General features: G+C 38.2%; 2 protein-coding genes across 8 annotated transcripts; one reads left to right on the forward strand and one right to left on the reverse strand.

The window, feature by feature from the left end:
- The first annotated feature begins 11,098 nt into the window (after positions 1-11,098).
- On the forward strand, positions 11,099-189,127 carry TMEM117 (transmembrane protein 117). Of its 7 annotated transcripts, XM_038155839.1 has the most exons (9): positions 14,008-14,143; positions 21,683-21,832; positions 28,502-28,710; positions 37,619-37,751; positions 86,613-86,712; positions 125,148-125,245; positions 155,916-156,075; positions 182,360-182,489; positions 188,152-189,127. In XM_038155839.1, exons 4-9 carry the CDS (start codon positions 37,639-37,641, stop codon positions 188,787-188,789), a joined length of 1,239 nt encoding a protein of 412 aa, XP_038011767.1. In that variant the 5' UTR covers positions 14,008-14,143; positions 21,683-21,832; positions 28,502-28,710; positions 37,619-37,638; the 3' UTR covers positions 188,790-189,127. The 7 variants fall into 7 exon arrangements, with proteins under 7 accessions (XP_038011766.1, XP_038011772.1, XP_038011765.1 ...); XM_038155838.1 differs by lacking the exons at positions 21,683-21,832; positions 28,502-28,710 and adding an exon at positions 11,099-11,216 and having other exon boundaries at positions 13,839-14,143; XM_038155844.1 differs by lacking the exons at positions 21,683-21,832; positions 28,502-28,710; positions 188,152-189,127 and adding exons at positions 11,975-12,106; positions 184,428-184,673 and having other exon boundaries at positions 13,839-14,143.
- Positions 28,718-37,605, reverse strand: LOC119708882 (P2Y purinoceptor 1-like). Its single transcript, XM_038155845.1, has 2 exons — positions 35,854-37,605; positions 28,718-31,159 (listed from the first exon to the last, which is right to left on the reverse strand). Exons 1-2 carry the CDS (start codon positions 35,921-35,923, stop codon positions 30,138-30,140), a joined length of 1,092 nt encoding a protein of 363 aa, XP_038011773.1. The 5' UTR covers positions 35,924-37,605; the 3' UTR covers positions 28,718-30,137.
- Positions 189,128-217,619: the final 28,492 nt, after the last annotated feature.

Consider the following 217,619-nt stretch of genomic DNA (forward strand, 5'->3'; position numbering starts at 1 on the left):
TGGTTTTTCAGTCTTTTCTGTTCATTTTTCTCTTACCAGAGGTTCAACACACCATCTACATCTCAGACTTAGCGTACAAAGAAAAGGCACCAAAGTCATAAGACACACAGATTCAAGGTCTTTTGTACTTTATTTCTACCTTTCTACCAATAACTAATTATTTTTCTCTCCACGCAACATCTGCATTGCCATTCCTTCTAACCAATCCCCCTGTGCTCCCAATACTGCAGAAAATGGAGCAGATGAAGAACAAGAAGGAGATCAGACAACACCCAAAATCCTCCATCTTGTCTCCTATCTATCTCCATACTAAAAACCCAAACCTCTAAGTTTTTCACCCTGTGATAAACTATACTACTATCTATTTCACCCACTCAAAGATTCCAGTTCATCCGAAAGTCTTGGAACTTTTCTCCATGGACAGTTGTTAAAAGCACTGTTCCCCTGGGGGTCAGGACTTTTCAGAGCAGGCAGAGAAATATTCCCTGTGCCCTGGGTTCCAAGATCATGTAGTCAGCATTTTTAATCTGTGCTGTGGTCTAGATTAAGACTTCACAGACAAAATGTGCATGCTGTAGGCAGTGATGCTGATGATTCCTTCAGGTTCCTGGGAGTTAACAGATTTTATGGGGTGCTATTCAGCTAGGGAACACAAGAAGTGCTGTAAGAGAGCATATCAAATATCCAACCCAATGGACCAGACAAGAATTGAAGAGTAAGGCGTAATTGGTAATTACATGGTAATCCTTCCCTGGTTCACCTTCCAGCCTTCAGGATGCTGCAGCTCATGAATTTCTGAAATCAGCTGTGTTGATAAATGTGGGTGCCTGTGCTTTGTCAGATCCCTAGTTTAAAGAACATGTGGGATTTAGTGTCCTATTTGGGAAATGTGAAACAGCACTGTAACTGTTATGTGAACTGTGCTGTGTAATGCTAGTCCAGCAAATACAAAGTCACTGTGGAGACACGTCACCAGCTAATGAGCTGGGACTGGCAGCAGCTGAGCAAACAGAGGCTGCAGATTTTCTTTCTTCTAGCAAGGAGGCTGAAAGAAACAAGGAAAAGGGTACATGTGAAACCAGGAAATAAGAGACAGGTAGCACCTACCAGGTACTCAGTAGTTGGCTCTTGTTCCTCTATTGTAAGGCTCCAGGAGCACCAGGATTGTATAAAAATAAAGAAAGAAACTCTTGGAGAAGAGTTTTTTTAAGAGGAAAGGAGTACTAGACATGCAATCGAAGTGGCAACCAAAGATGTGGTACTATCACAATTATTTTACTTGATCCCAAGCTTGCCACAGGTTCTAATTTCTTGGGTTTTCCCTGTTTTGGCATTAGTGCTTGTAACAGATGGAGTTGCCTGAAAATGTATGAGGGAAAAAGAAGTTTTCCTTGATAGACAGATGTCCTGAAAACACCAATCAGTTCCTTGCCCCAGTTAGTCATGTGTCCCCAGGATCACTACTATTGTCACAAAGTGGTAACGATGATGTGTGGCTAAGAATGTGGAACTGTTTTTTTCCAGTGGAAATTTACACCTAGACTGGAAATATCAAAGTGGTATAACATTTGTCTCTATATTCAGATCGTCTTATTTGTCTGTCTGAGGTCATACTACTACAGCTTCCACCAGTCTGAGGGCTCTGAAGTGCAGGAATGTGATCCTAACATCAGTTTTATATGAAACAAGACTGGTACACATCGACATTTTATAGCACCTTTTTGGCAAAAAGACAAACTGAAAGTCAAATGTATTTTCTTTAAAATCTCAGTATCGCATATATTTTCCTATATTACAGTTTGATGTGTGACCAAGAAGAGATGTTGCATGGAAACTAAAACAAGCAAGTAGGGATTTTATATCTAATGGAGATACCTAAAGTTCTGAATTTTAGTGTCCTTCAGATTCTTACTAAACTGCTTTAAATCTTTAAACTCCTATCCAAATCATAAAGATCAAAGATGATATAAAAAAGCAGTAACTGAAGCCATATTACTATTTTCATTCAACTGGGGTGAAGACAGTCTTCCTGCCACCAAATAGGAACTTCGCTTAAATAAGACTTATATTAAAAAATGAGATCTTGTATTGGAAAAAAACCTCCAAGGCAAAAATGCAGTGCTATTTGCATTAATGTAAAACTTTCATCTGTAACTCAAGATAGAAAAAAAATTTCAAGTATCCATTTATTTTTTAGGAGACTGGGTATGTCTCACAGCAGCCTCTCCTTGTGTGTTTTCATGTCAGTTAGGACTACTCTACCTTCCACTCCATTTGATTTGCTAGCTTTTTCTCCAAGACAAAGAAAATATGCTTAGGACTGTTTCAGTTCCATTTGGATGGTCATACTGACAGCCCAGCACATGGTGACTGGAGAAAGACCCCTTTTAGAAAGCTACTGAGTCCTGGCAGAGAGCCACCAAACACAATGCAGTCTAGATTTAGAGTAGATCTCATCTGCCAAGATTGTTAATTACCTCCTGCAGGGGTGGCTTGTCTGGCCAGTAGTCATGTCTAAACATAGAGCAGTATTTGAAGTTTTCGTGATCTAATGAGCTGGTAGGTAGCTTTGAGTACTCTGGAAAGCAGTAATTTTCTCAAAGATTTCCTCACTCTAATGTTCCTGTTATTACAAATGTATAAAACAAAACCAAGGCATATACAATGATTAAGTGAAAATGCATATTACAAAAATTAGAGATTATGCTTCTATTTTTCCTAACATTATGTGGAGGATATAATAACCCTATTGAAATAATCAAGAATTCTCTCACTGACTTTGTTACAAACAGGATCTGCTAGTAGGAAGTATGTGAAATTCTTTTAGTGGCAGATGATCTAGGATGATAAAATGGTGCAGCACTAGCATGGATCCAGTAATTTTCCTAGTGAACTCAAAAGAGACATGCTGTGCAACATTCCTTTCATGCCCATTTCCACTTTCTTTTATTATTTACTTTAGATGAGTGCATTGAGTCATTGTAAAATAGTGTCAGCTCAAACATCAGCACTGTGCTGATTTGTGCAGTTGTTTATCTTGTTTTCCATTACTTCAGGGATGGCAGCTCCTCTCTTGACAAGGTACAGTTAGTACAAACTAGTTCCAGAGGAAGCAAATGCAGCTCTGGCCAAGGCATTGTTTGCACTTGGTGCTGAAGACAAAGTCCCAAGTCACTTCCTTTCTTAATCAGTGTTGCAGAGTCTCTGGGCCTTGCTGAGAGTTTTTACTTTGTAGCCTAGGAGGATCAATATTTCAGAGTTTTGGTCATTTATCTTATCTTTTGTTTGACATTTATCCTAGACTTTCAGAGCTCCCAGATTCCTGCCAGTTTCTTCATGGTATGTAACATGGTATGGCTGTGATGTAACAGATATAGAATATTTGGGGTTGGCAAGGACCCTTAAGGTCATCTAGTCCAACCTCCTGCAATGAGCAGAGACATTGTCAACTATATCAGGTTGCTCAGAGCACAATCCAACCCGACCTTGAATGGTATCAGGAGTGGTGCATCTACTGCCTCTCTGGATAACCTTTTCCAGTGTTTTACCACCCTCACTGTAGAAAATATCTGCCTTATACCTAGTTTGAATCGACTCTCTTTTAGTTGAAAACCATTATCCCTTTTCCTTTCACTACAGGCCTAAAAAGACTGTTCTCATCTTTCTTATAAACACCCTTTCAGTATTGAAAAACTGCAAGGAGAAATCTTCTCCACACCCCACTCTCAGCCTTTTCTCATAAGAAAGGTGTTCTATCCCTCAGATTATTTTTATGGACCTCCTCTGGACTGACTTCAACAGGTCCATGTCTTTCCTGTGCTGAGGACTCCAGAGATGGATGCAGTACTTCAGGTGGAATCTCATCAGAGCTGAGTAGGGGTAAAAATCACCTCCTTCAATCTGCTGGCCACACTACTTTTAGTGTAGCCCAGAGTACAGTTTGTTTTCTGGGCTGCAAGCAGACATTGCTGGCTCATTATCATTTCATTTTCATCCACCAGTACCCCAAAGTCCTTCTCAGCAGGACTCAATCCAGTAATCCCCCAGCCTTTATTGATTCCAGAGATTGCCCCAACACAGGTGCAGGACTTTTCACTTGACCTTACTGGACCTCATGAGTTTTGCATGGTCTCACTTCTTGAGCTTGTCCAGGTCCCTTTGGATGGCATCCCATCCCTCAGGCAAGTCAACTGCACCACTCAGCGTGTTGTCTGCAAACTTGCTGAGGGTGCACTCCGTCCCATTGTCTAGGTCACTGACTCAGAAGTAAGGAGTATGGGTCCTAATACAGATCCTTGAGGGACACCACTCATCACTGATCTCCATCCTAGCATTGAGACATTGACCACTACTGTCTGGATGCAGCAATACAACCAATTCCATATCCACCAAGTATCAGGTTCCTTCCAACAGCTCCTTGTATGTTTCTTAGTGCTGCTTTATGGTCTTATCGAAGTTTCCAAAGAAAATAAGAAAAGGTTCAAACTGTTGTTAGATAATTCCATGTTTTTATATAGGCATCATGAGGAGAGCTAAGACCTGAGGAATGTCTAAGCTGAGGTGAAAGAATGGGAAGACCCGGGACAAAGGATTCCTCCTACTCATGAGGTCCTACTTGCCGAAGAAGAATTCAGTAGAACAGGCTTTTCATCTGAGTCATGTAGAAGTGACACCCAATTTCTACCCATTAATTACTATATAGAAATAGTAGCAAGAAAACATGGGAAGTTTTATCCCAAAAGGGTTCCACAAGGCCAGTTAGTTTGTTGTGGAAAGCATTTCTGAGATGTAGCAGATAATTTCTGAGATGTTAGAGAATAAAAATGTAATACAGATCCTTATATGCAGTGCTTACTGTTTAAATAGACAGAAATGTGGAAGAAGGGTAGGAGAAAGAATTGCAGTGAAACCCAAAGTAGTTACATTGTTCCTTTTTAGCACTGTGACTTCTTTGCCTAGTTCAGTCTGCTCTGTAATTCTCCTTGCACTTAATTCCCAGCAGAATAAGACCCTCACAGGCACACACAAACTCAGATCTATGCTATGTCTCAGCATGAGCTGAAGGACTCCAGTAGTTCATGTTAGTTCCAAAAGATTCTACAGTGCACTCAGTGCTCTTGGAAATGGAAGGAAATTGAGGATGAAAAAACAAAGGATATTTTGACTCCACTGTGCATTCTTACTTGTTCTCTCAGGCAATTATTCCAAGTGTGTGTCCATTTTCAATAGATTTCCAGCTGCTAAATAAATTATTACATTTATAATTGAATTTTTTGCATAACTGTGCTTTTTCATAGTGCATTAGTGTGAGATAAAAATAACAGGCATTTACCACAGGCTGCTCTTTGGACATTGAAAAAAGTCTGTTTGCATAATAGATACTGCATATCCCTATAAAGGACAACAAAGAGCTTAAAAGAAAGGTCACAAAATCTGGTCTTCTCATCACTTCAAAACTAAAGATTGGGCAGCAAACCCTCAACTCTCTAGACACAGCAGTGTATATATGATTCCCTTACTAATTTTCTTCCAACTTTAATTAGCTTCCTGATATTTAGTATTGATACACAATTATTTTTAGTGAGGTTATAGTTCTGATTCAGCAAGTGCTACCATGTGGACAGTCATATTGAAGTTGTTAACAAGCGTAGGTCACTTCTATTCCTGTATTCAATCCACTGCTTGGACCAGCCATGCTTTGAGCAGGACACCTGAAGGGGTCTGCTTTGGCAGCATGAGATTTTCTCTTCATTTATATTGGTGCTATGGTTTGCCAAAGCCTCTATTGAGACAGCCACCAAAGCAGCCAGTGCCTCATAACATTCCCTGCACTGGCTGCATTTTCATTCCTCCCATTTTGGTCAGTTGTACATGACAATGCATGATCAGAGTCCTTTTATTGTAATAGATAGCATACACCAATTTCAGGTATGCAGAGATTTGAAAATAAAGTAATTTAATTGTTTGAATTATCATACTATGCTTGAGTGTAAAAGAATACTTCTGCCAAGTTGCAAAAAGTACTTCTCTCAAGATGCAAAATCTTTATGCCATGCTACACCTACTTTTGTTTTAACAGAAACAGGACCAAGATGCAGTGAATTAATATGACACAGTAAAAGCTTCAGATTTTTTATTTTACAGGGGCAATTCATTGTTGTACTGTAGTTGCACACACTAGAGTTGTTCATTGCACTTTAGAGGAGCATCATGAGGCACAGTATGTTGGAAACAGGACTTTTTTTGTCTTGTGGGTTTTTTTTTGTGACGTTAAGAAATTTCCCCTCATTATTTTTAATCAAATGTTTCTTTAGTATTGAATAAACCTCCAGACTGAACAACCCTAACTCTCTCAACCTGTCTTCACAGTAGAGGTTTTCCAGCCCTCTGATCATCTTCCTTGCCTTTCTCTGGACTCTCTGCAGCAGGTCTGTGTCCTTCTCACATTGGGGACTCCAGAGTAAGACCCAATAGTCCAGGTGGTCTCATGATAGTGGAGCAAAGGAGGGGAATCCCCTTCCTCACTCTGCTGCCCATGATACTTTCTATGTAGCCTAGGACACATTTGGCCTTCTGGGCTGCAAGTGCACGTGGCCAGGTCATGTTGAGCTTCTTGCCCACCAACACTTGTGTTTCTTTCCAGGGCTCCTCTCAATGCATTCTCTGCTCAGCCTGTACCTTTGCTTGGGATTGCCCTGATCCAGGTGCAGGACCTTGCACTTGGCCTTGTTGAACTTCATGAGGTTTGAACAGACCCACCTCTTCAGCCTGATAAGGTCCCTCTGGATGTCATCCCTTTCCTCCAGTGTACCAACAACAGCACACAGATTGGTATCCTTGGCAAACTTGCTGAGGTGCATTCAATCCCATGTCACCAACAAAGATGTTAAAGGTCTCCTGTCCCATTACTGACACCTGAGGGGTCCCTGGACATGGAGCCATTGAACTCAGCTCTTTGAATGCTACCGTCCAGCAAAGATGGTCCACATATCTAGGTTTCAGCAACATTAGAGCATATTTTTTCTCTGAAAGAACTTATGTTGCCACTTGCTATTTTTATGACCTTGTGTCTTCCAGCTTAGTTCTGTTTTTCTGAAGTCTTTATGTACCATTGCAACCAGCTTGCACAGTGTGGTTAAATAGAATCTGTGTAAGGCTGAACTCAGATTCCACTTTTTCTTAATTTGTGTTTTCTCTAAGTCTGTACATGCAACTATCAGAGAAGCTGCAAGCTGGCTATTCCTTTCTTTTTCTAGTGCAGAAGTCACATGCAGTTGTTTGCTGAAAGCATCCATATAGCCAGCAGGTGTACTTAAAAGGTGTTCAATGAGTGGTGTAAATTCACTTCATTCAGTTCTCCTTTAGTGATTTCATCTAGGCTAGGTGTATATTGCCTGTCTGTTTGAAACTGGTATGGGTTATCTGAAGTAGAATCATGCTTACTTGGAGTAAACTTGGTTTGGGTGAACAGAAGTAAGTACTCAATTCAAGTGTAAGGTTTGTCATTGGGCTATCATCTTCAAAATTGTCAGTACAGCTTCTGCTTCAATTTTGGTAAGCCCTATGTCATTTGACTCTAGGACTGAAGTTCTGCTTCTCCATAAATAAAAGGTCATGAAAAGTTCTGGTTCTTCTACTGCTTTTTTTGTTCCAAGTTCCACCAGTATTGTAAAGGTATCTGTATATTAAATATAGATAATAAATATCTATATATTAAATTCTGCTCAAAATTTTATTTTTGTGATTTAACCCATCAACGGCGATGAAACCATCCCTAACTTCTTCTTATTAATCTAAAACCCAGTGGACAAAGATCAAAAAGTACATATTGATCACCCATATCCCAAGATTCCACGAACATTTTTAGCTGGAGCATCACTTATATTTCTTAAAGTCTATATTCGAATGCTTTTTTCACTATTTTTTTGCTTTAACATGCGTGCACACATATGCATTCATATGTGGTTGTTTTTCTCCCTTTCATTCATTACAACATTAACTTTCTTCTAGTTCTGTGAATTTTCCTCAGCATTTCAGCAGTTAATAAGCAAACTTAATTATTAACATTGCTGTCAATCATGCCTTTCATTTATTTTTCTGATAACTCTTCAACCTGCCATTTAAAAATAAGTGTTTAATTTTAGTTCATGCATTTTACTATCCATTCATATTATTGATTTAATGGAAATTATTTCATGTTACATAATGTGAAAACACTGTTACTGTTTATGTTTTCCAAATATGCGGCAGAAACATTTCTGCTGTTCCACATTTTTTAAGACAATTCTACTTTTTCACATGTAATGTAAAGCAGTATTAGTGTTTGATATATCTTTGTCTCTGATTAACTTAACATTCTTCATTTCCACAAGATGTACCTATTTGCCTTTTCTTTCTTCTAAGTTCTTCAACTATTTAGTTCTTCAGTTACACACTAACTCTTGCCAGCTTTTGTGTGTTTTTTTCCTCCCCCATTTGCTTCATGTTTTATTGTGCTGCTTTCTCTTCTTTTAGAAGATAGTAAGAAATGAGTTGGGGATGAGATAAGGAGTAAGTTTGAAGAGGTATAGCTGAGACATATCGTCATTATCATGAGTGTGAAATTCCAAAGCAGGGAGTCTTTTGTTCCAAGGATGTTTTTACAGGTGTACTCGTTCTGGCCCAGAATTGACTATCTTCATAGCAGTGAAATTGTGCTGTTTTGTGTTTGTGACTAAAACAGTGTTGAAAACAGGCCAGTATTTGGGCTATTGCTCAGCAGTGCTTGTACAGGACCCGGCTGTCTCATTTTCCCATTCTGCCCACATTCCCATACCAGCAAGTAGGCATGAATTTGGGAGAGGACAGAGCTGGGACAGCTGACCCCATATAATCCATAACATCATGCCCACCAATAAAACAGGATGGAGGAAAAGGGTGAGATACAGAGTGTATTCAAAGCTGTTTATCAGAGACTGATGGTCTGCTTGTGGGCTTTGGAAAGTGGTTGCCTTAGCATATTTTTTTAATCCTTACTTATTACATTATATAATTCTCAATTTTTTTTCTTTACTAGTTAAACCATCTTTATGTTGTACTGGTTTTCTTTCTTTTTCTCCTATTCTCTCCCTTATTTCACTAGGGAAGGCGGCAAGGAGAAGTGAGCTAGCTATGTGGGAGCTTACTTGCTGGGCATGATCAACCCACAAAACCAGGATGGAAGAAAAATACATTAAGAACACAATCTCTGAGTAGTGGGGTTTTGAGGTTTGAGGGAATTAAGTACCTTGAATGAGAAGCATGCCGGGGAAGAGGCATTTGTGCATCCACAAATGAAAGAAGAAGCAGGACAGGATGAGAAAACTGTGACTGTTTAACCTTGAGAAGAGGAAGCTCGAGGTAGAGGATCTTATTGATGTGTCTAAAAGCCTGATAGGAGGAGTAAAGATGAAGACAGACACACTCCTTGTGATGTCCAGTGAGGGACAAGAGACAATGGGCACCAACTGAAATACGAGAAGTTTCATATAATTGATTACAAAAAGAGAACATTCCAGTTACAGACTATTGTGCTGAAGGCTGATTCCTCACATCTGAGTGTAAAATGACACTCAGACAAAAATTGATACTGTAATATCAATTAGTAGTATCAATATATGGTTAGTTCAATACTTACAGCTCTGCTGGAAGTTGGATGTAAAATGACAGCCTTTACACAAGTGCTATTTTGTAGTAGGAGTGTCGATAGATTAGTTTCATTCACAAGTATCAAAACTAGCATTTCAAGATGACTCATTGTCCTGATTCAGCCTGCTTTTTAGGTTCAACTTACTGGTTTTACTTCTGGCTTTTTCATTTGCTGACAGTTTTGTAGGTAAGAGTTTGTTTATATTCTTCTTTGCAGGCAGTCCCTGGCTTTCAGTGAGCAGGCCTGGTTAGTCTTGCCTATTGAGATTATTTGTTAATTGTTCCTATTCAGGTGTGTATTTTTTCAAGGAAATCTTGATTGCTTGGTTAAAAAGAAGAAATAGGAGCAGCCCATTCTTTTTTATATATGAGTGAAACACTACACTTTTAAAAATTATATCAGCTTCCTCTTTAAACAGCAAATGCAACATGAAATTTGGGGGAGATTTATGGAGCATTTACACATTTGGTTACTTTTTTAGAAAAGTAGATGATTTTCATTTTATTAACTTAGTGACTTCAAAAACTTGCTCACTATCTGAAAAAGTGACTTCAAAAACTTAGTGACTTCAAAAACTTTACTATCTGAAAAAAATGTTCATGGATGCTTTGTAGTAGCGTGGGTTTCAATCTGAGCTGAAGAGAATATTTTTTGGTGTGTAGGTGCATGAAGAGTATGATCTCTTTGTAGTGCATGCTGCCTCCTGCCTCCCTCTCTGTGGATTCTCATTAGCTGAACATAAGGAGACAGAGTTCTGCAAGCGTGGCAGCACACACAGAACTGTTGCATGAACAGGCAGTGCTTTTCACTGTATTTCTGTACTCTCACATTGCACATGATGATTTTTCTTTTTGAATTTTCTTTTTACTGTAAAGATAGCTTGGGGTGTGTTAGTGTGAAATACTGAATACTGCATCTTTCTACATAAAACTGAGGGTCTCAGACGATTCCACTGAGGAAGATAATGTGGTGATTATGTCAGACATCTTCAATAGCAGTTACATTTATTTACAAAAATACATAATACTGTATTGCCAGAAGTACAGAAGGGGTTCACAAGTCGTCTTCTGCTGCTTGTTCTGGTTGTGCTGGTCTTTTGCAAGGTGACTCTTCTAAAGACCCTTCCTCATTCCTCAGTGGATCTCAGCCACATTCCTGTCTACCTTGGCCTGAAGCAGCCAGATGTCTGATGCCAAATTTCAAATATCCACTCCAATGGAGCTACCTGGCTTTTCCCAAAAATATATTGTGTCTAGCAACTTCAAGTTTGTTTTATCTGTCTTCAGCAATGACCAGAACTAGTACATACTGCATTAAAACCCAGTCATAATGCAATGCTAAGAGCATCCTGTAAGCGTTTTCCTGGGATGTCAGCAATACCAGCACACTGGCACTAGGGACCACATCCCACATTAAAAGGCTTTGGTTGACAATTCGGCTGAAGTGCAACGTCAACAACTCTGGCAGGCAGCACAGGGGCATTTTGCCCGACACAGTGACCGTACAGACTGGGCGTGCACCCTGGAGCCTCAGCACAGCCCCTTCCCAAGTAAGTAAATTGGGTGCAGACCTCCTTCCCCTCCCAAATATGAGGGTTTTCATAGCTCGTCCTGAGTGATCTGGCTGCTATTGCCAGCCCTGTACTTTTGTTTTGGGATCATAAATATCCAGTTCTGACCGCCTGTTTCCCGTGTTTGTAAATTTGCATAATCCTGGAGTCTGACCGATGGGAATTGAGCGGTGCTCGGGTTTCGTTCACCTCGGCGGCTGGACAAGCCCCCGTGGCTCCCCGGCCGCCCTTTCCCGGGGTGAATAAAGACACCCGCGCAGGTTTCGGGTCCTTGCTGGCAGACTCCGCGGGAGGGGCGGGCACGGGCGCCGGGGGCGCCGGGACCCTGCCGCAGCGGCGCCGCCCGCTGCCGCCGCGGCTGCGGCACTGCCGGTGCCGCTCGCCCGCGTCCGGGAGCGGAGCGGAGCGGAGGAGAGCAGCAGCGCACCCGCCGCCGCCGCAGCCGCTGCCTCCCCGCGGCGGCCGGGGGGCGGGACGCCGCGGCAGCCAGCGCCGCTGTCAGCGCCCGAGGGGCTGGGGGGCCCTGCCGGCCGCGGGCAGCGGAGCGGGGCCGCCCGCCGCCGAGAGCCGCACCGCAGCAGCAGCAGCGGCACCGCCACCACCGCCACCGCCGCCACCGCCGCCACCGCGCCCGCGGCGCCGGATCTCCCGTCGCGGTGAGTGCGGCGGGCGGGCGGCCCGGGGCGGCGGCGCTGCGGGGGCCCGTGGCCCGGTGCCCGCGGGGCGGCGGCGGCCGCAGCCGCCGCGCCGGGGGAGGTGGCCGCGGTGCCCGGGTCTGTGCCGGAGGCAGGGGGATTCGGGGCCATTTAACAGGTTGCGACGGGCGTGTGGTCCGCGGCGCTCTTGGCAGCCGCGATTTTGGCGTTGAGGTAGGTAGGAGCAGGATTTTTGTTAGCAATTTGTCGCTGCTGCTGTTGCTAATATTGGCTTCCGAGGCTATAAAACGCTCCCTTAAGAAGCCGCGTCTTCAGCTGGGTGTTTGCTAACTCTCGGGTATCCGGCAGCTGTCAAAAATACCAGGAGGTGTAGTTGTTTTTCTCCGGCCCCATTCGGGCTTTAAGATGGCTCATGCACATAAGGAAATACCAAAACTTTTCTTAATGATAACAGAACGAAAGACGATCAAGAAATAGCTTTGGGCATCCTATTGGCTGTAAAGGCAGTTTAATCTCCCCGGAGTGGTATTTTCTTAGGCACCGACCCTTACTTTAAATCACTTTTTTCATAAAGTTTTTTGAAGGACTGACACTTCCTTGTGCCAACTTTTTAACTCTGTAATGTGGTATTATTTTCTTTTTCACATGTAATTTATGCATAATGGAATATTATTCCTTTCTTTTATTTACTGAATGCATTGTCTGAATCTGCCGAGAGGTTCTTTTATCCTTTTCATTTATTAGGTACAGGATTACTTGCAATTTTACTAATATCAGTTGGGTTATGGAGTTGAATAATTTTGGGACTAACTAAAGGGAGACATTGAAATTCATGCCATTTCTAAGTTTGCAAGTCCTAAGTTAGAAGTCCAGGAAGGGATGAGTAATTGATAGGGGTTGTTTTAGGTCTTTTGTGGACTGTTTTTTGTTTGTTTGGGTTTTTTTTTTGCTGCAGGGCATATGACATTTGCAAAAATTTGCCACTGTATCCTTGAAGGATCATGCTGTAATAAACAACCAGTATTACTAGACACATTTTTTTTCTTCCTACACACTGTGTCACTTGAATAATTTTGGTGTTCTGCAACACAAAGGCCTTGTATCTTTGTGCATACAAAGTGGTTGAAGAGGATGAAACAACTAATTGGTTGTGAATAAAAGAAAAAGAAATCAAATGGCAAACAACTAAAATGCTCCATGCTCACTTGCATTTTTCTATAGCAGTACTTAATAAGTATGCAGGTTTCAAAATACAGTCTTTGCATTCATACAGAACAGTCTGTTTTCAGGGTGTCTTATTTTATAAATAAAATATAGGTTTTGAAAATATAGGTGTGCTCCCTGAAGTCAATGAAAAGATTTGTACAGGCTTGCCTGTCTTGCAAGAATTAATTCTAGAAACATTTCCAAGATGTTTTTCTTTCATGTGAGCACACGTTTCTGATGTTTCTGGGTCATATGCTTTTAAGCTTTCAGTGGAAGACCTCTGGACTTATGGGTTGGTTCCATCCTTCTCCTACATGGAAAAGGTTTCCGTTTAGGCGTAGCATAAATTTTTGTGAAATCTGTGTTGTATTTTTTGTGTGGCTGGAAAGGCAGTCTGGGTTTTAGGTATCCTGCTATGTTCTTATATTCATTCTTTTCATGCCCCGTTAGGGAGGAGGCACATGAAGTCTAGTTGAGTCTGAAAACCTTGTGCTACAATATATATATATGTTTGGTTGTTGTTTTTACATTGGAATAGGGAGAAATTCAGTTTTTCCTGTGCCTGGATCTAACAATATCTTTTGATTGAAACTTTCATTTCATTTCTAGTCAAGCCTAAAGTGTTAAAAATTACTGATGACAAGGTTGCAATGATTTGATTTTGTAATGTGTGAGTCTGTCCTAAACTCTGAGAATTTGGAGTATATATAACATTATGCATTTGTGTTTTTACATACAGGCAAAACCCAGTTCTTCAGTATCTGAGGATGGATAAAGACTTCCGCTACTACTTCCAGCACCCGTGGTCTCGCTTAGTTGTGGCTTACTTAGTGATCTTCTTTAACTTCTTAATATTTGCTGAGGACCCAGTATCCCACAGCCAGACAGAAGCCAATGTTATTGTTGTTGGTAATTGTTTCTCCTTTGTAACAAATAAATACCCTGAAGGAGGAGGCTGGAGATTTTTGAAGGTGTTTCTGTGGCTCCTTGCCATTCTCACAGGACTGATAGCTGGGAAATTTCTCTTCCATCAGCGCTTGTTTGGTAAGTTAAAAGATGCATCCGCTGACTTCCTGGTAATGGCTTTCTGACTATTCTGCTTAGCTTTCTGCTCGTGGCAGTTCAGTAAACTTTGCTTTTAATTGCTTCTACTGTTTAGAGCTGTATAGAACTCAGTACATCAAAGCTTACACCATCATGGAAACTAAAGCCATAGCATAACTTCCAATGATTTCAGTCAAAAAAGGATAAAAATAGTGAAAGCTGACATGTTTTAGATCCTTGGAAGATCAGTAACTTTCAATTTTTCTGTGTAACAAATGCACTTCTTTGCACCTTCAGACAAGTTTTTAGGTTTTATTATGTAACTTTCTCAGCAATTTGAAGAAAAGGAATTCTTCCTTGGGGCAGCAGCTCTATGTGTCTTGTCAAAAGACACTTAAGTGGAAGCAGAGGCTCTTGTAAGTATTAGCAGAGCTGTGCTGAAGAGCTCCCATGTGAAAATTTGAATTCTAGAGAGATAGGACTTGTCTCTGTTTTAGTACAAGAGCAAATCAGTAAAATGGAAAGGCGGGAAATGGGGAAAAACATGACAGTAAATGTTTCCATACACAAGCTGTGACTTTACTGAGGAATGTACTGTACATGGACTAACTGAAAGGGATGAAATGGCCCTGGAATAAATTCTGAGGCTGAGAACTTAGATGTAAATATATAGAGATACAAAAATATCCATTGTCGTCTTAACTTATGTGTAGAGAATGTTGCATCTGAAGGCTCAAGGCTGTCTCTGTGTTCTAGAGATAACTAGAAATCTTCAGTAGGAAAGATTTCTTTGTTTCTGCCTGATACAGGGGTCTACTCTAGCCGGGTCTTATGAGCTCTTGGAGACCTATATCACACCTGAGATAGCTCAGCCACCTCAGATGGCATAAAATCAGCAGGATGGCTTCTGTGATAGTGTTGGAAACAGAAAAGTTTTAATAAAAAGCAAAATAACAAAGCTCTTTACAGAGAAAACCTGAGCCAGGTGCAGGAGGTTCTTGGTCCTGCTAAAACACCCCACAATTAGTTCCTTTTGTTATCTTCTTTTTCTAGTAAATTGCTTAGGTGGGACTTTTTGGCTTCTGTCTAATTGTCTATCCGTAAGTTTGAGGTGAAGTCCCCAAGGTCCTATGAGGTGTCTTTTTACCTAATTGAGGAGAGAAACTTCTGGGCTTTTTTCCTTTTTAAGGAGACAAAGGATAATTTGGTCACTCCGTCAACAGGGGGCACATTCCTACATCTGCCAGTTGCACTATTCTTTGAAACATCTGATTCTGGGTGTGTTGCTGCTGGTCTAGATGGACAACCCCCATATTCTTATACTGGTAGCGCGGCAGGATGGATGGTTACTGGAACACCTCAAAGCACATGAGCAATAGGCCATTTCCTTAGTCTGTCTCATTCTATTAAGATCAAGAGAATGCCACTATTGTTTCAATAAATCAAATGTAAAGCTGTTGTGTTGAGGAATGAACAAGCAAAGCCACAGTAAGTGACTTTTAATACAGACTTCTCTTGAAGCAGTTATTCTGAAAAATGATTAAGCATCATGAAGACTATTTGGCTATTTTACTATACTGTAATGGTAAATGTAAAATGTTCCCATAAAGAGGACATTTTACCTGGAACAAGGGCTACCACAAGAATGCTTTCAATTCTAGCTTTCCCAGTTGAGAAATTATTTTGTTAAACTAAAGATGTTTAAGGAAAAGTAAAGAAACTGATGATAAATTAAAAAAATAGCCCAATAGTGAGAGGATTGAGAGGATAAAGGGAAGATTGGAGAGTGACTTGCTCAAATTTGAAGGGCAGAACTTTTAGCTCAGCATATGTAATGCGAGGTCCAGTGCTTGGAAGTGGCAAATAGCCAGCATTTTTTTTTAATCTGAAAGGCTAGACAACCAGTGGAACAAGTTTTTATAGGATACAACCTCATCAAGACATGATTTTTTCTTTTTGAGAACACATTTTTCTTACTACAGAGTCATTATCTTCTGTCTAGGTAAGTTATTATGATAATTCCTTCTGGATTTAGAAGTGAATATCATATGCAGCTAAACATAAATTTTAAAACGGCTTGATTCAGTCTTGCTGCCAAACAGGAAAAGTCTGTCAGTGTCTGCTGCTTTGTGCCTTTGTGCAGTTGCTCAGTGAAACAGGATAGGGAACTTACCCATATTAGCATCACCCATCTTTTATTGCTGTCAGGATCACATGTCTGACCATAGTGATGTTTGTGGCAGCACTGAGATGGGGTCAGCATTGAGAGGAAACTAATGGGGAAGAAATTCCTAACCCTGAAGGCAGTGCTGGTTTGTGGATATTTCTGGTTGTGGTCTGGGCAAGCAGCAGGGGCGTAGGTGCAATGTGATTTGAGGCCAGCTGCTGCACATTGAGGTTCATGGCAATTTGATCCAATGTAGATCTGTCACAACCCCACCCTCCTAATGCCAGCCACATCACTTTGAGCCAGAGCTGCTGTTGATGTGACAGTGCAGCGAGCCAGCTCAGGCAGCCAAACTTGTGGAAAATCAGTTGCTCCTGCTATCATCTGCCACAGCTCCTTGAGCTGATGTGGTCACTGGGGTGCCAGTGCTGGTGAGGTGGCCAAGGCCAATACTTGCTATACTTGCAGCCAAGGTAGCTGGGGGCTGTGGCAGCCATACCTTGTGTTGGCTCGGGTGCTGTGGGGCTGCACCCACACACTGGCAGAGGAAATGTGCTGCTGCTTGTGATAATACACTGAGCAGATGGCAGGCAGTGGCACTGAAGAGCTGACTGTACTGCTGCTTGATGTGGCTGTGTAGCTGGTGTGGGTAGACATTGCTGTGATGAGAATGGGAGTTTACAGCTTCAGGTGTCTCTGTGTCCCCAGAGGTTTTTACAGCCCATGCTGAAATATTTTCTGGCTGTTATTTGCTACTACTTTAATGACTTCATTGCCTAGAAATTACTCCTTTTATTGAGATCCTCATTGAATATGTCCTCTGGATCTTCTGGCATCCAGCAGTTAATGAATTCACTCCTTTATTGTTTTTAATTTCTCTAGTCTATTTCTTTAAGTAGCTACTACTTTTGTAATTTTTATTTATTTAACTATTTTTTAAAAATGTATAATTGCTTAGGACCACTCTGGTTTTAAATCCTTGTTTGTATTTTTTTCTTCTCTGCTAAACTCTGTTTGCAGAGAAAATTGTGATTGCTTGTTTCTTGTGGCCTGTGTATAACTTCCTGCAGTCAGGAAACCAAATAGCACTAGTCAATCTTCCCTGTCAGGTCTTGGCTCACCATGCAGGCTGCAAATTGAAAATGAAAAGGATTAGTCTGCCCATCTCACTTTAAATGAAGAGGAAAGTATTTTCTTTCTCTATGCCCTTTCTGCTTTTTTATTCCTGGTCTTCGGTATTTCTTGCTGCTCAGTTTGCATAGGAATCAGAAAAATAGTGTAGCTAGAACTGTGTCATAATACAGTTTACCATCTGTGACAGTCACTGCCTGATAGCCATGACTGTCATGGACTAAAAAAATAAAAGAAATAGCACCTTATGTGTCTAAAAGTGGAAGAAGACAGGTACTGACAACCTGATTTAGGCTTCATCACTCTGGGTTTACAGAGAGATAAGGGAGAAAGTAAACTTTATTGATGAGAAGTAGAGATCTCAGCTGGAGGACATAGTGGAATGTTTTCTGTTGATAATATTTGTTGCAACCTTTGAGCAGGATCATCTTCAGGGAGTCCTTCAAGACACTCCTCATGACTTAAAACAAGATTAGAAAACAATTACTTTTCTTGTTCATCAGTCAAGAAATAGCTTATTTCATTTGATAAACATTTCCCATGATAAATACTTCCATGGAAAATAGCCCTTATCTAGTACATTCTTTATATATTCATGACATGTGGTCAGAACAAGTAGAATTTTAACATTGTCTTTTGGCTGTTATCCACTGTATTATTTTGATCCATCACTAAGCATATCTTCTGTTTGGTTAGGTATTGTGTTCTGCTGTGCTTTTAATTTTGCAATGGAAAGGGAAAGGTCATGGAAGAGTATTGGGAGTTTGGAGAAATAAAAAATAAAGATACATACCCTTGGTTTGTTTTTTTCTTTCTGTATGAAAGAATTACTTGAGATAAGGGAAAGTGGTAATTTCTTGATTAATTTTCTGCTTTATTTAAACCAAAGAGATTTTACAAACTGACCCATTTGATGGCATTATGCATTCAAAAAATGCATTCAAATCTTGACTTAAAAGAAATTCCTAAATATGCATTTGCCTGTTTTTCATATTGCTCTGTGGCATTGTATGGAAGATAGCACAGTGTTTAAGGTATAGAAAGTGTATGTTTTAATTGGCACCTGCTCAGCATATGCACATTTGCTCTTCTGTACTACTTCAGACCTAAATTCTGAGTTCGGTGGTTTTTTTTGTTTTCTTTTTTTTTTTTTTTTCCCAAAGTTCAGGCTGTGCATTTTGCATCAGTATAGATAAACATGATCTTTATAAATCATTATCACTGAGCCCAGCACAATAGCTATTCTAATCCATGCCCCTCCACTGTAAAAACTCTGTGTTAGGGACAATATTGGAGCTCTCTCTGGATAAAAGAATAAGCTTAGGGACCAGAAAGGTATTAAAACCTCAAAAAAACCTAGGAACTACACACGTAAAAATAAGTCTTCAATTTGAATAGACTTTTAGCAGTATGCATAAATGGGCAGTATACTTGGAAAATCTCTATTTTTTTCAGTCCAGCATTTTTGCTTTGACTGGTCCTTGCATGTACTAATCCTTAGCTTATGCTGCATATTAGATACATCAGTTTTTGAAAACTTACTACAAAATGTACATGTTTCTACTTGTCCATTTTTCTCATTTTAAAGATGTATTAAAATCTGAAGTCTGATTGCAGAGACTGTATTTGAATCAATTGCCAATAAGTGTTCTTAGATTTATACTTGTCAGATCCTTTCTAAATTGTGTGGATGGAAAAACTAAATACTTAATGTGTTATAAAAATTACAGAAAACAAGACATATATAGATAAATCTGTATTTCTTAAAATGGAAGAATCATAATACAGGGAGTAAATTAGAACTGTTGTATAAATGTTTAATTTAATGGGTTTCTCTCTTACAAATGTTCACAGTATGCAGTTTGTTTAAAATTAAATGATAATGTGAGCTTCGTAGACACTGGGATAAATGAATAAAGCACTCATTATAGGAATTGCACTGAACTGTGGGTGCACACAAATGTTGCAGATTTTTTAAAGGACGGTAGAGCCATGCTGAGAGCAATTTCATGATAGATGATTTCAAACAAAATTCCCACCAAGGCTATGTGATCTGAAAACATTACTCTTTTTGTCAAACATCTTATCTGGAAGGCTCTAAAAGATCATGCAAATGTCTTAAAAGCAGCGTCTTCAGTGTCTGCTTTTATGCTGAAATTTAAGGGGTGTATTAACTGAATGAAGATTGCAAGAGGAAATTAGGCAGACTGGGATTTAGTCAGGATGATGGTGCACTACATGGGAAAAGTGGATGTTTGTCAGGTAACAGGATAAATTCATACAATATTACATATATGATTAGTTAGTATCCTGATATATTGGGGGTCATGTCAGTGTACCACTGGGCAATGTTATTGCTGCTGGTGTTGGCATATCGCTTTCATAGTGGTGCTTATGAAATAGCTAGTGAGCCATGTGATCTGTTTTGCAAAATAAGCTTCCCATAGATTTGTTAAGATTTCTGCGTGCTCGTTCTTCAGTCAGATTGCTTCCCATTCTTGTTTGATGGTAGTGATAGGAACAGTTACACCACCATCTGTAGAAACAAGTGGTGTGCATATAGCAATACTTGCTATACTTGCATAAAATTCTAAGCTGATTGATAGAGCATGTTCTTTTCTGTTGTCAGCTCTGTGTCTTACATTACACTAAGGACTGTCACTTAAAACCCAGCAACTTTGTTCCTGCTCATTCTTTTCCATTGATGACTTCAGCCTGATAGAAAACAATGTGATAGCTGGTAAAAAATACTGTCTTCAAGAGCCTGTTCAGTATTTTAATAACAATGACCAAGTAAACACTGTTGAAGGTATTCAAGGTCTGCCTCATGGTCACTTCACCTCTTTTGTACCAGTAAAATGTTGAAGCAATACAATAAAATTATTTTGTTCCTACAAAATGTGTGCCAAGGGGCCAGTCTAACAGTTTGCTAATAATAACGCACAAATGACTGTGAGCAAGCATTTCTGAGAGCCAGAATCCTCAAATTAAAAAGAAAAAAAAAAATGGCAACATAAAAAGAAGAAGCTCTCAGCCAGCCTCTGAATGAGTTGCAGGCTCATCAGATTCCAGCTCTGGCAAGCTGACAGTAATTCAGATATCAGTTTATTTTAAACTTTATATCGTTCATGAGGGAGACCACAAGTGACCTTTTAAATATAAATGAAAAGCATGCAAGTGACCTCCTAATTTCTTCTCTTACTCTTATTTTTAGAAGAGCCATAACATTTCACTGCTTCCTCCTTTCACACTCAATGAGAAGACTGTTGTCTGCACTTAACCTTAGTTGTGGAATCAGTCTTTGGGTAGTAAATTATAGAGTTTAATTGGAGAGATACAGGCAATAGCTTCAAAAAGATTATTCTCTCTTGGATAGATTTGATTCTACTGGAGGTGCATACCCCACTCCCCAAGCAGTAGCGTGAGAGTGCAGGAAGAGCTACATGTGTCAGATTTTCCATAATGGGAAAGCTCTAGATAATATTTAGCATCCAGTGATTGAAAACTAAAAATAAGTTCACTGCTGTTTCATATTGATGTGTCAAATCTGTGTTTTGATCTTTTTGACATGAGTTCCAGATTTTTCTTTCTGTTTGAAGCCAGGAGTGATTTTGGAATGATGCCTGCCACTTATGGGAATGATGTGTCTCCATTCCCCAATTTCCAGAAATAGAAGTGAGCTTATTCTTAGTAGATGCATCCTGATGGACATAGTGCAGGTGCAGCCTAGTGCAGGGGCAAATTTCATGTATCATTATCCCATACAAGGAGGAGATGGAAAGGATATTAGTGTGGAACGTCACCTTGCCATGTGCCTGCTGAAGAGTCCCTAGGAGAACATGATTTCCTTGTGCACTTGCCTTATAAAGTTTTTTTTTAATATTGAAAAAAAAATTTTTTTTAATTCCGGAATGGAAAAAAAAAAACCAAAAACCTCAACCTATTCTGGTCCTTTAAAAACTTTGAATAAATTATCAGGATATAAGAACTATTTAGCAAATAATAGGTGTGGTGTATACATTTCTCATAGATATTTTACATATGACAAAAGTAAAAAGCATTTGTAAATGTCTTCACTAGCCAGACTGACTTTCAAGGAGGAAGGATCAGTAATTGTTCCTATGACATAGGTAGGGCAGAAATGCAGGGTTTCTAAATGTGATTGCTGAGACATGAGAGGCACATGCCCTAATTTCAGATGCTAGAAACCAGAATTTTCTGCATTCTTCTTTTTTCATCAGAAGGGGCAATGCCCCTTTCCCCATTGAGTAACTCGTGCCAGGAGTTGGCAGAAACAGCAGAAACTCTCCTGCTTTGAAGATTCACACTGTCCCTGGTGCCTTTATGTGGGAAAGGAGTCTCCCAGGAGCAGGCTGGACGTCTGAGTAGAGGTAGCAGCAGAGCCTTGAATTCAGCTTTCATCTGCACCACTGGGGTATGATCTTTCAAAGTGGCCAGCTGTGCAGAGCTTTTTAGGCTCACTTATGTACATGCTAAATAATATTTTCTATTTCTGTGACACTGATGTAATGTCTGTCTACTATGTACCACACTTTTGTTTAATAGTAAAGCAAAGCAGAAATTTGTGCAAGATTCAGGTAAAGTCAAACATGCTAAAAAAACAATGAAAAAATAATTAGGGCAGTGAGGGAGTAAAGAGATGAGGCAAGATGAAGAAAAACATTCCTAGAGAGCCACAGCAGCAACAATATTTAATTTTAACTTACTAAAGATTGAGAGACTGCAGTTTTACTTAACAAAACCTCACAAATATCCTAGCTCTTTTGCTGATAGATGTAAGTGACAAAAAATATGAATCTTAATTCACACCTTACAGTGTAATGTGCTAGAGGTACAGAAAAGGGAGAAGGAACTGAAAGCTAATATTTTATAAGGAATGTCTGTGGAGTTCCTCATGTGGGGAATTCAGGGCTTAGCATAACGTTCAATTTTGTGTCACTTTCCTGCAGCAAATAAAAAAAAAGTATTTACAAACAGTTTTCTCCATGCCTACCACTTTGCTTCATGTTATCCTTGATAAGTTACAGCTGAGATTACTTTGAAGTGGTTTGGGGCTTATATCCCATGAGCCTTATCTCTGTGGCAGCCAAAGGTGGAGCAATTTTTATCTAAATTAGAGGTCACTTTTGTATGACTTGTCCAAATTCAGAGAGAAAAACAGGAGAGCTACTCTCATGGGGATGCCTACAGATTCCCATCTCTTAGGCTGCAGGTAAAAAGTAAATTTCTCAGGAGGCTGTGTTTGTGCTTGCCTTGCTGGGCTCACGTGCTGCAGTGACCAGGGGCTCTGCAGAGGTAAGGGCCATGCTGCTGTGTCAAGGGCTGCCCCAGGCAGCCTGGGAGTACCAGAGCTTACCAGAATGCCATGCTGGCTCCCAAACTCAGTCACAACTTGGTTGAGACTCATATAAGGTTGTGTGTAAAAGATGAATCAGTGCATTAGAGTATATAACATTAGTGAATATTCCACTTGGAGTATTTTGCAGAATATTGTCCCTGTGGCTACAGAAATGGTTGACAACCCCAAAGCTCCACTCACTTTGTCTTACTACCCCTATGCCCTCCTAGCAGGAGATGGAGGATGCCAAATTACTAACTATTTCAAAAAACCTATTTTATAATGGCACCACCAAAACAAATGTTACAAAATGAGCTTTCATGTGTTAAAATCTTTGCAAGACTTATTTCAGTTTTGGGCTGAAGTTTCCAAATGCTGAAAAATTTCTTCAGAAAAAAAAGGTCAAGTTCCCTAATTTGATAAATCAGGAATATGTTTATAATGTTTATAGAGTCAAAAATTTAATAGCTATGTCTTCTTTTAACCACCTGAAAATCTGAGGTTTTGCACTTGACGTTTTTCACTCAATTGCAAAATTCAGAGAAATGTCATGAAAATCTAAGTATGAATATGTTTCATATAGTTAGCTTCCACCAATGCACAAATATCCTGCAATGACATGGTATTAAGCACTGGTTATTAATCTTAATTTGCTTTTCTAGAAATAGCAAATCATTCATTTGTATTATGTATACTATATAATTGTGTCCAAAAAGGATTATCTACTACATACTGATTGAAAGAGACCACAGACTAGACTAAACTGTCATAGCCACTATATTTAGTAATAATGTAGGAAAAACTGGATTTTCAATCATTTGATACCATGTTATTTGCAAAAGTAACCAGGAAAAACTATATATTACAAAAACTATGCTTGCTAGGAATACTCTGGCTGGAGAAACCATGTTATAATAATCAATGAAACTGAACAAAATAATATTTCTATGGCAAATTTCCTTTGGAGCTGGTGTATAATGAAGAAAAATTTTCATTACTAAGAAGGCAAAAGGGTGGGTGGCTTGCAAGTAGAACATACAAAAATACTCTTTCAAGGTAACTGTATAAAAAGCTAGCAAACTATTAGGTCAGCAAGGAGAAGGGGAGGAGCAGAAAATATTGTAATTGAAAAATATTTTAATTTTTTCCAATATATGTTTGGTTTTTTTCTCCTTTGTTTTTAAATGAATTATGAATTTAATAATAAAAATAGTGTACAGAAATATGCATTGCTATTCTTTATCTAGCATATTTAGCTCTCCGTATTTGGAGTGCTGTTTAACTAGCTGCCGTGTTCACTCGAGACCACTAGAAGGTGCTCCTCTGTTGAAAGATAATTATTTCTGTCTGAATTGCTGTTAAAAGCTAATTTTCCTCCAATAACTGTGGTTCTGGCCAATTGTTTACACAAACTGTAATTGCAGCCACTACCCCTGCTATAAACCAGCTGGACCTCGTCTGCTATAACCATTATCACAGCATGAAAAGAACAGATCTGTTATCACTCTCTCTGATAAATCAAAATCCCATCTGAGCAGGACTCTAGTTAGTTTGCTGGAGGTGAGGCATGGAAATTGTGGTGGAACTAACAAACCACGCATTTTGTAAAGTTAGGAATCACAGAATCATTTTGTGGAAAAAAACTTTTATGATAATTGAATCCAATCATACACCTAAAGCCACCAAAACCCATTCCTGGAGTAAGTTAGGGCAGAATGCATTCCTAATGACAGTTTGTACACTTGTCTGAGGGAGAGCTCAACATAAAAAGCAAACAAACAAACAAAAACCCCAAACAAACAAAAAACCCAAACAAAACTACCACAAACATACAGTCACTTGTTAGAAGTACAACTGCTAAATGTCAGATTGGTCCAAGTCTGGCAGAATAATAATCAAACTTGCTGTGGGAGATCTGTGCAGATTGCAGCACATACTAATTCTGACCTAGGACTGGATTCACTGATTGTATCCTTTTCTGGTGCTCAGACAGGTGTTGCTCTGGATGCATATACAGGTGCCAGTTGAGAATGTACAGCTTACAGCAAAGCAGATCTCACTGAGTCTGGAAAAGCTCAGGCCTGTGTGCATACCCCTGTACTCCACTGTGAGCTAGAGAGCATCTTTTTTTTGTCACTGGAATGTGCTTCCTTTTGGTCTCACAAAAGCAATTCTCCACTGTGAGCTAGAGAGCATCTTTTTTTTGTCACTGGAATGTGCTTCCTTTTGGTCTCACAAAAGCAATTCTCCACTTTGTTTTGCACTGGAAACACAGGCATGCTCAGTAACCCCTGGGGTACCTGTTTGTCCAGTGTGAGATCTAGTCACAGTCTCCATAATAGACAGCAAAGTTGCAAATATTTATTGAAGACAAAAATAAACCTGATGCTTAATCTGCTTTGTTTTCTGACTCAAAATTCTTTTTAAATGTTTATTTTAAGGGCCTGTGTAGTAGATACATTGTAAGCAATTCTATTTACTATTAAAAATAAGCTTGTGAATTGGATTCAGGAGAAAAGAACAAACAGTATAATAAAACCCTGATAATTTTGACAAGTTGTTGCAGAGCATCAGTAAACTGGTATTGAAGAACAAAGATTTCAGCACTTCCCTTCAGAGTTCAGCATCAGCATTATACAGGCTATAAATACTGCTATGTTTCTTTTATCTGGTATGAGGTTTGGATTCCAAAGAATTCAAAGAAGGAAAATGTAGTTTCTGGAGGCATGACATATATGGTGATAAAACATTTTGGCTCTAAAATTAAAAAAATAAGGAGGATCATGAAATTTCATACATAGGTATGGCAGTTAAAAATGATAAAAATTCTAAAAGAATAAAGAGTGCAAAAATTTACATATATATTATATATATTAATATATATATTAAATAAATATATACATATATTGAATACTTACACACCCTTTAACTTTTTTTAAATTATGCAGTGAGGCCATATAAAAAGAGAACTATTTTTTCCCCTTAGTTTTGTAACCTGGGATTGGGTCACATAGGATTAAAAAATTTACACCTCAGGAACAAATGCGTTAGCATTTTCTGTTGCTAATGCAGGGTTTTCAGTTACTTCCCCATTAAAAAATGTTCTAAAACATTACAGGAAATCAATATCTATTTTTACAGGTTTCCTTTTATTTGCATCAGCACAATTGTCTAAACCTAAGTAACAAAATCAGTAATAGTAAAGTCTAAAATTAAAATGATAGGCGAAATCTCTGTAATGGAAATTAGGAGGTGCAGAAAAATTCAGAATTAAGCCTGCCTGCACACTAATTCTGGCATAGCTTTAGGCCTTCCCAAATTATCTGCATTTTACAACTCTTCCAAATCAGCAGCCTGAAATATTTGTTCTAGGCAGTAGCAAAGACATGAATGTAAAGCAGAGATGTGGTGCCTTCAGGGCCCCCCTGCAATGTTTGATATGGCAGATGACACTGACCATCACCAGCCGGCTCTTTCTTGCCTTTGGGTAATCCATTAAGAAAAGAAAGCGTCAGCTCTTTCCTTGCAGCAGCAAAAGTCCATCCTCCACTTCTTGTTTTGGTATTAAAAGATGAATATGCATTCTTTTGAACAATTCTATTCTTTTCTTCTTTGAGAAACAGCAAGAAATCTTTAAAGGCTATGTGGCATTTCTGAAATGGCATTTCTTTCTCTAAGGAAGGCGGAGTGCTATGCATTTCACCTGTGTGCACTCACCTGCACTCTCTAGTTCAGATTAGGCCCTTGAGACCACCAAAACCATGTAAGACAGGCTGCACAAGAAGCCCAGTGGAAAGACATCTGGCTGCAGACATCAGTCTTCTGACCAGCATTGGCTGAACTGGTGGGAAACCCGAGATCCTCAGCTCCTTTGTCTTAGCACACAGTGTTCTGTGTGAGGACGTCAGTTCTCCAGATGGGTCAGTAGCTGAGACCTTGACTGTCACCTTTTGTGACATTAGGCTGCATTTTACCTTAGACTGCAGAAGCTGAGATCTGCAGTGCTCCCTGATTAAGGTTCACCTTTCCCAGCTGGAGGAAGTCCCATCTGTGCTGAGTCATGTGAAGTGGAAGAGACCGAGCTGCTAAGTGCCAAGCTGAAGTCCTGAAAAGAGAACTTGGGAGGGCTGTAGGTTTGATAGATCCCTGCAGGAGGCCAGCACATCCCATCATCTCTTGATTGCAGGCTCCAGGGAGACTTGGCCCCTCAGAGTCTTGGATATTTCTCTGAAGCAGGAGCAGAGAAGTTACATTTCTGTACAAGGCAGATGATGGACTTAGCCATATCACCAGCCTCTGCTGTGGTTCCTCCAGCTGTAGAATCAGTCTAGGCATATTTTTTCTCGTGTCTAAAGAGATTTGACTTCCACAGATTAAAGCAATGTACAATAGTGAAGTATTTTAGTAGCAATGTGGCATTAATATAATTTGTTATAGTTTTTTGCCAAGTGAGGTGATTCTGAGGCATGGCAAAGAAAAACTTTGATATTGGAATACACTCATTTATGTATATCAAAGAGAAAGCCAAACTTTAAGGAACATCTGAACATTTTTATTTTAAAAAGTAAGCTCCTGTCTTAATAACTAAACATTTCAGTAGGTTCTCTGTGAGATGAAAGTATTACGAAGAAAAATAGAGAATATAAAGATGCTTTCTGTAGCAACTTTGGGAAATTTGTAGCAAAATTTATCTCTTCAACTTAGAAATTTTTGGTGTAATGATTGTTGCTTACAAAACAATGCTGAATGTACAATAGTAAATGAGAAAGTTGTTTCTCTGACAATAGCTGAGCACGTACATAAAAGGTCAAATCTTTCAGGTCATGGTCTATCTTGTGTTCACTGAATGTGTTATGAACATGTTAGAATATCTAGATAAGGTACACAAAAGCTACCTAGACCTTGCAGTCTGTTTTGTAGGCTAATACTTTATTACCATATACTATAATGTGTTCAATCCCATAATAGTTGGGTATTTAACTGGATACCATGTCCTCAGATTTAATCCAAACAAAAATCAGTGAGAAACCAATATTGCAACATACTTGTCATAGTAGAAGATGTTTGCTTTGGCTCTTGGCTGTTTAGTTTATTGTTCACTTATTGTAGCGAAATGGAATAAACATATAATTTTATTTGTTTATGTCATTCTATCCAGGTAATATTATCATAAAACATTTTAGGACCATGTATTTCAGAGTAAAAATATAAGCAAGTAAATATGAACAGATGTCTTGTGCCTTTTAACTATTACTTTGCAGAAAACCTTTGGTTTCAATCAGAGCAACATGAGCATTAGATCAGCCTAGTTGAACAAAAATGCTTTAAAAAAGTGTTTAATTGATTATATAACCATTTATAATCAGGAAAACAAATGTCCAGAACCCTTATCACCTACTGGAGTATATTCACTGCTGAGTATCATGAGAAACAGAAATATCTTGGAGTGAGAGATGGAAGGATTTTTTTTTTAAGATTATGCAGTGCTTTTAGACTCAGCCCAGGACAAAGGCATGTTGTATGAGATGTCCAGGCTGGGAGAACAGAGGCACTGTGGAACAGATGTGTTTTGTACCAATGCCCTTATCTGCTTTTTTCCTTCTGTTCTTCATGATTTAGGGTTGGTTGAGACTAATCTTTCTAGAAGCATGAGGTTCTAACTTTTCTTTTTTTTTTCTCCTTTTTCTCTTATGTGTGTGAGCATCCTGGCACCTCTGTTATAGATGGCTTTCTTGATAGATAATTAATGAGCTTTATAGAACTTGTGGACACAGACAATGGAGGCAAACAGACATGGAGGCATATTTCCAATAGACAATTACATTTTTTAAAAATAATGTTTTTCTTTTAAAGTAAGAAAAATTGAAATATTAAGAAATATCAAAGGAAAGAAGCAGTACTGAGAATGAGGTAAGTACACAAAGGCATGCAATTTTTCTGTGGGATTTTGTGAGTGTAATAGTACATCCCAACCCTTGTAAAGTGGTTCAGATTATCAGAACCAGATTCTTTTCTTGTCAGAGTTACAGACTATTAAAAAAATTCTAGATTTTATATGTATATATTTAGTCAATACAATTGAAACAGAACAAGAGAGATTGAATACCCACGTGGAATAGAATAATTTTCTAATACATACAAGGAGAAAATGATATTAAAACTGTGGAAATTAAAGAATTAAGACTGTACAAAGTATATCAAAATCTATTTCGTCATCAGTAACTTTGAAAGTAAAGTTAATTTGCTCACTGATACATGGGCTTTCATAATTAAAAAGGTAATGTGTGGAACTTGGCACAAAAACAAGTCAGCAGGTGGCTGATTATTGGAACATGATTATTTTGCCCATACAGTGTGATGAAAGAACACACATTTAATGACTCTTGAAGGTGGATGTTTTGATGACTGTTGTGTTGGTTGAGTGACTAAAATGTATTGTAGTCTAATTATCTTGACTGTCCTGAAACTGTGAGCTAAGACCCCAAAGGAACAGGACAAGAAGCATTCTGTGTAGTGGCATCTCTTACCTTTCTTGCATTTCAGAGCTTTTCCAGTGCAGACTTCTCCCTGTTGAGGAGTTCAGAGTTCGTGGCAGAGCACAGGCTCCCCTGAAGCAGAGCACTAATAACAAACAACTGCAGTTGCCTGGGTTTGGAGGGAACCCCTGCTGCCTGGGAGAAGACTTAGCACTGCTCTCCAATCCATGCTTGTTTGTTTCATGAGCAGATTCACTGTGCTTCTGACTATCCTCAGGGACATTATCTTACTATTTATTTTTTGTTTGTTTGTTTTTGGAAATGTGCTGCACTTTCCTGGGTTAATGAGGTTCCACTGCCAGTGGAACTCTAGAGCAAGCAGCATTAAAATGAAGTACTTGTAGAAAGCCTCTCTGCAAATGCTCAAGCAGTTCAGCTGTAAGCATTCTGACAGTTATTAATTGCACAATCACAACCACGGCAGCACTTACGAACTGATGAAGAAATAATTAACAGAAACTATAAGGAGGCTCCTCAACACTGTCTGCTCTTAATCTTGCTGTTTTTTTCTCTCCCAGAATTAAAGGAGCTACTTAGAACTTTTCATTATTTTTTATTCCATATTGCATGTGCATACAGATAGAAGTATTATTTCACAATAAATTAGGGTATGACAACAATATTTAAAATGCCAATTCTGTAAAGCTAGGAGCTGCTAGTATTTCTTGTTTACTCTGCATTTCTGTGTATTCTTGCTTATTTGATAGGTACCTGTACAATATGGGAGACCAAATATGAGATGGGTCTCATGACACAAAGCCAGAGGAGCAGCTGGAGATGCAAGTCTTTGTGCACTGGTGTTTAAGTCATTGTTCTCAGGGACAGAGTGATGTCCCTTACCCTTCCTGTCAGACAACAGCAGTAATGGCATTTGGGGTGACATTTTATACTTTTAATTCTTTGATAGAACGTCTTATTTGCTATTGTAAAAATGATTGGGTCAAGGCAACTGTTGATGCTGCAGATGATCTCTGTGACTTTGAAAATGGCACTTAATGTGCCCATGTTCCCACAGGGTGGTTGACAATTAATTCTGTAGATTAGTATCACCATCATCATGACATGGTAAGGTATGAAAGAAACAGCAAACACAATCATAGCAGCTGAAATCAGTAACAGAGGCCTAACGAGTCTGTTCCTTCTTTGCTGACGTTTACTGAATTGCAGTAAAGCTTTGAGTGTCAACATATAGCATGTAAAGATGACTGTGGCTGGAATTAGGAATCTCAGACAAATTTTGGAGAGTGTGAATGGCACGGCAAATTTTAAAGGTTCTTCAGTGCTGTCCAGGTGATTTGTGATGCTGTGCTCTTTTCTAGCTGCAACTGTGTAGTAAATCTCAGGCCCCGATGCAATCACTATGAAGATCCATACACCAATGGTGCAAAACACTGCCTTTTCTTTGTCCCACCATGTTAATGAGCTGATGGGATGAACGGCACCTATGTATCTGTCAAAACTGATGAGTGTCAGGAAATACACACTTCCATAGATATTAATACTAAAAAATAGTCTTATGATCTGATGAAACGCTTGACTGAAATAGACAGCGAACTTCTGGATGTTATAATATACTGAAAAAGGTGCCATGAGAGTCCAAGTAAAGTCACACAGAGCCAAATTAAAGAGAAATATGGTATTGGTAGTCCATGTCTTCATGCAGTAAACATAGTGTCGTAGTGCAAGTATATTGCCCAGAAATCCTGTTAATAAAGTGAAAAGGCAAACCAGAACTAGCAAATAACAGTACCACTCCAGCTTAGGATTTCTGTTGCAAATGAAAATAAGGCATGTACCATTCATCATCTGTCCACGGAGTACACCTGAAGGGAAAAGAGAGACCAGCAGCCTTTAAAATAAAAATAGAGTTGGATACATTGCATTTAAAATTCAAAAATTAGAAGTTAAATTCAGTGTGTTTGAAGTGGCAAAAGAATTCAGAACACAGTATAATGTGTAAACTCCTTATATCTGAAAGAAATGTAAACTCCAAGTAGGTAACACAGCTTACTCTAAAACACCCACACAAGCAGATCTTCGTGAACTTATATAGGAAGCTTCAGGTACTTTCCTCTCTGCTATTTACTGTAGTGTACAATAGATGTGAGAAAAAAAGTGTGCACTGTCAAGTGAGGGCAGTGTCCCTTGGCCACTAATCTATCTTTGGAAAAAGCAGAGGAGCTGACAGAAGGACATTAATTGCCCATGCTCATTCCATCATTGCTTTGATTGCCTTGAGCATCCATATGGGGCCTAGGGGCAAATTTCATGTGGGCAACTGTGCACTGAGCTGTGACTGAAAACAGCATCAAAACAAATGAGGATGAAATTCTGCTTTTAGTGAAGGCCACAGAAACTTTTCAATCTAAAGTGCTAGACAAAGTGCTTTTCTTTATCTTTTTCTTTGATTTTCTTCTGTAAATATTTGTCCCAGGATTAAAAGATTGTGCTTTGGTAGGGTTAGAGAATATTCTTTTCATCTAACTTTATGGCCTACTTTGTATCGATTCCCATTATGAAATATGTGAAATATAGATCTGCAGTGTATTTTTCAAAGTAAGCTTTTACTGCTTATTAAGTCTTATGCTTAAATCTAATGATTTTTTTCTCTTAATAAAACCAAAGGCTGGAATATTCTGTCAGAATGAGCTGTCATCAATTGCAGTTTGTTATGTTTCTAGAAAATTTCGAAATGATGCCAAACTGTGAGGTCTGTCCAAGTAGAAGCTTTGTATGAGGATTATCCAAACTGCAGTTTGTAAATCAGAGTCCACTACAGTGCTTGCTAGGATGCAAGAATAAAATTTTCATCAGTGCAGGCCATACTTCGAGTGGAAGAAAGGACCTTTTCAGAATGATACTGATTCATTGAAAATTTTGAAACAACTTCAACCATTGAGTTGGCAATAGGGAGTTTTTTTCCTAACGTAATGCTTTGCTTCCATGTCAAGCTTAATACAGTAAGACTTTTCCAAAGGTATGTTCACATACATGGGTCAAACCATAACAAGCAGAAGTGCAGTGAAGACCTGCTAAATAAAGACTGCATTATTGTGCTTTGCAAATTTATAGTCCACTCAGTTACCTGACAAAAAGCTGGTTTAGACTGTACTCAACAAAATTAGGAGGGAAAATGGTTTCTCTAGAAGCTCAGCAACAAAGGCAGTTAAACGACTTTCCAGGAAATCACGTAGATAGAAAACCATCTGTTCTACTCACTGTGTATTTCACAGGTGGGGAGTGTTTGTTCTATAAATGTATTTTTTAAAGTATTGAAGCACTGGACTTTAACCTAAGGTAGCTATACTTTCCCTGCTCCTTAGCCTTTGTGAATATAAAAAATTACACAGACTGTGTAATTGTTTTCTTCTGACATTTATAAGATATCCCTGTAAATTCTTTAAAACGTGAAAGATAGTTAAGTAACGTTTTCTCATGATATGTTCAATTAAAAAAAAAAGTCAGTAGTTTGAATAGGTATAGAAATTTATGTTTTCCTAAAATCCTCTTGGCTAGAGGATTTGTATGTTCTTGGAATTAAATGACATTTCCTACCTCTCTGCCTTCCTTTTCAGTACTTGCAAATGGCAGTATAAATAAGTCCTAAACTGGCTACAAACAGTATGGCCATAGCTGCACCAGGGAATTGTAATGCCAGGTTCCCAATCTTGTTGAGCTTCTGGCCAAGGGCTATAGGTAGGTGTGAATGGAGGGAGGCAAACAGCTGTGCCACCTGCTCTGCTCTGCTCCAAGCTGGCTGGATAGAGTCTGGATGTGCAGCCTTGTAACTGTGTTAGGCAGTCACAGACTTGAAGGAGACAAAACTCCCTGTCTCCTTCGTCACCTTCAGTTTGCTGGGCTGCACTCAGGGCTCAGCTGTATGAAGTTGGTTTTGTAGCTGAAGGGGATGGAGCTGCCCAGCTGTGTAAGGTGCATTTGGAGCTCAGAGAGTCATTAGAAAAGATAACTATTTGTGTAGGCATTTCCCACATGTCTAACTTGGGAATTCCTGATTGAATTTTCTAAAATATTTTTGCTGTCTCCTGTTAACTCTTTGTATTGTAGTAGAGCTTAGAGATCTTAAATAAGACTTGGTTTTTGAAGCTGTGCTTTGCAACTGAAGTGAGTGACTTAGAGGGTGGACGCAGGGAAACAGGTGCAGAGATAAAAAGGACCTTTCCTGAGATAACTTAATAAGCAAGAGGTTATTGCCTGTTGCCTATTGTCAAATACAAGGGGTTTTACCCACCATTTTGTGCTATTCCAGGATATCCTGGTCTTCCATCAGAAGAATTTAAAGCCTTATACAATCACAGATGCAGTCTGACTGCATGCAGGAAGACAGGCAGCATGCCCTGCTCTATGCTGAAGCCATTGGAGCTACCCTGATGTCCAGAAGATATGTACTGTAATAATTTTCAGAAGTGACATTTTTTAATATCAGACAATAGCAAGTTTTCTGTCTACTGTCTTGGCACCAACAAAATAATTCCAGCTACAGGATATGGCTAGATTGTGTTCACAGTTTGAACACAAATTTTTGCATCTATATTTTTAGAAAACTTTATTTTTCTGAACATTACAGCATTCACTGCTAAGTCCATGTATTCTAAAGCAAAGCCAGCCAATACACAAAAATATGCATATTGTATTGTATTGGGGCAGAATGAGCAATAGCACCATGGCATTATAGTCTTGTTAGTACTGATTAAAATCAGACTTGCCAAACTTTGATGAAAGTATAATTGGTTTTCAAAGTTAAAAAAATACTTCCCATTCATTGAGGGTAATTTTTCAGTTGAACAGTTTCAGTCATAGATGAAGATGACCTGGAGCACTAAGTGGGCAGAAAGAGCAATCCCTTGATGGTGCACCCAGAATTGAAGGAATACATCTGATTCAATGAAGGCTTTGGTATTAGAATATTACAAATATGCCCAGGAAATGGTTGAAGTTTATGGTTTCCATTACTCATTATTAAGACAAGAAAGCATGCTAAATGCATGGGTAAGAACTTGCTGTTTCTCTTGTTTCTGCTTCTGCAGTTTAATGAGTGTAACTGTCTTATGGGCTGTGGATCTAGATACTGGGATAGGTTTTTAAAAGGTGACCTGTTTGACTCAATTTTTTTGTATCTTCCTATTGAGTTGTCTTTTCTCTTGGTCTGGAAAAAAAATTCTGGTTGGTTACTGCCTGGTTTGTTGCAGGACCTTAAACCCTGACATCTCTGCTAGCCTGTGTTCTCCTAGTACTGCTGATGTGCTCTCCAAAGCCTTGGAGCAGATAAAAAGACCTGTTTCCAGTAAGAAATTACATTTTGAGGAAACTTCTGGTGCACCTAGGAAACATTGTGATAGGGCAATCTTGATTTTTGTGTATAGTTAATTCACAGTTTATCACTGGGAGTCATTCATGTGGCATTTAACTTGCATTTGCAAAGGTCTCTTAGGCTTAACACATTTATTTGGGTTTTTTTAAGTATATAATGTTTTATGTATAAATATGTCCTAATAACCATGTCCTTCTTTGTCATACCTGTCAGAGTTTATTTTACATTTTTAACAAGTCCATAATAAGCAACTGATTTTCCCTGAAGTAAAAAAAAAACCAACCAAAAACAAAAAAAGAAAGTCAAGATGAGTCAAAAAGCTTATTTTGTGAAATATTATTCCTTATCTACTCTCTTTTCCCCTTGCTACTTTTTATTTGCTATTCTTTATAGTAAAAGCCCTAATTTTACATGAAGTGTTTTATTTTTCTGGAATTGCTCTGAGAATTTTGTTGACCTGTTTTGAGTTGTATTTTAATCTAGTACAAATCTATTCCAGTTACTAGATAGGCTTTCCAAATTTCTCACCATTCACACCTCATAATATTTCTGTTGTGTGTGTTTTCAAAGTGTAACCTTTTTGCTCATTTTATAAAAACAAAGCATTATACAGACTCCTAGTTTTTGTTATAAAAATAATAAGCATTATTTGCAATTTTTACTTTAACAACTTAGCTATTAGGCAACCATCTGATCACCCATTTTTATTTCAGCTGAATTGATGTGAAAGGACATATAAAGCAATGCGAGCATTATGTGGATCATTTAACTTATTTTAGTTTAAGTGCATTTAGCATGTTATACATACTGGTGTGGTGGGAACAATAAGTAACATGTGCAACATTTGTATGCAGCTAGGTAAGAAGATTGTGCTAATATTCAATTCCTTTCATTTATACATATCAGTGCTGTGATTAAAGTACTATTTCTTTCATTAAAAAATTATGTTGATAAACCCTGCTTGAGAGGTAATGAAGTCATATAGGGCAAACACAAGCTACAGTAGAAGGAAACTTAAAGTGGAAGAATTTGCTTACTGAAGACAGTATTTATGAAAATATTATTTTAAGACTATGATATTTATACATATTAGTAAGTATTAACAGTGTGTATTAACTAAATTGAAAAAAAACAACATTGCTTTGGAGAGTACAGGTGCAATGAATATTTATTAAATCTTTCTCTTACCTGTTTTAGAAAAGTTGGAGTTATCTGTTTTACAGAAGTCTAGATTCCAGGCTGTGTTCTTTCTCTCCATTAATCTGGACCTCCTGAAATCACAACTCTTATTTTGCAAGTACTGCTTATTATCCAAGGTGTTGGTAGCATTCCATATGCAATGGCAGCTGTTCAGAGAGCAGGTATCAAACTGCAAGGGAAATATCTTTTATCATTAAGCCCCTCCTCTCAGTAAGTCAGGATAATATGCCATTGCCATAGCAGCCTCTGCTTGCTCTTTAGGGAAGGACAGACTTATGGGACATCCTCAGTCTAGCCAGGCCTGGAGCTGTCATGGTTTCCAGCAGTGAAAATGTAGAAGAGTACATGGGCTTGGGGCATGTATATGTGTGTTTGCTCTTTCTTCATCTTTCTTCACAGAAACCTTGTTGCTGGTCTGTGGACCTGTGTTGCTCTTGTCCCATTGTAGCGCTTCATTCAGCCCCCCTATACCTACCTGTCACTTCTCCTGCCTCATGGTTCCCACATCATTCCAAAGTCTCAGCTTTTTCAAAGAACTCTCATCCTCCAGCTGCTTAATCCAGAGCTCACATCCTACCTCTTCAGCCCATAGCCCTTGTCTGCTCCAGGTCTTCAAGTCTTCCTCCCCTAAACCTGCATCTCCATCTTCAGCAGCAAATACCAGTCCTGGAATCTTCCTGTCTACCTGGATGAGCATTTCAAATTTTTTTTTATTTTCTCCCACTTTATAGCTTCCCGCTGTTTTCAGCCTAATCAATGCTAAATGTGGACTTGGTAGTTCAACAGCCAGCCGAGAGAAATTTTCTCCATCCCAGACCATTTCACATCTCAGTCTGCTATTTCACTTCTCTAGACATTTCCTGTCCAGCTCCTCATATGACTTCTGTTCTCCCCGTTTCACATCTTCAGCAAGGAGACTGCTCTGTCTCCTTGGTGGATGCTGTCCTTCCCCTTGCTGCTTGAATTATCCCTTGCCTTCCTTTACCCCCTCTTGGCTTCTGCTGTGGCACTCTCAGCCTTGCAAAAGCAAATTCCCATCTGTGCTGGTGAGGTTTTCAATAGTCTAAGCAATTAAAGGTAAGAGATGGCAGAGAAGAAAAGCTAGCCCAGGAAAAATATGCTTGCAGCAAAAATATCATAAAAGTTTCACCTAACACCAGTGGCAAGAGTAAGCAGAACTTGTTTTCCAGTGGCAAGACACACCAGTATTCTTTGATAAAAGATATTCTTTGCAGAATAAAGTATAATACCATATCATATGATTAAAGTGTTTAGGTCTAAGAAAAACATACAGTACACGATTCTACACAGAGTAAAAATTGATTACCAAGTTAAATTAGGAAAGCAAATAATATTTTTCAGTGGGCATACCTCAAATATTTCACATTGTCTTAGACATGAAAAAGGGAAATTATGTATGAATCAGTAACCTTTTTTAGCACTTAAAATGCATTGTTATGGCCTGTGGTCTTTCCTATCATCTCTTAAAAATACTGATATCAATGAGTTATTGTTGCAATTTTTCCCCCCTTTGGATTGCAAGTAATTTGTAATTTTGTAGCAATGTCTGTTCATGCTGAACTACAGAAGGGTAGTTCATCTGCATGATGCTAAGTGCCTTCTCCTCACGCACAGTGGAATAATTTGCTATAGGAAGAAATACAGTTTAGTAGTTCATTTTGGTTTTATTACCATGTAAACATGTATTTACTGACTGATTAAAATACTCCTTCTCGTAATTTTTGTACCATAGGTCAGTTGCTCCGTCTGAAAATGTTTCGAGAGGACCATGGGTCTTGGATGACGATGTTCTTCAGTACCATCCTCTTCCTCTTCATATTTTCTCACATTTATAACCTGTTCCTCATTATGGCGGGGAATATGAGGTAGGTTCCAGAGTTCATTTTTATCTCTTTTGCTCTAGAATACACTTCACTGTAAACTTTTTCATTCCTCAGCTTTCTGAATTTAGGTAGAATAGTAATTTAATTGATTAATTAGTTCAGAGGATTAAAGTATTAGTTATAAAAAACAGAGTCCTAGACTAATGTTAGCAACTGTTAAATCATAGTACTAATGAATATTATGTCTTTTTAAAAAAAAATAAATTAATTGTAGCTAAACAAATTTGATCTGAAGTTAGGGCTGAGTAGTAGTTTACAAGATTAACCATTACCATTGTGCCTGGGGAGGAAGTTAAGAGTTAAAAGTAATTAAAACATCTAAATTTGAGGAATCTCATGGATATTAAATGGGTAGTATAGTTCTGTTTTGGGTATGTACAATAATATTTGCTGATCCAATTTGCTTTGACTATTCCTAATTTTCTTCCCCATAAGGGGCTCTGACAGAGCAAAGTTGTGTTTGGCTGAGAGATGAACAGCCATCTATTATATATGGATTTATTTCAAATGGACCTCTTTGTATTAATTTTCTGTCTTAAGACCTGCTTTCTCCTATTATGTCAACACTTTCATGTGTCGATTTTCCTGAGAAAATCTATATTTGTACATATCTGATATGTAAAAAATGAGTTCATTGGACAAAAAACCCACAGCAATGTTGTTTATGAAAAGCTAGATAGCATCTAAAGACTTCCCAGCAAGGAATAAGAAATCCAAAGAACTTGGGAGTTGAAGAACAATGCAAGTAATTAAATTCCTTGTTCGTAGTAGAATATCAGAGCCATACCAACAGACGGATGATGAGTAATGGGCTGTGGTGTGGTGTGTTACAGATCTTGAGCATGTCAACAAAAATGTGCAGTGTTCAAAGTCCTGTAAACAATGTGACATAAAGCAAAAGGTGAGTAGGAGGCAGGCTGCCTGTCACTGAATGAGCATAAGCACAGACCAGCTGGGATCATCATGAGATTGTGACATGAAGACTGAATGTATTGGTTGGAGGCAAGCAGGTAAAGCTAAAGCAGCAGACTCATCGACTGTTTTATGAAACAATCACAGTAATGACGTGGTAAATACGAATACTCAATAACAGGTGGGCTAATTAGGATGAGGAGTCAGGGAGCACTGCAGGTTTCTGGCTTCCCTATTTACATAGTCATACTATTATTGGTATCATGTTAAGATTTATATTTGGTCTTTCTAATGTTCCATAAACTAAAACCAGCTAGCTTTTAGACAAAGCATTAAGAATCTTGAAAGCCTGACTCGTGTCTGGAAATCAGATTTCATTTGTCCATCCACATTCTTGCTTCCTGTCTCTTTTACAAGCTTCCATTAGCTGCTCTGAGGAGATTGTGTGGCCATCAGCACCCACATTAATGGAAACAGGCACAGCCAAGCACTAAAATAGCTGTGTCAGACAATGCACCCTCTTGCTTTCTGGGGGGTGAAGCCTCTCCTTTCCTGGAGCTGATGCCCCACCTCTGGATGTGTTGTGATTCTTCTGGGAGGTTCACCATAATGTGCTCATGGAATTGCATGGCTTTTTTCAAAGTGGGTTGAGGGCTCATTACAGGCATGTTGGCTCTCCATTCCAGCAAGAAAGTATCTGGAACAAACGGTTTCAGTCTCAAACAGCAGAACTTAAATCATCAGTAAAACGGAGCTCTTGGATCAGGCCTCTCAAAGCTAGGGTAGAACAGTGTGTAGCACTTTAGGAAAGAGTGTTTCTACAACAAACGCCATCAAACCCAACTGCTCCATGTTGCCCTAATGAAGTGTTTCAAGGAGTGCATTTTTTTTCCTGAGTAAATGTAATACTTATGAAAGCTATTTGCTTCATGGTTTGTACTTCTGTGCAAAAGAACAGCTCTATATCTTTGACCACAGTGCCTTGCTGAAATGATTGTCACCAGAGAGACTGGTTTCCAGGATGAAGGTCAGAGTTTGCCTGCATGAAGGTTATGGTGTTTATGGAGAGAAACTGACCTTTGAGCCTGTGGGCTCCTAGGAAACACAGGCATCCCAGATTACACATCATTCAATACAAGGGCTATGAAAGCCTTCCCGTCTACAAGACTAAGTGAAAAACATTCTTTTTTTCTGCCTTTTTTTTGTTTTCTCCTTGCAATGTCTCTGGATCACCTTTCCCTGGATTCTGGCACCAGAAGGATTCTGACAAGTTTCTTTATGTCAGATGTTTGGTCTCATCAATGAAAATCCCTTTCTGGCACACAAGTAGGAAAGTTATACATCCTGCATTATGCCAGCACGGATGACTCTACAGCAAAAGCCCTTTTGAGGGCTCAAGAAACCTGTGATTGAAAGCTCTGTCATATAACTATATCTAAAAAGGGTACCTTTACAGTTGCCAAAATTTGGTGGTTTTTTTAAAAAGTATTTTTAAAGACACTTCACATGTGTCTTAGTGCAGCAAACCTAAAAATGTGCAAATATATCCCTTAAAAATGTAGCAGGAGGGACTTGAATTTGCAGGGAAGAGCGCAAGCTGAATATTGTGTTCGGTTCTGGGCCCCTCACTACAAGACAGACATTGAGGTGCCAGAGCATGGCCAGAGAAGGACAATGAGGCTGGTGAAGGGAGTCATAACAGAAGTGGCTCAGGGTGCTGGAGTTTGTATAGCCTGGAATAAAGGAAACTTTGGGGAGACCCTGTCCCCATCTACAAAGACCTGGAAGGAAGCTGTAGTGAGGTGGGGTCTATCTCTTCTCTCAGGCATCTACTGGCAGGATGAGAGGGAATGGCCTCAAATTGTGCCAGGGTGTGTATTGGATATTAGGAAAAAAACCTCAAAAACTTCACAGAAAGGGTTGTTGAGCATTGGAGCAGACTGTCCAGGGAAGTGGTGGAATCATAGTCTCTGGAAGTGTTCAAAAGAGGTGTGGCTCTTGGAGAGAGGTTTTAGAGGTAAATACACCAGTTCTCAGTAAACAGTTGGATTTGATGACCATGGAGGCCTTTTCCAGCGTTAACAATTCTGTAATTATATGAACAAGTTGCTGGTGTTTGAATTACGTTGTCCAGCTGTCTGCTGGGTGAAAGCATGACTATTTGAAATAAAAATTTTGTGACTGATTGGAATGCGTCTTTTTAAATTTAAAGTCACTAATTTTTTTTTCAGTGATGTTTCCTTTTAGGTACTTTACAGTGTAGGGCGCTGATCCACTAAGGTCACTATTCTTGTAGTCAGAACTGAATATCTGGTGACTGAATATCTGACTATCTGTAGTCAGAACTGAGTATCTGTTATCAAAATACCATTGAATACTTTTTTAAAAAGTGAGTGACTTGGGTGTTCATTTATTATCTTAGGTCATTAGATTCTTGAAATAAAGCAGTGATTTTGAGCTGTGTAACAGATGAACAACATGGCTTATTTATTAAAGGCTGCATTTGAGACATAAATGAAAGGAGGAAACTTTTATTCTTCTGTATTAAAAAGTGTCTTGCGGCAAGGCCACGTGGTGGCAGCAAAGGGCACAGTTTAAGAAGCTAAATCCTCTGAAGGTATACAGGGATCCTCGCTATCAAACTTTTTTTCTGGGTTTTTCTGTGCCTCAAGCAAATTTAGAGTCCTTTATATATTGCTTATTTCTTTAAAGGAATTTAAGGTCTGAAAATGTCCAGGGATTGTCCTGTATTTTTGTCATTTGTATGTGACTTTTTTACCTTCGGCATACTGAAATATTCCAGGTCTGGACCTACTCACATGGAAGTTTTTCCAACTGCGTTGCTTTAAGTAGAGAATATATCACCAAAAGGAAACCCATTTTATTCTTTGGGAGCCTGCATCAGTAAATAATTCTTTGATGTTTAATGTTACAACACAGTGATATTGTAATGTCACTTTTTATATGACTTTCAAAAATCAAAGTTGTGACTGCCTATATCACAAATGTCAGCTGTCTCTTCTAGATGAAGAGATTTTCAATTGTCCAAAGGATGTTCTGGTGCATCGTTATTCAACACTGTAAAGTGTCATTGAAATAACAGACACAAACCCATTTTCTCTTCAGCTGCAAATTGTCACATCACTGTTGCAATGATACAAATTGTTGGGGTTGTCTTCTTTGAGTGTTGCATGTGTTAGGAGAGGGTTTGGTGTGAATTTATTACCTGTGCTGTCAAAAGGTTTTGGTTATTCTTACTAAGCACTAGGAGAGAGCACATATTTTTTGGTGTAGTTTTATCTTCTCTTACTGCTCATTTATTTTGCAGAAAAAATGTAAAATTTCAATACATTTTACATTAGTTGCAGAAAGTCCTTAGGAATAATAATGCAAATTTAATTAATTTTAGTTAAAGTGATTGAATGGATTTGGACCCAGTTACAATCTGCAGCTGACAAATACCTGTACAGGCATTTTGTTTGACAACCTGAAACAAGGGAACATTTCTATATTTAAAAGCCACAATAATAGCTTTCTAATAAATACTTTATACCCTTATCCAAATTAGTTACTGCTCCTTTTCCTTTTTCCCCAAGATACAGATTATTGTGTCCCTGGAAATGTGTACTTACTCAAAGCTTAAAAGCTCCATGTTGTTCAGGATTCTGTGCTTTAGTGTGTTTGATTGCTCATTAGAGTCAAGGATTAGTCATCATTAGCATAATTTTAGCACAAGGTTTAGGGACAGCAAAGATTTGGTCTGTTTTCCTAACCATGGTTACTATTCTACAGAGCTGTGAGGCTCACAGTGGATCTGCATTAGGCCTCCATTATACTTTCATAGCTCTGTCTACCTGGCCATATGTTTTGTGGGCTTTATGTTGATGTAGTCTCTGTGTATATTTGGTGTAGCTTCATATTTGTACTGTAGTCATGCTCAATATTTGGCAAAGATTATTAAAATAAAATTAAACTGTTAATACTGTGAGCTACAGAAAGTTCAAGCTTTTGGGAACTGCTGGAAGGAAAGGTTCTAAATCTGTAAGGCTTTTGTGCTGTTCTCAGACACTAATGCTTTGGGGCCATCATTCTTTCTCAAAATGTACATGGAAAACAGGAACTCCCTTAGAATATTTGTAGCTTCTAAACAGCAAAAGCTGTGACAGGTTTATATTATGTAAAAGAGGCAGGAAGTTTCTTATTTCTTATTTCTTATTTCTTATTTCTTATTTCTTATTTCTTATTTCTTATTTCTTATTTCTTATTTCTTATTTCTTATTTCTTATTTCTTATTTCTTATTGTATTATGCTTATACAAATTATGGGTGTAAAATATTGCTCTAAGAATGCAGTCTGTAAGAGGTTTACAAGTTAGCCTTTTTATTGCAGCTGTCATCCTATGACACAGGTGTCTAGTGAGGTCACAGCAGCAACAGAAACTGTATTTTCCAAGTCACTGTGGTTGGAAAGTGTCTTGAGCCAGGATTAGTACTTGAAAATCAAAGTAATTGAAAATTCCAAGCTAGTTCATGGTGTTTCAACCTTTATATCTAAACTTACTCCCAAAAAAATTTGCTTACTGGTGAAAAAGCTAAACTTACTTACTGGTCAAAAAGTACCTCTCCATGTGCTAAATCTGCCATATTGCTTCTGTCTCCTGTGAAGTAGACTTCATCAAACTTTTCCTTCTTCTAAGCCAGGAAATGGCAAAGAATAGAAAATGCTTAATTTAGGTGCAATTACAAGATGATGATTCTGAAAACCCAAACCTTTTAATGACCAAGAAACTCATTCCCCAAACCACACTCTCCGCAGAGAAAGGGCAAGGGAGGTCCTGCACATCACAAAACAGTTGGCATAGAATCGTCATAGATCCCAGGGAGGGTGGTATCCCAGGACACCAAAGAGCTCTCTTGTCCATAGAACTATCCCAGGACTACCTGCTGGTTGTTGGTATCACAGGCTGCCAAAACTCCTGTGCCATAATTGCCTCTCTCGTAACAGGTCAATCAGGGTGAGAGCAATGTTAATCACTTAGATTGAATGACTGAATTAATAGGAATTTGTGGAGAACACCAAACAGTGAGAAAAAAAAAAATCAAAGTCAAATTATTTTCCTGTAAACTCTTTCAGATAGCTTACAGGCAAAGGCCAAACCACAGAATCTCAAGTGGCACATACCAGTTTTGGAAGAAGTTCTTTGTCAAGATACAGGCAGAAGACGCAGCTTGGGAGTAAAGTACTTGTCATGTGGGCTGACTGAATTAGTCTCAGGTACTTGTAGATGTTTAGGTAAGAATTATAGTGTAGCACTGTTGTAAACCCTCCTTCCTCTAGGAGCTTTCTTTCTATTGCCCAGAATCAATGACTCTGGTTCCAAGTAAGAGATGCCAGGGGGAAGAACTGCAAGTTGTGAGCACAGCCAGACCTGTTAGCTATGAGCAGCAAGTACAGAGGGTGCTGGAGGCTGCAGTGGGAGAAGCATGGGAGAGACAAAGGCATGTCCAGCACCTGAGGGATCTTGCTCAAACCCAAGACAGAAGGACAAGTAATCCTGTGGCTGTGTCCTAGCTGTCCTGTGGTGCTGCCAGGGTGAGACTAATATGACTGTGGGAGTGTCTTAGGGCTTTATAGACTGATTCCCCTTTTCTCTTTTCAAATTAATATACTTTCGTGTGCTAGGGGTAAATGACTAGGTAAATTTATCACAGCCTGGTCTTGTTAAACCTTCTGCAAAAGTTAATTGATGGCACTATTATGAATTTTCTTATTTCATACCCTCTGCATTGAATTGACATGTAGACATTGAGAGTGTTTTCCCTTAACCACACTAACCTTGCTGCTGTGGCATTGCCCACTAGGATTATGTGAAAATGCTCTGCTCCAGCAGCTCTCTTCCCATTTCTGGTTCTATATAATTGATGCTGTGTTTGTTTCTCATTTTCTTTGCCCATGACACACACAGTTTGGGTCCCCTGAAGACTGCAAAATACTTTTCTCTAGCCCAGATGACTGAGTTCCAAAGAGAAAACAGTCTGGGGAACAAGTTAGTGTGTTGCCCTGCATTTGCAGCTCATGAGCTGAGGCCATATGTCTGTGGGTAATATCTCTGTGTAGAAGCTCCAAAGACGCCTCCTGAGGGAGGGAATAGTACCTTTGGAATGGTCTGAGTAAAGCCTAGTTTCTTCTTGTCTAGGCTATCATGTTTTCAGGTCATCTCACCTTGAACTCGAAAATCTGTAAAGCTGCAATCTGCACTTCTAAGAGGTTTTTCTTGTGCCAGGAAAACCTCAAATTGAGGTTTATCTTCTGCAAGACTTACTGCCAATTTCCTTTAGCTGAGGAGCTGTCCATTACTGTATTGTTTGCTTTTGGCTTACAGGAGGACATTGAGATAAACAGTGTTTCAAAAATAGAAATGTAATAATGAAAACTTCCATAAAAATCAGTTTTTTAAGAAGAAAAGTCTTCTTGACACTTTTTATCCTTCTTAGTTTTGGCTGAAAACTCTGAAGATACCAAGCACCTGGAATAGAAAATTCTGCAGCCCAGCTGCCGCCCTAGTGAGCCATTTGCTTGCTCTAGGTATATACTGCTGCTGTATTCTCTTTTTGTCATCAGAGCAGGGCTGGGGAGAAGAGCTCCCCTGTCCCCAGCATGCTGCCAGCAGCGAGGTGGTGGCAGCAGCAGATGGGGAGGCAGCCTGCTTCCCAGCCCTCGTAGGCTGATGGAGGGCAGGCTGCTGAGCATGAAAGCCATGGCAGGGAAGAGGAAGAATTGGAAAGTGCAGGAAGGAATTTTGCAGGTGTTTGGTCCCCCCTGGCAGCAGCAGCTGATGGGATTCAGACAGATTTGGCCCACGTGGTGCTTTCAGCTCCCACGGGTGACACAGGATGATGGGCTCTGCCCTTCTGACACTCCTAGCTACATCAACTGCCTTGTGTTTGCAGGGGACTGCTTGTGTGAATTAAATTGAGCATTTGAGGTAATTCTTGCCAGATTATGGCCCTAATGCCATAATGCCATAGTTAACCTCCTCTTGCTAGAGAGGGCAATTTGAAGTATCTGGTTTTTTCACTGTTTAGTAGTACAGGGGATAATGGAAGAAAATAGAAAACCAGGTTTGCTTTCTGAGAAAATATGACTTGAGCTTTTTAAAAACATTTAAGATTGCAGTCCCTCCCAAAAGTACATGCATTTGTATGACACATTTTATTGTCATCTTGAAAAATTACTGCACAGACATTTTTATATAAATGTCTGAATTTGGCAAGTAATAATGCATGTCTCCCTATTGCTTTATCTGATGGTGAAACCATCAATCATCCTAAAACCACAACTGTAACAAAAATAAGTAGTCAATTTTAAAAATATTTACCTGCACTTTTCAGCAATTGCCTGTTTTCTAGGTCTTCCTAAAGAGAATCTCTAAGTGTGATGTAAAAAAACAGTGCTTTAGTGATTAACTTGCATGGTTAATGCAGTTTTTTTTAAAACAGGATATCACTTGTGGGTAACACCTCTTCATTAATATGTTCATACCTCTACAAATCAGCAGACTAAGAAATGTGTTTGTACATAAGAAGTTATAAATATTTGATGCCAATTAAAAATGGACTACCTTTTTCCAAACTGGAAAATATGGGGTTTTGTATGAAAGTCTTCTGGGTTTTTTTCACCCAGGCTTATGAATTCTAACATTTTATTTGTAAAAGGGAAGCTTTTACAAAACGAACAGTTTTTGAGTTTCTAGAAAACCCTCAGGTATATTCCAGTGAGAGAAAAAACATTAAAAATATCCAATTGTTTTAATCTTCACGAATGACATGGACAGATTGGAAATAGTTACCAGACTGTAAAGGGAACAAATTAAGGTGGTAGAGCAATACTGTATCTCATTCCTGCTCCTTGCATTATTTTATCTGAAACTTACCTAAATTAATCTAGAATGAAACTAGCAATATTTTCATTATGGAATTTGACTTGAATCCTTAGTCTTCTCTTAGCAATACTCATAGTGTGGAGAAACCTTCATACTAGGCCCCCAGTAGGACAAAAGACAGTAAATTTGTGGAGGGAGGAGAAATTTTCAAGATAAAGAAAATTTAATCCACAAAAGTACTCAGTACATTAAAGGCTTTTTTGCTTTATTTGTTTTTTTCTAGTTGATGCCTCAGATTGCTGTTTTTTTCTCTCTATGAGTCTTTGTGCCAAATCTTGAGTTCTTTACTCAGAATACACACTAGATGATCCAGGAATTTTTTGTTTGCTAGTACCTGCAGCCCTCCACTTTCTTTTGCATGATAAGAAGAAATAGTGTCTTAGAATGTCTTCATGACATGTCTTAGAATGTTTTCAGTGTTTTTTCACAGCATTACACATTTGAAGCATTTCCCTACTACGGTTATCGTTTTATTTGCTGTGTAGTAACAGTGTACAAAGTTTTGAGGCAGGAATTATTCCCATCCTTTTTTTTTTTTTTTTTTTTTTTTTTGTGCCAGAACTGCTTATTCTGTGGTTTCAGCACCCAGAGGAACTTCACATTCAAATAAGTAGCCAAAGCACCAGTTACAGCGAATTGAAGCAGATATTTTCAATAAAACATTGAATACTTACTGTAAAAAAGTTAACAAGCAGTCTAAAATTCAAGAATTCAAAAATAATTTTGAATAATGTACAGATAACTACTTATGGTGGTACCAGATGGCAGAAAAAAATTGCTAAATTAAAGAGGTTTTTTTATAATTAATGTGCCAAAAGCTTTCTCCATGTTATCATTCTTCAAATAAATTTAGGGTTAAAGCTTCAAAATCAGTGTGAAAGTTTCTGTATTATTTAGACAAAATGCATTTTCATCCATTCTTGTCCATTCTGCAGTAATATTCTTTGAAAGAAGGAAAGGGCAGTATATTTTAGTGTGTCTGTGTTTGTGAATTGGTACCTGAATACACACACACACACACACACACACATATATATATATGTACATTGAGAGGAATTGTGATATATTGCTGCTTCTGAAAAAAATGAAAACATACTCTTTTAATTCTATAGGAATATATCTTTCCTTAAATTCATTACTGGCTGTAGTTATTTTAACCTTTTTTAAAAGTGTGTAAAACTTTTAACACAATTCACTGTTTTAAGAACAAATGAACTTAAAAATAGCTGAGAGCAAGAATTCTGAATTTGCATGCTGAAGTGTTACTTATCTAGGCATGCAAAAAAGTTAATGTAATTTAGGATACAAACATTTTCCAATGCAAAATTCTCCATGCAAAGATTTCTTACAGAAAATCTCTAAGTATAGGTTAGAAATGTTTTACCACTTACCAATGCTCACCCAGGAAAGCATAGGGTAGGAATTTATTTTTAGAGACATTTTTACTGTAAGAGAATCAGCATGACTGTGATGCAGAGCACTGCTGGTTGTAAAAATTATAATGAAACATTGAAAATGACACAGTTAGATAGAACCTATCTAAATGGAATCAACCTGTAAAATGAATTGTGGTAAAATGAATTTCGGTGGCACATGCTCTGAAAAGTAGAGTCAAGATGCACAATGGGTTCTGCTTCTTTCAGGTGACCCATTGTAATACCTCAAGTCTATCTAACACATAATGGTAACCAAGAACATAAATTGGTGCTAGGTAACAGCAGCATTTGACATGTACAATTAGTCCTACACAGATGAATAAATGAGAAGAGACTCAAAAGAACATTTTCTAGCCTTGAAATGCTAGGCTAAGAAAGCCTAAGCCTTGTGAGGCTGAGAAAGGGAATATTCCTTTAGTGCTCTGCCATAGCAGGAAGGTGACACCTTGCTCTGTATGATGTACAGTGAGGGACCTTGTAGAGGGCTTTTGTTTTTGTCCTAGAGGAGTGAAGGCTGATCCTGTGTGCACTCCCTTGGCCTCCCTGGGGGACAAGTCCACCCTGGAGCAGTGGCAGAAACCTGCAGTTGTGACTGTGACACCAGCTGTGTGTGACCTGCGTGTGCTGTGCTTCCTGGGCTTAGTACTGAGGCTTGCAAGACTGGCTTGGGACTAAGAAAAAACAACAACAACAAAGAAAAGCCTGACTAGAGACTTCAGAAACATATCACAAAAGCCTGGAATTTTCCAGGGCTGAAAATACTCTTCTTAACCTCTGGTCATTCGTAGCATCATGTAGCACTTGGGGTCACAAAGATATTTTCTAGTCTTTTTCAGAATGGTTTTTTCACATTTACCTACTCGAAGTATTCCAGGCTGAAACGATTTCCATATATGTGTACAATAAGGTGAATGGAATTAGGACAGGAAAAATGAAGAAAAAAACCCTCCTGCCAGTATGGGGAACCAAAATTCTATAAGCTGGAGCATAACAGCATCACAAGTCATCCACCTATGATCAGTTCTTGTGACTCAGAAACACTGCTCTTTTTAGATATTTCAGTTTTGGACTTTTATCAAGTAAGAACTGTCTACCTCCTCAAGGAACTGTAGAGTAAGTGTTCAGTTCTCATACTGATAGGGTTGAGGAAAACCTTGTTTTTAATCTATTGCTGAAAGCATCCTGTGTCCAAGGGACAGGGCTTACCCCCGGGTATTTCCACACAGTGGATGTTAAGATGTTAAGATCCAGGTTCTCATGGTTTTGTTTTGCCTTATGTTGCAGCTCCATAAATGCAACATAAGCATTACATTAGCAGAGTGCACACAGTGTCAGAGTATGTCTTGCATTTTGTAGCTCTGAACATTGCAAAGAATTGAATGCTCTCAGCTGATATTACTAGTTCCAGCTGTTTTTCATTTAAAATGAGAACAAAGTGAAAAAAGCTATTAAAAAATTGTTTACCACTCAGTTATTCTCAAGATTTATACATTAAAATTACAGTAGACTGGGGTAGAAATTTGAAATGGCTTTAGGACCTCTGTGATGCTCAACATAAATTTTCCAATTTCACCCCTTCTTCTCACTTTTCCTGGGAAAAGAAAGCCAAGGAAGGAATTTTGCTGTGTCAGACTGCAGGATTACAGAGGGACGAGGAGCACACTGCTGAAGATGATTAATTTCAAAATAGTTTAAATAAATCCTTATTTTGTGAAGGTCTGCAATTTCCTGGTGTTTTTTGAAACAAAAGTGACCATGATTAAAAAATTCCTGTATGTAAGTCATCTTGTCCATTGAAGGTTAAGAAAGAAGCAGGGTGCATCTTTGTTGCATAGAATAAAGTTGAAGAATTATTTAAGACACTGAGTATCTCGGGGTTTAGTATGATTTAAGAGGTCTGAAGTGGGCAAAGTGTAGTCGCAAGAGAAGGAAGAAGGAAGAGAATATCAAGTGTCCATAAGAGAGTGTTTCTGCAAGACACAGCCTTTGAAAGGTGATCCAGGTGCCTAAGCCAGCTGGATTAAAAAAATACATAATAAACTGCCTTTTACCTGTTTGCAGCTGACTGGTGTCATCTGAGAAGGGAGCCTTCATTCTTTTAACTTCCAGCCCACCTTTCCAGCTGTGCCCAAATGTGCTGCTCTTTACTGGTGCTTCAAATTCGAAACAAACACCATGGATTGCACACAGAAGTAAAAAGCAGGGAAAGGTTCTGAAAGGTTCCCATTCTTTCTGTTGAGGTTTTTTGGGTCCCAATGAAAATTTCTAATCAGTTTCTATTTTCTTCAGACTGGTTTCCTGATCTATAATTTTCAGGCCAGGAAATTCAATAAGAAAAATACATTTTGTTCATTGGATGTTAGAGAAAGGCTTTTTTGGGAGTGGGGTGGGTGGGTCATCATGATAAGGAAAACTGGGTAGATGGAGCACAGTTGTCAATATATATACCTCTCACACTGATGGTTCATGCAGAGATTTTTTGCTTCCATGAAAACTACACTGAAATTGTAAAATATGAATTAAGACAGCTAGAGGGCACTGTGGCTAAACATTTGTAATCCGCTGTTTAACAAGACCTGATTTGTTTGCCAGACATAAACTGTAAATTGAAATTAACAATAGGTTTAAAGTTACCCCTCATATCTTTTGTCATATGTAGAATGCATCAAAATTACTGTAAAAATGCTGTTTCTCTCTTTTATCCAATGAGCTTTTGAATGAAGGGACAAAAATATACAGAACTGAATATTATTGAAGTCCCACAAAAGAATATATTGACTATAAACTATATGGTTATTTACAGTACCATCTACACGTTTTCAGATGCTGAAATATTCTATCCATTACTCACATTTGTCTAATTGATAAATAATTTTTAAGGAAGTTGGTATCCATATATTATATTAAAATCTTTATGTATGTGAATAAGTGACAGATGAGATATTGCTACCTATGTCAAAAGTTGCTTCTCTGAGGAGGAATTCAGTGCAGTACATAAAATAGTGCTTTTTGAGTTTGTTTGGTCATTAGTCTGAATGTTTGGGAAACTAAGTAAAACAGTAATAATTTTCTGTAACCTGCTCAGTTCACTCACACAGAACTAGCAATATTTCAGCTGTGAGATGTATCTCTTGAAAATCTTAACAAAGAAAGGTTCCAGACTTTGACTTACTGAGAATGGCAACTTCTGAACACACAAAGCTGGATTTAGAGTCAGATTTGGTTGTATTGATTTCTTTGAGGAATGCCTTAGTTCTCCTGTGACCTCATTTAAACCAGCAGAACAACCTACTGTGAATTGGTTGTCATGTGAGTAAAGTACACCAAGCCTGTCCATAGCTAAACTGCAATGAATTAGTCATTCAGGTGCCAGGTAATCCACTCTAAATCACAAGCTAATCTCTGCTGCACAAGTGATACATGCACAGCTAATGGAGGAAATACGTAATCTTTACAAAATATGTTTTTAAATGCATACACAAAAGTGTATTGAAATGTGTAAGGCTGTGATGAAATATTTAAAATTAGTGATTCAGAGCACTAGCTTTTGCTTTCTGGATCAAAATGTTGAAAATCAAAGGATGTATAACATTATTTTTCACAGTTCCAGGGTTCTTGGCTTAGTACTTCATCAGGATGCAAAGTGGCTATGTATAAGGTTCATTAATGCAAAGTTTACATCTGATATGTCTGAATGTTTTTATCTACATAAATCACATACCAGTTAACTGCTGTTATTTAATTGCACCATCTATTTGATGGAATCATTTATTAATCCCACCTAATTGGGTGTGTGCTGGTAACTATTATCAGTTGTGCAGTTCAGCTGGGATTAGTTTCATGCTGGGTCTTTCAGCTGCACCATGACTCAACTCCTCTCTTTTGTCTCTGTTTTGTTCAGGGAGATGACAGTGTAGGTAACAGCTGAGCCAGTTATTGGTCTTGGGTTTATTGGTGACTTGAATGCATGCTTGAGGCAAAGATAAAGTGATTTCTGTCCTAAGGGAGTAAGTTTTTTCCTTTTCAGGCTGCTTATGGTTGAGCCTATTCCTGATTTGTGGATTTATTTTTTCCAGTGTCATTGAAAAATGTGTGTCTGCACCTTTACAGCAGCACTAAGTGTATCCTGTAGAAGATCTGAATTTCCAGTAGGCTTGCAAACATTAAATATCGATATTGAATTTCTGTCACCCTACCAATAGTTATTCAGCTTCTCTGGCTAGTGCAGAAAGTATGCTTTAAAAATGTTAATTGGAATCCACTGTGCTGACTTAAACAAATGGTTGCACTAAGTGTATTAATTCATGTTTGTTAAGATTTTATACCATATTAACCTTCAGTAGTTTTAATTGAAGCTGATTCTTATCAGTTTGGGGGTTCTTTACTTTAAATGAGAAAATATTATAATATACCACGAAAAATAAATGAATGTTAATTGAGTTAGGTATGAAAAAATCAGATTGACCTGCTCAAATCCTCAGATTACAGGGAAACTACCCTGCTAATTGATGAGAGGATAATTGATTCCTCTCATTAAAATCCAGAGTCTTAAGGTAAAAGTTAACTCTCTATATTAATGCTTTGTCAATTCTAAGCTATGTTTGAGGCAATTTAACATACAATGGATTGATTTTCTGTCTTGTACTTCCTCTGTCCAACAGGAAACTTATTTGGCTCCCCTCTGTCTTGTGGTATAAAGATAAAAACAAGAGTAACTCAGGTATTCAGTTCAGTGCAGATTTTAAATAAAAGTCCTTCTAGCAGTTCATTTTGCAAAACACGTATTTCATAAGTGTAATTTTGTATAATCCCAGAAGTCTACAAAAAATTGTTTTTCCTTTATTATTTAGGAAAATTAATGTGAACCAGGAGAGTTATTGCTCTGCAGCTATTTTTTGTGACTACTTAAACTGTGATTTCATGTATGTGTAATGAAACCTGAAAATTGCTTTTATTCTGATGATTTGATAATCTTTCAACCCAGCAAGCAGTTTTCATCTGTGTAATAATTCTGTGTCATTAGTGACAATGTACTTTACATCTAGGTATTATAAAACCAAATGTAGAGAAATACTTTCTCTTGCACTTATTCTTTCCCTGTATATATGTCATGGTCAAATAGGTGGTTTGAAAGGCAGGATGAATCCAAGTCTGATTTACACTGATAAAAGTCTTTCCCAGGTAAATGAAGACACACAGAGATTGATTGTCAGGCTATATTTTTAATATTAAAAATTTTAAAAGAGAATAGTGTGTATCCAGTTTCCTGTCCTGTGTGTAGGTGACATTTATGTGGGTATGAGTGTCCAGTCACAGAGTCCTCACTACTCTGCAGCCACTGATTCAGGTGAAAGCCCTCCCTTCACCCACTCCTGGGAAGGAGCCTGCTTCTCATTCCACTGAGCTTTGTCTGGGAAGATGTTATTTACCCCTTATCCAGTCCAACTGCCTGTGTATTGGGGGCTATTAGATATCACCTTGTTCTGGATATTATTGAGTTTGGCAGAGCTCAAATATCCTCCTCCAGAGCCTGTCCTCTGTTGTTAGCAGACACTAGGACTGAAAGATGTACTGAAAGAGAGGGTGTTTGGGGCACCTGGAACACTCAGTGTTTTGGTTGCTTCCACCAGTGCTTATCAAACAGTTGATGAATACTGGGATACACCTTGCACTGTTCAACTTCATTCCTGTATTTTGTTTCTTTTTAAGGCCAGAAGGACTTCTAGTTTAAACCTCTGCTGATGTCTGTAACAAAATTGCCGTTGTTTTGAAGGAGAGCGAGTGTCATCTGTGTCATGCTGTGTACCTTGCATGGCATGAGCTACTCCTGGAGCTACAGGAAGGAGTTGGAAGATAGGAAAATAATGAAACTTGTAGGTTCCATAGGTGAGTGCCTTGAGGCAAAGCACAGTAGTTGGCTTCCTGTAACTTGCTTTAATGGATTATAAACAGATACTGAAATTAGTGCAAGTCAAATGCCCTCAGTGCCCAGCAGCTGACTGTGTTGCAAGAGCATGGGAAGGAGATAGCAATAAGATTTGTGTAGGAGAGGCACAAAGCTCAGGGAGGATGTTTGAATCCCCTACACCGGCACTCCCCATGCCGGTAAAGAAATTTAGAGGTAGCAGTCACTTTTGGATTTAACGTATTCCTGTTCAATAGGGTTTTTTCACACAGAATTGTGTTTCTTTCATCCATGAGTTTCTCACAGTGTTCACTAAGGCCTTTTGAAGGTGTTTACAGTTATGGGTGATTATCTTGTTCCCTACTGCAGGCATTTGTTGTTCAATGGGAACTGTTTCTTTGTTTTGTTTATTTTTCCCCCCTGGTTTGCTGTACACAATATTTTTTTTTTTTTTTGCTGCATTATAATAATTAAAAGTGGCCTAAACTACTAAACTCATTAAAAATCCAATATCCTGACAGGTTCCAGATAGTTCTAAAATGGAAAGATATTATTTGGAGCATCTTAAAGGGGTCTGATGTTTTGATGTTTGTATTGCTTGGTGTCTGGAGAAGTGCCTGGAAAGGAGCAGAATGGCAAAGGAGTTATTCAGTGTAGCAAAAATGAAAGCTTACTGCAGGGATACAGAAGGATTTCACAATACTAAGTTAGTAGATGACAAAATAGTGTGTGACAAGCTCTTCCCTCTCAGTACACAGGGCTCAGAGCTAATATAGGTGGTTGTATAAAAACTGTCTGTGCAAAGGTGAGCAGAGGGCAAGGAAGAAAATGTAAAGAATTATTAGAAAAAGAGCAGAGAATTAGAAATTGCGTTCAGAACAAAACAGAAATTATTGGCCAAGTCCTCATACCACTAATGCTCCTGCATCTTGAATAATATACATGGTTCTGCTCCCCTTTCAGAAAATAGTACAAAATGCTCAAGAATGCATAAAGAAATGCAGCAAGGATGGTCAAAGGAACACCTTCTATATTACAAGCTGTGAAGTAGACTAAAGTCTATGAAATGGTCTATAAATTAATGGATGGCCAGAGAGAATGAACTAATTAAACTGTTTATCCTGCTATAAAATTTAAACTGTATCAAGTGATATCAAAAACATGCTGTGGAACGCATTGCCACAGAAAACTGCAGATGTCTGTGTAGATGCAAAAGCAATTAATACACTCATGGGACAAGAATATGCTAGACTTTCACACACAGTGTTATCACCTTTGTCAGAGAAAGTCCCTGAATTTCCTCCCATCTGGGAGTCTGTAATGGGGAAGTACCACCTACAGGGTTTCTCTGTTCTAATACTTTCCTTGGTCATCTTACAGGGGTGAAATACTGGGACAGACAGGTGTCTGGAAAAGTAGAGCCATTATTGTTATATCCTACAGCTTTGGTAGTGTGTGTCTCTCAAATGTTTGATCATAATAAAAGAGATATTTAAAGAATTGTCATGTTCGCATTAAGCAGTGTGTAAAAACACACAGAAGAATGTTACAGATCACATCTCCAATGTGCCCTTTCTACCATTCTCTGAACACAAAATTGGTGCTTTTTGAGGTTTCTTCTAAGTAATCTCATGAAGGATAGAAATTGTCTTCTAGATACCATCATGAAAGACGTCATGAAAAATCTCATGAAAGACAGAAATTGTCTTCCTGATACCGTAAGGAGTGATGACCTTAAAAATCTGGAAATGCTTTGGCACTGAAAGGAAATTCAGTAAGAAAGTGGAGAAAGTGTATACAGAGTTACAAATAGGAAAATTGGTTAAAAATGCTGGCCTGTTTTTATGGCCATCTGAGATTCTGGTTGTGTGTCTAATTCTATTTGGAATTCTGTTTCTGTGCTATTCTATTTGGAATAGCAGCTTTTGATTCAGTATATATTATTTAAGAGTTGCAGCAAGTACAGGCCTGGTGTATCAAACCTAACCAAATATCCATCAGAGATGGAATGAATATTTTGTCATTCTCACAATGCTGCTAAACATACAGTAAGGAACATATGCAAAATGTTTTATGTATACAAAGCTGCAAATGAGTGAGACTGTGAATTGCGAAAGTGTTATGTGAGAGAGATATCAAAGGTTGGCGAATGCTTCATAAAGATATTTCAGTTTTGTCAGCAAACTAATGAATTGACTTCTGTCAGATTGTTTACTACTCCTTTAGTATGAAAGCTTGTTCTTTCCTTTAAAAGACAAGGTAGTAAAAGAAACATGGAAAACATGTACTTAAGAAAGTGAAAACAGAAAGGTCTTTTGAAGGTTTTTTTTTGTGATACAGCAGAGATAACATTGTACATTTATTGTGGTACACTGTATATTCTAGTTCTGTCCAAATCCTCCTGTTAACAAATCTGTTCTAAAGACAAGGTTCTGGTTTCATTCAGTGTGTCTTCAGTTCATTCATTCACTCATACAGCACCTAACAGACTCTGGACTGAACATTTTCAAATGTTTTCTCTACAGTCGTAAATTATTAGCTAAATAAGCCATCACTACCCTGACCCTAATGAGTGACATCATATTATAAATATCCAAAGAAGGAAACATTGGAAACCTTGACAGGATAAATCAGCTCCTCTCAGTTCTCTGACACCCACACTCACACATGCGCGTGTTGCGGATCACATGAAACATTCAGATCCTTAAAGTAGTTCAGTATCCATCCTTATATTTGCAATTTTTATACTGTTTATCACCACAAGTGTACACATATTATGGTCTTGTTTTTCCAAATCCTGTAGGTAACACATTTTTGTTTCACGTCACTAGTATAATTTTGGTTTTGTTGTCAGACTGCTAAATGACAGTGAAGTGTCTGCAGTACACATAAAGCAGCATCTTGTAATAGACTGCAAGTCCCATGTGAGAGCTGAAGATGAATACATTTAAAGTTGCAGCAGCACAGCCTGAAAAATTGTCATCAATAATCTGATTGTGATGTGTGCACGTACTACTTTTTGACACGCCTGTATGCATGTTGATGTAAATCTTCCATGAAGCCTGGTGACAGTATCATGACCTGCAGTTAGCAGCTCCCCGTGTTTCTTAACTAAATGATATTACTTCACAGAAAGAATATCAACAGTTCTGCTCCTACTGGAGAACACATAGAAAATTTGAGGTCTTGAAAAGCAGAAGTTCAGTATTGCTAGTAATGTGTACCTGTGTTTTCAGAAACACATGCCTGAGACCCAAAGATTAACAGAGCAGGAATAGGATGCAGGAGAATAAATTAAATTTTGGCTACACTTGTATAATATAAACACAAAGGATTACTAAAATATTAGAGAAGTGCTGATGAAATTAAGGTGTTCTTTATTTTTGTTCATTTTACCAGAATGTCAGAAAGCTTTTTGACTGATACTCTTCTTTAAAAAATTGCAGGTTTAAGAACTTAGGTGCATGGGAGGCATCTCTCTTTTCCATTATAAATTCTACCAGTTTATGTCACATATAATTCATAGACTTTTGGAGCCAGGACATTTCCAATATTAATTATTTTAATACTAAAACATTGCTACCTTTGTTCTATTTTGGTATTTAACTTAATCTTTCCATCATTTTCCTATGGTACTTTCTTTTTGGCTGGATTAAAGAGCTCTCTGCTATAAATAATCTCCCATGTAAGTACTTGTATAGTGTAATCAAGTCCCCTTTTAACATTTGCTTTGATCAGATAGACACAAATTCTTAAGTCTGTCATTGTAAGGCAGGATTTACAGCCCTCACCATATGTTTTTTTTTTCTTTTTTGCTGGTGTTTTACTTCAGAGCATCAGAACCCAAAACAGCACTCTGAACATACACATGCTGTGCAGAAATACCAACATATTTACAAGGAGTACCATCCTTGAAGTCTTGATAGGGTATTCCTCAGCTTGTATTCCCAGGGATGTTGTTATCCATTGGCTGTAATACTGCACTGGGACCTTGTGTTTTGTTAGCAGTAATGATGCTCATAGCGTGTTTTTGCAGATGATATCCATCTTGTTTTACAGATTAGGACTATTTTATTAGATATTAAAATGTTATTTGAATGAACACGATGTAATGTGTAATGAATGAACACATCTGTAAATGATACAGATGAAATAATTGTGCCTCTGCTTTTCAGTGTAGCTCTGTGTCATCTGCAATTTTTTTAACAATAAACTTGTAGTGTTTTCAGGCCAATGACCAGACCCCACAACAAAATGTACATGACTGCATCTTATAATGCAAAATAATTTACTGCACATTCTTTTACATATCCCTTGTGAAAGATTGATTTGGTTTTGCATTCAGATGTGATCAGTTTAAAGGGCTGTATTCTCTTGCTGCCACACATGATGTATGGCTTTGCCTGATGGTTGCTGGTTGGTGGAGCTCTTGAATTAGAATTTTTGAGATGACTCACCTGCATGAGTATTTTGAGAATACTTAGCTACATGAAGTCTGCCATATGCTGAAATGGTCCTTTTCTGGTTGTTTGTGATAACAGGTAGAGTGAAATAGTGATTGGAAATAGTGAAATAGTGAGTCAAAAAGTCATTGGAAGCCTTTTCAAACTATGGATTGTGTTTTGTTTTGGTTCTGTTGGTTGTTTTGGGGTGTTTTTTTTTAGAACATTTTACTCAGCTGTTTATGCATAGAGTACCTTTTTAAAAGGAATCAAGACCATAGGCAATATTGTTGAGAAAGGTGCTGCCTTGGCTGCTCAAGAACTCACCTCTCCTCTTACTGAAATCAGTGGAGCTAAATAAACTTTTACCAGCTAAGTATCTGGCTCAGCTTCTGTAGTAAATTTTCTTTTCACTGGGTAAGCTGACAATCAGATGTTTTGAAGTCAAACTTTTGAGAGAAAAAAAAAATGTTGCTCTGGAGATATCTGTCTCTCCTTTATCCTTCTTCCTCCCACTACCTCCAAAAATACTCTACTTGCTCTCCCAGAGCGGGTGAAGTTTCAGGGAACCTGAGGAGGAAAGCAGAGCTGTCCTTTCCAAGGTGCCACACTGATGAAGACAGCCTTTTCCTGAGTGATGTACTCCACTTCTTTAGGCTCTCTATCTGTTTGTTTTTTCAAACTCAGATACCCTTATTGCAAAAAAAAAAAAAATTTTTTTTCTTCCCTGAAAAACCATTAAACTTGCTTTCAGACATGTATTTTTAGCAATTTGGAGTTAGGTACCTGGCAGCCCATGGTTGTGGATGAAGTTCTGCATGATGTCAGGCCAAACTCGCAGTGACAATTAAGCAATTTTACTGATACTGTTGTACTGATACTGGAAAAACTGTATTGGGGATTTTGTTTTCCTTTCAGTGGAATACCAGTGACTGCTAAAGACTGCAGGCATGAAGTACTTGTCTTATAAGAGTGTTTTCTCCTTGCTACTATCGGTGAAAATTTGAAGCTTTAAACATTTGTCTCATGCATTTCTGTGTGGGAGGTGTGATACTTTCAGTTTAATAAATGAGTCTTAGCTTGTTTACAATATATCAGAATTGACTGTAATTTGGACAGTGTGCATCTGTTCTGGAAAATGTCTAGTGTACTTACTTCATCATGGAGTGTGATTATGTTTAATTTGATTTCTCCTGCACAATGAAGCATAATTAATATTTAATTTGTAATCCTTCGGTAATACAGTATGAGGCTGCTGTCAATTAATTGGAAGCAATTAATTCATTAGCTAGAAATGATAGTATCACAGGAACAATGAGCATACATAGCTGGGCAGTGAAAATATCTGTGGGAGACCAACCAGTGTAGTTCAGGTCTCCAGGCCACAGATTTTCTTCAGTAGTAAGTGATTTGCTACAAAGAGATGTGCCCATACTGGTTTTAAAATCTTTTTTCTGCATTGTTAGCTCCTCCTTGGAGTCTGACTTTATTTGTGTGTGAGTTGCCATTTTTGTTGGAAATTTCCTTCAGACTGCTGAGCATTTGGTTTGGTTTGGCCACTGCCCTGCCTTTTAGGAGACAAGTACTTGAGGGGAGGTTCAGAGGAGGAGCAGAGACAGGCTGAGGTGCTGAGGGTTACTTGATATCTTGGTTATTTCAGGGAACCTTTTTTTTTTTTTTCCATTTCTGGCTAGAGGTGAGCTTTCCCACCTGAAAAATGGAAAAAGAGATTCAAAGAGGAGAAGGAGTAGAGCCTGAGAAACAGAGCTCTCTGCTACCACCTCCTAACTGTTAGGCAGGAAATTTGAATGGAGTATCCAGGTTACAGAGCTGCACACAGACCACACAAGGTACAATTTGCTCATCACCTAAAGAGAAGAAGGGATTTTAAATGTTTCTTATGCACTCAAATAGTTAAAGGATGACTCACCTGGTGCATTAAATCTAGCTGAATTCTTTAATATAGACATGATGGACTCTTTTCCTGTGGTCTGAATGCTCTTCTGAGACCACCTCAGGGCCACCAGTTCAATTCTCTGCTCCTTGTAAATATTGCAGAAAAAAAGAAATATCTGTTACTGTCTATAGGTGTTTCACATGAATAGCCTAATTATTGATGTGCTCTGGCCTGTGTTATCTTCACAGGACCACTTCAATTGGCACAGGCAAGAACTACTGTGATTGTCTTGTTCCTTACTGTTACCTATTTGATGGAGCCTTTCTTTCTGCTTCCCCACATCTGTTTGCATCTTCAGAAGAGCAGAGCTTAGGCTGGTCCTGCTGTGCTTATACATCATGGACTCAACATTGTATGGGTGGGATCTACCATTCCTGAGGAAATTCCTGGCCCTTATTGTGACACCCACTGTGAAAACTTACCTCCTAATTTAGTATATATTTTTTGACCTTGGGTACCAAAACTTTTTTCTGTTGAGAACCTACATCTATTCCAAAATACTTTTACCCAGTTTATCCTGTCAGGTCAATATTTGTCCTTGTTTGGAAAAGGAAAAGTCATGGAACATAACCTCTTCCACAGTTCAATAAAGTCAAAGTGACAAGAACAGGCTCTGTGCTAAGCTAGGACTAACTGCTGGCTTTCTCAAAAGGACAAGACTGGATTTGCTTCCAGCTAGTCAAGTGGGACCTGTGCAGCCTATATCTCTGTTAGCAAGTTGCTTAGCAAAACAGGATTGGATCTGTAAAGAAAAAGAGAGGTGCTGAGGACCAAGCATCCTTAACACGTGTGATTTGGGGGCTGTGAGGGGGCTCAGCCTGGCTCTAGTCTGGTGCTGGAGTGAGCAGCAGTGCCCCTGCAGGAGCATAGAAGGTGGGAGCCATGTAGAAAGCTGGGACCTCAGTAGTGGTCAGCCTTCTCTTTCAGTTTCAATTTTTTTCCAGTCAGTTCCTATATTCCTTACCACTGGGAGGCAGCTGATGTCTGGGATCCGAAACAGCACCATGCTGCACGGCAGCCTTGAAAACGATTTGCCTTGCGAACAAGCAGATGTTCTGTAGAGAGCTGTGAAACGGATCTGATCACATACAGTTAAAGCTCCAGCTTTGTTCTGTATTAGGATAAGTAAGGCAGCACGTTGCTTCCAGGCCATTAGGCTGGTTGCAATAATTTCCTTTTGTGCCATTTCTCTGAAGTTCTGTGGGTTACTGAAAGGAGATATCTGAAAGCTAGTGACTCTCTAGATGCAATACTGCAGAGAAGAATGTGGGCTGAACTGAGATAACTGAATTTTGATTCCTGTCTACTTACAATGTTTTTTGTCAAAGTATCTTTCTTTAATATATGCACCAAGTTATGATTTCCTGTTGATATTGTGTGCCAAAGACAATTACAAATTCAGAGGAACTGTATTATTCTGATGTTCTTCTGGGGAGAAAAAAATTTTTAGTTATTGGCATAATTTGCTACGGTTAAAATATGCACGGTGGTACCACAGCATGTTAAAAAAATGTTCTGAAACTGTCTGCACTTCAAACAAACAGTGGTTAGTTGCTCTGTGGAATTTTCCAGCACGTCCTTGGATGAAATTGTGTTGTACCAGGAGGAACATTAAGACATTAGTAAATTATTCGTCAGGTTTTCTGCCAGCATATACATAAATAAAACACTGTTCCTACATGTTTGTTTTCATTGGGACCCAGAAACAATAAAAAAGCTTCTGTGGTGATACTATTTTGTATAGCTTTCAGACCTATATTCTGGACCTATAGAGTGGTGCTTAAGCCTACTTAAGCCTATACTACTGACAGTAGTATGGGTTTTCTTAACGTGAATTTAGAATTCCACTTTTTTCAAACTACCTGCATTTTTTTGGTTACATTAAGTACTCTGGAAAATACTTACTTACTTTAAATTTAATTATATTGGCTATTTCCTAGATTTTGTGTTACGAGACAGATGTAATAGCACCCTCAGTTCATATTGTTTCTCCTTTTAAAATTTTGTAATTTATAATCCTCTTCTTATATGTCTTCTGCCGCTGTTTACTTTCTTTTCTCTTAAATGTTCAACTTAAGCCTCAAAAATGGCATCATGTTCAGTGGTATCCAGGAAGCAGAAGTGGGGACTAATTTGTTAAAAAAAAAAAAAAAAGAAGCAGGATGAGGACAGGTAGGACAATGGCCATCTTGAATTAATGACGTTATTGTACCTGCAAGATCAGCACCAGGTGAGATTTCAGTTTACAGTGAAGGAAGAATCCCATGAGGAAATGCATGTAAAATGGAATTTATTTTCTGGGACATAAAAAATAAAAATAAATAAAATAAAGAAAAGACCATAAAGGGAAATTCATAGACTGTAGATAGATTAATTCACTAAATTGTCCCAGTCTGCATTTTTCTTCCCTTTGTTATATCTACATGCAGGTAACTCCCTTAGAATTTATTATTGGTCCTTATGTATTAGAACAGCAATTTAGCTGGCACCAGATGCCTTGCAAAAGAAAGCTAAAATTCTGCTTACTGTCATTGAAAAAAGAATTGTTATTACACCCAGATAGCAATGAAGTGGAGCAAAGCAGAGCAAATGATTTTTTTTGTATATTTTCCCTATTGTATAATCTCCCCCATGTATCCTCTGTCTCATCATCACTAAAATGGAGTTATTAAATCTGCTGGACAACAGTGCTGTTTTGACCCAGGGAGGAATGCTCCCATTGAAAGCAGCACTTCAGAGAATATTTTGTTTGCTTTTCATTTCATGTACCCTCATTTTTAACTCTTCATATACAAAAGTCACATGAACTTGGAAATTTTGCTTCTTTTTAAAACATTTTACAAGTATTTGTCAATCAAATTAAAGGTCTGCCACTAAAATGTGACTTACTTGTTGTGGTTTGCATAGTGGCGATTTCTACCCCAAAAGCTTTTCCCCACCTGCTTATATCATCACAGAGTATTAATTTTAAAGAATTTGATCTTGATGCAGCTGAAACCATTTAAAGCAACATGAAACTTTAATGAACAAATTACTTGAACATGGTACAAGGCAGTGAAATTCAGGGGTAACACTGTACTGCTGTTGCCAGTTTGAAACTGAAATAAAGAAAACAGTTCAAAGAGTAGTAGAGTAAAAATACAGTATGGTCTTCTATGAAGCTGGTGATGAGTTCTGCTTAGACCAGGGTTGCTCTGTGCAAGCACATCAGATGACTGACTTTCAGAACAAAGTATTAATTTTGCAAGCTACATCCTCTCTTTAGAAGTTTTGCAGGCAGACTTTAGGGCTTTTTTCTATTTACTGCTCAGTAATGAAGGCTTTGAAAGGGACAGTCTGACTGAAAATACTGCCATTCCAAGGATATCCTCCTGCCTGTAGACCACTGAGAAAGAAAAGAAACAGCATCTGTCTGTGGCTTTATATATTCAGGAGAGGGAACAGGAGAAGGATAGAAATTTATATCTAATTGTGCACATTGTTGAGAATCTTACTCCTGCTTTATATACATAGAGTTTTGGCATCAGCAGCTGCAAAACAGAGTGAAGATAGAAAGCTTTTTGAGAAGCCACTTCAGACACTGAAAGCTAGGAGAGGGTAACTACGTGAGGCCAAGAGCGAAGAGAGGAGAAATGGAAATAGCAAAGTATAAATATTTCCAAATCGGGTTTCATGTAATAGCACTTCTTCACATGTCCTTGTGGATGTCCATGTTCAAAATACCTCATTTTCTGCTTTTACTTAGTTTCATTTTGACCACTGGAGTGGAAAAAACCCCAAGGTTAGGTCTGCTCATGTTTTCTTACTGATACTTTAGTAATGAGGCCTTACAGCAACTTCAAGTAATTCTAATCTCTTAATAAATAAATTTTGTAGTAATAAAAGTAATTCTCTTTAGCATTTATGTAATTTCTTTAAGCTTAAAAGGAGATGCACCATTTATGTAGCTATTTCATATATCAGCCACTAAATCTACTGCAGAAACTGTGGCAGAGAACTTGGGTGACATGTCTGTATTTACAAAAGTTACTGGTTTCAACAGTGGGTTGAAACTCTTGAACCACTCGTTTTCAGCATTCTTGCAGTATGTCATTAAAAATGTTTGCACATTGCCATTCCTGAAGTGTTCCCCAAATTTGTTCTGCATATGTGTCTGATTTCCCTGCGGCAGATTTTTCTTGACGTCTGCTGTCAAGACAACTGTAGCTAAACTGAGGTGGAAAATGCTGTGGCTCTTCAAGTGTGCTGCTTGACCAAAATCTGCTACTCCAGACAGGGAAAAAAAAGCAACCAACCAACCCTTATAAAATTGTATTACAGTTGGATAAAACTTTTAATTAAGAATTTTTTACAGAAACTGTATTTTCTGCTGAATTAAAATTTTCAAAAAGACACTATATTTTTTTAACGTTTAAGGAAAAATAGTTTAAAAATGGTGGCTTTTAAAAGGGTTTTCCATTCTGGCTTGCATAAATCTAGGTCATAAAGCACTGCGGTGCTTTATGGGATTATAGGAGGTATAGTTTGGATAACTCCTGTCTTCGTAATTCCTTGTCATCAATATAACTTTATGTTGTAGTGAATCTTCTCTGGTAGCAGGATAGTCCACAACGCAGCACAGAAGATATTTTTTCAAAACTAAAGTTTGGAACTGAGTTTTTAGATTTCATCTTCCATCAGAAAAATTTCTGATATCAATGTTTTGCCCCTATTTCAGGGAAAAATGAGCATTGAAATAATTAATTTATTAAAAAACTAGAAAATTGTCTTTCTTTGCCAGCTTAAACATGCATATAAAGTTAATTGACTAATTCATAAATTTTTCAAGCAGCTGTAGGAAGACTTGGCAGGGCATTCACTGGCTTGTTAAAAATAGGCACAACCAGGAAGCTGAGGTCAAGTTCCGGCCCTTAAGTACCGAGGAGGAGAACTAGTCATCATTAAGCTATAGACCATTTATAAAATCAGACTTTTAAGCTGCTGCCATATAGGTGATATGTATAATCTATTAGCAATCTCAGGCAAATACTTTTTACTAACCAATGACTAGAGAATGCAAAAACATCTTTACCATGAGACACTCTGACAAGTTCTTAGGGTGATAAAAAATCTATCTGCCATACCTGGCAGCAACAAAGGCTTAATAGTCTTAACCTGCTTCAAGCAATGCAAACAGTTCATTAACACTGTTGCTTGTATGAAGCATGTCTGTATTTAGTTTTTTGTTAGGTTTTTTGCTGTCAGTGACTCTAAAGCTAGACATGACCCAACAATGTGCACATGCACCCCAGAAAGCCAGTGGGATGCATGTGCACATCTTACTGTGGGCTGCATCAAAAGATGTGTGGCCCGCAGGTTGAGGGAGTTGATTCTGCTCCTTTACTCAATTCTCCTGCCATCCTATCTGGAATATTGTGTCCAGTTGTGAGGTTGCAGTAAAAGACAGACATGAACCTGTTAGAGCAGGTCTATGAAGAGTTACAAAGTTGATCAGAGGGCTGTGGCACCTCTCCTGTGAAGACAGGCTGAGAGAGTTGGGATTTTTCAGCCTGGAGTAGAGAAGGCTCCAGGGAGACCCTGTAGAAGCCCTTCAGTATTTGTGCCTATAATATGTTTGAAATAGCTCCACTGAAGCAGCATCATCAGCAAAGTATTGATGGTGGATCAAAAGAAAGATGGAGAGACTTTTTACCAAGGTCTTTAATGACAGGAGAAAGCTCAACACTTTTAAACTGAAAGTGATTGGATAGAAGGAGGAATTGTTTTTTGATGAGGGCTGTGAGACACTGGAACAGGTTGCCCAGAGAAGTTGTGCATATCCCATTATTAGAAGAGTTCAAGGTCAGGTTGGATGGAGGTTTGAGCCACCTGCTAGTGAAAGGTGTCCCTGCCCATGGCAGAGGGGTTGAAACCACATGATTTTTTAAGTCCCTTGCAGCCCAAAACATTCTGAGAGTCTCTGGTTCCCAAATGCGCAGCTGCATCTGATCTTTGGTGTGGCTTTGCTGTTTTTCATCGGATGGTGAAACCCAGGCTGTCATTTATTGGAGAATAAAAAATGTATTATGCTAAAGATACATAAATTATTTTCTGTCATTAGAATTACTTTGGAATTTATCAATTCCAAAAATATAAGCCATAACCTGAACTGTTCCGAGATTAACACATCAAGTTCCATATCCCATTAGGATGTAAAATTTGTCTAGAACTGTAACTTTGTCCTAGTATGTATGGAACCAATGTTTTTTTTTTTCTGTAGCCTTAGGATTAATTAAAAATGGCATCTGTTAAATTGCTCAACTACATTTGGTGGTTTTGTGAGTGAATATCTGTCTACAAGGAGTTAAAGTAAATTATTTCTATTTATGTCTGGAAGCTTGAAATGTTAGTGGGAATGTCAGCCCTTCTCATTTTGGCATTCTCTAGAGCAAGGCAAGTGATTTCAGCAGCACGATCTTATTTATCTCTTGTCAGCTCCGTGTGGTTTCTTTGGTCTGTCTGTGTCTGGGATATCAATTCATAACAGAATTATTTCCTCCTCAGCCAGGCATTTTTGCAGTGTCAGCATCTCCTGGTTCACACTCCAGTACTGTAATCCACAGTGTAAGCAGACCTAAGGCATGGTGGCATAAAGAGGAATAATAGAAAACTAAAAGACTGAGATGACAGAACTAAGCATGTAAATAAAAAATGTAAATAAAGATTCAGGAATTGGAATGTAAATAAAGGAATCAATATAATTTCCCCCACACTTGTGTTAATAACAGAGATTTGTACACAGTGCCAATTGCTGTAAAATGCAGTAAAAGAGGGAAAATTCAGTAAAATTACTGTTTTTATGTCTGCATGAGAAAGTATGTGTATTTAATTCCTAAATTGCAGTAAGAGTGCCCTTGAATGCTTTGCTGATAAGGATGTTTCAGCAGAGCATATTCAAATGAGTAATAGCCCCGAATTTGTAGATATTGCATTTCTTCATCTTGCAGCAATTTTCTTAAGTATCATTGTTTGAGCCTTCTATTATATGTTAAAGCCAGTATTTGGTGAAATCAATCTGTGTGCAGTACACCAACAAGCTAACGTGCACTATTAATGACCACCATCTATCTCATACTGAGATTCCTTTTCTTTACTGGATAATCTCTATCATTAATGTATCCTAATGAAACGAGATACAGGTAGGGTCAGCTCATCAGTGAATGTAAACTAGACCAGTCCAGTTGGCATCTGTTTACAGTATTTCATGGCCTTGTGCACAGTTTCAGAATTACCTACTGTAACATTAAATTACTGGTAGTCTTAGCTCTAGTTTGACTCATAAACTAACAGATAGCAGTAGTTCAATTAATACATTCAAATTTTTTTTGTATATAAATGAACGAAGTTTTATTTTGAAGCTGATAATTCCAAGTAGAACTACAGCTATACCTATGTATTTAATATTTTATTGGACAACTACTTTCAGTAGTGAATCAGTCAGGAACAGGATACTGCTTCATTTTGATATTTTGCTTACATGTCTACTTCATTAATTATTAATGTCCTGAATTCTACATTTTTTTAAATATTTACCTTTTCTGTTGGTCCAGATATAGGTAGTTTACTATTGGATTAATTAGATTAAAGCCTTTAGAATTGGACTTTAGAATGGTACTTGTGAATTTAGAAGCCCATATTCAACCTTAGCCCTTTTTGATGAAATTGGATTTGCTGCTTATTTGCAACTTACATGACCCTGAAAATATAAGGAGTCCACTTAAAGGAGAGCCAGCTGAGATGAAAGCATGAATTGTTTAAATATGTGAATCCGAGGAACTATGCTGCTCTCCTTAACTGCCTATCTGATCCAGTGTTTGTGACTTTTAGTTAAATTTGTCTTTTCTTCAAGCAAGTCTCTTCATGGAATTCTTGACATGAATACCTGGTATTACATTTTGCTTTGTTACAGTTGATAACATCTACTTAGACATTATTTCTGGTTTTCTATGTTCCTACCATGGGTATATATTGTGATTTGTTCTTAGTTTGTATTGTTTACCTATATGTGTAAGGAATTTTTATACTGAGAGTAGTCAGTCATCTGCCAAAGAAAATGTATGCAACTTTCCTTAGTAACTTTATATTCACTTTCTGAGAAGCCCTACATATATGACACAAAGTAGTGGAGATCTAGATCTGCAATGGTTGTAGTTTTGTAGCAGTTGTTTTAAAATACGTTTGTTTTTTTGTTTATTCAATTCTAGATTTGTTCACTTTTCCTATATGAATGCTGAGGGCACACTGCAGACTGTATCACCTAAGCTAGCTGAGAAATATCTGCTGTGTAGTGACTGATAAGAAAAGGCCTATGTTTCCCCAGAATTATTAGGTTACTTCCAAATAACTTGGTTTTACCAGAATACTGTGGTTCAGGAAACCATGCATCATTTAAGTACACGCCTTCTGATATAACTAGCTTTAGTGATATACCTGAAGGTAAGTGTTCTGTTATAGCTGACTATAGCAGCCAGCTTGCAGCACAATTTATTTCAAAACCAAAAAGTATATTTCAGTACCTCACTGCTAGTAAAATACCTAAGTTCTCACTTTCTCTCCAGGAGTCACATGAATGTAGGGGCCAGTTGTGTATTTCACTACTCCTTACATGATGTAATGCACTTCTTACATCCTTAATGCAACTTGTATTTAAATCTATTTTTTCATTGGATCACTGCTGCATATTTTGTCTCAGTACTTGTTCTGATTTGTAATTAATAAGCCCATGGAAATACTGTAGTTGCTGGAATATTGTTTACTTCAGTTATGTTATGGTTTTATTAAGACATTGAGTGTAGGCTTCTAAAAGGTTAGAACACAGTTAAAAAGATGGTTAGCTTAAAATTTCAAAGCATTGTAAAAATTGTTGAGTTCTGTAACCTGATAATACTAAGCAAGCACTGTAAAATTTGAACCTATTTGTAAGATTTCATTGACTTGAAACTGTTCAATCGATCTTCTGGATTTATTGACTATTACCAGTTTGGAAGTAAATAATTCTCAGTGGGACCTATTTCAAGGCTAGAATGGATCCAAGATAAAAGCCTTTGGACAGGGTATGCACATAAATCCCTAATCTTGTTGATCAGGTTATTTTAGGGAAGCCTAGCAGATTAGTAACATGATGCCTTTCAATTCCACTAATGAAATACTGCCAGAATAAATTAGTGAATATCATACTGATATTTTAGGCTATCTTATGGCCATGTAATGCAGTTGTTTAAAAACTCATTGCACAAACCATTTTTAGTGTAGTTGACATTAAATAGTAACCCATACAGTTACTATGTAACTCAACCTTTCCTGTTAACAGCAATATTGGTTTGGTGAAAAGCAGAATTTACAAAACTATTTTCCATCAAAGTTGCCTGTATGTGACCAAGGTTGCAGTCCTACTAACAAAAGAACAGTGTGAGTTCTGTACAGGATTGTCTTAAAAGAACTTACATTTTGAGATTTTGAGAAACATTAATTTTGATCATAACAGCCTTTCTGTCCAAAATGCTGTAACAAAAGCCTGTTTTGATTATGTCAGTCTAAAATGAGCTTAAATACCCCAGTGCAGAAGTGAGTAATTTATTTATTGCCTTTAATAATTTGTATTTATTAATGCAATGCAATATTTAGAATTATAAACAGAGTGAAAATGAACTGTAATCAATATCATTCAAGAAGATTGTAAAAAATATTGTCAGGAGGAGAGGAGGGAGCAGTGCAATTGAACAGAGGTGACTTGGTCTTGATTCCATAAAGAACATACATAAAGTCAGGCTCAGAATGCCTCACACACACTGATGTTAGAAGGTAAGTATGAACATTACTCAGGTAGTTTAGATTATAAAATATAATTCAGGTTAAATGTGTGCTTTCTTCATTTTTGGTTTAACTTTACAAATCCATCATAAGTGTGTATCTTCCTTAGATCACGATGTGAGTTGCCTTTATATTGCTCAAGACTGTAAGACTGCCAATTAAGACAGAAAGAGCTGGACATCCAGACACTAGTTAATGACCAACAAACATGTTTGTTTCTAGAACCCATAAACAAACAAAGTAAAAAGCCAAGGCTCTGAAAAACGGTGATAATGATATCTGCTATGTGTATTTCCATTTGCTGTTTGTACTCAGGTTAATCTGTTTTATGCTGCTCTAAATATAATTTCCAAATAATTTTTGTGTTACCACTGCAAGTTCTCCTCCTGTCAGAAGAACTTGGTTCTAGGGAGCACTTCCCCAGTCAGAAGTTGAAACTTCATCTGTTTGAAAAGTTTTAAAACTTTTTTTTTTTTTTAAACCAAAGCATTTTGGCTTATACCACCTACATTCTGAGCGGCATCTTCACTTTGGTATTTCACAGTTTTATCTTCAGGATCTTAGTCTCAAAAATTCTCTGATGGAGACTGGAAGGGTGAAAGATTGGTGTTCCGCTGTACTGAAAGTGTTTTGCTCACCTGCAGAGCTTGTATTCCTGCTCTTGAAATGGCAGATTGATCTGGAAAATTGGCCATCTACTGTGCTAACCTTTAAACTGTTAACCTTCTGAAAGGTCAGTGCTGGGATAACAGACCAAACCTAAAAAGTTTTATCCCCAAAACTTCAGTTTTTTGAGTTCTCAGTCCCCTCTTCCTGCTTAAGGAATTCATGAGTGCCATCAAGAGTTCTTATCCATAAATCAAAAATTATACTGCTTATCAACACATACCTTATTTTTAAATTGAAACTCAAATATTATAGACCAAATCTTGTTAAAAAGTAGTTTAAAATGTGAAGCATGAAAGAAAGTCTCCTCAGGTGGACATCATACATAAGGACAAAATTATTTAAGCAGCATCTGCAAGAGAGTAGTAGTCAGAGCCTGAAATTACCACCATAAAACTCAAGAAACATTCCTTTTTCTCCAGCTATAAACTGATGAGCTCTGAGTAGGTTCACACCATTAAGAAAAGACTCATGAGTTTGACTAGGGGCCCCACAATGTCTGAAATACAAATAAATGAGTTCCTCTCTTTCAGCATCACTTCTCTTTTTGGTACTTGCTCCACTATTGTTTCATGGCTCTTATTCCAGTAAGCAGTAGTCTCTCATTTGGCCTGCCTTAAATATAAATTTCTTTTTGCAGCCATAGTCATCAGCTCTTGAAGGAACAACCAATTAATGACGAAGGCCTCTATTGTGACAAAAACCTTGAAGTAAGAAGGTTTACTGTGGTGCCTGCATTGCCTAGGAGAAGAGAGACTGATAGCAAACCTTTTAATTCTCATTTTTTTTATTAGAGCTGATCTCTTCTGTATCCAGTCAGATTCTTTTGCATTATTTCACCCCTGCACAGAAGTACTTCAGGATGAAGTGCATTGGATATGGACCCCATTTTTACCTTATATTTTGTATATATTTTATTCAAGCTGACCACAGGGCTTATAATTATTTGAAAATGCCTCAGAAAAGTTATTCAAATGTTCTTAACAAATGTATGGCAGCAGTATCTTACAACAGTAAGAACAAAAAGTGTCAGCCTTTCAAATTTGGCCTGTCAAACATGTCATTCTATATTACTTCTCTTTCTCATCTTTTGGGGAACTTGTCCCCAGACTATCTGGGGGAAAAGATTCTTCCAGAGGCACAGGATCTATTCCACTTTCGACTCTCTTTATGCTCTGGGGGTCATCTGATATTATTGAAAGCTAATATTTGTTCCAAACTGGCACTGCTGGTGGCATCGAGAAAACTCTATTCTCTTGATTACTTTCTCTCTTGAAGGACTTGAAACACTGACTGTCTCTACAGTCTATTCAGCTTTTAAAGAAACAGGATTGACTTCTTGGTCTTACTCCAAAAATATTCTCTTCTCTCTTCATTGTTTTGAAGCAAACTGCTTGTGTTTGTTTAATGAGGAGACACTTCTGTCACAAAGTTTCCATAAGGGAAAACATGACCTTTTAAAATGAAAACAAATCCCTGACAAGGAAGTGCATCTGAAGTGTTGCTGTTTTGTACCTTGACAATCTGGCTAAATCATATGGGGTATCTTTACTTCCCCATTGACTTAAAGAATAGTAACTTTTTTGGTTTAATGATCATCTGTTTTGTGGGGAAAAAAAGGGTCTATTTATGTATTTTCTACAAATAAGTTTTCATTTGAGGTTTCAGTTTTATCTCATGGTAGTCCTATACCATTTTGTGAGAAAAGGAAGCGCTAGTAACTAAATGTTTTTTGAGGGACACAAAGAGAGAAGCATGCAATGATAGGACTCTAAAACGAACGGCGTTGAGAAAAGTGGTGTAAAACCCTCAGAAAACTTCTGCTGGCTGATCCTCTTGCAGACTGAAGGCGTGATACCAGCAGAGTTCATGTACTTTTTTCCAAACACTAAATTATTCTGCTGTCTGGAAAAACCCATGTGGCTTGTGCTGTCTTCCCACAGGTATCTTTGCATAGGAAGGCAGCACTGTGCTCACTGTCACAGCCAGCCATACTGCTTACAGGATGGACGTGGGGCTGGGCCAGGTATTGTCAAGCCTGCAACAGATTAGAGAGAACACAAGGTGAAAAAGTATGTTGGAAAAGTAGATGAAAACTTATCATATCCACACCATGTTAAGAATCCAGCTGTCCTCCGGAGGACACCCATGTGCTTCTCATCAGGGGCAGGGTTTCTTTCACTCTTGAGTGGTCTGTTAATAAGAAGGAGTTTCTCTCAACCCTAGGAAAGCTTCCTGACAATGTCATGAACTAATGCAAAAGTCTTGTTTCCTTTAAGGGGGATAGAAAAATACATACTTAAAAAAATTATAATTGCTCTCTATTTCAGCAGTTCAGGTAAAGACCAAAGCCTGATCAGTGAAGATTTCTTCTTAACTATCCAAAACTATAGCTTTTATTTATCATTCTGTTAGTAAATCCTTTTTAAACAAGAATTCTTTGTAGGCTTCCCTGTCCAAAACCAGTTAGCACATTTGGTTGTACTTTCAGCTGTGTCTTTCTTTATGTAACAACATGATTACTTCCAAGATGAATGTAATTTATCTGAAATTTTCAGAAATTGAGTGCAATTTTTCATCAGATCAAAATGCTTATCATAAAAACCCCCTGCAAAACATAGCAGACTGACACACTTCTGACAAAAAAAAAAAAAATAAAAAGGAGATAAATTTTCACTTCAAATTTAGATGAATAGTATTTGTCATTCCAAATCTGATCAGTTGAAACGTATTTTAGGAATGCAGAAAATGCAGTAAACTTTTCTTTTGGAGTTCTTGCTCCTGTCAGTCTTCCTGAAATCGGTCATCCAAGCTGCAAAAGAGGGCAGGAATATTTGTACTATTACTGTAATAAAACCCTAAACAGTTTCCCAAGTGACACCTTCAGCACAGCAGTGGCTCTCCTTTGTGCTACTCCTCACCTCTCACCACAGCAGATGGGGAGGTCTCCAACCTCAGCACCAGTTTGGATTGTGCTCTGCTGCTGAGGGAAGATCTCAACATCCCACAACATGCTCAGATTGAAATCAACCCTGAGTTGAGCAGGAGTTTGCATTAGGTCATCTCCAGAGTTTACTTCCAACCTAAATTATTCTATGTGTTCATGAGAAGTATAAAAATAGGAAAATATGTAATATGTATTTGCAGTGTTACTTGGCTGGGGTTTTATTTGGAATAAAAGCTCACCTGTAGAACAGTTGAGTTCTGGTCACTACAGAAAAGAGTAAAAATTTATCAGCTGTAAGTGGTGGTAAATGACCCCCCTCCAGTATAATAGGAAATGTGAAAACCGGATATGAAAAAGTGGAACTGGATTCCTGCAAGGGGGAGATCTCCTGCCAGTTCTGAGATACAATCTTTGGGGAAATTAAAGAGATGACTCAGTGTAATGCACAGTGTGCCTGTACAACCAGTAAATCAAAAGAGACAGTGTCACAATCCATTCTTTTTTCTTTTATCTAGCAGAGGATTCTGTTTTCATTTTCAGTACAGAACAAGAAATGGGATTTAAGTTCACAAGTGTGACAGACTACTGACTGAACAGGCTTCAAACAAATCCAAGAAAATGTTCTTTAAACATTGCGGGAGGTAACTCACAGACATGGTGATACTTATTTTTAGAGATTTTGTAGATCGTCTGCATGGTCATGTAATGTTAAAATTTCTCACTAGGTTGACTCATTTATCATAACTATAATTGTGAAGTTTTCTGGATCATAAATTTTGAACTGAGGATGTAAATGGTATAAACGTGCCAGACAGTGGCCAGAAGGAGATGATACAAAGTTAATCTATATGTAAGAATTTAGTGCTTCTATCTAGATTAATAGAAATCAGAAAAAAAATGAAAATTAAATTTTATGGAGCTGTTTGGTCTGGTAAATAATTGATATTAGCAAATGGAAATAATTAATTTAAAAAATCTCTAGTCTTATTTAACAGTATGTATTTGAGAGATAAATCTGATTAATGTAGATGATGGGGATCTCTGAAAGTCCTACCAGAAATTTGGTATTATGATTTGTATTTGAAATATTGCTGAGGAATATTTAAATTAATGTTAAACCAGAGTACTTACTGTTTTATGAGTTGTGGACTCCTTTTGTTAGTAGAAAGTCAGTATGAACAGAATATATTGCGGAGAGTTGATTTGGGCTGGCTGCCAGCACCCACCCTCAGGCAGACAGAAAGAAAGTCGGATGGACAAGATCATGGGTTAAGGTAAAGACAATTTAATAATAAAAAGCAAAAGCCACATGTGGAAGGGAAGAAGAAAAGGAAGAAATTTATTCACCATTTCACACCAGCAGACAGATGGATGTCCAGTGAATTTCTGGAAAGTGGGGAATTGGTACACATGGCAATTCCTTCAGAAAGCAAACACCATAACCCAAAATATCCCTCCCTTCTCCTTTCCACCCTCCCTTTGATGACTGAGTATGGTGCATACAGTGTGGAATATCTTTTGAGTCAGTTCGGATCAGGTGCCCCAGCTGTCTCCCTCCAAACCTCTTGCCTGTCTCCAGCAAGCCTGTTGGCTTTCTGAGGGGTGGATTAGAGACAGCCCTGATGCTGTGTGAGCACTGCTCAGCAACAGCCAAAACATCAGTGTGTTACCAACACCCCTGTAGCTAGAAATGCCAAGCACAGCCCTGCATGGGCTGCTAAAATTAAAGAAAACTCTCTCTCAACCGGACCCAACGTGTGTAACAATGGAGGTGTGCAGTATTATGTCTGATTTAAAGCTGCATTTAGAATGCATATATTTTTTTGTTCATGAGAGCATGTGAAAAAGACAATAAAAAAAAAAAGAAAAAAAGCTGGCCAAATATCTGACATGTATCTAGAAAAATATTTATTTTGAAAAATAATATAAGTTTAAGGTAAAGTGTCTTTAAATGTTATTTATAAATAAGATTTTAAAGTCCTGAAATATGATAATTTAATCATACTCTCCTTGTAGTGACTAGTTTCTATTGATTAAGTCTCAAATTACTTTATTGCCTTGTACCTTCTTAGTGGTGTGAGCATTGCTGCTTGAAAGTGAGCTGTTTACTATTTCTATCTTCTCCTTTAAAAGATCAAATTTTATTGTATAAGGCTTAAAAAACTTGGTTTTACTTGAAGAATTACATTTGATCTTATCTGCTTCTAAGCATTTTCATGGCTTCAGCTGACAGGGAGAATTTTTGCACCGTTGTTCCTGAGCAGAGAGGAGGGTTTAGAATGGCTCTGCCAAGCCTTTCAGCAACCTTCTACTTCTTCCACTCATCAGTGTAGAATGTCAGTTTAGTTAGAAAATCTCCCACATAATCAATATGTAAATTCAGGAAATACTGTAAAATACAGTGATGGTGGTCCTGAAGCTTGGGAACATCCAAGATAAAGATCTCAAGGTATCCATATGAAGGACCCCATTTGCTTTAGCTACTAACATGTGGATCACAACTTTCAGTCAGTATAAAACTATTCCTGGATCAAATTATCATTGAAAAGTAGCGTTGTGAAATGTTTTCCACATTGAGCTTCAGACAAAGATTTTACCTCACAGTTTATTTAATTATATCTGTCTTGCTGGCATCTTTTCACCTTTAGATTTACCATAATATTTTAATAAAATCTTAGCTGAAGTTTGCTCATTCTTTTAAAGGTTTCTTATTGACAATGTTTTATCATGTAATCTTTTCAATTATTTGAAAATGTATTTTCCAATCTTATGTATAAGTTTAAAAGTAACTTTTTTCAGTTAGAGTGGTATTTTCCAAACTACATATTTTAATTGAAGTCACTGGTTTTAGTTGCAGTTTGGGATATGTATGGGCCTACAAGGAGTGTTGGACCTTCACTCTAGAAATCTGAACTGTGCCAGTATTAAAACATAAAAATCCATATTTGGTCATATTTCATAGTTTAAGAATCCAATAAAGATGAGTTTGCACTTAACTAGCTACTTTTACATTTAATGGAACTGAAATCCCCAGAAGATGATTCATCTGATTCAGAGGTATTCTTGCATGTTAACAAGGTAAGCTAACAGCCTCAGTATGTTGTCAGCACTCTTTGGGTCACAAATCTAAACGACAGCACCATATGAGATGCTCTAAAGAAAATTGACTCAATCTCAGCCAAACCCAGTCAGATGTTTAAGATAAATCTGATGAGTTATGTCTGTAAAGTGATTATTCTTCTCCATTGACTCTGGAGAGAAGTGGACTCTTCCAGAGAATCCTAGAATTACCAGCTGAAATTGAGACTTTTTTTAAGTCTGTAGCTGAGATGAGACTCAGTAGTATTTGTAACTAACTGACCTTAAAAATGTAGCCAAAAGCCTCAAAGCTTTTGCTACTCCTTAGGGAAAATTAGGAGAATATTCTTTTCAATGAAGTTCAGGCCACAAATTCTGTATTTTCTTTATTTGTGTGTCTTATGGTTGTATTACAAGTGACAGTGGCAGAGCAAAAACCTGAGCAGTGTGGGGTTCTGGTGTGTCTGTCTTAAAAGAAGACTGTATTGTAAAATGGACAGTCTGCAATAGAGAGCTGTTGATTTGAGGGTAAAATCAATAAAAAACTTCTGTCACTTTTCCTTCTATATTCCAATGATAATTTTATTTAAATTGCTGGGTATTGTAGGGACCAGAAAATAAGGCAGTCAGTACAGTACAGAGCAAAGCTATATCAAGTGTTGGACTGGTATCAGCCATTGGATGGTTAAGAAGTCACAGCAAAGGTGTTTGCTTTGGCAGCCAAGAGTGGAAGAACAGGCTGTCTTCTTTGTGTGTTTTCCATGTGAAACTGCTGCAGTTACATGCCAGTTCCTGTCAAGTGACTGGCCCTAGACACAGTTGTTCTTTATATACAGTTTTCAAGTAATACAGTAAAGAAACAATCTCCTCAGTTTCATAATTTGTACATTGCTTGAAGTCTAGTTCTTCTCCATCTGCTCTGCAATCTGCTGCTGATAGTACATCATGAGGGAAGCCAACCAAATCCTCAGACCAGCCCCTGAGTTGTCAAGCCTCATTTTCCTTCCATTTCTTCTCAAAGGTGCCTGTGAGCATGGTAAATAATTTTTGTTTAACAACTCTAGTTTCTGTATCTCTGTCTGATTTTATAGACTGAAGCAAGAACTGATATAAACCAGTCATCTGAAAAAGCTTCAAAGCCAAATATACATAATTGAATCATGGGATTATAGAAAGGTTTGGGTTGCAAGGAACCTTATAGATCATCCAGTTCCAACCCCCCTGTTATAGGCAGAGATGGTGCCCACTAGACCAGCTTGCTCAAAGCCCAACCTAACCTGAAAGATATTTTCTGTCTGCATCTGTAAGTAGCTTTAAATAATAACTTTTACTTCTATGAGAGTTTCCCAATGAATTTTGATTTTTCCACAGAATACTGGCTATGTGTCTGCAGGCTGTAGAACTTGGATAATGTTTTAGAACAAATCGTTTGCAGGGAAGGTGCTTCAGAAGATTCTTATTTAGGGTTCGTTTGTAGCTATTTTAGATTGTAGTATCCCTTTTAAAGCTGTGGCTTACCATTCTTTTCAGATCCAGCTCAAATTCTCTTCAGTCATGATCACTGAGTATCCATCAGCAGAGATTTTGTGTCAACATTTATTTTTTCCCTCTGTTCCAACTCATTAACTTACGGCATGTTTTTTGTAGTTTTCTGGCATTTCATTATTTTAAAATAAAGATCCTCAGGTTTTTTAAATCAAATTTTCAGGAAAGTTTAGTAAGTTAAAGAATGATTAATATGCAGAGTTGCATCATCTGCTAATACTTACAAGTTTTTTATTAAAATTTAGTTAAATATTTTTCTGCTTCTGCTTTCCCAGTTGGACTGCTGTTTACAAGCAGAGTCTATCTGGTGTTTTATAACAACTGGAAATTATCCTACTTTCCCCTTTCTGAATAGCAATAATACTTCAGTTACTTGCTTATTCATTGTAATAATACATTTAAACTTCTCTTTCATCCCTACAGCTGAAAAAGACAGAAAGTATGAGCTTTTGCTGAAATTCACTGAAGTTTTAAAGTTATCAAAGCACTTGGTTAAAATGATAGAGTTCCAACTATATTATTTTATTTAATTTTGTTTCTATTCTGTTGATGGTATGAACAGTTCTCTTTTTTTAAATGAATAATATTTTTTGGTTTTGAACTTCAGTTTCTGAGAATATTGCTACACATCTGTCTATTTCCCTTCTTAGGCATATTAAAATGTCAAAAACAGGCATGGATGTGTGCAAGCCATGGCTCTTTCTGAAGAGTACAGCCAGTGCAGCATTACTCAAATCCATTCTTACCAGTATCTCACCAAGTTTAAAAACAAATAATTATTTTTTTAATTCTTAAAAAAAGTTTCACCACATCTCTTTTTCTAAATTACTAATCCAGCTTCATCCTTATAAATGCATTGCCTGATACATTCTTTAGTTTCTGTTGCATTTTCAAATACATTAATACTATTTCCAAATCTATGGGTTTTTTATTTTAGTGGCTGAAATACCTGAAATATTCTGAAATATTCTGAAATACCCCACACCAAACAAATTATCTGTATTTTAAGATAAGTATATCTACAACACTTAACAAGGGCCCAAGGCCACCTGTCATATTTGTGTTCTGGGCACCTGTTTTGTCTTGCATTTTTGGCACTTTTTACTGTAAAACTATTCTGATATCCTACTATATAGGCACAAGGAGTGAATCAAATACATCATTTAATGTACCAGCACATAGTACAGTGTTGCAGATTAGTTGCAGAATTTTACTAGCCTGTTAAAGGAAATGCTAAAAAGTGGCATGATTCTCTTAACTTGTCACAGTTCTCCTAACTTGTTTCATTATCCACTAAAATAATTTTCAACAAGCAATTCGCTTAGCAGTGAGAAAATGTCCTAATCCTCTCCTGCAGTATCAAACTGGCATGTAAGAGGCAAACCTGTGTGCATTGCTTCAGTAAAAACAACTCATGCATGAGTTATAGTGTTGAAACAGGAGCATAGGCAGCTGCATGTAAGCTGCAGTGCTGGTGTGAGTGTGGTGGGGACAGGTAAGGCTGTGCTATGTGTGAATGGGTGAGCATTCAGCTGTTCACAGTGTAATTTGAAATGTTTCTGCAGCCTGTCCTTGGCTGAGTATTGTAGCCTGTATTTGCAGCAGAAAAATGCTAAATGCACTCTGCAGTCTTAGTTTTTCTTCTTTCTGACTAAACAGAATATATGTTTTTATGATAGACATTGCACATGAATGGCAAAACTACTTGAAAGTTTGTAAAAGATATCTCATGGACATAATGAATTTGAAAAATCAGTTTGTTTAATTTTTTTTTCAGGCACCTTTTATGCTTTCCCCCACACTATCCTGTCCATCATAAGTTCCTTGTAGTGCAATTGGTAGGTTTAGTATGTAATTTTCATCAGAGCACTTGTGTAATGATGGAGGAAGGTGCTTATCTGAGGGAAGAAATCTGAGTTCAATTCCCAACTTGTCCATTGGTTGTCTCCAATTTTATTTGTCATTTAGGGTTTGACAGACACACACAAAAATGTAGGTGTAGCAAATCCTGTCATTTAAATTTGCTGGAAGTAGGTGCCAACACTCACCAAAGTTTACCTTTACCCAGGGGGCTGCATTCCTCCCACAGTGGAGGTCGTTAATGCTTTTGAATTTGCAGATATCTGGGATTTTCCCAGTAGGGATGGAGGCTCTCACAGCCTCTGGCAGCAGGCCTTGTCACTATGATTTGCATTTTGCAACTCCTTTAGACTTAAGCTGTTGGCCATTTTCATATGACATCACTATGCTATAGAAGAAAATAATCTAAATTACCATCCTGCTTTGAATTGCTGTCAGATCCATTGATTGTGGAGACAGCCTAGGAAGACTAACATCATTAGGCAAAAGTTATTCTTGCATTAATACCACCTGATCTATAAAGAGAAGTCCAGACTCTATGGGACATCAAATGCTTTATGCTTGGTTTGTTGGAATAAGATCCACAGAAACCCACACAGGAAACTCCCACAACTAGCAGTAGAAAAAGCTACATTAAGAACAAAAATATGTTAAAAATCCTGTCCCAATTTACTTAGGCACCTTTATGTAGTTGTGATCTAATCCAAACACCTATACTGACCAGTGGCATCCATTCTAAAAGTGAAGGAAAGGGAATATTTTTCTTATATGTGAAAGATGATAATTATACAAAATATGGGATAGCCAGCTTCACTTTCACCTCATCTGGCAGTTTTCTGTTTTCTGAAACACATATTTCTCTTCCTCTTGTGTCATCATCTTTTCATGTTGAGAATGACAGTGAGGTTCAATTCTCTAACTCTGAAGGGCATCAAACCAGAGTCCCTTGGAATAGGGACTGGATCTCATGTGTACCCTTACCCTACCATTTAAGTTACATACCTCTTCTACATTAACAGACAGAATTGAAATTGCTGCATTTTTCAAGGGGCCCTGTCTTAAAGGCAGGCTTGCAAAGCTAGAAACTAAATGGCCTGTCCCTGTGGACAGTGAGGAGCTCCTGTGTATCCTAGCAGCAGAACTTCTCAGGGCTTGGGAGCTTTACAAGCAAGGTCCCCAGAGTAACTTACACAGCCCTCAGGCGTGTAGAATGATGAGCAGAGGCTTTCAGAATTAATGTTCTGCTGCCTGATTTCAAAAAAGCATGTATAAATAAATTACCAACCAGTGATGCTCAGTTACAGAATTGGTCTGTCAGTCTCAGGTGTTCTGCACTGTGCCATGATCTGCCTCGCTATAGCCAAGCTGGTTTTGCTTCTCAGATTTTTGTGTCTTGGAGATTAGCCTGCTGATCCTCTTGTGGTTGTTACCTCTTTGATGTCTTGTCAAGCAAAATCCCTGGTTCAGTGCCTCTTAATTCTCCCTGTTCTGGTGTCATAGAAGAAGTTTTGTCTGTATGTCTAAAGCATGCACTGGGGAAGGTTAGGGACTGGATGAATCGCTGTTGTGCTCTCTGTGCTGTTTGCTGGTAGCTGTACATTATGCCATCCTCATTATCATCTGCCAGTTTATAAGACAGCAGGTCTTGCTGTCTCTGGGCACCTTCAGTTCCCTGTGGCTCTGACTTCAATTCCTAACATTAGAAGAATAGCTTTTCAGCTGAGTGAATTGATACCAAGTGTCTCATTTGCCATTCTGTCATTTTAGAGTGACAAATACAGATCAGGAACTGTATCTGCCATCTTTTATGCATGTTTTCAGTTATTCTGACACTCTCTGCCTCTTCTAAATTGACAGTAATGGAAACTTGTGGTGCCATATCTAAGCACACCCTTCTTTGCAGCCTGTGTAAACTCCTGTGCTTTCATTTGTTTGCCAATGTCAAAGCATTTCACTTTGTCCAAGGAAGGATGCACCAAGGAAGATGAGTTCCATATAGATAATCAGCTATTTAAGGGGAAGGCCAAATAATAAAACCACCCCAGAAAAGTGCATATCGGACTGCAGAACATGTACAGACTTTTTGTTACTCAACATAACAGATATCTAGACCTCCCCTCCTTTTTAAAGAGCAGTAAGTTACCACTCTCTGTGGATGCAGTTCTTGTTGGCTCTTGTACAGAACATGCACTGGGTTCTGTGTGCAGGCCCAGTGCCTTCAGTACTCTAGAGTGTATAGAGAACCAGCTGAACCTTAGTTAAGATGCATCAAGCTTGCTAAAATTGCTTTAAAAGGCAACTAAAAACCTCCCCAAAGTGTCTGTGCTCTCACTGCTGTCCCTGGACACCCAGGGTTCAGTTCAGAAGTGTCTGGGTTGTCAGTTATGTCAAAGACCTCACAAGAGATACAGAACTCTTTGGATTATCATCTGGAGATCAAGTTGTGTCACTTCACTGGGAATCACTTAGTCATACGGGTTTAACAATGCCTTTTAACGTGTGAACGTGGGTTTTTTTTTGACATGCTAGCCATCAAGAAGTAATATAAAGCAACTAAATCCTTGACCCAGTCTGACCAAGCTCCATAAAGAGTTTTACTTCCTGGTTTACCCTTACATTTAAGTGTCTCTATTCAAGCTAAAGCCCATACTTAGATCTTGTGATGGTCAAGAAAACACCCTCTCAGCACTGAGTCTCAGTCATGACATTTTTTCCAGTGCTGGGAACAGTGTTGATAGCACCACAGTGACTCGTGCGTCTTTATCCAATGTAAAATTTAAAACCTTCCATTTGCTTTCACACTTTGTAATTTTAGCAGTGTCATCCTTCTTTGAAAAAATGCTCTGATATCTTCCTTTGAACAAAATCTCCAGGCTAGTGTGGTTGTGTCCCTCCTTATCCATTCTGTGCACATTGCTGCTAACTCCAGAAACTGTTCAAATACTCATATGTCTTTTTACTGACTCATTAACATACCTTTTGCATCAACATGGATGTAGACAGTTACTTATGATTTTTTTAAAAAATCTGTTTTAGAATTTTGTTTATCAGTCTCCTTTGTCTTTTTATCCCTCTCTTTTGGTGCTGTTCTGTTAAAATGTTGCTCTACCTTCCCTAGACTTCGGCCTGCTAAGAGCAGTTTCCCTGGAGCTGCAGCTTCCAGTCTAACTGTGAAAGGCTCCCAAATCCCAATCACAAATTTATCCTTTATCTATAATTTTTACAAGTATTGGCTCCTCAGACTTTAATTATTTACACTTTTCCTGTCTGTCTCAGAAGAGCTTTTTTACCCTGGGCTTTAGCTGTGGTGTTTTTTCACTCGGTGTTTCCTAAGGTTGAGCTGCTCATGCAGTTTGCTGGTGCCTTGCTGCACAGTGCACATATGGTGAAACACACAGAAGCCTTTGGACAAGCTGTAGAAAATCTGGGCTGACCATGGCAGTTAACTGGAACCCAGCAGACCTTCGTCCTCCTGTAAGGTGCAGACCTGGGTCCTAGCCAGGAAGAAGAATAAATAATTCAAGAAAACTGCTCTAATCACTAGCTAAAGCTAGAAAAATGTGAGGATTTTCCACAACAGAATTAATTTTACTTTTTTGTACTGTTATAATATGTACCCTGTTAGTATCATCAGGAAAACATGTCTTTTTTGAAAATGTCAAGTGTTCTTGTTCCTATTTAAACTAAAACCTGAAAATGAAAACTGGAGGGTTAGGTTTCTTTTCTTTTCTTTTTTTAATTCATTTTTAGCAGCCCCAGATCCCTATTTTAAAATAGTCAATTTTTCTTTGTGTTAGGAAAGAAAAATAATACTGCAGAGAGCATAAAAGACAGAGGGTGCAATGCTAACAGTTAATGAAATAATGATGTATTTCATTGCTGTTTCTAATAAAATGACAATGCTAAAAATATTCTTCCTGTTCATAAAAAGTTGTAGCTGTATTTTAATCAGTAAATGCACTTAAAACATGCACAGTTTATATTCCTAACAGTTTCTTTATAATAATATGCTATTTTGACACTAACTGAAGGTTTGTCAATTTCCATATTTAATTCAGGCATTAATTACTTGTAGACTGGAATGCACAGTTTATACTAGGCTTCTTTGATGTTTTCATGTTTTAAATGACGAGAAGAACTGTTGGGAGGGTGTGATGCTTTCAAGGCCTTTCTGTGTATTTAAGTATTATATCCAGTTCATTCAACCTTATTATAAGCCTTCTGGTACTTCTAACATTCCTAAAAACAAGTGATTACACTGAGAATTGCAATTTCCATTAAAAAGAGTCGCTTATGTCTGGTAATACCCGTGTTCAGGGATCAATGACTTCTCAGCCTTTTTGTTTACCCCTCCTTGTGCCCAGCAGCCTGCTGGGCAGGGTGGCTGTGGCAGGCCTGCTCTATATGCCAGGGCTGTAGGAATGACCCTTTTTCTGGGGGTGGTGTGCAAGTGTTTGCTTATTATACACCTGTAACCATGTGTAATGCATATGAGAATGTGGGGTGCACATAAGAAAAGGTGAGAACCCTGGGGTTTTTTATGTGTCTCCCACTGATGGAGAAGACTAAGATATGCTTTGCATCTGAGGGCCATTCCTTACAAATGACACTTATTGTCGTGTCTTATTTGTGAACAAGACACCTTCTTAAGGAATGCAGACTTGATTGTTTTCTGCCTTCACAGATGCTACAAGAATGGCATGGCCCAGCTACAGGAAAAAAGAAATTCCAAATATTTTCCAGTTCTAAAGCATCTAGGAGAATATTATCTGGGAGGGTTGTGCTTGCCTGTTTTCAGTCTTCCTTCATTTCTTCTGTTGCCCTCTCTTGTAGACATAACATTGAAGCAAGGAGACTTTAGGCTGATCTGATGTTCCTGTTCTTGTGTTCTTACATCCTTATTTATAACATGGTGAATTTAGGATACTGTTGATCTTTTAACTGCCTTGGAATGCTGTTAAAAATAGTTTGGAATTTTTTTCCAGCAGAAAATCAGAGCCAGCATTTATGTGCTGTTCAACAGAAAAAATTATCAGATGGCATTTTTGTTAGTGACATACCAGCTGAAAGGTCATAATATGTATAATGAAAATGGCTGTTACACTAGGACATTTTTCATGTGTCATGAAACTATCCACTGACAATAATATTTTTTCTCTACTACATATTAAATTCTCTCTAAGAAATTGTACCATGCTATGCATGAACTTGTGGTAGCAAGACCTTCTATCTTGAGCAGATATTTAGATTTTAACAGAAGTGGCCCAGAGAGTGGAATCAGTTTGCTCTGATCCAATTGCAGAGGTATGGTCTGTATAGCTCCTAGACATTGCAATATTTGGTATGCAACCATGGTAATGGATAGCACAGTGTTCAAGGACACTTCTACATATAACTGTGTCACTTATGTGCCCTCCTAAATAGGCATAGCAATACATAAAAATGTTTACAAGTGTCTTGAAAACAAAGATATCACTCAAAAAGTTAAAATACAATTGCCATTCATATTCATTATCATCATTATTAGCTCCTGAGGAGAGTTGCCTCTTCTTGACCACTATGAAAGTCTTTTAGAAAAGGATATCAGTATATTAAAATGAATGTTTTTTCAGAAAAGTTTTAATCCAGAACAAGTAACTCCACCTTCTTAATTGTCCTTACAGCATCTTGGTGAACTTGAAGTGAAATTACCAAGTGACCTTGTAAATCCTATCTCTTGCATTATTTAAACAGAATGGAAGTGCTTTTTTTAGATTTAAGTAAAATATATCTGTGAAAATAAATTTTATAAATCTAGAAACAGTGACATCTCACTGAAATTTTGCAAAACTTGCTTATAGTGATGTGTTAAAAAGGTGGTTGTATAACTGATAGAGTGAAAAGTCAAGCAGCTCAATTATCTTTTTAAAGATACCTTAAACATTTTTATTTTTCTTGATGAAAATTTTGCAAAGTCATGGGTTTGAAAAATGTAATTCTGTTTGTATAAAGGAAAAAGATAAAAAAGCATAAAAAATTTTCTACTTCCAGAAGCTTTACGTAATCCTAAAGTCTTTGCCAACTGTTATTTTAGCACCTTCAAAAGAGACATGGACTTCAAAATCAGATTCACATTGCATTTCTAATTGAAATCGACCCGTATGGGTTCAGTTCTATGTTAAGACTCAGATGCTAGCAGAAAAGTTATTATGAAAGCAATGGGAAATCTTTCACAGATAATCATAAATTTTGTCACTAATGCAAGTTCTTTGTAAATGCGTTGAGCAAACATGGATATCTTATGTTTGTGTTCTTGTTTTCACAGTGCATACATTATAACAGACTTCATGGGCATCAGGAATGAAAATTTTATGAAGGTAGCTGCAGTTGGGACTTGGATGGGAGATTTTGTCACAGCGTGGATGGTAAGAAACATAATTACATTTTAAAAGGAAAAGGAATATGTTTGTTGCTTTCAAGAGAAAGAGGAGAGGAGAGAAAACTCAATTCCTCTACCTCAAGTGTTTCAACCCAGAAAAGTAAATGTTAACAAATGCGTAATGGCAGGTATTCAACTGACAGTCCAGAGGAGTTTCAGTTAAGATGTATCAGGGAGATTTTTTTTTTCTGTGAGTGGGAGTTTTGCCATTGGCTTCTGCATGGTGGCCTTCCTTTGCTATGAAGTAGCATCACAACTTGCTATCCCGTGAAACAGTGAGTAACAGCTAAAGATAAATAATTTTAATAAAAATAATTAGAAGAAAAATTAAACTGAAAGACATGATAGAGAAAAATGGAATGAGAGGAGGAAAGCTAGCCAGTTACATGCCAAGATTTGAAGGTAGTCCAATGTGACTGATTTGTTTTGATCTAATTTAGGACTTAGAAAAATAAAATTTTCACTTTGATTATACTTGTTACAAAGGCATCTTCTATGTGCAAGCCAAAGATCAGCTTAGTGAAAGAGAACCAGAAAATGACAGCTAATTTTTGGGAAGAAAATAAAGCATCTGCACATTTTAATTGTTCAGAAAAAGCATTTCCTAAACACAAAGTGATAAAAAGTGAATTTAATTGTTTTTTTAAGATTAGCTTTTTAAGATTTGTGTAGGTAAGATTTTTAGCAATTGGATTTTAACAACATCTTCTACCCTCCATATTTGGAACATATTGTACAACAGACAGAAGGGAAGAAAAGCATCAAGGATTTTTTTCAGGATGTTGTTTAGTATGTGTCTGTGGTTTGTCCAAGACAAACTGTACTCTGTGAAATGGTGGCCATGAAAAGCAAGTGCAGAGAAAATAATTTGTATGTACTTTACAGTAAGGACATCACAGAATTGGTGCCTTGACTAATGTTGACAATTAATGTGGGCTTCTTCTGAACTGGTAATAAAATTAATGGGTACTTCTGAATACCTTTAGCTTGCTTTTTTCTCATGGGCTCCCACACCTTTATTCCACTATCAAAGAAGAGATGATGCATAAACTAAGCTGAACTGAGAGAGATGGTGTACATCCGACATATGTGACTTAGGGCTCCAGTGATGGATTAAAGACAAGTTGTTTTACATTAGGTAATGTGGGGTTTTTTCAGTCCCTCACTTCTTGTTTTCATTAAAAAAAAAAGAACCAAAAAACAACCCTGTTTTGTGCAACACTGTATAAAGCATGGAAATGGTTGATCCAAAAGGCATGATCCTGATCATTTTCTGAGTACTCAAAGCCCTCTCAGATCTCTTCAACAGCAGAATCACGATTGGATTGTGCCACAGCAGGTTCCTGTGGCAGATGGAGTTATCACCGAAGAATGGAAGAGAGACTAGGAGAAACTACAGAGGTGGTTTGATTAGAGGAGGCTGTTTAAATTAGTCTGGTTCTATTAGCTTTCAGGAAGAGTAGAGAACATGGGATTGGAGGGTCAGTGTGTTTTAGGACATGCTTTGATAGCATGAGGAGAATTAAGAGGTGTAGTGATTCATGTTTAGGTCTTCAGGGCGAAAGAGAATAGTGATATTGCTGCTGCAATGCAAATCTCTAGGCAAAGTATATCAACCAGGCAATGGAAATGACAGTGTTCAAGGGCAGCTAAGCCTGGGAGCATCAAACAAAACTACGACAATTTCAAGGTCTGTACCTCAATTAGTAAAAGATGAGATTGGACATGTATGTTGGTGCATGGACATGTACATTGGCACAAATATCTCCCATGGCGTCTAATTTAAGCAATCCATCTTATTCTATATGAACAAAAATTGCTATTTTTTTCATATTTGAATTTACTTGACCTTCTGCTTGTAAAGCCCAGTGTGGAATTGATGTCAAAGTAATATGAGTCTTTCTGTGGTACTATATTTTATGAAGTTTCCTCATCCTGTTTTGAAACAGAAAAGAAAAAACAAACCTGTAAAGGAACCTTTGCACATCTGTGGTTTTCAGGGCAGCTAGGACAAGGGTGAGAGACGGAGAAATCTTGACTCTATGTTTCAGAAGGCTGGTTTATTATATTATGATATATATTATATTAAAAATGCCACACTAAAACTGTACTAAAAGAGCAGAGAGAAAGATGCATCAGAAGGCAAGATAGGAATAGAAAGGAATGAATAGCAAAGGCTTGTGACTCCCAGAGAGTTTGACCCAGCTGCATTCTTGATTGGTTATTAAGTAGAAACATCCAACATGGATCAATTAAGAAAGCACCTGTTGCATTCCACAGTAGTAGATTGTAATTTGTTTACATTTTGAAGCTGAGGCCTCTCAGCTTCTCAGGAGAAGAAAATCCTGACAAAAGGATTTTTATAAAATATCATTGCTACACACATCTTCCCATTCGCAGCAGTGTTTATATTTTCTGTCGTTTAAGAAGTTTTATTTAAAGAAATAATCCATCCATAGACTCTAAAGCAGAAGATAAATATGGAGATGTAGCCTTCACTTCACTGTGTTTGAACCATACTGGAATTATGATCTTATTCCTTATTTCATTGGAAAATTTGGGAATAAGCAGAAGTAAAACAGATGGGATTCCATTTTAAAAATGAGTGATCAATACACAACATGGTTACCCCAGGGCAGTGAGGAGTGGCTTATTAGATCAGGAATGTGATTGAAATGGGAAAATATGTTTTGGATCACTGTTTGTTTTGGATTGAAAAGGCAGAAGTAAGATTTTCTCCTCAACACTTCCTAGCTGACTGACTAGTTTTGTGACAGGATCTGACACAATTTGTAATAAAATCAGCAATATTATTTCCATTGTGTGTAATGAGAATGGGGCCATGCTATGGGTGCACAGAACCTTCTCCTTTGTACCTCTGGACAGGAACGTCTGCCATTAATATACATCTTTGCTGAAATCTGTAGTAAGTGTTAGATATTCTGAAGTCTGTGAAGAAGGGAATGGATTCAGTACAATGACTGTCTCTCTGCACTTTTCCCTCTTTGAAGCCATGGAAGTGTATCTTGCAATCTTGAACCTGCTTTGACATGCCCTCCTCTTCCCATAAAAAGTGCATTGTCCTTGTGGAGAATGCTTTTGAGGCAGACACCACAGATTTTTGCACAGTAGGACACCTTGGAAGAAGGGCTGGATTCCACCCAGACAAACCTAAAGACTAGCAATTACAGATGCCTTCTGGGAGAGTGCAAGCAGGCTGAGGAAGGAGCTGATTTGAGGGCAGAATCTCTGAAAATTAGAGTGGCCTCTCTGTGAAGATGAGCAACCTGCTGCAGCTGTGTTTTTTGTGAGGGACACAGTCCCAAGCATGTAGGGTAAGGCGTGCTCAGAGGATAGCTACAGGAGTGAGTGGGTGGCACTAGAGGAGTGAGAGTGACACAGAGATCAGAGTAGTGTTGGCTTTCAGACTGTCAAAACTGTTGTTCCATTTTGGTGATGGCTTTTTGAACTCTCCAAAGATTGCCCCTGAGCTGTGAGCTATAGTCATACACAGGGCGAGCTTTGCTTACCGACTGCCATTACTATTTGCATTAAAGACATATTGCTGCCTACAAACCCTACATATGTGTGTAAGAGTCTAAACAGTAGAAGTTCAGGAGTTTGTTTTACCTTTCTTCGACATTGCTTGCTAGGATTATCAGAAGCTGAAGCAATTGTCTTCAGCCAGTGTCTGGTACTGATCTTATGAATACACCTCTCTGTGATTATACAGGCTGATCCTCCTGATATGGGATCCTGTTCCGATTTATTCCTTCTTTCTGAATGGCAATTTAGTTGAGATTCTCTTTTCCCATGTTAATTGCTAGAGAGAACTGGGAACATTTGAGAAATCCTTGAGCAGCAGAGACTGTGCATGCTCCTGATTTCAGAAACAATGATAAACTCTAGGGGTGGTTTAGTAGATTATTCATCAAACTAGTGTTTACTGCATATGTACCAGCATATTCTTTATAAAAAGAGAAGCCAGGAATTTTCTCATCACTGTGCTTTAGCAGAGCACTTGACACAATGAATGTGAGCTGAATCATTGTTGCAATTCCTGACTGTTCTTTTTGACACCTTTGCTTGATTTCAGTTTGACTTCTCCCTTGTGTGGGACGATGAAGACTTCTGGGACTGTTTCTCTTTCATGATCTTAGCAGATGAATTAGTAGGAAGTTAGGAGGTAGTACTTCCAGCATAGTCTGGATGGCAGAGTCACTATTGTTCTGCTAATCCAATGCTGACCAAGACACATAGTATCCACTTGGATGGGTGGATGGATGGATGAATGGATGGATGGATATGGAGGTAGAGACCTTCTGTCTAAGACTTATTGTAAGGACACAGGATTGGGATTTCAAAAGGTTAGTACTGTGTAGTGAATCTACAACTCCCTTTCCTCATTAGTGGAACTGGATAATGACTCCCATATACACATATGCATGGGCTTCTGTGAAGTCTTTTAGTGAAAAGAGTCACTTCATTGGGCAACATTCTGAAATATAACTTTTGGTGGACTGCTCCTCCCCTTGATTATCTGATCTTATGCAGGAAGGATTTTCTGTTCTCTGAGATTTTCAGCATTAGCTGTAAAAGCTCCAGTTTTTCAGCCTTATAATTCCAGGCAAATACCTCACACCGTTTTGTGTTCTGGCTTTGCTAGTTGTGAAAGAAATAGATTTTGTCCATTCTTTTTTTTTAAATTCCTCTGTTAAACGTATTTGTCTTCATTCTCTGGTGAAGAAACTTTCTGTATTTTTGCATTTTATGTGATTAACATGTCTTATCTGGGCAGTCCCAGTGTAACCAGTAGAGGGGCCTGTGGCTGATTTGTAAAGAATACTCTAAAGGGCTGAAACCTTCCTTGGGATTCTTAATGCTATGAACATCAATAGTTGACAGGTTTAAGTTCATAGTTACTGCCATACAAGGACACAGTAAATCTGTAGAGTCCTAAACCAGAATCTTTTTTTGTCACATGTTCCATATTAGATCTCGGGCAACAACTGTAAAAAAGCCCAGTTCCTCTACCTATTCAGACCAAAAATCCACCCAGACTAGTATCCTACCTCAAAGTGTGACTATAAGCAGAAGCCAATCAGGAGAGTAAGAGCAAGCCAATAGTATGTGGCAGGGTCCTCTAATGCTCTCCTGAAATGCATGCAATTTTGTGTACGTAACAACTCTTCATCTTAGAATTGTTTTGCTTTTTTTGCAACACTTTGCATTCAGCTACGAAGAATTTCATCTGCCAATTTATTGCCTGGGGACTTTCTTCCATAAGCACCTTTCCTAATTCTTCACATCCAGCAAGCCATCATCTTTTTCACTGTGCAAAATTTAATATCATTATAAAGCTTTCTCACCTCACTGCTCATCCATTTTCCCAGGTTTCTTAGGCATATGACGAATAACTGCATCCCCTGCAAAAATCCCTGTGGAACTCTGGTAATGACCTCCCTCCATTGCTAGAGCTGTCTGGCTAACCTACTTACCTTCTGTTCCCTGTCTTTTAATCAGTTATTTATCAACATAAAGACCTTCCCTAAAAGCTTTGAGTGTTGAGTTTCCATAGAAGCCTGTGACGAGGAATTTTTCAAAAGCCTACTAGAAAATTCAGCTTTGCCTATTTCAAACACATCTCCTTTATCCATGAGTTTTGCTGACCTCATTCAGTAATTCTGTTCTGAAATATTTTCATTCCTGTTGTTTACAGAGCCAGCCACTTAGCACTCCTTCGGCAGCCTCAGATATTCCCTCTGCCATTAAAGAGGTATTCTAGCAATGTTGGCTGGCCCCGAAAATGCTGTTTGCAGGAAAGACAAAGTCACAGCTCAGGAGCTGTGAATGTGTGAAAGAGTATGGAGCCATCTTCATCTGCCTTATCAGTGAAAGACAGTGAGCTTATTTCCTCATGTTCATCTTTCCTCATCATTACTTTTCTCTGTCCTTTTTCCTCAACACCTCTTTGTCTTATGGCCTAGGCATTATTTTGCATGTGAAAAAAAATTAAACTGTGAGTGTTTTGTTTTGTATGTCCTTGCATATAAAAGAATGCTCAGCAGAGCCTGAACACGGCTGTTGCTGTTATGTTGAAGACAGAAATGTCACTGCTTGTAGTAAGACCTATATTCTGAGTATGGGCCTGGATTACATGTTCACAGAACATTAAGTGTAGTGTAGTGTAATAACCTCTCTTTCTTGAAATCTTATGTAGTCTATGGATTCCTTTGGCTGAACAGGGAGGCTGTTAAGAAGTTTTTGATATTTTCATGATTGGATGGAATTGTTGAATCATAATTTTGAGCACAGTGACATGTGTCTGCTAAAGTAATTTTTTGAATCTGAGCCCCTCTTGGTAGTCTTGCTGAGAAATGCCTTTTTTCTAATTCCCTGCTGTACAGACAATGGACACAATCTAATTGCTGTATTTTAGGATAGAAGTACCCAACTGCCTCAAATATATTCTTGCTTGGCGCTTCATTTTGATTTTGTAAATGATGTTGTAGTGTTTCTTTATAAAATACAAGCATAATGATCTAATACACCGTACAGCATAAGATGAAGTAACAAAGTCCATGCATTACATGTTAGTAAACCAATCATTTGATGTTATTGTCTGGCAGATACCTTGTACCTGTAAAATACTCTTTGTGTACTTTCTTCTTTACTAATTTTTGTGATAAGAATAGATGTTTACTTATTGCCATTAAAACATTTTTAATGGCTTGCAATCTCTTGGCAAGAGTTTTAAAAGTATTTGAAGATATTTGCTTTTGACTGTTGCCTTTGTGATCATGACAAACAACATTTATTTGTAGAGTAGGATAGCAAGCTATTCAATGATTTCAATGTGCTTTCCTTGGGTCCATTAAGAGAGAATATTATTCTTGTCCTCTTGCTGAGATGTAACTAACTATGTCAACATCCTAGAGTAATGAAGAGTTCATTACCACTCTGAAGAAACTAGATTAATTTACCTCTTCATTTTATTTAATCTCAAAATGCATATGTGTTGCTAGGGTATGTTCACACAATGTGAGCAACATTGATGCTGGAAATACTATCATATTGATGAAAATAGCAGACACACTAAATTATTGCAGTGAAAATATATAGAAAATAAAATAATAATGTGACTAAAAATGAAGTTTACTTTAGCACAGGGAAGGACACCACTATAAAGTCTGTATTGAAAAAAAAAACATAACATCATCATTAAATATAATAAAGTTTCCAGGATTTTGTATTTAACTTTTAGACTAAAATAATAGCCGAAAATGTTAACTCTTAAACTTACATTATTCTTGGAAAGTAATTTTTCTATCCAGGAAATTCTGTTTAGCAAAAATAGTGCATAGGTTTATTTGCAAGCAGTGAAGAATCCATTTTGATGCACATTACAATGCAGTTTGAAGAGTCAGGAGTCTTGAATGACTGGCACCTTTTTTAACTCATGCCTCTGTCAAGGTTTGGGCATGACGGTTTAGATTATGATCAGTGTCAATCTTCTTGATTGTTTCTATTCCACTGGCATATCAAATGACAAAATAAAACTGTAATTGAGTTTGCAGCAGCCTCTGAAGTGCCGTACAGCTAACAACTCTGCTGTTCTCAAGTAGCAGAAATGAAATTGAACTATGAAACATGAACTGGAAGGAGCAAAATGGATGACACCTGTTCCTAAACTCACTTGTCAGGGTTGCACAGAAATGTGACTAACAGCATTATTAGTGGCAATATGTTTCTTTCCATTCAGAAGAGCATACAAAAGCCAGTTGCTCTTTTTGTTCACCTGTCTATCTTGTTTTGGTTTTAATTTCTTTTCTTGAGGGCCAGTCCAGTTGCAGAAACATTCTGTAGCTCATGGTTCTATCTCTGGTTCTATCTCCAGGTGATAACCACAAGTAAATTCATCAGCACAATGGCAGTCCAAATATATCCAGTCATATGAGAGCTGCTAATTTTGTTTTTTTCCACTTTCTGGGCCATGAATGTGCTCATATCCTGCTCTGCTTCCTGACTGCCACTTAGTTATATAAGGTGGAGTGTGCCTGGTGTCATCTGAGTTCATCCAATCATCCCATCAAGTCAGATTGCACTATTATTTATTCATTGATTGATGGTGTTGCCATCTGTTCCTATGCTCTAGATTATAATTATCTGCCTTTTCAAGCTTGATCTTTTTTTGTATTCCCCTGTTACTTTGTTATTTCAGTCCTGACCAGGCATTGCCAGAGGTGTTACTTCATCCCTGTCCATTTCCCAGCCAGTGAGTTCCTTCAGCTTATTGTTACAGCAGTTACCTTTGTTGATAACCATTTTCTGGGCTCTAAAACATGTGCTTAGTATACTAGAGAGAAAGCCTCAGGATTTTTTTGAAGAAGGCCACAGCCAGCCAGCTGTACCTCAGAGCTCAAGAGTAAGAAATGCAAACCCCAAAGTTAGGCCCCAGAATATCTCCTAGTATTCTCCAAAGCAGCTACTGACATCTTCCAATTACAAGCAGACGTAGTAGGAGTTCTTTCAAATAGGTGTGACATTTTCCCAACTATCTTTTTTTAAATTTCAGTGCTTATGAACTCATGCACAGCTTTTTGTGACCTCGTGCACACTTTTCTTGCACTCTGGATCCCATCTAAAATACAGGAAGGGTCATATCAAATATTAATAAGAGAAATTCTGTTTTCCAAATATTGTAGAAGTCAAAAGACAAGCTGTGAGGAGAAGTTATGTCTTCCTGCAACTCAAATCTTGTCTGATTGATTTGTGTGTTAGCTTCAAGCAGCCATAGCGCTATAAATGAGACTGGGGGTCTTCTATTTTCTCTTCCTTGTTGTCATACTCTCCTTTGCTCTTTTTCATGTGGAATGGTATTTGCTTCTTGACGGTATTTATGCAGCACATCTTGATATATCCTGGTTACATGTATTTAGAAATTGAAGTCAGAGCAGCATATAAATTAAAGTAACTATGCAGCAATTCTGCATTCTGACATGATGTACTCCTTAGAAATGGTGTGAATGAGTGGGTGTCAGAAGTGCTGGAGAAGTGGGACTCTAGAAATAACATGTTCTTACTGAAGATCTTTGAGTACAGATGGCAAATGTGTAAACTGTTGGATTCTCTAAGATGGACACTTCCTCTCTGGAACAGTCTGGTTCTGGATGAGATTGCAGAACAAACCTTTCTCACTGACTGGGGGAAGAAAATAATTTTCTTTCTGAAGCTGAAATTGAAACAATTGCCTCGGCTAAGATGTGCAGTCAGGAGCTCTATGATTAAATGGGGAGAGATGGTTTAAAAAGTATTATGAAAGGAGTATTGGACCAACCATGCACATTCAGCTGAAGATCTTTACTGGATTAAATATATGGTGAATTAAGACCTTCTGTATCCACAGGGAGAGATTAGCAGCAGATGGCAGTGGTACACAGCAATACATTTCATTAATTCTGAATGCCTTCAGAATCTGTGGGATGAACTATTAGACACTGTACACAGTGTACAAGGTAAAAAAGAAAAGAAGGATGTTTTACTATGAAAAAATATATCACAGCACTCCTGCCTAAAATAATGTTGAGAAAGTTTTACATTATCCATTTGTCTGTACAAGGAAGGGCAGGGTTAAAACTGGTAAATTAAGAAAGACACTATTGCTGGTCTTAAATTGCATAATTTTAATGGGTGGGTGTTCAGCTGAGAAACTTTATCTCTGATGCTGTTTTGCAGAGAAAATGTATTTAAAATATGTCCAGAAAGTAATGGCTCAATTACTCAAGTTCCCAGAATATTACTCATTTTGTGTTGCATTATGCCTAAAAATGAAAGATTATTGTCACAACAGCTACAGTACCTTAAATTCATGCTATCATAGGTCAACTCAACACACAATATATCAGGAGAGCAATTAAACAAGTGCTTGAGCAAATAAAACACAGAATTAAGCTTCCTGTGCACTACTGCATAATATATGAATTGTAATATGAGAAGTCTTCTCTTAAAAACCCTGCTATGAGCCCTAAATTGAATTGATAAGGAAACCTGAATTGTAAGTGAAATCACTTGCTCTGTCTTGCATGTATGGAGAAATCTTAGAAACTGTCAAACTTAGGCTTATGATACTCTCGCCAGAAGGTAATTTTTTTGTTATCCATACTTGTGATTGTGCTCAAGAAAGAATGAAAATTCAGTATGTTCAAACCCAGTTTTTACAGAAATAATCAGATAGGTTGGCTTCCAAAAGCTCTTTGATGTCAAAACCCAAGTCTAACTTGGGTGCAATTCTGCTGATTGTATCAGACTTGAAATATACAATTGCTTCTTAAAAACTGAGATATTAAAAAGTTTCAATGGATATGAATTAAAATTCATTATAAAACTTCATTTTATAGAAAGCACTCAGTAAGATGAGCCTAATCTCTTCTTGGTCTCTTCTTATTTTTATTTTACATTACTTGAAGTGGGAACTTGAAGTACTTTTTTTAATGGATAGAGAGATTGTCGAGTTTCGCTTAAACTTTTCTAAGTACTTTTAAAACCTCCATTAAAAAGCTATTTTTGTAATTTCTAACACTACTACGCTTCTCCAAATCACAAAAGAAATCATTGCCTCCTACACTGGCAGTAATAAAAAAGGTTTTGCATTTTGCAGACACTAGGGATTGATCTTTATAGCAACTCACGGAGATACGTATGCTAATATGCCCCTGTTTTACAATAGAGAGCTGAAACAAAGGAAAAGGGACAAGAAAAAAGGGAATTAATGATGGAGCTGAGACAAGACCCTGCTCTCAGTTTTGTATTCATCCCATCCCTGCTCTCCTCAAATCTTTGAGGGAAATTATTCTCTCTATCCCCTTTGATGGCAGCATTCTAAGAGGTATCTGCCTCTGCAAAGATGCTGAATAATTTCTTCTATGGAAAATAGCAATGGAATATATGTGCACTGGAGATACTTCCAAGTGGTGAATGCCCCTGGACTGTGCTCCCTTTTCCCCTGGCTTCAGCTGTGTGTGAACCCAGAGTACATGTTTTTTCCTATGATGGTTTGTTCTGGGCTCATTTCTGTCTTCTCTTCTGCTTTGTATTTCTTCTGTAACTTGTGTGTAGCTTGTACACAACTCTACCAAAGGGATGGAGCTCATACTAATGTGTGGTTGCAGAGAATCAAGGCTCATATTCACTTTCTCTTAACCCAAAGAGGTTCTTTGCTTCAATTTTTTTGGCTCATCACATGACGGCACAAAATTAGTTTTACCACCCAACACCCTAATTTTATTGTAAAGAAACAACCTAAGCAGAGTTATTAGACAAGATAATCTACTTCATAATGGACAGAGTCCTGTCAGGAGCATAATCAGAACAAGGACAAATCATGCAGGTGTGATTACACTGGTGTAGCACTCACAAAGCTTCAGCACTAGTGCAAGGCACAGCTCAAGTTGCAGCACTTCAGTGTTGTATTAGGCAGGACCATAATTTTCAGACTGCAGGCATATTTTGTGTGCACAGACCTCCAGAATATCCATGGCAGATGAGGAACAGGCTTTAAACCTGTATGGCTTTACACTGTGCTTTACTTGGGTCAACACTTGACCCAGAGAATGAGGGTTGGATTTGTGTGACCAAGTAGTAGTTTGGTCTCAGAATTGGTAAGATTTAGATTTGGACATTTAGATTTTGACATTTAGATTTGGACATTTAGATTTTGATATTTTATTCTGAGCTGATTTTCTGGGTTATCTTAGGAATCAGGGAAGAGAAAAAGGCCTCCTAAGTCATTGGACTATATCTATATAGTCGTTGGACTATATCTGACTATTTGCATCAAAAATGATGCAAATAAATCATATTGTAAAACCACTTATTTCTGTCCACTGGTAATAAAGGAATGATAAGACAACTCTGAGTTAGATTTTAAATTCAAGGTATTAAGGTTTTGTGTCCTGGGAAAAGCCAGGACACTTAACAGCGGATATAGAAATGCCAGAAGTTGTCCCATAAACCAGCAGAGTTAAAACATGTAATGGCTTACTGTTAAACATCCCTTGGGAATTAAGGAAGGTAAAGGAATACTTCCAGAGTGTCAAGGATTTCCTGATGAAACATTATAAGAACTTCACATAAAGTCAGAGGTTCATGCAGCAGTGAGTAAATTAAACCATAACACAAATAAACCGGCAGGAATCCACATGCAACAGCAGTGTGAAATCAAGGATTGTATGGACAGTAATGAGAACAAGCATGTCAGTGCATCTTCCAGAACTTTAAATTTTGCCTTGAAGTTAAGAAAATTGCTAAGAAGAAATGTTATTTAAGTTATCTAAATTTCAAGACTTATTTCATAGGATATAGGGCATTAATAGATGAAATAATTTTGTGTGTGTGTGCTCTGAAAGACAGCCCTTTGTATCTGTTGTTACTGATAAAAACAGCCTTAATCTTTATAAGGCAATTGAAGGCAAACACTTATGACTAAGCTAATCTGTGGCCACAGGAAGCTTTGGCTCAGGGATTTCCCCTGAGTTTCCTGTCCTGTGGTGATTTCCGTGGACATTCTCTTTGGTGTGACCAAAGCCAGACTGGGCCTGTATTATCTACCGGGTTTGTTCATGCTTTGCTAAGCTACTATTTTTATTGATTTCACCTATTTACAAGGTTATCTTATGCTAGTTGGTAGATGAAGGACTATTAAATGAGTTAAGGTAGCATGAAGGGCCTGAATCAGCTGCATGATGCTCAAAGCTAGATACTTGGGAATCATTTCAGAACAGATGCCAGCACTGGCTGACTGTTCCTCTGTGAGGTCATTTGTGTGGTCCTTGTCTGGTCAACTCTACACCTTCTTTCTCCTTCGGAAATGCATAGAGATTTGGAGCTGAAAATATGGTGTAGTGAGACCTCCAAGCCATTCTAACATTACATGGTGTTGCCCTGTTGGGTTATTGGAGACTGTTTAGCACTCACTGACATAAAACCTTGTATTGCAAAAATGAAATCTGAATTGCTAACAAGTATTATAAAAATCCAGTTAATTGGCGAGAAGATATAGTAAGGAAGGTACTGAGAATTTAGCTGTAATTAGTGGGGTTTGTCTTAAAAGCTCTGAAATCTAACCACTGAATGATGCTGTCTCTAATTGTTACCTCAGAAATCAGCTTTTTCCTCTTAAGTTTCTATTTTTAAACTCATTGCTTGTCATTCATTTCAAACTGTAGATGCTAAAAAAGGATTGTCTTTTCCTATTCTTATTTCTGCATGTCAGTATTCTGGGATATTCTGGGTGGTTCCCAGGTATCTTTTATTTCTGGTTCTGCCTGTCTCTCTTCCTGCTCTCTTCCTGCTCTCATCCTCTCTGTGCAGCACACAATATCTTAAACTCCTCATATTTCCTTCTGTCTTTCTCATTTGTTCATTCTGAATCTCTTGCCCAGTATTTTTACACTGAACAGCCTCTCAATACACATTAGACTTCAGCTCTTTTACATGGAATTAAAATCCTGACCACTTAATTAATGATGACTTAATAAATCTATTCATTTATTGTACTTCTGTGTTTCATTTTTTGGCACCTCTGTGATGTAAAAAAGGTACTGAATGTTTTTCACTGGCTGTTTGTGTGAGGTTTTTGAAAACTGTACGGTGCTAAGGCTATGCTGCAATAATAAACATTAGTGCTGACTGAATTTTTTAGCATTAGCACAATTGCTTCACTCTCCTTGTGTATTATGGGCAATGGAATGAGTCCTGCACACCCCCCACACTTGCTGTTTTCTTTTTGCAATGGTAAACATGATGAGTAGTCTGTTTTGATGCTCAGAGGGGACAGTGTACAAGCTTACAGCTCTCACTGGCACCCAGGACTGTCCTTGCTGTGCAGTCCTGATGTGTGTTTTCTGATATCTACGTGCTCCTCTTCAGCCCAGGAGAGACCTCTTTGTCAAATGGGTCAATATTATGTAGAAGGTTGAATCCTTTTTACTGAGGTTTTAATCAGTGCCCCACCAGACTATACAAAAGAAACTAAAATCAGGAGACTTACAGGAATATAGCAGGGGCATGATCACAGCAATCTGCTAGCCAGTTCTAATGGCTGTAAAACACTCTTAAAGGAAATTGCAGGAGACAGTATAGGCTGAATTAACCCTGGCTGTAACTTCTATCTGTACAGGGTTGCATGAGGTGGGCCTTGGTCCTTTCTCTGTGGTTAATCTTTACACCTGCTCTTAGTAATGAAGCACAGATGCTGGTGACATACATTCACTGCAGCATGGTAATGCGGGACAGACTTCTCAGAGAAAACTCAGATTGGCATTAGAAATTTTGATTCATTAAATAACATTAATTGCTAAAATCATAATGCATTTCAGAATAAGGTGTACAATTGCGGCAAACGATCAGTTCATTTTTGGAATAGGAGTAGATTGAATAGCTTGTATTTAAATGAAAATAAATTCTAAAACTTAGTAGCAGCACAGGAAAGTGTACTCACTTTGCTGCGTTAACTTGTGGACAATTCATTAATGAACATTACCAGGCAGCAAAACATGTTAATATTACAGAAGTACTCAGTGTGCCCGCATGCAGCTACAGCTTGTGAACCTCTGTGCAAAGTGTCCTAACTATCAGAATTAGTACTGGTAAAGTCAGAAAAACCTTTTTATTAATGATGATGTTAGAGCCAAGGTATTTTTAAAAGAAAAGTCTGATTCCACATGCACTTTTATAGGCATTTAACTGCACCCTTATCAAAACTACTTTGACAATGTGAGAATGATCATCCCACAACCCTTACAGCAGTATTTGTGTAAAAAGTAATGTACAGATCAAGCCCACAAACCAGTAAATTTGGAGGAGCCCTTTAAAAGTTTTAAGAGAGCTCCCACTCCTTGTGCTGTACCACTAGTAGCTGCTGCTCTGGTTTCAGTTCACTTATAAACATTGAATCCATCATTGCATGAGGTCACTTGAGAGAAAAATTGAATTATTCATTGTGTTTTTAAAATTTTTTGAACTTTGAATGTTGAAGAGCTCACAGTCTATTTTATACAGTATACTGAGTGACTTCAGAGAGCAGTGTTGATTTTGTTCTTGGGGTTCTGCTACTGTCCATAAAGAATTTAGGCAGTGTTTTTGTGCTGTATGATGTCAGAAGTGTAATCCCTTGAGTAAATGATATACATTTGTATTCATGCCAGGTCATCTTATTACCCTGAGGTTTTTACTCAGTCCAGTTGCTTCCACCAGCTGACACGTCTTTGAACTCTGTGCAGCATTTTTCTTCAGTAACACCCTTATCTCAGTTAAGGATAAAGTCCCAGGACTGAAGTGTGACATGGTGATAGTATGAAAAGAGTGTTAAAAGTTCAGTCTCATTCCTTCTGATCCTAATAACTGTTTATGACAGCCTGTGCTGTTTTTCCTTCAGATGCTGGAACCACTTGTTAAAGTGAGTTAAATTTCTGAGACTGAATGTTCCTTTCCTTTTACAAAAATATTCAAGAGGATATTTTTCTGTCCATCTGAAGCGTTGTGCTGTTTAAAACACAGCACTTCTAAGTGGGCTGCTTTGAATGTCCTATCACTGTTGAGTTCCCCAAAGTAAAAGTGCTTCATGGGAGAAGGAGAGAGAAGTGTTTTTACTGGGAGTAAGGACCATTGTCTTCCTGGGGATAGATCTTAAATTGTAATTTTCAGTAACTCCAATCTAGTGAGCAAGCAATTGGGAAGAATGATTTGAAACTCACTTTTCAGTAATTTTCATTTGCCTTAGTAGAGGATACGTTTGAGACAGAGTAGGTAGGCAGTTTTCTATGTTTTTTCCTGGTCTAGGAACCACAAAATAAGAGCAGTTATTAAAGTATTACACCTCTCACAATGTGTGTCTATTTTGTATTTACATCTGGCAATGATTATACACTGAAGACTGGTATTCATCCACCCATTTTGCAGTTTGGTGAGGAAGAAACTTGTGAAAGATCTGAGGATTTTGGCTGGTGAGATTTAGTTGTTTCCCTCTCTTCTTAATGGTGGCACTCTCACCAAGATTTAGCTTCTGTGAAGTTGGTTCTTCTGCATTGCTGAGATTCTTCCCTTGGCTGACAGCTTCATTGTTCCAAGGGAACAGAGCTGTCAGAAAAGGTCATCACTGCAGAGGGGATGGAAGTCTCTCAAGTACCTAAGGCCAGTCCCACAGAGAGTTTTGAGGAGCATGGAAATAACCTCCACCTGGACTCTGAAGTCGTGAGGGAGCTTGTGCAGAGACCAGTGTGCCAGAATGATGCATTCACAGTGGCTGGTGTTGCTAAGCAGACTAGCAGCTGCTTTTGTAGCAGTGGGAGTTCTTTTCACAGTATGTATTTTTCAGTCTTGGATACTATGAGATGCAGTAATCAATCTGGAGGTCATACATTTGTGGATCCCTGCTGCCAAGTCTCTGTCAGATAGATTCTGAAGAGAAGTATATTTTTCAGTACTTCATTCAACAATAAGTTGATGTTTAGTAAGGTGGCAGATTTTCTTCATTTCTTCCTGGTCTTTGTTGGGAGCGAGGAAGAAGAAGTAGTAGTTTGACAGGATTTAGGAGTAGTTCTTATATTCCATCTATCCCATACGTCTTCAGAATACTCAGTTTCCATGGGTACAGCATGAGGTTTATGGGTTCCCCACTTTGCTCATAGGATGGCAGCTGTTGTAGATGATTAAGAATTTCCTGTTAAGAGCTGCAGTTCAAATTTATCTCTGTATTCATGTCTGTGTAACTAAGGAACAACAGCCTGTCTGTAATCTGAATGTTCTCTGTGCTTCTCAGTGTTTTCTTTATATTTTCATTTGCTTTAAAATAACAACTAAGAAGTATTGATATTAAAGTAATTGGTACTTTAAGAAAAAAACCGTGTGTATCCGTTTTCTAAATGAAAAAAGAGGAGATTCAAAAGCATGTCTGACAGCTAGACTAACTACTCTGTGCCAACCGTTTTCATGTCATACTCTTGAAATATTTTTACACAGAGCAGTTAACAAGACCTTGAAGGATTATTCAAAATCACGTTTCTGCAGAGAATGTATTGCCACACATAGATACTGAATAAAAGGAAGAAAACACACTGCTATCACCTCTGACATTACTGCAGGTTTTTATGGATGTTCCTGCACTGGCTTCTGTTGGTAGCAATAAGCAAATCATTCATTTTCAAGTATTTGTGTGCCTTACTGATTTTGTAGGCAGCCTACCAATCCTTCATTCATCATAAATGTTAAAATCCAGGAGAAAGAACTTTTTGTAAAGAATGTTCATTAGAAAGGACATGAAAATTCAAGGAAAGGAATCTGCCTCCTGTGCTATGTTCAGCAAGCCAACCTGCTAACTTAAGCATTTCATAGCAGCACCTATGTGCTACTTATGATTACTGCCTGTGCTAATAACTAAAATAATAACTAATAATAACTAAAAGGTGTTACAAGCAATGCACGTAGCATTTTCACTTTCATCTGGTAGTATGTTGCAAGTATATTTTGAAAAACTAGAACATGGGAATAAGAAAACCTTGCCACAACACAGCCATGAGTGTTAAATTAGTTATCCAGGTTACCCCATTGCACCTTGGTATATCATGTTATAATTCTGCTGCATTTTCTTGCCTTGTCTACAAAGATAAAGCTTGGAGAAAATTAACTGCATCTACTGAGGAATTCAGTAATAAGCCCAGAAGAATAATAAAACTATGTTTAAGTCAACAGCTTGAAGGAAACAGCTGTGCAAGAACAATGGCTTTTGAAAAGGGGTGTATCTTGACAGAAGCTCAGATCCCGTTTATTTCAGCCTTGTTCATTTGTCAACATAAAGGCAAGATAAAACCTTGTGGGATTAAGTAAACTCCATAGCTAAAAATTCAGTTTGACACTGCTTGTAGGCACATGACAAGTCTACAAAGATAATATATTGGTAGTCTTTTCATCTAGAAAAGAATATATTTTTAAGAAGGATGAATGCCTTTATTGAATTTAGATTCAAGCAGTGTAGTATTAGTACCTTCAAGTAATTTTAACCAGATGTTGTATTTTTCTTCTTTTCAGACTTTACAAATACAGATGGTAAGGAAATCATGTGCAAAATACTTCTAAATAAAACCTTTAATTATTATTTAGAAACTTTTTTGCAGTTGGCATGATTTCTAAAACTGTTTATCTAATTTTTTAAACTTTGACCCATGATTGAAATTTAATTTAGTTAATGAAGATTTTTTGTAATTTTAAGTTCTGTATTTCATCTGTGCTTTCCAGCAACTTGGTAGCATACCTGTTCCTAAATTGAGCATGCCATCCCCATTGATGCCAATAGTGTTCTATGCATTACATATTGCTAATGAGGAGCAGTGACAGGCACCCAGAGTGTCAGATCTGTAATTTGTGTCAAACAAATCTGATGAGAGTACAATAAAATGTGACAGGAAAGTCTGACTGCCTTGTGAAGGACAAGATGCAGGCAGAACAGTAAAGTCTAGGCTGAACTCTGTTCTCTTTTAGGTGGATATGGAATAAGGGTCCTTCTTGCCATACAGTCACATTAATGGACTCGCCCTAGTCAATGCAATGGAGAGCAGAATTCAGCCCTTTCATCCTTTTTCATAGTAACTTTCCACTGATATTGGCAAGATGCAGTTCCTGAGTCAGACCTGCTGTTAACCTTCAAAAGGAGCAGAAGGTATTTTGGGACCCCATGTGAATCATAAACTTCTCAATTTTCATTTTTGTTTGGAAAAGGCATTTCTATTGCCATGTGTAGAACAGCTGAGACTTTTCTTCCACATCAAACATCAAAATGTTAACTTTGAAAAGGGCAGTTCCAAAGAGATATGTTATACTTTTCATGCATGTGCAACATCCTGCACTTTTCTGGGAAGATTCTCACACTAGTTCACCCTCCAGTAGGTATCTGGTAAGCCATACTTCCATTATCTCTGTATTTGCAGCATCTTGTTACTAAAATCTCAACAAACAAAAGGAAATATGTTGTTTTTGGCAAGCCATAGCTACACCTCATCAGTCCAGGTGTGTGAACCTCACTGCTCTTAGAGGAATGAAGTTTCCACATTTGTAACTGGAGCTTCAGGTGTAAAAAGATCACACTTTTTGCCGGGCAGATTGACAGGAAATTGATGTGATGGTGGTGCCTTGAAGATGGATCAAACAACATTGGTGTTTATCAATCTGCACACTGAGAGCTGAGTCAGAGCTTGAGGGTGTGTAAGAGCAGAAAAGCACGAACATAGTTTGAAACTTTTACTGTTTTCTAACGCCCAAATCTGGGACCAGGGATCTGGGCCAAGAAATATTGTTAGCTTGAGAAATGATTTTTAATGAAAGTCACATTAGACTGTTTTTCACACAGAAACAAACATCATGTGTCTGCAAAGACAGCTTCAGAAAAAATAAAGCATGTCTAAAATATCCCCATAATTTAATATTTACTGTGATGAAAAAGCAATGAAATCTCCAGTATAGCAAACTGGTAGAGCTGTCTGAGCAAGTACCTTTGAACTTAAAGAGCTGAAATTAAATGGGCTTTGTTCATTTGCCTTCCTTAACATTTTCATGTAGTTGGTACTGCTTATCTGTTTGGTTTTGTTATCTTTTATCTCCTGGGAACTTTAAAGCAGCATGTTCTTTGCATCATTGCTATGGTGATGTGGAGGCCAAACAAAAGTCTAGAAATGAAGATGGTCATGGCCCTGCAGAACTTTCTTAAACAGCCTCTCCAGTGTCCTTTTACCACCCATCAGTTTCAGATATTATAACCCCACACGAGTAAGCAGAATGGCTCATATGGACCTTCTCCATCAGCTTCAGTACAAAGTCAGGCAGCTTAAAATGGTGCCAAAAGCTTTGTTATTTTGATCTCAGGAAGCTAACAATTGATTTTACAGTCCCCAATTTTATTCTTAAATGGAAAATTGTCATGAAACAATGTGAGCTATAGAAATCTGCTGCTAGTCATGTTCCAACTGACAACTTAATCTATTCCTAATTATGTTCCATAATATTTATTGTTGGGTTTCTAATTTATAGTGCAGTTAATGAGAAAGGAGCATAGTCAGAAACCACAGGACTTATTTTCAAGATGGAATTTTGTTGCTATCACACTACTAAAAAGAAAGAAAATATGTTGCAAGTTAGTTACCTATGAAACTTCTAAAAACTGCTAAAATAATTATGCTTAATGATGTTTCTCTAAAGGGTGACACATTTGTATAATGCTAATAGGTACAGTGCTAATAAAAATAGTGCAATAATTTAAAAACCAGAAACTTCTTGGATCAGAAAAATATAGGCTCTAGAATGTGAAAGAAGACACACTCGAATCAAATAGTCTAACAACAGTTAGAAAAGCAAGAATGACCAGAGGCAAAAGGTATTTTAGTTCTGTTCCAGTATCTTCCTACAGCAGAATGAGTACTGTGAAATATTTTGTTAAGAGCAGCCATATGTATGGTGTCTGTGATGACTGGGCATTCTGCTGTAAAAATAGTACAGATGTGTAAACACTATATATTCAGAATGTCATATAAGAATTTTGGCAGAGAAATGCCCTTCATAAATAGCACCCTTCAGAAATATGGGTCCATTCCTGCTTAGTGTTCAAATGAGGACTTTTATGATGCTATGGCTTAAAAAACATATGTAAATATGCCTTGGTTTGCTTGTGTATGTCCTTTTACCTGATACTAATTTTTCCATTTGAAGTACTTGGTTTTTTGCTTCAGTAACATTTCTGCAATAACAGAGTATCGTCAGCTCTTTGTCAGCCTGCTTTCTAGAAGCACTTTCTTACTGCCCATTTCTGTTTTCTAGTATTTAGAATTTATTTTGCAAGTGAAAAATTGCAGTGGAGTTGTGGCAGTGTAGGGACAATGCAGATTGCCAGAAAGTTGGCATACTTTGAGCTTCCTCACTGACTCCCAAAGAATGTTTTTAGATAATTTTTTGTAACCAGAAGCGTCAATGGAGAAAAACCTGCGGAGGATGAAATTAATCTTTGAGCTTGTACAAAAAAAAAGTATTAAGCCTTGAGATCCTTTGTTTATTTATTAGGCAATGTTCTTTCATTATAAGAATGGGAAGATATTCAGTGAGACAAATTTGAGGATGGCTTGCTGCTGGGAGGCAGGTGGCACACAGGACAGTAAGAGGGTGGTGGATAGATCAGTGTAATGGACTTGCCTGTATTAGAGACTGGGGCAAGAGCCTGAGCCTGGGAATGCTGACTGTGTTTTACTTTGCAGTATGTAAACTGTAGACTGTAAAGTCTTTGTGGCACTGGGACCACCTATGTCCCAGTTTAATTTTTTCAGGGTGTTAGTCTTTGCCAGTCAGATCATAAGAGGACAGACAGGCAAAAGTACCTCTTCTTGTGTATCAATTAATATTTTTGTACTTGCATGTGTAGTCACTAAAAAGTGACTACCACTTTTAAGTGTGCTGTTAAAAATTCACCAATAAAATAAACTGACTTAATTTTAAAAACTTCAATCCATCAAGTAATTTCTTTTTTCAAAAGCTTACATCGTCCTTTTTCTCCTTGTAAGAGGGCTTAATATAAGTATCTGACAGAGGAAGTATCCATCTGTGTAGCTATATATGTGTCATATATGACACTGGAAATCAAACACCCATTTGCTCTTTTTATGCTACCTTGATTGTTACACTGATACAGCTAACAAATAATAATTTCTCTAATTATTTTAATCAATTGTGTGCACCAGGTTGCAAGTAACAGCTCTAAATATGTCCTGTTTACTATCACTGGTAATTCTCAGGGGTTTTTTTTGTTGTTGTTGTTGTTTTGTTTTGGGCTTTGTGGGGTTTTTGGTAATTGTGCCAGAAATGGAAAAAACATTTAAATTGGTATAAATACTGCTTTTTAATAGTGACTGTGGCTGTAACTTTTAATACTAGCCATGGCTAAAGAACTGAGACTGAAGAATCTTGATTCTGCAGTCAGTCCTTCCATAGCCTGATCCCCAGCTTGCCTGCAAATTCTGTGTATAAATTGTTTGCAGGATTGTCCCAGATATTTCATAGCCTTATTTTTGTATTGAAAATGATTGACAGCAGACACATCTGTGTGGAAAGCCAGGGATAGGAAGCTTTGCAATACTGGATTCAAGAGCGGTTCAGATTCATGTCAAACATTATTGGAACCCAGAATTTTTTGTGGGTGAAGATACATTACCAGAGGTATCTGACCCAGAGAACCTTCTTTCAACAGTGATAATCACCTTCCTGTTTGAAGACCAGTACAGAAGAAGCCCCAGTGAATCAACAGTTGATAGAACATCACATTCAGAGCAATGAAAAACTCAAGTCTTCTTATACTAATTGAACTGCTGACTGCTGAATACAGGATTACAACATAGTTTAACTTATTAGCCTAGTAACTGGAATGAAATATTCACATGGTGAATCAGTTTACCGTCATTACTTTTCATTCGGCATGGGGAAAAAAAAAGTAGCAAATCCATATTTGCAAACACAACATAAGAAGCACAAAGGTGCACAATGCATAGATGTCAGGCCTGGGTCATAAAAATGAAAGCAATGTGTTGTGGTCCTTCAAAATTAATCTGCCTGTGTCTCAGGAGGCCAAAGCACGTTAGATCAGCTGCCTGTGAACCAAAGCTAAGTGTGTGTAGATGGCATTGCAGTCCACTGAGAAGACACACTGCCTTGTATTGGTGCCAGCTTAGAGTTTTCCTTGCTGGGCTCTAGCATTGCTGCATAGTGGACCAAAGGTTTTTGAAGACGTATAAAAAGAAAAGACTTATATAAAGTCTCTTCACATCTTTATCCAATGAGATAGTAAGGCTTATAAATCACTAAGCAATTTTCCATTGCTCCTCTCTGTTTCTCCAATGATTCACATGGCAGCACTGGATTCTGTGAGCTAATTTAATTACTCATGAATGTGAAAAATCCACAGACTACTCCAATTAGGAGAATTTTATATTTAATAACTTCAGGTAGTATCTAATTTCTGCCTGTCTCTCAAGCATATGATGACACTAGGGTCTTAGATGTGAACTTTCTGCTCCTGGAAGTTGTGTCTTTGGTCTTCCTTGGCTTGGTTCTTGTCCTGTGGGTTGGTATTTTGTCTTATTCAAACAGCTCTTTGGAGTCCTTTTCAAACACTTCAGTAATTAATAGTCAATCTGAGATGTCCTATGAAATATTCTAGAACCTGGTTTAAAGATGTATTTTTCTTTAATCGAGGGATAATCTACCTGTCAATGTCAATCCTTCTTTCTTTTGAAGGAAGTGTGAAGAGCTCTGAATTGGATCTCCATTCTTTTGCAACTATACATTACTATGTCAATTTACTAAGCTTATTTCAACTCATGTTCTCATTTTTAGTATTTTATCTTTTCCACACTTCTCACTCTCTGTCTTCCATCTCACTCTGTTTCTAGAATCTCTTTCAGTCATCTTTGACTGTCTATTTGCCTGTTTCATTTTCCAATCAAAAAGTGAAAAAAGTTTTCAAAGCTGATAAGAGTCTTTATTAAACTTTGGGTTTGCATAGGATTCAGGAGGCCCTATCACAAACTAAAATGCCTGTATATTCTGTATTTTTACATGAAAAATGCTTCATAGTAGACCTAAGGTCATATCAATTTTAGCTAATCTAGCACTGTAATCATATTTCATTATTCATCTGTTATAAAACGGTTTTGCCAATATACAGAGAGAAGCTGCAATTTTAATAAAACTGTTTACAGACATTACTAGTTTTCAAGCATATATAGATAAATTTTATATGCTCATATAAATAAACCTTAAAAATTCTGTTCCAATTTTTCAGCCAACTGACATGGACATTTTCATGAGATTCCTGTTCATGTGACAAAAGAAATCAGGGAATGTGTATTTCAGCTTTATGCATTATACATACACTGAGCATCACCACTTATATTTGTCATTCATGCTTGAAGTGGTACCACGTTTATTTGGCTAGGTAATAGTTAAACCAGCAGTGTGCCTCCTAGGTTAATATCCACCTGGGTTAAAATGCAAGGGCATCAGCCCAAGCTCAGTTTTCTACAGACTGTCTTTCAAACTGGAATTAGAGTGGAGTCGTCAGGTACAATGTCACAGTGCTCTCATACAAATGGGCTACATAGTCCTGGGCCGAGTAATTTTAAAATATATATTTTTTGAGCAAGGAATTAGGATTAATTAGGATTAACAGTGAGAATTCAGAGGCATCAAAACTGTAGTCTAATGGCTGGTTCAAAGGTGACCTAATGTAGTCAAGGCAGGGAGGATGAAACTTTAGTAAAGCAGAACACACATATTGATAGAGAGGTGATGTAATTTAAAGTAAATCAGCTGTAAATATAAATTTATTTCAATTTACTTCAATGTCACTTGAGGATATGTAGTTACTATTTGAGAACACTAATAATCTAACTGAATCTTTGCTTTCTCTTTACAGTCATAAGGTAAAGATATAATTTTTTTAAGTCCTGCTGTTTATGCTTATAGAGCTTTTGTTTCTCATTTCTCAACAAAAATTTCTAGAAGATATTTAGAAAGTATGATGTGGGCTCTGGAGGGCAGATTTACATTTCCCCAGAATGTGGTGGTCCCCTTCTTGTGCTAAGAGAGAAAGGCAAACAGCCTCTGGAGCTCAGCCAAATGGTCTACTCAGAAAAGCCCAAATGATAATGCTCCTGGGTTAATATCATAAGGTAGACATATATAAACATAGACGGCATTAATAGAATAAAGGTGATTTCAGATTGTTCATCAAAGCTAGTTCAAGCATGTAAATATAATCTGCATTTCATTTCCTGAGAACTCTTGTCGCTATAGGACACAAAATAAAATGACAGAGACACTGGAACCTCCAAGGTAAAAAGAAGAGAGGTTAATTTCTGACTCCAACATTTATAGATTTTTAAAAGTGACAGTGGATTGGAGGATGACAGTGCCACCTTTCCAATGCCACTGGTCCATCAAATTTCTCCTCCTCCAGAAAAGAATGTAAAACAATAATTATTTGCAAAAAACTGCATGAGAAAGTTCATTACAAGAATGTAAATATCAGAAAGCTTAGAAGAACTTAGAAGAACAGAGCAACAAACTCTGGGAGAAAAATCAGAACTACTTTGTCCAAGAAAATGATGGGCTGAATAAAAGGGATAACTTAACAAAACAGTCAGAAGATAAGGGATAAATATTTTACTAAACACAGTATTTTGGTTTTTAGAGGCAAAAAGGTCAAAGTTTAAAGCAAAATAAAACAGTCTTGTTATACATTCTTCATGGCATTATACTAAACTTAAAACAGCTTAGCAGCTTCATTGGAAGCTGCTTACTGTCATTATTAGTAGAGAATTTGCAGGTATTGGAGAACATCCATTATTTATTGTAAGAAAGAATTTAAGATACTAATTATAAACCCTTCAAAAATTATGGCATGAGAAGTGGACAAAATCTAAGAAAGATGTTGAGAAGTCAACTGGTTTTCAACTAAATACAAGAGACAATTTTCAATAGCAGGTGCATGGTCTTAAGCAAAACACTGATTAAAATACTTAATCAAGTAAGCCAAGATGACAAACAAGACCAGCTGTAGAGCAAAGATTGTACCATATCAGCTGTGCACACAGTATGGCTCAGCCTTGAGAAATGACCACATGGGAAGTAGTAATTGACCACAAATTGTTGTTCAAAAGAGAATCTGATAAAAAAAATCTGCTTTACACCATGTTGATAAAGCAGCATTTTTTAATTTGTAACATCTGAACATTTAAAAAAACTAACTTTCCCTTTCATGTAAAGTTGGTCTCCTTGAGCTTTTTCTCCTTTGTTCTTTTTTTGAAAGAATGTATTGGTTTTCACTACAGTGTTTCTTATAAATATGTATAAGGCAAAAGTATGTTTTAAGGAGTGACCATTGGCTGATTTCCCATGGTCTTGTATGTAGACAGTAGATAAAAAACCAAACATGTTTAACTAATGGCAAATAACTGTGCAGCCATGATCTAATGTTGCTTGTTTTCTTCTAAGTGACATCAATCCTGCTTCCCCATGGGATGAATGTTTGCAGATGGATAGTCATACAGAAGAAGCCAAAAAGAAAACCTGAAAAAAATCTTGATTCTTTGTTTATATAAGAGATATTAAATTTCAAATGAAAGTGTACCAGGGGCTGAAAAACAACTGTATTTTAAGGATTGTGTTCTCAAGTGTGCTTAAAAGTGGAACAAATTTCTTTCCATTCTCTTTGAATGTTCTCTTTGCCCAGAGGTCCTGGTATTCTTTCACTTCTTATTGAACAAAACCAACAAAGGTACAAAGTTCTGCCTATGCTCAGTAACTAAGCATTTTGGTTAAAGACTGCTATTTTCTATAGCCAAGGGCATGTGAGAATGCAGTGTTACTACCAATCATTTCTAGCAATCATTGACTTCCCAGTCTGCAAAACCTCTTATCTACTTACTGTCAAATTGGCTGTGGAACATATTTCAGCACAAGTCCAGAAGGGAGTGTAAAACTCTGTCCCTAGAGATACTGCAATTTCTCTCAGCTCTCTTTTTGCTGTACCTCCTTTTCTGAAATCCTCTCTAGCAACCCAACAAGTACTTAAGAATTCTTCACAAACCCTTATCCCCTGTGTGTCTTCAATATTCTTCCCAAACAAGGATCAGTGTGAAACATTTTCAGTTGTATCCATTAATGTTTAATAACCAGCTTCCCCTTTGGTGCTTACTGTACAAAAAAATATCAATATCTGGAGCTGTTAAAATTTGTAATATTTTTTCTTGACTCAGAAGTAGCAGCAATTTTATCTGAAAGCCAAAGTGGAGTTTTGTGTGATATAAGAGTGTCTTATCATCTGCTTTATTTGAAGGCATCAAATTTGGTGCAAAGTCTACAAAAACATGAACTTCAAAAGCTGAATAAAAATGAAATTAAACCTAATGGTAATATCTTTCTTAATTTGGTATATCTCAGCTAAGCAAACCACACAATTTTAAGGAAATAGGAGTATCACTTGAAATCCTTAAGGCCTTCAATATTATGATTTTTTTAATAGAGACAACTTTAGTTATGATCTCATTTTTTTTAATATCTAATCCCAAAACCTCCCTATTCAGGGAATAGGGACATTCATTTTGTGTTCTTCTTTCAGCACTGAGAATTCCTTGAACAATGCCAATACAGTTTAAGAGCAATCATTATTTCTCAGCTTTCTAATAAGATGCTAGATCCTCTTGTGAATTTTTGATGGGTATTTTTACATTTTAATTATAATCTGAATTGTTAAAAAATTGCCTAGGTCTTCTTAAAGAACGTAATCCAACAGTAAAAATAATTGACTGACTTCTCAAAACAAATTATTTGTTAATCAGAATAGCAAATGACTTTGCAACAGAGTCTGGATATTTTGTTCTGTTGAAGTAAAACTGGTACTAATCACCTTCCACCGAATACCTTCCATGAGCACTCTTTATTCTGGAGGTAAGACCAAAGTAATTCTTTACCATTTAAAGAGGATCGAACAAAACTGTGGCCATGCTTGCACCTCAAATGCAGAATTGCACAGGAAATGGGGACAAATAGAAGGATTTATAACTTGTTGATGGATTATGTTCTCAGTGTGATTATAACTTCAATATAAAAAGGTAATTAAAAACAATTAATGATGCTGCCCATAAATCTGTCAAAGGACCAGCAGCTGCACATAAGTATTATTCTAGTTGTATAATCCTTTACAGTATGATAAAGAAAATATGGGAAAGAGCCAATGAAAGGTTTTTCAGAAGTGCTTCATGAATTTTTTCAATTTGTTTTCCAGTTAGAGTTTACATGAGAAACTTGTTTTGTGCAGAATTTCTCTCATTCTCTATTTAGACTGAAAATATTGTCATGTAGTAGCTGTGTTTGCCTTGAGTGCAGAACAGAAAAGGCCATGTAAAGGAAGTTTCAAGTTCCCCTTTACTTACTCAAGGAATGAAATGGATTGAAACCATTCTGAGCTGTCAGTACATCACAGCCTTGAATCAACTGGAAAAGCAGCATGGTGCCAGCAGCATGGAGATGGATTTTCATTTAATTAGGTGCCTTGTTCTGGCAAGAGGAGACAGGCGAGTGTCTCAGTAGAGTGGCCTGTGTGCCTCCTGCCCATCGCCGGGGGCATGCCAGTGTTCAGATGGTTCTTCTGTGGTTATGTGCCTGGGTGCAGAGAGCTGGAAGGCAGGGAGTAAATATCAGAGCTTGAAATCAGGTTCTTCATTCAAACACATTCATTCGTTTTTACTAGGTTCTGCATTACATAGACAACAATAGAGAATTTTGAAAGATATGCTTTTGTAACTTATATTCACCCTATTTAACTGTTGATCTAGAACAAGCTGTGTAAAGTGAAATAAATTCCCAAAAATCAAGTGTCAGAAGCACCCATTGTATCTCACATTCACTCATTCATAACAAGACACTCCCTCGTTAGTTGCTAAGTGGAAGTTAATGGCAACCTCCCAAATAATTAATTGTAAATATGCTATTGACACAAAGTATTATCACAAAGGATTACTTTTTTGCTTCCTCACATGTCACCGAATCACACTAACACTGTTTATTCAAGTGCTGGACAAGTGTTATTTATACATTTGTTGTCCTTCTTTCATTCCTTAACTCACCAAATGTAATTGAAAAGTATTTGTGGGAAAGGACAAGGCTTGTGAAAGGCACCAAGCGACATGTGTGTTGTCACTTTTCTCTGAAGAGCAAGAACTTCAAAAATACAATTGTCAGAACAGCAAATGCTGACCTTCTGGTGCTCAAAACATAGACTACACGGACGTTGCATTGACAGTTTACAGCTCTAACTGTGAGTCTCTGAGGGCATCATGATACAAGTAAAAATGATGGCACTGTTCAAGAGTAATAGCTAATGGCCCATGCAGAAAGCTGTCTGCATCTGTTAGAGCACATGGCTATGTGCAAGTGTTACTGAGAAAATTGTTAGATGGAGATGTTGAAAGAAGACAGGCTTGAAATTAAATTTGATCAGTAGAAACCTTTGTCTTGTGAACCTGTCTGGCATGGGACTCCTTCATGACTTGGGAACTGATATTTATTCCATGCCTAAGCTGGTATTCTGCTCTACAGCAGGTACTCTGGTAAGCTTCCTGTTTGCAAAGTCCAGAAGAGCTGTCTTTAGAGACATAACTGCTCCTTGTGAGTGTACCCAGAAGGGCTGGCAATCTATCCAGAGCAGCTCAGCATCTGTGTTGTATTGCACCAAATGAAGCCAGAATTTGTTCCCGGTTTTTCATTGCTTCAGTTAGTGACTTCCCTGAATTCTGTGTTCCGTGTGGGACCAGGCAGTTGAACTTGGCTGTGACAGGTACATTCAGACATGAAAAATTTTGCTTAGGTTAAGGCAGTCTCAGAGGATGAGACACCTTAATTACTGTGTGCCACCATTTGGTGTACAGATATGTATATGTATATGTATATGTATATGTATATGTATATGTATATGTATATGTATATGTATATGCTAAAACGAAGCCTCTGTGATTATGGGATGTGATTGTACAGCTTAAAGCTGGGAACCTGTAAATGCTGAGGTAAATGAGGTAATGCTCACATTCCTCCAATAATCCAAAATGTTATGGATCCAAACCTAATTTAAAAACTGCTTCTTGAATTTTGCATAAAAATTCCCTTTCAGCATGAACTAATTTTGAACCTTCTGCCATAGGCTACCTCTATACTTATCAGGGGCTGGCTTAATTCTTTCTTCAGTGCTTTGGTTTGTAGATAGTTGTACAATGTAATTCATTAAAGACTAAAGGATTAAAGAAAGGATAAGTTGTGAAGAATCTGATTCTGGAGCTAGAGAAGATGGGGAGACTTGAAGGCTGCTACTTTGCCTGGGTGTGTCTTTAGAATTAAAGTCAATGGATAATGCCTATGACATTGGTTAAGATATGAGCACTGTTAGATCCAAGACTAAAAATGGGCACACTGATTTGTCTGCTTTCAGCAATAGTCTACTGCACAGAAGAAAACCAATGCACCTTTGGCATCATTCCCTAGACAACTTTGTAGTTTTAGTCTCAGAAATACAGAAATGCATCCTGTGGAAACATAGGAAAGTACCTCTGTCTCTGATATCTGCACTGGCTGGCTCTGCTCCCTAGGTTGGGTTACCCTTTTGCGATACGACAGCTCCATTCTCTAAAATACTTTGCTTGCTTCCCTCCAGGACCTGCCAAAGGAACGCTAAGGATTCTCAAAGTATCTTTGTCTGAAACAGCATACTGAGGACAAAAGCCTACTTTTTAGGCATAGAATGTGTGAACACAGCCCTTTCCTATGACAAAACCTCATCTCTTATGAGCCATCACATATGTCATTAATGTAGTTAATGACACTTTGGTGAGAAACACTAAAAAATGCAGGAAACCATGTTGGGATTTATGTTATCAGACTTCCAGTCTCAGCAGTGTGATCGTCTGAGGAGGTTCTGGTTTAGAGTGAAGAAAAATAGGTACATCTTCGCAACAGAAACTATTTTGAAGTGAATTTCACCCCAGAATTGCTTTTTCTTTTCACTGACTATAAAAAGAATCTACATTGATTTAGATGCATGTGCCATTGCACCAAACATGGCGTGACTTCTATCTCTAGCCTTTCACCTGAACCACCAAGCTCTCTAAATGAGTAAAGCAAACTTTCCTGCCTTGACAACCTAATATGGAACTGAGCCTAATGCCTTAAGTAAAAATCATGGTGTAGCTTTATGTCTTGCAGTTTGTCTGTAATATGTGACATTACCCAGACCTCTGCTCCTGCATTTGTAACACTAATAAGGAAGCTGTAAAGCAAGGAAAAAAGTCTTCTGAAATGTGCAGTCAGTGATTATATAAACAGCAAGTGCTTGCCACATGGCAGCCAGGACATTTTGTTGCACGTATATAGTGATTTGTGTGCACAGTAGGGACTTGAAACATGCTAGGAAATGAAATGGCACAGCTTAGAGATTTTCTGCAGAAGCTCTGCTTCAATTGTAAAATTGATCCTAAACAGTTACTTATATGTATGATTTGTCAAGAAATTTCCAGTTAAAATAATTTTCTAATTTTTTTTTTAATTTTAGATTTGACTTTTAAGAAAAGCAAAATCTATTTAGAAATTATTTCTCCTGGTATTGAAATACAAAGTATTATTTCCAGAATAAATTGAATAGACTTAAAATAATTGCAGACCAGATTTTTCCCTAACTCACCTTTTGATATCTTAAGTTTTTTACCAGAAATTCATTGTGGGCTTTGTGGATGTTGGCTTTGTGGACCATTCTGTCCTAAATGAATTTGGAAATTGAAAGGAAATGCTGGCAGAAGTGACTTTTCTAAAGTTGAACCTAAAATGTATATATTTTTAGTTCTTGCCGTCTTGTTGAGTTGTTATCCCAGCATGGATTGCACAGAAACCATTATGACAATATTCAGAACCAAATCAAGACATTGCAGCTAAAAACAAAGAGGCTTGCTGCTTCCTCAGTGGGTGGAGAAATAAATTTGCATGGATCAGTAAAGATAGCATTAATTAACATAAGCCTCCTCCATGTTTATGCAGAATAAGTTCTTTAACTGGTTTTGGTGGATATTTGGGTGTAAGACAGTACACATGTCGAAGTGTTGTGGACTGGGAGAATAAGAGCTCATAAGAGCAATACTTAGGGCATGATGGAAAATATGTAAATGCACAAAATTGTACTGGAGACCATTGTAGGAGCCACAAAAGTGAACCATAATATTCTTTATCACTCATATTGGTTACTGAATTGTGACAGCAATTTAATGTTGTTTTGCGGGGTTTACTTATTGTTAGAGCAGTATGTGTTCATAAGACAAGAACAATGTTCTGGCTCTGATTAAAATGAGAAAACAATAAAAAGTATATTGAAGGGGCCATTTTGTCTCTGTGATTGTTGTTGCTTTGAAAATGCAAATATGAAAAGAATTCATTGCAATTAAATTGAAGGGGAAGAAACCTAAAAGAAGCTTCATTTTTTGGGGGTAGAAATCAACTAAATTAGGAATGTTCCAAAATAGAGGAAGTAGACAAAACTTTAAAATCTAGTCGTGTATTTATAGCTGGGACTAGACTAATAATATTTAGCTTGAAAAATATTGCCCCCCTTATAGATCTGTAAGCCTAATTACAAGTATTTGTTAAATTTGTTTTCAAACACACATTTTGTTTACTCCAAAATGCAGCAGAGGGGATTGAAATAAATTAACAGTTATTTCAGAAGAATGTGTAACAAAGTTCTTGACACTTCTGCTCAACAGCCAAAACAATTTCAGAATTAAAAGAGGCCTTGCATATTATCATGTGTAAGCTGTGTAACAGTTGAGATAGCATTACAGAATCACAGAATTGTAAGGGTTGGAAGGGACTTCTGGAGACCATCTAGTCCAAGCCCCTGCCAAAACAGTCACCTAGATCAGATGACACAGGAATGTGTCCAGGTGGGTTTGGAATGTCTCTAGAGAGGGAGACTCTACAACCTCCCTGGGCCTGTTCCAGCTCCTGCAACCCTCTGTGTGAAGAAGTTCTTCCTCATGTTGAGGTAGAACTTCTTTTTTCTCAGTTTGTGGCCATTGCTCCTTGTCCTGTCACTGGGCACCACTGAACAGAGTCTGGCACCATCCTCTTGGCACCCACCTTTGAGATATTTATATGTATTGAGATCCCCTCTTAGCCTTCTCCAGACAAACAGGCCCAGCTCCCACAGTGTTTCCTCATAAGATGAGATGCTCCAGACCCCTCATCATCACTGTGTTCTCCTCTGGACCCTCTCCAGTAGGTCTTTGCCTTTGTGAGCTGTGGAGCCCAGAACTGACACAGCACTCCAGGTATGGCCTCACTAGGGCCAAATGCAGGGGCACGATCACCTCCCTCAACCTGCTGGCCACACTCTTCCCAATGCACTCCAGGGTACCATTGGCCCTCCTGGCCACAGGGACACTGCTGGCTCAAAGTCAGCTCGCACCCTCCAGGTTGCCCAAGTCCTTCTCCACAGAGCTGCTTCCAGGAGGTCAGCCCCAGCCTGTGCTGGCACTTGGGGTTCTTCCTCCCCAGGTGCAGGATCCTGATTTGCCTTCTCTGAACCTCATTAGGTTTTTTTCTGCCTAACACTCTAGCCTACCAAGGTCCTGCTGAATGTCAGCAGGGCCTTCAAGTATATCAACCACCCCCCACAGTTTTACATCATCTGCAAACTTGCAGAGGGTACATTCTATTCCTTTGTCCACATTGCTGATAAAAAAGACTGGTCCCAGTATTGATCCTTGGGGAACACCACTGACTACAGGCTTCCGACTGGATCCTACTTGGCTGACCACAACCCTCTGAGTTCTGCCATTCAGCCAGTTCTTGATCCACCTCACTGTCCATTCATCTGACCTACAATTTCTGAGCTTATCCATGATGGTATTATGGGAAACAGAGTCAAATGCCTTGCTGGAGTTGAGAAAGACAACATCAGCTATCCTCCCCTCACTGACCCATCTTGTCATGCCATGATAGAGGAGTATCAGATTGGTCACCATCCACAGAAGACAATTTTCTCCCAGAAATCCAGATGAAAAAAGAATAAAAAAATTTTCCCTATAGATTGCTTTTATACATCAAATTAATAGCTCCACAGTTTTTTATATATCTCAAAGAAGAGAAAAGTGATGGATAGAAACTTTTAATGACTGAGTACTAAATGTTTGGTATATGATCACTGTGGTGTAGCACAGTACTTAAAGATTGAGATATGATAAAGAATTTATGTGCAGTTAGTGGGACACCTATATATAGTTCTTACCTAAAAGCACATAACAGCAAGGCAAGGGAAGCGTATCCCCTCAGCGGTGTGCATTAGCTCTCATTGACTTCACACTCTGACTTCAGAAAACATAATTACTTTAACCTGATTTAGCCCCTGTTTTTTCTAGAAAAAAAACTCATACTTTTCAGAAACACACAGGCAGTGTTCAGTCTTTGCAAAACTATTGATGGATTATTTTGATGAGGAATGCAATGTTCATAATCTTGCCATGGGAAACCGCCCTCTGACCTGTCCTGTCACTATGGCATCCTTAAAATTTCTAAAAGATTTTAGAATTTATGATATTTACTCTTATCAATGAAATGCCCCAGTTGCAAGACTGAAAATAATGTTTCTTGATTTGAGTTTGGGGTGAGTGGAGATGTAAAAGTTATGCACTATTTAAAGGCTGAGTGTCAGGTGAAATTAATATAGTGCTACTTAAAAGAGGTGTATGATTTAAGATAAGATATTTAAATTTGTAAGATCATAAAAATTGAAAAAAATTAAGACTTTCAATACTTGAATCACGTATTTGGCAGTGGTAGATAGGTGTATTTTGGCAAATGCAGTTATCCAGGGTACTCTGTTTTCCAACAATAACACCATGATGTCATGTCCTTCTGGCTGGGTAGCTGCACACAAACAGCTTCCTGACTGATATTTTATGTTAGAGTCCTACTGTCCATTAGACTCTTTGCTACTCATTGTGTTATCAAAAGAATACAAAAATATTTCATATTTCACCATTTGGTCTGTGTTTTCAGGCTTTTCTTGTGGATCTTAGATTCTTCTACCTACTGGTGAATTCTGGAGCGCTGCTCTTACCCTGTTTTGATGATTTATCCAAATATGAATAAAGCAATGAAAATTCTGTGTTAAGGGCTTGTCTTCACTTCATGAACATTGCAGCATAGAATATATTGTGTCCTAAAGCCCGGAGTCCATTTCTCTAGTAAGAAACAGTTTCTGTAGCTGCTTATATGAAGAAGTGCTACTATCAAACTAACTGATGTAGTTTTATATTTCTACATTTCTAAAGTGCAGTTTGTCAGATGAAAGCAGCTTGGCCAGCAGCCTGTGCTGCATCAGTTTTCTCTGGGTTATATCTTTGTGCTCTGAAGATGATAGCATAGTCCCTGGTAGTGGAGTATTTGGATGATACTTTGTAGGCATGACCAAAGTATGGGTCCATTTTCTTTTTCTTTTTCTTTTTCTTTTTTTTTTTTAAGGAAATTTCACTTGCTGTTGACTTAGAAGAGATATATTGCCTCAGCTGACACTCCCAGTGCAGAGGTTTGTCTCTGCTGGGAAGGACCCTGTGAGGTACAGTGCAGCCTCACTTGACATGAGTGTCTGCAGAGAAATGTAAAGTATGTGCAGGGTATCCTGAACAATAGGCTCAAAGAGTAACTGCATGGAAGGAATAAATGATCCTTAAGGTGTCTTAGTGCTCCACTTGGTACATCTCAGATATCTTAGGGACCTTACTCTTTTGTCGGGGATTTTTTTGGAAGTTTTTTATGATTTTGCTTTCAGCCCTTCTTGTCTAAGTTACTTGCTCTGAATGACTTTGAATCCCAGATTCTTTCTTCTGTGTGATACAACATAATTTTTAAATTATTGTACTATATATTGCTTAATAGTATCTATCGTAGGCCAGGTTGGCTGGGGCTCTGAACAACCTGGTGTAGTGTAAGGTGTCCCTGCCCATGGCAGAGTGGGGTTGGAAATAGAGATCTGTGAGGTCCATTCCAACCCAAGCCTTTCTGTGGTTTGATGATTGTATCAAACATCAAAAGGATCATATCAAAAGGAACAATTTTATTTTTCTGTAACAGAAAAATGGGAATCATAACATTTTGCTATTAATGACAGCAATATATCTCTTTTGAACCATTATGAGTTAGCCTCATAACTAATATAATGTGAGTAATATGAATAGTTGATAAATTCATATTTTATAGGACAAAATAAAAATTAAGATGCCATAATACATATAAAACAGTAATTATTAATGGAAATGGAGTTTTTTATGGCATTTGTGTATATTATAAAGTCAGGCAGTGTGTGTGATACAACTTTGCATTTACAATTTAATATAGTGTAACTGTTTCTCTCATGAGACACTAAATAAAATGAAAATGTGTACGCTGTCTGTATGTTGGGGCCATTCCTTTTTGAACTGAAGCAGTGTAATTATTGATTAAAGTATATTGCATCTCCTAGTTCAAGGAAATAAACCATTACTTAATTACATTGTAATTGGCTTTTCCTATTTTATTTTGATTATGTGAGATGAAGGCAGACATTTACTAAAGTGTCCAATTTTTTTCTAGTCCATGTATCAGCAATGTTTTCAAACATAGTCCAGTAAAGCAGCAATAAATGTGTGCTGTCCAGGAATTACATTGTGAAATACAAATAGAGAAAGAAAAACACACACATTTCTTTACATGAAGTTCTGCAAATTAAATTAAAATTTATAATTTTTCTTTTTCTAAAAACAATGGCTATTTGATATATATTTAAAACTTGTCTGCTGTATGACAGTGCTGAATGCTTTTCTCCTGTGAGCTGTTTTCTACAGTGACTGTCCTTGACCAAATCAGAAAATGAATTTGATTTCTCTAATGCAAAAGGTAATTGGATTTCTCTTTATAGAATGCATCCCTTTAATGACTGTCTCTGCTTTAGCCAATTTAGCTACAACTGACCTGACATTGATCTGGTGATATGACTTTAAATAAATGCCAAAGTTGGGAGATGAAAAACCAGCTACTTGATATGAGAAAGAACATTTCCTGCCTCATCTTGCCATTTTCCTCAGAAAATATCTTCATCTTGAATGTCATTCTTATGAAACATGCTCCTTTGATAATTGGTCATAGAGCTGCAAATTGCATCCTTCTCCCAAATATAATAATTTTCCAGAAAGCATCTGGAGAAACTATTTTGAAACTTGAATAAAGCCTCTTGAAATAGCTGTTCTTCTTTGCAAATATTCATTACTATGTAGACTCTTCCTAAGAGGAAAAAAAAGTGTTACTAAATCAATTGAATTAAATCTTTACAGAAGTCTTGTTCAGCATTAAATATTTACTGAAACATTTATTTAGATAATCGGGATCTTATAAAAAAAGTATTATAGCTTGCTGATCAGAGAAAGGGTTTACCCACATGAAACAGTTATTAAAGGTGGTATTTCAGGATATTATCTGTTCTTTTAAAGGTTAGGTTTAATGGAATAATAAAAAATTCTAGAATGTGCATTTCTAACAAAGTCATTATCCTTTGGACCCAGCCCAGGCTAATACACTGAGCACTTTTAACCCCAAATGGACTTGAAGCCAAAATTTAGCAGTTGAATCTATTTTTAATTTACTCATTGTCCACATGTTCTCTTTGATAAACACTTTTCATGCCATTGATTGAGAGTGGTAGCTTACACTCTGGATGATAAACTGGATTTTAAAGCATCTGTGAAATTTTATCTTCAGTTTGAAGTTATTTCCTTCTGGAATCTTAAGATTTATTTTCATTTCAATCAAAACACATAGTAATTTCCCACTCTGTACTGATTAACAGTGAGATAGAATTTGGTTTACTTATCTGCATTTTGAAGCAGGTGGTCACCCTCATTTCCTTTATCTGATCAATTATTTCTTAGATCTTTACAAATAGGTTTTCCACTCTGGATCTTTTGCACAACAGAATTTATGAGTTTATTGTGATGTAACTTCTGGTGCTTTTTAATACAGTTAATTTGAAGTAAATGGATATGAAAACACAGCTTCCCAAAGAAGCAGGTGCCTGAGGGGTATTCACCTCCCTCACTGAGATGAAAGTCATTTTTAATACTTTCATGTACCACCCAGAAGTACTGCATACATATGAGTGTCTGGACAGAGAAACATATGGTCTCTTTAGACAGGAATTATGAAAATGAGAATAAATATTTCATACATTTAAAAATTTTTGCAAGTTTTAAGGTTTTTTTTTTCTGTTGCCAGTCCCAAGTGTGCTTTTTATACTGATAGGAAGAACTGTGAGGACATTATAAATGTTATGTAGTGCTTCATTCACAGTGCTTCCACTCCCTAGCTGCAGTTCTGATTTCAAGAGTGGAAATTCTGCTGATGTTGCTCTCAGGGAAGTGCTTCTCCTCTCCCAGATTGGGCCAGAAAGCTTCACAGCCACAGGGGAATGTAACTCACCTCCTGTAGGTTGCTGCAACTTTTAGATTGGTTCCTCTTATCTTCTTATCTTTAGATCTCTACAGGTGTCATTGTTTCTCAAGGAGTTGCATGCACTTCTAGAGGCAGAATATGTAGCCCAATATTCGTTATCTTGATTGCAAATAACACTGGACACACTATTAGTCTGCTGTCTGTTATCATGATCACAACTGGTGCAGCTGTGCCGCACATAAATAAAAATGTTCCTAAAGTCCTTGCTACTACTGCCTCATGTAGCACCAGTGTAACTGTCTGCTGTTTCTTCTTTCTCTGTAGGTCACAGATATGATGCTTCAGGATAAACCCTACCCAGACTGGGGAAAGTCTGCCAGAGCTTTCTGGAAGAAAGGAAACATTAGGATCATTTTATTCTGGTAGGAAAATAGTAAAATCAAATTACTTAAACAAACCTTTTATGGAACATTGAAAAACTTGTCTTCTATGAATGTCTGTGGCAGAGAGAGATATGGTTGAAAAAAAAGGGTAAATGTGGTCTAACTAAAAATTGCAAAAAAGGTACATGAGTGAGGAATTCCTATTCAAAAGAGTTGGTGTAGAAATATAATTTTAAAATTTATTATAAAGTTTTTTTTATTCATTTTGAAGCTTTATAATTGAGTTGTGAAAATGTTTGCTGTATGTGTGCTATATTTGTGTGTCCCACTGTAATTCCTTGTGATAAAGTAGATATTTGAATTTCCTTTTGTGGCCATGAAATTAATTATAGAAATTCTTTGAATTACCAGATGAATGGGATTTAAAACATCACATCAGTCTCAGATGATTAAGAAAAATATTAAAAAGCAATGAAAAAGGCTGTGAGGGTTAAGAGTTTATTTCACCTCAAATGTAGCCTCTTCCAGATAAATTCCAGACAAATGTAGCTATTGAAACAGAACACAAATTATGATAGGAAAAATGGAAGATGGAGAATATAAATTCTGACAGGCAGTCTGAAGACCTTTTAGCTGAAGATATAAGAAATAGCAAAGATTTTTTCAATTATATCAGAACTAGGAAAACTCATGAAAATGTCATCAGACCTGCTGTTTTTGAAAGAACAGATTTCAAAAGAACTCTTACAAAGAAGTTGAAAGATTTATTTGTATGGAGTCTCCGACAGAAAATGCAATTAGATACCTTGCACTTTAAAAGAGTAAAAATAAACTATTATATTAAGTTGAGGCAATAAAGGAAATAGTAAGAGAAATTTGAAAGGAAAGTGGAAGATTGCTGATTGGCTACACACAAAGCTTATAAGGAACTGAAGGGGTGGAGCCGATGCAAATTTTTTTAGCATTTAATTGCCTATTGAAAAATTGAATATTAAAATTTGGATACTGTTTTGCCTTTTCTGCCTTTTTTCAGCAAACTAGTTATATCCTACTGGCTTGTAAGTCTGAGTTCAGTTTTAGCAAAATAGATTGAATGATTATGATTATATATTATGTGATTATATATTATAGATTATTATATATCAAAAATGGAATTAGGAGCAAAGCTTTAGATTTATTTCTGCTGAAGGAAGCCAAGGAATCTTTGCTGAAAGAAAACCTTCTCTGATCTGTTAGAACTCTATGCACATGTCATCCAAGTAATGGATGAAGGAGGAATGCTTGATATAATTTATTTGGACTTTCCCAAGTGTTTTGACAAAGTTCTTTACTGAGTGCAATTAAGAAAACTAGTAAGACTAAGTGTGCTAACATTTAGAAATCATCTCAGCAATGTGCAGTGAAAGTTATTAATAAAATAATAATTTTCTGCTACATTGATAAAGCTGAGGAGTTATGTTATTTAATGTTTGAAGTAGTATTCATTATTTATATACATCATAAATATTAGTGACATGACAGAATTTAAAGATTAAGTTAATAATTTGAAAAATGCATGAAAGAGGGATCTTAGAAAACTAGGTGAAAAAAATAATGTGACTGAATACTTGAGTTATGGATGGGAGTGGGGGGGTGGATTCAAGCAGCTTCTTGTCATCATTACAGGATGTGCAGAGGAAGATTCTGTCTCAGCATGCAGGGATGGGCAAAAAGGTAAAGCAGATGTATCAAAAAAATTCACAGACAAGGTGCCAAGTGGGAAACCAATGAATGCAATGTAATCTGAGCAAAAAGCTCAGTCTAAAACATCATTGATTTTTTTCACCCTTGTCTCAAGGAAAGCTTTGTCTGAAAGACTGAAAAGGAGATTAGTTAAGATTTAAGAAAAAACTTAATTACATGAAAAGACATGAAAAATGGGAAAAAAGGATTAAAAGCAAGGTGACATGATAGTTTTCAAATTTATATGCCAGACTGGAAAACCAATAAAACAGTATTAAAATTACTTAAATATTATTGCAAGTGATTTTCTTCCACTCTGAAATGTTAAAAATCTGTATTTTATTTCTAATAATATTCACAGAAAAATCCTACTAAAGGTTTAATATAGAGATAAGTAAAAAAAAATAAAATAAAAGGGTTTTTATGCAAGAGTCTCATACTAAAGGGTGACATAAATACTTTTATTTTTAGCTTTAAGCTTTGCAAAATTAGAAAACTTCTGTAAATGTACCAAAGATGGAGGCATTGTAAAGATGGTGAAGGCACCATCCATTTATTTATGATAGTTAATTTGTGGCTGCTTTGTTTCTCATTTGGAAATGTTTTCAGCTCTCCAATGCAACCAATTCACTAAGGTTTTGATTTATCTTATCGTCTCCTGTTTAAATCATTCTCTGGAAGCATTGTCAGCAACTGAACTGCTTGTTGGTTGCTCCTGAGGATTCTGGCTGACTTCTGAATTTCTTCACAATATAATTCTTCCACAAACAGCTCATCTAGCTAAAGAATGATCAGTTGCTATTTGCCTTTGTGTAGTCCATCACTAAGGAGTACTTTGAAATGCCTTCAACTTTTTTTTGAAGTCAGAGGTTGTGGTTTGTTTTTTTTCATAAAGAAGGTCTCCATTTTGGTTCTTTCCAGCTCTGCTCCTGGCTAATTGCTGCATTCTGATAATGTGTAATGCTGTTATATTCCTAAGTGATGCAATGCAAATACAAACACACTTTCTCATGGATTTAAGAAATTGTGTTGTCAAGAGGACTTCTAGGTAGCAATGAAGCATCTTGAACCCTGATGGAATTACTAAGTGCAGACATGTTTGTGGGTCACAAAAGAAAGATACACACAAGGAGTTAAATATCTGCACCACCTGCAGTCAGATGAGTCTCTCTACAGACCACTGTCCCCAGTGCTCTGTCATCACCATCACTATTGCAAAATTATAAGCATGACTTGAAACAGGCTGATTTTTTTTTTAATATGTTGATAACTTGGTTGATTCAGGAGAGACAAATTATATATGACAGGAGAGGACTGGCATTTGAAAGAAGCAAAAAGAAGTTTGTTGAATAAAGTCAAAAAAAGATCTTGGACAAGACTGATGACAAGTCAACAGCTGTAGCTAGTGGTAAGATAAAGAAATAAGACAATATAGAACCATCCTTGATATTCTATATTAGATGAAGCAGGGCCGAAGTAGAACTTGAGAGGACTGATTGTTTTGCAAATAATTTTTTTATTTTCCTCCAAACATTTAATAAATCCAGCCTGTGCTTAAGGTGTCCCTTACTCATCTGTGCAGGAGCGAGCTCTCCCTGCAGTGCAGGCCGGTGATGCTGTTCGAGGCAGCCCGCACCAATGCCCCAGTGTGTGCTCAGGCTGTGCAGCCATTGCCCATGCTAACATCCAGCTCTCTGCCACCAAGGCCTGCTTTGTGCCTGAAATCACTGTCTCCTCCTTACAGTGTCTTCTGCAGTGACCTGCCACATCCTGTGGGGATCTGAGTGTAGCAGCTGGAATAAAATCAGAAGGACGTCTCTGGGCTGAGTGAAGAGTTTGCTCAATAGAGGCAAGACCTGAATACTCTCTTTTGACAAGCTGCTCCAATATCAATTGCCCTCAAAATTTTCCTAACAGAGCAGGGAGGGTTTATAATGAGCAAAGCATAAAAAAATGTGAACTTTTAGCTTTAGGGAAAAAACGGAGCACAGTCAAAAAGAAACCAGTTTATGGGAATAGAGGAAAAGAGCTGCTGAGGTCTGTGTAAGCAGGTAACAGAAAATTGATATTCAAAGGTAGATTATCAAAATGGGGGATTGTAGAGATAACAATGCATTGTGCAGCTGAATCTTGATTGCAGACAGGGTGATGGAACAATATACACAAATTGAAAATTTGAATATGCAAGTTCCAGGCTGGAATCCATTTCTGTGGTGTCCATGGCTAGACATTCACTCTATGTGTGCACAATGATCAGTCTTTATTGGTGCAATAAAGACAATTTTTCTTTGACACAGGATTCTTGTCTGAAATAATGCAAAACAGATACCATCATGGAAAAAAATAAAGTAATACAGATAATTGTAAATTTTTGATTCTCTATGTTTGCCGTTTGACTTTGCAAACTAAATATTCTTATATTAGTATGTATTTCCATAAACCCCCACTAGCTTTTTTTAATAAAAAATAACAGCAAAATATGCTCAGAAGTGTGTGTTAGGAATCACAGTATTTTAATTTAACAATTCAAGTTAGTAATATAGTTTTAGAAGCTTTTATTCAAAATAATTGTGCAGTATTGCTAGAGAGTTCTAAGTTATGTACATATGTTTATACTGGATTGTGTCAAACATAGCTTAGGTTAGTATTCCTAACTGGACAAAATTTTGTGCCCTGGAATTAGAGAATGTTTCCTTATGAAATAGAGAGCCACACCTCCTACAAAGAAATAAAAGCAGTTTCTATCAGATATTTTCTATTATGCACCTATTTGAATTTTTAGTTTGATAAATTATACTTCCATCTTCTGTGTTTTCACAATGAAGATGATAAGTTTATACTGGAAAAATATGTTCATTTCACATATTTGAATGTTCAAAAGATGGCTTCTAAAAACATTCATTCTTCTCACAATAGGCTGCATTGAGAAAAACTAACTACACATTAGAGCTTGGTCAATTTAAGTTGTGTACTAACTGAAACAAACCTTTCATTAAGTTTGAGTAAAAGTTTTTGGGATACGTTCCCACAAATAAAACTGTGTGAAACAATGAAATAATTGTATCTATAATATATGTGCATTTAGATACACATAGAGTATTCTGTCCCTGGTGTGAAGGTTTCTAAGTTTCTCTAGTAATTCTTTTATATTTAAGTAATTTATCTTGGGATAAGGTAGTGACTACTGAACAGAAACCTAGAATCATCCAGAAGGTAAGGCAGATTTCCTGGTAAATGGCATAAATAGTATAAAAGAACATACAAATATTTTCCAATATTATTGTTCACAGTAAATCTTATATTATAACGCAAGTGAATAATATCAGTTTGAATAAGCAGGACAATACATAAGTTTCTTATGATTTCCTTTTTGTCTCAATACAAAAAATTCAGTAACGTTCTCCATAGATGATTTATATTGAGTGATCTGACTACTAATCTTCTCTGGCATTGTTAAATATGTTCTGTCAGGATAAAACTGTCCATGAATTGTGATTGTTACATTTAGTCTGGCCATCAAGATGTATGATTATAATTTTTCAAGGCATGACTAAAAGATTTTTGAGAGCATTTATTTAATTTCTGGGTATTATTGGTAAGCTATGCTGTAAAATGACAATTTGTTAGCATGAAAAAATGTTGAAAATAATTCATCAAAATATATAGTGGTGAACTTTCTTTCATGTAAATGAGAGTTGTTTAAGATGTATGCCTATTTTTAGTTTTGATTATGAATTATTTTGAATATTTGAAAACAGTGAAAAAATACAAATATATTGTATTATCAGAAATATTTTCAGGAAAGTTTTTATTCATATCGATATTTGATCCTATAAAAATTCTCTGGTTCATGTCCCGCAGAAAACTTTTCCATTTGGATAACTAGCTGCTTTTACAGTTCTAGTATGGAAAAGTAAAGGTGGTCAAAACTCACCAGAGTGGTTGAGGCTTGGCAACCACATGAGTCAGATACATTTTTGGACCTTGTTCTCAGATGCCAGCCCTCCTCAGTGCATGAAAACCATTGTGTCAGCAATTCAGCGTTCTCCCACCAACCTGCTCTCCTTAGCGAGTGCTGGAAGTGTCACTCAGTCCACAGCAGAACATGTCTGCCCTTCTCCTTCCCTTCTTCCCTTCCTCCCTTCCTCCAGCCCAGCAACAGCCCAAAATGCTGCAGTGTTTGCAAAAGGAAAGGGTGAGGATGATCTGGGGCCCTAGGTCAGCTGTGGGGAGTGTGGTTTCCAGCATTGCATTTGCTGATCTAACATTGTGGTCTGTCTCCCCCTTTCCCCGGCTTTCCTGGGAGCATCTTAGGGACTGCAGCCACTCCACAGGCCTCCCATGTGGCCCATGGAGCGTGTTCTGCACAGACTGCTAATGCATTGCACGAGGGGTGGATGCTTTGCATGGCATGACTTATGTATGAGCAGAGAGAAGGTATGCATATGGGAGGGCATGCAGGTGGAAGTCTCCCATCTGTCTCAACTACCAAGAAAGAAATCTGTGGCTTGCCTGTGCCAGTCTCTATTTGGAAAGGCTGTGTCATGCATTTTCCCACACCCTAGTCGTGATAGGAAGAATAGTAAGACAAATCACTCTTCATCTCCCTTTTCTTCTCAAGGCAAAGCATTTGAGAGAGATATAATTAAGTCTAGGGAGCTCTGAACTCTGAGATTCAAAAAAAACCCCCAACTTTAAAACCAAAGCAACAAACAAAAATTGTGAGATCTCTTTAGCTTGAAGATTAAGTTCTTTATTTGTCTCATTCAAGTTACATAAAGCAGTCTCACCCTATTTTTTTCTAATGGAGACTCCTACAAATCAAACAAAAACATTTGTGGCTTCCTATCTGCATTGGCATGAATAAGGGAAGGAGGCAGAGGAGGAGAGTGAGTATAGTGTGGCAGCTTTCCTCTCACATGAAGTAGACCACACATGCCCATCTACATCTACACACTCAACCACACACTTGAGAGGGCAACAAAGGGGAGGAAGGGAGCTCCTAACACCTCTGCACTTGCACCATTTCCCTGGTAAGTGCTAGTGTGGAAACATTTCATGTCCTGGGGTTAAAAAAAAAAAAATATTCACAGACCCATGTGGCTGAAAGATAATTATACTAAAGAGGGAAAAGCATCATCCATTAGCTGCAATGGGATTCTGGGCTGGGCCCATAGACAAAAATTTCACCTTAATTTGGGTTTAAATTCTCTGAACCACTGTACTAAGTATGTATTTTCTACCATATCTTTTCAGTTCCTCATCCTGTTTAAGTTTTTTGAGTTATATTTGGTAGATACTTGCAATTCAGTAGTTGATAGCCTGCTAGAAAAAAAACCCTGGTTTTATTTCTATATAATTGCTAGATTCCTAAGTATAGCCTTCGTAATTGGATGGATATGGCAATTCATGTTCACCTCTTTCTAAAAGTACATTTTATTCCATCTCTATTACTGAGAAAGAGGTATATCATGAACAATTACTAAAAATATTTCATCCAATGTATGGCTTTAATAAAACTTCCTAAAGTGCAGTGTCTCCAATGTTTCAGTAACAACAGTGCTGCCAAATGACAGTAGTTTTACAAAATCACGTTCTATGCCAAAACCCAAAAAGCTCTAATTCTTTAATAAAAATTTTCCTTGGGAAATTCCAAAAAGTTCTTTTCTCTGAATGGGCAGTTGCAGTTCTTGGTTCAACCACAGTTGGAGCAACTTATTTTTAGCACTTTGTCTCTGTTTTCTGCAGAATTCTTGCTGAGCAGGAGACACCTCTTCCCCCACTCAGGCACTGGACAATTTTCTAGAAGAGCAGAATCAGTGATGTGGTTGTTGTTATATCATTGCTCACTTTCTGCTCAAGTTCTTTACCTTTCTTCCTTTGTTTGTTATTAGATTTTTTTTTTCTGCCTTTAGCATTTACAGCTAGCCTAGGCCTCATTCTAGGTCCCCTCCAAAATCAGGATGAGGGTAGCTGTCATGTAATACACATTATGTGATCATATAGGCAGAAAAAAGTGCTAAAAGATAAAGAAATATATAAAAAATTTAAATATATAGTCAGATAATTGAGATAGCCAGTCCAAGATAGAAGTTCCAAGTGTTGCAGTTAAATCAGCATGCATACTGTGGACTATTATTCTTACAACAGAAGGAAAAATTTCAGACTATCAATGTAGAAATTCAGTCTTGCATCCTTGCTGCAGCGTTGAGAAGCCTCGCAAAATCATAGCTCAAAACATGGTCATGGTCATGGTCAGTTCAACTGAAACTCATTCTTTGGGAAAGTTGTAAAGAATCCATCACACCAATGACCTGGTACATACAGAAGCTGCAGAGTCAGCCAGTGGTTTTGTGCAAGATGTGAACTCTGAAAACCCACAAAGTTCAATGGAGATCAGAAAGTGAGTGTTTCAGCTGCTCATGCTCACCGCCAGAGTTCATAGACTTTGTCATGGCTGGATGCCAAAAATCAATACAGTTTTCTAAAATAAATGTGATGATTAAAGTAATGAAATTATTTGCCTTCCTGGAATGCTGGAGTATTTTTTAAAATTGTATTTCTCCCTAATTGCATGCTTAAATTTGTGCCTTAGAATTTGCTGATGTACTTAGCTTAACTTCTGACTCATCTTTCACCTAGAATGGCATAGGTTGGAAGGGAATTTAAAGATTATCTCTTTCCAGCCCCTCTGCCAATGCCTTTCACTACACCAGGTTTCTAAAAGCCCCATTCAAACTGGCCTTGAACACTTCCAGGGATGGGGCATCCACAACTGCTCTGGACAACCTGTTCCAGTGCCTCACCACTCTTACAGGAAAAGATTTCTTCCCAATATGTGATCTAAATCTGCCCTCTTTCAGTTTAAAGCCATTCCTCCTTGCTCTGTCACTACATGTCCTTGTGAAAAGTCCCTCTCCACCTCTCCTGTAGTCCTCTTTAGGTTCTGGAAGGCTGCAATAAGTCTCCCTGGAGCCTTCTCTTCCCTGTTTTGAACAACCCAACCTCCCTCAGCTTGTCTTCATAGAAGAGGTGCTCCAGCCCTCTCATCACCTTTTTCTTCCTCGTTTGGACTCCCCCCAACGTGTCCATGTCCTTCTTTTGGGGGTCCCAGAGTTAGATGCAGCATTTCAAGTGGGGTCACAAGAGTGGAGTAGAGGGGCAGAATCCCCTCCCTCACCCTGCTGCCCACACTGCTTCTGCTGAAGCTCAGGGCATGTTTGCCTTTCTGGGCTGCAAGTGCCCATTTCCAGGTCACATTAAGCTTCTTGTCCATCAACACTTGCAAGTCTTTCTCCTCAGGGCTGCTCTGCCCAGAGGAGAAATGAATCCAGTACATTCTCTGCCCATCTTGTATTTGTGCTTGGGATTAAGCTGACCCAGGTGCAGGACCTTGCACTTGGCCTTGTAGAACTTCATGAGTTTGCACAGGCCCACCCCTCAAACCTGTGAAGGTCCCTCTGGGTGTCAGCCCTTCCCTCCATCCCAGAGTAATAATGGTTCCAGTGAAATCACATCTTGAGATTCAAAGTGCTGCACATGACCAGAATATGGTTGTAAATTCCAACTTGAGATGTTTTAAAAGAAGGAAAATATACCCTGGTGTATCCAAATTCAGTTATTTAGGACTAAGAAAAGAATTATAGTACTCTTTTGCAAAGACTGAACTTAAAGTTGGAGCAGTATTTGAGTGCTGCCAGACTTCATCCTCTATCCCATTCTGTCCCCACTCAGATTCTTACACCCCATGACCACTTTCACAATGACGCCCTTTCAATGCAAAAGAAAACTTAATTAAAACTATATTTTTAGGATGTGCTTAAAACAGTTATAAATACGAATGTATATAAGCTTTTTTAGTCCATGTATAAAACCTCAGTTTAGATGTAAGGAGCCTTTCTTTTGTTTCTTACTTGCTTTTCTACTTTGAAAAAATTGGTATGGCTGTAAAATTACATGCATCTGCTGACAGCTATCTTAATCAAGGCATTCAACTTCATGTCTTTTTTAGACTGGGTACCATAATGAGAAAATTGTGGCTATATTTTTATTTCAGATAATTGCATGTTGTCTGACTGCAGTTGTGACTGTGGAAAAATCAAGGCCTAAAACAAAGAGTAGATTTAATTTTCAATGAAATCACAACAAAAGGTTGTTAACAAAAGGTGTCCTGCAGGGCTCTTGCTTTCATCATGTACATTTTGATACTTTGGCATCTTTGCTAGATTTTTCTTCTTTTAACACAAAAAAATCATGTTAGCAGTTAAGCCCTTACAAAACCAGCTGCCAGTTAAATTTCAGACCATGCATATTTGAGCGTGCTTTGTCTAGCAGGAAGTTATCCTGATGAACAGAGTGATTTTGTGATATTGACTAATCAAAGAGCTTCAGTAAACAATACTTTTACTACAATACTTGACATTTTCCATCTTTTCAGATTCTTTATGAACTGAAATTATTGATCTACTCCTTCAATCAAAACCACCTTGACTCCAGTTTACTGCTGTTTGCTTTGTATTACTGATTGTGTTGGTGCATTGGTCAGCACAGTGCTGCTTCTCATGCAGACAAAGAGTAAATATTTCTGGATTTCAGTGGAAAGGGCACCAGCCCTTGTTTGTGATGGCCAAGGGGTAAAGCAAAGCCAGTGAAAACAATTGGCAAATAACTTATTCAGCCTTGAGAAAGGTTCATATTTTTCAAAGCTTTGTTTCCTGCTTTTTGTTGTTGTACTCTTGTTTGCTGCTTCCCCATTTCTTTTTTATACATCTACCAGATTCTGCTAGTTCTGCTATAGAAAAATTTGAATTTTATTTCATTTATTAAAGACTATCTTACAACTGAGAAGGTAAAGGGCAAGGGCCAAGAAATTATCAAATTATTGCATTAAAATGAAGGAGGTTTTCATTTCACTTTTGTGACTTGCTATGGCAGTTTAATTTATTTAATTTATTTATTTAAGTTTTCATTTATTCAATGCTATGCTTAAAAAAATTAAAAAGTAAGCTATTTCTTATTTTAAAAATACTAGATACACCTTTGTCCCAGTTCTGAACAAACCTCTTTGAGATTGTGCACTTTTGTTAGCTCCTGTGCAAGCTCCTTTTTCATTTATGGTACTTTCCATTTAGATGGGTTAGTTTGAATTTTTTTTTAAAGCACCTCTTCTGTGAAGTCAGGCTGAGAGAGCTGGAGTTGTTCAGCTTGAAGATGAAAGAGTTCCAGGGAGACCTTATAGTAGCTTTGCAATGACTAAAGTGGCTGACAGGAAAGATGGAGAGAGACTTTTTACAAAGAGGTGTCAAGAAAGAATGAGGGGGAATGGCTTTAAATGGGAAGAGGATAGGTTTAGACCAGATGTAAGGAAGAAATTTTTTCCTGTGATGGTGGTGGGGCACTGGAAGAGATTGTCCCAGAGAACTTGTGGACGTCTTAGCCCTGGAAGTGTTCAAGGCCAGGCTGGACGGTGCTCTGAGCAACCTGATAGAGTGAAAGGTGCTGGCAGGGGAGTTGGAAAAAGATGATCTTTAAGTTCCCTTTCAACCCAAACCATTCTGATTCTGTGATCCCTACTATAAAATGAAACAATAATTTTATAACTTCTAGAAAATTAATTTTGCATAAAAAACCACCCATGACCATACTTTAAAAACAAACTGCAATGATAAATGCTCTTACAGGGGACCTCCAGCATTGTGCCAGCATTGTGCCAGCATTGCACAGCCCAGAAGTGAACTCTGCCCCAGGGAGGTTACTGTCTGGAATTCTAATTTTTAAAAGAAACGTAGCACAGAAATGTGCTAAATCCCTTGTCTATAAACATATATTTGCTGCTCACAGAAGTGGTGTGCTAGTAAAAAAATAGACCGGAACACATGCTCAGCTTCCAGTTGTTTGCATGCTTTGACCTGACCTCATCTATTGAAATATTCAAGGCCAATTGGCATAGCACGGGAAGCATAGGTCTTGGGAAGGAAACAGAGTGATGCATGTTTTCAATGACAGTAAACAAGCTGGAAATGTCTTATTTGACTTTTAAATAATATACTGAGTCAAGAGATGGAATTTAAGTGGGAAACAATCAGTTTTAAATTGAATAAATTTGATCTGGAGGGTCTGGAGCAAGACAGAACTTGCAATGTAATTTTTAATGCATTATTTCTCAGGATGAAACTTCCCTCGAAGACAGGTCCAGATTTCTTGTCTAAGCTTCTCTCCAGTATTCTGTCATATGAAGTCTAACATACTCATGTTTCCAAACATTATAAATAAAGTATAATATGAGCATTAGGGTTTTTCAGGTATTCTTTAAATGCCTGATACAGGCTTGACCAAACTGCAAGAGCATACCTCTATTATAAGGCATTTTTCTTCTTTAAAAATGTGGTACAACTGATATTTTAATGTCTTAAATGCTAAAGATTTAAGACTGTCTGTAGCTTTCAGGTTGATTATAGAATCATTTAGATTTGAAAGGACCTTGAAGTCCAGCTGTTAACCCAGCACTACCATGTTCACCACTAAACCTTGTCCCTAAGTGCCACATCTACATGTCTTTTAAGTATCTCCAAGTACTTCCCTGGGCAGCTGGTTCCAATGCTTGAGAACCTTTTCAGTGAGGAAACTTATACTAATAGCCAGTCTAAACCTCTCCTGACACAACTTGACGCTCTTTCATCTTATGTCACTTGTTGCTGGTTACAAGAGACTGACCCCACCTGTCCTCAGCCTCCTGTTAGGCAGTTGTGAAGGACAGTAAGGTCTCCCTGAGAAAAGGTCTCCTTTTCTCCAGGCTAAACAACCACAGTTCCCCCAGCCATTCCATATACTTGTGATATGGACTTGTGCTCCAGACCTTTCATAGGTTTTGTTGTCCTTTGAACATGAATGCTCCAGCACCTCAAGGTTGATCCAGAATCTGTGGTGCTTATGGAGTTCTTGAGGATTGTTTCCTCAGGGTGGCTTACTCAAAATTTGAGCTGATATACTGTAATTATATTTACCTTTAATAATTTGAACAGGAAAAGTTTTGGTTCATAGTAGAATAATTTGCAGGGTACGACATTATCTTAGTTTTAATTAAGGTGTTTTTAAAACATTTGGTTTTTCCTCTTGTGTGCATCTGAACTGATAAGATTATCTGAATCCTAAAGTTTTATTTTTATGGAATGTAAAAAATGTATACTCTCTCCCAAAGCAAATTAATTTACAAGGTGCAAGCGTAGACAAAAGCATCTGGTATGTGATAATTGCATTTCAAAGAATGATTGCTTTATGTTTCAGAAAGGTGGGACTTAGAATTAAGCTTCTGTTTGAAAGTGTTGTTTAGCAAAGTTTGTCAACCTATTGTATGATTTCCAGCTCTGCCTACCTGAAGCATTTCTGTGAAACCACATACTGATGTCTCCAGTTAGGAGCACCACTTTCTTCTTGTGCCACAAGATCTTTCAGTGACTACAATATATGTTGGCTGGTTTCAAAAAGCATACACTGTCTTTTAATCTATACACAACCTCAATTAGTGTTCAGGTCAGTAAGTGGGAAGACATTTATAGAATCAATCATTTTGGGTTAAGGAGTACACATACTGCAAGTGTACTAATGGAATGGAAATAATGCCTGGAACATCTCCAGAACAGTCACAGTCTCAATGGAGCAATTAAATATGTATGAAGAATGTTTGCAGTGAAGTTCAAATACATCAGCCTGAGGCTTATTTTTTGGTTTAATTTATTCTCTGCCTTTCTGTGTACTGCTGCTTGATGATTCAAAAACACTTCTGCACACTGCTTCCTGCATCATCTATGTATACACTGACTGACAGATATGATGACAGTTGCTATTTTTAATCACTATCTCAGGAACAAGGAGTAGACTCTACAGTAGAAAAGTGCAAGGTTAGTATTGAGGTTAACAGTTTTTATTCATTAATGAATTCAACATAATTCACAGTATGGAAAATAGTCTTCAGATTTAATTCAGGCAGTGTTTGAATATTTAGCAAAACTTCTTAGTCTGAATCTGTTGGTGTGATTAGAGTATTTAATGCCTTGTATTCCATACCTTCATATTGCTGCTTCTTTCCTTCATGAAAGAGATGCTTGTCCTGCAGTTAAAGACTGCTTTTTTATATCATTGTGAATGCCAGCACTCCTTAAAAAGTTAGTGGCTCTGTTTCCCCGTAATTGTTGTTCTTTGTAAAATGTGTGAAAGGACATGCGCTATTTTCAGCTTTCTCTGCTGTTTTTAGCCATAAATAAAACCACACTATCTGGGGCTTTGTAAAGCATGTTTGTTTCCTTTGATGAGTCCAGGTTCTATGATTTGTGAGTGATCAGAGAGCACCAGTGTATTAGCTGGTTCATCTGTTATCAATTCATGCGCTATGAGTGAGTGCGATTGTCATGTAACCAAGCTCAGAGCTATTGGCAAAGCAACTGAGCAAAGAGAGCCTTTTAAAAGGATTACTGGTAATGTAATTACTTGTGGAAGATGTATGGATATCTCCTGAATGAAAACACCAGCATCTTAATATGTTCTTTAAGCAATACCATTAGTGGAATGAGAGTTTGTGTTCCAGTAATGGCATACTCTGCTGGTGGGTAACGGCGCAGTGAAGCAAAGGCATTTGTGTGAAGTAAACACTGAACTAAAGCCAGATACGTGGTTTTGTTTCTTTATATAGTTTCAAGGCTGTTATTGAAGCAAAATTTGCTTTCTAGTGACACTAGCGTTATTTTATTAAACGCAATGTGGTTTTGAGGCCTGAGAAGTTCCAGTAGATTTTCTTTAGGTCTAGAGGAAAATCTTTTTATATCTATAGTCAATCTGTAACTGCTAATAATATCAATATTTTTAATGAAAGAAATATGCTTTCAATATCACCCATACTACCAGAGGTATCAGCAGTATGTCATATAATTTAATTTTATAAAGAAGCAGAATTTATTTAGGACCTTCAATTTATGCATAGAATAAGCAATCTTGGTGAAGTTGTAAATTTAAGAAAATCTTTAAGCTTCTGAACAGTTGTTGTCCATGGCTTTTGATATTGACTGTAACCATCAGGATGATTGACTGTTTTTAGTGAATAGGTACATTCGCGTGTGTTTAAGTAAGCACCTGACCTTCATCTTTTGAAAATCAATGACAAAAGCCCAGTAGACATCAGTGAAACTTTAATCCTCTTTAAAATAATGACAGATTTTTTTTTTTTTTTTGCGTTACGTGTAGGGGATGTTTTTCCTTGAAGTGTTTAATAAGGTCCATGGCATCCATAAAAATAGATTACTCAAGCATACAATGATACCTGTCCTGTTTGATTTGTTTAGTCTTAAACCCTTTTCTCAACATTCGTAGTACTTCCCTCTTAGAACGTCTATATTTTTTTCTTCACAGTGTTGATTCTTATCTTCTCATTATTCCATAAGCAAAATTCTGATGCTTAGTGCATGTTTTGTTTTTTTGGGTTTTTTTTTTTTGTTTCCACCTAATCTGGCTCCTTTGTACATTCATTGATTGAGTTTTTTCTTGCAGACCTATTTTCTGATTTTGAGTAATAACAATATTCTTAACATGTATATCTTTATGATTCTTATAAAAGAAACCTGATTGGGTTATTGTTTGTGATATGTGGGGAAATAATCTGACTTTATCAGTGTCAGAAGTTACATACTTACCTTGTTTAATACAACATTCTAAACTTTAATGTGTCTTGTGACAGCAGGTTTTGCCTCTCAATGGAAGAACAGACTAATAAAGAAAGCTGACACTAGTATCTAGGTGTATGCATTCAGAAAGTGATTCATAGGAAAAATGCTTTACCCTTCCCAGAAATTCAGTCATAGCCAAAATATTCATACCTTACCCATCTGAATTTACTATCCTATAATATTATTTTATGTTGTGATGCACTAGATTGTTATTCGGTTCTGCACTGGGTGTTATGTTATACACGCGTTCCTTCAATTTTAAGCATTGAAATATTTTAAAAATTATTTTGAATTTGACCACATATTTTTGGGGCTTGCAGTACTTGAGATAATCAGACCATTTAAATATCATTCCCTGGCTATGGATTTAGGATCCTACATTCAGTCACAAACTAAAGTTTTCTCATAAGGTCTTCCTATGGACCTTGTGAAAATTTTGACTGTCCATCCATCTTGTCAAGCCATCTCATTATGCTCATATTTGTGTTTTCTGATCAGTTTGGAAATTGAAACAGGTTAAAAAAGATTAGAAGGGAGGAATCACTACGTTGTAATGCCATTATTTATTTTATCTCCTCACTGTTATCATTTTTGTTTTTAAGATCATTCATGCTATGTGGATATCTGCAGTGATGTGACTTTCTGTGATTGAGGTAATTCCCAGTACAAGGACAAAACCAGAGCTCCTTGAACCAAGAGAGGAAGAACTTAACTTTCGTGTCTTTCCCTGCATGAGCAGAAAGAGGAAAAAAGATATTATTATTCTATTTTGCCATCTAAGGTCTGGGCTTTGGATTGTTTCAGGAACCTTTTGGCCTTGTGACACAGCTGTGCTCATTAGGACACTGGCAATTAAGGCTCAGTTTTATCATTTTCTTTGCAACATGAAGAAACTGAATGAGCATTAGTAACACTCTAATTGGCAGCAGGTGTGACTATGTTCTGAAACAATCCAAAATTAAAGAAGCATTTTCATTAAGTTTTTCAGTATAAATGAAAGGAAACTAAACATCACTAGCAGGCCTGGGGTTGCAAAGAGAATGGGGTTCCAAAAATCACTGCAAAGTGTAATAATGTAAGTAGAAAGCTCTTGGAGGTGTTTTTAAGGAATTAAGAGCACCTAGGTCAGACCTGTTTGAAATGAAATCGATGGCAAGGTCCAAGGTGTCAACACAGCAGGCACACACACCACCAGCATAGTATGTTAAGCAGGAGCTAAGATTTTAATCAGCTTTCACAGGTCTTAGGATACTAGTTTGTTCCAAACTTTTTGACTCAGTGAGCTGTTCTGTTATCATCTTTCTGAAAGAGATTTGAGGACACTTTTCCACATGGTCAGTCCAGCTAGGAAATAGTCTTAATTCTTCAAACTGAATTATGAAAACCTATTTTTTTGTTTGTTTGGGTTTTTTGGTTTTTTTTTTTCCTCTAGAGAGAGATGATCTATACACTATCTTTGAATTATGCCTTGTAACCAGAACCCTTCATATGTTCACTTATTCCCATTCAAGTAGAGCAATAGAGCTTTGCTAGTGTCATTCATTACACATATCCCATCCTTTAACCAAATTTGATGCAAATGTAATTACAGAAATCTAAATAGAATTAAATATGTGTTTTCCCAGCATTTAGATTTATGCAAATTCAAAGAAAGTATAATTTGATTGACAAGAGAAGTCGGTAACAGCATTAGTGTCTGGAAGCATTGTTTAAATTTATTCTAGCAGCATATTCTCAAGAACTTGTGGGCTATGGAATATTCTGAATGAAGTTAAGGGCATCTTGCTTAGAAGGCAGGAGGCTTCAGAAAAGATGTTGTGGCATTCTGCAATTACTGTTTGTAATTGCACTGGTTGTCACTCAAGTCCTGTATAACCCATATCTGAAGCCACCTTTAAATGCAGAATGAAATGCCTATATTAGCAATCGTTGGTTATAGCATTTATGAACACTTTTCAAAGTAAAAAAAAAATCTGGCTGATCTAGTGTAACATTTAACAATATTTGGGGAGTTTTAAGTGTAAGGTCTATTCCTCCCCAAATAAATATCAGAATACTCTCACTGTGAACTGAAAACCTGCTTTAACTTAGTGAAGGTGGCCCCTGCCTCAGATGAACTAGATTTCTTTTCTTTTTTTTTTTAGTAGACATTGATGGGGTTATCAACTCAGAAATGTCTGTGATAGATTACCAGTAATGGATGGAAAGGCCCAGGGATGATTGTAAATCACATTCATCTTTCACGGCCTCTTAGCTAGAGATGACAGTTATTTTCAGGGCTCCCAGGAAGAAGATAAAGCCAAAAACCTCATTAAAGAACTGGTCAAAATAATTTAATATCAACTCTCTACAATGACTGGATGACCTAGGAGAAAACTGAAGGTAATACTTACCAAGTTAATCCAAATGACTAAACGAAGCTTTCTGAGATGCTATATCTAGTCCCCAAAGCTGTCTTCCCTCTTAGAACCTTTGTAAAATGGATGCAGTTATTTGCAATACAAAAGTCTAAAAATGTGGTTGATTCTAGCATCTCCAGTGGTTGATCAAAGAAGCCCAGTGCATCCATTTATTCCAAATTCTGATTTGTTTCAAAGTCTCATCAACTAGACAAAGGTTCCTGTCACCATGATATTTTTATGAAAATCCTTTGCTAGGGATTTTTTTCTCCTGAGAAGCTGAGGAGCCTCAGGAAAGAAATGTAAACAATAACTATCTGCCGCTGTGGAATGCAGCAGGTGCATCTTTGATTGGTCTGTGTGAGGTGTTTCTACTTAATAACCAATCAAAGATCCAGCTGCATCAGACTTTCTGAGAGTCACGAGCCTTTGTTATTCATTCTTTTCCATTCTATTCTTTCCAGACTTCTGATAAATCCTTTCTCTCTATTCTTTTAGTATAGTTTTAATATAGCATTTTTAATATAATATATATCATAATAGAATAAATCAGCCTTGTGAAAAATGGAGTCCAGATACTCATCTCTTTCCTCTTCCTGGGACCTCTTGAACACAGCCACAGGTTCCCTGTTTAGAGGGAAAGTGACATGCTGCAAAAATATAGCCCTTCCAAAAGTATTCCTCTAGCTTCTCACTGTGGGTGTGTGCTGGAGATTGATTGAGCAATCGTATAAGTGGTGTGGTGGCAGCTTGTAGGCATTTATGCTTGTCAACCACACATGTTGAAGTATTTTACAGGAAGAAAAGGATCATAGAGCTGTTAAACAAGAGGGGACACAATCAGTGAGGAGTAAAAGTGTTCAGGAGAATATTAAACATAGAATATATGTTTAACAAAATTTGGTCAGCACAATCTCTATTAAACTTGGGGTCTCTTTAGCCACAGCTAAACTATGTTGAGCACAGTATAGTCATGCAAGCAAAACAAAATCTGATATACTATTTGAGTTTCTGGAGATAAACTAGGTGGAAATCTAACGTCACCTAGATGTGGCCCTTGTGCAGACAGCTCATCTATTCCTTGGGCAAGATAAAAGGCCCGTCCCCAGCCTGGGTCTGGTGAAAGAATTACCTTGTTGGATAGGTATAAGAGGTGTGATTAATCACTTACTCTCTTTCTAAGTCTTTCTAAAAGATGGCTATAAAACCCTAAAGGAGATCCATGAGAGAAAACTGTGGGAGAAGAAACAAATGCCTCTGATTATACCCCAGAAAAACAATGAAAACTGATGGCTTCTAGCAGTCCCTGTCAATCCTTACTGCCTGAGCTCTGCAGTGTCATTCAGCAGTCCAGTACTACTACCCTGCCTTAAATCCTGTCCTTAGTCCTTTGCATTAGTCCCAGACCAACAAAAAGCTATCAAATCTTAGAGCCAAAGAGGCTCTATTGCAAGGCACAAACCATATGGAAATCCATTCAGAACTAAGTCAGGTCAAGTAGACAGGTGTTTAGGTTTTTTTTTTTTCAACATAGAATTATGTGACTGAGATGGTAAATTCTGAGCATCTTTAATGTTAAGTATTACTTGTTAGGATTTAGAAGTTGAAGAGACCAAGGCTGGAGGGTAGGTAAAAGATGACAAATTATTTATGGAGGAAAGGATCTTTGCTTATAGTTTTTGGGAATCCTGCAATAAAGCTTTTGATTGCTGTATTTTAAGAAAACCAAAACATTCCAAGAAGCATCATTATTAGTTAAACTTTCATTGATAAATGTTTCTCATCCATGGGAAGGAATTTCTGATCAGAAGTAGTGAGACCCCTGTCTCCTCAGAGTAGCCAGTAGCACGATGAGCCAATCCACATGGATGGTTGCTGATCTGAGCCCCTGCACTTCTCTTTGCAGGGCAGGTATGGGACAAGCTTTAGTCTGGGTTTTACTGCATCTTTGCTGAGTTCCCTGAATATCGCTATTCCATCCAGGATTTATCTGGTTCCTGTTTAGTGGAACAATTTGGAAAAGAGTGTAGGTTAGTCTTAGGATAGAACACAGGTCTTTTTGTGTAAAGTTTCTATTTGAGGGGGATAACTATTTTCTAGAAAACTCAAAAGTTTATCCAGTATGTATTGGGCACCTTAGTGAATTTAGCCATAGCAATTCCCAAGTTCCCTTATGCACCTTCTTCTTGGAAATTTCTAATGTTTATCTTCCACTGAAAAAGTGACAATACTCACATTGTCACAGAGCTGAGAATATAATTATTGGAACAGCACTGGCTGTCAGAATATGTTTTGGTGAGTCTTTTTATTAACTTCTTTTTGTTCAATCTTATTTCTAGTCCTGTTCTACTGTGAGAAAGGTTAACTTTCCAGGAAGTCAAAATCACAGTAATTTGCATGCAATTTTTCTTTTTGTCTTAAGAAGACACGTCAGCCTTACGTTGGAACTGGCTCAACTTGTGAAAAATAAGGTATATGAACTTTTATTTTCCAGAGAACTTTTGAATTGGTATAAATTCACTTGTCATCCTGTCATTCACTTTCTTGGAAGAGGTTGGCTCTATCTTCTTGCTCACCTCCCCAGAGGCATTTGGTGGGGGGCAGCTGTTAGTTCCTCCCATCCCCCAGGCTCTCTTCATGGGACAAGTGCTTCAGCCCCTAACCAGTACAGCTTTAAAATACTCCACTTTAAAAAACACCACTTATTTTATTGCTGCTTTTTATGTACTGTTGGCTAAAAACTGGATGTGATATTCTGGATATGAGCAAAGTAATGTCCCTTGATCTACTGGTTGTGCCTCTGTTATTGCAGCCCTGGACACTATTGGAACTTCTTTATTGCCAGCAGACATGCCTGGCATGCACTCAGCTTGCTGTCTATTAATGCCATTTTCTCACTGAGGTAAAATTGATATTATTTGAAAGATTTTTGACATAAAAATATGTTGTTCAGGAAGCATAATTAAAGCTTTGCTTGGTTTTGTTTGGTTTTTGTTTGTTTTTGTATGTTTGTTTGTTCTAAGTTGCAGTTGTTTTGGAAATAAATTTAATCAAAATATAATCAAGTTGGGTGAAAGCCCCTGTATTTATTTAAAATGCTTTGGGGAAAAAAAACTGAAGAGCAGTTCAAAACTATTGCAATTATATTTTACTGTGATAGGGTTGCATAGATATAATTGTAAAAAGCACAACAGCTTGATGAATGAGAAACTATATCCCATAGATATGATGGTGTATGAAGCCTAAAATAATGAGAAATTTCTTGTTCCATAAAAGTACTGAATAGATAAATTGTACAGCTAATCTAGTCTGGAACATAGAAAGCTATTAAACTGTTATGTTTAATTTCTTCTAAATTTGAACTATGTTTTGAATTTCAGTTTTGGTTGTAATATGTTGTCTGAGAAGCCTTGACAATGTAAGTGTACACTGTACAGCTCTCCTACCCACTCATAATCATTAATGTTTTATAAGAGTAGCAACATGACAGTATCTGGGCAAGGACAGCATGTTCCCTATGTTCTGCTTAGATAAAGTAGGTTCCTTTTTATATCCTTTATGCTTTGTAACTCTTAGAACCATAGAGTGATATTTTATAATCACACATACTATGGGAAATTTTATGGGGTCTATTCATGTTTTCTTTTCCAAAAACTAGTGAGGATAATTTTATGACTGCCACATCAAAATTATATGGGAAATCATTTCAGTTTTCTAAAATATGTTTTTAAAAAGCAGGTAAACCCCAAATTTTCAGTGACTTCTTTCATTTGACAGTTTCTAAATACAAATTTTCCATTATTTTATTTAAATATGAGTGTTGTTATCTCCTACATAAAATATATTTGGTTTTCAATTTAAAAATTCAAAGGCTTTTCGTTTAAAGAAATTAAAACATCAAGAACTGACTTCAGTTTTGAGATCCAGCTCTGGGTTCAGGTGTCTGGTGTTTATGTGTTGATCACGGCTATCAACATGCCAGCTCCTGCTACAGCCAGTGGAGCTCTGGTCCATGCAGATGATGGTCGTTCAGCTTGTCACAAGTAGAAACTTACCTGTAGTCAGCTGCATAATTTTCCAGACTCCATCATTTGAATAAAGGTGGGATTCAGGTCCCTAAACATAGGCATTGGCTACAATTTGAAATGCTTTGGTGTATTGAGATAGTGCACAGGCCTGGTGGACAGGACACAGGCTCAGAGGAAACCTTCTGTTGCAAAGTTTGAAGACCAACCAAGGTACTCCACATCAGCCCAAATAATACTAAACTAAATTTGGTTTAGGCAACCAAATCTCACACTACATCTCTGTTGACTGTCACGAGATTAGATATGTTATTTCACATGTAGACTTCTGAAAAAAAATCCCTCTGTGGTTAAATTTCTGGCTGATTCTGAATTCCTTATAAAATGTTCTAATTGCGCTAACTTAACCCATATGTAAAAATAATATATTAAAAAAATCAGTTTTTTGCTTGGCTCTAGAAGAAATGTAGCAGACATCACTGTGCTTTTGAAAAAAATTTGAATAACTTAAATGCAGAAAAGAAATATGAGTCTAGAATAACCTGAAGGAAACATTCAGAGTATTTTTTATATAGTAAAACATTGATCAGGTTTAAAGTTTCATTAATGATTAAATAAACTGTGAACAGAAACAATGCTAGTAAATTCAGCAATTGAGAAGAAATTAATTATTCATTAAAGAATAGCTTTATTAATTAATTAATTTTTAGCACTTTTCTTACTTAGATGTTTTCAATTGTCTCTTCTGAAAAGCAATCAGTTTGTCTTAAATCAATCATCTAGAAATCAAAATAATGCAGATTGTAGACAGGATTGAAAATGTGGTGTTAAATCTACACTTACACTTTTTCTTGTTTCCAAAACTAGAATTTAATAATGTGTCTCAGTTCAGGAAAATCAAGGAGGTGTTGAGACATACTTCTAGCTCCTGCTCTAGGTCTGAAAAGCTTAATTTTAGGTTTTTAGAATAGCATTTCAATTACCATCTAAATGCACTTGAAATAGGTTTTTCCCTCTAAATGTTAAAACATATATCTTTTCAGTTTCAAAAGTTTTTTCCTGTTCTACATTGCAATGAATTTAAGACTTTACTGAGTATTTCATGATAACTGAGAAATGGAGGCCAATAACATTTTCTTCTCATAGCCAGTTTGTAGCAGTTGCTGAGGATGCTGGAAACATGAAAGCCAAAGTCCCTGTTTTGTGTGTTTTGGCATCTATCCCATGTCTTGCCGCTATGATAAACAGCCCTTACCTCTCGCTAACCAGGGACTGGGAATAACTAAGCACTAAGACACATGGGTGTAGGAAATCTGTGTCCTGAGAATTGTTGATTCATGACTAATGTCATATCATGACTAATGTTGACTCATGTATACTAAGTAGACCAGCTCCAGCTAGAGTATCTGAACAAACAGTACCTTGTAGCATCTGAAAATCTTCTTGTTATTGCATCCAGCTGGTCTCATTAACACTAATATTCAAATAGCTGGTGTGGCTTACTCAGAACAGGTAATGGCTTCTGCACTGTTTGTATCATCCTGTGTAACTGAGATGTTGCCCTAGCTCCTCAACCACAGTGAGGTGCAGAAATTGTGCCCAGTTCTGACACAGCTTCCCTCACATTACAGAAATCATCCCTTTCACAGCTAAGTTTTGCATATTGATGAACGGCACTTGTCTGAATATATGCCATTTTTTGCTGAATAATTGCCAGGCAGTTCTATCCTAAGGCATATTGTTGCTCTGAAAATATTTTTTTTAATCTTTTTTCTGTTGTTTTTTGAGCAGCTGTCTTCCACTCCCCATTCCATTGATGAAATAAGTGATGTATCCATCTGAAAGTAAAACAGAAAAATGGCTTCTCTTTACCTTATATAGAATTGTGTTTGGTTTTCTGTTTTGGTTCAGGTTTTTTTTTCCAAATGCTTTCTGCTGGAGTTAAGCAATTAACTTCTAACTTTGGAATTTGAACTTGTAGTAGAGTTCCTTGGATATGGTTCATGTGAGTTTTATACTACCTTGCATATGATAGTGACTGAAAATGTTTTTTACTAGTAAGACCCTGAACTTTCACAAACTGTTTTTGCTTTTTTGTGTCACAGATAGGAAATGGCATTTGAAATGTAAAGCTTATGGTGATGAGTTTAATTTAAATGAGCTGCTGTTTGAAATAGATAACACTTTCATTTTAGTAAATTAATGGTGTGGCAAAAGGAAACTCAAAGATGCTTCTACCTGTAATAAAAAAATGATGCTCTCTAGAATTCTGATATTGCACCATGTGATTACGTTACCTAATCTTATTAATTTTATTACATGAAACATAGCAAAATGTTTCCTTTATATATTAACATAAATGTAATTTCAGGCTTTATACGAATCTTTGTGCAAAAAGCTCAAATAGCTCTGGAATCATATTGATACACTCTAATAAAATCAAAACTGTTACAGTCAAAAGATAGATGTAATGCAAGGTTTGTGGGATTAGGTTAGCTCCAGGAACATCTGGGGCTGGAAAGGGCAAGACAAGGCAATCCCAGCAAGGCCCCAGCCTTGCTACTGCTCCACTTTTCTCAACTAGAAAACCCATAGGATTTACTTACTCTTAGGGCTTAAACTGGGGTTGGGGGTAGTATTCAGCTTAAGGTTAGTGTTGAGAGAATCAAAGAGCCTACAGCTCCAGGAACTCTGGGGCTGGAAAAGGCATGCCTACAAGATCCCTGCAAGCCTCCAGCCTTGCTGGGCCTCCATTTTTCTGATCTGGAAAACCCATAGGATTTTGGTAGGTTTAGAGCTGAAGTTGGTGTTAGTGTTAGAATTAGGGTTATACTTAGGGTTAGGGTTGAGAGATTAAAAGAGCCTCAAGTTGTAGGGACACTCTGGAAAAGACATACCAAGTCAATCCTGTCAAAGCCCCAGCCTTGCTTGTCTTACATCTTTCTCATTTGGAAATCCCATAGTTAATATACAAAAAAGCAGAAAAACAATTCCAATGTTGTCACCTCAGAGCATCCTTTATACTCTGTGGTGTCCAATTTCTTCAGCTCACCAGTCAGAATGACAAGAAGCATTGTTTAGAAGAATTAACTGGGAACCTGTGGTTCTCAAAATGTGCAGTGTCTGCTATTGATAAGTAGTTATGAGCCATACACAGCATAGGGAGTTTCAGACAGGTATTTCAGAGCTGGCATTTACTGGCAAAAACTGAATTACTTATACATTACTTTCAACAGGACAGAAGTCAGGCATACACTTTTGTGGTGACAGGGACTTTAAAAAATAATGTGATTCAACATTTGAATTATAAACCATTTTCTTCTAATTGATATTTAACTTCAGATAATTAAGTCTCATTGATGGTAATCTGCATTAATGTAATTTCTCTGACTTATTCATGCCTGCAGAGCATGCCATGGGGAGTGTGGTGCTCTGAAATCTGATGATAGCTCCATATCACTGCCACATAATTGTCTCCATTAGGATCAACCACCTTATTTTAGCAAAAGAGGTCCAATGTAATTAACTCTCTAAATATTCCTAGATATCTAGGTCTGTATGTATTAACAGTTCACTTCAGTAGCACATTTCTGGGGTGGACCTGCTAGTTACCTCTCCACCTGCCCTTTCGTTAATGGTATGGATTGCTCTGGGGTGCACAAGTGAGATTTCTTCTGGATACATCTGAAGTGGACACTGCTTTCTGGGATCTCACCTGGTGTGCTAAAGTTATGGATGTGTGCTCAGGTCAGTCCACACTACCCAAACACTGTGAATATGGGATCCTCAGCACCAGCTGTGTCACTCTGTGGCACTGCAGTAGCTGCTGGTAAATACAGAAATCTCAAGGCCCTGCTCTCTGTTCTTTCAGGGAACTGTCCCGTAGGGGCAGAAGAGCAGTGGCCAGCTGGAGGATAGAAGCTATGCTGCTCCAGGGAACACAGATGCTTTCCACCACCGGAGCATCTGTCCCTTATATTTGCTTAATTGCAGAAGTGGTTCTGACACCAAGCAACAGGCAGACTAAATATTTTATTTTGAATGGGCTTAGAGTTGCTATTTTTGGACAGATTAAATAACAGAGCCCTTCTTAATTAAAACAAGTGAAATAAAAAGTGTTGGCATTTGTATATGAACATCTGCGGTAGCATTGTTCTTTATAGTTATTGTACACTGTGTGACTGTATATTTGGCCAGTGCTGATTCCGAGATTAAAAATTATGTAGAGCATTTGACTCAATGGATTATCTTCCTTTCCTGACGACTGGATAGCCTTTTTAAATATAAAGAGCAGTAAAATTTGTTGTTCCTTTTCTGTATCTGTTTTCACAGGATATTTGCAACTATTTGGGTACATTCATGAGAAATTGCCAAGGCAATCAGAGCCAGTGCAGGTGCATTCCACAGGGATTGCAGTGAGGGATTGTGACATATGGGGGGTGGTTTCTGACCTGGGGAAACCCCAGGGAAGTGCAGAGTCATGCCAGGAACTGGCAGTGTGATGTGGGGGGGACTGCAGTATTGGTAGACACCCACTCCCACAAAGAGCAGCCCTAAGGACTGTGACTGACCAATTTCTAGGTCCTGTCTAATGTGTTCCATCCCAAGTGAACATTGTATTAAGCAATACTTGGAATTCTTGTTAGCAGTGTTTCATGATTTACAAATGACCCAGCTTAGTGGCAATTATGTGTGAAATTAAGATGAAAAGTTCTCAAGATGCTGAGTCATACAAATCTGAGAGCTACCTTTGACTAAGCACAGGTAGGTTTGTTTTTTTTTCTGGAAAAGGTGTAGTAAAAGGGCAAGATAGTGGTTTTGCCTCTTGAAAAAGACAAAATGAAAATGCAGAAAATAACTAAAGTTTGTCTTTCAGTTCTTCAGTCGGTCTTAACAGAACTCTTACTATCTGATCATCAAAGCTGTAGCATCACAAAAGATTTAGCAGAGGGTCATGTAAGAGAAGAAACTTCTAAATATCTTTAAAAATGAGCAGCTCAAAGCCACAAGTAAAAGAAAGGCAGTGTTGTGCAGAGAATTGTGTTTAACCTTTGAAGAAAAAACTTCATTTTCTCTATGTTACAGTTTGAGAAATGAAGTTCTGTCACAGACCAGAATTCATTTTTTATAAACTTTGCCCTGCTGATTTAGACATGAAGAATCATGAGACTCAGATTGAAAACAGTTTTTGTTTCCAACACTAAATGTTTTGTGAACATGTATACATTTATTAGCTTGTCTTTCATCTTTCCAGGGACAAATTCTGGATTGTTCAATTTTTTACTTGGTACAGAAAAAAAAGAGACTGATTCCTGAGTGTGGCTGGATGGAGCCTAAGATACCTCTGGTGTAGGTTTGGAGGGGATGTGCTATGAATGGCTTTGTGGTGCTGCCTTGGGGCTGCAAGAGAACCAGTTGCGGCCTCATGGGCTCTGCTTAGGAGTTCTTGATGAGGGAGGTAGGACATGCTGAACAGCAGAAGAGAGTGTCTCCAAGCATCCAGGACTCAAGATTACAGCAGCTCATCGTGTTTCCTCTCTACAAGGTTTAGGTTGTGATCCTGTCTGCCATGAGGGAACCACCACCTGTGACTAAAACCTGCTCAGGCCTCTGGTCCTTGAGATTCACCACCTCTCATAATGTATAATAGGCTGGATGATAGAGTTAAAGTTGATCAGTTTGGTCAAAGCTTATAGTGCAAGAATGTGTTGTGGAAAGGGGCAGAAGGGAAGATGCATCTGTTTTGGACCTTGCCAAGTTTTTGAGAACCGGATTAATCTTCTGTTGACAAATGGACCTGTAGTATGGATTCAGTTTGGCTTGAGTGATTTGGTTTGACAAATTCAAGACCAAACTCAGTCCTGGCAATCAAAGATTATTATAGAGATACAGTCTAAAAAATTGCCTATTTTTGAGAGGTTTCTGGCAGTAAAAGTTCTTCTCTTTCAGACTCCCCCTTTTTATCCCTCCCCTGTAGCACTGGGGATTTTGAATAGTCGCTGGCAGTGATAAGCACAGTAGTGACTTTTGTGGACCTACCTAATAATTTTAAATATTCAGTATGCTATTGGTCTAGACAGTGTTTATTTGCACTCTAAAGGAGTATGCAGCAGGTTGTAAAATGTGTGTTATTGCAGCTGAATAGGTGTCCAGGGCACATAATCATTCAATACAGCAAGTTAGAATTAGAAGTGAAATATAAAAGTGTATTTCCTTCATGAACTAGAGACAGAAATTGCATTTCTTAATGCCTGGTACATTAGTAAAAGTCAGTCCTCTCTTGCCCTTCCCCTTGTAGCCTTTCCCCTTCTGTAATGAGGAGAGGTCCTGCCAGCAATGCAGGGAATAGTTTGATGGTGTCTCTATCTTTCTCAGTAATGTGCGTTGCAGAATAAAGGGCAAACTATACTGCTAGATATAGCAGGGCAGCTCGCACTGGTTTATCCAATACAAGTTATGTCAAGTTCAATGAAATCCTCATCTTTTTTTCTTAATCTCCAGGACACTGTACTTTCGCAAGAAGCGAACTGAACTCTAACCCAAAAAAACTCAGTTTATAATAACTCCAAAAGCACATATTGAATATCTTGCTGTGTTCCAGTATCATAGGTCAAAAATACAACTGAGTACTAATTATGCTGTTTAATGCAACCATTTTGAAAGTCTATTTCTAACCTTCTCTGTTGGTCTCGAATTTTCTTATTCTATTAGCAGCCCATTTTCTGCTCCCTTCCCTCCCTAGTTGACATTTCAGAATGAATAACAAAGCCGTTTTCTAAGTGCATATGCATTTCCTCAAGGAAATCAGGACTTGAGCACACACATCGGTCTTTGCATGCATGCCAACAAAGCATGAATAAAAATAAGCCTGCCTTTGCTTGCCTACATGCCAAAGTCTGATCTTCCATGCTTTGAACTCTTGCTCCAAAATGCAAATGCATAATTCAAGAGGACTAAAGCAGAATAGTCTTGAGCATAACTTCTGGGTATATACTTCCTATAGCAAAATACTCAGATTTGAATTATGGTTTTAAACTTCCTCTGCCCCAGGAGAGGTGGTTCCACAGACAGAGGTCAGGGAAAATCAGGGTGCCTAGTGGCTGGGGGAGTCTGCCTTGGCCAGCAGACAAGTGCTGAGGATTGCTTTCTTTCTGGAGAACGTTTCAGGTAAAGTAAGAACATTAACCATGAAAATTTCAGATATGAAGGTGACATAAGTAGGAAAAAACACCTTTGTGTGTCTCAAGAGACTATATGCAAGAGAGAGAACTGTCTTTCCAAAGTAAACTGTTCTGTGTATGTACCAAAGTGGAGCTTGTAGAAAAGTCAGTCAGGTTCAGGTACTGACAGCTGAGATTGTAGCTAAGCAAATGTTTTGGGATAAGAAGGCTTGACTATTGCTTAGGTCTAATTACATCTAATATGCCTCATTTATTGGTTTTTTCCTTGCCTAGGTGCTCATAATTCTTTCGAGGGAATTGTTAGGGTGTCAACCATAGTGTTGCATGTAACTGAGTTAATTTATTAAGAACAAAAATAGATATTCCAAGGTAAAGGTGGTAGCAATCAAGTAATTTCGTGTCTCATTACATTGAAGAAGGGCAGCCCATCATGTCACAGAAGAATGATGTTTATGAGTCCAAATGTATTATACTATTGCCTATGTGCATATTTGGTTTCCCTTCCTTGCAGATACAGACAAGGCTGCTGTATAAAAAGAAATGCATACAGACTGGTAGCCTGTGACTACTGGTGTAAAGATTTTTTTTCCCTCTGCTGAGTATTGGTCCTGTTTGGAAATGTCATGGGAAATATTCTTAGCTTTATTTTACAACCCTCAGTAACTGTAGAAAATTAGATGATATTGCTGTAGAGAAAAAAAAATCCTGCCACAATTATTTAGCCATGAGCATGCATTCAGATTTTGATATGCCACTATTATAGCACAGATTTGCTGACAGCTATGGCTACTGGAAGAAGCCTTGCTCACCCTTAAATTACCAGGTAAATTTTCCTGCTTCCATGGAACCAAAAATTCAATCAGTCACTGCTGCCAACTCTGTAAGGTATTACCAAAGTGATGCTGGAAAGGATGCAGAGGTATTTTGCAGGGATAGCTTAGAAGGATATTTTCTTAAATACTGCGTTTCAAATTGTGTGAATTAGTCAAATATGTCTTTTGGAATTCTTCTAGCATTTATACAGAGGCCTTAATACTTTTGTGATTCACTCTTCACTGACTTCTCAGAAAAGTCATAAAATTGTTGAAAACTTTTACAAAGGACATCTTAGAACACACAAAGCAAAATCTTTCTACAATCTTCAGAATTTGAAAAAAATAATTTAATGCATTGAATTTTTTTTAATAGAGACATGTTTCTGTATAAAAAATAGACTTCACAGTTAGTGTCTTACAGCTCCTATAGCTAAGGAAAGATTTTCAAAGGTTCTGATGTCTTTGGTGCCTTAGACAATGTTTTCTCAATCAGTTGATTTGAATTTGGCCTAGATCATGCATGCCTTGGTACATTTTACTTCTCTCTTATTTTACTTAACTGGTTTTCATCTTCAGTGAAAAGAACAGAATGAAGAACTAGAGTGATATAGTCCAGCTAGTTTTGCAACAGGCTTAGTACTAGCTACTAAATTTATTTTCACTAAGGATACAGCTGACTGCTTTCTTCCTTAAATTAAAAGATTTGTTTGTGCACCTAATTTTCTTTAGTCTGTTTTCATCAGTGGGAAAGTGCTGATAAAATACGAGTTGACTGTTAGAAGACGGATAAAATAGAATGATGTGTCTTCATTACTATCATGTGCTCTCTGAACTGTTTTTTCTTCTTCCTTCCAGGACAGTTCTGTTTACTCTGACCTCTGTAGTTGTGCTTGTCATCACTACTGACTGGATCAGCTGGGACAAGCTGAATCGTGGATTTCTGCCAAGTGATGAGGTCTCAAGAGCCTTCTTGGCTTCTTTCATCTTGGTGTTTGACCTTCTTATTGTCATGCAGGTACACTCTCCTAATGTTCCACTCAGGCTGTTGAGACTGCCTAGTCATTCTATTTCCTCTAGAGCAAATGGTGTTTAGCTAAGGCTACAAAAAGGTAAATAAATGTTTAGTTTGCAATCACTATTAGGAAGGGCATTTCATAACATCGTTTTCAGTAACTTTGCAAAAAAAGGCCTCTGGCCTTTGATTGCAAAAATATTGGTGATTTCTATTAGAGTGATAGGTAAGAACTGCATGACTTTTCAAATTAGAAAGTGTTTTCTGCAAAAATTACATCAGGAGAAGAAACAGAAGCTGGTTGTTTTGTAAATTCATATCTTCTCTTAGGAAGATGAGATAAATTCAGACAAACAAGAAAGAAATACTTCCATATTTCAAGCATTTACAATATCAGGTATACACACACTAAGCTATTTTAATATCTGAAAATTAGTATCTGCTGTTAAGATTCAGCTTCCCACTTCTACATGATTTTTTTTACTTGATGGCAGGTCCTTGTAGTGTAATGACTTCTGCCTGAAAGCTTAACTGGGGAGGTGATTCATTGTAATCTGCCTGATGTCTGCTCTCCCCTTTGCATCCGTATGTGGTTTGAACCTTGTGTGAATAATTAACACAAAATTCTGTGAAAAATTATGCCATTTGGGCTGAGGCAAGGAAGAGGAGTATGGAAGGCCCATGACTGTTCTTAGTCCTAGACGTGTTAGACTGTTGAACTGAAGGTCAGCAAAGAATATGAGAAGAACCAATGCGTCCATCCTCTCCGATACATTATTAATTCTGCCAGCAGAGAGAGTTTCTGAGACCTCAGTTCTCTTTTTAAAAACCTATCTATTTCATGAGTAATTATCATAGAGGTGACAGTGGTGGCACTCACATTTTATCACTGCTGTACCTGGACTTGAAAGGTGCATAGAGTCCTGTAGCTCAGTTTTGTTTTCCAATGTCCACCACTGTTCAGTGCTGACTGTGGTTCATGGTTAGAACTGGGAGGATAAGAAAGGAAATACTGTTTTCTCATAATACTGCTTTTCTCATAAGATTTCTGGTGCTTTGTTTTCTCTGCCTTTGAATTTTACATTTTGTTTGAGTTTCAAAAAGATTCAAGAGAATGTATAATAAATTATTGTACTTTACAGAGCTGTAATGAAAGTATGAATGAAAATGCATCAAGCTATACTGAATTTGATATTGCATGCAGGCTAGAAAAACAAAGCTGTCTTCATATGAAATAACTATTAAACCATCCTTTTGGCTTTGAGAAATGAAATCCCAGTATTTTGATCTTGGAGTTGCTGAATATAGAGAAAAGTCTTATGTGAAACAGCTTGTCCTGAGTACTCTTTCATATTTTTATAACACAAAGCAAGAGGCTCTTTTTAATTCCATTTCTAAGTGATATTTGTATGATGGAGTTATTTATTTACTCGAAGTTATTTATTTGGACTGTGAAAATATGTTGGTATGTTTTATTTAAAATGTAGTTTTAGCATTGCTACAGCAATAATCCTATGTTGAGAGTGGAAAGTATTAAATCACATGGAATGACAGAAAGGTCCAGGTTGGAAGGGACCAGAGTGGATCATGTGGTCCAACCTCCCTGCTCAGGCAGAGTCATCCTAGAGTACATTGCACAGGGCTGTGTCCAGACAGTTCTTGAATATTTCCTGTGAGGGAGACTCCACAACCTCTCTGGGCAATCTGTTCCAGTGCTTGATCACCTGCACAGTAAAGAGGTTTTTCCTCATTTTCAGGTGGAACTCCCTGTGCATCAGTTTCTGCCCATTGCCTCTTGTCCTATTGCTTGGCACCACCAAAAAGAGCCCAGCTGAATCCTTTTGACACCCTCCCTTCAGATACTGACAGAGATTGGTAAGGTCATCTCTCAGATGTGGACTTAGCAATAAGGGCAGGTGAAAGTGACAGGTTTTTCAGATGAGTCAGGGGAAATGGAACTTTGCCTTTAATAAAACTGATGACAGATCCAGCTCCTTTTCCAAGGCGGGTTTTACAGGAAGGAGCCATACACCCTGAACTACTTTTGTCAGAATTATGTGGAGTGCTTCACTCCACTCAGAGTGTATTGCTCTTCCTAGCAGATTTTAGACACGCCTGTCAAACAGCATTACAGAAATGGATAACCATTTTGAAGACACACTTGTACTCAGCTAATTGTGCAATGTTTGCCCAAGAATCCTGCTGTGAGGGCTGGCTCTGTTGTAGCATCTCCTGTGGCCTGCAGATCTCTGAAGGAGAAGGGACAGGTTCAAGTGGGGTGACTTTGGGAGAAACCTTTCTGTAGCAAGTGATGGATTTTCCTTCCTGCAGTGTCTCACACAGTAAAGACTTCCCCCTCTTCTTTTGTCCTTTCTACATCCTCATCTATCAATGGATTGTGGAAGTGTTCCTTATTAGTACTGATGTAAAACATTCAAAAATAATCCTGAAAATAAAAGAGAATTAAAGGAGTAGATAGGAACAGTCTTGACCTACAGCTTCACTTTATTTGTACTTATTATGAAATTCAAGTGACATACATGAGTATATTCCTAAATACCATTTAACCAAAAAAAGTATGATATTTCTCATGCCATTATTGACCCCATGGCATTTCTTTTCTTTCTTTCCTATCCTAGATTTCTTTTCTTGAATCTGCCTCTACAGCTGCTACTTATGGATTTATAGCTGCATTGAATTCCTCAGTCCCAAAGTGCTGGGTTTGTTTTTTTTGTTTTTTTTTTTTTTTTTAATTTTTGTGAGAGTCACTGCTTTGAATGATATCAAGTCTCTTTCCTTTCAATTTTGAACACAGAACACTAGCTCTCCTGAGCTCCAATTTCATCCATCAGGCATCTGTTTTCTCTAAATTTTCCTGTCTCATCGCTCTGTGACTGGTAACAAGGGAGTGAGTTATTGTGTGCTGAGAGGGACTAGTTAGTGTGGTCCCAGAAATGGCCAGCTCAGGAACAAGCACATGGAAGTGGAATGTCCTACAGAGTGAAATGTCCCTGCCCATCTCCTGGCAGGGAAGTAAGGCTCTGAGTAACCAGGGCATGAAGCCTCCAGTTGTTGTTTACTGAGGATAAGGCAAAGATGATGGAAATGTATTATACTTACAGATCAGAGAATGAAATAATGCTTTGGCAACCCAATGGTTTTAGTTTAAAGGAAAACACTTTGAGAATTTAATGAGAGTGTAGTTAGTGTTTATGTAAAATGGCAATGAGGGCCAAAAAGCATTGATATGAGTAATTAAAATCCAGAAGTTTCTATTGAAATATTTTCAAGATCCAACAGGATATATAAATTCCTTCTAAAAATCCTTGAAACATTATTTTGCCCCCTTGCCAGACCCCACTATAAATTACAGTTTATTTCTTCAAGTCTTTCAGTTACTTTAGGACTAAGAAAATTATAAGCAAAATCATTTTCTGCTGAGAAGAGGTGGGTGTATTTTGGCCCTTATTGCACATTATATACCTTACCATTTTAACAAGCTGTCTGGTTTTTCTTGCAGTGTTACCATTCTGTGCTTGTCTAGTTTGATAACTGGCACCATCATTATATGCTGTGGATTTTATTAAACAAGACATGTGAAGCACAGTATTTTTAAGTACATTTCATCTTTTATACTGATTGAGGTGGTTAAATCTTGCTCGGATGCATTATATTTATCTCAGGCATTATAAATCCAACTCCAGTGTTTTCTTTAGCTGCTGTAACTTGGTGTATTTGTGATGACCTGAATCCTCTTGTGCCAATTTATACTGGCTGAGGGCTGAGCCCTTTTTTTAGCTCTGTCACTTAGTTCCTCATTTGCAGGAGAGGAACAACTGTAGTTCTTTCCTTTCACTATTTGTGTGATTGTCTGCTTAAGCCCCCAAGGTGCTCAGTGAAGGAGGCTGACTTGGTACAGCTTCCAGTGTAATCAGGCACCAGTCCCAGCTGGAGCCTCATGGCTCTGAGATGACTACACACAAAATGAATTAGCTGAAAAAGCTTCTCATTTGTCACAGTCATTCCATTTTACCCTGACGATGGGTACATGCCGTACATGTGACACTGAGGCCCTTCTTTGGCAGTGCAGGTGTTTGCCTGAAATCACAAAGCGGTTGTCTAAAAGTAGACCCAGCATTTTCAAATACTGCCCCTGGAAACCAACATATCCAGCCCAAATTCACAGAAAAACACGCACTTGTAGGAGCAAGAAAATCTGAGGATTATTTGCAAGTCTTTCACAGGACTATTTTCATCTTTAGTAGCAAGGAGAGCCTTTTCATAGATTCTGCTGTAATCAGTGTGTGATAGGCTTTGTTATTGCCGGGTGTATGTGTAAGAAATGTTGCATTGCTTAAGAGTATATTGGAGTGATTTATGTTTATATAACAGTAATGGTGACATTCAGATCATTTCAGCTCTCCACAGCAATGCTCTGGAATGTATTATTTGACTGTAGAAATCTGCTTTGTTATGAGCATTACACAGGTTTTTATGTGAAAATAAAAATTCTGAGATGAGGCTGAACAGGTTCAGCTGCTTTCTAAGTGGTAGAATTGCTTGCAGTTTTTAAATGTAAGCAATGAATTAAAAAGAGAAAGATAAACCTCAGTTTGCCATCATTAGACAGAGCACCGCCTTGGCAACAAGTTTTATGCCCATCCATATCTTACCTTTAGCTACATGGCATATTGAGCATACAAGACTTACAGACAGGTTGCACAGAGCATACAGATCCACCTACCAATAATACTGAGTTCAAGTAAGAAGAGGGAGCAAGAACAGCTCAGTTGCTCTTAATCAAACCTTAGAGGGAAAAAGAAACAAGAATATGCTTGATATTGTTAGTCTAGCTGAGTTATTTCTGCAAAGCTGATTGAATGGCAGATGTTTTTACTTTCTCAAAAAGTTTGAAGCCTGTAATATGAAACATTAACAAAAAGACAATTACTTTTATTGCCTTTGACTTCTTCTAACATGCTATAAAGCTTCTGCTTTTATTTGTATAACAAAACAGACATATTTAATCACCGAGTGTCTTGAGATACCAAATGCATTAGATATTTTTACATCTGTTAGAATCCACACTTTACTGAGCCCATCAATAAATAATTTGTTTCCATATGTAAAGAGGAGGGGAAGTATTCCCTAGTGCTTTCAGTGATTTGAAATTATAGATTGTGATGGTTTCTGAGTTTCAACTATCATTTAACTACTCAGCTATACTGTGTTTGGCATCATGTACCTGTGGGTCATAGGTGTTGTGTAAATGTGGCCTTCAGTCAACCAGGTTTCTAGTTGCCTGCAGGTCAGAAGCTAAAAAGTTTCCTTCCTCTGGAATCTGACCATGTTTGCTTCTCTGTCATGTAATGACTTTTAGGGAAAGGAGATTCCCCAGAACAACACCAGGTCTGACAGCTAGATTGGGCACCAGCACTACATAACACAGTGTAATTTTTGTGTTTCCCACTGGAGCAGCAAAACAATGAAATCAATATGCCTATAGAGTCTCCCATACAGTCTCAGTAGTGTCCTGCAGCTGGATTTGGACTGTACTATGCATCGGCTGCTCCCCAAATAATTAACCTCTTCTTTATCTCTTCCTAGTACCCAGATAGTGTTTGCAATATAATTTTTCATTCAGATTCCTTAGAGCCCTGCCTGAGCCATTGGCTGCTGTAGGCATATCTACACGTCATTGCTCTTGTTGAAATGGTACGAGCAGAGACAAAGGTGATGTTGCTCAAATTGGGAAAGAGTTGTAGCTTTCACCTCACTCTCCCCAACACTTTTTTGGTTGCTGCAGTAGCCAGTAATGCTGAACTTGTCTTGATACCTCTATGCCAGAATGACACAGCCTCAGGTAGTGTGTGATGGTGCCATGTGCTTTCATCTCCTGCTTCATTAGCAGAGAGGGCAGCCACAGGCATGGAGGGGACTATCCATTAGCAACCAATGCAAGGTGGAGCTGTCAGAGCCTCTGAAATCAGTCACAGCAGGTGTGGAATCCATCTCTCCCAGGATGAAAATAGCTGAATTAAAGAGCTGCTTTCAAGACTGGCTCTGGGGAAGGCAGTGTGTGTCCTAAGGCAGCCTGATGCTGGGAGTGGTTTGAAGCACTTATGAGGGCCATAAGGGAGAAAGAAGCCCAGGCCCAGCAGTTCAAGCCTGGCCACCTCCAGCTCATAGCAGAGATTTCATAGCAGTTCCCTATCTCTGCATTAAGATCATGGTAGTGGCAGGAAAGTCCTGCTGTGCATGGTAGCACATCAGCAGAGAGAAAGATTTGAAATTGGCTTAATCCCCTGCAGTGGTCTCCCTCCATCCAGCAGCACTGTATGGTGCACCAGAGGCACAGGAAGAGGCACACATCAAAGGCAGTTGCTGGTAATGGTGCCCCACTCCTGGGGAAGTACTCATGGTTTTAGTGACCCAACCTTGGCAGGGCTGCTTTTCTGCTGTGGCCAGCCAAATTTGGCCATCCCCTTCAAGAAGCTTTTACTCTGTCCTGGTCAACTCTGTTTCCATCTCTTTTTCAACAGTCGAAGAAGCCTCTGGAGTGCTGCAGTTCTCAGTGAATTCATGGCTTGCACCCCTGCCAGCATTAATTTAGTGATACAGTAAGTCAGAAGACTGCACTGTAGTTGTTCTGGCTGGTAATGGTCATTTTGTCTGTGATTTTATTTCATCTTTCAGGAGAGACATTGAAGCTCTTTCTTTCATATAAACCTAGCTTTGATTTTACTCTCCATCAGTTCTCACTGAGCTTTGCTGTGATGTCGTTTCCCGCATCACGTACCACACAAGGAATTAAATGATGGAAATTTGTGGCTAGGTAATCCATTCTATTGCTTGTAGATGAAAACGAGAAAACAGTGTACATCACTTTCTAATGTATCTCACTATGGATTTAAGGATTTAATCCTATAATCCTTCTTGGATGGCTCTTTACTTTTAGTTTCGCTCAGGTGGTTTTTGGACTCGACTATATACAATGTGCAGCACACATTTGGTCTATAATGAAATTTCATTCCACTTCAGAACTGTGTGCCCAAAGTGGAGAAACAATTCTCAACAGCAGCACTGATCGCATATATACCACACAATCTGTTAAGGAGTAGGTGGCAGAAAGGAAGTGATTAAGTGATCTGCTTTATCAGACAGCCAGTGTTAGAGGAAACCAAAATTGTTGTTCCATGTCAGGAGTGCGAGTGTGCATTTTTATCATCTTGATTTGGCCCAGTTTTTGCAGGCTTTGTGTTGGAGAAAGCTGCCCAGACTTCCCAGACTGTGCTGGGTGACATTTCTGAAGGCAGCTGCTTGGTGGTGTCCCAGCCACCTGCAACTGCCACCTCCCAGACAAGAACTGCACCAGGTTCTTTTGGCTCTAAGTTGTGCTTTTGTCCTGACCTTAAGTTGAAAAGCAGCAGCTACATCTTCTGAATGAATGTTAAATACCCTTGGGGATGTTTCTGGCATCTGGGCCAAACAATTACTGTACTAATCTAAATTATACAAACCCTTACTGTTCCTCAAGGTCAGACTGCAAAGATTTTCATATCTGGACAATGTGTTCTAAATACTGGGGATTAGAGAAAGAAAAGCATCACACAAACAAGCCTAATATCAGAAATGAGCAGATGATAATTTAAGCAGGACGAATACAGTGACATGTAAAAAATTGTGTTAAAAATGTGACAACACCACTGAAGCTGCAGAATCATGCATTCAGGAATTAGGAGATGTCAGAATTAAGTCACCAGTATAAACTTTTCACCCCTATTTTGTCTGTGCATTGTGATACAATCTTTAATTATCTATTCACATTCCATTTTTCCACAGGACCTCTCTCACTTTCTGCACTGGATGAATGGTGTTCACTTAATGAGAAGCTATTTGATATCTTGGTTTACCTTTTCCGTGCAGCCTGTGGCCCCAGGCCTTACTTACTGCACACAATTGGAACCTTGATATGAAGATGAAATCATTCATTTCCTTATGGACTTTTTTTGTGACACTCATTGCTGTATTTCCTAAGGGTTTCTCAAGCATTAATATATTTATCTTCACAAGAGCCTTCACAACAGGAGTGTTATTGTCCATTATTGTCCCCATTTTATACTGAGGCACAAAGAAATTAAAGTCAAAGGGCCCCTAATTTGAGATGTCTGAGGACATTATTATGAAAATTCATATTATTACCCATCCCTTAACTGAGCAGTTAACTAATTGAGGGAGGAGGATCTCTAGCATATTATTTCATCATAACAGACAGAGCCACACATTTACTTGATGTAATTTTATATATTATTATACTGACTGCCCTATTTCTCTGGTAGCATTCAAACTATTTTACAAACAGTTTCTTTGCTTGCTTTGAATAATGCCTGTAACTGTGTCAAATATCTAGCTCCATAAAGAGTCTGGCTACTTTTTTGTGCTGATCTTAAAGGAGTATAATTCAGTCCTATCTGGATAGTGCCATGCATTACAAGACTTCTGTTCTCCCCACGAATATTGTGTCAACTCTTCCTCTTGCCAGGGGTGATATATTCAGGTCCAGCTCTCGTTCGTTTCAATACCAGCCATGGGCACTTGTACAAATCTAAGCATAGGTAGGGTGGGGAGGCAATCCCACAGGGAAAGATAATAGTTTGGTTCTAGTAATTCACTTGCTATCTCTTAGATGTCTTATAGCAGAGTAGGTTGAGAGATGTGTCATAGCAGAACTGGTCAAATTCAGTTTCTCTTAGCAGCAATGACTTCTGTAACAGGCGGCAAATGTTTTCACATCTGCTGCTGTCTCTTGCATTTACAACCGTCTTCCCACACACTTTCCAGCTTGTGCAGCAAATGCAGAGTGCAGGAGAACTGCAGGGGTCTCTGTCACAATATATTTCCACCTCACAATCATAAGTTAGATACTCTTTAATGAAAAAAAAGTTGTTTCTTCTGGAACAAACTGTTTGTAAACCAGTAACTAGGAAAGGATGGTACCATGCCTACCCACAAGGTACAGATAACCTTAGTCTGACATCTAGTTCTTGAGTCTTCACCACTGAAATATTCAGGCAGATGCCTTAATGCAGGACTTTCTGTGTGCATAAATCTGATATTTTTTTACAAAAATATAGCAATGTCAACATCAAAAGCCCACCATATGAACTCAATATGTCTTATCAGGTACTGGAACTCTTACCTCCCCTGAAGGGATGTTTGCCATGTGAGCAACTGCTAATAGCAGTGTGTGCTTTTTCTTCCAATGAGATCATAGAAAGAAGTATACTTTGCCTCTGGACCTCTCATGTGCTTGTTAACAGCAGAGAGTGGTGATAATTAGAGGCATGGTGGCCAGTCCAAACTCCAGAGCCAGTGTGCTACTGATACTTTCTGATCACATCGCCGAGCATGGCTTTTTCCTTCCTGTCACTTCCAAGTCCTCTCTCTGTGTCTCCTTTTTTGCCCCCATCCTGGGTCCTCCTCATGTCCTGCTCTGTGACATATCCCATTATTTATATCCAATTCCAGCCTTAAGTCTTCATGTCTCTCATTTCTGGGCTCCATATTTAGTGAATTCCAATCACCTACCCTGCAGCTGCTGTTCAAACCAGAATCACTCCTTGTCTCCCTTCCCTCTCCCCCTTTTTCTTTAACCAGCCAGTCCCAACCTCCTGCTCTCACCCCTACCCTCTTGCCCTCATTCAAGTCTCTCCTCTCTTCCTGCTCCTTGTGTGTAGTCTATTCCAATTTCCCTATCAAACCCTTGTGTCTCTGTGGTCATTCCTTTCACAGCATGGCCCGGGCTGTGTGGCTGCACATGGGAATGCCAAGCCTTCTGCTCAGCCTCTTAGAGAGGGCTGCTGGGGAGGGAGGAGCACAGGGTTTAGCTCAGAATAATTTAGGTAGAATAAGACCCGTAAAATCAAGTTATTAATCTAATACAGCCAAGTTTGCTGCTAAACCTTGTCCCTAAACATCACATCTAAGTGTCTTTCACATACCTCCAGGGATGGGGGCTTAATCACTTCCCTGGGCAGCCTGTTCCAGTGCATATAGTATAAAGTTTTTCTCTGGCTATGTACAGCTTGAAAAAGGTCTAAATATCTTTACTTTGATTCAACATACTGCTGTGTTGTCCTGTGTGCAAAATAAAAAGACCAAAAATTTTAAATTAATTTTAAGAAATAGTCCCTGCTACACTCAGTCTCAGACCCGAAGCCAAATGCCCTTTTGTCTCCATCTTCCCTCGGGTCCAGATGCCTAGCTCAAGCTGTACTTGACTAGCTCCAGCTGCACACAGAGTACTTGGGATTAGTAATTAGAGGAAGGCTGGCTCTTTGTCTCTTGGCTGCTGTGCAGGGCCAGCTCAATCCTTGTTTGAGAACAGCTCAGAGTCCTGCCAGCAGCAGCAGCATCAAAAAATGGGGATGAAGGCAAAGGGGAGGTGGAGGATGCTCTGTCTCTCTTCTGAGATTTGCAGTTTCACTATGGAGCCTGATGCTCTAGGAGCTGAGGGACTCTGGCATGCTGAGTGATGGACAGTTTGGGAAGATGCACGTTTCTGAACCTTTAGCTAGATTCTTGGAAGTATGAAAATTACTGACTTTTCAAAGGTACCTTAAACTTCTTCAGTTTGGGCCAGGTATTTACAGGGAAGCAAGAGGCACATCTCTGACCCAAAAAGTTACTTCCTTGCTTAACTATGTCTCCACTTAAAACCACAAAAAAAAAAAACAACCTCCAAAACCAAACTAAAAATTAAAAAAAAAAAAACCAAAAAACAAAACCAAAGCAGTTATAAGCAAATGAGATCAGTATGTGCACAAACTCAGTTGCATGATAAGCAGCAGCACTGTGCTTTCTGCCTGTTCTGTATGGCACCTGCCGTTCGGTATGAATTCCTCTAGTGCCATTTTTTTTATAGCAAAATGAACCCAAAACCACTCTCTTTTCATACTGCAGGAAACTTCCTGCATTTCTTTCAGTTGCTTTCATAAAACTACACTAAGGGCTGAGTTTTCTCATTCTGTTGCTCTGTGGGAGGGGTCTGGAAGGAAGAACAGCCTCTGCTCCCTTGACCTGCTGAATTTCAGATCAACAGAGGTGAGACTTTTCCCAGCTCTACACAGCTGTGCTCCAGTATCCTGGCTCAATTTTTAACCTTTACTGAGATGGTGGCTCCAACTTGACACAACTGTGTTGATTTGCAGACAAAATGCCTTGTTCATATTGGTGATGCTCAGAGTCCAAACCGAATTGTTATGTAGCCACTTCCATGAAACTTTTCTCAACCTAATTTATATATTCATTTTTCTAGCCACAAAAATCTCGCTTTTCCTTTGCATAGTGCTTGTAGGTATAAGCAGTTTTGAACTGTCAAAGAAAACTGGAAAATGAAGTTTTTGTTCCCCATACAGTTCTGGTAAATAAATTTCTACAGTGTGTCCCAATGCAAATATACACAGTTGTGAGGTTTCTTCTACAAAGAGCTCTTCAGAAAGTGCTGCTCACTGGGACAGTGAGAGGCAATCAGGACAGTATTAGCCAGCCAATGCATTTTATCTACTGTATCAATTAATGGTGTTCTTTGTTTCTAAGAGTTGTTTATAAGAATTTTCAGGTTGCTACTGGAAATTCAGAAAAGTGATGACAATCTTAAAAAACTGTAGCAAAACTGCAAGTTCCATTGGGGATAGAATAATTGTGTCTGTATAGCCACACACAGAACCATACAGGCTAGATGGGCCTTCAGGTCATATAAGAAAATTAAATTAAATTATTACTGTGTTTTGTGTCTAAGTCATAGATTTCTGTAACATTTAAGTTAGAATGAGAACATGCACTTAATTTTCCTTAGTGATTTAGTTCCAGAAAGGTAACACATTCTGGTAGAAATCATTGTGCAGAATCATACTCATAAAAAGATAAATGTAGATATCAGTTATATGATTGGTAATTTTCCTCCTATCATGGAAATCAGTGAACACTTTCAGTGCTTTTTCAGGGAAGTAGAATGTTGTCATTAGCGGCAATTAAGTAGCAAGCCTCCAATAACTCTCTTTTCTGTCAAAGAATCTGTTTCAAGGGGCTTCACTCTCTTTATTAGCAAAAGGATTTCCATGTATCTGGTATGAGTTCATAGGGAACAATTAAGTATTTAGAATTAGGCATGAGGCATTGTAGACTTGAATAGTATGTTTATCAGAAGGACATAGTACTGCTTGCTACTTAAATGGTTGCTACAAGAGTTAAATGAGAAATATTTTCCTTGAATTTTGACTCAGCATTTAAAGCAAAAAGTTTGTCAGCTGACTGGAGGAAAACTCAGAAGATGAATGAGAGGCAAAAAAAATTATTAATATTTTAGGAAGGAGCATTTAAATACTAATACTAGTTTTTATTCTGAGTTTCTGACAAAAGGCTTGGTCATTCTAAGTGACTGTTAAGGAGTGGTCAATACTTTGTTCACTCTTTATACTGGTCAAGAGTACAAGACAGGAAAATGTTAAAATGAATTTTGTGTCCTTGAGCATTATGTATCCCCCTGTGCTATGTTCCTATAGGAGCTTGTAATCTTGTATGGCTCACTTGAGCAAAAACTTCAAAAAAATGCTTTTCTGGTCAGTGGTTTTTGCAGCCTTGATCAGGGAAGTCTCTCATTTGTGAATGAGATTTGAAGTAGAAAGACTATGAGCTGGAGCTTTCGGGTCTTTTCAGCATCTGCAAGGTCCAGAAGAGTGTCTTCACTGTAGCACATGAGAAATGTTTTTTTTATTAGTAACTTAGCTTTTGAATTTTTGCTTGCAGAATCCAGTGAAATTGACTTTTGGGCAGATCAGACCATTTGGCTGACCTCTGCTATCAGGCATGCTGGTGCAGACCAATAGCCCAGTAGTCTTTAACTTCTAAATAGTACATTCCTCTAATAATAACCTGTTGTATGGTTCTACATTTTTCCCCTGCATTGTAACTCTCCAATTCTGATTCTAGATTCTTTGAAATTGCAGTAATACTAGTTATAATCGAGTTTGCTCATATTTCTTTCATACTTGCATATCTTGAAGCCATGCTTTGAACATTTAAACTGGATAAACCTCAGGAAAAATGTATCTGAGAAGACATCAAAGCAATGGTCTCTGTTTTCTATAAAAAAACATGGCAGCAAGTCTATTGTTCCCTGGGCTCTAATTGCATTTTCATAATTAACAGAAGTACCCAACCAAGTCAACACATAGCAGGTAGCCCTGCTACAGACCAGCACATCCCTCAATATGTTTTGTAGAGCATTTCTCATGTACCAAAACTGCTACATGTAAGCGTGCAGTTTCTATCTATTCATTATTGTGGTAAATGTAGATTGCCTGGGACCCTCTGATGAATAATGATATGTTTGAATGAGCACAGCAACTTCAGTAGCAGACATTTGTTCTGTAGACATGTTAGGAGAATTATAATTGATGCCTTTTTTTATCACTGAATGAAAGGAAGATAAAAGTGCTGCTATAAACTGAAAGTTGAAATAAATTATGTAAAATACATAATTCGCATAATGACTGTCCCTTTATAAATGTTCATATTAAGTAACCATATCATTTGGGATAATTCCTCCTTGAGGAATGCTGTGAAAGAACAGCTCATTCATTTTCTTGACTTGGTGAATTGTTCTAAAACAGCTCCTCTGATGAGCAAATTGATTTACCATTTCTTTAAACTATTGAAAACAATGCTTGAATTCTATACTTTCCTGTTCAGAAAGTTTCAGTACCTGTGTCCACTGTTATGGTTTTGACTAGTTAAACTGGAACTCCCCACAAAAAAACATACACATCTACCTCTTGCCTGCATGCATATACACATGCAGAACCTTGCTTTAAAACTCCACCTGGCCTATTAATCAGACTGACAGAGTAATCACTCAGCTGCTGTAATGTAGCTCCCCTGATTCATTGGTGGCAGTAATTAAAAGTTTTGAAGTTTGGAAGTTTGGAAGCCATGCACTTATCTGCAGGCAAGATTCTGTGTCTGTTCACTGCGCACATAATGGTGTCTCTGAGAACAGTCAACGTGGCCTTTCCTAAAATTGTTGTCAGGAAAGTTCCTAAAAATAAAAACATAAACTTATGAATTAAGTCTATCGCTTGTAGATGTTACAGAGGAGGTTGTGGGAGAAAAGACAGTAAAGGGAAAATAATTTAAGTGTTATTGCTTGTGGCAAAAATTAGACAGATACAGTGTTATGTGGGTAGATGAAAGAACAAAATATCTGAAAAGAAAAATAGTGTAAAAGACCATCTTCCCCTCCAAAAAGAGTGGCTCATGGGGCAATTATGATTTTCCTCAAAGAAATTTTCTCTGAATAGAAATTAGCAAGTTGTCTTCCAAAAGTAGCATCAGCAGGAAGGGGGGAAAGGAATTTCTTGCAAATCAGTAGTAAAGACTAAATGGAAGGGTTGCAGGAGGACATCCTTCAGGAGTGTCTGTTAGTTTGGATAAGCTTCTGCCAAAAGCTGTATATATGGTTTCTTATCTACATTACATTTCCAAATCTTTTGAGCTTGTCCACCCTGTCTCACCCTGTCTCATCTGTCTTTTTTTCTTTTTTTATTTTTAATTTTAATTCAGCCTTACCTTATGGTCAACATAGTTGCTATATTTAGATTCAAATCTCACTAGGAGGATACTTCAATTCATTGCATACCACCAGCCTTTGATTTTAAAACACACCTTAATAACATTTTCTCTGCTCTTAAGGATTTTGATGGGAACAGTTTTGAAATTCAGACCAAACAGTTGTGTTTGCCAAGACCAGGGTGAGTTTGTGCAATTAGAACTTGGTTCACTGTGTTTTTGACAAGCTCTCCCAGGAGGTTTCTAAACACTGAAAACCTTTTAGGATGAAGTTCATGTTTTCTGCATGTGCTTGGCAAAGGCAGATATATTGCTCTAGTATAAAAAGCTGAAATTGCATTTTTCCTCTCATTCTCAGGAAGTGAATTTTGCATTGGGCATCAGAGAGAGGAGGCTGTAGAAATGAGTTATCTTCCCTAATTTTTGTTCACATTGAAGACCATCCTTTTGGGTTTTGACATTGTTCATTCTCTAAGGAATGTAGTTTATGTATGTGTAACATAGAGTACTAGGATCACTTCCTCAAGGGATAAGAAAATGAATGGGTTTTTTGGAGAGGGGAGGGCAGATAGAAAAGAGAGAGCTTAAGCAAATAATTCTGCAACTATTTAGTGGCATGCACTCTCTCTAATAAGAGGATATGCCATGTCACTGAACTGCAGAGAATGACTAATGGAATGCTGGGCACTCACTGGAAGATACACTACAGTAATCCCAGCCACACACTAGTTTTGTGTAGCCTCTTATTTACCAAAAATGATAGAACTAGTAGACCTGTACTTACATAGGGAGACTTACTGTTTTCTTATTTTTCTCAGCTCCTGGAACAGATGTGCCTAATGGCCACACCACAGCTTTGAGGGTAAAACTGGAGGTAGAGAGTAGCATGGAGATGGGGCTCAGGAATGGGATAAGTTGCCTTCAGGAAATGAGGTTCTGTTCGCAAACAGTGTGCTGATGCTGTGGATCCTCCTAGCAGGCTAAAATTCAGGACACAGAAAATATTTAAATTTCAACTTACAAAAACCAGAGGGAGCTGGGAAGACCAAGTATATTCCATATGATTCTTGTCCCTGAAACAAAAATTAAGTACGGATATCCATGTTTTGCAGTCAGCCTTTCTTCTTACAACACTTGCACACAATTTCCTTTACCTTTGCTTATATATTAGAACTGATATATTAATTAGCACAAGTTAGGAAGAGGAAAATAATTTTTGTAAGAGTTATTACCATTTTTTTAAGGAGAAGGGAATTCACACTGACTTTTTTGCAAACCCCACATTTAAATTCATGAGACATTTCCCTCTGTGTTCCATATGCATTCAGTGTTTTTACTTTATGTCACCTTCGGGTCTATTGTTTTTTCAATATCAGTCAAATGCAGCATGTAATACTAGGTTTTTTCCCAATGGAAATTTAACATTACTGTTTCACTGCCTTAATTGCAGCAAACTGAACCCTCCACATGCAATTTTGTTTAGCTATAGCTAAACCAAAACAAGCTGGATGAAAGTTTCAAACTGAGACCATTGGTCCAAATCTGCCACTTCAGGTCACACTGAATACCCAAGGGTGATTTATAATTTTCTTTGGAACCAGACACAAATTTTGGGGACTCAGAACAGGTGATAGTAAAACACTTCAGAGCACATATAATAATCCAAAGGAATTTTGTCCAGAACAGAGTAGCTCCTCAGTCATGCATTTCTAACATTGATGCAGCTTTGGATTGTTTTTCTTTCCACCTACAGTGAACAACACACAGTAATCCCCTTGCTCCAGATGCTCTTTATTTTTATAACACCATTTTTATTGTGCTGCAAAGCTTATAGTGAGGAAATACCTGCTCAAGTATTTTACAGCACACGTCTCTTCTCAGGTTTAGGTAACACTAAAAAACATCATTAAAATTTAAATATCAGGCAACAAGAAAATTCATGTATGTGGGTATTTGAAGGGAGAAGGAACAATATTCATTTTAATACAGCTGAAGTTAGCTGCAGACAATTGTCCTAATGTAAAATTACTTTAGAACCCTAAATAGAGCTTGCTGTTCTCAAATAGGTACAAATGTCATTAGGAGTCTTTACAAATCCTGAAATGCCCCAGATAGCATTTTACTGTTCAGCTGCAGTGTGCATATATTTCCTGCTATGCAGTGGTATATGTTTCATTGCATGTACTTCTGCAATATTCTGCTATTGTTGAAGATGGTTGTACAGCAATATATTTAAAATTTATATTTTATTCTCCACATCATAGTCAGATATTTGGTTTTCTAAGGTACCAGAAAGATTGACTCTTCTGTCGTGATTTCCCTTGACAGTAGGATGTAGTCTCAGTAAATGTGTAAATATAAGTATTGTGTATTATTAGTGAATGTTCATTTCTCCTATTCACCACAGAAATGGCTTTCATAAAGTGTGCCACTGAGGTACTTAGAAAAATCATTACAACTGGCTGGTGGTTTAGGGAAGTTTCAAGTAGAAAACAAGACCCAGTTACTTTACTGGAGCTGATTTCTTTGTCTTTTACAGATACACAGTATTGTAACATTAACACTTTGTTTAACAGTTTAACGGAGTCAAGAATTAACTGGAAAAATTTTAACTGATGTTTCTCATTCAGATGGATTATCTGATAGCTAATAAGCTCAACTGAGGTCAGACATGAGTGAGACAGTAAAAGAGTAAAAGCTTACAGAAAATACAGACACTGAAATAAAATCAAAGAGCATTTACTTTAGAGTATATTAGTTTAAATCAGCATTGTCAGCAGTTGTGAATAGCTATTGAACAGGAAAGGATGATTTACAACAAAGAGGAACCTCAGAGTGTCATCTTGGATGTATAAAACCTCACATTTGCCTGATTAAAAAACTGGTGGACTTGCTCCTAGGACATCCTGGGAGTAAGTGCACGGAGGCTGTGCTTTATGTTGCCTGACACTCCTCAGGAATGGATAAAGGGGTTTCACCTTGCTCCTGTTTGACACTAGTAAGTACTTAAAGTGTAGCTGTTAGACAGAACAGTCCTTGCTCTCAGCAGGAAATGGTGACCACTGCTATTCCTGGCCGCTACACATCTCAAGATTTGAGACCTTCTAGTGTCTGTCTTTTCTTGTGCCCTGGCTTGTTTTCAAACACAACTTGCTTGTAATGTAAGAAAATTAATGGATAGGCATTCACTGTTCACTCTACTAGCAGTATTTGTCCTGTCAAGAAGTTAGCAATGATCACTAAGGACCAGAGCAGTGTTGTGCTAGATGATAATTAAAGACAGCCATAATACAACTCCAGTCCTAGAGAATTTCATTGCTGAAGAAAATCCCAGTGTTATAACTGGTTAGACAGGCGGGTACAAGCAGTAGCAACTTTATTGGTCAGGGTGACAAGTGAGCCAGGATACCTAATTCATGACATCCTAATGGTTTGTCCTGCAAAAGAGAATTATAAAGAATGAGACAGGATAAAGCTCTTCAGCTGATAGAGAACTGCTCAGGAGAAAAAAAAAATTCTAAATACCGAAAAAAATTATAGCCTGAAGTTATAGACTGATTGAAGGAGCAGCTGTCATATAGGCAGTCTGTACATAGGTGCTGAAAGATCTAAAAGAATTGGAATACAAGGAAGTGGCCTGTACTTTATTGTATGAAATAGAAGAATTTCATGGTCAAAAAAATAGACTAGGAAAATGGTCTTTGCAGCAGCATTTCTGTATCAGTGGAGAACAGTACACATGAAGGCCAGAGGGAAAGGTGCCAATGTAACTGAACAGCAGATGATGAGAGCCTTGATGAAAATTTTAGCTGTGGCGTTTGGTAGGAATCTTCATATCTGTCACACATTATGCAAAACAAATCTGCAGTATCAAGGCACTGCAAGGTTCTGAGGAGTGAATAGATGATGATACCCAAGCCATAGTCACAGGGGAAGAGAGGGAGGTGCCATCTGTCATGAATCAGGCATAGATATTCGACTTTTCCGTGAAATGCAAGCAGTCCTTATTTTAGGTGGACTGAAATACTGAAATTACTTTGAGCTTCCTGTGGAAAGGCTGAATACCAGTAGTTCAGACAGTTCCGTAACAAATGGTGCTGTTTTGAGGATGTGTGCATACACCTTCATCTACGCTCAAATTGCATTAATGTGTAGATTCAAAGTGAAGAGTGCTTTTTTGGGTCCTCTGTGGCCTGGGAACTGTTGCCTTTACATAAGCAGAAATAGATCATAGACCAAAGGATTCTCTAGTGATTTTTTTAATGGAAGAGGTCATTCAAGGCCAAGCATGCATTGCTGCTCTCTAATAGAGGGAGTTATTGCTGTCTTAATATCATTTTCTCAAATGAGAGAAAAAATAGCAAGATTTGCAGTGGTCTTTCTAGAGAAAGGCCAGGAGCTTGAAGAACCTGAGCAAAGACTGAGGAGGGAAGAGCACAAAAATTATGGAGAGCAACAGAACAGTTGTGTATATGTTAATGCCTTACATTGCCATATAGTGCAGGGACACCCTTTCTATACCTATGTCTGGTCCTGGGAGTTGTCTTCAATCTTCTGTTTTTGCAGCTTGGATCTCAACTGAAGCAGTTATTCCACCACTGCAGTGTTTTCTCCATATTTTAAATTCTTTAAATCAACACTGAATGATAAAAGGTGTCCCTTATGTCTTCAATAAGGGACTTGGTGCCACAGTTCCTGATGGGGTTTTGTTATCATTGTTGTCAGTAACAAGACAGGTGAAGCCAAAACGGATGACCAGATCAAATAAGATTTTCTGGACTTGAAAACTATGAAGAGATTAGCTCTGATAGTACCAACATGAAGTGTTGGGGTCTCCCCCAGGTCAGGGTAACGCCAAAAGGTGGGAAAGTCTCTTTTCCCAACCCGCACTTCCGAAGAAAGAATCGGGAGTCTTCAGCCGTTGGTCTCAAGGTTGTTTATTGAATGTTATCCAAAATATTTTTCTCCTGAACTGCCGAGGTCCACTCAGCCGGTCAGCCAGAGGCGCACTGCCCTCCCACGGGGCTGGTGTTGTCTTTTATACGATATGCTACGTATTCGATATTTACAGTTTTGTCCCAATACCTATCACCTGTATTGAACAGTGACTTTCTACTCTAAACCAATCTGTGAAAGCCATCACCACCCAGAACATGGAGGTTAGGAAGAAAAAAGAAGGGCAGGGCACGCCCAAATCCCTCCATCTTGGGACTCCTGACCCCCCTGTACAAAACCCAGATCCCCATGTACAGAGCCCAAAACCCCCATGTACAAAACCTGAGAATTCTTTCTTCACCCTGTGATTATCACTGTTGTGCTATCTAAACTTGTGTGGCTTGTAATTCTTCATACAGAGTTGGTAATTTGCTCCATGGGCTAAGATCAAAACCCCACATGCCTTTGGCTGCATGCCAGGGTCTCAGAGCCCCCTGCCAGTGGCTCGGGCCATCCAGGGCACCCAGAAGGGTGTTCTGGGTTCCAACAATGAAGGAGGAAGTCTTCTGAAGAACAGTGTGTCATCTTTCACTGCGGGAGCTAAGTAGCCCCAGTGAAGCCATTCAGGTATACATGTGGTAACGTTAAGAGTAGGTGAGGGTTTTTGTTTAACAAGGACTAAAACCAGCACTGCCTATCAAACTGTCTTCCTCTGTTTGTCAAAGAACAGAAGGTCAGAAGGTGAGCAGTAAGGTTGATCTCACAAGCATGAAAGTGAGTTCTAATCATAGCTGCTGACTTCCTTTCTTTCCTACGTTTGAATGAAATATTTTAAATATGTTTGCAGTTTAGCAGCTCACAGAGATCTCCAGGGTAGACATCACAGCGAGTTGCAGCACTGCAATGAAGTTAGAGATAACCACAGAGGAGTTGGGCCTTTGTCTCTGAATTCTGGCAGTTCATTTCTTACTTCAAACACCTTCAAAAATACAAAACCATTGCATCTCCTGAAATTTCCTCACAATGTCTGTGTCCATCATGTTCTAAGATGCAAAGATATCTGAAAACAGTCCTCACCTCAAAATGTTTTTAATAAATACATTAAAAATGCTATAGGCAGTTTCTGAAACACATACACATTCATGCATGTGTTTTCTCAGTTCCTCCCTGTTTTATTTACTGTTTAGAGACATTTAAAGTACAAGTGTGTTCATAGCATTAAATATGGCATATGTCATCATTACTTAAAGCAGAAATATTCAGTGTGCATTGTTCCTCTTCCCCTATTATATCTCAGCAGTGTTTATATTATTCTTGGTGTTATGTCATATTTAATGAACACACCAAGAGCTACATTAAAACAGGAAGAGAGATAAAATCGTGGCACATTTGTTCACCACTAGTTGTTAGTGTTTTCTAATCATGGTCCCACCATCTCTGTGGCATTTTTCCCTGGGGGAAAAGAGGCTTATGGCTGAGGCATGTGGTGGGGTTGTGTGTGCATGATGCATGGGATATGGTTTGCTGAGGGCTAGCATTCCCTTCCCAGACAGCTAATGACTCTGACTTGATCCTGCCAGCACCTGCTCCTCATCCTCTGGAGATGTGGCCCAGAAAAACACCAAGGACCCATCCTGCACTAAACCAGGACACCAGGCATTGCCAATATGCTCCTGGGCAGCGTGTGTCCTGGCTTGAGGTCAGGATAGGGCTGCCCAGGAAATGCCTTCTCTTTTCCACAGATGATGGCAAAAAATGGCCAGATCATATCAGAAAGTCTGGCTTTGATGCTTAGTTACCATTGCTAAAAATATCTTTACTTAAAGAGGTACCAAACTGGTGCTGCTAGCTGCACTGTAGGATCTTAAACTAACACCTGGCGTTGCAGCAGAGAGTATGTGCATTTGTTTGGCCTGGCTAGCTATAACCAAAGCAAAGAGAATTAAAATACCATGATCTCCTCAGGTTTTTTTCTGTGCTTCTGCATTTAATGAGGTAGCTGATGGAAATCAGAGGTACTGTCTGCCCATTGCAACACCAGGATGGGCCCTCAGTGATCTTAAATTCATCCTCTGGCTGCCCTTTCCTCAATGACTGGAGTGAAATGAGGCAATAACTTTATTTGATTTGCACATGCCACAAAACTTTCTGCTGAGGTTAGAGACCTCTGTGCGGCTGATTTAAGCCTGCTGGTACTGGGTTGGCTCTGTCTCCACACACGGAGTGGATGTGTGCTGCAGTCCCATCCCCCAGGCTGGGAACCACTGAAGTCAATGAATATTAGAAATCTGATGCTGATGGATTTAAAGGAGAAACAATCTGTTCGTGCAGTGTGAAAGGTACATATGTGAGCTAACAGTGCGTTTGTGCAGCCTTATTTTTCCAATTCTGCAATGCATTCTAAATATGGTATTTTGGGCCCAGATCCTAATCAGATCCCACAAATGGCAGAGTACAGGCACCTCAGCAATGAGGACTAAAGCTGATCAAGTGTACTTTGCATAATTATGAGCTGAAAACTTCAAGAACATAACACATGGCACTCATGTTCCAGTGGTGAGCAGAGACTGATATCAGAGGCCACAGAGATAAAACACTGTGTAGGGAAACATGATGCAGGCCTGAGCTATGCTCCAGAGTTGGAAGTGTTTGGATTTATGGGCTTGAACATTTGGTCTATTCGTGTAGCTGTTACAAGTGAGGTGGAATATATCTACAAGGCATCTTGAATTTCTTAGGAAAATGGTTTCCTGGATATTGCTGAAATTAAGTTGTCTTTTGGCTGTCAGTAAGGGAAAAAAACAAACATATTCAAAAGATTTTGAACAGCATTTTCTTAGAATCTGGATAGTTAAATGGCCACTTTGTTTGGTTTGGATTTGACAGCCTGATATTGGCATTAGCCTGAAAATGTAATAATAATCTGCTTTTCTTTGGCACAGTAATAATACTACAGCTATGTATCTGCGAGTGATAATGTCTTTCTGTGGACAGTTGACACTCAAACTCAGCAAAGCTGTGATTCAAATGAAGATCCAAAGGCTATTTAATTCCTAACTTAAAGCTTCATTTTCCTAACTGCTGCATCTGTAGTGACTTCCATGGAAATCAGTAGGTTTAACTCATTATTTTAGTTTCCTTATCTTAAAATTGCTTTCAAATGCATTTTATTATTTGATAGTGCCTTTTAAATATTGTTTTATTTCTGTAATTTCATAGGACTGTTCTTAAAGAACAGACTGTATTAACGTTCTGATAAAGATGTTACATTCAAAATTTTATTTATGGGTGAGGAAGGGCCTTTATATATAAAGCCAAGATTTTATTGTTAGTGTAAAATTTAAACAGTGTAATCCACTGATTATTAGTTGAGATCTAATCATTACAGAAAAGAATACTTCTGTGCAGAAAGAAGTTTCAGTAGTAATAGTAGTAGTAGTAGTGATAATAATAATAATGTCTAAATTCTTATGCACACACTTCTTACTTTCTATTGCTTTTCCTGATGTTTCATCCACCCTCCCTCTTTTCCTGTGGTTCTTGAAATGGGCAGTTTCGGTCTGACAGGGCTCAGTGGGAGCATTATGGCCTGCCATTGGCATCTGGAGTCCTTTGCTGGGAAGGATATGATCTTCATCATGATGGTTTCTTTTTTCTTATGCTAAAGATCCTTGGGGCTGTTTTTATATTAGATAACATGTTAAGACCTTGCTGTTTCCTCCTTGATCTGAAGCTCCACGTTACAGATAGGTTTTACAGATAGTGTCTTATGTGAGATACTTCTTTGTTCTCCTTGTTACCCCAAAAGTAGTTTTGCCCAGCCCAGAGCTGCATTTCTTTAGCTGAATGCCAGTGAGTTGTTTATAGCTGTGAGGTCTGCAGCACCAGCCTGTGCCCATCTCTCTAGTTATGGCCACACCATATTACAGTGCTTCAGTCTAATAAGGGCCTTGATACAGTTCAGGCATGCTTCATACAGTATGGGGCATATACATAGAAAATGTTAATATCAGGTAGTGCTCATCCAGATGAGAAAAAACTCTTTTTAATAAAAAACTCAGATGCAGAGACACAGACCAGTACAAAATTCTGCATGGTGGAATTTTATCTGTAAATCAGCAAAAGGCACAGTGGGAGCCTTGGGCTGAGGCAGGAACAGGAGGCCAGATTTATAGACCTGTGTTTACTTACAACTAATGCAGAGGTCACAGTTCTCCATTCCTTTATTTTCAGGAATATGTAATGTATTTCTTCCTATTTATTTTTGGATGAGAGTATGTATGAGTTGACAAGAGGCATCAGTCCTGAGGTGTATATTAAAAACGGTGAACTGAAAGTGTGCACACATAAAATTTTTATCTCTGGGTATTTTTTGAATGCCTACCCCCTGCAAGGGGATGTCTACAGATGCAGGGTAAGGGGCTGCAGCTGAGCAGGTATTACCAGGAGTGCATGTGTTACATTAATGATAAGGCAAAATGAGAGCATCCTTATTTTCTTATCTTCTACATCTGTAAACTGGCACTTTCTGCATTTCTGTGAACATTAAGAACTAGGTAAAGGGTGTCAGATTTTCTACTTGCTTGCACTCCTGTTAATCCATTTAACTCAGTGTAACAAATAGCCCAAATCAGCTGTTAGTGATCAGGCTGTGCTATTTCCAGATATAAAACTCTTCCATTTCCTTTTCATTGTAGAAAATGCTGGAGACCTTAGCAAGTCCTGGTAGTTAAGTTATATATAGTGATTAATCTTTCAGAGGTCATATATAGAATAGAATATCCTCAGCTGAAAGGGACCCAGAAGGACTACTTCTGGCTCTGCACTGTACAACTGCAAGAATCATGCCATGGCATGATGCCTGGCAGCATTGTCCAACTTTCTTCAACTCCATCAGGCTGGTGCTGTGACCATTTCCCTGGGGAGCCTGTTCCAGTGCTCAATCTTTGGGGAGAAACCTTTTGGGGTATATAACATAAATCTCCCCTGACACAGTTTCAGGTCATTCCCTTGGCTTCTGTCACTGGTCACTACAGAGCAGAGATCAGTGGCCGCCCCTCCTCTTCCCCTCATGAGGAAGTTGTAACTGCAATGAGATTTCCCCTCAGTCTCTTCTTCTCCAGGCTGAACAGACCAAATGACCACAGTCACTCCTCACAGGCCTTCCCCTCAAGGTCCTTTACCATCTTTGTTGTCCTCCTTTGGACATGTTCTAATAGCTTTATATCTGTCTTATATTATGGCCTCCAAAACTGCCCTCAGCAGTCAAGGTGAGGAGCAGAGCAGGACAATCCCCTCCCTTGCCCGGCTGCCAATGCTATGCCTGATGCACCCAGGACAGGGTTGGCCCTCCTGGCTGCCAGGGCACTGCTGACCCAAATTCAACTTCCTATTGACCAGGATGCCCAGGTCCCTTTCCCCAGCACTGCTTTCCACTGCACTTCCCAGTCTGTTGGGAGCAGACAGGGTTGCCCTATCCCAGGTGCAGAGTTTGGCACTTGTCTTTGTTAAACTTCATACATTTGGTGGTTGCCCAGCCCTCTGATTTGCCAAAGTCTCTCTGCAGGATATCTCTGCCTTTAAGAGAGTCAACAGTTCTTCCCAATTTAGTAGATTATTCTTAGTTTTGAATATTTTTTTTTAATTACTCTGTAAGGAAACTTTCTATCCTTACGAAACTGAAAATTGAATAATGGAATTGGTTCTCACAGGAAGACAGCTATGCTGGAATAGTTTTCATGTGAAAGAATCAGAAGTCACTCATAGAGTTCTTCACATTTTGGATTCCTTTATTTTATTTTTAGTAATTCAGCTGCTTGTGGCACCAGCTTGTTGAATACAGATCCAGGAGTGTGCATGGCAAGAGGGGCAGTGTGTTTGTAACAGGAGAGATCATCAACAATCTGCAGTGCACAGAGTAATGACACTGGCAGTAATCATTCTGATTCTAGCACTATTGCTTTCAGTTTGGCCTCTAATGAGCCATGCTATCATACCCATTTTCAAGTGACTGATGGTGGGTACAGATAACCAAGCGAAAAATTCCTTTAAATGCAGCTCTTCCTCAGCTGGGGTACCACACACTACCCAAATTTGCATAATGCTAGGTAAGAGCTTCCCCATTTCCAACATTACCTTGTCAGCTGAAATATGGCAGGGGAGAAAACTGTGCTTGGGTTGATTCAGGCAAATTATGCTGAAGGGCCAGCACTTGCAGTGATTGTTTATTTAAATATATGATGGCAAAATACAGAAAACACCCTGTAAGTTGAACAAGTAGAATACAGATATATGTTGTGTTTTAAAGGCTCAGGCCACCTTTGCCAATTTCATACCTGTAAACTGTTTGCAAAATTACAAGTTACTGAGAGTAAATAGCATAGCCAGATTTTTATATAGCTATTCTTAGTGTTGCCAAGTTTTAAATAAGTATTCTTATCCTTATTCTGTTTTGTACTATCAGCTGGTAAGGTGGGCTCAGTACTGTAATTCTGAAGTGAACTTTTTACCTGTAATTACATGGAGCTGAGGTAAAAATTATATTGTAAAATCTAATATAAATAAGATATTCTATTTCAAGTGGGTCAATCAAATTTAAAGTAAGAAAATCCAATAATGGAGGCTTAAATATAGAACATTTCTGTTTTATTAATTTAAGCCATTTTAAAGGCAAAAATATACCATGAAATCTTACTTTTAGGCTCTTATTTTTCTTTTTTAACAGGACTGGGAGTTTCCACATTTTATGGGTGATGTTGAAGTGAATCTTCCAGGCTTGCCTTCAGCACATATGCAATTCAAAGTACCTTATTTCCAAAAGATACTGAAAGAGGAATATCACATACATATAACAGGTAAGTAATCTTACAGATCGTGACACAGTCACGCAGTGAACCACTTCTATGTAATAAATGTATGCTACCATGGTCTTAAATGTGTATTTTTTTGTGTTTGTCCCAGACTTTTTCTGTCTCTTTATCTGTCCATATCCATATTCTCCCTATATAACCGTCTCAAGGAAATGAGGAATCTGTATCTTACAAATCAGAGAGGCCTGCTGTTTCTCATGGATTTCAGCAACTTCTTGTGACATTAAGTAATACATAATGTAACTTCAGACATCTTTTATCTAGAATTACTCTCTCAGGGAAATTAGCAGCTTATTTCATCTTCAAATCTCTTATGCTTTCAGATGCCTTTGCTATGATTTATGCTAATATCTTTTCATAACTTTGGTCATTCTCATCTGGCAAAGGCCACTCGTAACCGTACTTCCATCAGTCATCTAACGAGAAGCAGACAGTTAAATAACCTCAAATAAAATAGAATTGCAGTTATTGAAATGGATGATACATACAGATAAAAAGTACCTGATCCTTGCATACTGTGAGTCAGTATTTTAATAACAGAAGGGAATGAAAAAGAGGAGGTTAAATAGGGATAAATATTTTGGTTTTACCTTCAAGCTATACAAAAGGAGTATAGCTCCTCTCTCTACATTGGGAAGAGATGGATAATAATGGATAACAGAAGAATACAGGTGTGAATTGGCAGGGGTCTTTAACTGCTAATATAAAAAGTCACAGCACATGACACCGCACAGAAATAAGATAGATGAGGGCAACCAAGGACAAGCCAAAAGGAACTCCTGCAGACCAGGGACAAAAGGAGCATTCAGAGATGATACAAAGATAAGGCCAAGAGTTAGCAGGTGAGTCACAAGCTCAGCAGACAGCTGAAGCTGAGGGAAGAAAATGTGTCAAGGAAAGAATGACACCAGCACTGAGCTGAGGCAGACTGAATGAGGCCTCAGAAAAGAAGTGTTTTCAGCAGAGAATGCAGAAATGAGATTAAAAAACAGAAAAGAAGATAAAAATAGTGCAGAAGTTACCTGTCGGCTATTGACTGAGGGAAGGCAAGTGGACCAGCAGGAATTACAGATGGAGGGATAGAAGGTTTTTCAAAACTGAAGGTAGGTGCCCTGTTGGAATGCTGACAGAGAACAGCCAGCTAACAAGGAGAAAGAAGAGCTGATACATATATGAGGGAGACCATTTGAGCCATTAGTGGTTTATGGAACAGGATAAAGTAAATTATGGCCCGTCAGTGACTAGAAGGTGTAGGGTGAAAGGAGATGTTATGTGTACATGATGAATACATTTTTCTCTCCCAAGTGAGCAGAAAGAGAAAGGAGCAGAGGAAAAAATATTTTAAGCATCAGATATTTTATGTGAATTGCAGGTATGGAATTCAGGGATAGCAAAAAAGATTTTTTTTTTCCTTTTTCTCAATGCTAGGGAATGAATTTGGAAGGGCTCAGTCCCACAAGGTTCCCAAATGCCATACTGTTATTCCATTGTATAAGGAAAAGTAGTGGAATGGGTGCGCAGAGGAGTAGGAAAAATGACTGAGACATGGTAGGTGGGGCTGTGTCACCAGATACAGAAACTTGGCATATAATTAATGGGTGATAGAAGAGGAATTGAAGAGCAAAGAACAGTTTTGCATTGTAGAAGAGACAGGGACATAGATGGTAATCAGGGATAATCAAAGAATAAACAAGAGCAAAGAACATAAATTAGTGATCAGAAATGCAATCACTAGCAATGCTGCTGTTTGAAAACAGGCCAACCAAATAAAACCAATGTTTATGCATTGTAGTCTTCTGCAGAGAGGACTGGAGTCCTTTCTGATTTTCTAGTGAGAAGGCATTCTTTTAATGAGGATGAGATAATGAATGAGGGCTGAGGAAAATTTTTCCCTGCTCAGCATTAACAAGATCCATTTATTAGATTCTCTAGACAAATCAATCCATTTGACTGCACATCACGCATCCTGTCCTCTGAGAGCCTGTTTTATCTCAGTGCTACACCACCCTTTAGGAGATCTAATAAACTGCCATAACACATGGCACAAGAACCTCCCTTTGGGTAAGTTTTGCTTAAACCATCTGTTCTTGCCATCAGTTCTTGTCTTAGGTTAGGGCATCATGATGGATAATTTGCAAGCTCTAGTGACTGTCTGGATATGCAGATACTTGAATATTCTACTGAAATCAAGGTGAAGAAAATTTGAAAAGAAAAAAAACCTAGTTTTTTATATATATATATATATATATATATATATATATATATATAAAATCAAGATTGATATAATCCAGTCTAAAATGATGCACATGGAGGCAACTGTAGCAGGTGACATGGGGGTAAAACAATGGTAACAACAGGGACCCAGCTTTATTTAAGCATTTAAGCCCTGTTAAATACACAGAATCCAGAATGTTAAATCTAACCATAGGATTTCTTTTAAGTAACAAGCAGGAAATGAACACTGAGTCCTGAAAAACATTTATTTTAGTACCAGCTGCATAGATAAATCCAGGCTGTAAATCTATGACCTGTGCTCTAGTTTTTAGAAACTGAAAACCATTTTCTCCCAAGTAGCAAGGAGAAAGAAGGCATGGCTGAAATAACATTTGCCATCCTTTTCCTGGCAAAGTTTATTCTTTATTAGTTTTTACACAGTCTGTTTTAGTCACTGTTGATTGATATAAATAAAAGCAGCCCTATTCAATATTGTTATTTCAAATAAGCAATGGTCCCACAAAGGAGCTCTAAGGAAAGCAACATTCTGAGGAGTCAAGGATTTCAAGGCACCATTCTGTTGGTTTGTCCTTGATGGCTTTAAATAAGTTTTGTACAGATGAATAATTTCAGTTACCTGCTATGTGTTGCCAGCTCTCCTGACTTTGTCACAAGTCTTAAGACAGTTGCACTTTTTCTTACTTTTCTTTTTCATTTTATTTTTCTTTTTCGGTTTTTTTTTGTTTTTTTTTTTATTTTTTTATTTATTTTTCATTGTTTTGTCTTAAAGATTTATATCCTGAATATAGTGAGTAAATGAGAACTTCAGGTTTCATAAAATAAATATCATGATTGCAGGGGAAAAAAAATTAAAATTTGCTTCTGCATAATTCAGTGTCTAAAAAGGCACAACTCTACAAGGTATATTATTTTAACCCATGCTACTTTAAACTAATAAGATGCTTTCTTAGTCCTGACTTGAGATTTCTTAATGTTGTTGGCAGTAATAGTGAATTAACATCTTCTGACTCTAGTTGATATGCTTCAGTGTTATTTTGAATTTATTGTGAAAAGCTATCTTATTTTTACTGGTAACAGATTGTCTCATTTTACTCTCATTTCTTTGCAGCTAGGAACTACTTGCAATACTCCTTACTGAGTATTAAATATTTTCATTCTGTTTTGATTGCCACTTTTTTTTATGAACATTGAAAAAAAGCTTGAATTCCTGCATCTGCTTAGCTCATCTGGATTTCCCTTGACAGATGGTTCATTGCAAAGTGTGTGTTTTCCTTTTTACCCTGATGTTTATGAAAATACATAGTCTATCCTAGTTTCTATAATGCCCAGGGAAATTTGTAAAACTTAAAAGTAAATTTTGTTCTGCCTCTTTTGTGATTAAAACACACTGAGGGGGACCTGCCTTGTACCCTTTAATGGCAGCACTGGAAATCCAAGAGCATCTACTGTCAAGTATGCAGGTAATTTTCAAAGTGAAAATGTTACAATTTAGGTATCAGAAAAGATGGGAGAGTTCTCTGGCCGTTTGTAACATGTTTCTGAGGGCTCATCTGACCCAAGTGCCCTTCCACCCAAAGGAGAAATCATCACCTTCATTGCGGGAGAGTTACCAGCATGGCTGGCTTGTGGAGTTAAACCAACAGCGTGTCTAGATTCAGCCCAAGCTTACTCAGAGTAGCCCGAGGGAGTCTGTGGGCAAAAATAGAAAGGTTAGAGGTAAAACCAAAGCTGTCCGTGCACACAGATGTGAAAAAACCTCAGAGGATTAACATAGATCAGCTGTGAGTGGTCTGTCTGTATGCATGTATCTAGCTAATAACACTAATGTGACAGAAGATAGGAAGAACATTTCAAATGTTTTACAGCAGTGTCTGAGCGGTTTTAGACACAAATTACAGTTGAGATAGAAGTCTAAAGCCAACATTTCCCACACTAGCCTCTGGCTGTGGTTGCACAGCATGAGGCTGCTTGCGTCTAGCCTTATTAAGTAGAATTTTCACATTACCTCCTGACCTCAGTAAGGTTCCTGAGGACTAGCTTCTGCATGAGATTTTGTTGGGAAACGAATGGTCTGTTCCAGAGTGGGCAAACAAAAATAAAACTGCTTCAGAATCAGCAGCTGTTTTGGAATATTGGGATATATTCCAAACGTTGTGTGGAGGATTGCCCAAAAATCCAGCCCTTCTGATGTGAGCAGGGATACCTTCCTCTACATAGGTTTGCTCAAAGCCCCATCCAACTTGACTTTGATAGAGGAGTTATTCAGGAATTATAGGACTGTCTGCAAGATCTTTTTAGTTCAGTTTTGTTTCAGAATGGTGATGAATGTTGAACACAAGAGGATAACAAGAGAATAAATATTCTTGTTTATTTTCAAGCTATTCAATCTGAAGAGAACCATTAAACCTAACTCCTGAGTACATGAAGTTAGTCTCCTTACCATCCTGAAGAATTCTGGTTATACAGTTTGAACACACATGCTTTCAGGAACTGGAATCCATTAATTCTTTGCAAGTCACTAGCCTAAGTAATTTGATAGTTCTGTGATACATTTTATTTTTCACTTGAAGCATACTTAAATGTGATTCCAGCAAAGACCACGATCATTCATCACCAGCAGGAACATTCCCCCATGTATGTATTTTCACTTAACGCTAACATGTAGATTTGCCAGGTTCTTGGGTGATGGCAGTCATCACTGTACAGGTGAAATCTTAACATATGTCTAACTAGATTGTAAGATATGCTTTGAAAGATATGACTGTGAAAATAGTACAATTTGTTATATGTATTCATAGACAACAGATGATAAAAAATGCTAAACTGCCTAGACTTGGAAGTCTACAATCAGCCCTTGCTATTTCTCAATAATCTCACTGTGATTCTATAAATCACAGTTTGTCTGATTGCCCATACCTGAATATATCTGCACTCTGTGGTTGGTATATCAAACAACATAAGTATATACCCTTAAAATCCATATAATTACCAACCTCAAAAACCTCAGTCACTTCAGTAATTTCTGGAATATGAATGGTTCTGTCAAATGTGGCCTTTTTATGGAAAATTTCCATGTGAGTATTTTTAAAGCTGTGGAATTAATGCTTTTTCTAGGTTTATTGAGCTATAACCTAGTGATCTAAATAAGCTGGTCACTTTCAAACTGTAATGTCAATTGCTTAGTTATACTCCTGTGCTTGTGTTACAAAATTGTTTTGTGTCTAGACCTAATTGTGAAATACTAAGGGATATTCAGCATAAATCTGACTGTGGTGGAAATTTATTTACAACTTTGCTTTACAGATTAATAAAAAATAACTTTTTTTCCTCTGAGTGTCTTTTGGGTGTAATGGCATTTGTACTGCTTCTAAAATGGATATATCAGATGACAGAACTTTCTTTTTCCAAACAGGCAAGTGGTTTAACTATGGAATTATCTTCCTTGTTTTAATCTTGGATCTGAATATGTGGAAGAACCAAATATTCTACAAACCTCATGAATATGGTCAATATATCGGTCCTGGACAGAAGATCTACACAGTGAAGGACTCAGAGAGCTTGAAAGACCTTAACAGAACTAAGTTGTCTTGGGAGTGGAGATCCAATAACACTAACCCATTGACAAACAGGACCTATGCTGAAGGGGACATGTTCTTGCACAGCAGGTTCACAGGCTCTAGCCTTGATGTCAAATGCCTGGCTTTTATTCCAAGTTTGCTGGCTTTTGCTTTGTTTGGTTTCTTCATCTGGTTCTTTGGGCGATTTCAGAAAACTGACCAAGGCATGGAGAATTTAGACAAATCATATACAAGAATGAAACGAAAGTCACCATCAGATATGGGAATGACACGAGAAAATACACAGGTGTTAGAAGAACCATTGAATTTTCAAGAACCACACCTGGTATCCATAAAATCAGACTTAAGTGAAATAGTTTTTAATTCTTCTCTTCTAACTTCTGAAAACTTGAACGCACAACTGAATGAACAAGACAGCCCTTTACAGCCAGTACCAGAGTCCTCTGTCCCTAAGAATAATCCTGTGACATAAGAGGAAATTACCCAGGAAAATCAGTTTAAATAAGCAGTTACTCTAAGATTTCAGTTTTACCTTTTGTAAGTTAAGATTTACATAGTGTTTAGAATAAGAAACTCAACCTATACCAAGAGGTGCTCAGCATGCTTTTTCTAGGAATTATGGTTTTTATTTGTATTATAGTACGTGCCTATTGTATATCTAACATTCCTTTATAGATTGCTTCCCAAAATTGCACAAGCTATTTATTAATACATTACCTTAACTGTATAATAGTGTATTAGATGATTACTTGCAGGTATAAAATTCTACCGTGGTGGTGCCTTGAGACATTAAACTGTTTTTTAACTCAACACCAGGTGTATAGCACAGTTCTTCTCATCTGTTTTGCAAAGCTTTTTGTATATGGTCGTTCCAAGTGTCATTTGATGTCTTGACAGAGAAAAATACAGCTATTCCTAAAGAAGGTTTTCTGTTAGGATACCACAATTTGACTTTGTTATTTACTCATCTGTGAAGTTAGAGATTTTGATGACCAGACTGCAGAGAAGCATGTTGATTAGCTTTTAATTTTTCTGGCTAGCTGCCAAACACAAATACAGATTTATTATGCAGTAGAGACATAATACAGCATGGGTCACTAGTTGTGAAAATATGAGTTTCTCCATCAGTAATAGCAATTATGTGATAATGCCTAATTATGTTTTTCTTAATTAAGGATAAACTGCTCCTTGATTTGAAGTTTTGACCTTCACCTTTTAGAAACAGAGGTGAAAATACATGGTTGAAGCAACTCTTTCCATCATCACACCAACCCCATGCAGCATCAAAGAGCCAATGGAGTGATTGCAGTAAAAGACACAAAGCCCATTAAATCCAGTATTTTTGCAATTCAGTGCAGATATGGTCTGGGTATATGTGAAACATACATAGGAACTTCTCGTAGTCTAATTTCTCCAAATACTGAAGAAATGTTGAAGGTTTTTAATTGAAATAAATCAATAGTTAAATTTTTTGCACCTTTTTTTTTTTTTTGGCCCTTCATTTGTTATCCATGACTATTCATAACTTAAAAGTAGAAACAGAGGGAAACTGGGTTTTTTTTCCTTTTTTGAAGGGGACTTCCTAATGTGAATTTCTCTGCTGTATGATCAAACTATATGCACTAGAAAAATTGCATATCTAAAACATCAGAAAGATTCTGATTTGCTTCTATTTCAGTTCTATAAAATTGTTGTTATAAGTTACCAAATAACAAGTCATTTTTAAGACTGAATTATTTCCCTGTCACTTTCTAGTGTTGCTGTATTTTGTCTTTGTGACTTTTTTATCTCTGTTGGTTTTTGATCTATTTGCTTTTAAGTTTTCAGAATGCTGAATTTAGCATGCATAATAGAGCTATGCATTTATTAACTGTCACTTGAGAGCCAATTTTAATAAACATCATTCAACAATTGTTTATTATGAGGCGGGAACACACTCTGTCAGTTTTGCAATTTTTCAAACCATTTTACCTATGCATTGCCCTATTTCAATTGATAAGTATTTCTGACACTAAAAAAGACAGACAGCATCACAGTGATGTCAAAATCTAATATTTTTTATGAAATATTTATTATTTTATCAGGAAAATTTTTTATAATCATACTAATTTTTTATCAATTAAAAATTTTGGCTAAACCCAGATTTATTTGCTTTTTCCTTCTGCAACCTATAAACTTGTTTAATTGACTTACAATATAATCAAAGACAAGCCATTAATAAGTAATGATAAAACAGTGTGAGATCCTGCTTCTACAATATAAGAGCTGATAAACTGATGTATGACATTAAAAAGCATTTGATTGCTTAAGGATTTTCAGAAATAGCTGTTTAATTTTGCAGATACATGCTTCTCTGTATGTTTTGGACACTGTAAACCCTGTAAACCCTGTAAACCCAAATACTGAAAATCTCTCGTTAACTCATTTCTCTATTTGTGCAGAGTAGTAGTTAAATACATAAATATGTAGGCAGAAAAATGAAATAATTACTTGAGCCTTACAGCCTGCATGATTTCTTGACTCTGAGAAAACTGTTATTAAGCAGCTGATTTCACAGCTAAAATAATTCCTTGACCTCATATTGAGTTAATGCTTTTAAGGTCATTATAAGCCTTCATGAAAGAGAGAAAAGCATCAAGTAATCCTAGATTTTGCATGAGTATTTAAATAATGGCCAAGCATAGAGACTGCTTATATTATGAATTTGTAAGAGGTTTAAAGATTCAGTGTAACCACTCACCATGGTCAACTCATCTAGTCAATTAATGGAGAAAGGACTTCTGAGTATGTAGGAGTCTCATTTGTAATCACAGACATAGATGGAAGAAGAGATGAGTATTTTCATTGTCCACTTCTAGTGTTAAGTTTGAATTAGATGGTCAGGCTTGCCCCAAGCACCTTCTGAAACAGACAAAGACTTGGGAGCTGAACACCCTTGTCGGCGCAGGGGTCTCCCTGACACGGATGTAATTAGCACTGACTCTATGATGCAGAAGGCTGAAACATTGCTTTATTCTTCTATACTATATTCCTACTTTATTCTTGAGAAATTCATAACTTCCAGCTTGTCTGATGTAACTTTGACCTCATTGGTCAACTAACTAAAACACTACCACCCTTTGGTAAACAAATTTCTATAACACATTCCACATTTGCTTAGCAACAGGTGCAGCAAGTGGAGATAAGAATTGTTTTAATTCTTTCTCTCAGCTTTTTCACAACTTCTTGCAGCCTTCCCCAGGGAAAATGCTTGGGAAGGCCTGTACCTGCTCTCTGTGGCCAGAGAGTTGCTGCCACACACCTAAAGATGACCTAACTCAGTCATTTATCTCTGCGTTACTGAGTAGTGCAACCCAGCAAGAGCAGGTTTGTGGAATTGGTGCTGAGGACGCAGTGCCCACTGTTTGTGCATTTCAGGGGTTTACATCAGTTTAGCTCTTTTTTGGTCCTGATAGAGTGAATGAAGGATAGTGCCTGGAGTACATGCAGAGACCCTGAGCTGGAGGACCTCTCAAGGTCTGAGCTGGAGGAGAGCCAGTGAGCACAATCACAACTTTACTCCTGAACTTAGCTGCTAATGCAGAGTCATTCTGAGTCTTTCCAAAATGGAAATATTCTTCCTCCAAGCACAATTCATTGTTGTCAACTGTTGTTCACTTTTAGCGTTCTGAAACATGTTGCTAACTCAAAACAGTCTGAACTGCTTTCTAGTCTGGTACCCGTAACTGGGACCTCAATATGGACATTTGACCTTCTGCTGAAAGCCTAACTATTGGATAAATTTATTAGGGTTCTATTTCTTTTCCTGAGGATGTTGAAAAACCTATAGGAAGGGAGAAACTTGAGGAAGTGTCAGTTTTTTTCCCAAACTACACATCTCCATTCTACCCTCTATAATGAACCATCCAGCAGCTGCCATCACTACAGGGCTGGCCAGTTCTGCTTTGACAAAGAGCAGATTTGGTGCCTTTTTTTTTACCACAGATACATTGTTCAGTGATGGATGATAGAAACCACCTAATATAACTTATATATAGAAGATACATCTCTAGGATAAGCACATAAGATTTATGAGCCCACAGGTGCCCATAAATTGCCTTAGCATTCTCAACCATTATCTTTACTGAGATGGAAATGACATGAAGCAAAAAGAAGGTAAGAATTTTTGTAGAAAGTCCCTTAAATATAATGTTCATGCTCATGGAAGTGTATAGATATCTTCAAAAACCATATATATAAAATGCATATGTGTATGTACATTAGGAGCCCAGGGATTAGTTGATTTTATTGGGAAAACTGCTGAGTTTCTCAAGGCAATTTACTACTGCCCTTTTCATGCTACATTTCCCCATCAGTTACTTATTCCAGGTTGTTTCATCTCCTCTGCCTCTACTTATTTTGCAGAGAAAATATAAGACCAAAGAAAGAGCATTTAATTGCACTGTCTGTGTCCCCAAGTTATTTCTTTGTCAAATTTAATTTAATGCAGAAACTAAATGTTTTATGTTTTAAAAGATTTCTTTCCTTTCTGGCTAGTATCATCATACTTTGGGCTACTGCACTGTAGTACAGTATGTGTTAAATTATTGTTTTTCCTGCATTGAACAGCATCCATCATGACAACCACATGGGAACAAAGAGCAGACACCTCATAAAGACTGGGAAGGTAGCAAGTCAGTCCTTAGTAGATTGGCAAGCTCATTTTCCCACAAATGAACAAGTTATGGCTCACTAGTAAAAGATGTAACAGATTTTTAATACACTGGTCCTAATTTTAACAACCTTCTAGAAGGGACTCAGTGGGAGAGGACTTTTTATCTTAGACTGTAAATTTGAAGTAATTACATCCTGCAAGCAGAGGTAAAGGTTTCCACTTTTTAGGGTGAATTTAAAAGTAACCAGCTTAAACTTTGAGCAGATGGCAAGAATCATAAAAATTAGACAACACTGTGAGTAAGAATATGAAGGTGATTCACTTTGTGCTTCCTGGCACAGGATGGAGACAAAACACTTTTGTCAGATGTTTGAGTGGCCCTGTGCTTGCAATAGTGACATGTGATAGTGACATGCAAAGATTCAAACTGCATTTATTAACAAGCAGTTGCAGTACCTTTGTCAACAGAGGTGCCACTGCCAGCACCAGACAGACCAGCTCTCCTGCCATACTCTCTCTGTCCTGTCTGTCCATGCTAACTTGCAAATAACAAAGGAGTTGCTCCTTTCCCTGTGCCCTCAAAACTGTCCAATGGGGAGTCTGGGCTACCTGAGTGTGCTGTGGCATGTTATTGAAATACCTGATATACAACTCCAAGGGCAACCAAGGGCAGGCAAAAGGAGAGAGTCTGGTGTGTCAGTTTTATGGCCTTGAGGTGAAGAATGTCACTTATGTGACCATTTCAGAAGCAAATCAATATAAAAGAAGTCCTGTTTCATAGGAACACAAAGGGACAAAGGAAGAGACAGGAAATCATTAGAAATCTTTTCCATCCCCTTCAGATATTCAAACAAATGCAGCAAGTCCCTGTTTCCAAATGTTCACAAACAGTTCCCAGCTTCCAGATGACTTCTGGGTGAGTAGCTCTTCTGGGTAACTAGGTTTTAACACCATCGTAATTCTCTCCTAACACTTCCTCTGCACGGGGGATGTCAGCAGCTTTTCACTGTTTGAGGGAATGGAGTAGTTTTCTGATAAGGAAGTGGGAAAGAAATTGTGAGGGATATGTGATATGCTCCATGAGGCTGGTACTCTCCACAGCAAACTCCTTCTTGGAGAAAGAAAAAGCATGAATCCAGCTGCTTTGCAAAGAGGAGTGAAGTAGCAAAATCAAGTCCTTTCAGAAATATATCTTATATCAGCAGCAGAGTCACAGAGATACTTCTAATCTCATGCTTTTCCTTTAATGTGTAGCACTTGGGGTGTGCATAAAAGCAGCTTATCAGATTCCAGCAGGCAGGTTATAGACCCGGCTCTCAAGCTATTTGTGACATCTGCAACATTTCTCTTCATATTGAATTCCTTCTTGTCTTCATTTTTCTCTCGTTTTTCCCACTAAAAGTCCATTTCATTTAATTCCTCTGTTTTTATTTCCAATAAACTTTTATTGTTAGTGACCTAAACGGTGAGTTACCCTCCAAAGGCCCAAAATTGCTGTTATTGATTTGCCACCCTCTGTATCCCTCTCCCTCCCCTTCAATAGGGATAAACATTGATGGTGACTGCTCTGAGACACTGCATGCCTTGCTGACCTTTCCTTTGAGAGCTCTGAGGGCACATAAAGGCACTTGATGTGCTGGTGGCTACTAGGCCTTTTGGTCAACAAAACACATACTCGGACATGGTTAGAGTTTAGGTATTTAATTGTTCACAGAATCAGGTGCTGAAAGCAGATATATCTTGAGCCACCAACAGCTAGAATTAGAATATTCCAAAACTGCAGTGGCTCCAGCTGCTCCAGATGTTTGAGGACTTTTACGAGATTCATTCCCTGTCAGCTGTGGCAGCATTGCTGAGGATGCATGTGTGGCTTAACTTTAGTGTCATGCAATGATAGCACAAGTAGAGATAATTTCCAGTAATCATTGTTTCCATGTTTCCATGGTTACTGGATCAGTTTCTATTTTTGCTTCATGAAGCTATAAAAAAAACCAGAATGTCTTCCAAATCTTTGCAAGGTTAAAGTTAAATTATGAGTAGACATTCTAGCTATTTTTGCTTCATCTGTGCAACCTTCTTACTCCTTTTTCACCCTTTCCATCAATTTTGACCTGCTGATCCACAGCAAAACTACTCCTCAAAAATAATCCCAAAGGGGACAGCAATCATATTCTTTTCTGTGCAGTCCTGGAGAGACTTCAGACATCATTCATTCAAATTAAAAAAAAAAAGAAAAGAAAAAAAAAGACATATTGATTCTAAGGTCTAAAGAGTTTTTTATTTATATAAAAAAAGTTAAAGCAGATGCAACAGAAGTTGGCAGTAAACTTCTGCTGTGTTTTAATAGCAAATCTGCCTACAAGGGCCAATATAATTATTTGCTGAACCTGTCAGCTACAGGTAGGTTTAGGGCACAGTATTTAATGAAACCTCCATAGAAATGTGTGTTGTTGCACTCAAAAAATTGAGTGGGTTTTTTTCAGTTTTCAATCCCAGGCGATACATCTATCACTTAAGAGAGCACAATGATAGGTCCTTAGTTAGCAGCCAATCTGTACCAACAGGTTCTTGAAAGTCATGTAGGACCATTCAAAGGTAGAAGCTCAGATCTATGTGAGCTATTTTAGGTCACTGCTCCTGAACAGTGTAGCCCTGTTGCTCTGAGTGTCACAAAGACACAGTGTAATACTGATCTGACTAGACTTCAAAGGCGTCTGCTCATTTGGATGTACTTTAGTGCCTTTCAAAGTGCACATGGAGGAATAAATACATACAGCCCAAATGTCCCTCCTGGCGTTTTAAAGGCTCCAGCTTCACATCACAGAAATACCCACCAACTTTTTGGACAAGACAACTAAGAAGTTTACAAGACCTTTCCTAGAGATTTCTCACTGTCTTCTGTGGTCACTGGAAACTGTATTTTACTGAAACTACCCACTCATTTTATTGCACTTGTAATGGCACCACTGTCACATGTAAGTCTCTCAGACAAATATAACTACAGAGATTGGAAAGGAACTGCTTGAAGACTCTGCAATGCACAAGCAATATAAAAGTAGAGAGGAAAATTAACATGCTAAGACATGGAATTATTTGCTCAATTTCATACATGTCAGGCATCCCCTGCTTGCAAATTTTATTAGGACTTTAGTCTTTCTAATTTGTTGCTGTCAAATATTTTCTTTGTTTCATGTGATTCATATATACATGGACATGACATGAAATATCCCAGGAACAGAATTAGGTGTATTTCACCCTTGCATAAATTTCAGCTGGAGAAATTAGCTTTTTGAAATCAGAAGGCAGTTTTGTTAGCATCAGATCCCCACTGTCCCATGCCATGACACTGCCTCAGGGTAACCACCACTGGAAGTGGAAATACCTCACTTCTTCCTTAACTGCCTTTTGGAGTTTCCTTCAGAAGAAACCACTCTGCTTTCAGATACTGTGATCTGGAAAACAGACTTCAACAGTGCTTCAAGTAACAGCAGGTAACATGTAAAGGAGTTACAAAGCCACTCTTTTATCCCCTCAAATGGTGACATCCTATTGTTCCTTTGCAAATAGGAAGTAGTTAAATTCCTTTTCATAGTAATAGCAAAGACTGCCAGCGTTTTTGTGATGGAAACTTCAAAATTTATACTGGATTGTGTTTTCCTTCAACTCTATCTAAAGTGTCACTGAGGAGCAATGCTGGGAGTTCAAAAGACAAGCAACAAAAAGTATTCTGCTAACATGTTCCTGTCATGTACACTGTGAATGCATTAATTTTTTTCTTGAATGATGAAACAGAGAGACCTGTAGAACAACAATCTATTTGTAATGGGATTCTGCACCTAGAGTCCTAGTACACAGTCTTGTCTGAGATGTGAAAGTCTGCCAGTACCAGATTAGAGACAAGATGAGGGGAAACATTTGCCCACTGAGAGCACATGTGAGCAGCAGAAAGTGACAAGTACTGTGCTGCATCTCGGCCTGCACACAGCAAGGCTGGAGTGTTTTGCCAATCAAGGTCAATCTGTGCAGATGGAGGGAATGGTGAAAGGCAGGTGGTGGGATAAGTACTTTTAAACACATGTATCTGCTGGCAGCTTTACCATCCAGACTTTCTTCCTCCTATTTTCTTGAGCCAAAACTTTGAATAATATTGGGGAATGCAAGACTGCTAGAATTTTGTCCTACTGACTGAATCTTTTTGGAGATTAATTCAAAGATGCCTTGAGTTTTAATAATATAAACTGGATATTCTTGTTGAGAGAAAAGCCTGGATATTTTTTCCTCACAGCCTGAGAGGAAAAGCAACAGATAGTATAGCCACATTTTCAGAGTTCTAACTCTGAAGAAAATAAGTGCTTAAAACAATCTAAAAGGGAGGAAACTAAAACACATCAGCCTCTTAGATAACTGTAATATAAAAAAAGTCATGTTCTCTATTCTGACAGTTTGTAGAAACCTGAGGCACTTACATCATACAGCACAAAGTTATTTCAGCATTGTTTTTGTTTTTGTAGAAGGAATGACTTTGAACTGTGAGCAGATTCACAATTTAATTTTGAAAGAAATGAATGTTCCCCTCCCAGAATGATCCGCAGTTGGGACTGGTGTGAGTGATCTGGTTTGCACCCCCAGCACGATCTGGGGATTTACAGAAAAAGAACAAATTTCTCAGTCCTCACTGCAGGTGTGGCCTGAGAAGTCAGCTTTGTGTGCAGAGCTTATGTAGGTCCTGTGGTGCAAAAGGATTTTCAGATACAGATTGCATTCTATGTACAGCTTTGATCACACTTTCTCTGACTTGTTTTGCATCACCTCTTTGAATTGTGCCTGCTGTCTAATCAATGATTAACTTCCTACACATACTGTTAGACTCCAGAGTATGGTGGCCTTAGGCAATGTCCCTGAATTCACCCTAGATACAAAGGGGCACTTGTGTTCCCTGACTCCCTTTTAACCAGGGATGTGAGCCCCATTACAGAGAAGCATCACCTCACAAACCCCCTGAAACCACATCCCAGAACTGACTGCACTGTAGAAAGTTTCTGAGACGCTGCATGGGTTGGAGGGTGCTCCCAGGAGTCATCTCCCAGAGGCACCACACGCTTGGTTTTTAGCTGCTCTGGGAACTTCAGTCACACTGGAAAAACGAAGTCAATTGCAGATAATTGAATGCCTTTCCTAATTCAAAAAGTGTTGCACCTTGCATTTCCCATCAAGGGAAATGATGGCTGCAGCCATGGGGAAAGTGCAAAGAGGATGCTGGTAGGAGTGACTTGAGGGGCAATATTTCTTTGAAGGATATTTCCTGGGGTGTCACTGATGCTGCACAGCAGTGCTTGGAGAGTTTCAAGCTGCCCACAGTGTTGGGAGCTCCCACTTCTGATTTGCTGTAATTGGGAGGTTTCTCCTGGTGATGAGATTGGTTTTCCCTGGTAGTACTGAAACTCTTCCTTTTCTGGATCTAATTAGCCTAGAGATGTTACCAGTCATATTCCATGACTTCCAGGAGTCAGTTCCTTGAGCAGTCTTTATCTCACAAACAGACCAAACTGAATTCCTTGTGCAGTGTCATGGCTTACCAGGATTAAAAAGTAATATGTCAGCAGACACCTGCATTCAAGCATGTACCTTTCTTAGAGAGACATCAGATGTGACACAAGTAGGGCATGTAGGAGGATCAAACACCAGACAGTAACAGGCTACCAAGAGAATTTCAGCAGCTGAGTGTCTAAAGCAGCAATCTGTTCAAACAGCAGTGAGGGGCACAGAGTATTCGGGGTAAGAAGTGTCAGATCCATAATTTCTTTAATGTTTTAAAATGGCTTTCTTGGACTTTTTAGAGCACTTCTACAGGCAAGTAAGATGAAATCAATGCTAGAAATGGAGGAAAAGGACTGAGTGACAATAGTAAAAAATCTGTGATAAAAGTGTACTGTATTGGCATGTCTTGATGGATGTGGTTGCTCAACCCTTTTGAGAACATGAATGTATGTAGGTGGCAAAATACAGATTTGAACTTTAACTGAAAAGATTGTGAACTGAGATGTTTTACAGGTACCTGTTCTTCTAATGAAAAAAAATTATTTTTCCAACTCAGCCTTTCTCCCTCTTTCCTGTCAGAATTGTGACATCTGGTAGCCTACAGGAAGCATCAGATGCTGCAGTACATCAAGGCTAAAACCGTAATGCATGTTTAAGGGGTAAATGACCTTTGGATGAGGTAGAGCTTTCAAGTCGGAGAAGAAATGAAGTCTGACCACTGCAGGTTTTAGCTCAAAAGCACAGTTTCCACATATTGGCACAGTCTAACTTCTGTACTAAACTAGTCTAGGGTAGCAACCACTTATGACTTGTAGACTAAATTTCATGATTCCCAGCAGACCCTGTGTTATTCCCCAGTCTACTCAACAGGTTCAGGGAAAGGTAGTTTTAGTCACTCTAGGTGATATGTGGGAAAACCGGCAAAATTCTCAGGAATATAACAAACATTTACTTGAAAACTTTAGCCCGTTAAGGTAGAATCAGGTACCTGGCAAATTTTAAAACAGCATTCAGACTATGTAAGGCACTTTACAAACTTTAACTCAGCAAACTTAAACTTAACCAACTTTAACCTTACTCAGACACAACAAGGAATTGACTGGAGCTGTTTTTAGTCTGGTTTACAATATTTTGAGAAGTTAGGAGAAGAAAGAGAGAGGAAAGGAAAGGAAAGGAAAGGAAAGGAAAGGAAAGGGAAGGGAAGGGAAGGGAAGGGAAGGGAAGGGAAGGGAAGGGAAGGGAAGGGAAGGGAAGGGAAGGGAAGGGAAGGGAAGGGAAGGGAAGGGAAGGGAAGGGAAGGGAAGGGAAGGGAAGGGAAGGGAAGGGAAGGGAAGGGAAGGGAAGGGAAGGGAAGGGAAGGGAAGGAAGGGAAGGGAAGGGAAGGGAAGGGAAGGGAAGGGAAGGAAGGGAAGGGAAGGGAAGGAAGGAAGGGAAGGAAGGGAAGGGAAGGGAAGGGAAGGGAAGGGACGGGAAAGGGAAGGGAAGGGAAGGAAGGAAGGGAAGGGAAAGGAAGGAAAGGAAAGGAAAGGAAAGGAAAGGAAAGGAAAGGAAAGGAAAGGAAAGGAAAGGAAAGGAAAGGAAAGGAAAGGAAAGGAAAGGAAAGGAAAGGAAAGGAAAGGAAAGGAAAGGAAAGGAAAGGAAAAAGATGTTACTACTCATGGATCCAGTGATGAGGCTTAATGAAATTTAGATGTCATTTTGTCAAAGCAATGGTTGCAGTCTTGATCCAATAGAGGTTGGGGAAAGGGGGAAGCCTATGAAACAAGAAGTTCAGTGAGTTAATATGTGTGCAGGTATAGGTGGGAATGCCCACATACCTCCCCTGTGGGAGAGTTTTACACTGTCTGATGCAACACTGGATCATGACAAGCCTCTGATGGAAGGCCCCAAGAAATGAGAGTGCTTCGGGGGCCTTTGATGGTTTATGACACTTTCTAAGACATGACAGCTGCCTCACACATCAGTGTTGTTAGCCAGTTCAGCCCCCTCAAAAGGGATGAATACCTTCAGGCCTATGTGTAAATGTCCCGGTACTTCCCCAGAGGGAGCTTTTCATACCTGAGCCAGTTGTGTAAGGGAGGACATGATAAAAAGCACTATTCCACCTGGCAGGATCTGCTTCTTATTGGCCTCTTCCCTTATCTGGTTCAAAACCCAGTTTTGTGCTAGACAAAATTTAATTTGTCATGGTCATCCTCTGGTGCTTACCCCCTCTGCACCTGGGCTATTACCTTGCACATTGACAGCAAAGCACCCCTGCTTTTGCAAGTGGCCGATTGTTTGAGCCATTAACCATTACATTTCAGTCTCTCACACCCTAAAAAACAGAAGCTGAGAAAGAGGAGTACAGCTTCTAGAAGGCTTCTATTTGCTGTAAGCATCTCCTGGAATAATCCATTTTTTTTACACCACACTTGTTGTTACATCCCACTGACTTTACTCTTTTTATTAGATTTATACATTTTTCATAGTTGGCTCTGCATTTATATGTGTGCATGCTGGGTTGTATAGTATCTGAAGGGAAGGTGCAAAGATGATAGAATTAGAGTCTTTTCAATGGCAAGACAAGATGTAAGAACAAATTGAAACACAGGAGATTCCCTCTGAATATCAGGAAACAGTTTTTCCCTGTGTAACAGGTTGTTCAGGAAGGTTGTAGAGTCTCTTTCCTTTGAGAAATTTAAAAGCCATCTGGATATGGTCCTGGGTAACAGGCTTTGTATAGCCCTGCTTGAGCAGGGGAGTTGGACCTAAAGACCTGCAACCAGCCTAAACCACTCTGTGATTCTGCAATTCAGTGAAATCATTACACTTTTATAGGTGTTTTCAGTGTTTTTCTCACACTTTTCTTGTCTCTCAGTACAGATACAGAAGCAACTCTAATAATGCCTTTACTATATTTGCAAATAAAACAAAGCTCATATACCTGGTGGATACTTACTGAAATGTTGGTCAAGAACAACAAAGGCAAGAATTTTAGATGAGCAAAGAATGTTTCAGTGATCTGCTTGTGACTGGAAGTTTCCTACCTGCTCCTAGAAAGGTTGTTATAGATTTGTGTGCACTAAATGTTCACTTCACAGACATTGCTTGTGGGGAACTAGTCACACTCTCACATGCTGCTTTCTGTAGAACACGACTGATCATTGCAAAGCCCTGGTTTTCTATATGATGAATGTGAAAAGGAGATTGGGAAAAAAACAGAGCACACGGACACTGGCAAAGGAAGGCTTCCTCCACACTGGAAAAATTCTGACTTCACATCTCCTAGTCTAGTGCAAAGATGCTGCTCATTTAGCCAGTGCCTCATTCCAGTGTTTCACCCTCTATGTGGAAATTCCAAGCTTTGGAGATGTAGACAGCCTGACTGGTGCAAACCATGCTCTTGCCATAGTCCAGCTCAGGATTCCCCTGCTGAAGCCACCCCAGGAAACCTCTTCCCTATAGGATGAACCTGTTCCTCAGTCTCAGACAGCACAGGTTAGCTATTCTCACTGTCAACATAAGGGAAGAGTGGAAGATGGTGCTGCTGGGGTCCCCACTCTGTGACTCTCTCCACCAGTGAGAACACACCCACAAATCCCCTGCACAGCCCACAATGCCCATGGATGTCATCATGCTGCCTGCACACAGCTGGCTCACATCATCTGGCAGGCTGCTGCTGGCAGTATTGATCTTGCTCACCAATGCAGTATGATTGCCAAGATTTATTGTAGTGTAGGAGGCTTTGGTGAACATAACTAAAGGCAAGGGACTGAGATGAAGCTCAGCCCATTTTGTCTTCTGAGCTCCTCTTTGTCATATCAGAGTGATTCCAGCCAGTTGGAGCTGCTGCAGCTTGATCATAATGTTAATGGGGAAGACAGGAAGACATATTCCTTGAAAAACCCACCCCAAAACACTGTAAGAGTGATTTGAGATAGACCTGCACAGAATAAGTGTGCCATGCTTGGGCCCAGATAGATGGGGGAAAGGAAGAAAAAGGATGCAGCATAGGAGATCGAAAAGACATCTTCAGCCAGGGGAGCAGGGATGAAGATGGCTCCAGCGAGGGCTGCAGTGAGGATCATGTCTGCAGCTGATGCCAGGTGACATCTGTGAGCAACTGATGAGTTTCAAGTTCTGAGGAAAAGCACTGGCACATGCTCTGCAGAACCTAATTCCAGAGGCAATGTTCTCAGCTGCAGGTTGAGGATCAGGGGCACATGCTGAGAAATGCTGAAAATTATCTGATCCAGCAGTTTGGGAAACAAGTCAAAGGAGCACAATGAAGTTTAAGTATTTCCTTCTCCTTGCTAATTAGTCACATGTTACAAGATGGTCAAGATTCTTTTTCACAGCCTCTTTACCTCATCCTCACTTAGAGTGTTCTGAGGTGTTTCTTCTTTTAAGGAAATAAAGAATTGAATTAACATGCTGACTGCAAACTGTCCCTTAGTCTCAGTTCTTGGCTGCTGTGTCTCATTCTCAGAATCTCTGCTTGCCTTGCCTTGTTGAAAGATAAACTCTTTGGGAAAAGAACTGTTCAGTGCCCTGGGCTGTAGTGAGAAGAAACAGTTTCTGAGCTGGGTACAAAATTACCAATAACAAAAATATCCTTTTTTCTTATTTATGCTTGACAGTTTTCAGGAGTCTGTGTGTTGTGTACAAGTTGTGTGGTTATGGGTGAAAAAAATAGCTTATAGCTACTTGCATGAGTGATGATGCATTGTCAAGTAAAAAAACTATAATTAGTGATAATATATGAATTGAACACTAGACTCCCATGGTTTGGGTTCAGACACTGATTTATGGTTTACAAAAATAGCTTATAGCTATGATCTCCATGCTGCCATTACACCAAACCAATATTTCATCTCTATCTGTACATCTCCTGGGAATTTTAAGCTCAGTCTGAGCATGCAATCATCCAGAAAAGGAGGAAGCATTGCTTTTATGTCATGGTTTATTTTCCTGTCTTAACTGTGATTTCTGCCTTGAAGTTAGACTGACTAAAAATGTGCAAAATTTGTTTCTTTGCACTTTGTGATATCTTTGACAAAATGATCTTTAAATTTCATTTCCAGAAGAACAGTAGAGTTTATGCTTAACAGACGTAAGCTTCAAAAAGAATAGTAGGGAACATTATATTCTCTTTGCCTGTGTTGATGTATGGTGTCATTGAATTTGAGCTTTCAACTGATATCAGACAAAAAAGAGCCTTTCTTATGAATCAGCTGCACTTCAGAAGTTGCAATTGGAAAGAAAATGGATCCATACCTCACTATATTTAATTCCTCAAACTTAAGCCTGGATCCCATAACTTCCTCTCAGTCATTTAAGAATCTTTATGCAGTCCCACTGTGTTTCATAGTTTTGTGCAGCCATCAGAGAAGACTGCAACATTGTTTGCTCCTGGTTTCATTCTCTGACAGTCACAGGAACATTGCTTTGGGTTTGAGCTTCCTGGTCTCAGTTGAAAATTTTGGACCCACAAACTCAATGGGAAATGAAAGGTAATGCCCGTGATCTTACAGAGTTGCACTACAATAAAGTGCAACTAAAATAAAACACAATGTAGGGTTGTGTTGATGAGGCCCTGGAGTGACCAGGCTCAGCCCAGGGGGGCTGTTGTCACTCTGGGTCTGGACACCCCAGTTCCCCTTGGGGACTGGATATGGCAAAGCAGAGGGAAGACCCAGAATGAGGTTCTAGTTTCATCACAATACCTGGACTGGTGGGCATTTTAAGAGGATTAATGTAAAAGTATTGCACAGGTCTGGTTTGCATTCTGCTGCTTTCCACCAGTCTGTGAAGGGTCTGAATTTGCACACAAATTCCCTTTGTGAGTTGAGCTGCCTCTATCGCTCTCCTGAGGGTGACATGTGGAAAATGGAGCACCTGCATTTGAATTTTAAATTTCTTGTATTACATGGGAATTACCATTAGTATTACTATACTGATAGTGCTTTAGATTCACTAAATGCCAGCACTGGCTTTCTTGAAGCCAGCTTTACAACCATCTCATATTCAGTGAAATAACTGTGAAGAAACTGTTGTGGAGAACTTTTCTTGCATTCAGTCACTGTTAATAGAGAGAGAAAATATTTTCAGGGTTTTTATTTTGACAAGCAGTGTCTCTGTGGAAAAAATAATGTGTAATAAGCACTGTGAGTAGGACTGCCAACCAGAATTAAATGTATGATTCTTATTTGATATTCCCATACATTGCATAATTCACTAGGCAATCACAAGGTCTGTTTATCTTTTAATACTCTCATTTGGATGTGATTATGTTATATTGTGCGTAAAAGTAAAAAAACAATGCTTTCACTGGAAATGTTTTAAATTTAGTCAATGCATTTCAAAATATAACTTTTTTCATCTGTCTTCTAAGTTTGAAAATACTCTTTATATTAATATTAGTATTCTCCCAAGTTGTGGTGTAAAAAATTACCCTTTACATCAATGTGTACCATGACATCCACTGAGCAGAAAACAAACCTTTCCTACTGCCAGTTGGTTCTGCACCAACTCATTTTGTAACAGATATAAAGAGCTGTGCCACACAGCCATGCAGGGAAACTAATTTCATCAGCAGGCATGGCAGTGTACTTGCCAGGTTTTTGTAAGGCAAAATCTCCTGACAGCTTTTATAGGAAGGATCAGCATAAGTCAGGCTGACCGTAAATTCAGAACACTTCCTTTACTATGTGGCTGATCTCAACATTTAGTGAGCACATGCAATAGTAACCACTTTAAGGATTTATAGCTGTACTTGGTAAGTGGGGAGGTATAAGAAATACAGCCAAGCCAGCAAGACTTCAACGTTCTACTGTGATAGATCTTACTGAGAGAAAGTACTGCAAAGCTGTCAATAGCTGCTTGTAAACAGTAGAGCCTGGAATAGGGAAAACGTGTTTTTTCCCTGTCAGAATGGCACAAAGGCTTGGCTGAAGCCCTTGCCTGGCCTATCCATCTGGCTGATGTGAGAAATGAGATATCGATTTTTCTGATACCATATGATCAGAAACTAAGAGGAGCCACAAGGCTAGCAAACAACACACAGTTTATTACACTCTAAATGAGATGTTGGAAAACTTTTTCAACACATATCTTTTTATTTACTAAATAAAACTTGATTCACATTATTAACCAAAGAAATGTAGAACACACACCTCTAGATTTGCTTCTGGTGAGAATTGATGTAGCTAGGAACTGGCTTACGTGCTGCATCTTGCCATGCTATAGAGGGTTTGTTCCTGAAAGGAAATAATTCCTTTGTTAAAAATAAGCTGTAAGGATGAAATTTTTCAGAATCACTCCATTAGATTAGAAACACAGTTGCGGCTCATTTCAAGGAAATGTGTGCAGCCAAACCCATTCTGCATCCATGAAATTATCAATCTAAGCACCCAGAATGATCTCCTATCTAGAAAATAGCGAACAAGAGGAAAATATGATTTATTATATATTGCATGATATTACATTATATTATATAATGAAATCACAGGGTAAAGTCAAGAGTACCTGTAGGTACTTAAAAGAAATTAAGATCTCAATATACAAGAACATAAGATACTTCATTCTTTCTAATTGAAGTCACTTAGCTACAGGAATCAAAACAGAATAGTCTGAAGATCCAGAAACAACAGTGGGAATGAGAACAACATGCTCCTGGCATCAGTAGCAAGTTTGCATTATTTTATCTCTGCTAGAGAGATATGGTAGCTCAAAACTTTCTTTATAAGCCAAAAAGTCCCAGAGGGCTGCAGTTTCCCATAAGAAAAACATATTTTAATCATAGACCATGTCTTTTAATGATAGTCCAGCACTCATGTCCTAAGCATCTGTTCTGCTGACTGCCATTACTTTAAATAGCCCTGGCATTAGCCTGTCTGCATTTAAATGAGCAAGGGGATAAACAGGCCTTTTTCAGCTTCTGAAAGTGTTGCCAGTGAGAAGAACAGAGGCCCAGCAGGACGGCCCCAGTGAAAGGCGCAGATACCCATGGGCAGGTGGCAGGCAGGGAGCTGCTCTGCTCAGAGCGACGCGGAGAACGCCATGCTCTTCCTGACAAGCGGCTCTCTGGGAGATGTTTTGGAGCAAGTCAATTCAAAAGGGAGAGTTGCTTATTCCTCCATATTTCCCAAAAAAACCAACTGTTAATGCAGTGATCCTGACAATGTAATCATATGGGAGGAGATAAAACATGGAAAAACCAAGTCCAGCAATTTGCATAAACAACCTTCACAATGAAACAAGCCTCATCATCTATACATGTATCTAATGTGAAGAAAACACGTGAGAGGTGGAGTCCGACCAGCACTAAGCTGAGAACATGGAGTGGGTGAAACTCCCTTCTCTGTGCCCTTCATATTTGTTCAGGGTTCTGTGCCCCATCCTGGGGCATATGCTAGCCAGCCAGAGGATGTGGGTACCCCCTGGGCACAGCATGCACATCCCCTGTAACAAGGTCAAAAATTCCACCATCCCTTCAAACCTTTCCCATGCAGGTCTTCTGCAGGCTCAAACTGGGTCTGAGCTCTGTGAAGGCATGTGGGGACTTCCTGTACGCATGTCACCCTGGGAATGTCTACTCAACTCATCAGTGGTTTGCAGACAGACATCAGGGATGAGGTTCTTCTTAGCTGGACTGTATAGTTGGGTTTTTTTCTTTGTAAGTAGGTCTTTCCAAAGTCAATGAGGACTGAGGGGTTTCCCAGGAACAGAACAGATCTGGTGCATTTTTTATCTGAAATACTATGTCCAAAACACTGTGTCCCTAACTTGATGAATAGCCCTTCTACTCTGTTTTGCTGTTCAGGAGAGAAGAACTGTTTAGCTACAACCTGTTCTGCCCTGGAGAGCTTCACAGGACCTGGCACTTGCTTCCTTCTATGGAAACATGTTCATTCTTTAAAAATTCATTATATCAATGAGAGGTTCATAAGAATTTCTTCTCTGGTTCATTTTCAGTGGCATTCTTTGGCATTACAGAGTTTATTACAACTGACTTCTGATGAGAGCATTTTGATCCAGAATCCCATATGGCTTATAGCCACAATAGCCATACAAGATCTAACTGTAAGTCCCTCTGAGCCAACAGTCGTCTGGTGGGCTCTTGGATAGGGAAGAATAGGGAGTGTGGGTTACATGACCACAGCTGCACACACACTCTCAAAGAGCAACCAAAGCCTGAGAAACACCAGTACCTCCCTGGCCGACTCATTCTGGTATCACAGGGGCTGCTGGCCCAGGCAAGGCTCATATCTGCAGACTCAAGGGAACAATGCCCAAGTGCCAGGGGTGAACCAGCACAGGGCACAGTGAGGGCATGTGTCAATGCTTGACCCCAACCAGCACCAAGACGGAACAGTTGTTAACCAAGGCAACCTGGCCTGGGGGCCGAGGGGAATGGCTCTGGGAGAGGGGCACGTGGTTCATTCATGGCCTGAAGGCAGGGAGCCATGGCAGGTTCCCCCCTCAGGGACCACCAGACTCAGCACTCTCTAACATGAATGGTTTACTCCAGCCCTTGCTTTTGAGAAATTCTCACAGGCATCTTCTGAGTAGATACATCAGGTCAGACATAAGTGATAGGACGCTTGTTTTGGCTCCCATCAAGGCTTCAGAAGGAGCTAAATGCTTAACTGTCTAGCACATCTAGTCTGACAAGTTAAACCCACCCTATTTGCTTGGGAGAGAATGCATGTGTCTGCATGTGTCTCAGCTGTACTGCCAAATAGAATATTAAGAATTATATCAGGACAGTGTAGTTTCAAATGATCACTTCAAAGAATGTAAAGAGAGCCAGATGCTTTATGTTCCCCATGACTTGCTGTCCAGTAAAGGCATGGTAGGAGAACTTCCCTCTATTTTCTAGTCTGGTGTTGCCCATTTTGAATGAGATGCTATGCCATTTTTTTCCCTTTTAGCTTCCCATTCAAGCCTGCAAGTGTATTTGTTCAAACTAGGTATCATAAATAATTGAAATACACTAAGAAGTGGAAGTTTTCATTGGCTGATTTGTACAGTGGGGAGAGTAAAGTGGTTGTGACCTTCTGGCTCTATCTTTGACAAGCATAAAATTGGGAGGCAAGAGGGAAGCTCAAAAGCATGCCACTACACAGAAAATGAGCCATTTTTGCTTATGAAGACATGAGATTGTCCTTCTAAATGGCTTCTCATTTATGCAATGCGCAGTCTCTTTTAACAGCTCTGTTGATTTTTCCAGATATTGCTCGGTGGCTTGTTTGGTTAGGTATGGCTTGGTTTTAGTGGTCAGAGAACCTGAAAGCAATGCAAGACAAATGAGTGAAAACATTGTGCACACAGTGCTGGGAACCTCAGCAGATAAACCTCAGGAACAAAGAAAAACAAGAACAGTGAAAGGAAAAGGAAGGAGGAAAAATGTCCCCGATGAATTACTGCGTTTTTTTTCTGTCTCGCTAACGGTCCTCAAAGAAAGGTGTGAAGTCCTTCACATGGAAGTGAAGGGAATGAGTTGCTTTGTTTTATTAATCGTGATGCAAAATTGGGTCCCTTATTGGTCACTTGAACTGCCTGCGAGCTCATGTCCTCTGCAGTTCATTTATTGGCTTTAAATCTCTTAAGTCAATGTAAATAACTTGTGATCAGAAAGAGAGGACCAGATTCCTTACCTACCTGTCGCCACCTAAACATGGGAGAGAATCTAGAAGAAAACACCATAATTCCACTCATTCTGCTCATCTGCACTGACCTAATGCTTTCAAATGGTTTATTATTTATGGAGAGAATTTTAGGCCTAGTGTAAAATACATTGTTCTTCTTGAAAAACCAAACCACACTATATTAAGCATGAATTTTATAGAATTTTTATATTGTTAGCTCTTGATGCATACTAGGAAATGCACTTTGCAACAGTCCCTGTAGTCTTCAGTGTCAATTTTTTATTAATGCTTTCCCTGTAATTCTGCATTTGTCTCTAATGTAGGTTGGGAGTAAACTGAAAGCTCTCCAATGACTAATACTACATTTTTGAAGTTTCATGGATGTTAACAAAAGACTGTGTGGTCCAGTGAATAAAAGCTACCCAGTAAGTTAAAAATGGCACTAAGATTATAGCCCATGTAGACTTTTTTAAATTAAAAATTATTTACTAAAAGATTGTGACTTTTCAGTAAGACAGTATTTTTTAAAAAAATTAGCAGTCCATGAATGAAAATGGCAGAGATCAGCTGCCAGTCTTCTATTTGATTTGCTCTAAATCCGTGTGATTGGCAGTGCTGAAAGACTCTTGACATTGGGACCTTGGTCTGTGGTATTCAGCTTGCTGTCTCCTCAGACATTTGAATGTCTCAGATGCAGGGCTTGGGGGGGCACACTGATGGAAGGTCCTCTCATCCACCACTTCCCTTGCAGCAAGGGGGTGCAAGGCAAGTGGTGGATGAGAGGATCTTCCATCAGTGTGCCCCCTCAAGCATCCAGGAATGCAAGTGTTTTGAGCAAAAAGGAGACTGTGCTCAGTTCTAGGCTATGGCACTTAGCTGGAAGGAAAGATGGCTTTTTTTTTTTTTTTTTTTTTCAGACTAAAAAGAAGCATAGGGAAAAGGAAAAGGTGGGAATGGGACCAGAAATGTGCAGGAGGTTATGGCTGGGCACTTCCTGGGCAAAAGAAGAAGGAAGAGTAGGGTCTTATACTCCAGTCTGCTCCCTCCCAGAAGAGCACTGAGACATGCAACTGCAACACAGCTCAGCTGCGTACAGCTTCATTTTGGGTGAGTAATTCTAGATTTTCCCAAGGAGCCCTTGAAATCAAACATTCACCTGATTCATTACTGCCATTTCAGAGACTGCTCTCTGAAAATTTACAGTGCTGAAGCAAATATTTAAAAAAAAATACTCTATTTCTATTCATTTCTTCAGGCTAAACATTTTCTGATATATACCTTACAAATTCAGGTAATGATAAATGGAGTTGTTTAAAGACAGGCTTTGGTTTGACATATTATGTCATTGTCCCATATCAATAACTTTGCCAGTTCTAACAACACACATTATCCAGTGAGCTTATATATCTCTTTTCTTTAAATACATTGAAAAAATGTTTGCTGCTTTAATGGGGTACATATGTATAATTACAGCATAGGCCTCATACGAAAGCAATATAGATTTGAGGAACTACTTCTGTACTATAGAGATAAAGGTACAGGTGATTAAGAAGAAGAAATTATATTCAGAGTTCAAAAGAAGTTTTGCCCCAGAATAAATGTAAATGAGCTTTCTGCTGTTTCAGGGTTTGGGGTTTCTTTGTGGGTTTGAAGTTATTATTCTGACCATACTGGAGGGAAAGTATACGTAGCCATACAAATAAGATCAAAAATTTGCTCCATTTGAACTTTGGCCTATCAGCTTAAAAGAATGTGAATTAACTGAGGCTGCATAACTAAGCAGATCTAGGAAATGTCAGCTATGTTAATGAGCAAGCAGACATTTATCAGGCAACCACTGTGAAAGTAATCTTTCTAAGCCATTGAAGATAAACCAACAGGTTGCATTTGTAATTAGGGACACCAAGGCACACAACTGGACCAAGTGGACCCATGCTTTTCCCAGCCATGGTGTTCCAGTCCCATGTCTGCAAGTCTTTCTTGATCTTTGTGTCTGTAAGTTTTTGCATCACTGCCCCTAATTGTGCACTGTTTGGAAAGCTGCCCCATATCAAATGGATCCTTTTCTTTAGAACACTTCAAGAGACACAGACAGGGCTTCCTGACATTGCCACCCAAGTTTTCCTCTCGGAAACCAGAATAGGTTAAAGATATATTTGACTTATTTTCTTTTTACCTCAGTCAAACAAAATAGGTCAAATTTATTTCTCATTGTCATAATTTTCATGTTTATATATATTTATAGCTTCTTTGAACTTCATCCCGGTGGAGAAAGAGATGGAAGAGCACATCTGCACTGTGCCAGATATGATATGTAAGTGCTCCAACCATACTAAAAACACTGGGCTGGTAGCTGTCTTTCATTTAGCATGTGAATAAATATTTCAGGGCCTGGGTCTGTGAGAGACTGAATGTTTTCCACCAGAGGACTGCACATGATCCCCAGAATTTCAAAAGACAGTGTAAATCTAACCCACTCTGGAGGAGGTACCTGGATGCTCCCACACACATCTGAACATACATTAACCTGTTGAACCCCATGTTTCATGGGACCTCCATGACCAAGAAGACCAGAGAGAACCAACAGGACACCTTCTGGATCCATGGGTCGTGATACCTTTCTACTTAATCTGTCTCTCTGTCACTCTCTTTCTCTTCACCCCCTGCTTTTTTCCTATTTCTTTCTATCTCTGCCTCACACTTATTATTAATTAAAATCCTTTTTATAGACTTTAGCATAGGGTCAGTTTGCACCTAAATTCAGGGGGCACATTGATGGGAGATCCTTCCTCTCTTATTAGAGAGGCATCTCTCTAATAAACAAAATAATCAGATCTTAACACAGGTCCTTATAGGAGGGAAAATCTCCACAGACTTCTCTGGGTCTTGGATCAATTCCTGGATATCTGTTGGTGTCTCCTTGGTGGAAGTCATTGCCTCTCAAGACAGCAAGCTATCAATTGCCAGCATCTGTGCCAGCTCTCCTTCTGCTGCCAGGTCTCCATGGCAGGGGGCTCCTTTCAGAACTAGGTGCTTTTCACCCAAACCAGTGCACAGGATGTGGCTACACGGCCAGAAGCAGTGCTCACCTCCTGAAGACCTTGAGCCACAGCAGTGCAGCTGTCATGTGCTCACCCCAACGCCACTGTAAGGAGCCTGCAGAGGAGTCAGCTGTACCTGAGCAAAGAAGGGGACAGCAGCATCCCTAAACTGCTCCTCCACCATCACCTGACCGTGTCCAGCTGCCTTTAATCAGTTGTGCAACATGTCTAAAGCTCAGCACCAGGAGTTTTTCAATCAGATGCTTTTTTACCCTGAGGAAGTCTTTTAACCACTGACCAATATCTGCACTATTCAATCAGTGCCATCTCAGGATTTTCTGGTGTGGACCAGTACAGGATTCAGTAAATACACTATAACTTCACTCTAGGATTTCCCTGATCGTACTCTCAAAATCTGGAAAAAATTGATTACCTCATTCACTTGAAACCATTCCATATATTCATTTTTGAATACGAAAAGCATTTTGGTGATAGTGAAATCTTTGCTTCTGTATTTTCTCACAAATGTTCACGTGTCTTAAGTTTTGATTCACACCAAGCAGGTGTGAATGGCTGCAGCTGACCTTGTACTGATTGATTGTTCAGAATCCAGGTTTATACTTATAAAGTAGATTAATGTAAACCTGCTGGAACAGAGTCAAAGAACACAGCAAAACACAGAAACTATTTCAAATACTAGATCAAACACAGTTTTGCCTTCATTATTATGTGTATTGGGCAAAACTCATCTCTGTAATATTTTCCTTTGCTGACCAGGTGTACATATTTCAGGAATATATTTCATATATGAACCTTAAATCCTAATAGCTAAAAAAATTCAAATTCAACAGCTGAGAAGCTTTATGTGCAAAAGGATATTACCCACAAGATGCAATTCAAATATATGAAGCATGCAAAAATCACTTGAAAGTTACACAAATGACAAAAACTTGCTCTATAAGAAACAAAAAGATCACTTAAATGGGCCATATAAATGTTTGAATATCTATAGCTTTTTTGGGAATTGATGAAGCATTTTAAATTTCAGTATAAGAGGATTAAGAAATTAGACCTGTGATTGTGAGGGTGCAAACTGGCCTTCTGGGCTGCAGATTTTGGAAACTGCTTCTGTTAAAAAAACACAGAAGTGGATTCTTGGTTTGCTTTAATCCTCATTGAAAAAGAAAACAAATTTAAAAACAAAGTTAAACAGTTAACCACTTACTCAGCTTGGTTCAATTTCTAGAGAAAACACAGATGAACCTGAAATGTGAAAACTGAGACTGAAGTAAGAATTTGACTCCAATATTCATCCAAATTCAATTACCCTAATTGTACAGTATATTAGGAATATAGAATATGCCCAATGGGAATCCATATATCTTAGTTTTTGTAAAGGAGTGGTTAACACTGGCTAAAACCTCTCAACCAGCATGAGTGATCACTAGCCCAAGGAGTGATAAATTCCATGTAAGAAAGTTTGAAAGGGTGGGAGAATAAAACCACCTGCTATGGAAGCCCTGCAGAGAGAGGCCAACACTGAAAGTGATCTGCCAGGTACTGATACTGGAGGTCACAGAGGAGATAAGGGTGGGAACAGCACCACATAATTCCCTTTATCGTGACAGGGATGTTAGAAGAACATCTCCTGCTGCTGAGGCTAGATGCTGCCCTGAGCAGGCAGCCAGTGTCACTCACAGTGGTCAGTGTGCAATGTGTGCTTCTGCTGAGCTGTGGGGGGTCACAGGCTCCATGGGCTGCATTTCTCTTTCCTTTGAACACAACAGCAGCCAAACAGCCTCTCAAGCTTACCAAGAGAAGAAAGAATAATTTCTTCCTCACCTTCTGTGTTCTTCAAAGGAGCATCAGGGCCCATCAAATGTAATAATTACCCAATGGAAATTTAAAATTAAAAAAGAGACTGATTTAAAAAAGATCATTAAAGTAATATCAGTGTTATTCCCTCAGATTGTCATCAGCACTGTCTACAAGGCCAAATTTTAACACCTTCTTCATTAACTGACTTTGACATCCATTTATCACCAGACTGACCCATCTGGGCTGTGGTTTGCACATGTTGGGGTGATATGGGAGCTCTTGGGACAACACCAATCCCACCCCAGCATCTCTTTGCACTGACAAACCACGGGACCTGCAAAATCCACATACAGCAACCAAAAGGGGAGGCTTTGCCTTGCTTGCAAGGTTGCAAGAAGAATCAGCCTGACCTGGTTCATTCTGGTTTTTGGTCACAGCCCATGGAACACCCAACTACATATAGCTGATAAAACCAGCAGGATTACACCTTTAGGTAGGGTTGTGCTCCTCTGACCCTGGCTGGCTGGTGCCTACAACTGTCTTGGGCAGGATGCTCCAGCTGTGATACAGTGCCTGCTTCAAAGGGGGCCACATCCATCCTGCATTGGCGTTTTCAGGCATTTTTTATATTTTTACCAAAGACACTAAGAAAATAAACAAGAAAATGCTGTGGTTCAGTCAGTCAGATGAAATATTCAAAAGCAGCATCAGCTAAGGAGCTTCTTGTAAAAACTAAGGTAACCATGCACAGGATTGCATCCCACTTCTTGTTCAAAGCAGCAGTCATTAAAAGAGGACAGCACCAAGTTAACATCAGTGGGATTGGTTTTTTTTTTTGTTGTTGTTTTGGTCTCTCCTCCTCTCCACAAAATTTCTTTCACCACTATGAAATTGCACTGGAGTCTACTTTGTTTCTGTTGTTCTATTTAGATGGAAGCTCTCTACCTGTAGTGATGCAATTCCAATTATTCTGGTTTTCCTATATGACTCAGTCCTAAAATAAGCCCTTAAACAATTTTATTTTATAATTCCAAGCAATACTGCTGATACACAAATGACATACTGAGAGTTATATTAAATGGTAACATGAGATTACTGAAAAAACAATAACTGTGCTTCATCTCAAAATTTGAGTTTGGCTATCTTATGGACAAAAATTATGGAATCAATAGATTGCTACAGTTTGTAGTAGTTAAAGTAGAAATAATCCATGAAGAGATTAGTAGGATATAGGGTTGTAAATCTCCTGCTATAGTAAACAATGCCTGTTTGGTATTTTACAGACTATATAAATTCTGACAATAAGAAAATACAGATTAGTGCAGACCTAGATGAGTAATTTATTTCAACAGCTGATTTTTTATTTTTATCATTCTGCATTAGCACCTTACTGTCAAAAAGAAAAAAGTGAAGTACATGCTAGCGGCCATTCACAAGGCTGATAAACAGCCAGAGAGAGATGAAAAACAGTTTTCAACACCACCTTTTTCTTTTTGAGCCCTCTCTAAAATGCTTCCCCTTACTCAAAAATCCAGTGGTACACTTTGTCTCTTCTCCCAGGACAGAGGTTGGGCCACCATGCTAAATCAACAAGAAGCTTTTAATTTTTACTCAGAAATTAAAATAACAACAGGAGACATAGCCAGGATTGTGACTTAGTGAATATGACTGTGACTTGGGTAGAAGACACAACTGCAGTGGGCTTTTTACTGGTGCACAGAAGAAGAGACACAGGCCACCCACTCAGGAGATGCCAGAGCTGCTCTAGCCTTCTTACTTGTACTACTCTGAAACATTTTCTTTTTAGAGTTGGCAAAAGCTAGCTAGTGATTTTTAGCTTAAATTATTAACTGCTTTGGGGACAAGTTAAACTGCATTTGCCTGTGAGTAAGTTACACTATTAAAAAATAACTAGCAGAGCCCTACTTTAAAGCTGCTGCTATTTTTGTCTGTGAAACCAAGGGAGTTCCCTCCTGTTGAGAGGGCATGTGAGCTCAGCACTGCCATTTGCTGCTCTGGGAGCCTTCTTCACTTTGGAGAGTCTGTGGAGGGGGAGAACCTACTGCATACACATCCTGCATTTGAAGCCAGCTCAAATGTAGCTCATGAGATGGTGCCTCTCTGAGGCGACCCAGGATGAACCTGCTATAGGCCAATGGAGCTAATGGCAAGATCCTATGCTGCAAATAAAGGAGAGCACTTCTACAGCCCTCCCTGCATAAACGCCCACTTTTAGGCATCCTATAAAAATGCAATGGCTAGTATTGCCCCTAGTAAATTTGTGGGTACCAGAAATTCTCAGGTGCACAGTTAAGTCCCTTTTCAACAGTTTTACAAGCCTGCTGCATTTTGTCAACCTGTTTCACCATAGCACTGAATTCAGCATTGTAACTGAAGACATCTCTGCCATTATATCTGTAGGTCTATTAACTTAGGGCAATTACTCTGCAGAGAGGTGACAATTCCTTTATGGAAGTTATTGAATTTTGGTACTGCAAACAGTGCATCAATAATGAAAGGCCAGTAAGACAGCACAATGTACCTGCATCATTCTGAATTGTTTTGGGGTTTTTTAATGGATTATATTGTCTAACAGATAATTTAGGCTTAGAAATGAGACATCAATTTTTAATCATATTTAAATTTACTTTTCAAGGAAAATTAAAAACACGAGGTACTAATTACTGGCTGGGCTGAACAGGAGGGAGATGGGGAAGAGGAGGTGAAAAGGAATGAAAATGAGGGTCACCAATATGTCTTCTTGGAGTTTGCTGACCTTTAGAAGAACTCCCAAGTGATTAGTAACCTTAAGCATTGATAAATTAGACAATATTTACTGAACCCATTCTCATTTTTTATTTAGTAGAGACTTCCAGCTTTGTTCAGTAGTATGACTTCTGCTCCTTACAGACATGTGACACTGAGTGTCTCTCCAAGGATCAGATTCAAGGTTTAGCTATTACCTTATGTCTCAATTTTGGGCTTTTTGGCCTATTAGCATACTGCCCTGTGCTTCACAAACCCACAACAGCAGAAAGATCCTCCAACACTTAGGTCATGGTAAGCAACAAAGAAAATGGATGGTTTTTGGTCATCTATACACCATTTCAGTTTTGATTAAAATCTGGTACTAAACGCCAGTATTTATTAGAAAAAGGATTGAGGAAATATTTTGGAGACAATTTTCCTTAGAGTTCTCATATTTGTCATAGCTCTGAAACCAAAGTCAGAAGATGCACAGAACCAATTAAGGACAATTGCCTCACCTGCAACTTTTCTATTCACTGCCAAAATAGGGATGCTTACAATGTTACTTACAATGTTCTGTGGATATCTACCAGCTCCAGTGGTTCTCTTCAGAGCTTTGTACAGCCACTGCCAGAGCTCAAGAATTCTGCCTTTAAAAAAGTTCATTCTTTTCAAAAACACTCTGGTCTTCATGCATTTTCTATGTCTATCTTGTACCTATTATTGAATTAAATTGAAGTGCAGTTCTCAGAGGGTATACAACTTCTGCTAAACCTTCTCTCAGAAACAGGCATGCAGCAGCTGATGAAATCCACTGAAGATGTGCCTCAGAGTCTGAGGCAAAAACCTGACCTCCGGACAATTACCAG

Source organism: Motacilla alba, chromosome 1A (assembly GCF_015832195.1).
Source record: "Motacilla alba alba isolate MOTALB_02 chromosome 1A, Motacilla_alba_V1.0_pri, whole genome shotgun sequence".
In the NCBI taxonomy this organism is placed as follows: domain Eukaryota; kingdom Metazoa; phylum Chordata; class Aves; order Passeriformes; family Motacillidae; genus Motacilla; species Motacilla alba.

What these genes read in the sequence shown, in the direction of transcription:
- LOC119708882 (XM_038155845.1), bottom strand. Translation starts at nt 35,923, where the DNA reads ATGGAGAGAAAGAACACAGCCTGGAATCTAGACTTCTGTAAAACAGAT. An exon ending in CTCCAACTTTTCTAAAACAG is followed by an intron (nt 31,160 to 35,853) that starts GTAAGAGAAAGA and finishes TTTTCCCTTCAG; the next exon opens with GTGTACTCCGTGGACAGATG.
- TMEM117 (XM_038155838.1), top strand. Translation starts at nt 13,867, where the DNA reads ATGGATAAAGACTTCCGCTACTACTTCCAGCACCCGTGGTCTCGCTTA. An exon ending in ATTTTGTCACAGCGTGGATG is followed by an intron (nt 86,713 to 125,147) that starts GTAAGAAACATA and finishes CTTTCTCTGTAG; the next exon opens with GTCACAGATATGATGCTTCA. An exon ending in ATATCACATACATATAACAG is followed by an intron (nt 182,490 to 188,151) that starts GTAAGTAATCTT and finishes TTTTCCAAACAG; the next exon opens with GCAAGTGGTTTAACTATGGA.